Source organism: Lissotriton helveticus, chromosome 10, assembly GCF_964261635.1.
Source record: "Lissotriton helveticus chromosome 10, aLisHel1.1, whole genome shotgun sequence".
Taxonomy (NCBI): domain Eukaryota; kingdom Metazoa; phylum Chordata; class Amphibia; order Caudata; family Salamandridae; genus Lissotriton; species Lissotriton helveticus.
In genome coordinates this window covers 646,772,622-647,060,979 of record NC_136071.1, presented here as the reverse complement: position 1 = coordinate 647,060,979, position 288,358 = coordinate 646,772,622, and positions in this window count along the sequence as shown.

The window sequence follows — 288,358 nt, the reverse complement described above, 5'->3', positions numbered from 1 at the left end:
TATTTCTGTTTCATGGCTTATGGTGGGCTGGCACAAGTTTATATTTTCTGTTTTAGAGATTTTTTTTTTCTTGGTTGGACATATTGGATGGTAGAGGCCTGGGTATACATTCTTAATTTTTCTGTCCATTTCGGTTATACTGTGGTGGTTTACTGTTTGGAGCATAGTCTGCTGTAGACCATAGTTATTTTGTCAGTTCTTTTAATAGATTTTTTTACATTCTCACTGCTACTGTTCAAGAGATATTTTAGGGCCCTGTCAATGGCATTACCTTGATTTAAATCTTGTTTGTAGTTGGGGAATACCTGAGTAATTCCAGCTCAGGTAACCAGATATTTTCCATTGTTCGCAGGTGCTTTCATCTACATGTGCTTGTCCACCAGTTTGTTTGGTGTGTTTGCGTGTGTGTATGTGCATGTGAGTGTGTGTGTGATGATTCACTGATGTCTATTTTATACAACAATTTAAAGCCTTTGGCTTGGGTTATGGTTGACATGATCTCTTTTTTGTCAGTTTCCATGTGCTTTTATAATTTTTTCAATATTTCTATATTCTTGCTAGTGCTTTACTAGTTTATGGGCATAAGTGGATTTAGAGATACATGTTTCTGAAACTCTTTTCCTGCAATGTTAAATTCTTTTATTGATGATGTAGCAGAAAGGGGCTTCCGAGCAAGTAGACATTTAACTTTGTCTTTCTTGCATTCTGTAAGCTTGCCGTCTGTTTGTCTACCATTTTTTAAAACCAGTATATGTCTGCTTGGTGGCCATTTTGTCTTTGATCTTGATTCCTTCATTGCTGCCAAGGGCTTTCCGTCTACCAGCACATCGCCCTCCAACCATATCTGACCAGCGGTATTTGGGCGCACAATGGCGGTTCACCATTATCATAATGGCCCCCATGGTTATTACATTGGAACTTCCTGAGGAAATAGCAGACATGTGGGCCTGCAGTATAGCAGGATGCTGTCTACTCTTCCATAATATACGTCTTCATCATCACCTTTGCCAAGCTCTCATTTAGATGACAGTAATATGAAGTGGACTATCAAGTGTCAAGCTCTGCCATAGGTGACAAGGCAAAAGTAAGGCTCCAGAGATACTTGGCTGTGAGATAGATGGCCCAGTCAATATTAATGTTGAGCGCAGCAATGAGGAAGTGCAAATCACCTATGGCCAGCCTGCTACTGTACCACCACCTTCTACCATCTTTTCAAAATCCCAAAAACTGTAACAATTACCCACACAGTAGTCCCAGCCCACCTTAGGCAACCACAACCTATCTCCACCTTATGCAAAGCCAAATTAATTCCAGCACATGTTCATCTCGGTTGATCTCCATCTGGAATCTTTCCTCCATGGACTGTTTATTTTTACATTTAGGATGAACAAGAAATGCATTGCAAACTGCAGAGTTTGATGCAAACCAGTGCATCATGGGACACCAGGCAGAAAACATGGTCCAGGATAACAATATGCCCATGAGAAGAACAAATATCCAATCCTAAAGGAATAGGACTTAAGGTTTACTAATAGAAGGAAGTAATGCTGATAAAGAGGCTATTACCATTAGCACAAGTATATTTCTGCTCTTTTTGTATATTCAGCAGAAACAGCAACCTTTGATTGGCACAATGGGAAGTGGGATCTCACCGTCACCCCAAAAGCATCCACTGAGCTTACCTGCACAGAAGTCAATTTAGGTGTGATTATTAGCTTTTTCACAAAAAACAAACAAATCAATAACAAGCCAATATGCAGCAAATACCCACTGTACCACCTTCCTCAAAAGTAGGTGTATTTTTACAATGGAATATGGGTCCAGATTTTGGAACATGACCACTACCCCCTTTCTTTGGTAATGAGAGAGGGGATAATACATTATTTGGAGGCTTTTGTTTCAAAATGAAAGGTTGCAAGCCAGACCTATTTGTCAAGTGTCGCTCTGTCACAGCTGCACCATGAAATGCTGGGATTGGCTGTTGAGGCAATGAGAGAGGGTGCTGTGCAATGCTTCTATCTTGTAAAAAATATGCTGGTAATTTGTTGGTTTACAGGCTAAATGTGCATCACTTAACACTTGTTCTCCTACAAGGCTCTCAACAAGTTCTGTTGTTTTTGGTTTTGCAATACTGGACGCCTAAAATTCCCATTTCCTTTCTGTATTCTCACACCACATTACAAGGACTGCAAGCTGTTCTGCTGCCTGCCAGCACTACAGCATGAAAGACAGGTCCAAGCCCTCTGATCCCAGACGTATTCGGTCCATAGTTTGTGGATTTGTGGGTTATATAATTATATCTGCAGTTCTCCTTCTAGGTAAAATTAGGCCACTTGTAATGAGGGTCAAGGAGGGTTAAGCAAGAGCTACCCATTGGTATTATCAGTACTGTTGCTTTTAGCCCCAACAACTACCGCCCTATCTCCAACATTCCAACCTTAGCCAAACTTTTAGAGAAATTTGTGTACTTAAAGCTTTGCAATCACTTCTAGCAATTCCAACTCCTCGACCAAGGTCAATCAGGCTTCTGACTGGGTCACAGCACTGAAATGGCTCTTGTCCGCACTGATGACAATGCCCTATGCTCCCTTGATTGAAACAAATCTTGCCTATTAATCTTACTTGACTTATCAATGGTGTTCAGCACAGTCAATCGTGCTACACTTTTGAACCTATTAGAACACAGGATGGGTCTCTCCAGTACATTGCTAAAATGCTTCTCCACCTTCCTCCACCAATGATCTTAGCACATGATCAGTCGCCAGTGTCGCTTGGTGTACTGCAAGGATCTACTGTCTCCCTGACAGTATGTAACTTATAAATGGGGCCCCTCACCATAATTCTCAAACTGTTCCACATCTCCTACCACATCTATGCAGATGACACTCAACACTACATGAAAATCACTTCTTCCAATGACATCAATAACCTCAATCACACCTTAACAAAAATGCAACAATGGTTGACTCGTAACCACCTCAAATTCCATGCCCTCAAAACATAAATCTTAATGATCCCACCGCCCGCCATCGCCCCTAGTTTCAATGACTGGCTCCCTCGTCTCACTGCTTGAACTGTACCCCACACATCTTTGACTCCACTAAATCACTAGGTACAATCTTGGACAATACCCTCTCCATGCAAAAACACATCAGTGCCTCCCCTAAAGGAGCTAACCATCAACTGCATACAATAAGGAAACTAAAACCATTCCTCTCCTTGGCAGACCTCAAAACAGTGGTAGACAGGCTTTTGTTATCGAAACTAGATTATGCTTGTGCTACCCTTGTGGGCCTCCCGATAATCACATTTGCACCACTGATTGCTACTTTCAATGTGGCAACGGGGCTCATCATCGGATCCAAAAGAAGTAGTCATATCATCCTAGTCCTCTAGTCACTGAAATGGCTACCTATGAAGCTAGGATTCTTCTCAAAATTGCTTGTATGACCCATAAAGCACTGTACCACAATAGCCCCATCTTTCGTGGCCGTACAGCTGACACTATTGGGTGGAAACAGATCATCCAGAAACACAAGCTAGCTACTACTCAAGCCACACGAAATTCAACAAGCAGAATACCTACAACTGACCCTTCCCATGAATTGCCCCCAAATCTGGAACTCTCCCCCTCCCAAGATCATGTGCAACCTATCTGCATCCATCTTCAGAAAAGAAGTACAAATTCTACTACCCAACAAATTCTTCTCACACTGAGGTCATACTTTCCTCTCTTCATGAGCAACTCTTTCCTACCTGCTGTTTTCTACACACTGTTCTGACACCTATCGAAGTGCTTTTCCCAGTACCTATGATTGGTATGTGTCCTTTTCTCTTATCTATCCTTTTGCTTATGCAAATATTATCCTCAAGACTTATAGTATATTTGTATATACTGCCTACCTTTTTTTTTTATCAAACATTCATTTGTTATTCCTGGTAAAGCACTCATTTACTCGAAAGGGTCTTGTTCACACTGTATAAAACTTTAAATAAATATATGAATAAAGATGCTTTTGTCACTATGGAACATGTCTAATGATCTCCATGGGAAAACCACACATAGCAGCCAATGTCCTGGACGATTACTATCCAGAAGTATATAGATCACTTCAAGCCAGGGGTCACAGGATTAGACTTGTTGTCACTAACAATGGAAACAACACAGTCATGGCAGCGGTAGGAAAATTAAAAGTGCTCTGTTTAACCTTTTCAATCAGAAGACATAGTCTACCACATATCAGTCACCTGTCAAAGGATTTGCCAACTTCATAGCCATTAATTTATAGGACGGAAGTGCTTGAGAATCATTTAGCATGCTAATAAAGTTACTTTAAAAACTCTCCTAACCAGGTTCTGACCCATTGGAACTCCACTTTATACAATCTGTATTGTTTGTTTTGGGCAGTAGGTGTCTATAAATGGATGTATGCTACAAAGGCAAAGAGATGCTACTGACAAAGTTGTATCAATGGATGTTGACAACTCTGGGTCTAATAGAGTGTCTGATCGAAATGCTTGCTTTTTTTTTTAGATGTGACACACTATACTAGATCTACGATACAAACCTGGACTGTCTACTTTCATTCCATTTTTAACACTTGATGGCTCCAGTTACAAGGATTGGATAGCGAAGAAAGGTTCCGGACTTCAGGATGAAACACTTACCTTCCTCATATCGCTATTCAGCTGGCAACCCTCTGCGTCAAGATGACAGGTTAAGGTTCAGATGGCAAACATATGGCGTTGACTGGCTACTTGATCCTTCAAGTAAGCTGATGAAATGTTATTCCAAGAATTAGATTTTCTTAAAATGTTTTGATGTAAGGTACCTGAAATGTGCTTTTTATTGCTTTCGGTGCAGCTTTCAACACATTTCTGAATTTGTTTTCCATTGTCTACACTACCAAGAACATAGGGCTTTCTGATTTAGTTCCCCTGTTGAAACCGACATGCCATATAAATTATGCATTAGGAACCCTATCTACACACTGTCCCTCCTGTCGTTCTTGAGCTTGTATAGTGAAATTGCAAGCAGCTAAAATGTTGGTGAATCAATTGCGGCATGCATTTCCTGTTGCACCCTGGAGAGAATGTCATCTTGACGAAGGACCGTATTTACATTGATTTATTCTGGCTGCTTTAAAAGCCTTCACTCTGTTTCATCAATTGCGTCTAAAGACCCAGGTAACTTTTGTTTTTGTTTATTTAAAATAGGCAACGTGAGGGACAGAACAATTGATCTTTCTGACTTTGAAGTAGAAAAAAGGAAAGCAATGGACAAAGAAAGTACAGCATGTGTGGTTTCAGGTCTTGGTGCATCACAGTGTCCATCTGTAATGCAACTGCAGCTCATGTAAAGCGCTCTGATACCTTTGGGGTTGAGTTCGCGCTATGTAAAACTGCAAAAAACAACACCCTTGGAATAAAGACTAAAGAACATCACATTTCAAGTGAAATGCCTACAACTATTTCGTATGCAAGTGATAGAGCGCACAGGTCACCCGACTCAGTTTACCATACTCACCTGGGACCATAAATCAACACAACTTATTGTCAGTTAAATCAAGTAACCTGTGCACTTGCTCCAATCAGTGATTTATAAATTTTATTAGGACCTATACCATTGACTTACCAATCCTTGTCATCGGTCCCTTTAGTCCTACGGGATCAAAAGGAGTTAGAATAATAGGTAGAATAAGAACATTTGCACTCATAAAATAGCCACAACTCGGGAAAGGTTTAAACTATTTATCTAAAATCTTTAAATGTCATAATCCAAGCATTGAACAATAGAAAATTCTCAATTAGGAAAATAACGATTAGAATGAAAATATGCAGAGTTTTTATAAAGCAGTTTTTACGCATTTGACATTAGGGTGGGAAGAGAGAAGGAAACAGTACAATGACATACCCACATAGATTATTTACCTAGAATGGTGTGAAGAACTAACCCTGGCCATCTTAGTTCTAGTGCGCAGAAGCAAAAGTTTCCCTACAAAGCAAAAAATGTCATGTCACGTGAGTATGACAGACGCATGCGCAGTAAGAAATCCTGCGTAGCAGCGGCCATATTAATGCAAGCGTATTATCGTTAGTAAAAGCACTTATGCAAGCTTCACTTAGATGTCATGTAATGCAATATTATTAGGACAAAACATGTTTGATTAGTACATTAACGTTATGTCGAGAGGACTGAATACAAGCAAGTCGCATTACGTGCAATCCTTACTCCATCACCAGCAATCGGTGTTATAGAAATTTGAATTTAATCTTGGCTTTCTAACACACTTCTATAATAGGATTATCTGCTTTGGCAAAGTAATCTCTATTTTCATGTCCCATGAACAGTGCAGTTTTGTATACTAAGATATGTCACTTATACTTTTCGGTAATGGCAAAAGACAGTTATAATTGGGCTGTACTTGAATTTTCACACCCCTAGTTGGTGGTGCCTTTGCGTTCTCCAGCCATTCCTAGTTAGGCCTACATAATGATTGTGGTTTATGCTAGACCGTTGCGAAATTTTAAAAACCTTGTGAACTATGCAAAATTCCAGGTTTCTTGGTTTCAGCAAAGTTCACCAAATTTCTCCTAAGTTTGCATAAGGGAATTTTGTTTTTGAAGGACAAGGTCTGGGAAGACTTAAAAACTGCCTCAAGTCTCAAAGACTCACGTGCATTTTGAGAGGTGATAAATTCATCCCCCATGACTGGTGAGGAAATGACTAAACTAAAAATGGTGAGGCATATTAGCAAGAACCTCATTAAAATTATCGCCGTTTTAGCTGCAGGAAACTGCCACTAAAACGGCGATAATGGGCATGCTAGTATGCATTATTGAATTCCAATAGAAGCCCAGGTTAGATGTACAGGACATCTAACCTGGGCTTCTATTGGAATTCTATAACGCATATTAGCAACCCATTAATGCCGTTTTAGCGGCAGTTTCCTGTTGCTAAAACGGCGATAATTTTAACGAGGTTCTTGCTAATTTGCCCCTGTATTCCCAGCTGAAGCCTGGGTTAATCATTTCTCACTTATTTTTTCACCAAAACTAGGATTGTTAAAGGGATCCTTCTGCATCAGAAATCGTTTATGATAGGAGATCTGCTAAAGCTTTAAGTGATTCTATAGAGGTGGGGGATGTTAAGTTGGCAATAGAGAATAGTCGCCCAGCGAAAGCCCTGCATCCAGATAGGATCCCTGTTGATTTATACAAGTATTTACTAGACTTCTGGGCACCGGTGATAACAAACGTCCTTAAGGAACAATAGTAACCCACTAGTTAAGACCTGGGGGACGCTATTATAGTTCCAATTTTTGAAAAGGGGGATAAATCCCAGCCTGACTGTTTCTGCCCAATTTCTTTGCTAGATAGTTCAGTCAAGATCTTGGGCAGGGTGATCTTGGCCACATTGGAACTATGGGCGCTCGTGCACCAAGCCTTTTGATATACCAGTTTGGGTTTCTGCTCGGGCTGAGTACAGTGGAACAAACACTAAGGGGGACATTAGGATGACATGCGGACTGTTTTCGCCCACCACCCTATCAGAGAACGGGACCACCCACCATAAGGGCGGGGGTCCCGTGGGGGAAATTAGGATGCGCCCGCCACAGTGGCGGGCGCATCCCACATTTTTAACATTGTGGCGGGCGGTGCTCTCAGCACCGCCCGCCACAATGTTAAAAATGCACGTTGTGCATTTCAATGCACAACATGACAAGTACCGCGCTGTGCCTGTCATGTTGTACATTGAAATGCAGGGGGGTACCGTAGGTACCCCCCATGTGCACCCCCCACCTTGCCTTCACCATGGGGGCCCCGGGCCCCCAAAGTAAAGACCGCCTGCCTTTCCATGGCAGCATTGCCGCCACGGAAAGGCATCCCACAAAGCCCATCCTAATATGGCTGGTGGTGTCTGATAGACACCGCCACCATACCAACCCTTTTCTGCCCCGGGTGCAAGGCGACCGGGCGGAAAAGCAGCGGACGGTGTTTCCGTCCGCCGCGGTCCCCCCGCCATAGTAATATGGTGGGGGGAAATGGGTGGAGGGCAGGCAAGGATTTCGGGCAGATCGCCACCGCCCACATGGCTGTGGCGGTCCGCCCGACATCCTAATGGGCCCCTAAATTTGGCACTAATTATCCAAAAGTACACATAAGCCCAAAGGGGCAGTATTCATTTAGCATTCATGGACTTAACCTGTGCATTTGACACAGTAAACCGCTGCAAATTATGGTCCATAATGTCAAAAATGGGGATTGATGGTGCAATTATTACTTTGCTAAGCAGGCTCCACAAACGTGCCTCAGTATGCTATAGTACCAGAGGAGATCTAACAGAAGAATTCCCCTCCGACATAGGGGTAAAGCAGGGGTGTGTCTTGGCCCCTTTCCTCTTTTTATTATATATAAATGGACTTGGACAACAACTTTGTGCAGTGGGGAAGGATATTTGAAGACTAAATATGTGTCACATTCCTGTATTGTTATAAGCTGATGAACCTGTCCTGATAGCCAGGACAGCAAATGGCCTAAAAAAACAGCTTGATTCTTTTTATGCTTTTATGAATGACTTAGGCCTAAAAGTTCATCATACAAAATCTTTTATAATGAAATGCGGACCAAAGATTTTTAAAACAAGGACATTTTTACTGGGGGTGAAGAAATTAAAAAGGTTCCGCATTTTACATATGTGGGGGTACCATTTGATGCTGATTTTAATCGGAAACACGTTTTAAACATTAGAATGATGCAATTCCAGAAATATAATGATGCTATTTTTAGATTTGCTAAAAGACTGGGCCACAAACTAACTAAGGAGATTTTATGTATCTATAAGAGCAAGAGCCTCTCAGTGGTAACCTTTGGGGCAGGGACTGGGGACATATGAATTTCAAATCATTACAAATAATGGAAAATACATTTTTAAGGGGACTTCCATCAGGGCCCTAGAGTTCCCCTGTTGCTTTTAGCCATGAGGAAGTGGGAATGAGTTACCTGAAAGATAACATTGCATTACAACCACAGTTGCTTTGGTTAAAAATTTGGAAAAATCCTGAGGCTACCTTGTGTAGGACAATACTTATGGATTGTATGGGACTGGATAAGAGCCTAGATATACCTTGGTTAAGATACGTCAAAATGAAGCTTATCAAAATGGGTGTCTCAGAATATTACACAAATTCTGACACCCTTAAAAATGTTTCACCTGTCTCTATTAAATCTCTTTTCCACCAAAGCCTTCAGCGGATAGATACCACTTATAATATGTCTAATCAACCGGAACCCTTGCCCCAGCGTCAAAGAGAACCCACACGCTATCTACAAATTGATCTAAATGAAAGGCGGAAATTTCTACTGACTAGGCTGCAGTTAAAAATAATTCATTACCTAGTCGCTTTTCCCACTTGAGGAAGATGGGTTGCATCACTTCCATTATGCCCCTGTGATAGTCGATCATGTCAGAGCACTATGCACTTTATTTTATTGTGTAGTCTGTATATTCCTGAGAGGAAGCATTTTATGAGCCCACTCTTACTTTCTGCGGGGATTCGAAACTATGAACTGGCAATGGAATACTTATTCGCATTAGAAACAATTGAAATTATATCCTGTCTTTTGAACTATCTTTTTACCGCTTTTAAAATCTGTAGTAAATATTAATTTCTATCTATAAATGTATACAACTCTGTGTATAAGGACCTGTTGGTTTTTAAAGTTTTAAATTGTAAACATGTATGTGCAATCTTTTATGATTCTTTCAAGAGTCGAATAAAGTTTTTGTGTAACCTTTTTAAGTGAGGTCACACCTCATGAATGAAGTGTTGTGATACGCCAATAAGAGATTGGTTCCCCTAGAAAATTAGGTTGAGGGACATTTTCTGCTCAAACATCTCACCTTCTACTATCTTAGTAGACTTTTTAATACAAGGAATGTCCATGGCTCAAAAAAGCGTGTAAGATACTTGGCAAACAACATTTTGCAATAGATTAGCAATTGTGAGTTATTTTGTGACATTTTAAAGAAATCTTGTGAGATTTCGCAAGACCTTATTTCGCGCACCTAGTTTATGGTATATTTTTTATTTTAAAGAAGTAGTACATCAATTCAATCATGAAACTCTTTATTTGGCTAATATAGACCATAAAAGCACATGTAAAACACATATAAAATGTCATAAGCCTGCTTTACACATGTACATAAAAACAAGAAGGTGGCACTGTATACCAATTTTACAACAATTAAAGTCCATGAACTGCCCATTACAAACACCTTAGCAATATTTTTTAAAGGGTCACTGTGAATTAAACTGACAAATCATATTAAAGTATGCCAATCTAATACTGGGCAAATCTTAATTAAAAAGTAGGCTACAATGAATAAAATGATGGTTGCATAGAACAAATATGAATGGCTCATCCAGCAAAAACCTGACAGCAAAAACCTCAAAAATTGGGTCCACTATGTAGAAAGAGATACTTGAGGCCTCCAATCAACCACAAATCTGGTCATATAAACATTAATTTAAAGGCAAATACATTATTACAGTACCAGAACATAAAGTGCAGTCACACAGACATCCCCAATCATGACCCTTCATGAGGCAATCCATAAAAATGTAATACAATATCAGGGTACACTCATTAAAAACAATAAAACCAGCAGCCTAATTAAAAGAAAACCCTCTCTAGTCATTGAATAATGTTTTCCTGTGACTAATGGCACCCCAAAGCAGACCAAGGGGAAGGACAGCATTTGTAGACATTAATTCATAATGTAGTCACTAAAAGGAATACATTTGTGGTTAGATTTTAGCTATATCCTTGGTCTGCAATCACAGTGATATGGAGTCACATAATATTCACGTATTGTCAATCATTTAAACTGAATATTCTAATTATTACACATTTTTATAGTTAATCAGTTGTTAACTAATGTGACCAATATTACCCAACTTCATACTGCGTGTATGTGCCCTTGCCTACTCAAATTCAGATCTCACAGATATCTGCATAAAGATACAACCTTAGTTGATCAAAATATCTCCATAAATGCCACCGTTCAGTTCACAGTCATATTTCTATACTTTAGCCTTATAGCCTGCTGCCAAGGTCTATACTGGTTGTTAAATACCCTGAACCCGAGGGAAAGAGCCTTTAAAAACCTGTATAGCCTGAGGTAAAAGGGCTATAAGGCTATTAGAGCATTCCACCCACTGAGGTTAGAATGTTGTGAATTGAAAGGGAGAAACAGAAATACATAAGTTGGAATGTTGGAGGAGAAGGCTTACATTAGCCAGTATTCAACGTGAACTACTTCACTGTTTTCAATGGAGTTCTCAACATTCAAATGTTCTTATTAACCATAGACTGATTGGTATTGCCATAATTACCAGACTTTACACTGCACATTGTGACTGCCACTTTGATTGGAGGTACAGCACGTGTGCATTCTTCGTGACTCCCATATGCTAGTTGGGGGTCATGGTGAAAAGTGGGGGTGGTCGTCCTGGTGCAGTGCTGTGACTAAATAAGGCCATTACCCTGTGCTGTGTTGCGGCCTGGAGGGGCCATTGCCATGTGTCCATTGTTCAATCAACCAATCAACTCAGATTTGTGGGTCACGGCTGATCACCCACGAGGATATCCATGCAGTGGGTTCATGCTGTGATCATTCATGGAGCTAGGTCCTGAGTCCCTTTCTGAATTCCGGGAGTGAGTATTATATATAGGGGTGGAGGGTAAGGTAATTCCAGGACTTCGTGGAAAGGTAGGAGAAGCATCATCCTCCACTGTGACTTCAACAGATGCATGGATTGTGTGAAAGGGTGAGGGAGGCGGAGTTCAAGTGTCTGGATAGTTGGTGGAACTCAGGTGGTGGTTGGTGTATGCTAGTCTTTGGTCATGGATGGCTTTGCAGGCACGGGTCAGCACCTTGAATTGCCATCTCTTCTGGATGGGGAGACAGTGGAGGTTCCTGAGGTGGTGGGGTGATGTCGGTCTGTTTGGTTGAGGATGAGTCTGGCATCTGAATTCTGTATCATTTGGAGTCTCGTCAGGAGATGGGAGGTGATTCCTGTGTAGAGTGTGCTTCCGTAGTCCAGTCAGATGGAACCTAGGGCTTGAGTGACGGTTTTCCTGGTTTTGACAGGGAGCCATTTGAAGATCTTTTGGAATGTGTGAAGGGTGTGGAATGCATTGATTTGGCACTTCAGGGTGAGTTTGCTGTCCAGCAAGATGCTGAGGTTGGGGGTGTCATCTGTTGGTGTGGGTCCGAGTTTAGAGGGCCACCAGGTGTCATTCCACGGGGATGTGATATTTCCTAAAAGCAGCACTTCTGTCTTGTCCGTGTTTAACTTCAGACAGTCGATGTTCATCCAGTCAGCAAAGATCATCATGCAGTTGTGAAAGTTGGATCTGGTGGTGGTGAGGTCTTCTGAGTGCATGAGTATGAGGTGGGTCATCTGTGTAGGATATGATGTTGAGGGTGTGGGTTCTGCCAATGTTGGCCAGGGGCGTAATGTAAGTGTCGAAGAGGGTGGGAATGAGGAATGAACCTTGAGGGATGCCGAAGTATGCTCTTTGGTTACAAAGTAAAGGGTTGTAGGCGGATTCTCTGGATCCATCCTGAGAGGAATGAAGCAATCCATTTGAGGCTATCTCCCTGGATCCCAATGTGGTGGAGTCTCTTGATGAGTGTGTGGTGTGATATGGTATTGAATGCTGCTGAGTGGCCAAGGCCTTTGTTCCCTTCCTAGTCATGTAGGGGTCTGATGTGATCGGTGGTGGCGATCAGGGTTGTCTCAGTGCTGTAGCTGGCACAGAAACCGGATTGGGAGATGTCCATCAGGTTGTTTTCCTCCAGATGTCTGGTGAGTTGGTGGTTGATCTCCTTTTTGAGGACTTTGGCGAGGTAAGGGAGCAGAGAGATGGGGATTTAGCTCTTGACTTTGCTGGGGTTGTTGACGTGTTTTTTGGGGAGTGGTCTGATCACTGCATCTTTCCATCCAGCTAGTAAGGCGGCTGCGGTGATGTGTACATTTAGAATGGAGGTGAGTTTGTCACTGATTTCATTGCTCCCGAGCTTGAAGAGGTGGTGGGGTAGGGGTCTGTGGGTGCTCCAGAATGGATGGAGTAAATGATAGCTGTGGTGCTTTTTGTGGTGAGCTGTTCCAATGCTGTGATCAGATGGTTGTGGGTGGCATGCTAGGTGGGACTGCAGTTAAGAATAAGGGCTGTCTCCCTGGGACAGCACTGTGACTGAAGAGGACCAGCAGTCTGTGCAGTGTTGTGACTGGGAGGGGTCATAACCCTGTTTGCCACTGTTTGAGACTCTTGTGAGCCATGTGGTGAACATGGAGAAGTGAGAGTGTCATCACCCTGGAGCAGAATGAGTCAGTGAAGCATATCAGGTTGCAATCCAGGGAAGCAAAGCATCTACTCAACCACCAGAACTCAGATGCATCTGAGACCTGCAGTCAAACTCAGGAAGCATTGCTGCACAACTGGAGGAGCTCTCTGGGAACCTGCCTCTTCACACACAGCATCCAGATCTCTGCTGATAGCTAAGCCGCTGACATGCATGCAGGCCTTCCTAACCACAGCTACTGCGAGAGCAGGTAAGACTGTTTACCAGGCCTATGAAGAAACTTGCTCTGACTGAAGTGACTATGACACCCAGCTCACCCTCTCCCTCACCAAAGAATCCAACATCACCAGACACAACTTCCAAAAATGGGTTGAAAACTGTTGAAACCTTTATGAAGAGCTGCTGCCTGGCACTCAACTCAGAGAAAACAGAAGTCCTCATCCTCTGCTCCACCCCCTCAGCTTGGGATGATACCTGGTGCCCCCCCCCCCAGGAAACCCACCCACCTCAACAGACCATGCACCTAACCCCAGCATCGGACTGGACTCATTGCTCAATATAAACCGCCAGATCAGCACCGTCTCCTCAGCCTGCTTCAACACCCTCTGCATACTCTGTAAAACCTTCAAATGGATCGCCACTGAATCCAGAAAAGATTCACATACGCCCTCATCTCCAGCAGACTAGACCACGGCAACACCCTCTATGCTGGAATGAACAAAAAACTCCTCTGCAAGCTCCAGACTTTCCTGAACGCTGCAGCCAGACTAATCCTCGACAACCCCCAGAACAACCATATCATCCAACACCTCCGCAATCTCCACTGGCTCCCCGTCAAAAGGAGGATAACTTTTAAGCTGCTCATGCATGTCTACAAAGACCCTCCATAACATCAGACCACAATACCTCAACAACCGTCTCTCCTTCCACTCCCTCAAGAGAAAGCTCCATTCAGCCAACCTCTCCGTGGCCACAGTCCCACGCATCTACAGGAACAGAGTGGGTGGAAGGCCCTTCTCCGACCTCACAGCCAAGACCTGGAACGACCTCCCCATTTATCTCCAGCAAAGCCCAACACTGCTTCAGTTATAGAAAGACCTCGTGAGAAGCTGGCCTTGTATATGATGACCACTAATATAAGTGGGCACCTTGCACCAGTCCAGACAACCGTTACAGTGTATTAAGAGGTCTTAGACAATTTTAGAAAGCTCTCTAAGTGGTAACTTCGGTGAGCAGCCTTCAGGCTTAGTCCAGAATGAGTGTAAAGCAGCTTGTTTTACCAGAATACAATCTTATAGTAAAGATTAAGTGAAGAAGAACCACACAAAGTATTTATAAAAATATCTATTTAATATATAATACTCTCTAACACATAGAAATATCTCCTACCCGGAGATATGCACAATACACACAATACTTCAGCAAAGAAACACAGTAAATAGCACGAAATACACAGTGGTCCCAGGGGTTGACCAAACCATATACTGAGAAAGTAGTTCAAGAACCATGACTCAAGTCAAGACAATGTCGAGAGGACATAGAAGTGCTGGGGGCCCAAGGAACCACCCATGGTGAGTTGATAGGGACCCCTCGGAGATCGTGTGCAGTGTGGAAACACGTTCACGTGCTCCATACAACTCTACCTGTAAGTCGCAGTGGGATTTTTAAAGATTAAGAACCCTTCCCAGTCGACCCTGAACAACCCCATGGGAGATAGAAGGTTGGAGAATCACCACACCCATGGATACCCTAGTACCCATGTTACCTACAACAATGAAGCCAGGTGATGAGAGGTACCTGCAAGCTGAGGAGACAGAGTCTATATCACTCAGGAGTGACCAGGAGACTTGGAAGACGAATACCCGTTGATGTTGGGTGCTGCAGGATGGATGACAATTAACTTGACTCTGCAGCTGTGAGGACCAGGCGACCTGTACTGCGCAGGTCACATCGACGGGACGCCTACTTAAGGCGAGTCCCTGCCTCCCTCGCGTCTGACAAGGTAGCGTGTGGCTGACAGCAGCGTTTCGAGCGCTTACTGCTAGCGCATTTTAAATCTTTTATTTTGTTTTGGATTGCTGGGAACCTGGGTTTTTTATCGCCCCTTACCTGCATAACTAATTGTTGATTCACCGCCGCTTGGCGGGTCCGGTGCCTGGGGTGGGCCGCCATTTTGGAAGGGGGTGGAGGAGAGTGTATCCGCCTGCGCTGTACTGCGCAGGTCACATCGACGGGACGCCTACTTAAGGCGAGTCCCTGCCTCCCTCGCGTCTGACAAGGTAGCGTGTGGCTGACAGCAGCGTTTCGAGCGCTTACTGCTAGCGCATTTTAAATCTTTTATTTTGTTTTGGATTGCTGGGAACCTGGGTTTTGTATCGCCCCTTACCTGCATAACTAATTGTTGATTCACCGCCGCTTGGCGGGTCCGGTGCCTGGAGTGGGCCGCCATTTTGGAAGGGGGTGGAGGAGAGTGTATCCGCCTGCGCTGTACTGCGCAGGTCACATCGACGGGACGCCTACTTAACGCTCCTCCCCAGCGTAGCGGGCGCGCCCTCGCGTGGCCGGAGTCGTGCCTGAGTCCTGCCCGTCTGCGCCCGTCCGCGCTAAGGACGTGCGGGGCGCTGCGGGTAGCTGGGCTCTGGCAGGCCCCCTTGGTGTGTCATCATGCTAACCTATTCGAGAGAGAGCCTATACATCATTGGCCAGGCTGGTCAGAGGTTTCCTCTGCCGCCTGTCCACCCGCTTTGTGGCCCGTATCGGTGCCGCTGTAATGGCTGGGCGCTGGATCTACCGGGGACAATCCTTCGGAAGGCTTCAGTGCCGGCTCATCGGCTTAAGGGCTCTTTGCCCTTTCTGCGGGTTTCCAACTTAAATGTTAGATCAGCTCTGAGCCATTACCAGAACATCTATGATTTAGTTGAGGATGGTGCCCCAGATGTCCTAGCCATCACGGAAACCTGGCTTCAGGACACGGATGTAGCTATTCCAAATCTGGTTTGTCCTCCTGGCTATTCTATGTTAACTCTGAACAGACCTTCCAGAGGTGGCGGTATAGCGCTTATAGTCAGGTCCTGCTTTGCATGCGTGTGGAGTGGCCTTAACATCGCCGGTTGTGAAAGCGCCTCTTTTAAAATCACTGTCAGCCCTGAATTTACATTCTCTGGGATGGTGGTGTACCGTCCGCCGGGTAGTGATGTGGTGTTTCGAGGTTCGTTTCTGGATGCCCTTGGCACACTGGTCACAGGGTGTGCCAATTATTCTATCTTGGGCGACCTGAACTTACATTTCGACACACCCTCCAACTTGGCGGTTCGCAGCATCGCCGCTGACTTAGAGGCCCTTCAGCTTGTTCAGCTGGTTTCGCAGCCTACCCACATAGGGGGTCATACTCTTGACCCCTTTTTTACCAACTTGCGGAGACTAAAATTACATCTATTTCTCCGTTAACATGGACCGACCATTTTCTGGTGACCATTCTGTGTCCCATTCCGACGGCCCCTTCCATCCCGTCGGTGAGATGTGTTCCAAGGAGATTGTGGAATAAACTTAGGCTAGAGGATTTTCACCACCTTCTAGCGGAAGATCCGTTGGGTCCACTAGAAGATGTGGAGGAGGGGTATGACCGCTTCTGCTCCTGGACTACCAGGGCTCTCGACACTCTGATTCCCATCATATCGAGTAAAATCAGTACTAGAGAGTCGAGCCCCTGGTACGACAGTGCCCTGCGTGCCTTGAAGGGAGCCTGTAGACGGGCAGAAAGAGCTTGGCGAAAGACATATGGAGCTGATTTAAAAGCTGCATATGCTGTATCCACCAAGATTTACCATTGGGCCATTTGTCGAGCTCGTGCAGCTTACTATGCTGCAGAATTTCGCTGTAGCCCAAACCTGTCGAAGACCATCTTTAAGGCCGTGAAGGATCTGGTAGCGAAGCGAACTTCCTCTGTAGTGGTGAGTTCCACCTCCCACTGTGAATCCCTGGCTGCGTATTTTCTGGGGAAAGTCCAAACAATCTATCGGGCATTCCCTAACACAGGGATCGACTTGGGAAGTTCTAATGCGACGCCACACTCTACCACCCTGCTTTCCTTTCCCTCTCTTCCCTTAGATGGGTTTGACAAACTCGCTTTGCGAGTTAAATCTGGCTCTCCATCTGATCCAGTTAGACCTGCTCTGTTTAGAGAGCAGGCCTTTATGGGGCGCACTGTTGTGTGTTCCCTTGTCAACCTATCTTTGGAGGCAGGGGTGGTTCCAACTAAGTGGAAGCAGGCGGTGGTGTCTCCCATCCTCAAAAAGCCTTCCTTGGACCCATCTAAGCCCGAAAACTATCGTCCCATCTCGCTGCTGCCTTGGCCGGCGAAGATAACAGAGGCCCATGTCAACTTGGCCCTGTCTGAGTATCTCGCACGAACCAATGTCCTCGACCCCACACAAAACGGCTTCCGTGCTGGACACAGCACGGAGACCGCCCTTCTTGTGATGGTGGAATATCTCCGTGCGGTGCTGGATGCTGGACAGACGGCGGCGCTGATACTGTTAGATCTCAGCACCGCCTTCGACACAGTCTCTCACAGCATCCTCCTGCATCGGCTCGAGGAGATAGGTGTCGGCGGACAGGCTCTGCAGTGGTTCCGCTCCTACCTTGGCAATCGTTCCTTCTGTGTTTCGTTCTCTCCCTTCAAGTCCAACTTCCAACCACTGGCCATGGGGGTTCCGCAGGGATCCTCGCTGAGTCCCACGTTGTTTAATCTCTACGTGAGACCGCTAGCTGATGTCGCTAGGCAGTGGGGCCTAACATTGGTCTCATATGCCGACGACACACAGCTGGCGGTTACTCTCAGCGGGGATGCGGAAGTAGATGCCCCCAGGTTTCAGGATGGATTGAAGGCGGTGGCTAGCTGGTTGACAGGGAACTGTCTCCAGCTGAATGCCACTAAAACAGAAGTTATGGTTGTCGGTAGGGGAGCGGAACTCTGGGGTGACCAATGGTGGCCATCTGAGCTGGGACCATCCCCGGCGCCGGTTTTGGAGCTGAAAAATCTGGGAGTGTGGATAGACTCGGGTCTGACTTTCGTAGGACATACTAAAAGAACAGCGGCTTGTTGCTTTGGTCTGTTGAGAGGCTTAAGACCTGTTCTTAAGTACTTTGATGCCCCAACCAGACAGTTAGTAATCCAGGCCACTGTCATCTCTCGCCTGGATTACGCGAGTTCTCTTCTCGCCGGGGCCAATCAGGCTGAGCTTACTCGATTACAACGGGTACAAAACGCCGCAGCCAGGGCGATTGTCGGCCTCCCTAAATTCTGCTCGGTGGCGAATGTTCTTCGCTCCCTACACTGGCTCCCAATAAGGAAGCGTATTCTTTTCAAGGTACTCTGCCTGGCTTTTAAGATCTTGAGAGGCATAGGCCCTGAAATCTTGTCTGGCTCTCTTTCCCTTTATGTCCCTACTCGCACTCTTCGCTCCCAGGGCCAGGCCCTGGTAGTAGTCCCCAGATACAGGCTTTGCCGCATGGGCGGCCGCTCCTTTGGTGTAAAGGCGGCATCAGCCTGGAACTCTCTCCCGGTGGAATTGCGCCTGTTAGAGGATCTTATGGCTTTTAGGAAAGCCTTGAAAACATTCCTGTTTTAGTCTCTAACCCCTAGCCTGTGTTATGTACTTTAGAGTGGTCCTCCCTGGTTCTCTCTTTTAGCTGTGTTATGTTTTTTATGCACTTCCTTGTCAAATGTGCCAGGACGTTCCTTAGCTGGAGTAGCTGTGCGCACAATAAAAACCAATAACATAACATAACATAACACTGAGGAGGACCAGGAGCTGTGCACAATGTCGAGTGCTGAGGGGTTGGTGTCTGACGGGAGCACCAACAAGCTTTGGCAAAGGCAAGCCATGCATGAATTAAAGAAGGAGCAACGTCGGGACCAACAAGGTCCAGGGGCCTCACCAAAGAGTTAGGGCAGGCCCAGAGCAATCAGGGAAGCCCAAAAGAAACAAGGGTGACGCTCAAGTGGACCCACAGGCCGGAGGCACTGGAGTAGCGAGAGGACCTCAAGCAGCTCACCAAAAGATGCAGGCCACGATGCACACTATGCAGTGTGGCAGAAGATTCTGGTCAATGGAGGTGTTCGAGGATGAGGCTATTTGGACCCCGAAGATCTTGGAAAGAAGCCAACAAGCCTTTTCAACTGCAAGTTGGATGCCGTGCACAGAGGTTTGGTTAACCCCCACAAGGGATACTGGCCTCAAACTTGGTGCGAGGGTAGGGCAGGCCTGTGGAGCTGTGGAAAACCAGAACCTGTGTTGTAGAGCCGACGGAGTCCAGAGAAGCTCAGGATCTGCAGACCGGTTGACTTAGTTGCTGTCCCTGCAAATGCAGGGGAGTAACTCCTTCATTCCAAGGGAGGTTTCTTAAGTGTCTTTGATGCTTCACAGGCCTTGGAAGGTTCCTGTATGAAGCACAGGCACAGAGGATGCAGCAGACTGGAAGGGAGACGGTCAGGCTCAAATGAAGTCCAGCTAAGTCCAGAGTGCCTAGACGGTAGAAGTGCAGTGGTGTCTGATATGAATCTTATCCCATGACAAATCTAGGGACCTACACCCAGGTAAGCCCTTAAGTACCCTAGGTAAAGGTTTGGGAAGATTCACGGGACGCTCACAGGGAAGGGTCTAGACAGGGAAGAGGATACTGCCTTGTCTTTTTTCCAGTTTTGCACCATTGCAGGAGCCAACGGGTCCCAGGACTGGGTTGAACTGGACTATGCACAGGGACACCAAATGTGCCCCTCATGCAGACTGAGTGGCTGGCAAGTGAACCCACCCAATCCCAAAACTCTAAATCCTGTTTGGGAGGTGGTAACACCTCCCTGTGACAAGATGCCTATTCTTCTGCCTTCCCCTGCTCGAGCTAGGCTCAGCAGCAGGAGGGTAGAATCGTGTCTCTGGTCAGCAGCAATCATTTTGTTCAGTCCTAGTAAAGAAGGCTGGTACCAGGAACACTGAGAGCCTAACCGAGAGCTCTTACAGTGCTTGGACTCATACCACCCACACTATTTACGATGTGGGGGGATGACTCCAACATGTTTGATACCAAACATGATAGGATTTGTTGCAGCAGTTTTTGAAATGGTCATCACTTATTTACGAAGTTCCCTCTATATAGTATATGGCTGCTTCACTGACAGTCCGGGAGAATGGACTCAGTGGGCTGCAGGGGTGTCCTGCTCATGCAGGGGCACACTCTCACTTATAGCCAAGCACCCTGCTTCAGGATTGCAAATCACTGCTATAGAGGTGACTTATAGGTGCATTGACTCTAGATATAGGAAAACTATATATTTAGTAAGTGGTGCTAGCACCAGCTTACACAGGTTGCAATGGCAGGATTGTAGTTCCATTTGGAATGGTCTCTCATGGGTTGCATAATACATGCTTCAGCCCATGTGAGACCTCTGGGATACCTATGCCCTGTGTACCTTAGTACCATATACTAGGGACAGTATCCAATCTGGGATGTACCTAAGTACTGACATTACAATTTAGGGAGAACGCAGATAGACTGGGGTACTGATTAGCAAGATCCAAGTCAGACTAGCCAAAAACCATCATAGCACCAGGCAAAAAGTGGGGGTAACCATGCAAACAGACACTACCTACCTACAGACCTCAAAACCTGGTTCTTCAGATGGCCCCCAATGGAGTTGCACACAACCTTCCCTCCCCCCCCCAGTGACTTGAGACCCTAACGGGTGAGTAGTGCGCTTTACAAACCCCTGAGTGATTGATTGAAGCACTACTGCACTGAGAAACTTGGACATTTAAAAAGCTACTGTGGAACATCTAAGACGTACACTAACTATTGGGATCTAGCCTGAATGTTAGTTCACATAAATGAGAAAGTCCTTAGACAGGAAAGTAGAAATCAGAATCTTACCTGGACAACACTAGAATATGGGCCTTAAGACGATTGTGCATTTTATTTGTGGTGTGCCTTATTTCAATTTGTGTTTGTAAATAAATACTACTTTTTTCATAAAGCAAGTATAGGGTGTGGCATTCATTTATTGGGCTTATTGAGAGTGTACTTAGTCTTGTGCCTATGTGAATCTTCCACCTTCCCCCTGTCCCCAACCCCAACATGTGCTACCACTAAGAAGCAAGATCAGAAGGGTTACTTGACCAAATTTATTAGAGCCCATAATACTTCAGGCCATAGGGCATCAGGAGTAAAATACCCCAACGATTGGGCTCAGTAGCTTTTTCTTGCCTCCTCTTGAAGGAGTTTTTACTAAGGGGGCGCTGGGCCCCAAACTTCGTGGTTGAGGCCAGGAAACGCTATACTGTGCCCTATATTTTTTGTCAGCTTCCACAGGGATTGCTGATTAATCACATTGCTGTAGTGCCCCCCGTTTGTATTTGCTATAGTGCGTGCTGTCGCTGTCACCTTTGTTCCATTTTGTTTTGACCAGTGCTTGTTGTCACTCTGATTGCTATTTGTATGAGTGACAATCACTGCACAGTCCCAGGGCATCTAGCTGTGTAACAGGGTGTGTTTCTTTATGTTACATAGTTTAAATGGTTGCCATGGATACGCTCGCACTGCCATGCACATTTGCCTGCAGGCGCGGAGGCGCGTGCCCTGCATGGGACACATGATTGAGCAACTTCCATGATGGATTGGCCGCTAGAAAAATCCAAAGCCACACCAACAACTTGCTTGACTTTGTTGTTCCTGCATGGACCGCGTCGACTCACCGTGTCCTCAAGCCTCACAGCTTATTGGAGATGTGAGGGGCGTCTTCTGCAACCTTTAAAGCTTGGCATCTGCGATTCCAGGGTGAAGTCAGAAGCCACGCCAGACATCCCGGAAACCCAGCAGACAACCAAGTTGTCACCAAACTGGCAATTGTCAGCTAAATGCATTGTACTTGTGTGTCCACTTACTTTACATACGCATATGTTTTCTGAGCTCTACCAACACGCACAATTACACAAGAATGCTTGAGTATTACCAAACTGAGCTAACATGCGCTTGTGCGCATAAACATTTGTGAGGAACTAACCTACTTGAACTTGTGCACACAGTGACGCAGAAATCTCCAGATGGAGCAGAATATAACAAATCAACCCGCAGTTATTGTTTATTTATCCATTATGGTATTTATTTTATTATGTGTTGAGTATGAATAAGTCTGCAATGCGCTTGAGGACTGAGGTCCAGAACCTCCGGAGCATTTAAAAACGTGCTTGCATTCGGTGTTGTTAATGAACCAGTTGTTGACTGTGTAGTGAGATCTTGAGAAGTTACTCCCAGAGCACCTAGAACTTCACTTGTAGTTTTTTCCCCGACATTGGACAATTTCTAAATGTAAATTATCACAACATAGTGAAGAGAGGTGATTAAAAGGGAAATCTTTCCATAGAGTTATAAGGTGATCAGTGTGAAAATTACCAATACTCCCAGTGTGCCCTAAACATTCTGTGTAAGGTTTGTTACTAATGTGTGTATGTCTTGTTCACTAGTAGAACACTGATTGGTGGACCACTGATCCTTTGCACTCCGGAAGAACTGGGTGCCCGGCTGGACCAGGCAGCAAGGCGGTGTAGTGCTTTTTTCTCTCTTCCGACCCCCATCCCTTTCCGGAACCTGCTGAGACTCCCTTACACCTACGGTGGTGTCCAAAGGTGTCTCGGGATGTCACGGGCATTCATAACTGCTGCAGACAAACTGTTTTTCAGGTGAGTGGTTGCAACAGTGTCACTGGTGCCCTAGGGTCCATCCTACTCTGGATCTGCAAACTGGGCTAATAACCCATTTCACATGTCTCTCATGACATTGACAGTAAGCAGTTGCGGGCTCATTGCGAAGTACTGTGGGGGCTATCACTGATAGAATATCAATATAACAAATATCGATGTCCTAAATATCGGAAAAAAATATTGACTGCAAAAATATCAACTCCAATATCTTAACAGGTAAGTGCAACAAGATTGAATAAAAATATTGAGGTAAAAAATATTGATGTAAAAATATTGATTTAATAAAATAATATATAGTACATATATTAAATATTAATATTATTTTAACAAAATAAATTACATTTAATATACATTTTAACTAAGTATAACAAATAAACGTAATTTAAAAAATATAAACACACAAACATAAAAATGTATACATATACATATATTTACTTAAAAACTATGTATTAACTATTATCTTTATGTAATTTATAAACTTTAAAATTACATAAAAATAATATATATATATATATCAATAATTTAAAATAAATGAAGCATTCTATAATAAATTAAAACATTAAACTGTTTAAAAAAATTTAACTTACGTTTCCCAACACAATAAGTGCAACAGTAGGGAAAGAGTTGGATAGCAGAGGGGAAAACATTACTATTCCACTCCAAAGAGTGCAACAGAAGGGATAGTGTTGGATAGCGGAGGTGGAAAAATTACTATTCCCACTTCAGTGAGTGCAAAAGTGGAGTAAGTGTTGGATAGCGGAGGAATTACATTTACTATTCTGAATCCTCTGAGTGCAACAGTAGGGAAAATGTTGGATAGCGAATGGGTAAAAATTACTATTCCCGCTCCAATGAGTGCATCAGTAGGGAAACTGTTGGCTAGCAGAGGGGTAAAAAATACTACTCCCACTCCAGTGAGTGCAAAAGTAGGATAAGTGTTGGATAGCGGAGTAATTAAATGTACTATTCCAACTCCAGTGAGTGCAACCATAGGGAAAATGTTGGATAATGGAGGGGTGAAAATTACTATTCCCGCTCCAGTGAGTGCAAGAGTACGGAAAGTGTTGGATAGCTGAGGGGCAAAAATATTCCCACTACAGTGGGTGCAACAGCATGGAAAGTGATGGATAGTGAAAGGGTAAAAATTACAATTACAACTCCAGTGAGTTCGACAGTAGGGAAAGTTCTGGATAGCGGAGGGGTAAAAAGCACTATTTCCACTTCAACTAATGCAACAGTAGGGAAAGTGCTGGATAGCAGAGAGGTAAAAAATACTATTCCCACACCAGTGATTGCAACATTAGGGAAAGTGTTGGATAGCAGAGAAACAAAAGTTACCAATAATACTTATTTAAAATAAAACAAAATTATTACAAAATTTTAAATATCCTAAAAATAAATTAACAATATTTTACAAATAGTAATATACAACATAAATAATAAAAATATCTATAAACAAAATTATTTAAAAGAAGCAAATATTAACTAACAAAAAAATTAATTAGAACATAAATGTATTTATTTTATTTCCTACCCTAAAACACCACACCAATAACAAAATACTTCAACATTTCCATAATTACCATAAGTATTAATCATTTAAAGAAATCACATTAATAAACAATTAATAAATATTCATTGAGTACACATGCTTTAAGACTATAATATTCACATCACACACCTACATTCAACTATAAAATAATAAAACACAATTAAATATTATTTTTAAAAGAAAAACTGTTACCATTAACACCCAATAATTAATATTTAAAATGTATTTAATACCCACCTGTTACCCCTTCAAAAGTAAAAACAACACACAAAAAACATAAACAATTACACAAAATAAATCTCAAATAATTAACATTAATTAACAACCATATCATAATTAATTAAACACAAAATACTTACCACCCTTTACTCCTATAAACACCCAACACACACCTAAAATAATTATACAATTACCATAATTAATTACTAATTAATTAATTAAAATAAATTGGCAACTGATTATTAATTCCTCAATTAAAAATAAATTACTTTCCACCCTTCCCGCTCTTTACATCGATAAACACCACAACACACCTAAAATTAATTACACAATTACCATAATTAATTACAAATTAACAAATTAAAATTAATTAACAACCTATTATTAATTTATTCATAATAAATTACTTCACCAATTTAACACTATACCATCATAACATCTCAATTAAACAAATGATAATAAATAAAAAAGATTCAATAAATGTAATATAATTAAATTACTTCCCACCCTATTCCCCTATAAATCCACAAGCCGCTACGGAAGTAAAAAAGAACTAAAAATGCAAAATTCTCATAAAGAAATATTAATAACCACTAAAAATAATCAATTACTTTTATATAATTAAATTACTTCACACTATCATACCCTATAAACTTACAACCCGCTATGGAACTAAAAACACAAAAATCGAATAAAAAAATTAATACCTAATAAATATTTAACACATATATTAAAAATACAAACAAATCTTATACAAAAAACATAAATCACATACCTATAAAATATATACTAAAATACATAACATTAACAAAAAATCGACATTTTTAAGAGCTATATTTTTGCAAACGATATTTTGCACTTCAATATTTTTAACATCAATATTACTAACCTAAATTCAATATTCTTGACGACGAGATTTGTTCTGTCGATATTTCCGACCCACCATATTTTTAACTCAATATTTCTGTAAATCGGTATTTTTGATTTGATATGGTGTTCCTGTACTGCAGGGGTCAGAGCTCAGAGCTGAACAACCAACCAACAGAAACAATAAATTAATGTCCAGCCCAGTGCTTGTCATTTAGCAAAAGCAAGTACTCTAATAATCCATCTGAACTGAATACTACATACTTCTGTTGTGATTAGCAAATCCAAAGTTGTATCCCTGGTTGCGTCCTTCAGAATTTGGCAAACACTCCAGTGTCCTGTTCCCACCCAGGATACCCTACAAGGTACAATTTTGAGTATCTGGTGACAGATGCATGAATTAGCCACATGTGCAAATTATATTGCTGTTATCCTCACTCCCCCAGTGCAGCAAAGGAGCGCAGCTCAGTCTGTTGTTCTTACCCCTCGCTTACTTTGGGCGAAAAGTCTACAGTTCTTGAGCCCAACTTTCTTGGATCGCATCACAGTCCTTCTGCTCTCATTGCAGGTGAAGCCTTATGATGACTAGTTGCCAGTTCTTGCAGGTTGGATGGCAAAACAGACACCATGTACACTTTTTTTCTTTTGCGGTAGCCTTTAATAAATGTCTACATCATTGGTCAATATACAACAGAAGGTCTGTGCACATTGGCTCAGCTTTCGAAAATCTGCTTCCTCCACAGCTGACCAGGTTCATAAAAACAACGTGCTATGGCAGCCTCTCAGGCTAAACAGTTGCTCACAATGGCACTGTGTTTTCTAAGTGTTCTTGCAGTAGCACCCCTAGTTCATAGTAGTAGTGGCTGACACCGGAAAAAAACACACTTGATATAGGGCGGTTGTTTGGGGCATTTCTCAGGTAGGAACCGCAAAGAGAAGACTGGGGGAGCCAGTAATGCCATGGGTTAATCATGGCTTCACTCTCTAATGCCCCCTGCTTTCTCTAGTTGTGCCAGACACCAGGAACACGGTAGTCTCTCTTCACTGATAGTTCCTCCACCTGCAGGACCAGGCCTACTGTTTAGATTTCTGCAGGAAGCTAGATTCCCGTTGGGAGAGTGGTTTACACACCAACTCTTCAAGTACTCTGCAGAACACTCAGTGTTTTGGTCAAGAAAAACTGGGGACTAAAACAAAATCATTTTGTGTCTTAGAAGGAGAAATATTAATTTCAAAGTCACTCCTATTTCATAGTGTACATATTGATCTCTACTGCAACTAGGATCACCTATGATGGAGAGAATAACTTTGCCCTCTACCTCAAAATTAAAAATATAAATACTGAAAATGGTAAGTGACAACAACATATTTGCAATTTAAAATGACAGTCTGAAAATGAATAAAAAAGTTCCTCTGGCTTGAACATCTACTGTGAGGAATCAAGTAGATGAAAATGATTGCATAAGTGCACCTCATTAAAAAAAGATGTTGAAAAATAAAACTTTCAAATTAACCGAATTCAAGGTTCCAACAGAAACACAAAAAAATGTGTTACAGTTTCCGCAGACCTGCCCTGCTTCTGATCCCATCTTTCACTGCTGAGGACTCTGGACATTTAAAAAGTGCCAAACTACAAAAGTAAACTAATTCAGAGGAAAAAACTGTTGCCTGACGTTCTTCTCTTTGAGATCCTAGCCCTCCATTGATCTTAACCGATGCACATCAATAGCTTGCATTTTTTTTACCAACTGTTTTTTCATCCTCAGATCCTATTTTAATTATGTTTAGTCTCATTTTAACCAACATATAATATTCTTTTTAACTTAATTTTGTACGGAACAGTAACATGTATTTTTATCGCTGTTATGTTTATATTATGTGACTTTAGGGACTTGTTAACGCGGGATTTCTGGTCTCTAGTTACCTTACCAGATCCCAAATCAAGTCGACTGAATCGTTGGTACCTGTCATTGAGTAAAAGGCAATCTACTACCAGGTTAGTTAATTAATAACGTAAACCACTCTAAAGAACCACTGACTACTGGTAAGTTTCAAAGATTTATTATAAAGCCAAAAGTATCTGAAGATACAAACATCTCAGTAATAAATTCAAAAGGTATACAGGTATGACTATAAACAAGAATTCTCGTAAAGCCCTTAACCGGCAAAAGGAAATTATCAAAAATATCTCGAACACCATTAAAGTGGCGAGAATCGATATCAGTTGCAACTTCAGAGTCATTTACAGAAAGAAAAATTCAGGTTAGTCTGTCCCTACTCTAAACTAAGTGACATCCCTACTTAACAAGATCTTTACCCAAAAGGTGTCAGCCGTGGTGACTTCCTAAGAAGATCACGCACTTCTCTTTGTCTCTTCTGTAAATGGGTCTCTCCTGTTCAGTCTATCTGCCTACCCAACCGCTTCCTTAGGCTCCCAAAATCATCTGCTCTGCCCTCCTCCCGGGTCGCTTTCCCTAATACAAAATCACATTTCCGATAGGAACGCCCCTTGGGACGCCCCTCACGTGGTGCAGTTTTGAGCGGCAAATTCCATGATGGTACTCTTCAAGACCCTCGTTAAAGTTGACCTTGGTTCCCAGGCTTCTTCTCCAGCGCGCCGGTACCCCCTGAAATTCCTGAAAACTCCTACAGGCCTGCGCCAAGCGCCACTGAACAAAGCCCCATTCATTTCGACTGATTAGGACCCCTCGCACCTGCATACAGACCGTCCTACAGTGGGCCTCAAATTCCAGACTCCACCATATCTATAGGTCATAAAACATACGTAAAACTCTGTACTTGGCGCCTCTCGACTTCTTCACTAACGAGCACATTGCAGATCAAAGAAACAACATTATCTGTTCTGGCCTACTTGATTTACATGAAGCGGGTCCCTGCACTCTGAAAACATCTAACTGGATTTAAACAATATTCTTAACTAACACTCTTTTCTATAATGCAACACATCTATAAAACATATATTTCAGTACTAAGTTCAATAATACATTTAGAAGAACAATGTCAACCCCACCTCACATTATTTTAGCAGCACGTTTAGATTAACTGTGAATTGCCATGAGGCCTACACATTTTAACTGGTTTGCAAGACTCTAATTTTCTCTTACATGATCACTTAACATGAGAACGTGAGGTTTCCATATTCATTCTAACATTTCTACATTAGTCTCCACGTTGCTATGGTTATCATTGCTCTACTTAAACACTCTGTATATTTCACTTCTAGATATAAAACACTCTTGTGCAAAATATATTTAAACTAACTACGTGCTTGTAAATATGGTGCACTTATAAATTTTTCAGATTCGTGCTCTCTCAGTCCCCCCTTTGATGACTTTCAGGAGTCATCACCATCAAAACACCATCACTAAAATGTAGGATCCTTCAAAGTGAAGTCATGGCAGTACCACTTCTTTTCATTGTCTCCAATGCCTTCAGACTCTTATATTGAGTATCCTGCATTGCAGTCAGTCTTCTCTCCTGTTCTCTCATAGATCTCTGCAACCTGTTTGCTCTATACCATTGATACAAACACACCAATCCCCACAAAGTGATTACACAAATCACAATTATGATGATGGGTTTCAGTATGTACCAAACGATACCCTTTCCTAGGTTGGCAAACCAACCTCCAACGTTACCCATTCCATGACCTACTTTTTCCCACACATTTACTTTGGTCAGATCCTCTATTTCGTGGTGAATCTCAGTGATGTTTCGTATGTATTTCTCTAGGGGTTTTGAATTGTCCGGAATGTAAGTGCAGCATTCCTGGACCTTCAAAGCCTTACAAACTCCTCCCTCTTTGGCTAACAGAACGTCTAAAGCAAGTCGGTTCTGAAGAACCATTGCCCTTATCGATTGCATCTCGCCCTCCACCAGCATTAATGATCTAGCAGTACTGGCAGATAACCTATCTACGACAGTAGCCAATCTCCTAAGCTTGATGTCATTCAATATCAATCCCAAAAAGGGGAATACCACACCAAATACATCTCCAACCACTTCTTCAGTGTCTAGATCTCTCCTCCCTCTAACTTGTTTTCCTCTCTTTGTTGTCTCTAAATTCTCGGCATGGTATATTTTGGGAAAGACAATCGCTAAATAGCATGATCCGTACCAATTATCTGGTAACCTCACATAGGCATTTCTTCCACATACAAAATATACATTTGGTATGGCTTGCATTTCTTTCAAGAAATCTTTGGAGTAATACTCCAATTGGAAAGCATGTTCACAACTGACTTCCCCTACAAACAAATTATCATAATAGGAGTAACTTCTATGAATACATAGTTTCCCCCTTTTCTCTTTATCTAAGGCAATTGGACCCTTGCTACCCTTCCTTTGGTGTTCCCTTTCCTCCTTGGTCCAATCCATTTCCCATTGTCCTGAAGCTTTCTGAATCTTTTGCCTTCTGTATCGAGTATCCACCTGCCCTATAAACTTCTTTTCAATTTCTGATACTTGACAAGTCAAATTATTTCTTCGGGCATGTGATGTATCTAACGTTTTCCATGGAAGGAACCATTTCTGTAATCTGTCTTCACACTTGTAATAGTCCCACTTATTTAAATGCTTATAATTTGGGACCTCTGGCAATGTTGAGTCGAAATTCGAGAAATAATACTCGAATCCTTCTCGTCCATAGAATATGCTCAACAACAAACTGCATGTGATTCCATATGTCAATGGAAGATGATGGTATCTAATACCCTCATCCACAGAAGCTGGTAATTGCATACAAACGTAGCAATTCTTCGCCTCCATGACATCAATGTACTCATAAAGTAATTTGGCATAAGCATTTGACCTGAAATTCCCCTGTGATTCATCTGTATGTAACCTTTTTATTTCCGCATCCAACAACGCCTTGTCTTTATCATTGATGTTTTCCTTATAATTAACAGTAGTAGTTCTCTGTGTGGACACTCCCTTGACTTCCCTGACTGCAGTTGCATCCCTCTCGTGTCCCACTATGTATGAGACAGTAACCACTAAAACTATAAGAGAAATCACTACTCCTAAAAGTGTGCCAACTATACATTTTGCCCTGCAATTCGGGTTGCCGGCCTCCATGTTCTCAAACAGTGTAGCTTTGGATGTTCCTCTAGCATCAACTTCTCCTTCTCTCCGAACAAAGTCTTTCTTTCAAACAACGTCTCTCTTTTGAACACTTGGAAGCTGACAATTTACTCCGCAAAACAGTCTTTGAGTCCTGTAGAAATAGACAACCCTAGCCCTTCTCCGTCCTCTAAAAGGAAGACCCTACCATTTTTCTTCTTCCACTCGGCACTAGGTTATCTTGCAGCAATATTTACAAAGTTCTTTTCAAAAGTCTTTTATCAATCTGAAACTATGAGTGTTCCAAGGAGGGACACCACATCCTCATAAATGTCCATACGAAGAAGTATTCCCTCAAATTCTGGGCAATTCTTACAACAACATGGAAATTCAACTGTCTCTAGGATTATTCTTCTTATTTCGCTCTGGACAAGTGGACGAACAAAATTGAGAGTTAATGTTTTTTCAATCTCCACTCCTGGTACTATCAACTCTACATCCACAGTTACGAAGGGGTCCGTTCTGACCAAGATCACTTTCTTCACTTTCCCAGTTCTGTGCCCCTTCGAAGACATTTACAATAAGGTATTAATCCAAGACAATGAGCGTGCCAAGAACTTCCACTACTCGCTCAAGCATTTCCAATCGAAGAAGAGTTCCCTCCAATATTGGATATTGTGAACAACAAACCGGAAAGTCAACTGTTTCTAAAATCAATTTTCTTATTCCGCTCAGGAGAGGAGGATAGACGATGTTGAGTGTCAGCAATCTTTCGGCCTCTACTCCTGGTAGCAGGAACCTTATTTGCACTGTGATAATCGGTTCAATTCTGATCAGGCTCACTTCCCTGACCCTCCCGGTTCTGCGTCCCCCGGACATCTGCGACGAGGTAGGTCCAATCAGGTGTAGAGTATCTTCTGCTAGGCACTCGCACCCTCCTTGATCTCCTTGGACCTTCCTGGGCTTGATCCTGGGTATCTTCTTCCGGATCCGAGTCTTCGGATATAGGAGCAAGCGTTTCTTCCTGAGCCGACCTCAAACTTAGCCTTCTCCTTCTTTCCGGCCAAGTGGCTGCTTCACGCCTGGTTCTCCTATTTCTTGTCCTCACACTCGGTTCTTGATCGCTCTGGTACTGATCTGTGTCTGAGTCGTATTCACTGCAGCTCTCTCCTTCAGTTGCGTCTTCGGTTTCACTGCCGTCCTGCCTTCCCTCTTCTTCTGGATCAGATGCGTTCCCAACTTCTTCCGACACCCCCACAGCTGATCCAGTCCCCTCTTGGGTTTCTTCTTCCACGACTGGGCTTTCCTCGGGGAGAGGAGCTGTTTCTTCTAGAGGTGCTGGAACTCTTCGAGTATGGGATGCATGGATCCAATTTGGCAGCCCCCCGCACTTCACCGCGGTATTCGTGATCAGGATTACCTGAAAGGGCCCACGCCAACGTACATCTAGGCAGTTCTTCCGGACATGCTTCTTGACCAGCACCCAGTCTCCCGGGCACAGATCATGACACAGGTTCCTTGATGATGGAACTTCAGCAGCCTGCACCTGATGGGACACAGATTGGATGGCGTCAGACAGTCCCTTACAATAATCCAAGATCAGATCATCTGTTATGTTTAATAGGGCAGCAGTTGGAACAGTAGGAAGTCTCATGGCCCTCCCCATCAGCACCTCGTGCGGAGAGAGACCTGTCCTCCTGTCGGGTGTGCTACGCATGCTCATGAGCACTAAAGGAAGAGCATCTGGCCAACTCAGAGAAGTGGATGAACAGACCTTAGCTAGTCGACTCTACAGAGTGCCATTTACTTGCTCCACAATCCCTGAAGCCTCTGGTCGATAACTACAATGCAGTTTTTGATCGATCTTTAATGCAGAGCACAGCATCTTCACAATTTCGCTGTTAAAATGTGTTCCTCTGTCCGATTCCAGAGAGGCAGGCACCCCGAAGCGTGGTATCAACTCCCTGAGCAACAATTTGGCTACTGTGAGTGTATCGCACCTGCGTGTAGGGTATGCTTCAACCCATCTGGAAAATATGCATACCACCACCAAAACATACCTAAGGCGGTTGAATTTTGGCATTTCAATAACATCTAATTGCATTCTGTTGAAAGGCCCCCCAGCCCTCCCAATGTGACTCGGGGTAACTGGTGTTCTTTTTCCGATGTTTAACTGTTGGCAAGTAACACATCGTTTGCACACTGATTCTGCTGCTATTCTAAACTTAGGGCAATACCAAGTCTGCCTGAACACCCTCAGCATGGCATCCCTCCCTAAGTGTACTGAACCATGTATTTGTCTGGCCATGGGATTCGCTAGTTCCTCAGGTAACACAGCCCTCCCATCTGCTGAAATCCAAAAATCCATTTCACTTCGCACACAACCTGCTATCTCCCATGCTTTTTTCTCAGTTTCAGGTGCGTTCTCCTGCATTACCCTTAAATCCTCCCAAGTATCGACTGTCTCCAACATCATGCTTAAATCTGTTTTTTCCTCAGCACCATCAATTTCCACCTTTGAGAAAGAATAACCTTGTTCCGCACAATAGCGTGCAACCTCATCAGCGTACCGGTTACCTTGTGACACAAAATCTGTATTCTTAGTGTGAGCTACACATTTCACTATCGCTATGGCGACTGGACCTTGTAATGCTTCTAACAACAATCGCACAAATTCTCCATTTCGAATGGGCGAACCAGAAGAGGTCATGTAACCTCTCTGAGACCACAATTGCCCGAAATCGTGAACCACACCGAAACCATATTGGCTGTCAGTGTATATGGTGACTCTTTTTCCATTACCTGCTATACATGCACGAGTTAATGCAATGATTTCTGCTACCTGCGCGGAATGTACTCCTTCCAGGCAAGCGGCTTCCACAACTCCAGCAATGGTGCAAACAGCATAAGCTGCTCTCAACCGACCAGTATCGTCTCTTAAACATGAGCCATCGACAAAGTAAATCTCATCAGGGTCAGACAACGGCTCATCTACAATATCTGGTCTGGGTTTCGTGCATAGTTCAGTCACATCAAGGCAATCGTGGTCTTCACATCCTTCGCCTTCTATTACAGTAGGTAGTGGCATCAAAGTAGCAGGATTCAAGACAGAGCATCTCTTGAGGGTCACGTTCTCCGCAGCAAGGATAACTTGCTCGTAGCGCGTGAGCCTGCTATTGGTCAAATGCTGCGTCTTCGTCCTGGTCATTAACAATTCTACAGAATGCGGTACATACACCACTAACTGGTGTCCCATGACAATACTCTCGCACCTTTCAATGCTGACACCCGTTGCAGCAACGGATTTGAGACATCCGGGAAACGCTGCGGCTACCGGATCTAATGTAGCCGAAAAATAGGCAACTGGTCTACGGGCATTTCCATGGGTCTGTGCCAAGACTGACAAAGCACATCCCTCCCTCTCACAGCAATAGAGTGAAAATGACTTCTCGTAGTCGGGCATCCCCAGAGCCGGAGAATGACACAAGTCGTCTCTCAGCTGCAAGAACGCCACTAGGCATTCGTCGTCCCATGGTACCGGATCACTCACCTCCTTGTGCGTCAGTTTCTGTAAGGGTTTTGCTTTCAGTGAAAAGTTAACTATCCACTGTCGACAATAACCAACCATTCCTAGAAACATCCTAACTTCTCTCTGTGTCGTAGGCGCATTCATCTTCATTATCGCCTCAATCCTCTCTGGGGACACCTTGCGTTTTCCTTTTTCTAACCGGTGTCCCAAATACTGCACTTCGGTCAGACAGTACTGTAACTTGCTCGGAGATACCTTGTGTCCATTTTCAGCTAAATGGTTCAATAAGGCAATGGAATCTACTTTACAAGCTTCCTCGGTCTCTGACGCAACAAGTAGGTCATCTATGTACTGGACCAGAACCGAATTCTGCGGCAGTACTAGATTTTCGAGATTCTTCTTCAACAACTGGTTGAAGATGGATGGGCTGTCTGTGAATCCTTGTGGGATTCGACACCATGTTAAAACGCGATCTTCCATTTTAAAAGCGTAAAGATACCTGCTTTCTTCATCTAATGGGATTGAAAAGAAGGCCTGGCATAGATCTATCACTGTGAACCATTCCGCTTGGCATGGTATCTGAAACAGTATCACTGATGGATTCGGTACCACTGGACAACATGAAACAACTATATTGTTAATTTTTCGAAGGTCCTGAACTATCCTAAATTTCCCACTAGGTTTCTGCAAACCCATAATCGGGGAGTTACAAGGGCTTCCCACGATTTCTTTTAGTATTCCCTGCTGAATCATTGACTCAATCACAGGTTTTATTCCTGCAATCTTGGAAACTCGGCATTTGGTTTTACCATTATTTTTACTGGTTCTACCCCTTTAATCAATCCTATTTCCTCGCCTGTGAAATCCCATACCTCTGACGCCACTGCATCTCGTAAGTCCTGGGGAAGATCTTCTACTGTCAGAGTAGGATATAGTTCTATACAAGATTTTGAATTGGCTACTTTAAAGGTAGCATCATCATCCGTAGTCTGTACCTCCACACCTTGCCGTGTGCAGTATATGGTACAATTCAACTTGCACAGCAAATCCCTTCCTAACAGACATACCGGACTTGAATCACATACTACAAACTGATGTTCATTCATATGGTTTCCTATTTTCACAGACACTGGTTCTGTCAAGGGACTAGTCAGCCTTTTGTTTGCAACTCCTACCACCTGAATTGTTTCCCCTGACATCGGCAAGTCTGGAACTACTGCCGATCTCAAAGTTGATCGAGTAGCCCCAGTATCCACCAAGAACGTTGTAGGACACCCTGCCACTTCAGCCTCAACAAACGGCCCTCTCTGATCCACCTCTAGGACTGCCCCGAGGGTACAGTCCTCTTCTCTACTCACACGTTGTCCTGTTAATGGATCGATATAATAACATTTTTCTTCCTCAATAAAGAGAGGCATTTGTTTAAAGACCTTTCCCCCTGTCGCTATTTTCGGTGGCTGTGGGAACTGGGCCCGTGGAGCCGAAGTCCCCCCTTTGGCCACCTTGCTTCCTGGAACTGTCACCTTTGGAGCTGGAACCTCTTGAACTTGCTCTTCTACTTCTAGCTCTCCATTTTCAGGGTTAAAGGGACACTCGCGTCTCCAATGTCCCACCTGGTGACACAAATGGCACTTTGTCGTTTTCTTTAAAGTGGCAAAGTCTATTCTAGGTTTCTGGCTTTCTTCGTTATCTTTGTTTTGACCATTTGACTTTCGTCCCATTCCCTGTTTCTGTTGTCCACCCTTTCCTGCTGACTGCATCTGCACCACCATCAATTTCTCCTTTAGATTCTTGGCTTTAGAATCTATTTCGTCACTGCAGTATCTCGCATATGGCAGGATCTCATCTAGTGGTTTGTTTTGCCAACAAATTAAATGTTGTTGGATCATCAAACAAATCTCAGGTCTCAGCCCCAACACAAATTTTGACACAAACTGTCCTATGTCTTTGGGATCCATTACATCGAGTCCACTGTACTGTTTGAATATTTTCAGCAATCTCTCATAGAACTCATGAACTGTCTCCTTGGGTTCCTGTCTTGTTCGGTCTATTTTTACCCAATCTATGTCTTGTGGAGGCACTTTATCCTTTAACCAGGCTATTACTCTTTCATATTTCTCCATGACACTGTCTGCCGGTCTATTGGTTCTAGCATTCCTTTCAGGTTCTGCATTTGGCCACTGGACACTAATCTTGCATGTTACCCACAAATCCCCTGGAACCACAATGTCAAACAAGGTGTTCAAATCAATCCACAATACCTTAGATATCTTTACAAACCTCTCTACTTGCTTATACCACTCGACTGGATTTTCCCTCAACTTCGGAAATGAGTTGGTAAATGCAGCTAAATCTCCTCTACTCCAGGGTACATGTACATAATTCCCATTCGATATTTCTCGCAAAGGGAATGCCTCCATCTGCATTACCCTTCCCTCTGGAGACATCACCCTTGTACTCCGTCTAACTGTACCCCTTTTGGACCATCTCTCCTCCCATTTGTCCAGACTTCTCCACACCCTTATTCCCGATACCAACTCTCTTATGTGTGTTTTTAATCCTGTAGTTCTTTTCTCGTCTAGGTCTTGGTCTGAGTATTGCAACCTATGGTTACTCTGTAACGTCTTTGTTCTGGACAAATCTACCCCGTACCTGTCTGCCAAATTAGTCAGTTTCTCATGAATCGCTCTAGCCTTCCTAGTAATATCCTTTGCCAAGAACAGCAGCTCATCTTGTTCATATAATTCTATCCTTTCTATAGGCACCGTCCCTTCTAAAATCTCATCTAGATCAGATTTTAGGCTGGAGACATCAAGCCTTTTAACCTTTATCGCAGCCTTTAGTACTTCTGTTCTAGGTGCTCCTTCCACATCTCTCCCATCCCAGCTCCTAATTCTACGCCTAGGCTCTGGTGAGTTATGTGGAGTCCTCCCATGCTCCCATCTCTCTAGGTCCCATGCCTTTCCATCTTCTCGGGGTGGATGGTGAAACACTCCTTCGCGCCTCATAGCTCCGCATTCCCCATCCTGTCTAGGTTCTCGGGATGCATGGTAAGACATTCCGTTACTCCCTCTCTCATCTTCATGCCTCTGTGACCTCTGATCACTTGATGTATGACGTGATATTTCACTGTTCCCTCTTTGCCAGTGCTGTACATTTTCCCCAGGTGCATGATGAGTGCACCTAAACCTATCTCTGTACTCTCGTGTTCTACTGTCTCCCTCATTTGGCATGAAGCGAGACATCTCCTCACACTCCATACTCCTACCACTCCGCTCCTGCTGTTCCCTCTCATCTATAGGACGTGTAACTCCTCTATCCTCCTGACTTTGGCCTTCTCGCCCCTGACTGCTTTCGCTAGCCCCACAATGAGATACAGTCCCGTTACCTCTGCTTTCCCACTCGGGTTCTGTTCTTGACCTGTTACTTGGGGTTACTGCGGACCCATCCCATTCCCTCATATCAGCTCTTAATTCTGTATAAGACTTCGGCCGTGGTCCCCTCAGGTCCATCGGTCCTCTCTGACCTCCCTGTCTGTGTTGGGACCCGCAGTTGCATCTAATGGGGTGTTCCACGTTACCGATCCTGGCAATTGCTTCCATGCATTTGTCACGTTATTCCTCCTTTCCATTTCCATCCTTTCTCTATCCAATCGCCTCTGTTCTTCCTCTCTATCTCTCTCAGGGTTATAGATCGATACTATAGGTCCTATGGTAACAGGCACTTGAAGAGCGTCTGGCAATCCAAAAGACTCAACCTTTTCGGTGGTTGGCGTCTTCTGTACCACAAACCTTCCCACTACACTCTGTATAGTGTTGTTTTGAGGTGTCTCCTCGCCTTTCATAGGTGTCCATTCCGATATAGGAAGTGGTGTAAACCCCTCTATGGCAGCCCCGTCTTCCCTTGCAAGTCCTCTATCTTCTATCTCCCCAACTCTCGGAGGTGGTCTATCTATCAGCAATCTGTTTATCACGTTGTCCTCCGACTCGCTTTCCTCATCCTCTTCCATGAGGTTCCTTCCTCCTGCCACCTCCCTCATTGGATACAATTTCTCTACCTCAATAGCCTGTACCCTCCATCTCTTTGCTTCCTCGTCCCATTTGGAATCTCGCACTGCTCTTACCGATCGCGTCAATCTTTGTTGACGCCTGTTCAAATTCCTGTCGTGCGCAGCCCTAATCCATGCATTAAGGCCTCAAACTGGGTTGGTCTAGGCGGGGGTTTCAGTGAGGACGTGGTTGCTTTCAACCGATGTAACACTTCTAACTTAAACGTCCCATACTTCGGGAACTGCATTTCCTCATTCCCTTCCGTAAGCTTATTCCAAGCCCCAATCCATAATATTGTATGCAGCCCCACATTCGCTGCCATATAATGAGCTGGTGTACCCTCTGGCGGTGCTTCTTCCCCGTAATAATGTTCACTCCTTTTTCTTTTAAAAATCCCTTTTAAACACTTAAAACACTTCATGATTTCTCTTTTCTCCGCGTTTATTTACTTCCTGATGACAATCTACCAATCACCGTGCTGTTCTCGCTAACTGGCCTATCCGAGCGCAGCTTTTCTCCGACGTCATTCTAGCCGCCCAACCAGAGCGCGGCTCTAGCTAACGTCACACCAACCGCTCAATCACAGCGCGGCTCTAACCGACGTCACCCGTCCCCCTTCGCAGCAGTTCCCCTCCTTTCTCAGCTCGTCTCCTCGGTCATGCATGCATCCCATTCATACTCTGAAAAATGATTACTTCCATCCAAGCGATCACTTTTCTTGACTGTACGCCCACAGTCTTTTCTGTAGTTGTCACCTTAACTTGACGAAATGTCTTTCCGTTTACTTTCAGACAATCGCCTTCTCTGATAGGTTACTCACAGGCAGTAACTTTCGACCAGCGTCCGTTACTCATACACTCACTCTGACACTCCCCCTATCTCGGTCCCACGGCGGTCAATGGTACCTCATGACTTCCGTACTACGGTCGACAACTACTCTGGATGTTCGATACACCCAAAACCACTTAAGCTCTGGCCTGAACTTAAGATTCACCAGTTCACCCGTTTACCAGGTAACCAGTTTACCAGGTTGCGCGCGCTCACAACCTTCTCTCAGTCACACTACAGGCATTCAACTCCGCAAGACATTACAATACAAATACAACACAAAACACCGCAATCTGTTCACGCATGAACCTTGTTATACTCACTCTCCTCCGATACTGCTGCTTTTCTCGCACCGTCTGCACCTTCGGCTCACGATTCTTCCGCTGCTCTTCTCTCGATGTCTAGGGGCCTTGGGGTAAACTAACCTACCTAGATTACCTTCCTCAAGAAGATAACCATCCTACCTGCTACCAACTGTTAACGCGGGATTTCTGGTCTCTAGTTACCTTACCAGATCCCAAATCAAGTCGACTGAATCGTTGGTACCTGTCATTGAGTAAAAGGCAATCTACTACCAGGTTAGTTAATTAATAACGTAAACCACTCTAAAGAACCACTGACTACTGGTAAGTTTCAAAGATTTATTATAAAGCCAAAAGTATCTGAAGATACAAACATCTCAGTAATAAATTCAAAAGGTATACAGGTATGACTATAAACAAGAATTCTCGTAAAGCCCTTAACCGGCAAAAGGAAATTATCAAAAATATCTCGAACACCATTAAAGTGGCGAGAATCGATATCAGTTGCAACTTCAGAGTCATTTACAGAAAGAAAAATTCAGGTTAGTCTGTCCCTACTCTAAACTAAGTGACATCCCTACTTAACAAGATCTTTACCCAAAAGGTGTCAGCCGTGGTGACTTCCTAAGAAGATCACGCACTTCTCTTTGTCTCTTCTGTAAATGGGTCTCTCCTGTTCAGTCTATCTGCCTACCCAACCGCTTCCTTAGGCTCCCAAAATCATCTGCTCTGCCCTCCTCCCGGGTCGCTTTCCCTAATACAAAATCACATTTCCGATAGGAACGCCCCTTGGGACGCCCTTCACGTGGTGCAGTTTTGAGCGGCAAACTCCATGATGGTACTCTTCAAGCCCCTCGTTAAAGTTGACCTTGGTTCCCAGGCTTCTTCTCCAGCGCGCCGGTACCCCCTGAAATTCCTGAAAACTCCTACAGGCCTGCGCCAAGCGCCACTGAACAAAGCCCCATTCATTTCGACTGATTAGGACCAGTGGGCCTCAAATTCCAGACTCCACCATATCTATAGGTCATAAAACATACGTAAAACTCTGTACTTGGCGCCTCTCGACTTCTTCACTAACGAGCACATTGCAGATCAAAGAAACAACATTATCTGTTCAGGCCTACTTGATTTACATGAAGCGGGTCCCTGCACTCTGAAAACATCTAACTGGATTTAAACAATATTCTTAACTAACACTCTTTTCTATAATGCAACACATCTATAAAACATATATTTCAGTACTAAGTTCAATAATACATTTAGAAGAACAATGTCAACCCCACCTCACATTATTTTAGCAGCACGTTTAGATTTACTGTGAATTGCCATGAGGCCTACACATTTTAACTGGTTTGCAAGACTCTAATTTTCTCTTACATGATCACTTAACATGAGAACGTGAGGTTTCCATATTCATTCTAACATTTCTACATTAGTCTCCACGTTGCTATGGTTATCGTTGCTCTACTTAAACACTCTGTATATTTCACTTCTAGATATAAAACACTCTTGTGCAAAATATATTTAAACTAACTACGTGCTTGTAAATATGGTGCACTTATACATTTTTCAGATTCGTGCTCTCTCAGACTCCTCACGAAAATATTTTTGAATCAGGCTATTTCGACCACGCAGGGGCTCAGCCACAGCTTGCCATGGGGATGATGTATTTAAGAAGAGCAAAATTCAAATACTTGTCCGGGGAGGTTGGATTCACAAACTGTGCACATTATGGGGTGGCGGGCCAAATCCAAGCTCTTCCCTTTAGCACGGAGAGAGGGCCCACCAGGGCATCTGACAATTGACAAGTGGGTACCCGAATGCTTAACTTACCTGGGGGTGAAGAACTACCACGACAGAGCTGATCTGCTGGAGGGCAATGTAGGACGTGTGAGTGGGTCCCTAAGATACGCCATGGCCTTTTGGGGGGACTTCTGCTCTAAGTTATGGGAATGATAGCCCTCTTGAAGATGGTGGCTCTCCCCCTGCTCGCCCATGTTTTTAATACACCTCCCCTGTGGATACCATGGGCGCAGTTCGGAGAACTAAAAACCCTGAGCACAGAATGTATTTGAGGATCAGGACACCGGAGAGTGGCGCGAGCCACCATGCAACTCCCCACAGCGGAAGGGGGCCACACAGTCCCTGGTTTTGAGCTAGTTTACATAGCAGCCCAACTACAGTGGCTGATCCAAGGAATTGTGCACACTCAAAATTCGGGACGGGCCCCTGTCCCTTCTGTGTCAACACTCCGGGAGCTCCCTCGGGTACTTCTTCAAGTGTGGAGATCCGACCTAGATAACTCCTCTCAGTTCCGTACATTAGCGAGTGCTGGAGCAGGGAATTGCAACTAATGCACACTAAGGGCCCCATTAGGATGGCGGGGGCAATTGGCCCGCCATCCATGCCGGAATGACCCCCCCGCCATATTATAATGGCTGGGGCTCCGTGGCGGACGGAAAGACCGCCCGCCGCTTTTCCGCCCGGTCGACATGTCGACCGGGTGGAAAAGGGTTCTATATGGTGGCAGTGTCTTTCAGACACCGCCAGCCATATTACAATGTGCTAATGTGAATGCTTGTGAAAGGCATGTGGAGTCAGCTTTGGGGGCCCCCTGCGGGCCCCCATGGACTCCGGGGGTGGGGGTACCTATGGTCAAAGAACAATGTGGCAGGCACCGCGCGGTGCCTGTCACGTTGTGCTTTGAAATGCACAACATGTATTTTTAGCATTGCGACGGGCGGTGCTTTCAGCACCACCCGCCGATATGTTAAAAATATGGGATGCGTCCGCCACTGTGGCGGGCGCATCCTAATTGCCACTAAGGGACCCCCACCATTATGGCGGGTGGTCCCTTTCACCGTGAGGAATGCCCGCCATCCTAATGGGGCCCAAAGATTTCATATCCCGCTCAGCTACCTCTGGATTTCCTGCATTCACTTTCGAAAGGGGAGATTGGCAGGGACTAGCCTTAGGGGTGGAAGCAGGAGCAATGACGGTGGGGGACCTATATAGGGATTCAGAGCTGCTTCCATTTGAGGACTTTAAGGAGGAGTTCAACTTACCACTGGATCATTTTTTTCTTCACAGGGCACTCATGTCAGCAATGAGGAAACACTGGAGTGGGGGGTCCACCCAACCCACATCTTCCCAAAGCTACCAATATATCGTTTTCTCACAGGTACCATTACAACAGTTTCAAGCCTTTATAATGCCCTTTGGACGAACCAACTGCTGCCCCTGGATACACAGCGAGCTAGATGGGAGGAGGACCCAGGCACCCCTATTTGGACGAAAGACTGGGATAAAATTATGGAACAGAAGCCAAACGTTTCTAGAAATGCTCACTTTAAACAAATACATTATTATGTGCCATACACATCATACTTGACACCTAAACACACAGGTAGGGACTTCCAAGCACCGGACGCAGCCTGTCCCCGATGCGGGGAAGAGAGTGCCCACAGTCATCATATATTTTGGGCATGTCCCAAAATACACATTTTCTGGGAGGGAGTCATACAGATGACTGGGGAGTGCATTGGAAAGGAGAGCCCACTCACCCCAGGAGATTGCCTACTAGGTTGATTCCCTCATCCTATCAAGACAAAGATAACAGGGTGATTTCAGGACTTAGCATATATACTTGCTAGATGTGCGATAGCTAGGAACTGGATGGCAGCAAGAGGCCCAAGACTACTGGTGTGGAGGAGGGAGCTGATAAAATGGGTGGGCTGCGAAGAGATAGTCCTCCTGCAGGAAACGCGGAGGGGCATAGGCAAAATCAAGGGTGCCCGAACTTGGGGCATGCTGGTGGACTGTCTGACTAGTCCAGAGCCGGACACACCGGCAAGCTTTCCAGCAAGATACCCCTGATAACCTGTAAGACTGACAGCAGGAGTCCCACCACGGATCATATCCTCCACCCAGTGTAGCTACGGCCAGCCTTGGATGCGGAGCTGAACATCCTTCTAACCCTGAAGAGTACCGGCTTAGACCATTCCTTGTTTGCACAATTGACTATTACAAGGGAGGTGATGCCCTGAATCACTGGTAGAGAGGAAGGGAATGATATGCTATTTCATTTTAATGATGACTGAATGTACTGATCATTATGTAAGAGCTCAATGTGTCCTAAAGATACTCATGCATTGTAATATGAGTTCTGCTTATCTCTTAGAGCTCAATAAAATTTGTTTTAAAAAAATGTGTGGTTGCAGGCATGAAAATAGCCGGGGTTGGGCTTCTGATGAGGGACTGCTACTGAGCATCAACTGTCCATCCGCTGTCGTTCGTGACAGCACTAACAGTTTTCAGCTGTTACAAAATAACACAAAAACTGCACTTCAAATAGCTGGTTATGTGTACAAAAACAGTGGCATTGCCAGTGGCATGTTAGACTACACTGGGTTGACAACTGTGATAAAACTTCTCAATAGTGCCGTACAGGCAACAATATTGTTAAACCCATTTAACGTGTATTTTCATTTATAGGTTAATTCTTTTTAACAATATGAGAAGTCTTAAATACAAATAATGTATATATTAGCTTTAATTCGCTAAAATAATTGTAAAAGGCCACAAATGGACCTTGAGCAATTGAGTTTCACCTCATTGATGAGTGAGTTTGAGTTGCGTCACCGAATGTGTATCTTCATCAAGGAACAGGCATTTCTTGTAGATTGTAATTGAAACTTTGTTGTCTTCTTTCAGTTTCAGCATCTGACTAAATTACTACTTTGCTTCAACGTGTTGTAAAGTGCACCAAGATAATTAGATGCAGCGAAATGGCATCCAATACATTGAAAGTCGACCTCAAGGTTAATGGGTGAGCACACTTTAGCTATTTCTTTTCGCATCCAGTAAATGCTGGCTGTTATCAGATTTGTCTTAAGGGTGTCTTATGTAATCAAGTATACTGCTATAGAAAACGACTGAATGTATACTTGTTTGGTATGGTTGGCTGTTTTTTTATATCTTGGATGGGAATCATAGGACATTAACACACTCCAGCCTAGAGTTTTAACTGTACCCAGCGGTGCATTATTTTCTGTCTTGTAGACAGAAGTGCCAACTACACAAATGCATTAATGTTAACAGTCATGATAGAACTGCTGAATTTCTCTGGGTATTAAAAGAACCTTTTAGCATGCAGGAATTTAACACCACACTAAAACATCGTCGGTGCGCTGATTTAGCTTTATGTCTCAAGGTCATGAGAATAAGGTTCATTCCTTAAGTATTCAGTCAGAGAACACATAGATAGTGCTCATTAGTAAATATTCTCCCTTTATTTTTAAAATGAAGGCTTTGAAAATAGAAACTAACTGGGGATAGAACATTCAAGTGCATTTGTGCAGATTGCAGCCTATACCAGAATCAAACTCTTCTCAGGGCTATTTTACACAATGCATGCTTGTAATACTTCTGAAACTAAACACATTTGTGAGAAATTGGATTGTTGGTTTAATGGGGGTGTGGGGGTCCTGTTCGAGCAACATCCACAATCCTTCTCAGGGTGAACCACAAAAATGTACTAAATAAACAGGTGGATATTTCCAGGTAGCTTGGCACAAAAGGAGTCAGGCTTAACTTTGAGACAATATATAAAGTACGTATGCAGCACATATACAGTAATAAAGTGAAACACACAATTCAAGAAAGATTGCACAGTAATTTAAAAAGATGGAATACATTTTCATAAATTACCGACACCAAAACAACAAAAATCGAATCAGTAGAACCAGAGTTATGAATTTTTTGAAGCGCAAGGGAAGCACTAGTGACTAAAAGATCACATGTCCAACCGTTGACATCTAATTGCTCAAGACTGGGTTGAAGTTGAAAAATATGGCTGACGGCGATGAAGCACCAGTCAGAGACAAGAGGTTGATCAGGCCTGGTTGGCACTTATCTTTAGACTCAGAAGAAATGTTGAAGAAATTGTTCAAAGAAAGTAAAGTTCAATGGGGCAAGGCTGCAGGCGGTGTCGAAGGAGGAGGCGTAATCATCAGGGAGCTGCTGGGCAAAGTCGTGTAGAATATTTGTACATTCAGAATTAGGGCCCCCTTTACGAGTTTGGCAGTGTGGGACTGGGCTGTCACCCCACCCACCATTTCACTTCCACATTGGAAAACAGGGCCGCCGGCAAACCCACAGGATTACCAGTTTCCTCATGGCCAAGTGGGTGTTCCTTTGGCGTTCCCACATTGGTGCCTTTCAAAAAACCACAATGGGAGTGCCAAAGCTCATTCCTACACGGACCGAAATGCACAGTGTTGTGCATTTCATTCCATGCAGGAACTGGAGACGCACACGTACAGGGGGCAGGGCATGTGTCCTCCTGCATGCACCCCCTGTGCAGAGGCACAAGGGGTGCCCTTTAAGGGTCGCCAGAGTTTCCTCCCCACCTCCCTTTCTATGGCAGGCTTACGGCTGAGAATAAGGTCACACTGAGGAGACTCGGAATATGTTTGGTGGTGCTGCAGAGCACCACCAGGCATATTGCGGCCTCACTTCACAGCGCTACTGACAGGGATCGTGATTCACCGGCGGTTATGGTGGTCCAAAAACAGTCCAACCACTGTACTCATAATACGGTGGTCGGATCACTGGTGCTGTTGTCACCGACCACCTCTGCACCTCCACCACAGAGTTAGTAGTCAAATGGACCACCAAACTTGTAGTCAGGCCCATAGTCTCTTTTTCGGAAGTCAGAGTTCTACAGTGGGATTAATCAGAAGGCTGTATCCCATGAGAGTTCCAGGATGTCGGATACCTCTTTGGCTAAGCATGCTGAACAGGATTTACTTCTGTGTAGCGGGAGCTACCTCAAAGTCAGGCAGTCCAGTGATGCACCTTGGGCGGATAGGCGAATAGGTTTGTCTGAGTCTTCCCTCAGTTCTCAGAGCAGCTTTTAATCAGAAACATGCCAAGTCCCAAGTTTTGGATTTTGCCTATCCTGACACCTTAAACACCACAACCAAGGGCCCAGGATCAGAGGAGCACCACTTAGGAGTTCAGTACTCACTAAGGCCAGGTCCGGATGCGGATTCAAGATAGTAGAAGCCTTGTTTGTCCTTGAGGCTCTATTTAGGAGGCCGGCACAGTATCCCTTGTTGTCACTCTGGAAATCCTGCGTTCAAGGGATCAAGCTGGGCTCAATGAGCAGGGCAGGCCTCTGAGGATTCAAGACAGACCTCAAGCTACCCTTCCAGGTTCAGCAAAGCAGTCTTGTAGAGTACATAGTAGGCCTCAGCCACAGGCAGCCCTCTAAGAGTCCTTCCACAGGTCCAGAAAGCAAACTCGAGTGGGTCTGAGGGTCTCCTATATACCTGGTGCCTTCTTTGAAGTAGGAGAGGTTTCTAGAAGTTGTCCTTTGAAGTGATTGTAATTTCCTGTATTCCTTGCCCTGTCTACAAGCTGGCTGCATGGACAATGCTGTGGGACAAGTCCTTTGTATGAAGGCAGAGCACAGCTTATTCAGTTGCAACTGGGTCTGTGCCCAGCTGCACCCCTCCATCCGGCCAGTTGATGGCCTTTCCCAGCAAACATAATTCCTCTTTTGAATTTCAGTCTGGGAGGAATTAACAAAGTCCAACTGCTAACTACACCCAGTCATGTGACCTAGGATAGGCTGAATACACCAAATAGTAAGGAGAGCAAAATGCCAACTTTCTAAAAGTGTCATTTTCAAAACTGTAATTTAAAATCAAACTTTACCGTTAAAGAGGGTTATGAATTACAAATTCATGGATACTAAACATGAAACGCTTGCCTCAATCATACATTAGTACTTATTAAGTGCAATAAAGTAGCGTAAAAATAATTTTGGAGTTTATTTCACTGCCAGGACATGTCAATCTTAAAAGTACATGTCCAAGATTTTGCTTTCAATACATAATACTTTAGTGGTGACATGTATGCAATGAAAGGCGAGTTTAAGGCCTAGCAAGGATATATTATTGCCTAGCTGAAATGGCATTTTAAAACTGCATTCAGGCTGCAATAGCAGACCTGAGACATGGTTTAGGGTGCTGAGTGGAACAATAAGTGCTGCTGGATCCCTAGTAGCATTTAATTTACAAGCCCTGGGTAAATGGCATACCACTCTACAAGGGACTTATAGATACATTAAATACCTCTTACTAGGCAGATTTATATTGCCTTGAGGTTTAAAACGTCCCACATCTTAAAAGTGAACATGTTAGGTTAAGTGCTTACTGCAAAGATTAATGTGCCAACTGCAACTTGTCAAGGACTGGACATGGTTGAAAGTTACTCCTCCAGACTCTTGTCTGTCCGAGGTAAGGACGATTCCTTCTTGAAGCCACATTACCTCCCAGCTATTAGTTATAAAGTGAGGACAGGTAGACCGGTGTCTGCAGGTTTTACTAATTATCAGTGCCTTTTATTCTTACCTCTCCTTAGGGAAGCCACAGTCTATGGAAGGCCCGACAGGTAACAACAAATGCTGTAATTCTTCTTTGTTCATTCTCCATTTCATGTTTAATATTTAAAGTAATATTGTAACCGGACCTGTGTTTTGTTTACAGGAGGCCTCTTCGATGGAGGGAGTAAATTTGCTAAAACAGATGATTTCCAGCTTTCCACATCTTTTTCAAACTATTGCACCTCCACAGAGTTGGACAGCTGCCAAAGTTTAAAGCAAAGAAAAATGTGTCTGTATGCCTGTGTTAGAACCCCATGCTATCCCATCGGCAGCTGCAGAATGCTGTTGATAATGTTCAGCTGCAGTTTACCCTTTTTAACTATTTATTCATGTTATTATTGCAGTGTTCTATAGTGCAAATATGGCGGAAGGGAATTGGGGTTTTGAAAACAATCAAAAAATACACTCTGAATCGCCGCCAAACCTTGTGGAGGGAGGTGCTGCCTACCGGTTCACACACGCCGCCACGAACTTCACCTGGTTGCTGGAGGAGCTGCCCTTGCCCGATCCGGGATCCACCGCGCTGCTGCTCCTGTGTTCACGACTTGCAGCACCCGCTCCGCGGGTGCCGCTGCGCAGCAGTCGGTGAGGGGCAGGTCTCAGCTGTTTGCAAGTCGGACGCCCGGAGGAGGAGGATCCAGTGAGAGCAGTCAGAGGGAGCGCGCCAGCAGGGACTCGTAAGACCAGGAGTCCCTGCTCTGCACAGGTGTGCACGGCCGCGCCCCCTGACAGACACGCCCACCGCCTGGCCATTCTGAAAAGCCGGCCTCCTGCCTGAGTGTGTGGGACACCCTGAACCGCCGCCAAACCTTGTGGAGGGAGGTGCTGCCTACCGGTTCACACACGCCGCCACGAACTTCACCTGGTTGCTGGAGGAGCTGCCCTTGCCCGGTCCGGGATCCACCGCGCTGCTGCTCCTGTGTTCACGACTTGCAGCACCCGCTCCGCGGGTGCCGCTGCGCAGCAGTCGGTGAGGGGCAGGTCTCAGCTGTTTGCAAGTCGGACGCCCGGAGGAGGAGGATCCACTGAGAGCAGTCAGAGGGAGCGCGCCAGCAGGGACTCGTAAGACCAGGAGTCCCTGCTCTGCACAGGTGTGCACGGCTGCGCCCCCTGACAGACACGCCCACCCGCCTGCAACGCCCCTTATTACCAACGTGCAGGGCGCCAAGCGGGACGCGAGCGGGACGCCGAGCGAAGCCCGAGCAAAGGGCGGGCAGTCAGGGGCAGACAGAGGCTGGGCTGGGCCACGTCTCTTTCATCCAGCCCTGGGCCCTGGTGGGTTGCGTGTCATTCCCTAAAGGCGTACCTCTTACCATGTCAACCCGTTCTGGTAAATTACTTAGGAGTGAGGGCGAAAGGGGAGGTGCTGTTGGGAGCCCAGTGATTGGAACCATGGACCGTTTTATAACCAGAGTGGCGGCGGTCATTGATAAGGAGATCGCTATGTCTGAACGCCATCTCTCTGAGGTCTATCTCCCTTCTAGACGCTCCTCACTGGGGGCTGTAGCCCAGGCCTTGTCACCGGCCTGTGAGCGGGTCCAATCTGTTCCCCCTGATGTCCCGGATGGCTCTGTAGATTCCCCCCAGATGGTAGAAATAGGGAAAAACATAGAAAGGTTGGAACATCTGGTTGCGCTTCTACCTAGTGGCGTTGTGGAAGAGGGTGGCGCAAGTATTTCGCATTCACCTGCAACACCAAACATAGGCACAACTCAAATATTATCGCCAACTCCACCCGTTCCCAAAAAAGTAAACCTAGCTGGGGTGCCATCTGTGTATGACTCGAGTGGGCAGAGTAAAAGGGCCAAAAATAAAAGGGCAGCCAGCTCTAGTAAGGGTAGGCTGGTGAGACAGGCCGCGCTCTACAAGCGACCGAGGAAGCCTCTTGGGCAGGGCGGGAAGGACGTAAAGGGGTCGGTCCCAGAGGATAAGGCAGTGGTGGAGGGCGGCCCTGTGGACACACCCACGAGTAATAATAATTGTTCGTCCCCTAGTAGTAGTGCTGTTAATGTCTCCACATTTATTGACCCCAAGATTATTGACAGCATTATGGAGAGGGTAAACAGTCTCTTGATGCCCCTGTTGACCCAAGTTAAGGGTTTGGGGGCTAGAATAGATAAACTAGAGCAATCTACCCTCTACGGCTTTTTCTCACTTAAATCTACAATTAAACAGTATAAAAGAGTGAGTGAGAACCAGGCCATGGGACTAAAGGGGAGTGTGCCCCCAGTAGCTTCCTTGCCACTACAGGCGGATTTTAATCCTCCAACTAGGGCAAATAAGTTAGATACTAGCAAAGTGCAAGTACCAGTACCTGTAATTCCTCCCCCACCAAAAGTAGGGCCCCAACACAAGGGAATGGAAACATCTTCTGAGGTTGCCAAAAGTACACCAAAACTAACACCCCAATTGCAGCCCCCGACAAGTAGAGGGACGGTACAGGCTAGCCAAGCCTCTGGTACACAAGACAAAGGCAAGGGAGCAGCGACAGAGATGGTCGCCAAAACTGCCCCTCAACCTGCAGCCCCAGTTGCTACCTCAGTGGCCCCCCGCAAATTCCCACGGAGGACCCCCCCCATAAATCTCCAACCAGATTGTCATCCTTTTGTTGCTGTACTAGTAAACGTTCCCCCACTGAAGGAAGACCAGTTGGAGAATCACCAGGCCCTCAAGAATAAGTGTATCCACTGGCTAAAGTTAAACAAGCCAATCCCGAGTGGTGTGGATGGGCTAATTCTAAGTGTTCGCAGAGTAGGGTGGGTAGGACAAGGAAAAAAAACACAGGAGGGGGATTGTGTAATAATAAACTTTCAAGATCCCAGAGTGGTGAGCTCCATCTGTGGCCCTATAAAAAATATGGATGTGGTAGGGGTTAAATTAGTGGATCTAACCTTTTTTTATCCCAGGCCAATTGTTATGTCGCCCTGGGCGGGCCCTAGCACATCTGGCTTAGGCCACAACCGGGACCCATGTTGGGTTGGGGGTCTTGGGTACAACGGGTTGAACCCCCTGTGGGGGTCAGGGAGATGTTGACTGGAGGGGGGTGATACGAGGGAAATTGTAGTTTCTGACATGGTAACTGGCAATAGAATAGGTTTAATGACAGCACCACCACCCCGAATAGTCTCACCTATAAGTACAGGCGACAGTGGGTTGGTAGACCCTCTGCCCATTTCTTTGGACTGTAATTTGCCTGTTCCCCCTGTGAGGCCTGTGGACAGGAGTGATCTCGAGGTCAGCGACACATCAGCTGTGACGGACCGTGTTTTCAAGGTTTTCAGCTGGAATGTCGCAGGGATCGCGAGAAAGTTGGCCCTCCCAGACTGGAATGCTTTGGTTGATGAGCATGCCATATGCATCTTCCAGGAGACCTGGAGTTTGGAGCCGATACATAGGGTGGGATTCTCCTCCTATTTTGTGCCTGCACTAATCTCGGAATCAGGGAGAGGACGCCCTTTGGGTGGCCTGCTCATATGGGTGGCAGCTTCCCTAGACTGCAGAATAGAGGAGTCTCAGACAGGCTGTCCAGATATTCAAAATATTATTCTAAGAGATTCCAGGGGCCGTACATTATTGAATATTAATAACGTGTACGCCAGAGGGACTAAGGGCGGGAGGAAGTCCACTGTATTATCTCTTCTGGAGAGTCTTCTTAGTACAACTTCACATAAGTTGTGTACCCTGGTCGCGGGAGACATGAATTGTACGTTCGAGCCTTTGGGCTCGGATGTTGCCGTAGACCAGGATGAGGAGGACGCTAAGATAGGGATCCCAGCCCTGGAGATTCCACCCATTAGGAGATGGTCAGAGGTGGCGTTACAGTTATACATCCTGAGTATCGAATTAAATCTAAGGGCAGTGAATGGGAGGACAAACTCAGATAGGGGGGGGCTCATACCTATATTAGACCAGGACACACTTCTAGAATCGACTATATCTTATTAGATATATGTCTGTGGAGCCAGGTGAGGGACATGGTTGTGGTCCCGACGGTCGAAAGCGATCACAATCCACTTTCCTTGACCATGGTCCAGTGGTGGTGTTTTTTTAAGAAGGGTCCCATTAACCCCACATTAGCTCCCCTTGATGAGTCGGTAGTCTCACTCTGTGGAAGGCGTCTAAAATGGGCTAAATTGGTCCTTTCGGAGGAAAGGGTTGGAGAAATATCAACCCTTTTAGATCACGCATTGTTAAACCTGGGGTCCCTCCCGGAAGGGGTGGGTAGGGCTTGCGGTGTCTTTGTCTCCCTAACAGAGGCTCTGACAAATGTGTTTATCATCCCCTCGAGCAAGGTAGGGAAGAAAGGAGGTGTAAAGCAAGGTAACGGGTGGTACACACAAATATGTAGGGTACACAAATCAAGACTTGTAGAGGCAGTGAAACTCAAATCCCACCCTGATATATTGGAAGCAAGGAAGGCTTATAATAGATCCCTTAAATGTGCTAAGAAGGAGTGGGAAGAGAAATTTTGGGAGGACCTACTTGTTGCCAGCAAAAGTAAAGACTCAAGGGGTTTTTGGAACCTTGTAGGCTCCCGGAACAGGCCCGACGAAGTTATGAGACCCTGTAATATCCCCCCACAAAGCTGGGTAAAACACTTTGGGGCTTTATACCTCCCGGCGGATGGGGCACTAAATGTCAGGGTGCTCCCCCCACTAGTATCTGAACCTCACGGCTACAATCTCTTTCCAGCTCTAGAGATTGAGAAGGTAATTGGGTGGGTAGCCCCACGGAAGGCAGCAGGCCCAGATGGCTTACCGGGGGATCTCATGCGGGCATATCCAGTGGCCTGGGGAAGGGTTATTGCAGCACTCCTCAATGATATTATGAAGGGGGGGCCAGTGCCCGATTCCTGGAAAGGGGCGGTGGTGGTCCCTATTTACAAAAAAGGATCCAGAGAAATCCCGGGGAACTACCGGCCCATAAGCCTCATTGACTCCACCCAAAAGATAGCAGGTAAAGCTATACTTGGTAGGAGTCTTCATTGGGTGGAGGAAAATAAAATACTATCAGACTTCCAGGCAGGGTTCCGGGTAGGAACAGGGACGATAGAGCAGGTGTTTAGGCTAGCACTCCTTGGCTGGAAGGTGGTGGAGCTAGGCAAGGGCAGTCTATACTTGGCCTTTATAGATCTGAGGACTGCCTTTGACCTAGTTCCTCGGGAGGAGTTATGGAGGGTGCTTTATGGGTTGGGATTGCCTCCCTACATCTTGTCCCTCCTTATTAGCCTTCACGCCCATACCTTTGCTCAGGTTCGCTGGGGGAGAAATGGAGAGTTAACTGAGAAAATCCCAGTGTCTAGGGGTGTGAGACAGGGATGCGTCCTAGCGCCCACCCTCTTTTCACTATATGTTAATGGGGTGGTGGAATATCTCCAGCAAGAACCAGCCGACGCTCCTTGTCTCGGGGGAGTGCGGATTCCAACCCTACTTTTTGCGGACGATACGCTCTTGATTTCAAAGACTCCGCAAGGCCTCCAGAAGTTGCTAACCCGTTTCCAGAACTTTTGCGTTTCAAGGGGCTTGGTAATCAACGTGGATAAAACTAAGTTTTTAATTCTAAACCCTCCAAGGAAACTGGGCCGCCCACCTATTCTCAACTCTGTTCCCTTGGAGAAAGTATCCGAATTTGATTATCTTGGAATACGGATTACAGATAGCATGAACTGGTCACCTCACATTGCCAAGATGGTCTTGAACCACAAGAGAGTAGGAGGTGCCCTTCTGAGGGAATTCCGGGCATCACCGAGGAGGTCGCTTGCCCCAGCAATTGACATTTACAAGGCTAAGGGAGTAACATCAGCCTTGTATGGGGCAGAGCTGTGGGGGCATTGCTGCCTGGATTCCCTGGCAACAGCAGAAAGCAAGCTTTTGAAATCTTTAATCACCCTCCCTCCGAGCACTCCAACAGTGCCTGTGCTGTTGGACACAGGTTGTAAGAATATCAAAGACCAAGCCCGGCTTCGTCCACTCCTTCTATGGGCACGTATTTGGAGGGGTGAAGAACTAAAATCATACGCTGAAGGGTTGGCTGAGATAATGAGCCTGGGCGGTTGGGCGAAGATTAAGTGGTTGAGAGACACCAAAAAGCTTTTGGAGGAACTTGGGCTGGGGGACTGTTGGTCATCAAGAACGGCTCCACCAAAAGATGTTCTGAAAAGATTATACTGGAATTGGGTTGCGGATCAGCTAGTTATAAATTCTAGTCATTGTAAATCTACAGTTGCCTTTTTAACAATAAAGGATGTAGTAGTTTACGAACCTTACCTGGACCTAATTACACTTCCAGCTGATCGAGCACTGTACTTCAAATTCAGAGTGGGCTCCCTTCCAGTAGGGGCCCTGGTGTCAAAGTGGAAATCGGGTGCCCACATGTCCCCCTTTTGTGCCCGTTGTACCACTAGGACAGAGTCTATACCGCATATCCTGTTTGAATGTCCGGACTATGCTAAACCCAGGAGTTTTTGGCTCAAACCCCTTTGTTGCAATATGGGTACGCGTAGTTATCCGGTAGCCCTTCGCATCCTAATGACGGACACTTCCCCTCCCATTGTTTGTGGTGTAGCCAAATTTTTAAAGCATTTTTGGTTGATTCGTTGCAAGAGATTGTCAATAGCGGTTTAATTCTTTTTTAGCTAACTTATTCTGGCATCACATGTCTTTTTATCTTTCTTAAATGTACATTCAATATTACTTCTTAAAAATGTTTTTTCTAGTTTTGTAAATGCTGTATTTTGTGTATGCTTTCAAGATATCTTGCATATCGAATAAAAGCTTCAACCAACCAATCAAAAAATACAAACAAGCACCAAATCCGTGCAGTCATGTCAAGTGAGCAGAAGACGGGAACTAAGAAAGAGAAGTTATGCGCAAAATTCCCGGTCTCAACCAAAGCTTCATTGAGATATGAGTATTTTGAGCTCCTTCTTTAATAGTGGTAAGACAGGGAGCAGTGCATAGAGGTGGTGGAAGTGATTTACAATTTCCTTAATGAGCTGCTGGAGAACGATTACTTCATACATCGCTCTCGTTAAAAGACAGAAGGCTCAAGAGAAAGGTATTCTCCATTTATAGATCCCTGTTGACCAACAGAGTATTAAATCAGAAAATATGTATGTGGTCACCTCTGCAGCATCATATTTATGGGTTAGGTGGCCTTGCCTGAAAGAGTTGCCCTTCACTCTAGGAGTCTGTTTAAGTAGGTCGGCTCCATGAACCTGGTTGTTTCCCATGGTGGAACACGCTGCCATTTAATGCATAATTTGCACAAGTTTGCACTATTTTTGTGCACTGCATTTTTACTCCCTAGGTGGGTTGGCAGATTGTTTACATCTAAAAAGAAGTTAATTCCCAAATGTTCTTATGCTTTTTTAATTGTAAGTGATGGAGTTGTTTTTCTTTCATTTGGGATATTGCCTCTGATGGTAATGTGCACCTTTTTCACTGCATTAGCACTTTACTATATCTTTAAGTGATGGAGTTGTTTTTCTTTCATTTGGGATATTGCCTCTGATGGTAATGTGCACCTTTTTCACTGCATTAGCACTTTACTATATCTTAAGAATTTAAACATGCTTTTTTCTCAGGTTGTACGCCTTTGATGACAAGGTGTCCTTTTAGCACTTTATTGTACTTGCATTTTAATGTTTCCAATTAATTTATTGATATATTGCTGCGCAAATGTTTTTATTGAGTTATGTTTATATTGCAAGTTCTTAAAATATTGTAAGGCTGTCAGCGGAAACAATAAATAATTATTCATTCATTCATTCAAAAAACTTTATTTTCATTTTTGCAAAAACCATAAAAGTACATATACATTAAAAAACAATTAAAAACACATTCATTGTAAACACATATCAGATAAAGTGCCAGAGTGAAAAAGTGCAATAACAGCTTTACAACGGGAAAAAAGTGACTAGTGCATTCATCTCAAAGAACCATTACATGTCCAAACAATTTCTTTGCCTAACAGTCAATTTTAAAAATTCAATATTATGGAGAAAACTGTCACTATGCAAAAGTTGTAAGTACATTAGGGCCGGTCTGATCTGAATAAAATTAAGTTTTTTTAAAAGGGTGACCAGATATCGCCTGCGTGGATATTCATAAAATCTACATAAAAATATAAAATGCAGCATGTCCTGTGGAGACTCTCCGTCGCAGCCACAGGGTGCAGCCAGTTTGTTAAAAACATCAGTTTTTGGACTAATCAGCAGGTGATGAAAAAGATTTAGCCTGAACCTTGTTAACAGGAACTTTTCATGAGCGGTCAGTGAGCCCAACAGATATGGCTCTGCAGTATCACATGTTTTCAACATGACAAATTTTCTCACACTTTGTTTCTGGAGTTCAACTTCTTCCCTCTGGATCTTCCTATCCAAAAGGAAGTCCCGTTTAATTACCTCCAGAACACCCTTTACAATCTTACTAGGGTGTTCAAACAATTCCAAACGACCAAGCTTAACAAAGCAAGATTTCACATATTTTATCCAAGGGGAACCCATTGCCTTGTCCTGGGTCATATAGTCGCTCACAATCAGGTGTGTCAATGGTATATCCTGATTTAACCACAGTTTAAGCCAACAGGTTAATGGGCGTAGGGAAAAAATGTCACTTAAATATTGCGTCCCTAACTCTTCATGTACCGAGAGGTTAGGTGTGCCTGCAGGAACACACAAAATGCGCTTCAGAAAAGAGTTTTCAGCAATCTGCAACTGCTCACCGTCAGTGTACCCCCAAATTTCACTGCCATAAGTAGCAGTTGCTACCGATTTTGCATTGTAAAGTTTCAACATGGCACTAGTAGGTTTTTTACCCAATTTCGATGCGAAATTAAAGATAGAGGCATTGACCCTGACCAGTTCCCCTTTCTTTTTTGCAAGATGAGGACCCCAATTAAGCTTAGAGTCAAAAAGGACCCCAAGGTACGAAAATGTTTTTGTTATAGGAATCACTACATCATCAAGTTTAAATGAAAAGTTCCTTCTTGGTTGTTGGCCAACATGCATGACAAATGATTTTGAGTTGTTGACCATAAAGTCTCTATCTGTCATGAACAGTTTAAAAGCATTTAATAAAGCTTGAAGGCCCTTCTCAGTTCTGGAAATTAAAACTGCATCATCTGCATATAAAAGTACAGGAATCTCTCGCCTGCCAACTCTAGGGCAGTCGGACTGTACATTCTGCAACACACTATCAAGGTCATTAATAAGAAAATTAAAAAGGAAGGGGGCCAAGATACAACCTTGGCGAACACCCTTTCTGTTGTAAAAATTTTCTGTTGTGCTCAGATCTTGGGAGTATCTCACATTAGCTCTAGTATTGCTATGTAGGTCAGCCAAGAAATTGACAATTCCACTATCTACACCCTTCACCCTCATGGACTGCCAAAGCCTTCCCCTGATTACACAATCGAAGGCTGAGGACAAGTCCATGAAGGCGAGGTGGATAGTGCCCCTATGAGCCACAGTGTACTTGCTAAGTATTAAAAAAAGGTTGAGACACTGCGTCACTGTTGATCGGCCACTACAAAACTAATACTGTACAATGGACATGATATTATTTTCCAACGTCCTATCAGAAAGTCTCTGCAGTAGGATTCTTCCTATAATTTTGACCATGGAGTCTATTAGTGAAATAGGCCTGTAACAATTTGGGCTGCTTTTGTCCCCTTTCTTAAAGACCGGGACAATCGTGGAGACCTCCCAGGATTGTGGGCAACCCTATTTTACTGCTGCATTAAAGACAGACTCTAAAATAGGTGCCCAAAAATTTGGCTCAGATTTAAATAGATCCGGAGGAATCCCATCGGGACCAGGAGCTTTCCCAGCTGTTAGACCCTCAATGGCCTCCATAACCTCCCCCCTAGAAAAACGAATCATCGGGCCATTGTCACTCGGGCGGAGATGGGCCTTTCCTCCACCGGGCTACAGTACAATTGCTTGAAGTGTAATTCCCACTCCTCCTTCGTAATATAGCATTCCAGGCCATCACCCGGTACCTGGACCAGGAACGGTTTCTTCATTACCGCCCAGAACCTGGAGCTACACCGCAACGTAGAAGGGTCAAGAATCTCTCTCCATGCCTCCTCTCTAAGGAATTCATTGTGTTTAGTAATGGTAGATTTATAATGTTTACGACACAATTGAACTGTCTCCTTTATTCTCGGTTTAGCTGCTAGTGCCAACCTTAAATTTCTGGCTGCTTTAGAACAATCTTGATTAAACCACTTATGTCCCACAGATTCTAACTTCTTTGCTGGGACCGACAATAACTGTGTCACCTTAACCGACAGACTTTCGTAGGCTTCAAGAACCTTCCTTGGTTGTGGACCTTCTTGTGTGCAAACCAGAATTTCATCTGCACAAATGGTTTTAATATCTTTGTACAACAAATCTGGGGTAATTTTAGACCATTTAAGACAACATCTCCCATCAGTTGTGCTTACCCTGCCGGTAATGAGATTTGTGTCTACGTTAGCTATCCAGGGACCCCTCTAGTGAACAGTGAGTGGGTTGTGATCACTGAATTCACTATGTTCAATAACAAAGGAATCCACAAAGGATTGCATTGGCGAAGTTATTAATACATAATCAATAAAAGTTCCCCTGCCATGCCCCTTAAAGGTTGGAATCTCAAAACACTTTGTAGGGTCTATCAGTCCCATGGTCAATGATAGATCTAGATCGTTAAGTAGATCATTAAAAAGTTCCCCCTCAGTCGTATGTTCCAGATGCATGCCCTCTAAATGGGGACAATGCAAATCCGAGATACTTTTCAGAAGAAGATCCTCACAAGGGTGAACATTAAAATCTCCCATTATCATGAGATTATGGATACAATCCCTCATTGAATTTCTAATAAAAACATTCAGTACTGATATCTGACTATTAACTGAGCATGGATTGACAGCATTATAAAAATTGACCATACCAGACATACAGTTTTCTCCCGTTAAAATTAGACCAATAATACCAGAATTGCTTGTTATGGCTCTTCGAATTTTACACGATAACGCAACAGAGATGAACGTAACCATTCCCCCCTTTGTTCTTCCCCTAGTTGTTGCCATTGCAGGAACATAAAATGCTTTATAACCTTCCAAAAAGTAGTTACATTCGACTGACCAAGTCTCCTGCAAACAGATAACCTGAAACTGCTTAATGTACCTAATCCAGTTACAATCCACCATTTTAGCACCGAATCCGGCAATGTTCCAAGAAATTACGTTGTTCCCATTCAGTTTTCCCCGTGTGCTTTCCTCATGTCCCATTTCATTCAAAGTCACTGTTACTTGTCCATCAGATTCCTTGTGTCAATCGCACGCCTCCAAGCCTGAGAGTGAATCAAATCTATTCTGCGTTACAACATTGAACCCATTCATGCCAAGATTATCAACATTGTACCGATATGCAGCTTCAGGAACCAGAGGCGGAGTAGAGATAAATGGACCAGTTTTCCCTCGATAGGGAGAGGTTTTAATTAGGTGGGTATAAAAGTAACCAAGGGGACGTACACACACACTATTTGCATTCTGAATTAGAGAAGCTGCTCTTAATAAAACTATAGCCACGTGTTGGGGATGTTTGAAGTTAACTACAACACAATCCCCACTAGATGTTTTTAAGGACGGGCCAATCCAGTTCACTCTTTGAGTTGACAAAATGTGGTCAGAATATGCAATTGGGAAACCACATTTATTATTCAGCCATGATACCGTTTTATTTTTTAATGAGGCATGGGATTCCTCAAATGGCTGAGCTGAGTGAAAATCAATGGGCGGCACATTTGTTAAAACAGCCACATAAGGTGCACAATCAGGGGGAAGATTGATATAGCGACTTTTCTTTACTTGTCTAATATCCGGGTTACCCTCGGGAATTAAAATAGCCTGTTTATTCTGACCGGTTGTGGATGTAGAACTAAGTGGTGCTGATTCAACTACAGCAATTTTCTGACTATTATGCTGCGAAGGAATTCTACCAGTACCTTGGCCATCTCTATTATGGCCCTTCTCCACAACCTTAGGTTTTGCGGCTGGGGTAGATGACAGGTGTGTTATTATCAGTGCACCTAGTCTATTAACTTCTAGGGCCATACTATCCAACTTAGCTGATAGAGGTTTCATTAACTCTACAATCTTTGCCTCTAGTTTTTCTTCAAGGGTACTGATCAATAAGGCAAATTGCTCCAGATTAGTATTTATGCCAGCTGTGTTATTACCTACATGATAATCCTGTCCACTAGCATGGCTATTTGGCACCGGTTGCGCTATTTCTACTCTTTTCCTTCCATGCTTCCCCCCGCGTTTAGTCAGTGGCTTTCTACATGATCTCACTGGTCTAGGGGAAGGGGAAGGGGAAGGCAAAGGCTGATCTGATGCCTCAGTAGATATGTGGGAAACATTTTCTTGAAAGTCAGCATGAACCTGCGCTTCAACCGCTATGACAGACCTATTACTCACTTCTGGAATATCAACTATGACTAGGTCTGCAGCTAATAATGGTATATCATCGTCTGGCACCCGATCACTTCCACGACCTAATGAGGCCCTACGTTCGCTATTAATCTGTGTTACCTTTTTGACCAAATAGTTATCCATAGTGCCTGACCCAGATGTGGTCCTATCTTGTTTTGCTTTAGACATCGTCAATGTAATGGATAATACAACAAACCCCAAAAAGCACTTTACCCCTTGACCAATGAAATAAAAATAAGGTCTCACTTGGCAGTACAAGTTCCTGAAAGATGAATCAAAAGTCCGTGGCACAGCCCGGTCTCCTCTGGCCTCTGAGGGCCTAAGAGGGCCCGCCCTTTGCCCGGGCTTCACCCGGCATCCTGCTTGCGTCCCGCAAAGCGGGGCAACGCTGTTTTAAGGCACCTCCTGGCGCTTGCGGTGCACGTGGAAGCAGCGCCGCCGCTGAGGCAGCCGGGAATTGTAGTCCCGGGAAACCGGCGCAATCCAAGCTAGTCGTGACTCCTGGCGGTGGCGGCAACGCTGGAGGCTACCTCACCTCACCCCCGCAGCCTTAGGCAAGTGTCCCCCTGCTCCGCCGGGCAAACGCTGTTTTAAGGCGCCTCCTGGCGCTTGCGGTGCGCGTGGCGCTTGCACCTCACCCCCGCAGCCTTAGGCAAGTGTCCAATAAATAATTAAATAATTCAAATAAAAACAGACTTTATATACCTTCCTGTCTGTCTGACAGGAAGGTATATAGATCAGTACTGCTTTGTGACTGATGACTGCAGTCTTACATTTTTCTCTTGCTTCACAGGTGGGCCATTGTGCAACTAAAATGACAGGATTGATGGGAACATGTTTCTTATACCCAGAAACAAAATGAATGACAACATGAAGCACAGCTCTATGTGCCAAACATATTTTCCAGTCTGGAGAGTACTGGTGCCTGAACTATAGATGTTAAGGCCTGAATGAACAGTTCCAAATAGCCTAAGCTGGTAGCGGGTGCTCTTGGCCATAGTGGAGATTTGCCTTTGTTGGTTAAGCTGGTAATCAAGGATGCATCTCAGGTATTATGGCATTTTAAACTGTAGCTAGTTTATTATCCAGGAGAGAACATGTGTCTATCCACAACTGGATCTGTAGCGTGAATTCCTTTTTTTGGGTACAGATTAACAGAAATTCTGTTTTGATGCAGTACATTTTAGATAGGGGTTCAATATCTATTTTTTAACTTTTCCTTTTGCTAGAAAGCCTGTAGCTGTTGTTTGTGAATGAAATCTTATGATAGGTCAGTGTATCATGCACATATTGTTGATAAAGTGTCACTGAATTTCTGAGGAGATTTTCAAGTGGTTCCAAAGAAAAATTTAAAAGTGTTGGAGGCAGATTTAAGCCCCTGAGAAACCCTTTGTTTTATGCTCACCTTGGTAAATACAGAGGTCTCTTATTTTAACCACTTGGAAGAGGTTTGAGAAATGGAATGTGATGCAGTTTAGAAAGTACCACCTCATTGCCCATTTCTTCTTTCAATAAGTCAACACCAGGTGGATGTTTGATTATATCAAAGTAAGCTGAAGTATCAAGAAGCACAAATCGGCCTGAGCCACCAGACTCAAGAAAGCGGAATATGTCACCAACAGCTTGTAGATGGAGAGTTTCTCTGCTGCAGCCTTGTTAAATTTCCGATTGAAAATTGTCAAAGAGGTTGTTTTACTGGGTGCAAAACTGTTTGAGAGGTTAATCAGGTTTCTATCACCTTCCCTATAAAGGGTTGGGTTGCTAGCAACAGGGCTCACATTGTTCCAGAGTGTTTGCTATACATTTTTACTCTATACGGTGTGTAATTATGCAAAGTGTCATTATAAAATAATTTTAGGAATTTTGTGTACTACAGTAACCCAAATATGCTGAAATTGCGCTAATTATGCAGGCGTAAAACAAATTTCCCCCAGTCCTAATGGAAATGTTGACTAGAGGATGGTCTTGAAGAAGTTTGATCGTAGCATTTGAGTCTTGAAAATGTATCAGCTTCCAAGAAAGATTTCACTCTTGGGATAGAGATCATGGTTGCTCCTAGGCGATATCCCCTAGTGTAAGTCTTCAATGGTGGACAGTTAAGTCGAAAAACAGTAGTAGAACAGCATATTAATCTATTCAGAATCTTCTCATGTTAACTGATTGACTAGCTGGCAGAAGACTTACCTTTTCTCAGTAAGTTGATCCAGAGAAGACAAGAAATCTGTGGGGGACAACGGTAATGACTCTGAGTAAGGCAACTCAAGCTGCCTTTTCAAACTGGGGTGGGGACTAGAGTTCTAATGTTATGTTTGTCTGCAATGATCCTGAAATTTGCCCATGAAAATAGTGTTTTGTCATTGGGAGGACACAGGGAAACTTGACAAAGGAGGTAGGTGGAAGTGTATAGGATGAAGGCAGAGAGAGGAAGTATGAGAGAAAAGCAAGATGGATTTAAAGAAAGCGAGGGATGAGACTGAACCTGGGAAAATGTGGCACGGTCTTGAACGTGACAAACTGGTGAGGAGTTAGAATAAGATGGATAGGAAGAGGGGGAGAAACTACTTAAGAGGTGAAACACAGAGACTGAAGGTAATGAGACTGGGTGTGTAAGGGAATAAGGGCATCAATGTCAGTTACAAGTGGGCTCATCAGGAAAGGAGTGCTGGAAAATGACTGAACCAGCCCAGATTACCCGCTACTCCTCACTATCTGCACTAACACTTACAAAGTGCTGATTAACATGGCGAGTCATGAACGTTCCATTCCCAGGTGTTGTTTTGGCAAGGTTGCCCCTATATGCAGGGTCGCAAGTACTCCACTGCAGTAAGGATGCCAGTGAGTTCTCAGTGCTAGGGTGTCCTTGTGTGAGCTGCATGTTTACTGTGAGGGAGAGGCTTTTACTCCTTGTATGCTTTCTGAGAGACCTTGTTGCTTGGGGCCACATTTACAAAGTGGTTGACAGACCAATTTTCAGGAAGGGAAAAGAGAAAAGGTTAAGGTGTGACCCCTGAGGAAGTTATTATCAGTGTCATTTTAAAGATTGGAGGAGATTGGGTGCAAGAAGGGCAATGAGATGAGACAAGTGAGCAACAGAATATGGATTGAGAGACTGAAGAAGAAAACCAAACAAGTCCAGATTCTAATCATTTGATTAAATCATGATCTTAATAGTGTTACTAGTGGACATAGATTAGTGTGACAAAGAGAATTTTAACTTTTGTCCATAGTGGTTATTAGTCATAGAGAAGATATACCAGACTTTCTGCAGTGTATTCACCCATAGAGAAGTGCTGAGATTAAACAGAAGGGTGTCAGGTTTGAGAATTCTTCTCTGGGTGCAGAGATTTTGGTCAGCCATTAGTACTTCGAGAATTCTCTGAACATCTTGTGACAAGGTTTTAGCAGCATATGTAGGTAAGTTAGGGGAATAGGTGATTTTCTAAAGAAGTTTGTTCCTGTTTTAATTCAGTGTTTTGAGAGAGAGAAGAGGTCACCATGGGTTATCTTAGCATTCGTATTATTGGCTCAGAACAGGTTTTAATGTTGACACCTCTTTGTTTGACTTGCCTTTAATGCTTCTTCAGTCATCAATTTATTTCAGCCTGAAATCGTAATATCCAAAGTATATTGCAATCCTTGAAAATCATTTGAGTAGGTCTATTTAGACAAATAAGTTGATCAAGCAGTTCACTGTAGGTGGTATATTATGAATACCTAAGTCAAACAGAGCTTATAGAGCTAGTCCTTTGTTTATGTTAATTAAGTCAGGTATGTGAAGCTAAACTCCATCTTGAAGTGTGGATAGGTTTTACAAAAAGCATTCCAACATGTGAGAAAGAATGTGATAAGTTAAAAATGGTCAGAATGTTAGAGTGAGAGGATCATTCATTTTGCTCCCCAAGATGTGTACAGTGGACTTTTTCTGATTTCTTTTTCTATGAATGGTTCAATGCACTTGTTGTTGTCTGTTCCATTGCTTTGATTTTCTGTTCCATTGAAGGCTCCTGTGTAATAGTCCTTCTTATGTACTTTGTTTTTCAAATTGGTGAAGTTCTTCTTCAGTAAGATTGGGACAAGGTGGCTGCTTTCAGGCAGTGATTTAAAGTTTGTCATCTATTAATGATGGGGGGGAGGTGTACAATAGACTTGTTTTCTTATAGCCCTCATTGCTCCCATGTAAATTGTGATGGATTCCTACTAGTAAGAGAACGATCTGCATGGCCTTTGGAGAAGATATGTAGTTCACGGTCAAGGCAGCCATGTGTATCAGTGACTCAGAGAGGGTTGTGGTGGTTCCACACGGTCTTAACCACGCATATGCCTTTACCATGAATACCTTTACAACTAAATTTGCGATGTTATGGTATGTGTGGCAAATACATATGCATGGTTAAGACTTGTGAGGTAAGTGCAGCCCGACCCCCTACCCTCCTGAAAACCAACCCCCTACCCGTTCCAGCCGTGAAAACTACCCTGCCCCCAAGCCCTTAAAACTACCCCACCCTCTACTAAGCCCTAAAAACTACCCCCTGAGCCCTAACAACTACCCTGCTCCCCAAGCCCTAAAAAGGATCCCGATTCGTACCCTCCACCCTTTGCCCTAAAACAACCCCCAAACCCCTGTCCTCAGATCTAAAACTACCCCGTTCTGGAAACCAACTCCCTTCCCTGAGCCCTAAAACGTCATTGCCCCCAAGCCCTAAAAACTAACCCGATCTCTTCCAAACCCTAAAAACTTCACCAACCCCCCTCAAGCCCTAAACACTTCCCTAACAGCCAGCCCTAAAAACAAACAACAACCTAGCCCTGATAATTACTTCAACCCTTAAATACTACTATCCCCCAACCCACTAAAACCCAGGCCCAGCCCCACCTGCCTTACTACGTCCTACCTCCACTCCTGATCCTTCCTGCTTCTGCCCATTCCAGGCAGCAGCTAGACCACACACTGTCTTAACCACACATATGCGTGGTTGAGGTATATGCCCTTGTGATGTTGGAACACACGTTGTTCCGACTGTTTTTCCTTAGCTTTATGCATCTAGCCAGCCCCTGCACACCCAAACAGTAAACTATACAAGTTATCAGGAGACCCAAGATAAAAAGCCTTCAAAAAACATTTTACTAGAATGTATCCCATGTCTAATGCCATATTATAGAAAGCTCCCCTGGGATCAAACAGGGGTGTGTGCCCGCTGTGTGAGCCCCCAGGGTACATTTTGATATTACAGAAGGAACGACAAACGCTTGATAGTACTCATGCACCTGTAACACCAGCACTATTATGGGAGAGAGTTACCCCATCTGAATGGGAGTGTGCCCCCTATTGAAATATGGGAATCAATTTGCCTCTGCACCTGTGGCATATAACAGATACAGGCACAAATGCAAACATGCGGTTAGGATGCTCACTAAATGTGTGCCACAAAAAATGGCACATTGTCAGTGTGCCCCTGATAGCAGCCCACTCGAGGGGTGGAAGTGCATCCCATGGACCTTTCAGACATCTTGTTGCATGCAAGTGCAGTCACTCACTGCACCGGTATACAAGGGACTCTATCTTATCTTTAAAGTGGGGGCTGGTTCCCACCTGCACAAAGAGCCAAGAAGCAGCTTTGAGGCAGCCTCTTCTTATTTCCCTGAATGAAAAGTTCCCTTAATGACTTTGCAGCTGCTCTGAGAACAACTCATTCATCATAATACCTATTAGAACATTGGAATGTTGGGAGCTCCATTGAAAACAATGGAGTAGCTCCCAGCTTATAATGGCTGGTATAAGCCTGGAGCTCCAACATTCCAATGTTTCTTTGTTCACAACTCTGGCTGTGAACAAAGGCTTCAAGGGCCCTGAGGGGATTCCAATCCCCTCACGCTCCCATAAGGCTTTGTTATTTTTTGCTAGAACATTCTGCCCTCTAGTGGCAGAATGTTCTTATAGCCTTATAGCCCTTCGTAGTTGGGCTATACGGCTATTAAAGTCCCTCTCCCTTGTTAAAGGCCCTTGTCTTCTTCTCGGGGCCTTTAAAGCTGGAGAGGGCCTTTAATAGCCAGTATTGCCCTCTACGGCGGGTTATAAGGCTATAGTACTTTACCTGTTTGCCCCAAGCTACCTGTTTAAAGGTGTGCCGTGATGCTAACAGGGAAAGTGCAGCCTATTAGTAATACAGGTCCTGGTTTTCTCACACTGCCATTGGTTGTGGCAGACAACCTAGATATTATGGGCCTTAGAAATACTGAGGTGCTGATGCAAGTGCAGCTATCTGTGGGGCTGCAAGTACACTGATGCTGGAATGATGCCAGAGAGATCTCATTGCTGAAGCGTCTATATGTGAGCAGTGGGATCACCTGCTAGCGGGACATCCATACTGTTGGGATGCTTCCTGAGAGACCCTGCGGCTGCCTCTCTATTGCATATTTGTTTCTACCAGGACTGTCTTTCTGCTTGAAGTGGAGTAGAATTGATGAAAGACAGGGTACAGAGAGTTGCAAATGGAGAATCAGGCACTCAAACCACCTGAAGCTTGTAGGGCGCAACAAGAACTTAGGTTCTGAGCTTCCTCTTATTTGGAAGTTCTGAGGATATTGCTGTGTAAAGATGGTCCTGTAAAAAGAGGCATTTACATTGATTGTGATCACTGGCCTAAGGACTTCCATTCAGAACGTTTTCGTCAGGCGCCATCTTGCTCATCTAAGCAATGACAATAAGCTACGTGCTTACAATTTCTATTATGCTGTAAGAATTCTTGCACCTGTTGATTGGTTGGGATCAATGCTTTCATTCTGCATATGTGGTTTTTGCACATGGGAGCTAAGTGTAGGTCTTAGTAGCAGCAGGGGAAACCATTTTCTGCAACCCGATCACCTGCCACAGCCCTTCATGGTTTAAGAACAGGGGGCCATATTATCAAGAAAGGGCGATACATTATTGACGCATTTATCGACAGGAAACTGCCACTAAAGCGGCGATAATGGGCTTGATAATATGCCCTTGTGAATTCCAATGGAAGCCCAGGTTCTGGTGTGAAAATCAATTTTGATATGAGTTGCATGTTTGAAAGTTTCAGTATAAGTACTTAACACACTAAGGAACACATATCATTGAAAATGATTTAGTTTTAATGATTTTTAGAAATAGTTTATGTTACTACTTTTGAAATTTGTAAGAGTATTCCCTATTTAGGATCGTTAATTTTTAAATAATAATAACTGACAAAACTACTATTATTACTTGATATGAAATGTTTGATTTACTCTATTATTTTTTGAATAATCAATGACTTGTATTATTAAAAGAAGATGATATTAATGCATTCCAATTATTTGCTTAGACTGTATTATTCCATAGCATAGTGAAATTAACTTTGACATGTTCCTTTCAAATGTTGCTTTAACTCTTCCTGCCTAATGTAACAACTTGACTATGAATGGAGCCCTATTCCTTGTGTGTGTGAGTTGGTGAGAACCTATCCAGGTACTATACCCCCGAAGGAACTAAAAATACAGTTTTCATTTTGTAACTAACGTCTGAGGATGGCAAAGGTTGTGATTTCTCATGACTAGCTTGGAAACAATGATGGAGTAGCAAATTGTACCTGACTAACGGAAGAAGACCGCACAATGGACAGACCACTGTGGTCAGATATCTGTTGTCATTACTGCATCATCTATGGTATAAAGATGAACTCCCTAACCCCGTCCAAGCGCGCGTCGGCCAACGGCTGTCGTAAGCACTAACTGGCTAGTGCTGCGCACATCCGTTGGCCGACGCGGCCCCGCCCACTCTTTAAAACCGCCGCATCGTGGCAGATTTTGCCGCGTGGTAAAGGGGTTAAAGGAGGGTTAAGAGGATTTTTGGATGGGCCTTCCTACTCCTTGGCATTTTTGCTTGACGATTTGAGAATTTTTTGCAGCTGCTGCTGTAATTGCTGATCAATTGGGACTCCTTTCCTTGCTGATAACCTGAACTCAATGGGGCATATTAACAAGGAGTTACCTCCGATTTATCACCACCTTAATGCATCAGAAGCGGAGATAGAACTAACACCCCATTCACAAGCTGGTGCAAACAGCAGACATTGTCAGAATTCCCACGATAACAGCCACAAAACCTTACACCACGGCGGACACCACCAACTAAGGCTTATGATATGCAGAGTAGGCGTTCCCGTGCAGAAAGACACAAAAAACAGCAACACCACTTTCACAACGAACTGACAGATCCGGGAAGCGACCCAAAAACACACAATAAGCTGCGATAGCTGCAGGTATTTACCACCTGCCTCAAGCAGGTGTAAAGACGGACGACTCCTTGCAGAAGGCAATGGAGCCCTGCACACAGCCACACCCGAAGAACGCCATGGAGCTACTCATCATACAGCTCGGAGCCCCAACAGGGCCACAATATCCACCGCCACCACCCCCAGGACCGCTCCCACCCATAGGACCTGGACCCGTCCCCCCACAGTGGAAGCGCAGAGTAAGAAAGCGGACCTTGCACCCCCTGTGAATACTGCACACCACTACCGCAACAGAAAGCACACACATTCCATCAACGTGCAGACAATAGTGGACCATAGTGGACTCTTCACTAATGTCGTCGCCAACTACTCAGGCAGTGTGCTTGATTCCTTCATCCTCCAACAGTCCATCATCAACCAGCGTTTCCAGGATGGCACATATGGAACGGGATTGCTCCTTGGTAAGTACCAAGTCAACACACCACACAGCCATACCAGCTTTGAAGCACTGCTCTGCCCACATGACCCTACCCCAGTACCCCACAGGTCAGCGTCCCGTGGCAGTGGGCCCATGTGGCCTGCTGTGCATCCAGGGCAACTAGCCCTGTGCGACCCGTGACATCCCCCCTTGTCTTTCTGACACTACATGTTTGAGTGCCTGATGACTGGTGGTGTAGTTGCCTGCATCAGCTACTCCCGGCGGGCTGGCTAACACTCACACCAGACACCACACACAGCAGCACAGGCGTCACTGGATTGATGGACATGCCCTCACAATATGCCGACCCAAGTATTGACTTATTTCTCCCTGCACTGTCACAGGTGATCAAGGATATGCACTCTGCCCTTGAATGATGACGCCCCTCCGACTTCCGAACTCACCCGCCCAGAGGCAGTACAAAGTGTCCCACATACATACTAGGGGCATCGTGGAACGCACATTTGGCATGTTGAAGTCACATTTCAGGTGCCAGGACGGCACTGGTGGGAAGCTCCTGTACAGTCCGGACATCGTGTGCAAGCTGATCATTGCATGTTGTGTGTTGCACAACATCTGTGTTCGCACCAGGGCCCCATGGATCCCAGTTCCAGAGGTACCAGCCGATGATGGTGGTGATGGCGCAGGTGACCCACATCCCACTGCAGCTGTGGCAGGAATGGCCCGTAGGAATACCATCATTGACACTTACTTCTCAGAGCACGTCACATTGTGACCGTCCATGGCAATCAAGCGACAGTAGAAAATGTCCAAATGCACTGCATGTGTGAATAAAACATGTTGCTCTTCTCAGCTTGCATTTGTACATTTTGATGTAACGTTTCCCTGCGTTTCATGTGATTTGGCAGGTTGTGCAAATTTGCTGAACCAGTTGTGTCCTGTGTTCAAATGTGGTGGGTGTGCTGTTTGACCTGAGAGGCAGTCACTGCCGGGGTGCACTCCTGATTGTGTGTGTATGCTGCACGGTGGGTGTGTCGCTCCTGCGGCTCTAATTTGTCTGCCGCTGGTCTCTTTTGTGCGGTGTCCATGTAAGTTCTGTTTTTTCACTGTGCTTAGATCTTGTGGTGTTCATGCTGTCCTCTGCAGTTGGCCAGGGTGCATCCGTGGTACTCTGCTGTTGATGATTTTTGTTCAGTGACATTTTCCGTCTGCTGTTCTTGTACTATTTTCCCACATTGCGTGTGAGTATTGCTGCCCTCGCGCTGGTTGTCACTGTTTTCTCATTGCGCTTTTGCCCATTGCAGGTTTTGTCTCTTTGGGGCTTGTGTTTTTATCTCCTTTGAGGTGGTTGTTTCGCTGACATTGTCCGCGGTGTCTGCAAACTATTGTATGCTACCGCCGTGTTGTGAATTCCACATTGTCACAAGGTTGTTTTCCCTCAATGGGCTGCAATGTTGAAAGCTGCATTATGCTACTCTGGCAGTAGTTATCACACATTCTTGTGAATTCGACGGAGATTTAACCATCACAAGGGCACATCGAGTACCTGCTCATCCTTTCCCCATTTCAAAGATACCACAAACTATTTTGTTGAATTTTGCTGACTTCCGTGTTAAAGAACGAGTCCTGGCAAAGGTGCTACAGCTAAGACAGTTCCCAATAAATGAAATTTCTAAATGCCGAATATTTTCGGACATGACAGCCTCAGCAGCACACAGGCGCAAGTGGTTTGTAAAGATGCTTTATCTATTTAAAGCACAGGGTACCCAAGCCTCAATAGCGCAACAATCGAAGCTCGGCGTCTTGGTGAATGGGAAGTTTCATCTATTTTCAAATCTGGAAGGCGCTCAGAGCTTACTGAGAGAGCTATCTTCCGGAAGTTGAAAAAAATGATTTAGTATTAAATAAAGTTTAAGCTTTTTTTGGTTTGCTGGGGGGTACAGTTTCACCAAGGGTGTTGTTCCATGACACCCATTAGGTTAGTAGGGAGGGTTGAAATATGGCTAGCGTGACTAGTGGGGCGTTTCACATTTCTGTGGGGAGGTTTTTTTTTTGGGGTGGGTGGTGGATCCGCTTGGTGGACCATTAGCAGTAAAAAGAGCAGCAGCAAAAGGACAAAGAGAGGAGTTAACAGGAGTTTCTATTCAAGCAAACAACATGCTTACTCAAGAAATCTAAATGGCTAGTAAATGTAGTATTATTAGTCCATGTAAATGGCATGCTTAACAAAAATATGGTGGGCACATTAACCCACATGACTTGTTTTTTCAGGAGACACACAAAATCCAATTCTCCCAAGTTGTATTTACCAAGGGTATTTTCCGATTCTTTTTTTGCATCAGCAGGGTTAGCTATGAGAGGGGTTGCTATTTATTTCTCCAGAAAATTGCTGTGGGAATTTGACCAAGTTAGAAGGGATCCTCAGGGGAGCTGACTAAGGGTAGTGGTGAAACTGAACGGGAGGATCCATAATTTTGTCAACTATTATTTATTTATTTATTTATTTATAATTACATTTGTTAAGCGCGCAGCTACCCGAAGGTTTCCCGGCGCTGAGGCAGACTAGGCGGTCAGAGAAAGTAAGGGAAAATAATAAACAATGGGGATCAGGAGTTAAAAAGCCAGGTTTTAATTCCCTTACGGAAAGTAAGGAAGCAAGATTCGGAGCGCAACAGTTGAGGCAGGGCATTCCATAAGGAAGGGGCCAATAGGGCAAACGAACGTCCCCCCATTTTGGCTCTGTTGGTGCGAGGAATCATGTACTTGTTCTGCGTAGAAGACCTGAGTGTCCGGGGAGGAACGTAATGGTGCACTAAGGCAGACAGATAATGGGGGGCCTTACCAGTCATGATTTTATGCATATAGCAGAGTGCTTTAAACTTAACTCTGTTCTCGATACGCAACCAGTGCAATTTCCGCATATGGGGAGTAACCGGGGATCTAGCAGGGAGGTGGCAGATGAGGCGAACTGCCATATTCTGCACCACCTGGTACTTCCTGGTAACCTCCTTTGCGGCGCCCAAGAGAAGGATGTTCCCATAGTCCAGGCGGGAGATGACAAGAGCCTGGACTACAGTCCTCAAGGTGTCCGCCGGTAGCATCCATGTGATTTTTCTTAGCCACCTGATGATGGTGGTACAGGTGGCGGAGACTTTCACAGCGTGCTGCTTGAAGGTAAGCTGGCTATCAAAGAGCACCCCAAGATTGCGTGCAGACTCTGATGGATTGGGTACAGGACCCATCTCCGATGGCCAATGGTGTGGGCCCCAGAGTGAGGTGTCTGGGCCAAACAGGAGGAGTTCTGTCTTGTCCCCATTTAATTTTAACTTGTGCTTCAGCATCCAATCCGATATTTGTTTTAGCCCGGATTTAAGAGAAGACGAGGGGAGATTTTTATTGGTAGAGAGGGAGTAGATGACTTGAGTGTCATCGGCATACGAATAAATTGTGAGGCCAGCCTGTTCCGCTAAAAAAGCAAGCGGCCTCACATACAGGTTAAAGAAAAGGGGACTAAGAATAGACCCTTGGGGGACACCGTGAGTGGAGGAAAAAACAGATGAAACAGAAGTGGAGGAAAAAACTTGGAACGTGCGGTCAGAAAGAAAATTAGCAATCCAGGCCAGGGCGGTACCACCGACGCCAACTCCCTCCAGCGTGGACAGTAAGATGGAATGGGAGACGGTGTCGAATGCTGCACTCAAATCAAGCAGAATGAGTGCCACCGTCTCCCCCTTATCCACTTGGCGCCTGATGGTCTCTGACACGCCCAGAAGGGTGGTTTCCGTGGAAAAACCCGCCCGGAACCCGGATTGGGAGCCATGAAGAAAATTGGAGGATTCGACAAAGGAGTTAAGTAAAAAATTAACATGTTTCTCCAAAATCTTGGAAAAGCAAGGGAGCAAAGAAATAGGGCGAAAATTGGAGGGGTTGTCTGGGTCTGCATTTGCCTTTTTTAATAGAGGGACCACCATTGCGTGTTTCCATTCGTTTGGAACCGTCGCTTCTGTCAGGGAAGCATTCAAGACATCTAAAATAATGTGAAGGGAAACTGGGTCCAAGGAGCGCAAAATTTGAGGGGGCATAGGGTCCATGGGGGAACCAGATTTGATGTCTTGAAGATACTTATTTAGCAGCGCAGGGGAGATCGGATCCCAAGCAAGAAGTGGGGAGGCAGTGAGCAGTGAACCGGGGATGATATCAGGCGAGGAGTTACATGAATCTTGAGCAGAGTGAGTGGAGGAGGCAGAGGTGAGGTCAAAAGCAGCATAAATCTTATCAATTTTTGCGAGAAAGAAGTTGGCTAAGACATTACACTGAGCAGTGTCTAAACAGGGATCCTTGGGAACCGAGGAAGCACCCGAGAGCTCCTTGACTATTTTGAATAGGGCTTTGGGTCTATTTTGCGCTGTTAGAATGGTGCTGTTCGCAAAGTCAGCTCTGGCAGTATCGCAGGCCGCATGATACATTTTAAGGGCGGACTTGTATTCAATTTTATGGGAGGGGTCATAGTTGGAACGCCATCTGCGCTCCAGTTTTTTACAGTTAGATTTCTCAGCCCGGAGAGAGTCGTTAAACCAGGGAGCAGGGGGGTGATGGATTTGAGCTTTGTTATTTTGGATCGGGATACAGGAATCCAGGGCAGTGGTTAACCATGATGTAACATCGGGGAGCTCTTTAATAGTAATCTTAGGGATCATGGGTTTGGAGTTGCCAAGAAGAGAGTTTAATTTATTCAAGTCAAGACGTTTCCAGTTTCTACTGGCTTTGTGGGGAAGATCGGGCCTAGGGGAATCAGCCACAGACGCTTTAATAGCAAAATTAACAATAAAATGGTCAGACCAGAGGACAGGAGTGGACGACAGATAGGACATGCTAGTTAGATTAGAGAAGATATGGCCCAGTGACGGATGACCCCTCGGGGCTGGTTAAGATTAATGAATTGTTAAGGTGTGTCCCTGGCCAGATTATTATTGGGGGAGACTTCAACTATATACAGGATCTAAAGAAGGACAGCTCGAATAAAAACAAAAAGTAATTGAAACCAAACACAAAAAATATATTTGAGGTTATTAAATATGACTACCAATTAATAGATCCCGGGCGGAAAGCCAATGTTGACAAAAATAGTTACACATGTCATTCATGCTGTTACCAGACAGCGTCCCGAATTGACTTTTTTCTAGCATCAAGATTTCTTTAAACCCTCAAGGCAGATATTGGGCCCAACCCCTTTTCTGATCATTCATATATTAGGCTTGAACTTGAGATTGGCAAAGTAAGAAGGGAGCGGCCCAGGTGGCAGCTGGACCGCCTAGTTCTCCAAAACCCTGAATGGGTTGAGGGTTTTATAACATGGATCTTTGATTATTTCAAGATCAATGAGGAGACAGCAGAACCCTCTGCGGTGTGTGGAGGGTTTAAGGCCGCAGCTCGAGGACAGATCATCTCCTTTTCGGCCTCCCAATCTACAGCTCGAATGGCCAAAATAGCTGAATTACAGGGGGCTGTGGAAAGGGCACAGGCTCAAAGGATCTTATCATACCCACAACAGCTGGAAAGCGCTAGAAAAACCCTGAGAGACTTCTTTGTTGTGGAAGAGATAAGCAGTTCCCGAACCTATCAACAAAACGTCTATGAAGACAGTCAGATGGTTGGGAAACTGCTAGCCAGCTCTACAAAAACTAGACAAGAAGCGGCCCTGGTCTCTAAGGTAATCGACCCTAAGACCAGAGTAGAAGTAACACATAGGGAGGAGAGTCCCCAGATATTTTTGGAACATTTCCTGCAGCTCTACACCACAGAATATTCAGTGGGGAAGATATTATAGAGGAATACTTTGATAATGTAAACTTCCCTAGATTATCTGACTTCTTGATTGACCTGTTAAAATCAGATCCAGAAAGTTCTGAGATTTCAGCAGCTATAAAATCTACAGCTGGAGCCAAGGTGTGCAGGGAGGACGGGTTCTCCATAGAGTTTTATAAGGTTTTCCTACAAGATGTGATTCCACCTATGAAAAAACTTTTAATTATATTAAGAATGGTGGCTAGGTACCCTTGGGTTTTGAAGAGGCAATCGATGTCTGCTTTGTAAAAAAAGATAAAAACCCAAAAGGTGTTAATTCTTACAGGCCTATTAGCCTCCTCAATGCAGACTGTACGATTTTGATGAAAGTTTGGGTGCTGCGTTTTTTTTTTTTTATAAGCACAAACCGAATTAATGTTTCAAGGAAAGACAGCGATTGTCTATTTCACCTTATGAGGATACTTACTTCTGTATTGAAAGGGTAGGATCCAGTTATATAGTGAAGTGGTTACTATATATTTGAACTTCATGTATTATACACTAAGTAGTATATCTATCTACTGTTGTTAAAGGTAATTGTTAGATCTGGGGGTCTCTAGTTGGCAATGGTATTCACCTTTGTCCAAATAGGGACCCTTACCCCTAAGTCAGGATAAGGGGATGACACTCCTAAATAACCCCTGCTCACCCCCTTGGTAGCTTGCCACGAGCAGACAGGCTTATCTCAGAGGAAGTGTGTTAAGCATTTGTGAATATACACTGTAATACGGTGAAAACACTAAAGAAGGACACAACACAGGTTTTATAAAAATAAGTATTCTTTATATAGACTTAACACAAGACCACAAATGACAAACATCCACAATACTGTACTTAAGATTGACCTAAAGATGGTAAAAGTTACTTAGTTCAAGTTAATGATCAATGCGACAAGGTTCTCAACAAAGTACCTGGATGCGTAATGCAAAGTGAACAAAAGGCTCGCAAAAAGGGAGATGCGTCGGTTCCGTAACCCGGGGAAAATAATGCGTCGTGCTTCAATGCTTGTGCAGAGTAGGGGATGCGTTGTGATCCTTACCGGTGCGGGGTTGATGCCTAGCTTCTCGGCGTTCGGTTGCCATGCGCAAGGTGGCGCCTCAATGCGATACAATGATCCTGGTGCAATGGAAGAAGATGGCGCCCTTGATGGGATGATGCGATGACGCTGTGATGTTGATGCATAGGTGCCCTGGCAGCCTTGCGACGACTCTGTACTTTGGAGCCGAGACAGGCCCTGTGACACGCTTCTCCGGTGATGCAATGGCGACTCTCTCGATGGCGTTACGCTTCTCCGGTGATGCGACAGCAGGCAGCTTTGACGAAGACACGCTCCCAGGGAGATGCGGTGAAGGCGCGCTTCTCCGGCGATGCGATGATCTCAGCTGCGGCAGCGACACGCTTCCTCTCGATGCGTCGCGCTCCCAACGACATGAAAATGTCTATAGATAGAATTCCCAGCAAGGAAATTCAGGGGGAGCTGGAGATGAAGTCTTTTGTCCATGAGACTTCAGCAGGAGGCAAGCACAAATTCAAACACTTGGAAAATATTCTGTAGATGATGAAAGTCCTTAAAAAGTTCCTTCTCCTTTCCCTTGGCAATAAATAAACCACTGCAGGCCAACCCAGCAAACAGCACACTGGCAGAGGGGCTGTCCAAACTCCTGCAGCTTCCTTGGTTCTTCTCCTTGGTGAAAGGTTTCTTGTTCCCAGAAGTGATCTAAAGTTCTTTCGGGCTGGGTCCCAATATTTGTACCCCAAAATCCTTTGTTCCGTGAAGGCAGAGAGGCCTCTGCCTAGTTCAAACCAGTTCCTGAGCACTTTGTTTACATGACTCCTTCCTTCCTTTCACAGTACAGGCCAAAGACATCAGCCGCCACACAGGAGGTGGAGCCAGCACAGGGGAGGGAAGGCACAGCTCTGGAGCACTCTGTTGACATAATTCCTTCTCTCCTTTCACAGTGCAGGGCAGAGACATCAGACACACTGCAGGAGGTGGAGCCAGCATAGTAGAGGGAAGTCCCAGCCCTTTTCAGGTCCCAGGTGCAACTCCTCCCTCTCATCTAGATGCAGATCTCTCTGTTCACCACTGGGCTGCCCCAGCCTGTCTCATAGAATCCCCGAGCCCTGTCATTCAAAACTCCAGACAAGGAATACACATCCTAGCAGAGGCAGGCCTGGGCAGGTAGGAAAGCAAATACCTACTTTCTAAAAGTGGTATTTTCAAACACAGAATGTTAAAACCAACGTTTCTAAAAGATGTATTTTATCATTCTGAGTTCAGGCATACTAAATTCAAATTTCTACGATGTTCCCTGAGTCAGTTAGGATTATAAGATGTAATAATTTAACTGCCCATTCTAGCCTATAGAGAACAGGGAGCATTGCAACAGTGAAAAACGAAAATGGCTGTGATTCACTATTAGGACATGCTACACACACCAGGGCATGTCCTACCTTATACTTACAATGCACCCTGCCCATGGGCCTACCATAGAGGTGTCTAATATGAAGAAAAGGGAAGAAATAGGGACTGGCAAGTGGGTGCACTTGCCAAGTCGACTTGGCAGCCACAGACTGCACACAAGCCTTGTGGAGAAGTGCGGCTCAATGGTTAGAGCAGCAGACCCTGATGCAGAGGTCTAGCCCGGGACCAGGGTTCAATTCCCCAACTCGGCGGGTCTTGGGCTCAAAATTCCACGGACCTGATAATTCTCGCCTCAGTGCCTATTCCAATCATGGAGTCCCACTCTGCAACTCTGGGCAATAGCTTGCTTAATCTCCACAACGGCCCCCACAACGCTAAGGATGCCTGGCCTCCACCTTGGGGGTGCCCAGGTGTGAACACCTCACAGGGAAAGCCAGGATCGGTTCCACAGCGGTATTCGTACAAGCGCCTTGAGACCCTTGCGGGTGAGTAGTGTGCTATACAAGTATAAATTTTTAAGCCTTGCAATGGCAGGCCTGAGACACACATTACAAGCTGCTTCTGTGGGTTGCACAACCAGTGCTGCAAGCCCAGTAGCAGCATTTGATTTACAAGCCCTGGGCACACACAGTGCACTGTACTAGGGGTTGGCAAGTAAATCAAATAACCCAATCATGGAATCACTAATCAGCACATGAATTTAACATAGGTAACACTTGCACTGTGGCACTGATTAGCAGTGGCACAGTGCCCAAAACATAAAACCAGCTAAAAATGGAAGGGAGACTCACGCCAATAATGCCAGGTCTAACAGTAATGAATATGGGTTGGTCAATCAACTGTGTCCTATATGTTTCACTTGGTAAGTCATGGTCAGTGTTTTATGGTAGAGGTACACTAATTCTAAATAGTCACCCATAAATTTAATATTGAGTATAACGGCAGCTGGGATATAGGAACATGTGCACGTAGTGTGATCTTGACACACCACCACAAAGAGTGCAAAACAAAACCATTGTTGCTGAAGTTGTACCAATTTGGTGTCAGAGTCTTTAAATCAGTGGGAGATAGCAGTGAAAGCTATTATCTAAGCTAATCATGAACTTTGAAGGATGGGTTATGAAAAGTTCAAAACATTTAAACCATTACTGTAAACCATCGTGGGTGCCTCTCAACCACATACTTTCTTCATAATACTAAATGACAGTGTGGAAGACAAAAACCTCTTAAATTGTGACATTAAAAATGTTACTCAAGAACATATTTACTTCGATTTGGAACCATTTCATGAAATATTAAGTGTTTACAGGAGAGATGTTTTGGATCATGTCACACGTGACTTCATCAACAATATCAACAATGATGCCATTTGAGATGTCATAAATGATATTTGTCAGCTGCCAGGTCCACATCCAATCCACTATGCACTGAAACCCATTGTACCCCTGATCTGTGCACGGCGTTTGGAATTGTGCATTGGGGATGGCTGAGGATCCTGGCCTGCAGCCTGACCCTGCATTGTATGTCCAACCCACTGTACAGCCAGCTAAACACCACTGTGTATTACCACAGTGCCCTCACAGTACCTTGTCAGCGCCTGATCTTTTTATACTTTTTTTTACCATGCACAATGGGCGGATATACAGGGACTGACCTTAGACCAAGCCTTGTATCATCTCATATGCTAATGAACCAGCTGTGCATTGCAGTAGTCCATGACTTTAAGCTGTGTGCAGCAAGATTTGGGCATAGCTAGATCCAGCATTAGCCCCCAATTCCACAGAGAACACTGTGAATGAGATCTGATCATGCATGGTTGTATAATCCATCTGCATTTTTGCATTTTTTTCTGGATTACACCATCTCAGAAACATATTTTTCTATATTTGTGGATTAACCTCTATATTTGTAGATCTGTGTACCTGGTTCCCAGTCAGGGAATTCCACAGTAAAAACAAGTTTTTTTTCTTTTGTTTGGAATATTTTTCCCACATGGGATGGCAACACCCTTGGGGTCCCTTGCACTTTATTTCAGGACATAGGCTGTGGACTTTGGCATCCTGCAATGGCCGCTGCATGAAACATTTTGAGTTTTTTCCAGCCAATCAGATTGTTTCGTTACTCAAATCCACTTAGGATACATAGATCTCACATTGGGCAGACGGAAGAAGGATTCCTCCTCCAATGAGATTTCTATATTTTTTCATTGTATTATTCTTAGAGGACTCGAACATTTGGATTAGTGAACCATGTATTAATTAAAGGTCACAATATGTCAACAATGATGCCTTCAACGCTCGTCTACCATGCAAATAACTAAAAACCTGCTAAACGCATTTACATCAACCCAAGATAAAGTACAGCTTTGTTTAAAGTTTTCGTTTCATGCCAAATTTGGAGTAATTTACTTGCAAGCCCCTTTTAAATATGACAGTTATGGTTGGCTTTGTCCTACCGCCAGTTCCGTGTCTACCCAAGGAAGAATAGTTGCAACATACTTTTTCCACTCCACTTTCCATATGAGGCCAATAAAAATTAGTATACAGTCTCTCCTGTGTCAACTTTATTTCTTACTGTCTTGGCAACAAGGACCCTGGTACAAATAGTGGCCTAAGGGGGTCAGCCTTTTGACTATCAGTAACCTAGTCCATCATCCTGAATACATTTAAATAGCTCAATAGCTAATTGGCCTAATCCTTGTGTGTTGCTGATAATCTCCACAGGTTATGAACGTTGGTGTCATCTTCTGGGTCCAAAGAAGCTACGTTATCCTCAGTCTTTCTTCTGCATCAATCAACAAGTTACATCCTCCTTCCACACCTCTATTAATTTATATGTCCTTTCCAGCAGTGGCATGCAACTATCACCGCACTCAATGGCCCACTCACATAAAGGCTCCTCTGGTACTATTTTTTATTTCTTGATCACAATTCCAAACGTGTATGCTCAAAACCATTCTGACCAGTAATATGTGACTTGGCTAAAGAATACACCAAATGTAAGTGCTTTAAAATTAGGATGGCCTTTGCTTTAAAAATACCCCACTCTACGGTGTGACTTTACCAATCTAACGTTTTGTTAATGTCAAAGTATTTTTTTTGCAATTGTCTTGAAGTTAGAAACTGCATCTTTCCCTTTATGAATATCCCATTCGTATTGGTTTCGTATCTACATAGAACCCCTATCCTCCTAATTTTCTATTGCTCTGTTTTTTGTACTAATCTTTGCAAAATTGGCTCTCATATCCGTAAAAGGTTTTCTGTGGTTTAGAGTCCAAACGTAGTAGGCGTTCAATAAAGCATGTGGGCATATTTTGTATGAAAGATACAAAATATACGTGTTAGACTCTGATAATGTTTGTAGAAAGTCTAGAGTGAGGCAGAGGGTTGGCATTATAAAATATATATTTTCCCAGAAACTAGTGACACGATGTGACTGCTGGTGTTCCAGTTCTGCTAGGAAGGAGCATCGCCAACAGGCAAAATCACTGCAAATGCATTTATACCGTACCACCGAAAGTAAATGGAGCTGAATAACTCATGCTATTTAGAACAAGTGTGCTAATAAGCATACATACATTTAATGCTACACTGCAAAGGTCAAGCTCGATATTACTAACAAAGTATAGAAAAAATATATGCGAAAGCACTGTTTACTGTAATCACAGATGCGTGTTATATTAGCTTGCCTGGCATAAAATACGTATAAGCATATCTGCAGCAAGTAATTTCATATTTATTATCATTCTTGGAGGGAAATGGGGGCAGCATGATGCACTGGAAGCTTCACCTCTCATGAATCATGGCCTACTCACACTAAACACTGGGGGGCTTATTTACAAGAAACTGACGCGTATAGATGCACCAGTTTCACTGAGCCAGCCTGCAAAACCCATGTGCCACCATGGGTGTGCCATATTTACAATATGGCGCAGCATGGCCCAAGGATTACCAGACGCATCAGAAATTCTGACGCATCTGACAGCGCAAAAGTCATGCATTGCTGGAGTCATGTCGCAAGCACGACGCAACTCCAGCAACGCAGGGGGAGTCTATTACTAACACACTGCTTCACTCCTATGCCTTCTCCAAGTAGGTATAGGGTTTTGACGCAATGGCATCCTGGAAGTGGCGTCCACTGCATCACTTCTACAAGGCTTTCCCACGTGCTAACGCCCACCCTGCATACATTATACACGACGCAGGTATAATGTGACACAGGGCTTTACAACATGACTCATCTTCCTGGATGCGTCATGTTGTAAATGGGCCACAATGTGGTGCATTGTTTACGACGCACTGAGTCACAAAAAGTGATGCTACGGCGGCACAAACGTGTCACAAGAGGTTGTAAATCTGTCCCGGGCAATACATAGCACATCACACTTTCACTTGTGCATACTCCCAATTTATCGGCATCCTTCATTATATAATGTCACTATTCATTAAAGTTGTTTAACGCCCCATATTCCATCCTAAACACTAAATATATATACCGATTAATAATATTTTTTCTGAAATGTTTTTAAGGTCTCTGGTGTTAAAACAGTTACCATCCACGTATGAGAAAACTCTATTTTCACGAATCCTTCCCCGTCAAACAGGATGCAACAGAATTTTACACTATCGTAAGACACAATCAGTCTAATGACCACAAGGAAGGAATTAACTTAAAGGAAATGGCAAGGAAATGGTAAGAGGATAGGATGTAACTCCGAGAACTTAAGAAGAAATGCTCTGTGTTTATTATTTAGCTGAGTTAAGATGTGCAAAATAGTTTAATGCCCATTTCCCTGACTTTGTTGGCTTGCACAATGTAGACAGATATCCTTACATTCTTCTCCAGGAAGTGCGGTCTGCATAATAAACTCATTTAGGTTAAAAGAGCAATTAAGCATAAAGGACTAGACGCTGAATAAATGCAGCCTAAAAGCCAGTACACTTGTAGGAAGGACAATAGATATCTGGTTCCCTATTCACGTCTCATACCACATGTTCCAATCGTATCTTTTCAGAGAAAAATGCCTCTTTTATTCTAAAGTCCGCATTAGGAGCAGTTAGTTCATTTCGATCTGTGCAGTAACTCCCTTTACCACATATCTCAATTGTGGATTTTCTGCTATTTAGCAGGGGGAAATGGATAATATTTACGTGGATTTTGCTGCCATAAGCACTTGCATGCTATCCCCCCCAAAAACGTACTCATTGCACCCCCTACATTCTAACTTGTCAGAGTCTGGTTTTTATCAGGTGCATTAAATATAACACCATAGAGATACACAGAGCCCCTTGTACTGGGGTCCTATGAAATGTATGACATTAAATGTAATGTACTGCTATGTAACACCATGATTTTTGCATAGAGAATGTTTGGGTCTGGTGAGCTAAGACTGAAGAAGCTATGGCATGCAATGGTTTTGCTTTCTCATACCATATGGTATTTAAAGGTCACTCTTTAGGCCATTCTTTCTGGCTGGGGAGTGTCTGCACGCCGAACATTGGCTGTCATGGTGCCTTGGTGTGTTTTGCTCTTTGTTGGATGTGTTGTGTGAGGAGCAGAGATGTGCTTGAATAATGCTGCTGCAGGATTGCCATTGAAGCAAAGAGTGCAAGTGTCACAAGGATATAGATTAGATTGTATTGGTGTTAGTCGGATGTCATTCATACCTATCCTGGTGAGGCCTGCTTAAAGCTATGATTAAGCCTGAAGGGCCGATCTAGTGGATGTAGGAATTTGTTAGATGGGTATCCTGCCACCCTACCTGGTCAGTAGAAGCTTGTGGAATCCTCTCTGACTTAAAGGGCTGCCTATCTTATTGTGAGGTCCCCCACATACTTTGCATGGATCAGTGCCTACAGAGCAACCTCCAGGGCTGAACTTCAACCAGTGCTGGGGAGGACTGGCCATAGGGGACCGGACATTTTCCCTGTGGGCCATGAGGGTGGAGGCTGGTTTTGGACATCTGGGAGGTCGATTTTGTTACCGGGGGCCATTTTTTAAATATCGGCTCCCTGCAACAAAAGCACAAAAGCAGCACAACGCTTTCCACTAGCACCCCCTCTGTGCCCCCCCCCGCCTCACCACTAGGCACCGGCCAAGCTCTTTGCCAGGGCCAGTTCCAGTTCCCAGACCTGCCTTGAACCAGTCAACAGACACCCTGTCATTCCTCGAGTTTAAAAGAATAAATGAGACAGGACAACCATTAGCTGGAGTGTTCACCCTCTGTGTCTCTACGTTCATGCTTCAGCTGCCTCATGAAACAACTGGATGATTCACCTACTGCAGAGACTGAGGAGCCAAGTTTAATCAGCATTCTGGAAAAATGGTTGTTCTGTATTTTCTGCAGGCAGTCTAGCACAAAATGTCACAGTTTTTTGCAGTTTCGAAAAAAAGGCATTTCTCAGTTGAGAATTCTGTGCCAGTGATCGTAGCTGCACATCTTTAACCCCTTCGCTGCTAGGCCTTTTCCCCTCCTGTGCTAAAGCCTTTTTTTGGCGATTTGGGGTAGTGCGCGCTTAGGCCCCTGTAACTTTTTGACCACATAAGGTATCTACGCCAATTTTGCGTCCTTTTCTTCCAACATCATGTGGATTCTAAAGGTACCCAGGGTTTGTGGATTCCCTTGGAGGGGTCCCAGAAATTACCCAAAATATAGTGACATTTTTGTTTTTTTCAGAAAAATGGGAAAACGGGCTGCAAATGAAAGCCTCTGTGTTTTTCCCTGCAAATGGTATCAAAAAAGGGTTTGTGGGTCGGAAATCTCCATTTTCTCAGCTTTTAGGGAATGACATTCTTTTGTCAGAAAACCAACATTTTTCAAACAGTTTTGGCATTTTTCTGGGACATAGCCTATTTTTGCTATTTTTTTGAGCTTTTCACCACCTTCCAGTTAATGGTAGAAATGAGTATGAAAGCAATAAGGGATCCTGGAAAGATATAATTTTTAAAAAGTAGACAAAATTCTGAATTCAAAAAGGGGTCATTTGTCTAAATCCATGAAGGTTTCTTTATATAAACTAACAGTTAAATATTGGAATAATTGAACATTTGTTGAAAAAAACAGCCTTTTGTCTCAACGTTTTCACCTATAACTTCTTGTAATTTTGACAGCTCTTGGAAAGCAATACACCATTACATTTGTTAGACGTTCCTGGTTCTGGGGATATATAGGACTTGTAGTTTCTCCAAGAACCCGACGAACCCAGATCCAAAAACTGAGCAGCAACTTGCAATGATTTTTTTTTATTTACTGGGTATAGAGCACGTATTCTTGGAAAATGTATATGTGGAAAAATCGGAATGAAAGACACCTATGTATTTCTGAATTGGGTACAAACTATAGAGTCTAGAAACAGTATATAATTGCACATTTTCAAAATGTGGAATACTCATACTAGCATGAGAACTATTGGTCATTTTTGAAAAAGATTTTTTTTTACACAATGTCTTTCATTGGGAAGGGAGAAATGCATGAAAACTCAACTGGTAATAACAGTTGATTTACAAATCTGAATTACCCTAAGTCTCCCGATAAAAACGGTACCTCACTTGTGTGGTTCGACCTTGTGCCTGTGACAGGAAACGGCGCAAAATGCAACGTTGTCACACCTCAATTTTGCAGTTAAAAATTGACCCTTTTATGGCAAAGTGCCTACCTGTAGTTTTTGCACCCTAGCTCTGCCGGCACCTAGGGAAACATAGCAAACCTATACATTTTTAGAAAGTAGACTCCCAGGGGAATTCAGGATGGGGTAACTCGACTGCATACCACCAGGTTTTGTTACCCAAAATCCCTTGCAAAGCTAAGAATATGCCAAAAAGAACACATTTTCCTCACATTTCTGTGGTGGAAAGTTCTGGAATCTGCGTGGATCAACAAATTTCCACCCACCCAGCGTTCCCCCAGGTCTCCCAAAAAAACTGGTACCTTACTTGCGTGGGTAGGCATAGTGGCTGCGACATGAAACAGCGCAAAACGCAACGTGGTCGCACCTCAATTTCCCAGTGAAATCTTGCCATTTTTGGACAAAGAGACTACCTTTTGTTTTTGAGCCCTAGCTCTCCCAGCACCTAGGGAAACCTAGCAAACCTATACATTTTTGAAAACTAGATACCCAGGGAAATTCAGGATGGGGTGACTCGATTGCCTACCACCAGGTTTTGTTACCCAGAATTCTTGCAAAGCTAAGAATTTGACAAAAAAAAACATTTTCCTCACATTTCTGTGGTGGAAAGTTCTGGAATCTGCGCGGATCAACACATTTTCACCCACCCAGCGTTCCCCCAGGTCTCCCGAAAACAATGGTACCTCATTTGCGTGGGTAGGCATAGTGGCTGCGACATGAAACAGCACAAAAAGCAACGTGGTTGCACCTCAATTTTCCAGTGAAATCTTGCCATTTTTGGACAAAGAGACTACCTTTTGTTTTTGAGCCCTTGCTCTGCCAGCACCTAGGGAAACCTAGCAAACTTATACATTTTTGATAACTAGACACCAAGGGGAATTCAGGATGGGGTGACTCGACTGCCTACCACCAGGTTTTGTTACCCAGAATCCCTTGCAAATCTAAGAATTTGACAAAAAACACATTTTCCTCACATTTCTGTGGTGGAAAGGTCTGGAATCTGTGTGGATCAACATATTTCCACCCACCCAGCGTTCCCCCAGGTCTCCCGAAAAAAATGGTACCTCACTTGCGTGGGTAGGCATAGTGGCTGCGACATGAAACAGCGCAAAGTGCAACGTGGTCGCACCTCAATTTCCCAGTGAAATCTTGCCATTTTTGGACAGAGAGACTACCTTTTGTTTTTGAGCCCTAGCTCTGCCAGCACCTAGGGAAACCTAGCAAACCTATACATTTTTAAAAACTAGATAACCAGAAAAATTCAGGATGGGGTGACTCGACTGCCTACCATCAGGTTTTGTTACCCAGAATCTCTTGCAAAGCAAAGAATTTGACAAAAAAAACACATTTTCCTCACATTTCTGTGGTGGAAAGTTCTGGAATCTGCGTGGATCAACAAATTTCCACCCACCCAGCGTTTCCCCAGGTCTCCCGAAATAAATGGTACCTCACTTGCGTGGGTAGGCATAGTGGCTGCGACATGAAACAGCGCAAAACGCAACATGGTCGCACCTCAATTTCCCAGTGAAATCTTGCCATTTTTGGACAAAGAGACTACCTTTTGTTTTTGAGCCCTAGCTCTGCCAGCACCTAGGGAAACCTAGCAAACCTATACATTTTTGAAAACTAGACATCCAGGGGCATTCAGGATGGGGTGCCTCGACTGCCTACCACCAGGTTTTGTTACCCAGAATCCCTTGCAAAGCTAAGAATTTGACTAAAAAACACATTTTCCTCACATTTCTGTGGTGGAAAGTTCTGGAATCTACGTGGATCAACAAATTTCCACCCACCCAGCGTTCCCCCAGGTCTCCCAAAAAAAAATGGTACCTCACTTGCGTGGGTAGGCATAGTGGCTGCGACATGAAACAGCCCAAAACCCAACGTGGTCGCACCTCAATTTCTCAGTGAAATCTTGCCCTTTTTGGACAAAAAGACTACTTTTTGTTTTGGAGCCTTAGCTCTGCCAGCACCTAAGGAAATCTAGCAAACCTATACATTTTTGAAAACTAGACACCCAGGGGAATTCAGGATGGGGTGACTCGACTGCCTACCACCAAGTTTTCTTACCCAGAATCCCTTGCAAAGCTAAGAATTTGATAAAAAAACACATTTTCCTCACATTTCTGTGGTGGAAAGTTCTGGACTCTGCGTGGATCAACAAATTTCCACCCACCCAGCGTTCCCCCAGGTCTCCCAAAAAAAATGGTACCTCACTTGCGTGGGTAGGCATAGTGGCTGCGACATGAAACAGCGCAAAGCGCAACGTGGTCGCACCTCAATTTCCCAATGAAATCTTGCCATTTTTGGACAAAGAGACTACCTTTTGTTTTTGAGCCCTAGCTCTGCCAGCACCTAGGGAAACCTAGCAAACCTATACATTTTTTAAAACTAGACACCCAGGGGAATTCAGGATGGGGGTGACTCGACTACCTACCACCAGGTTTTGTTACCCAGAATCCCTTGCAAAGCTAAGAATTTGACAAAAAAAACAAATTTTCCTCACATTTCTGTGGTGGAAAGTGCTGGAATCTGGGTGGATCAACAAATTTCCACCCACCCAGCGTTCCCCCAGGTCTCCCAAAAAAAAGGTACCTCACTTGCGGGGGTAGGCATAGTGGCTGCGACATGAAACAGCGCAAAACGCAACGTGGTTGCACCTCAATTTTCCAGTGAAATCTTCCCATTTTTGGACAAAGAGACTACCTTTTGTTTCTGAGCCCTAACTCTGCCAGCACCTAGGGAAACCTAGCAAACCTATACATTTATTGAAACTAGACACCCAGGGGAATTCAGGATGGGGTGACTCGACTGCCTACCACCAAGTTTTGTTACCCAGAACCCGTTGCAAAGCTAAGAATTTGACAAAAAAACTAATTTTCCTCATATTTCTGTGGTGGAAAGTTCTGGAATCTGCGTGGATCAACAAATTTCCACCCACTCAGCGTTCCCCCAGGTCTCCCGAAAAAAACTGGTACCTCACTTGCGTGGGTAGGCATAGTGGCTGCGACATGAAACAGCGCAAAACGCAACGTGGTCGCACCTCAATTTCTCAGTGAAATCTTGCCCTTTTTGGACAAAGAGACTACCTTTTGTTTTTGAGCCCTAGCTCTGCCAGCACCTAGGGAAATCTAGCAAACCTATACATTTTTGAAAACTAGACACCCAGGGGAATTCAGGATGGGGTGACTCGACTGCCTACCACCAAGTTTTCTTACCCAGAATCCCTTGCAAAGCTAAGAATTTGATAAAAAAACACATTTTCCTCACATTTCTTTGGTGGAAAGTTCTGGACTCTGCGTGGATCAACAAATTTCCACCCACCCAGCCTTCCCCCAGGTCTCCCAAAAAAAATGGTACCTCACTTGCGTGGGTAGGCATAGTGGCTGCGACATGAAACAGCGCAAAGCGCAACGTGGTCGCACCTCAATTTCCCAATGTAATCTTGCCATTTTTGGACAAAGAGACTACCTTTTGTTTTTGAGCCCTAGCTCTGCCAGCACCTAGGGAAACCTAGCAAACCTATACATTTTTTTAAACTAGACACCCAGGGGAATTCAGGATGGGGGTGACTCGACTACCTACCACCAGGTTTTGTTACCCAGAATCCCTTGCAAAGCTAAGAATTTGACAAAAAAAACATTTTCCTCACATTTCTGTGGTGGAAAGTTCTGGAATCTGCGCGGATCAACACATTTTCACCCACCCAGCGTTCCCCCAGGTCTCCCGAAAACAATGGTACCTCATTTGCGTGGGTAGGCATAGTGGCTGCGACATGAAACAGCACAAAAAGCAACGTGGTTGCACCTCAATTTTCCAGTGAAATCTTGCCATTTTTGGACAAAGAGACTACCTTTTGTTTTTGAGCCCTTGCTCTGCCAGCACCTAGGGAAACCTAGCAAACTTATACATTTTTGATAACTAGACACCAAGGGGAATTCAGGATGGGGTGACTCAACTGCCTACCACCAGGTTTTGTTACCCAGAATCCCTTGCAAATCTAAGAATTTGACAAAAAAACACATTTTCCTCACATTTCTGTGGTGGAAAGGTCTGGAATCTGTGTGGATCAACATATTTCCACCCACCCAGCGTTCCCCCAGGTCTCCCGAAAAAAATGGTACCTCACTTGCGTGGGTAGGCATAGTGGCTGCGACATGAAACAGCGCAAAGTGCAACGTGGTCGCACCTCAATTTCCCAGTGAAATCTTGCCATTTTTGGACAGAGAGACTACCTTTTGTTTTTGAGCCCTAGCTCTGCCAGCACCTAGGGAAACCTAGCAAACCTATACATTTTTAAAAACTAGATAACCAGAAAAATTCAGGATGGGGTGACTCGACTGCCTACCATCAGGTTTTGTTACCCAGAATCTCTTGCAAAGCAAAGAATTTGACAAAAAAAACACATTTTCCTCACATTTCTGTGGTGGAAAGTTCTGGAATCTGCGTGGATCAACAAATTTCCACCCACCCAGCGTTTCCCCAGGTCTCCCGAAATAAATGGTACCTCACTTGCGTGGGTAGGCATAGTGGCTGCGACATGAAACAGCGCAAAACGCAACATGGTCGCACCTCAATTTCCCAGTGAAATCTTGCCATTTTTGGACAAAGAGACTACCTTTTGTTTTTGAGCCCTAGCTCTGCCAGCACCTAGGGAAACCTAGCAAACCTATACATTTTTGAAAACTAGACATCCAGGGGCATTCAGGATGGGGTGCCTCGACTGCCTACCACCAGGTTTTGTTACCCAGAATCCCTTGCAAAGCTAAGAATTTGACAAAAAAAACATTTTCCTCACATTTCTGTGGTGGAAAGTTCTGGAATCTGCGCGGATCAACACATTTTCACCCACCCAGCGTTCCCCCAGGTCTCCCGAAAACAATGGTACCTCATTTGCGTGGGTAGGCATAGTGGCTGCGACATGAAACAGCACAAAAAGCAACGTGGTTGCACCTCAATTTTCCAGTGAAATCTTGCCATTTTTGGACAAAGAGACTACCTTTTGTTTTTGAGCCCTTGCTCTGCCAGCACCTAGGGAAACCTAGCAAACTTATCCATTTTTGATAACTAGACACCAAGGGGAATTCAGGATGGGGTGACTCGACTGCCTACCACCAGGTTTTGTTACCCAGAATCCCTTGCAAATCTAAGAATTTGACAAAAAAACACATTTTCCTCACATTTCTGTGGTGGAAAGGTCTGGAATCTGTGTGGATCAACATATTTCCACCCACCCAGCGTTCCCCCAGGTCTCCCGAAAAAAATGGTACCTCACTTGCGTGGGTAGGCATAGTGGCTGCGACATGAAACAGCGCAAAGTGCAACGTGGTCGCACCTCAATTTCCCAGTGAAATCTTGCCATTTTTGGACAGAGAGACTACCTTTTGTTTTTGAGCCCTAGCTCTGCCAGCACCTAGGGAAACCTAGCAAACCTATACATTTTTAAAAACTAGATAACCAGAAAAATTCAGGATGGGGTGACTCGACTGCCTACCATCAGGTTTTGTTACCCAGAATCTCTTGCAAAGCAAAGAATTTGACAAAAAAAACACATTTTCCTCACATTTCTGTGGTGGAAAGTTCTGGAATCTGCGTGGATCAACAAATTTCCACCCACCCAGCGTTTCCCCAGGTCTCCCGAAATAAATGGTACCTCACTTGCGTGGGTAGGCATAGTGGCTGCGACATGAAACAGCGCAAAACGCAACATGGTCGCACCTCAATTTCCCAGTGAAATCTTGCCATTTTTGGACAAAGAGACTACCTTTTGTTTTTGAGCCCTAGCTCTGCCAGCACCTAGGGAAACCTAGCAAACCTATACTTTTTTGAAAACTAGACATCCAGGGGCATTCAGGATGGGGTGCCTCGACTGCCTACCACCAGGTTTTGTTACCCAGAATCCCTTGCAAAGCTAAGAATTTGACTAAAAAACACATTTTCCTCACATTTCTGTGGTGGAAAGTTCTGGAATCTACGTGGATCAACAAATTTCCACCCACCCAGCGTTCCCCCAGGTCTCCCAAAAAAAATGGTACCTCACTTGCGTGGGTAGGCATAGTGGCTGCGACATGAAACAGCCCAAAACCCAACGTGGTCGCACCTCAATTTCTCAGTGAAATCTTGCCCTTTTTGGACAAAAAGACTACCTTTTGTTTTGGAGCCTTAGCTCTGCCAGCACCTAGGGAAATCTAGCAAACCTATACATTTTTGAAAACTAGACACCCAGGGGAATTCAGGATGGGGTGACTCGACTGCCTACCACCAAGTTTTCTTACCCAGAATCCCTTGCAAAGCTAAGAATTTGATAAAAAAACACATTTTCCTCACATTTCTGTGGTGGAAAGTTCTGGACTCTGCGTGGATCAACAAATTTCCACCCACCCAGCGTTCCCCCAGGTCTCCCAAAAAAAATGGTACCTCACTTGCGTGGGTAGGCATAGTGGCTGCGACATGAAACAGCGCAAAGCGCAACGTGGTCGCACCTCAATTTCCCAATGAAATCTTGCCATTTTTGGACAAAGAGACTACCTTTTGTTTTTGAGCCCTAGCTCTGCCAGCACCTAGGGAAACCTAGCAAACCTATACATTTTTTAAAACTAGACACCCAGGGGAATTCAGGATGGGGGTGACTCGACTACCTACCACCAGGTTTTGTTACCCAGAATCCCTTGCAAAGCTAAGAATTTGACAAAAAAAACAAATTTTCCTCACATTTCTGTGGTGGAAAGTGCTGGAATCTGGGTGGATCAACAAATTTCCACCCACCCAGCGTTCCCCCAGGTCTCCCAAAAAAAAGGTACCTCACTTGCGGGGGTAGGCATAGTGGCTGCGACATGAAACAGCGCAAAACGCAACGTGGTTGCACCTCAATTTTCCAGTGAAATCTTCCCATTTTTGGACAAAGAGACTACCTTTTGTTTCTGAGCCCTAACTCTGCCAGCACCTAGGGAAACCTAGCAAACCTATACATTTATTGAAACTAGACACCCAGGGGAATTCAGGATGGGGTGACTCGACTGCCTACCACCAAGTTTTGTTACCCAGAACCTGTTGCAAAGCTAAGAATTTGACAAAAAAACTAATTTTCCTCATATTTCTGTGGTGGAAAGTTCTGGAATCTGCGTGGATCAACAAATTTCCACCCACTCAGCGTTCCCCCAGGTCTCCCGAAAAAAACTGGTACCTCACTTGCGTGGGTAGGCATAGTGGCTGCGACATGAAACAGCGCAAAACGCAACGTGGTCGCACCTCAATTTCTCAGTGAAATCTTGCCCTTTTTGGACAAAGAGACTACCTTTTGTTTTTGAGCCCTAGCTCTGCCAGCACCTAGGGAAATCTAGCAAACCTATACATTTTTGAAAACTAGACACCCAGGGGAATTCAGGATGGGGTGACTCGACTGCCTACCACCAAGATTTCTTACCCAGAATCCCTTGCAAAGCTAAGAATTTGATAAAAAAACACATTTTCCTCACATTTCTTTGGTGGAAAGTTCTGGACTCTGCGTGGATCAACAAATTTCCACCCACCCAGCCTTCCCCCAGGTCTCCCCAAAAAAATGGTACCTCACTTGCGTGGGTAGGCATAGTGGCTGCGACATGAAACAGCGCAAAGCGCAACGTGGTCGCACCTCAATTTCCCAATGTAATCTTGCCATTTTTGGACAAAGAGACTACCTTTTGTTTTTGAGCCCTAGCTCTGCCAGCACCTAGGGAAACCTAGCAAACCTATACATTTTTTAAAACTAGACACCCAGGGGAATTCAGGATGGGGGTGACTCGACTACCTACCACCAGGTTTTGTTACCCAGAATCCCTTGCAAAGCTAAGAATTTGACAAAAAAAACAAATTTTCCTCACATTTCTGTGGTGGAAAGTGCTGGAATCTGGGTGGATCAACAAATTTCCACCCACCCAGCGTTCCCCCAGGTCTCCCAAAAAAAAGGTACCTCACTTGCGGGGGTAGGCATAGTGGCTGCGACATGAAACAGCGCAAAACGCAACGTGGTTGCACCTCAATTTTCCAGTGAAATCTTCCCATTTTTGGACAAAGAGAGTACCTTTTGTTTCTGAGCCCTAACTCAGCCAGCACCTAGGGAAACCTAGCAAACCTATACATTTATTAAAACTAGACACCCAGGGGAATTCAGGATGGGGTGCCTCGACTGCCTACCACCAGGTTTTGTTACCCAGAATCCCTTGCAAAGCTAAGAATTTGACAAAAAAACACATTTTCCTCACATTTCTGTGGTGGAAAGTTCTGGAATCTACGTGGATCAACAAATTTCCACCCACCCAGCGTTCCCCCAGGTCTCCCAAAAAAAATGGTACCTCACTTGCGTGGGTAGGCATAGTGGCTGCGACATGAAACAGCCCAAAACCCAACGTGGTCGCACCTCTATTTCTCAGTGAAATCTTGCCCTTTTTGGACAAAAAGACTACCTTTTGTTTTGGAGCCTTAGCTCTGCCAGCACCTAGGGAAATCTAGCAAACCTATACATTTTTGAAAACTAGACACCCGGGGGAATTCAGGATGGGGTGACTCGACTGCCTACCACCAAGTTTTCTTACCCAGAATCCCTTGCAAAGCTAAGAATTTGATAAAAAAACACATTTTCCTCACATTTCTGTGGTGGAAAGTTCTGGACTCTGCGTGGATCAACAAATTTCCACCCACCCAGCGTTCCCCCAGGTCTCCCAAAAAAAATGGTACCTCACTTGCGTGGGTAGGCATAGTGGCTGCGACATGAAACAGCGCAAAACGCAACGTGGTCGCACCTCAATTTCTCAGTGAAATCTTGCCCTTTTTGGACAAAGAGACTACCTTTTGTTTTTGAGCCCTAGCTCTGCCAGCACCTAGGGAAATCTAGCAAACCTATACATTTTTGAAAACTAGACACCCAGGGAAATTCAGAATGGGGTGACTCGATTGCCTACCACCAGGTTTTGTTACCCAGAATTCTTGCAAAGCTAAGAATTTGACAAAAAAAAAATTTTCCTCACATTTCTGTGGTGGAAAGTTCTGGAATCTGCGCGGATCAACACATTTTTACCCACCCAGCGTTCCCCCAGGTCTCCCAAAAAAAAGGTACCTCACTTGCGGGGGTAGGCATAGTGGCTGCGACATGAAACAGCGCAAAACGCAACGTGGTTGCACCTCAATTTTCCAGTGAAATCTTCCCATTTTTGGACAAAGAGACTACCTTTTGTTTCTGAGCCCTAACTCAGCCAGCACCTAGGGAAACCTAGCAAACCTATACATTTATTAAAACTAGACACCCAGGGGAATTCAGGATGGGGTGCCTCGACTGCCTACCACCAGGTTTTGTTACACAGAATCCCTTGCAAAGCTAAGAATTTGACAAAAAAACACATTTTCCTCACATTTCTGTGGTGGAAAGTTCTGGAATCTACGTGGATCAACAAATTTCCACCCACCCAGCGTTCCCCCAGGTCTCCCAAAAAAAATGGTACCTCACTTGCGTGGGTAGGCATAGTGGCTGCGACATGAAACAGCCCAAAACCCAACGTGGTCGCACCTCAATTTCTCAGTGAAATCTTGCCCTTTTTGGACAAAAAGACTACCTTTTGTTTTGGAGCCTTAGCTCTGCCAGCACCTAGGGAAATCTAGCAAACCTATACATTTTTGAAAACTAGACACCCGGGGGAATTCAGGATGGGGTGACTCGACTGCCTACCACCAAGTTTTCTTACCCAGAATCCCTTGCAAAGCTAAGAATTTGATAAAAAAACACATTTTCCTCACATTTCTGTGGTGGAAAGTTCTGGACTCTGCGTGGATCAACAAATTTCCACCCACCCAGCGTTCCCCCAGGTCTCCCAAAAAAAATGGTACCTCACTTGCGTGGGTAGGCATAGTGGCTGCGACATGAAACAGCGCAAAACGCAACGTGGTCGCACCTCAATTTCTCAGTGAAATCTTGCCCTTTTTGGACAAAGAGACTACCTTTTGTTTTTGAGCCCTAGCTCTGCCAGCACCTAGGGAAATCTAGCAAACCTATACATTTTTGAAAACTAGACACCCAGGGAAATTCAGAATGGGGTGACTCGATTGCCTACCACCAGGTTTTGTTACCCAGAATTCTTGCAAAGCTAAGAATTTGACAAAAAAAAAATTGTCCTCACATTTCTGTGGTGGAAAGTTCTGGAATCTGCGCGGATCAACACATTTTTACCCACCCAGCGTTCCCCCAGGTCTCCCAAAAAAAAGGTACCTCACTTGCGGGGGTAGGCATAGTGGCTGCGACATGAAACAGCGCAAAACGCAACGTGGTTGCACCTCAATTTTCCAGTGAAATCTTCCCATTTTTGGACAAAGAGACTACCTTTTGTTTCTGAGCCCTAACTCAGCCAGCACCTAGGGAAACCTAGCAAACCTATACATTTATTAAAACTAGACACCCAGGGGAATTCAGGATGGGGTGCCTCGACTGCCTACCACCAGGTTTTGTTACCCAGAATCCCTTGCAAAGCTAAGAATTTGACAAAAAAACACATTTTCCTCACATTTCTGTGGTGGAAAGTTCTGGAATCTACGTGGATCAACAAATGTCCACCCACCCAGCGTTCCCCCAGGTCTCCCAAAAAAAATGGTACCTCACTTGCGTGGGTAGGCATAGTGGCTGCGACATGAAACAGCCCAAAACCCAACGTGGTCGCACCTCAATTTCTCAGTGAAATCTTGCCCTTTTTGGACAAAAAGACTACCTTTTGTTTTGGAGCCTTAGCTCTGCCAGCACCTAGGGAAATCTAGCAAACCTATACATTTTTGAAAACTAGACACCCGGGGGAATTCAGGATGGGGTGACTCGACTGCCTACCACCAAGTTTTCTTACCCAGAATCCCTTGCAAAGCTAAGAATTTGATAAAAAAACACATTTTCCTCACATTTCTGTGGTGGAAAGTTCTGGACTCTGCGTGGATCAACAAATTTCCACCCACCCAGCGTTCCCCCAGGTCTCCCAAAAAAAATGGTACCTCACTTGCGTGGGTAGGCATAGTGGCTGCGACATGAAACAGCGCAAAACGCAACGTGGTCGCACCTCAATTTCTCAGTGAAATCTTGCCCTTTTTGGACAAAGAGACTACCTTTTGCTTTTGAGCCCTAGCTCTGCCAGCACCTAGGGAAATCTAGCAAACCTATACATTTTTGAAAACTAGACACCCAGGGAAATTCAGGATGGGGTGACTCGATTGCCTACCACCAGGTTTTGTTACCCAGAATTCTTGCAAAGCTAAGAATTTGACAAAAAAACATTTTCCTCACATTTCTGTGGTGGAAAGTTCTGGAATCTGCGCGGATCAACACATTTTTACCCACCCAGCGTTCCCCCAGGTCTCCCGAAAACAATGGTACCTCATTTGCGTGGGTAGGCATAGTGGCTGCGACATGAAACAGCACAAAACGCAACGTGGTTGCACCTCAATTTTCCAGTGAAATCTTGCCATTTTTGGACAAAGAGACTACCTTTTGTTTTTGAGCCCTTGCTCTGCCAGCACCTAGGGAAACCTAGCAAACTTATACATTTTTGATAACTAGACACCAAGGGGTTTTCAGGATGGGGTGACTAGACTGCCTACCACCAGGTTTTGTTACCCAGAATCCCTTGCAAATCTAAGAATTTGACAAAAAAACACATTTTCCTCACATTTCTGTGGTGGAAAGGTCTGGAATCTGTGTGGATCAACATATTTCCACCCACCCAGCGTTCCCCCAGGTCTCCCGAAAAAAATGGTACCTCACTTGCGTGGGTAGGCATAGTGGCTGCGACATGAAACAGCGCAAAGTGCAACGTGGTCGCACCTCAATTTCCCAGTGAAATCTTGCCATTTTTGGACAAAGAGACTACCTTTTGTTTTTGAGCCCTAGCTCTGCCAGCACCTAGGGAAACCTAGCAAACCTATACATTTTTAAAAACTAGATAACCAGAAAAATTCAGGATGGGGTAACTCGACTGCCTACCATCAGGTTTTGTTACCCAGAATCTCTTGCAAAGCAAAGAATTTGACAAAAAAAACACATTTTCCTGACATTTCTGTGGTGGAAAGTTCTGGAATCTGCGTGGATCAACAAATTTCCACCCACCCAGCGTTTCCCCAGGTCTCCCGAAATAAATGGTACCTCACTTGCGTGGGTAGGCATAGTGGCTGCGACATGAAACAGCGCAAAACGCAACATGGTCGCACCTCAATTTCCCAGTGAAATCTTGCCATTTTTGGACAAAGAGACTACCTTTTGTTTTTGAGCCCTAGCTCTGCCAGCACCTAGGGAAACCTAGCAAACCTATACATTTTTGAAAACTAGACATCCAGGGGCATTCAGGATGGGGTGCCTCGACTGCCTACCACCAGGTTTTGTTACCCAGAATCCCTTGCAAAGCTAAGAATTTGACTAAAAAACACATTTTCCTCACATTTCTGTGGTGGAAAGTTCTGGAATCTACGTGGATCAACAAATTTCCACCCACCCAGCGTTCCCCCAGGTCTCCCAAAAAAAATGGTACCTCACTTGCGTGGGTAGGCATAGTGGCTGCGACATGAAACAGCCCAAAACCCAACGTGGTCGCATCTCAATTTCTCAGTGAAATCGTGCCCTTTTTGGACAAAAAGACTACCTTTTGTTTTGGAGCCTTAGCTCTGCCAGCACCTAGGGAAATCTAGCAAACCTATACATTTATGAAAACTAGACACCCAGGGGCATTCAGGATGGGGTGCCTCGACTGCCTACCACCAAGTTTTCTTACCCAGAATCCCTTGCAAAGCTAAGAATTTGACAAAAAAAACAAATTTTCCTCACATTTCTGTGGTGGAAAGTGCTGGAATCTGGGTGGATCAACAAATTTCCACCCACCCAGCGTTCCCCCAGGTCTCCCAAAAAAAAGGTACCTCACTTGCGGGGGTAGGCATAGTGGCTGCGACATGAAACAGCGCAAAACGCAACGTGGTTGCACCTCAATTTTCCAGTGAAATCTTCCCATTTTTGGACAAAGAGACTACCTTTTGTTTCTGAGCCCTAACTCCGCCAGCACCTAGGGAAACCTAGCAAACCTATACATTTATTGAAACTAGACACCCAGGGGAATTCAGGATGGGGTGACTCGACTGCCTACCACCAAGTTTTGTTACCCAGAACCCGTTGCAAAGCTAAGAATTTGACAAAAAAACTAATTTTCCTCATATTTCTGTGGTGGAAAGTTCTGGAATCTGCGTGGATCAACAAATTTCCACCCACTCAGCGTTCCCCCAGGTCTCCCGAAAAAAACTGGTACCTCACTTGCGTGGGTAGGCATAGTGGCTGCGACATGAAACAGCGCAAAACGCAACGTGGTCGCACCTCAATTTCTCAGTGAAATCTTGCCCTTTTTGGACAAAGAGACTACCTTTTGTTTTTGAGCCCTAGCTCTGCCAGCACCTAGGGAAATCTAGCAAACCTATACATTTTTGAAAACTAGACACCCAGGGGAATTCAGGATGGGGTGACTCGACTGCCTACCACCAAGTTTTCTTACCCAGAATCCCTTGCAAAGCTAAGAATTTGATAAAAAAACACATTTTCCTCACATTTCTGTGGTGGAAAGTTCTGGACTCTGCGTGGATCAACAAATTTCCACCCACCCAGCGTTCCCCCAGGTCTCCCAAAAAAAATGGTACCTCACTTGCGTGGGTAGGCATAGTGGCTGCGACATGAAACAGCGCAAAGTGCAACGTGGTCGCACCTCAATTTCCCAATGAAATCTTGCCATTTTTGGACAAAGAGACTACCTTTTGTTTTTGAGCCCTAGCTCTGCCAGCACCTAGGGAAACCTAGCAAACCTATACATTTTTTAAAACTAGACACCCAGGGGAATTCAGGATGGGGGTGACTCGACTACCTACCACCAGGTTTTGTTACCCAGAATCCCTTGCAAAGCTAAGAATTTGACAAAAAAAACAAATTTTCCTCACATTTCGGTGGTGGAAAGTTCTGGAATCTGCGTGGATCAACAAATTTCCACCCACCCAGCGTTCCCCCAGGTCTCCCGAAAAAAATGGTACCTCACTTGCGTGGGAAGGCATAGTGGCTGCGACATGAAACAGCGCAAAACGCAACGTGGTCGCACCTCAATTTTCCAGTGAAATCTTGCCATTTTTGGACAAAGAGACTTCCTTTTGTTTTTGAGCCCTAGCTCTCCCAGCACCTAGGGAAACCTAGCAAACCTATACATTTTTAAAAACTAGACACCCAGGGGAATTCAGGATGGGGTGACTCGATTTCCTAACACCAGGTTTTGTTACCCAGAATCCCTTGCAAAGCTAAGAATTTGACAAAAAAAAACATTTTCCTCACATTTTTGTGGTGGAAAGTTCTGGAATCTGCGTGGATCAACAAATTTCCACCCACCCAGCGTTCCCCCAGGTCTCCCTAAAAAAATGGTACCTCACTTGCGTGGGAAGGCATAGTGGCTGCGACATGAAACAGCGCAAAACGCAACGTGGTCGCACCTCAATTTTCCAGTGAAATCTTGCCATTTTTGGACAAAGAGACTACCTTTTGTTTTTGAGCCCTAGCTCTGCCAGCACCTAGGGAAACCTAGCAAACCTATATATTTATGAAAACTAGACACCCAGGGAAATTTAGGATGGGGTGACTCGACTGCCTACCACCATGTTTTGTTACCCAGAATCCCTTGCAAAGCTAAGAATTTGAAAAAAAAAACACATTTTCCTCACATTTCTGTGGTGGAAAGTTCTGGAATCTGCGTGGATCAACAAATTTCCACCCACCCAGCGTTCCCCCAGGTCCCCCAAAAAAAACTGGTACCTCACTTGCGTGGGTAGGCATAGTGGCTGCGACATGAAACAGCGCAAAGCGCAACGTGGTCGCACCTCAATTTCCCAGTGAAATCTTGCCATTTTTGGACAAAGAGACTACCTTTTGTTTTTGAGCCCTAGCTCTGCCAGCACCTAGGGAAACCTAGCAAACCTATACATTTTTGAAAACTAGACATCCAGGGGCATTCAGGATGGGGTGCCTCGACTGCCTACCACCAGGTTTTGTTACCCAGAATCCCTTGCAAATCTAAGAATTTGACTAAAAAACACATTTTCCTCAAATTTCTGTGGTGAAAAGTTCTGGAATCTACGTGGATCAACAAATTTCCACCCACCCAGCGTTCCCCCAGGTCTCCCAAAAAAAATGGTACCTCACTTGCGTGGGTAGGCATAGTGGCTGCGACATGAAACAGCCCAAAACCCAACGTGGTCGCACCTCAATTTCTCAGTGAAATCTTGCCCTTTTTGGACAAAAAGACTACCTTTTGTTTTGGAGCCTTAGCTCTGCCAGCACCTAGGGAAATCTAGCAAACCTATACATTTTTGAAAACTAGACACCCAGGGGAATTCAGGATGGGGTGACTCGACTGCCTACCACCAAGTTTTCTTACCCAGAATCCCTTGCAAAGCTAAGAATTTGATAAAAAAACACATTTTCCTCACATTTCTGTGGTGGAAAGTTCTGGACTCTGCGTGGATCAACAAATTTCCACCCACCCATCGTTCCCCCAGGTCTCCCAAAAAAAATGGTACCTCACTTGCGTGGGTAGGCATAGTGGCTGCGACATGAAACAGCGCAAAGCGCAACGTGGTCGCACCTCAATTTCCCAATGAAATCTTGCCATTTTTGGACAAAGAGACTACCTTTTGTTTTTGAGCCCTAGCTCTGCCAGCACCTAGGGAAACCTAGCAAACCTATACATTTATTGAAACTAGACACCCAGGGGAATTCACGATGGGGTGACTCGACTGCCTACCACCAAGTTTTGTTACCCAGAACCCGTTGCAAATCTAAGAATTTGACCAAAAAACAAATTTTCCTCATATTTCTGTGGTGGAAAGTTCTGGAAACTGCGTGGATCAACAAATTTCCACCCACTCAGCGTTCCCCCAGGTCTCCCGGAAAAAACTGGTACCTCACTTGCGTGGGTAGGCATAGTGGCTGCGACATGAAACAGCGCAAAACGCAACGTGGTCGCACCTCAATTTCTCAGTGAAATCTTGCCCTTTTTGGACAAAGAGACTACCTTTTGCTTTTGAGCCCTAGCTCTGCCAGCACCTAGGGAAATCTAGCAAACCTATACATTTTTGAAAACTAGACACCCAGGGGAATTCAGGATGGGGTGACTCGACTGCCTACCACCAAGTTTTCTTACCCAGAATCCCTTGCAAAGCTAAGAATTTGATAAAAAAACACATTTTCCTCACATTTCTGTGGTGGAAAGTTCTGGACTCTGCGTGGATCAACAAATTTCCACCCACCCAGCGTTCCCCCAGGTCTCCCAAAAAAAAGTGGTACCTCACTTGCATGGGTAGGCATAGTGGCTGCGACATGAAACAGCGCAAAGCGCAACGTGGTCGCACCTCAATTTCCCAATGAAATCTTGCCATTTTTGGACAAAGAGACTACCTTTTGTTTTTGATCCCTAGCTCTGCCAGCACCTAGGGAAACCTAGCAAACCTATACATTTTTTAAAACTAGACACCCAGGGGAATTCAGGATGGGGGTGACTCGACTACCTACCACCAGGTTTTGTTACCCAGAATCCCTTGCAAAGCTAAGAATTTGATAAAAAAACACATTTTCCTCACATTTCTGTGGTGGAAAGTTCTGGACTCTGCGTGGATCAACAAATTTCCACCCACCCATCGTTCCCCCAGGTCTCCCAAAAAAAATGGTACCTCACTTGCGTGGGTAGGCATAGTGGCTGCGACATGAAACAGCGCAAAGCGCAACGTGGTCGCACCTCAATTTCCCAATGAAATCCTGCCATTTTTGGACAAAGAGACTACCTTTTGTTTTTGAGCCCTAGCTCTGCCAGCACCTAGGGAAACCTAGCAAACCTATACATTTATTGAAACTAGACACCCAGGGGAATTCAGGATGGGGTGACTCGACTGCCTACCACCAAGTTTTGTTACCCAGAACCCGTTGCAAATCTAAGAATTTGACCAAAAAACAAATTTTCCTCATATTTCTGTGGTGGAAAGTTCTGGAAACTGCGTGGATCAACAAATTTCCACCCACTCAGCGTTCCCCCAGGTCTCCCGGAAAAAACTGGTACCTCACTTGCGTGGGTAGGCATAGTGGCTGCGACATGAAACAGCGCAAAACGCAACGTGGTCGCACCTCAATTTCTCAGTGAAATCTTGCCCTTTTTGGACAAAGAGACTACCTTTTGCTTTTGAGCCCTAGCTCTGCCAGCACCTAGGGAAATCTAGCAAACCTATACATTTTTGAAAACTAGACACCCAGGGGAATTCAGGATGGGGTGACTCGACTGCCTACCACCAAGTTTTCTTACCCAGAATCCCTTGCAAAGCTAAGAATTTGATAAAAAAACACATTTTCCTCACATTTCTGTGGTGGAAAGTTCTGGACTCTGCGTGGATCAACAAATTTCCACCCACCCAGCGTTCCCCCAGGTCTCCCAAAAAAAAGTGGTACCTCACTTGCATGGGTAGGCATAGTGGCTGCGACATGAAACAGCGCAAAGCGCAACGTGGTCGCACCTCAATTTCCCAATGAAATCTTGCCATTTTTGGACAAAGAGACTACCTTTTGTTTTTGAGCCCTAGCTCTGCCAGCACCTAGGGAAACCTAGCAAACCTATACATTTTTTAAAACTAGACACCCAGGGGAATTCAGGATGGGGGTGACTCGACTACCTACCACCAGGTTTTGTTACCCAGAATCCCTTGCAAAGCTAAGAATTTGACAAAAAAAACAAATTTTCCTCACATTTCTGTGGTGGAAAGTGCTGGAATATGGGTGGATCAACAAATTTCCACCCACCCAGCGTTCCCCCAGGTCTCCCAAAAAAAGGTACCTCACTTGCGGGGGTAGGCATAGTGGCTGCGACATGAAACAGCACAAAACGCAACGTGGTTGCACCTCAATTTTCCAGTGAAATCTTCCCATTTTTGGACAAAGAGACTACCTTTTGTTTCTGAGCCCTAACTCAGCCAGCACCTAGGGAAACCTAGCAAACCTATACATTTATTAAAACTAGACACCCAGGGGAATTCAGGATGGGGTGCCTCGACTGCCTACCACCAGGTTTTGTTACCCAGAATCCCTTGCAAAGCTAAGAATTTGACAAAAGAAAACACATTTTCCTCACATTTCTGTGGTGGAAAGTTCTGGAATCTACGTGGATCAACAAATTTCCACCCACCCAGCGTTCCCCCAGGTCTCCCAAAAAAAATGGTACCTCACTTGCGTGGGTAGGCATAGTGGCTGCGACATGAAACAGCCCAAAACCCAACGTGGTCGCACCTCAATTTCTCAGTGAAATCTTGCCCTTTTTGGACAAAAAGACTACCTTTTGTTTTGGAGCCTTAGCTCGGCCAGCACCTAGGGAAATCTAGCAAACCTATACATTTTTGAAAACTAGGCACCCGGGGGAATTCAGGATGGGGTGACTCGACTGCCTACCACCAAGTTTTCTTACCCAGAATCCCTTGCAAAGCTAAGAATTTGAAAAAAAAAACACATTTTCCTCACATTTCTGTGGTGGAAAGTTCTGGAATCTGCGTGGATCAACAAATTTCCACCCACCCAGCGTTCCCCCAGGTCTCCCAAAAAAAATGGTACCTCACTTGCGTGGGTAGGCATAGTGGCTGCGACATGAAACAGTGCAAAATGCAATGTGGTCGCACCTCAATTTCTCAGTGAAATCTTGCCCTTTTTGGACAAAGAGACTACCTTTTGTTTTTGAGCCCTAGCTCTGTCAGCACTTAGGGAAACCTAGCAAACCTATACATTTTTTAAAACTAGACACCCAGGGAAATTTAGGATGGGGTGACTCGACTGCCTACCACCAGGTTTTGTTACCCAGAATCCACTGCAAAGCTAAGAATTTGACAAAAAAAACATATTTTCCTCACATTTCTGTGGTGGAAAGTTCTGGAATCTGCGTGGATCAACAAATTTCCACCCACCCAGCGTTCCCCCAGGTCCCCCAAAAAAAACTGGTACCTCACTTGCGTGGGTAGGCATAGTGGCTGCGACATGAAACAGCGCAAAGCGCAACGTGGTCGCACCTCAATTTCCCAGTGAAATCTTGCCATTTTTGGACAAAGAGACTACCTTTTGTTTTTGAGCCCTAGCTCTGCCAGCACCTAGGGAAACCTAGCAAACCTATACATTTTTGAAAACTAGACATCCAGGGGCATTCAGGATGGGGTGCCTCGACTGCCTACCACCAGGTTTTGTTACCCAGAATCCCTTGCAAAGCTAAGAATTTGATAAAAAAACACATTTTCCTCACATTTCTGTGGTGGAAAGTTCTGGACTCTGCGTGGATCAACAAATTTCCACCCACCCAGCGTTCCCCCAGGTCTCCCAAAAAAAATGGTACCTCACTTGCGTGGGTAGGCATAGTGGCTGCGACATGAAACAGCGCAAAGCGCAACGTGGTCGCACCTCAATTTCCCAATGAAATCTTGCCATTTTTGGACAAAGAGACTACCTTTTGTTTTTGAGCCCTAGCTCTGCCAGCACCTAGGGAAACCTAGCAAACCTATACATTTGTTGAAACTAGACACCCAGGGGAATTCAGGATGGGGTGACTCGACTGCCTACCACCAAGTTCTGTTACCCAGAACCCGTTGCAAATCTAAGAATTTGACAAAAAAACAAATTTTCCTCATATTTCTGTGGTGGAAAGTTCTGGAAACTGCGTGGATCAACAAATTTCCACCCACTCAGCGTTCCCCCAGGTCTCCCGAAAAAAACTGGTACCTCACTTGCGTGGGTAGGCATAGTGGCTGCGACATGAAACAGCGCAAAACGCAACGTGGTCGCACCTCAATTTCTCAGTGAAATCTTGCCCTTTTTGGACAAAGAGACTACCTTTTGTTTTTGAGCCCTAGCTCTGCCAGCACCTAGGGAAATCTAGCAAACCTATACATTTTTGAAAACTAGACACCCAGGGGAATTCAGGATGGGGTGACTCGACTGCCTACCACCAAGTTTTCTTACCCAGAATCCCTTGCAAAGCTAAGAATTTGATAAAAAAACACATTTTCCTCACATTTCTGTGGTGGAAAGTTCTGGACTCTGCGTGGATCAACAAATTTCCACCCACCCAGCGTTCCCCCAGGTCTCCCAAAAAAAATGGTACCTCACTTGCATGGGTAGGCATAGTGGCTGCGACATGAAACAGCGCAAAGCGCAACGTGGTCGCACCTCAATTTCCCAATGAAATCTTGCCATTTTTGGACAAAGAGACTACCTTTTGTTTTTGAGCCCTAGCTCTGCCAGCACCTAGGGAAACCTAGCAAACCTATACATTTTTTAAAACTAGACACCCAGGGGAATTCAGGATGGGGGTGACTCGACTACCTACCACCAGGTTTTGTTACCCAGAATCCCTTGCAAAGCTAAGAATTTGACAAAAAAAACAAATTTTCCTCACATTTCTGTGGTGGAAAGTGCTGGAATATGGGTGGATCAACAAATTTCCACCCACCCAGCGTTCCCCCAGGTCTCCCAAAAAAAAGGTACCTCACTTGCGGGGGTAGGCATAGTGGCTGCGACATGAAACAGCACAAAACGCAACGTGGTTGCACCTCAATTTTCCAGTGAAATCTTCCCATTTTTGGACAAAGAGACTACCTTTTGTTTCTGAGCCCTAACTCAGCCAGTACCTAGGGAAACCTAGCAAACCTATACATTTATTAAAACTAGACACCCAGGGGAATTCAGGATGGGGTGCCTCGACTGCCTACCACCAGGTTTTGTTACCCAGAATCCCTTGCAAAGCTAAGAATTTGACAAAAGAAAACACATTTTCCTCACATTTCTGTGGTGGAAAGTTCTGGAATCTACGTGGATCAACAAATTTCCACCCACCCAGCGTTCCCCCAGGTCTCCCAAAAAAAATGGTACCTCACTTGCGTGGGTAGGCATAGTGGCTGCGACATGAAACAGCCCAAAACCCAACGTGGTCGCACCTCAATTTCTCAGTGAAATCTTGCCCTTTTTGGACAAAAAGACTACCTTTTGTTTTGGAGCCTTAGCTCGGCCAGCACCTAGGGAAATCTAGCAAACCTATACATTTTTGAAAACTAGACACCCGGGGGAATTCAGGATGGGGTGACTCGACTGCCTACCACCAAGTTTTCTTACCCAGAATCCCTTGCAAAGCTAAGAATTTGAAAAAAAAACACATTTTCCTCACATTTCTGTGGTGGAAAGTTCTGGAATCTGCGTGGATCAACAAATTTCCACTCACCCAGCGTTCCCCCAGGTCTCCCAAAAAAAATGATACCTCACTTGCGTGGGTAGGCATAGTGGCTGCGACATGAAACAGTGCAAAATGCAATGTGGTCGCACCTCAATTTCTCAGTGAAATCTTGCCCTTTTTGGACAAAGAGACTACCTTTTGTTTTTGAGCCCTAGCTCTGTCAGCACCTAGGGAAACCTAGCAAACCTATACATTTTTTAAAACTAGACACCCAGGGAAATTTAGGATGGGGTGACTCGACTGCCTACCACCAGGTTTTGTTACCCAGAATCCACTGCAAAGCTAAGAATTTGACAAAAAAACAAATTTTCCTCATATTTCTGTGGTGGAAAGTTCTGGAAACTGCGTGGATCAACAAATTTCCACCCACTCAGCGTTCCCCCAGGTCTCCCGAAAAAAACTGGTACCTCACTTGCGTGGGTAGGCATAGTGGCTGCGACATGAAACAGCGCAAAACGCAACGTGGTCGCACCTCAATTTCTCAGTGAAATCTTGCCCTTTTTGGACAAAGAGACTACCTTTTGTTTTTGAGCCCTAGCTCTGCCAGCACCTAGGGAAATCTAGCAAACCTATACATTTTTGAAAACTAGACACCCAGGGGAATTCAGGATGGGGTGACTCGACTGCCTACCACCAAGTTTTCTTACCCAGAATCCCTTGCAAAGCTAAGAATTTGATAAAAAAACACATTTTCCTCACATTTCTGTGGTGGAAAGTTCTGGACTCTGCGTGGATCAACAAATTTCCAACCACCCAGCGTTCCCCCAGGTCTCCCAAAAAAAATGGTACCTCACTTGCATGGGTAGGCATAGTGGCTGCGACATGAAACAGCGCAAAGCGCAACGTGGTCGCACCTCAATTTCCCAATGAAATCTTGCCATTTTTGGACAAAGAGACTACCTTTTGTTTTTGAGCCCTAGCTCTGCCAGCACCTAGGGAAACCTAGCAAACCTATACATTTTTTAAAACTAGACACCCAGGGGAATTCAGGATGGGGGTGACTCGACTACCTACCACCAGGTTTTGTTACCCAGAATCCCTTGCAAAGCTAAGAATTTGACAAAAAAAACAAATTTTCCTCACATTTCTGTGGTGGAAAGTGCTGGAATATGGGTGGATCAACAAATTTCCACCCACCCAGCGTTCCCCCAGGTCTCCCAAAAAAAGGTACCTCACTTGCGGGGGTAGGCATAGTGGCTGCGACATGAAACAGCACAAAACGCAACGTGGTTGCACCTCAATTTTCCAGTGAAATCTTCCCATTTTTGGACAAAGAGACTACCTTTTGTTTCTGAGCCCTAACTCAGCCAGCACCTAGGGAAACCTAGCAAACCTATACATTTATCAAAACTAGACACCCAGGGGAATTCAGGATGGGGTGCCTCGACTGCCTACCACCAGGTTTTGTTACCCAGAATCCCTTGCAAAGCTAAGAATTTGACAAAAGAAAACACATTTTCCTCACATTTCTGTGGTGGAAAGTTCTGGAATCTACGTGGATCAACAAATTTCCACCCACCCAGCGTTCCCCCAGGTCTCCCAAAAAAAATGGTACCTCACTTGCGTGGGTAGGCATAGTGGCTGCGACATGAAACAGCCCAAAACCCAACGTGGTCGCACCTCAATTTCTCAGTGAAATCTTGCCCTTTTTGGACAAAAAGACTACCTTTTGTTTTGGAGCCTTAGCTCGGCCAGCACCTAGGGAAATCTAGCAAACCTATACATTTTTGAAAACTAGACACCCGGGGGAATTCAGGATGGGATGACTCGACTGCCTACCACCAAGTTTTCTTACCCAGAATCCCTTGCAAAGCTAAGAATTTGAAAAAAAAACACATTTTCCTCACATTTCTGTGGTGGAAAGTTCTGGAATCTGCGTGGATCAACAAATTTCCACTCACCCAGCGTTCCCCCAGGTCTCCCAAAAAAAATGATACCTCACTTGCGTGGGTAGGCATAGTGGCTGCGACATGAAACAGTGCAAAATGCAATGTGGTCGCACCTCAATTTCTCAGTGAAATCTTGCCCTTTTTGGACAAAGAGACTACCTTTTGTTTTTGAGCCCTAGCTCTGTCAGCACCTAGGGAAACCTAGCAAACCTATACATTTTTTAAAACTAGACACCCAGGGAAATTTAGGATGGGGTGACTCGACTGCCTACCACCAGGTTTTGTTACCCAGAATCCACTGCAAAGCTAAGAATTTGACAAAAAAAACATATTTTCCTCACATTTCTGTGGTGGAAAGTTCTGGAATCTGCGTGGATCAACAAATTTCCACCCACCCAGCGTTCCCCCAGGTCCCCCAAAAAAAACTGGTACCTCACTTGCGTGGGTAGGCATAGTGGCTGCGACATGAAACAGCGCAAAGCGCAACGTGGTCGCACCTCAATTTCCCAGTGAAATCTTGCCATTTTTGGACAAAGAGACTACCTTTTGTTTTTGAGCCCCAGCTCTGCCAGCACCTAGGGAAACCTAGCAAACCTATACATTTTTGAAAACTAGACATCCAGGGGCATTCAGGATGGGGTGCCTCGACTGCCTACCACCAGGTTTTGTTACCCAGAATCCCTTGCAAATCTAAGAATTTGACTAAAAAACACATTTTCCTCAAATTTCTGTGGTGGAAAGTTCTGGAATCTACGTGGATCAACAAATTTCCACCCACCCAGCGTTCCCCCAGGTCTCCCAAAAAAATGGTACCTCACTTGCGTGGGTAGGCATAGTGGCTGCGACATGAAACAGCCCAAAACCCAACGTGGTCGCACCTCAATTTCTCAGTGAAATCTTGCCCTTTTTGGACAAAAAGACTACCTTTTGTTTTGGAGCCTTAGCTCTGCCAGCACCTAGGGAAATCTAGCAAACCTATACATTTTTGAAAACTAGACACCCAGGGGAATTCAGGATGGGGTGACTCGACTGCCTACCACCAAGTTTTCTTACCCAGAATCCCTTGCAAAGCTAAGAATTTTATAAAAAAACACATTTTCCTCACATTTCTGTGGTGGAAAGTTCTGGACTCTGCGTGGATCAACACATTTCCACCCACCCAGCGTTCCCCCAGGTCTCCAAAAAAAAATGGTACCTCACTTGCGTGGGTAGGCATAGTGGCTGCGACATGAAACAGCGCAAAGCGCAACGTGGTCGCACCTCAATTTCCCAATGAAATCTTGCCATTTTTGGACAAAGAGACTACCTTTTGTTTTTGAGCCCTAGCTCTGCCAGCACCTAGGGAAACCTAGCAAACCTATATATTTTTTAAAACTAGACACCCAGGGGAATTCAGGATGGGGGTGACTCGACTACCTACCACCAGGTTTTGTTACCCAGAATCCCTTGCAAAGCTAAGAATTTGACAAAAAAAACAAATTTTCCTCACATTTCTGTGGTGGAAAGTGCTGGAATCTGGGTGGATCAACAAATTTCCACCCACCCAGCGTTCCCCCAGGTCTCCCAAAAAAAAGGTACCTCACTTGCGGGGGTAGGCATAGTGGCTGCGACATGAAACAGCGCAAAACGCAACGTGGTTGCACCTCAATTTTCCAGTGAAATCTTCCCATTTTTGGACAAAGAGACTACCTTTTGTTTCTGAGCCCTAACTCAGCCAGCACCTAGGGAAACCTAGCAAACCTATGCATTTATTGAAACTAGACACCCAGGGGAATTCAGGATGGGGTGACTCGACTGCCTACCACCAAGTTTTCTTACCCAGAATCCCTTGCAAAGCTAAGAATTTGATAAAAAAACACATTTTCCTCACATTTCTGTGGTGGAAAGTTCTGGACTCTGCGTGGATCAACAAATTTCCACCCACCCAGCGTTCCCCCAGGTCTCCCAAAAAAAATGGTACCTCACTTGCGTGGGTAGGCATAGTGGCTGCAACATGAAACAGCGCAAAGCGCAACGTGGTCGCACCTCAATTTCCCAATGAAATCTTGCCATTTTTGGACAAAGAGACTACCTTTTGTTTTTGAGCCCTAGCTCTGCCAGCACCTAGGGAAACCTAGCAAACCTATACATTTTTTAAAACTAGACACCCAGGGGAATTCAGGATGGGGGTGACTCGACTACCTACCACCAGGTTTTGTTACCCAGAGTCCCTTGCAAAGCTAAGAATTTGACAAAAAAAACAAATTTTCCTCACATTTCTGTGGTGGAAAGTGCTGGAATATGGGTGGATCAACAAATTTCCACCCACCCAGCGTTCCCCCAGGTCTCCCAAAAAAAAGGTACCTCACTTGCGGGGATAGGCATAGTGGCTGCGACATGAAACAGCACAAAACGCAACGTGGTTGCACCTCAATTTTCCAGTGAAATCTTCCCATTTTTGGACAAAGAGACTACCTTTTGTTTCTGAGCCCTAACTCAGCCAGCACCTAGGGAAACCTAGCAAACCTATACATTTATTAAAACTAGACACCCAGGGGAATTCAGGATGGGGTGCCTCGACTGCCTACCACCAGGTTTTGTTACCCAGAATCCCTTGCAAAGCTAAGAATTTGACAAAAGAAAACACATTTTCCTCACATTTCTGTGGTGGAAAGTTCTGGAATCTGCGTGGATCAACAAATTTCCACCCACCCAGCGTTCCCCCAGGTCCCCCAAAAAAAACTGGTACCTCACTTGCGTGGGTAGGCATAGTGGCTGCGACATGAAACAGCGCAAAGCGCAACGTGGTCGCACCTCAATTTCCCAGTGAAATCTTGCCATTTTTGGACAAAGAGACTACCTTTTGTTTTTGAGCCCTAGCTCTGCCAGCACCTAGGGAAACCTAGCAAACCTATACATTTTTGAAAACTAGACATCCAGGGGCATTCAGGATGGGGTGCCTCGACTGCCTACCACCAGGTTTTGTTACCCAGAATCCCTTGCAAATCTAAGAATTTGACTAAAAAACACATTTTCCTCAAATTTCTGTGGTGGAAAGTTCTGGAATCTACGTGGATCAACAAATTTCCACCCACCCAGCGTTCCCCCAGGTCTCCCAAAAAAATGGTACCTCACTTGCGTGGGTAGGCATAGTGGCTGCGACATGAAACAGCCCAAAACCCAACGTGGTCGCACCTCAATTTCTCAGTGAAATCTTGCCCTTTTTGGACAAAAAGACTACCTTTTGTTTTGGAGCCTTAGCTCTGCCAGCACCTAGGGAAATCTAGCAAACCTATACATTTTTGAAAACTAGACACCCAGGGGAATTCAGGATGGGGTGACTCGACTGCCTACCACCAAGTTTTCTTACCCAGAATCCCTTGCAAAGCTAAGAATTTTATAAAAAAACACATTTTCCTCACATTTCTGTGGTGGAAAGTTCTGGACTCTGCGTGGATCAACACATTTCCACCCACCCAGCGTTCCCCCAGGTCTCCAAAAAAAAATGGTACCTCACTTGCGTGGGTAGGCATAGTGGCTGCGACATGAAACAGCGCAAAGCGCAACGTGGTCGCACCTCAATTTCCCAATGAAATCTTGCCATTTTTGGACAAAGAGACTACCTTTTGTTTTTGAGCCCTAGCTCTGCCAGCACCTAGGGAAACCTAGCAAACCTATATATTTTTTAAAACTAGACACCCAGGGGAATTCAGGATGGGGGTGACTCGACTACCTACCACCAGGTTTTGTTACCCAGAATCCCTTGCAAAGCTAAGAATTTGACAAAAAAAACAAATTTTCCTCACATTTCTGTGGTGGAAAGTGCTGGAATCTGGGTGGATCAACAAATTTCCACCCACCCAGCGTTCCCCCAGGTCTCCCAAAAAAAAGGTACCTCACTTGCGGGGGTAGGCATAGTGGCTGCGACATGAAACAGCGCAAAACGCAACGTGGTTGCACCTCAATTTTCCAGTGAAATCTTCCCATTTTTGGACAAAGAGACTACCTTTTGTTTCTGAGCCCTAACTCAGCCAGCACCTAGGGAAACCTAGCAAACCTATGCATTTATTGAAACTAGACACCCAGGGGAATTCAGGATGGGGTGACTCGACTGCCTACCACCAAGTTTTCTTACCCAGAATCCCTTGCAAAGCTAAGAATTTGATAAAAAAACACATTTTCCTCACATTTCTGTGGTGGAAAGTTCTGGACTCTGCGTGGATCAACAAATTTCCACCCACCCAGCGTTCCCCCAGGTCTCCCAAAAAAAATGGTACCTCACTTGCGTGGGTAGGCATAGTGGCTGCAACATGAAACAGCGCAAAGCGCAACGTGGTCGCACCTCAATTTCCCAATGAAATCTTGCCATTTTTGGACAAAGAGACTACCTTTTGTTTTTGAGCCCTAGCTCTGCCAGCACCTAGGGAAACCTAGCAAACCTATACATTTTTTAAAACTAGACACCCAGGGGAATTCAGGATGGGGGTGACTCGACTACCTACCACCAGGTTTTGTTACCCAGAATCCCTTGCAAAGCTAAGAATTTGACAAAAAAAACAAATTTTCCTCACATTTCTGTGGTGGAAAGTGCTGGAATATGGGTGGATCAACAAATTTCCACCCACCCAGCGTTCCCCCAGGTCTCCCAAAAAAAAGGTACCTCACTTGCGGGGGTAGGCATAGTGGCTGCGACATGAAACAGCACAAAACGCAACGTGGTTGCACCTCAATTTTCCAGTGAAATCTTCCCATTTTTGGACAAAGAGACTACCTTTTGTTTCTGAGCCCTAACTCAGCCAGCACCTAGGGAAACCTAGCAAACCTATACATTTATTAAAACTAGACACCCAGGGGAATTCAGGATGGGGTGCCTCGACTGCCTACCACCAGGTTTTGTTACCCAGAATCCCTTGCAAAGCTAAGAATTTGACAAAAGAAAACACATTTTCCTCACATTTCTGTGGTGGAAAGTTCTGGAATCTACGTGGATCAACAAATTTCCACCCACCCAGCGTTCCCCCAGGTCTCCCAAAAAAAATGGTACCTCACTTGCGTGGGTAGGCATAGTGGCTGCGACATGAAACAGCCCAAAACCCAACGTGGTCGCACCTCACTTTCTCAGTGAAATCTTGCCCTTTTTGGACAAAAAGACTACCTTTTGTTTTGGAGCCTTAGCTCGGCCAGCACCTAGGGAAATCTAGCAAACCTATACATTTTTGAAAACTAGACACCCGGGGGAATTCAGGATGGGGTGACTCGACTGCCTACCACCAAGTTTTCTTACCCAGAATCCCTTGCAAAGCTAAGAATTTGATAAAAAAACACATTTTCCTCACATTTCTGTGGTGGAAAGTTCTGGACTCTGCGTGGATCAACAAATTTCCACCCACCCAGCGTTCCCCCAGGTCTCCCAAAAAAAATGGTACCTCACTTGCGTGGGTAGGCATAGTGGCTGCGACATGAAACAGCGCAAAGGGCAACGTGGTCGCACCTCAATTTCCCAATGAAATCTTGCCATTTTTGGACAAAGAGACTACCTTTTGTTTTTGAGCCCTAGCTCTGCCAGCACCTAGGGAAACCTAGCAAACCTATACATTTTTTAAAACTAGACACCCAGGGGAATTCAGGATGGGGGTGACTCGACTACCTACCACCAGGTTTTGTTACCCAGAATCCCTTGCAAAGCTAAGAATTTGGCAAAAAAAAACATATTTTCCTCACATTTCTGTGGTGGAAAGTGCTGGAATCTGGGTGGATCAACAAATTTCCACCCACCCAGCGTTCCCCCAGGTCTCCCAAATAAAAGGTACCTCACTTGCGGGGGTAGGCATAGTGGCTGCGACATGAAACAGCGCAAAACGCAACGTGGTTGCACCTCAATTTTCCAGTGAAATCTTCCCATTTTTGGAGAAAGAGACTACCTTTTGTTTCTGAGCCCTAACTCAGCCAGCACCTAGGGAAACCTAGCAAACCTATGCATTTATTGAAACTAGACACCCAGGGGAATTCAGGATGGGGTGACTCGACTGCCTACCACCAAGTTTTGTTACCCAGAACCCGTTGCAAATCTAAGAATTTGACAAAAAAACAAATTTTCCTCATATTTCTGTGGTGGAAAGTTCTGGAAACTGCGTGGATCAGCAAATTTCCACCCACTCAGCGTTCCCCCAGGTCTCCCGAAAAAAACTGGTACCTCACTTGCGTGGGTAGGCATAGTGGCTGCGACATGAAACAGCGCAAAACGCAACGTGGTCGCACCTCAATTTCTCAGTGAAATCTTGCCCTTTTTGGACAAAGAGACTACCTTTTGTTTTTGAGCCCTAGCTCTGCCAGCACCTAGGGAAATCTAGCAAACCTATAAATTTTTTAAAACTAGACACCCAGGGGAATTCAGGATGGGGTGACTCGACTGCCTACCACCAAGTTTTCTTACCCAGAATCCCTTGCAAAGCTAAGAATTTGATAAAAAAACACATTTTCCTCACATTTCTGTGGTGGAAAGTTCTGGACTCTGCGTGGATCAACAAATTTCCACCCACCCAGCGTTCCCCCAGGTCTCCCAAAAAAAATGGTACCTCACTTGCGTGGGTAGGCATAGTGGCTGCAACATGAAACAGCGCAAAGCGCAACGTGGTCGCACCTCAATTTCCCAATGAAATCTTGCCATTTTTGGACAAAGAGACTACCTTTTGTTTTTGAGCCCTAGCTCTGCCAGCACCTAGGGAAACCTAGCAAACCTATACATTTTTTAAAACTAGACACCCAGGGGAATTCAGGATGGGGGTGACTCGACTACCTACCACCAGGTTTTGTTACCCAGAATCCCTTGCAAAGCTAAGAATTTGACAAAAAAAACAAATTTTCCTCACATTTCTGTGGTGGAAAGTGCTGGAATATGGGTGGATCAACAAATTTCCACCCACCCAGCGTTCCCCCAGGTCTCCCAAAAAAAAGGTACCTCACTTGCGGGGGTAGGCATAGTGGCTGCGACATGAAACAGCACAAAACGCAACGTGGTTGCACCTCAATTTTCCAGTGAAATCTTCCCATTTTTGGACAAAGAGACTACCTTTTGTTTCTGAGCCCTAACTCAGCCAGCACCTAGGGAAACCTAGCAAACCTATACATTTATTAAAACTGGACACCCAGGGGAATTCAGGATGGGGTGCCTCGACTGCCTACCACCAGGTTTTGTTACCCAGAATCCCTTGCAAAGCTAAGAATTTGACAAAAGAAAACACATTTTCCTCACATTTCTGTGGTGGAAAGTTCTGGAATCTACGTGGATCAACAAATTTCCACCCACCCAGCGTTCCCCCAGGTCTCCCAAAAAAAATGGTACCTCACTTGCGTGGGTAGGCATAGTGGCTGCGACATGAAACAGCCCAAAACCCAACGTGGTCGCACCTCACTTTCTCAGTGAAATCTTGCCCTTTTTGGACAAAAAGACTACCTTTTGTTTTGGAGCCTTAGCTCGGCCAGCACCTAGGGAAATCTAGCAAACCTATACATTTTTGAAAACTAGACACCCGGGGGAATTCAGGATGGGGTGACTCGACTGCCTACCACCAAGTTTTCTTACCCAGAATCCCTTGCAAAGCTAAGAATTTGATAAAAAAACACATTTTCCTCACATTTCTGTGGTGGAAAGTTCTGGACTCTGCGTGGATCAACAAATTTCCACCCACCCAGCGTTCCCCCAGGTCTCCCAAAAAAAATGGTACCTCACTTGCGTGGGTAGGCATAGTGGCTGCGACATGAAACAGCGCAAAGGGCAACGTGGTCGCACCTCAATTTCCCAATGAAATCTTGCCATTTTTGGACAAAGAGACTACCTTTTGTTTTTGAGCCCTAGCTCTGCCAGCACCTAGGGAAACCTAGCAAACCTATACATTTTTTAAAACTAGACACCCAGGGGAATTCAGGATGGGGGTGACTCGACTACCTACCACCAGGTTTTGTTACCCAGAATCCCTTGCAAAGCTAAGAATTTGGCAAAAAAAACATATTTTCCTCACATTTCTGTGGTGGAAAGTGCTGGAATCTGGGTGGATCAACAAATTTCCACCCACCCAGCGTTCCCCCAGGTCTCCCAAAAAAAAGGTACCTCACTTGCGGGGGTAGGCATAGTGGCTGCGACATGAAACAGCGCAAAACGCAACGTGGTTGCACCTCAATTTTCCAGTGAAATCTTCCCATTTTTGGACAAAGAGACTACCTTTTGTTTCTGAGCCCTAACTCAGCCAGCACCTAGGGAAACCTAGCAAACCTATACATTTATTAAAACTAGACACCCAGGGGAATTCAGGATGGGGTGACTCGACTGCCTACCACCAGGTTTTGTTACCCAGAACCCGTTGCAAAGCTAAGAATTTGACAAAAAAACACATTTTCCTCATATTTCTGTGGTGGAAAGTTCTGGAATCTGCGTGGATCAACAAATTCCACCCACTCAGCGTTCCCCCAGGTCTCCCGAAAAAAAACTGGTACCTCACTTGCGTGGGTAGGCATAGTGGCTGCGACATGAAACAGCGCAAAACGCAACGTGGTCGCACCTCAATTTCTCAGTGAAATCTTGCCCTTTTTGGACAAAGAGACTACCTTTTGTTTTTGAGCCCTAGCTCTGCCAGCACCTAGGGAAACCTAGCAAACCTATACCTTTTTGAAAACTAGATAACCAGGGGAATTCAGGATGGGGTGACTCGAATGCCTAGCACCAGGTTTTGTTACCCATAATCCCCTGCAAAGCTAAGAATTTGACAAAAAAACACATTTTCCTCACATTTCTGTGGTGGAAAGTGCTGGAATCTGCGTGAATAAACAAATTTCCATGGACACAGCGTTCCCCCCAGTCTCCCGAAAAAAATGGTACCTCACTTGTGTGGGTAGGCATAGTGGCTGCGACATGAAACCGCGCAAAACGCAACGTGGTCGCACCTCAATTTCCCAGTGAAATCTTGCCATTTTTGGACAAAGAGACTACTTTTTGTTTTTGAGCCCTAGCTCTGCCAGCACCTAGGGAAACCTAGAAAACCTATACATTTGTGAAAACTAGACATCCAGGGAAATTCAGGATGGGGTGACTCGACTGCCTACCACCAGGTTTCGTTACCCAGAATCCCTTGCAAATCTAAGACTTTGACAAAAAAAACACAGTTTCCTCACATTTCTGTAGTGGAAAGTGCTGGAATCTGCGTGGATCAACAAATTTCCACCCACCCAGCGTTCCCCCAGGTCTCCCGACAAAAAATGGTACCTTACTTGCGTGGGTAGGCATAGTGGCTGCGACATGAAACAGCGCAAAACGCAACGTGGTCGCACCTCAATTTTCCAGTGAAATCTTGCCATTTTTGGACAAAGAGACTACCTTTTGTTTTTGAGCCCTAGCTCTGCCAGCACCTAGGGAAACCTAGCAAACCTATACATTTATTGAAACTAGACACCCAGGGGAATTCAGGATGGGGTGATTCAACTACCTACCACCAGGTTTTGTTACCCAGAATCCCTTGCAAAGCTAAGAATTTGACAAAATAAACACATTTTCCTTACATTTCTGTGGTGGAAAGTTCTGGAATCTGTGTGGATCAACAAATTTCTACCCACCCAGCGTTCCCCCAGGTCTCCCAAAAAAAATGGTACCTCACTTGCGGGGGTAGGCATAGTGGCTGCGACATGAAACAGCGCAAAACGCAAGGTGGTCGCACCTCAATTTTCCAGTGAAATCTTGCAATTTTTGGACAAAGAGACTACCTTTTGTTTTTGAGCCCTAGCTCTGCCAGCACCTAGTGAAACCTAGCAAACCTATACATTTTTTAAAACTAGACACCCAAGGGAATTCAGGATGGGGTGACTCGACTGCCTATCACCAGGTTTTGTTACCCGAATCCCTTGCAAAGCTAAGAATTTGACGAAAAAAACACATTTTCCTCACATTTCAGTGGTGGAAAGTTCTGGAATCTGCGTGGATCAACAAATTTCCACCCACCCAGCATTCCCCCAGGTCTCCCAAAAAAAATGGTACCTCACTTGCGTGGGTAGGCACAGTGGCTGCGACATCAAACAGCGCAAAACGCAACGTGGTCGCACCTCAATTTCCTAGTGAAATCTTGCCATATTTGGACAAAGAGACTACCTTTTGTTTTTGAGCCCTAGCTCTGCCAGCACCAAGGGAAACCTAGCAAACCTATAAATTTTTGAAAACTAGACACCCAGGGGAATTCAGGATGGGGTGACTCGACTGCCTACCACCAGGTTTTGTTACCCAGAATCCCCTGCAAAGCTAACAATTTGACAAAAAAAACACATTTTCCTCACATTTCTGTGGTGGAAAGTTCTGGAATCTGCGTGGATCAACAAATTTCCACCCACCCAGCGTTTCCCCAGGCCTCCCGAAAAAAATGGTACCTCACTTGCGTGGGAAGGCATAGTGGATGCGACATGAAACAGCGCAAAACGCAACGTGGTCGCACCTCAATTTCCCAGTGAAATCTTGCCATTTTTGGACAAAGAGACTACCTTTTGTTTTTGAGCCCTAGCTCTGCCAGCACCTAGGGAAACCTAGCAAACCTATACATTTATTGAAACTAGACACCCAGGGGAATTCAGGATGGGGTGATTCAACTACCTACCACCAGGTTTTGTTACCCAGAATCCCTTGCAAAGCTAAGAATTTGACAAAAAAAACACATTTTCCTTACATTTCTGTGGTGGAAAGTTCTGGAATCTGTGTGGATCAACAAATTTCTACCCACCCAGCGTTCCCCCAGGTCTCCCAAAACAAATGGTACCTCACTTGCGGGGGTAGGCATAGTGGCTGCGACATGAAACAGCGCAAAACGCAAGGTGGTCGCACCTCAATTTTCCAGTGAAATCTTGCAATTTTTGGACAAAGAGACTACCTTTTGTTTTTGAGCCCTAGCTCTGCCAGCACCTAGTGAAACCTAGCAAACCTATACATTTTTAAAAACTAGACACCCAAGGGAATTCAGGATGGGGTGACTCGACTGCCTATCACCAGGTTTTGTTACCCGAATCCCTTGTAAAGCTAAGAATTTGACGAAAAAAACACATTTTCCTCACATTTCAGTGGTGGAAAGTTCTGGAATCTGCGTGGATCAACAAATTTCCACCCACCCAGCATTCCCCCAGGTCTCCCAAAAAAAATGGTACCTCACTTGCGTGGGTAGGCACAGTGGCTGCGACATCAAACAGCGCAAAAACGCAACGTGGTCGCACCTCAATTTCCTAGTGAAATCTTGCCATATTTGGACAAAGAGACTACCTTTTGTTTTTGAGCCCTAGCTCTGCCAGCACCAAGGGAAACCTAGCAAACCTATAAATGTTTGAAAACTAGACACCCAGGGGAATTCAGGATGGGGTGACTCGACTGCCTACCACCAGGTTTTGTTACCCAGAATCCCTTGCAAAGCTAACAATTTGACAAAAAAAACACATTTTCCTCACATTTCTGTGGTGGAAAGTTCTGGAATCTGCGTGGATCAACAAATTTCCACCCACCCAGCGTTCCCCCAGGTCTCCCGAAAAAAATGGTACCTCACTTGCGTGGGAAGGCATAGTGGATGCGACATGAAACAGCGCAAAACGCAACGTGGTCGCACCTCAATTTTCCAGTGAAATCTTTCCATTTTTGGACAAAGAGACTACCTTTTGTTTTTGAGCCCTAGCTCTGCCAGCACCTAGGGAAACCTAGCAAACCTATACATTTATGAAAACTAGACACCCAGGGAAATTTAGGATGGGGTGACTCGACTGCCTACCACCATGTTTTGTTACCCAGAATCCCTTGCAAAGCTAAGAATTTGACAAAAAAAACACATTTTCCTCACATTTCTGTGGTGGAAAGTTCTGGAATCTGCGTGGATCAACAAATTTCCACCCACCCAGCGTTCCCCCAGGTCCCCCAAAAAAAACTGGTACCTCACTTGCGTGGGTAGGCATAGTGGCTGCGGCATGAAACAGCGCAAAGCGCAATGTGGTCGCACCTCAATTTCCCAGTGAAATCTTGCCATTTTTGGACAAATAGACTACCTTTTTTTTTAGCCCTAGCTCTGCCAGTACCTAGGGAAACCTAGCAAACCTATACATTTTTGAAAACTAGACACCCAGGGGAATTCAGGATGGGGTGACTCGACTACCTACCACCAGCTTTTGTTACCCAGAATCCATTGGAAAGCTAAGAATTTGACAAAAAATACACATTTTCCTCACATTTCTGTGGTGGAAAGTTCTGGAATCAGCGTGGATCAACAAATTTCTACCCACCCAGCGTTCCCCCAGGTCCCCCCAAAAAAATGGTACCTCACTTGCGTGGGTAGGCAAAGTGGCTGCGACATGAAACAGCGCAAAACGCAACGTGGTCGCACCTCAATTTCCCAGTGAAATCTTGCCATTTTTGGACAAAGAGACAACCTTTTGTTTTTGAGCCCTAGCTCTGCCAGCACCTAGGGAAACCTAGCAAACCTATACCTTTTTGAAAACTAGACATCAAGGGAAATTTAGGATGGGGTGACTCGACTGCCTACCACCAGGTTTTGTCACCCAGAATCCCTTGCAAAGCTAAGAATTTGAAAAAAAAAACACATTTTCCTCACATTTCTGAGGTGGAATGTTCTGGAATCTGCGTGGATCAACAAATTTCCACCCACCCAGCATTTCCCCAGGTCTCCCCAAAAAAATGGTACCTCACTTGCGTGGGTAGGCATAGTGGCAGCGACATGAAACAGTGCAAAACGCAACGTGGTCGCACCTCAATTTACCAGTGAAATCTTGCCCTTTTTGGACAAAGAGACTACCTTTTGTTTTTGAGCCCTAGCTCTGCCAGCACCTAGGGAAACCTAGCAAACCTATACATTTTTGAAACCTAGACACCCAGGGAAATTTAGGATGGGGTGACTCGACTGCCTACCACCAAGTTTTCTTACCCAGAATCCCTTGCAAAGCTAAGAATTTGATAAAAAAACACATTTTCCTCACATTTCTGTGGTGGAAAGTTCTGGACTCTGCGTGGATCAACAAATTTCCACCCACCCAGCGTTCCTCCAGGTCTTCCAAAAAAAATGGTACCTCACTTGCGTGGGTAGGCATAGTGGCTGCGACATGAAACAGCGCAAAGGGCAACGTGGTCGCACCTCAATTACCCAATGAAATCTTGCCATTTTTGGACAAAGAGACTACCTTTTGTTTCTGAGCCCTAACTCAGCCAGCACCTAGGGAAACCTAGCAAACCTATACATTTATTAAAACTAGACATCAAGGGAAATTCAGGATGGGGTGACTCGACTGCCTACCACCAGGTTTTGTTACCCAGAATCCCTTGCAAAGCTAAGAATTTGACAAAAAAAACATATTTTCCTCACATTTCTGTGGTGGAAAGTTCTGGAATCTGCGTGGATCAACAAATTTCCACCCACCCAGCGTTCCCCCAGGTCCCCCAAAAACAACTGGTACCTCACTTGCGTGGGTAGGCATAGTGGCTGCGACATGAAACAGCGCAAAGCGCAACGTGGTCGCACCTCAATTTCCCAGTGAAATCTTGCCATTTTTGGACAAAGAGACTACTTTTGTTTTTGAGCCCTAGCTCTGCCAGCACCTAGGGAAACCTAGCAAACCTATACATTTTTGAAAACTAGACACCCAGGGGAATTCAGGATGGGAGTGACTCGACTGCCTACCACCAGGTTTTGTTACCCAGAATCCCTTGCAAATCTAAGAATTTGACCAAAAAAACACGATTTCCTCACATTTCTGTGGTGGAAAGTGCTGGAATCTGCGTGGATCAACACATTTCCACCCACCCAGCATTCCCCCTGGTCTCCCAAAAAAAATGGTACCTCACTTGCGTGGGTAGGCATAGTGGCTGCGACATGAAACCGCGCAAAACGCAACGTGGTCGCACCTCAATTTCCTAGTGAAATCTTGCCATTTTTGGACAAAGAGACTACCTTTTGTTTTTGAGCCCTAGCTCTGCCAGCACCTAGGGAAACCTAGCAAACCTATACATTTTTGAAAACTAGACATCCAGGGGAATTCAGGATGGGGTGACTCGAATGCCTACCACCAGGTTTTGTTACCCATAATCCCTTGCAAAGCTAAGAATTTGACAAAAAAACACATTTTCCTCACATTTCTGTGGTGGAAAGTGCTGGAATCTGCGTGAATAAACAAATTTCCACGGACCCAGCGTTTCCCCCGGTCTCCCGAAAAAAATGGTACCTCACTTGTGTGGGTAGGCATAGTGGCTGCGACATGAAACCGCGCAAAACGCAACGTGGTCGCACCTCAATTTCCCAGTGAAATCTTGCCATTTTTGGACAAAGAGACTACTTTTTGTTTTTGAGCCCTAGCTCTGCCAGCACCTAGGGAAACCTAGAAAACCTATACATTTGTGAAAACTAGACATCCAGGGAAATTCAGGATGGGGTGACTCGACTGCCTACCACCAGGTTTCGTTACCCAGAATCCCTTGCAAATCTAAGACTTTGACAAAAAAAACACAGTTTCCTCACATTTCTGTAGTGGAAAGTGCTGGAATCTGCGTGGATCAACAAATTTCCACCCACCCAGCGTTCCCCCAGGTCTCCCGACAAAAAATGGTACCTTACTTGCGTGGGTAGGCATAGTGGCTGCGACATGAAACAGCGCAAAACGCAACGTGGTCGCACCTCAATTTCCCAGTGAAATCTTGCCATTTTTGGACAAAGAGACTACCTTTTGTTTTTGAGCCCTAGCTCTGCCAGCACATAGGGAATCCTAGCAAACCTATACATTTATTGAAACTAGACACCCAGGGAAATTTAGGATGGGGTGGCTCGACTGCCTATCACCATGTTTTGTTACCCAGAATCCCTTGCAAAGCTAAGAATTTGACAAAAAAAACACATTTTCCTCACATTTCTGTGGTGGAAAGTTCTGGAATCTGCGTGGATCAACAAATTTCCACCCACCCAGCGTTCCCCCAGGTCTCCCAAAAAAAATGGTACCTCACTTGCGTGGGTAGGCATAGTGGCTGCGACATGAAACAGTGCAAAATGCAATGTGGTCGCACCTCAATTTCTCAGTGAAATCTTGCCCTTTTTGGACAAAGAGACTACCTTTTGTTTTTGAGCCCTAGCTCTGTCAGCACCTAGGGAAACCTAGCAAACCTATACATTTTTTAAAACTAGACACCCAGGGAAATTTAGGATGGGGTGACTCGACTGCCTACCACCAGGTTTTGTTACTCAGAATCCACTGCAAAGCTAAGAATTTGACAAAAAAAACATATTTTCCTCACATTTCTGTGGTGGAAAGTTCTGGAATCTGCGTGGATCAACACATTTCCACCCACCCAGCGTTCCCCCAGGTCCCCCAAAAAAAACTGGTACCTCACTTGCGTGGGTAGGCATAGTGGCTGCGACATGAAACAGCGCAAAGCGCAACGTGGTCGCACCTCAATTTCCCAGTGAAATCTTGCCATTTTTGGACAAAGAGACTACCTTTTGTTTTTGAGCCCTAGCTCTGCCAGCACCTAGGGAAACCTAGCAAACCTATACATTTATGAATACTAGACACCCAGGGAAATTTAGGATGGGGTGACTCGACTGCCTACCACCATGTTTTGTTGCCCAGAATCCCTTGCAAAGCTAAGAATGTGACAAAAAAAACACATTTTCCTCACATTTCTGTGGTGGAAAGTTCTGGAATCTGCGTGGATCAACCAATTTCACCCACCCAGCGTTCCCCCATGTCTCCCAAAAAAAATGGTACCTCACTTGCGTGGGTAGGCATAGTGGCTGCGACATGAAACAGTGCAAAATGCAATGTGGTCGCACCTCAATTTCTCAGTGAAATCTTGCCCTTTTTGGACAAAGAGACTACCTTTTGTTTTTGAGCCCTAGCTCTGCCAGCACCTAGGGAAACCTAGCAAACCTATACATTTTTTAAAACTAGACACCCAGGGAAATTTAGGATGGGGTGACTAGACTGCCTACCACCAGGTTTTGTTACCCAGAATCCACTGCAAAGCTATGAATTTGAAAAAAAAACATATTTTCCTCACATTTCTGTGGTGGAAAGTTCTGGAATCTGCGTGGATCAACAAATTTCCACCCACCCAGCGTTCCCCCAGGTCCCCCAAAAAAAACTGGTACCTCACTTGCGTGGGTAGGCATAGTGGCGGCGACATGAAACAGCGCAAAGCGCAACGTGGTCGCACCTCAATTTCCCAGTGAAATCTTGCCATTTTTGGACAAAGAGACTACCTTTTGTTTTTGAGCCCTAGCTCTGCCAGCACCTAGGGAAACCTAGCAAACCTATACATTTTTGAAAACTAGACACCCAGGGGAATTCAGGATGGGGTGAGTCGACTACCTACCACCAGGTTTTGTTACCCAGAATCCATTGCAAAGCTAAGAATTTGACAAAAAATACACATTTTCCTCACATTTCTGTGGTGGAAAGTTCTGGAATCTGCGTGGATCAACAAATTTCCACCCACCCAGCGTTCCCCCAGGTCTCCCTAAAAAAATGGTACCTCACTTGCGTGGGAAGGCATAGTGGCTGCGACATGAAACAGCGCAAAACGCAACGTGGTCGCACCTCAATTTTCCAGTGAAATCTTGCCATTTTTGGACAAAGAGACTACCTTTTGTTTTTGAGCCCTAGCTCTGCCAGCACCTAGGGAAACCTAGCAAACCTATACATTTATGAAAACTAGACACCCAGGGAAATTTAGGATGGGGTGACTCGACTGCCTACCACCATGTTTTGTTACCCAGAATCCCTTGCAAAGCTAAGAATTTGACAAAAAAAACACATTTTCCTCACATTTCTGTGGTGGAAAGTTCTGGAATCTGCGTGGATCAACAAATTTCCACCCACCCAGCGTTCCCCCAGGTCTCCCAAAAAAAATGGTACCTCACTTGCGTGGGTAGGCATAGTGGCTGCGACATGAAACAGTGCAAAATGCAATGTGGTCGCACCTCAATTTCTCAGTGAAATTTAGCCCTTTTTGGACAAAGAGACTACCTTTTGTTTTTGAGCCCTAGCTCTGCCAGCACCTAGGGAAACCTAGCAAACCTATACATTTTTTAAAACTAGACACCCAGGGAAATTTAGGATGTGGTGACTCGACTGCCTACCACCAGGTTTTGTTACCCAGAATCCACTGCAAAGCTAAGAATTTGAAAAAAAAACATATTTTCCTCACATTTCTGTGGTGGAAAGTTCTGGAATCTGCGTGGATCAACAAATTTCCACCCACCCAGCGTTCCCCCATGTCTCCCAAAAAAAATGGTACCTCACTTGCGTGGGTAGGCATAGTGGCTGCGACATGAAACAGTGCAAAATGCAATGTGGTCGCACCTCAATTTCTCAGTGAAATCTTGCCCTTTTTGGACAAAGAGACTACCTTTTGTTTTTGAGCCCTAGCTCTGCCAGCACCTAGGGAAACCTAGCAAACCTATACATTTTTTAAAACTAGACACCCAGGGAAATTTAGGATGGGGTGACTAGACTGCCTACCACCAGGTTTTGTTACCCAGAATCCACTGCAAAGCTATGAATTTGAAAAAAAAACATATTTTCCTCACATTTCTGTGGTGGAAAGTTCTGGAATCTGCGTGGATCAACAAATTTCCACCCACCCAGCGTTCCCCCAGGTCCCCCAAAAAAAACTGGTACCTCACTTGCGTGGGTAGGCATAGTGGCGGCGACATGAAACAGCGCAAAGCGCAACGTGGTCGCACCTCAATTTCCCAGTGAAATCTTGCCATTTTTGGACAAAGAGACTACCTTTTGTTTTTGAGCCCTAGCTCTGCCAGCACCTAGGGAAACCTAGCAAACCTATACATTTTTGAAAACTAGACACCCAGGGGAATTCAGGATGGGGTGAGTCGACTACCTACCACCAGGTTTTGTTACCCAGAATCCATTGCAAAGCTAAGAATTTGACAAAAAATACACATTTTCCTCACATTTCTGTGGTGGAAAGTTCTGGAATCTGCGTGGATCAACAAATTTCCACCCACCCAGCGTTCCCCCAGGTCTCCCTAAAAAAATGGTACCTCACTTGCGTGGGAAGGCATAGTGGCTGCGACATGAAACAGCGCAAAACGCAACGTGGTCGCACCTCAATTTTCCAGTGAAATCTTGCCATTTTTGGACAAAGAGACTACCTTTTGTTTTTGAGCCCTAGCTCTGCCAGCACCTAGGGAAACCTAGCAAACCTATACATTTATGAAAACTAGACACCCAGGGAAATTTAGGATGGGGTGACTCGACTGCCTACCACCATGTTTTGTTACCCAGAATCCCTTGCAAAGCTAAGAATTTGACAAAAAAAACACATTTTCCTCACATTTCTGTGGTGGAAAGTTCTGGAATCTGCGTGGATCAACAAATTTCCACCCACCCAGCGTTCCCCCAGGTCTCCCAAAAAAAATGGTACCTCACTTGCGTGGGTAGGCATAGTGGCTGCGACATGAAACAGTGCAAAATGCAATGTGGTCGCACCTCAATTTCTCAGTGAAATTTAGCCCTTTTTGGACAAAGAGACTACCTTTTGTTTTTGAGCCCTAGCTCTGCCAGCACCTAGGGAAACCTAGCAAACCTATACATTTTTTAAAACTAGACACCCAGGGAAATTTAGGATGTGGTGACTCGACTGCCTACCACCAGGTTTTGTTACCCAGAATCCACTGCAAAGCTAAGAATTTGAAAAAAAAACATATTTTCCTCACATTTCTGTGGTGGAAAGTTCTGGAATCTGCGTGGATCAACAAATTTCCACCCACCCAGCGTTCCCCCAGGTCCCCCAAAAAAAACTGGTACCTCACTTGCGTGGGTAGGCATAGTGGCTGCGACATGAAACAGCGCAAAGCGCAATGTGGTCGCACCTCAATTTCCCAGTGAAATCTTGCCATTTTTGGACAAATAGACTACCTTTTTTTTAGCCCTAGCTCTGCCAGTACCTAGGGAAACCTAGCAAACCTATACATTTTTGAAAACTAGACACCCAGGGGAATTCAGGATGGGGTGACTCGACTACCTACCACCAGGTTTTGTTACCCAGAATCCATTGGAAAGCTAAGAATTTGACAAAAAATACACATTTTCCTCACATTTCTGTGGTGGAAAGTTCTGGAATCAGCGTGGATCAACAAATTTCCACCCACCCAGCGTTCCCCCAGGTCTCCCAAAAAAAATGGTACCTCACTTGCGTGGGTAGGCAAAGTGGCTGCGACATGAAACAGCGCAAAGCGCAACGTGGTCGCACCTCAATTTCCCAGTGAAATCTTGCCATTTTTGGACAAAGAGACTACTTTTGTTTTTGAGCCCTAGCTCTGCCAGCACCTAGGGAAACCTAGCAAACCTATACCTTTTTGAAAACTAGACATCAAGGGAAATTCAGGATGGGGTGACTCGACTGCCTACCACCAGGTTTTGTTACCCAGAATCCCTTGCAAAGCTAAGAATTTGACAAAAAAAAACATATTTTCCTCACATTTCTGTGGTGGAAAGTTCTGGAATCTGCGTGAATCAACAAATTTCCACCCACCCAGCGTTCCCCCAGGTCCCCCAAAAACAACTGGTACCTCACTTGCGTGGGTAGGCATAGTGGCTGCGACATGAAACAGCGCAAAGCGCAACGTGGTCGCACCTCAATTTCCCAGTGAAATCTTGCCATTTTTGGACAAAGAGACTACTTTTGTTTTTGAGCCCTAGCTCTGCCAGCACCTAGGGAAACCTAGCAAACCTATACATTTTTGAAAACTAGACACCCAGGGGAATTCAGGATGGGAGTGACTCGACTGCCTACCACCAGGTTTTGTTACCCAGAATCCCTTGCAAATCTAAGAATTTGACCAAAAAAACACGATTTCCTCACATTTCTGTGGTGGAAAGTGCTGGAATCTGCGTGGATCAACACATTTCCACCCACCCAGCATTCCCCCTGGTCTCCCCAAAAAAATGGTACCTCACTTGCGTGGGTAGGCATAGTGGCTGCGACATGAAACCGCGCAAAACGCAACGTGGTCGCACCTCAATTTCCTAGTGAAATCTTGCCATTTTTGGACAAAGAGACTACCTTTTGTTTTTGAGCCCTAGCTCTGCCAGCACCTAGGGAAACCTAGCAAACCTATACATTTTTGAAAACTAGACATCCAGGGGAATTCAGGATGGGGTGACTCGAATGCCTTCCACCAGGTTTTGTTACCCATAATCCCTTGCAAAGCTAAGAATTTGACAAAAAAACACATTTTCCTCACATTTCTGTGGTGGAAAGTGCTGGAATCTGCGTGAATAAACAAATTTCCACAGACCCAGCGTTCCCCCCGGTCTCCCGAAAAAAATGGTACCTCACTTGTGTGGGTAGGCATAGTGGATGCGACATGAAACCGCGCAAAACGCAACGTGGTCGCACCTCAATTTCCCAGTGAAATCTTGCCATTTTTGGACAAAGAGACTACTTTTTGTTTTTGAGCCCTAGCTCTGCCAGCACCTAGGGAAACCTAGAAAACCTATACATTTGTGAAAACTAGACATCCAGGGAAATTCAGGATGGGGTGACTCGACTGCCTACCACCAGGTTTCGTTACCCAGAATCCCTTGCAAATCTAAGACTTTGACAAAAAAAACACAGTTTCCTCACATTTCTGTAGTGGAAAGTGCTGGAATCTGCGTGGATCAACAAATTTCCACCCACCCAGCGTTCCCCCAGGTCTCCCGACAAAAAATGGTACCTTACTTGCGTGGGTAGGCATAGTGGCTGCGACATGAAACAGCGCAAAGCGCAACGTGGTCGCACCTCAATTTCCCAGTGAAATCTTGCCATTTTTGGACAAAGAGACTACTTTTGTTTTTGAGCCCTAGCTCTGCCAGCACCTAGGGAAACCTAGCAAACCTATACATTTTTGAAAACTAGACACCCAGGGGAATTCAGGATGGGAGTGACTCGACTGCCTACCACCAGGTTTTGTTACCCAGAATCCCTTGCAAATCTAAGAATTTGACCAAAAAAACACGATTTCCTCACATTTCTGTGGTGGAAAGTGCTGGAATCTGCGTGGATCAACACATTTCCACCCACCCAGCATTCCCCCTGGTCTCCCCAAAAAAATGGTACCTCACTTGCGTGGGTAGGCATAGTGGCTGCGACATGAAACCGCGCAAAACGCAACGTGGTCGCACCTCAATTTCCTAGTGAAATCTTGCCATTTTTGGACAAAGAGACTACCTTTTGTTTTTGAGCCCTAGCTCTGCCAGCACCTAGGGAAACCTAGCAAACCTATACATTTTTGAAAACTAGACATCCAGGGGAATTCAGGATGGGGTGACTCGAATGCCTTCCACCAGGTTTTGTTACCCATAATCCCTTGCAAAGCTAAGAATTTGACAAAAAAACACATTTTCCTCACATTTCTGTGGTGGAAAGTGCTGGAATCTGCGTGAATAAACAAATTTCCACAGACCCAGCGTTCCCCCCGGTCTCCCGAAAAAAATGGTACCTCACTTGTGTGGGTAGGCATAGTGGATGCGACATGAAACCGCGCAAAACGCAACGTGGTCGCACCTCAATTTCCCAGTGAAATCTTGCCATTTTTGGACAAAGAGACTACTTTTTGTTTTTGAGCCCTAGCTCTGCCAGCACCTAGGGAAACCTAGAAAACCTATACATTTGTGAAAACTAGACATCCAGGGAAATTCAGGATGGGGTGACTCGACTGCCTACCACCAGGTTTCGTTACCCAGAATCCCTTGCAAATCTAAGACTTTGACAAAAAAAACACAGTTTCCTCACATTTCTGTAGTGGAAAGTGCTGGAATCTGCGTGGATCAACAAATTTCCACCCACCCAGCGTTCCCCCAGGTCTCCCGACAAAAAATGGTACCTTACTTGCGTGGGTAGGCATAGTGGCTGCGACATGAAACAGCGCAAAACGCAACGTGGTCGCACCTCAATTTCCCAGTGAAATCTTGCCATTTTTGGACAAAGAGACTACCTTTTGTTTTTGAGCCCTAGCTCTGCCAGCACCTAGGGAAACCTAGCAAACCTATACATTTATTGAAACTAGACACCCAGGGGAATTCAGGATGGGGTGATTCAACTACCTACCACCAGGTTTTGTTACCCAGAATCCCTTGCAAAGCTAAGAATTTGACAAAAAAAACACATTTTCCTTACATTTCTGTGGTGGAAAGTTCTGGAATCTGTGTGGATCAACAAATTTCTACCCACCCAGCGTTCCCCCAGATCTCCCAAAAAAAATGGTACCTCACTTGCGGGGGTAGGCATAGTGGCTGCGACATGAAACAGCGCAAAACGCAACGTGGTCGCACCTCAATTTTCCAGTGAAATCTTGCCATTTTTGGACAAAGAGACTACCTTTTGTTTTTGAGCCCTAGCTCTGCCAGCACCAAGGGAAACCTAGCAAACCTATACATTTTTGAAAACTAGATACCCAGGGGGATTCAGGATGGGGTGACTCGACTGCCTACCACCAGGTTTTGTTACCCAGAATCCCTTGCAAAGCTAAGAATTTGACAAAAAAAACCACACTTTCCTCACATTTCTGTGGTGGAAAGTTCTGGAATCTGCGTGGATCAACAAATTTCCACCCACCCATCGTTCCCCCAGGTCTCCCGAAAAAAATGGTACCTCACTTGCGTGGGAAGGCATAGTGGCTGCGACATGAAACCGCGCAAAACGCAACGTGGTCGCACCTCAATTTCCCAGTGAAATCTTGCCATTTTTGGACAAAGAGACTACTTTTTGTTTTTGAGCCCTAGCTCTGCCAGCACCTAGGGAAACCTAGAAAACCTATACATTTGTGAAAACTAGACATCCAGGGAAATTCAGGATGGGGTGACTCGACTGCCTACCACCAGGTTTCGTTACCCAGAATCCCTTGCAAATCTAAGACTTTGACAAAAAAAACACAGTTTCCTCACATTTCTGTAGTGGAAAGTGCTGGAATCTGCGTGGATCAACAAATTTCCACCCACCCAGCGTTCCCCCAGGTCTCCCGACAAAAAATGGTACCTTACTTGCGTGGGTAGGCATAGTGGCTGCGACATGAAACAGCGCAAAACGCAACGTGGTCGCACCTCAATTTCCCAGTGAAATCTTGCCATTTTTGGACAAAGAGACTACCTTTTGTTTTTGAGCCCTAGCTCTGCCAGCACCTAGGGAATCCTAGCAAACCTATACATTTATTGAAACTAGACACCCAGGGAAATTTAGGATGGGGTGGCTCGACTGCCTATCACCATGTTTTGTTACCCAGAATCCCTTGCAAAGCTAAGAATTTGACAAAAAAAACACATTTTCCTCACATTTCTGTGGTGGAAAGTTCTGGAATCTGCGTGGATCAACAAATTTCCACCCACCCAGCGTTCCCCCAGGTCTCCCAAAAAAAATGGTACCTCACTTGCGTGGGTAGGCATAGTGGCTGCGACATGAAACAGTGCAAAATGCAATGTGGTCGCACCTCAATTTCTCAGTGAAATCTTGCCCTTTTTGGACAAAGAGACTACCTTTTGTTTTTGAGCCCTAGCTCTGTCAGCACCTAGGGAAACCTATCAAACCTATACATTTTTTAAAACTAGACACCCAGGGAAATTTAGGATGGGGTGACTCGACTGCCTACCACCAGGTTTTGTTACCCAGAATCCACTGCAAAGCTAAGAATTTGACAAAAAAAACATATTTTCCTCACATTTCTGTGGTGGAAAGTTCTGGAATCTGCGTGGATCAACACATTTCCACCCACCCAGCGTTCCCCCAGGTCCCCCAAAAAAAACTGGTACCTCACTTGCGTGGGTAGGCATAGTGGCTGCGACATGAAACAGCGCAAAGCGCAACGTGGTCGCACCTCAATTTCCCAGTGAAATCTTGCCATTTTTGGACAAAGAGACTACCTTTTGTTTTTGAGCCCTAGCTCTGCCAGCACCTAGGGAAACCTAGCAAACCTATACATTTATGAATACTAGACACCCAGGGAAATTTAGGATGGGGTGACTCGACTGCCTACCACCATGTTTTGTTGCCCAGAATCCCTTGCAAAGCTAAGAATGTGACAAAAAAAACACATTTTCCTCACATTTCTGTGGTGGAAAGTTCTGGAATCTGCGTGGATCAACCAATTTCACCCACCCAGCGTTCCCCCATGTCTCCTAAAAAAAATGGTACCTCACTTGCGTGGGTAGGCATAGTGGCTGCGACATGAAACAGTGCAAAATGCAATGTGGTCGCACCTCAATTTCTCAGTGAAATCTTGCCCTTTTTGGACAAAGAGACTACCTTTTGTTTTTGAGCCCTAGCTCTGCCAGCACCTAGGGAAACCTAGCAAACCTATACATTTTTTAAAACTAGACACCCAGGGAAATTTAGGATGGGGTGACTAGACTGCCTACCACCAGGTTTTGTTACCCAGAATCCACTGCAAAGCTATGAATTTGAAAAAAAAACATATTTTCCTCACATTTCTGTGGTGGAAAGTTCTGGAATCTGCGTGGATCAACAAATTTCCACCCACCCAGCGTTCCCCCAGGTCCCCCAAAAAAAACTGGTACCTCACTTGCGTGGGTAGGCATAGTGGCGGCGACATGAAACAGCGCAAAGCGCAACGTGGTCGCACCTCAATTTCCCAGTGAAATCTTGCCATTTTTGGACAAAGAGACTACCTTTTGTTTTTGAGCCCTAGCTCTGCCAGCACCTAGGGAAACCTAGCAAACCTATACATTTTTGAAAACTAGACACCCAGGGGAATTCAGGATGGGGTGAGTCGACTACCTACCACCAGGTTTTGTTACCCAGAATCCATTGCAAAGCTAAGAATTTGACAAAAAATACACATTTTCCTCACATTTCTGTGGTGGAAAGTTCTGGAATCTGCGTGGATCAACAAATTTCCACCCACCCAGCGTTCCCCCAGGTCTCCCTAAAAAAATGGTACCTCACTTGCGTGGGAAGGCATAGTGGCTGCGACATGAAACAGCGCAAAACGCAACGTGGTCGCACCTCAATTTTCCAGTGAAATCTTGCCATTTTTGGACAAAGAGACTACCTTTTGTTTTTGAGCCCTAGCTCTGCCAGCACCTAGGGAAACCTAGCAAACCTATACATTTATGAAAACTAGACACCCAGGGAAATTTAGGATGGGGTGACTCGACTGCCTACCACCAGGTTTTGTTACCCAGAATCCACTGCAAAGCTAAGAATTTGAAAAAAAAACATATTTTCCTCACATTTCTGTGGTGGAAAGTTCTGGAATCTGCGTGGATCAACAAATTTCCACCCACCCAGCGTTCCCCCAGGTCCCCCAAAAAAAACTGGTACCTCACTTGCGTGGGTAGGCATAGTGGCTGCGACATGAAACAGCGCAAAGCGCAATGTGGTCGCACCTCAATTTCCCAGTGAAATCTTGCCATTTTTGGACAAATAGACTACCTTTTTTTTAGCCCTAGCTCTGCCAGTACCTAGGGAAACCTAGCAAACCTATACATTTTTGAAAACTAGACACCCAGGGGAATTCAGGATGGGGTGACTCGACTACCTACCACCAGGTTTTGTTACCCAGAATCCATTGGAAAGCTAAGAATTTGACAAAAAATACACATTTTCCTCACATTTCTGTGGTGGAAAGTTCTGGAATCAGCGTGGATCAACAAATTTCCACCCACCCAGCGTTCCCCCAGGTCTCCCAAAAAAAATGGTACCTCACTTGGGTGGGTAGGCAAAGTGGCTGCGACATGAAACAGCGCAAAGCGCAACGTGGTCGCACCTCAATTTCCCAGTGAAATCTTGCCATTTTTGGACAAAGAGACTACTTTTGTTTTTGAGCCCTAGCTCTGCCAGCACCTAGGGAAACCTAGCAAACCTATACCTTTTTGAAAACTAGACATCAAGGGAAATTCAGGATGGGGTGACTCGACTGCCTACCACCATGTTTTGTTACCCAGAATCCCTTGCAAAGCTAAGAATTTGACAAAAAAAACACATTTTCCTCACATTTCTGTGGTGGAAAGTTCTGGAATCTGCGTGGATCAACAAATTTCCACCCACCCAGCGTTCCCCCAGGTCTCCCAAAAAAAATGGTACCTCACTTGCGTGGGTAGGCATAGTGGCTGCGACATGAAACAGTGCAAAATGCAATGTGGTCGCACCTCAATTTCTCAGTGAAATTTAGCCCTTTTTGGACAAAGAGACTACCTTTTGTTTTTGAGCCCTAGCTCTGCCAGCACCTAGGGAAACCTAGCAAACCTATACATTTTTTAAAACTAGACACCCAGGGAAATTTAGGATGTGGTGACTCGACTGCCTACCACCAGGTTTTGTTACCCAGAATCCACTGCAAAGCTAAGAATTTGAAAAAAAAACATATTTTCCTCACATTTCTGTGGTGGAAAGTTCTGGAATCTGCGTGGATCAACAAATTTCCACCCACCCAGCGTTCCCCCAGGTCCCCCAAAAAAAACTGGTACCTCACTTGCGTGGGTAGGCATAGTGGCTGCGACATGAAACAGCGCAAAGCGCAATGTGGTCGCACCTCAATTTCCCAGTGAAATCTTGCCATTTTTGGACAAATAGACTACCTTTTTTTTAGCCCTAGCTCTGCCAGTACCTAGGGAAACCTAGCAAACCTATACATTTTTGAAAACTAGACACCCAGGGGAATTCAGGATGGGGTGACTCGACTACCTACCACCAGGTTTTGTTACCCAGAATCCATTGGAAAGCTAAGAATTTGACAAAAAATACACATTTTCCTCACATTTCTGTGGTGGAAAGTTCTGGAATCAGCGTGGATCAACAAATTTCCACCCACCCAGCGTTCCCCCAGGTCTCCCAAAAAAAATGGTACCTCACTTGGGTGGGTAGGCAAAGTGGCTGCGACATGAAACAGCGCAAAGCGCAACGTGGTCGCACCTCAATTTCCCAGTGAAATCTTGCCATTTTTGGACAAAGAGACTACTTTTGTTTTTGAGCCCTAGCTCTGCCAGCACCTAGGGAAACCTAGCAAACCTATACCTTTTTGAAAACTAGACATCAAGGGAAATTCAGGATGGGGTGACTCGACTGCCTACCACCAGGTTTTGTTACCCAGAATCCCTTGCAAAGCTAAGAATTTGACAAAAAAAAACATATTTTCCTCACATTTCTGTGGTGGAAAGTTCTGGAATCTGCGTGAATCAACAAATTTCCACCCACCCAGCGTTCCCCCAGGTCCCCCAAAAACAACTGGTACCTCACTTGCGTGGGTAGGCATAGTGGCTGCGACATGAAACAGCGCAAAGCGCAACGTGGTCGCACCTCAATTTCCCAGTGAAATCTTGCCATTTTTGGACAAAGAGACTACTTTTGTTTTTGAGCCCTAGCTCTGCCAGCACCTAGGGAAACCTAGCAAACCTATACATTTTTGAAAACTAGACACCCAGGGGAATTCAGGATGGGAGTGACTCGACTGCCTACCACCAGGTTTTGTTACCCAGAATCCCTTGCAAATCTAAGAATTTGACCAAAAAAACACGATTTCCTCACATTTCTGTGGTGGAAAGTGCTGGAATCTGCGTGGATCAACACATTTCCACCCACCCAGCATTCCCCCTGGTCTCCCCAAAAAAATGGTACCTCACTTGCGTGGGTAGGCATAGTGGCTGCGACATGAAACCGCGCAAAACGCAACGTGGTCGCACCTCAATTTCCTAGTGAAATCTTGCCATTTTTGGACAAAGAGACTACCTTTTGTTTTTGAGCCCTAGCTCTGCCAGCACCTAGGGAAACCTAGCAAACCTATACATTTTTGAAAACTAGACATCCAGGGGAATTCAGGATGGGGTGACTCGAATGCCTTCCACCAGGTTTTGTTACCCATAATCCCTTGCAAAGCTAAGAATTTGACAAAAAAACACATTTTCCTCACATTTCTGTGGTGGAAAGTGCTGGAATCTGCGTGAATAAACAAATTTCCACAGACACAGCGTTCCCCCCGGTCTCCCGAAAAAAATGGTACCTCACTTGTGTGGGTAGGCATAGTGGATGCGACATGAAACCGCGCAAAACGCAACGTGGTCGCACCTCAATTTCCCAGTGAAATCTTGCCATTTTTGGACAAAGAGACTACTTTTTGTTTTTGAGCCCTAGCTCTGCCAGCACCTAGGGAAACCTAGAAAACCTATACATTTGTGAAAACTAGACATCCAGGGAAATTCAGGATGGGGTGACTCGACTGCCTACCACCAGGTTTCGTTACCCAGAATCCCTTGCAAATCTAAGACTTTGACAAAAAAAACACAGTTTCCTCACATTTCTGTAGTGGAAAGTGCTGGAATCTGCGTGGATCAACAAATTTCCACCCACCCAGCGTTCCCCCAGGTCTCCCGACAAAAAATGGTACCTTACTTGCGTGGGTAGGCATAGTGGCTGCGACATGAAACAGCGCAAAACGCAACGTGGTCGCACCTCAATTTCCCAGTGAAATCTTGCCATTTTTGGACAAAGAGACTACCTTTTGTTTTTGAGCCCTAGCTCTGCCAGCACCTAGGGAAACCTAGCAAACCTATACATTTATTGAAACTAGACACCCAGGGGAATTCAGGATGGGGTGATTCAACTACCTACCACCAGGTTTTGTTACCCAGAATCCCTTGCAAAGCTAAGAATTTGACAAAAAAAACACATTTTCCTTACATTTCTGTGGTGGAAAGTTCTGGAATCTGTGTGGATCAACAAATTTCTACCCACCCAGCGTTCCCCCAGGTCTCCCAAAAAAAATGGTACCTCACTTGCGGGGGTAGGCATAGTGGCTGCGACATGAAACAGCGCAAAACGCAACGTGGTCGCACCTCAATTTCCCAGTGAAATCTTGCCATATTTAGACAAAGAGACTACCTTTTGTTTTTGAGCCCTAGCTCTGCCAGCACCAAGGGAAACCTAGCAAACCTATACATTTTTGAAAACTAGATACCCAGGGGGATTCAGGATGGGGTGACTCGACTGCCTACCACCAGGTTTTGTTACCCAGAATCCCTTGCAAAGCTAAGAATTTGACAAAAAAAACCACACTTTCCTCACATTTCTGTGGTGGAAAGTTCTGGAATCTGCGTGGATCAACAAATTTCCACCCACCCATCGTTCCCCCAGGTCTCCCGAAAAAAATGGTACCTCACTTGCGTGGGAAGGCATAGTGGCTGCGACATGAAACCGCGCAAAACGCAACGTGGTCGCACCTCAATTTCCCAGTGAAATCTTGCCATTTTTGGACAAAGAGACTACTTTTTGTTTTTGAGCCCTAGCTCTGCCAGCACCTAGGGAAACCTAGAAAACCTATACATTTGTGAAAACTAGACATCCAGGGAAATTCAGGATGGGGTGACTCGACTGCCTACCACCAGGTTTCGTTACCCAGAATCCCTTGCAAATCTAAGACTTTGACAAAAAAAACACAGTTTCCTCACATTTCTGTAGTGGAAAGTGCTGGAATCTGCGTGGATCAACAAATTTCCACCCACCCAGCGTTCCCCCAGGTCTCCCGACAAAAAATGGTACCTTACTTGCGTGGGTAGGCATAGTGGCTGCGACATGAAACAGCGCAAAACGCAACGTGGTCGCACCTCAATTTCCCAGTGAAATCTTGCCATTTTTGGACAAAGAGACTACCTTTTGTTTTTGAGCCCTAGCTCTGCCAGCACCTAGGGAATCCTAGCAAACCTATACATTTATTGAAACTAGACACCCAGGGAAATTTAGGATGGGGTGGCTCGACTGCCTATCACCATGTTTTGTTACCCAGAATCCCTTGCAAAGCTAAGAATTTGACAAAAAAAACACATTTTCCTCACATTTCTGTGGTGGAAAGTTCTGGAATCTGCGTGGATCAACAAATTTCCACCCACCCAGCGTTCCCCCAGGTCTCCCAAAAAAAATGGTACCTCACTTGCGTGGGTAGGCATAGTGGCTGCGACATGAAACAGTGCAAAATGCAATGTGGTCGCACCTCAATTTCTCAGTGAAATCTTGCCCTTTTTGGACAAAGAGACTACCTTTTGTTTTTGAGCCCTAGCTCTGTCAGCACCTAGGGAAACCTAGCAAACCTATACATTTTTTAAAACTAGACACCCAGGGAAATTTAGGATGGGGTGACTCGACTGCCTACCACCAGGTTTTGTTACCCAGAATCCATTGCAAAGCTAAGAATTTGACAAAAAATACACATTTTCCTCACATTTCTGTGGTGGAAAGTTCTGGAATCTGCGTGGATCAACAAATTTCCACCCACCCAGCGTTCCCCCAGGTCTCCCTAAAAAAATGGTACCTCACTTGCGTGGGAAGGCATAGTGGCTGCGACATGAAACAGCGCAAAACGCAACGTGGTCGCACCTCAATTTTCCAGTGAAATCTTGCCATTTTTGGACAAAGAGACTACCTTTTGTTTTTGAGCCCTAGCTCTGCCAGCACCTAGGGAAACCTAGCAAACCTATACATTTATGAAATTTAGACACCCAGGGAAATTTAGGATGGGGTGACTCGACTGCCTACCACCAGGTTTTGTTACCCAGAATCCACTGCAAAGCTAAGAATTTGAAAAAAAAACATATTTTCCTCACATTTCTGTGGTGGAAAGTTCTGGAATCTGCGTGGATCAACAAATTTCCACCCACCCAGCGTTCCCCCAGGTCCCCCAAAAAAAACTGGTACCTCACTTGCGTGGGTAGGCATAGTGGCTGCGACATGAAACAGCGCAAAGCGCAATGTGGTCGCACCTCAATTTCCCAGTGAAATCTTGCCATTTTTGGACAAATAGACTACCTTTTTTTAGCCCTAGCTCTGCCAGTACCTAGGGAAACCTAGCAAACCTATACATTTTTGAAAACTAGACACCCAGGGGAATTCAGGATGGGGTGACTCGACTACCTACCACCAGGTTTTGTTACCCAGAATCCATTGGAAAGCTAAGAATTTGACAAAAAATACACATTTTCCTCACATTTCTGTGGTGGAAAGTTCTGGAATCAGCGTGGATCAACAAATTTCCACCCACCCAGCGTTCCCCCAGGTCTCCCAAAAAAAATGGTACCTCACTTGGGTGGGTAGGCAAAGTGGCTGCGACATGAAACAGCGCAAAGCGCAACGTGGTCGCACCTCAATTTCCCAGTGAAATCTTGCCATTTTTGGACAAAGAGACTACTTTTGTTTTTGAGCCCTAGCTCTGCCAGCACCTAGGGAAACCTAGCAAACCTATACCTTTTTGAAAACTAGACATCAAGGGAAATTCAGGATGGGGTGACTCGACTGCCTACCACCATGTTTTGTTACCCAGAATCCCTTGCAAAGCTAAGAATTTGACAAAAAAAACACATTTTCCTCACATTTCTGTGGTGGAAAGTTCTGGAATCTGCGTGGATCAACAAATTTCCACCCACCCAGCGTTCCCCCAGGTCTCCCAAAAAAAATGGTACCTCACTTGCGTGGGTAGGCATAGTGGCTGCGACATGAAACAGTGCAAAATGCAATGTGGTCGCACCTCAATTTCTCAGTGAAATTTAGCCCTTTTTGGACAAAGAGACTACCTTTTGTTTTTGAGCCCTAGCTCTGCCAGCACCTAGGGAAACCTAGCAAACCTATACATTTTTTAAAACTAGACACCCAGGGAAATTTAGGATGTGGTGACTCGACTGCCTACCACCAGGTTTTGTTACCCAGAATCCACTGCAAAGCTAAGAATTTGAAAAAAAAACATATTTTCCTCACATTTCTGTGGTGGAAAGTTCTGGAATCTGCGTGGATCAACAAATTTCCACCCACCCAGCGTTCCCCCAGGTCCCCCAAAAAAAACTGGTACCTCACTTGCGTGGGTAGGCATAGTGGCTGCGACATGAAACAGCGCAAAGCGCAATGTGGTCGCACCTCAATTTCCCAGTGAAATCTTGCCATTTTTGGACAAATAGACTACCTTTTTTTTAGCCCTAGCTCTGCCAGTACCTAGGGAAACCTAGCAAACCTATACATTTTTGAAAACTAGACACCCAGGGGAATTCAGGATGGGGTGACTCGACTACCTACCACCAGGTTTTGTTACCCAGAATCCATTGGAAAGCTAAGAATTTGACAAAAAATACACATTTTCCTCACATTTCTGTGGTGGAAAGTTCTGGAATCAGCGTGGATCAACAAATTTCCACCCACCCAGCGTTCCCCCAGGTCTCCCAAAAAAAATGGTACCTCACTTGGGTGGGTAGGCAAAGTGGCTGCGACATGAAACAGCGCAAAGCGCAACGTGGTCGCACCTCAATTTCCCAGTGAAATCTTGCCATTTTTGGACAAAGAGACTACTTTTGTTTTTGAGCCCTAGCTCTGCCAGCACCTAGGGAAACCTAGCAAACCTATACCTTTTTGAAAACTAGACATCAAGGGAAATTCAGGATGGGGTGACTCGACTGCCTACCACCAGGTTTTGTTACCCAGAATCCCTTGCAAAGCTAAGAATTTGACAAAAAAAAACATATTTTCCTCACATTTCTGTGGTGGAAAGTTCTGGAATCTGCGTGAATCAACAAATTTCCACCCACCCAGCGTTCCCCCAGGTCCCCCAAAAACAACTGGTACCTCACTTGCGTGGGTAGGCATAGTGGCTGCGACATGAAACAGCGCAAAGCGCAACGTGGTCGCACCTCAATTTCCCAGTGAAATCTTGCCATTTTTGGACAAAGAGACTACTTTTGTTTTTGAGCCCTAGCTCTGCCAGCACCTAGGGAAACCTAGCAAACCTATACATTTTTGAAAACTAGACACCCAGGGGAATTCAGGATGGGAGTGACTCGACTGCCTACCACCAGGTTTTGTTACCCAGAATCCCTTGCAAATCTAAGAATTTGACCAAAAAAACACGATTTCCTCACATTTCTGTGGTGGAAAGTGCTGGAATCTGCGTGGATCAACACATTTCCACCCACCCAGCATTCCCCCTGGTCTCCCCAAAAAAATGGTACCTCACTTGCGTGGGTAGGCATAGTGGCTGCGACATGAAACCGCGCAAAACGCAACGTGGTCGCACCTCAATTTCCTAGTGAAATCTTGCCATTTTTGGACAAAGAGACTACCTTTTGTTTTTGAGCCCTAGCTCTGCCAGCACCTAGGGAAACCTAGCAAACCTATACATTTTTGAAAACTAGACATCCAGGGGAATTCAGGATGGGGTGACTCGAATGCCTTCCACCAGGTTTTGTTACCCATAATCCCTTGCAAAGCTAAGAATTTGACAAAAAAACACATTTTCCTCACATTTCTGTGGTGGAAAGTGCTGGAATCTGCGTGAATAAACAAATTTCCACAGACCCAGCGTTCCCCCCGGTCTCCCGAAAAAAATGGTACCTCACTTGTGTGGGTAGGCATAGTGGATGCGACATGAAACCGCGCAAAACGCAACGTGGTCGCACCTCAATTTCCCAGTGAAATCTTGCCATTTTTGGACAAAGAGACTACTTTTTGTTTTTGAGCCCTAGCTCTGCCAGCACCTAGGGAAACCTAGAAAACCTATACATTTGTGAAAACTAGACATCCAGGGAAATTCAGGATGGGGTGACTCGACTGCCTACCACCAGGTTTCGTTACCCAGAATCCCTTGCAAATCTAAGACTTTGACAAAAAAAACACAGTTTCCTCACATTTCTGTAGTGGAAAGTGCTGGAATCTGCGTGGATCAACAAATTTCCACCCACCCAGCGTTCCCCCAGGTCTCCCGACAAAAAATGGTACCTTACTTGCGTGGGTAGGCATAGTGGCTGCGACATGAAACAGCGCAAAACGCAACGTGGTCGCACCTCAATTTCCCAGTGAAATCTTGCCATTTTTGGACAAAGAGACTACCTTTTGTTTTTGAGCCCTAGCTCTGCCAGCACCTAGGGAAACCTAGCAAACCTATACATTTATTGAAACTAGACACCCAGGGGAATTCAGGATGGGGTGATTCAACTACCTACCACCAGGTTTTGTTACCCAGAATCCCTTGCAAAGCTAAGAATTTGACAAAAAAAACACATTTTCCTTACATTTCTGTGGTGGAAAGTTCTGGAATCTGTGTGGATCAACAAATTTCTACCCACCCAGCGTTCCCCCAGGTCTCCCAAAAAAAATGGTACCTCACTTGCGGGGGTAGGCATAGTGGCTGCGACATGAAACAGCGCAAAACGCAACGTGGTCGCACCTCAATTTCCCAGTGAAATCTTGCCATATTTAGACAAAGAGACTACCTTTTGTTTTTGAGCCCTAGCTCTGCCAGCACCAAGGGAAACCTAGCAAACCTATACATTTTTGAAAACTAGATACCCAGGGGGATTCAGGATGGGGTGACTCGACTGCCTACCACCAGGTTTTGTTACCCAGAATCCCTTGCAAAGCTAAGAATTTGACAAAAAAAACCACACTTTCCTCACATTTCTGTGGTGGAAAGTTCTGGAATCTGCGTGGATCAACAAATTTCCACCCACCCATCGTTCCCCCAGGTCTCCCGAAAAAAATGGTACCTCACTTGCGTGGGAAGGCATAGTGGCTGCGACATGAAACCGCGCAAAACGCAACGTGGTCGCACCTCAATTTCCCAGTGAAATCTTGCCATTTTTGGACAAAGAGACTACTTTTTGTTTTTGAGCCCTAGCTCTGCCAGCACCTAGGGAAACCTAGAAAACCTATACATTTGTGAAAACTAGACATCCAGGGAAATTCAGGATGGGGTGACTCGACTGCCTACCACCAGGTTTCGTTACCCAGAATCCCTTGCAAATCTAAGACTTTGACAAAAAAAACACAGTTTCCTCACATTTCTGTAGTGGAAAGTGCTGGAATCTGCGTGGATCAACAAATTTCCACCCACCCAGCGTTCCCCCAGGTCTCCCGACAAAAAATGGTACCTTACTTGCGTGGGTAGGCATAGTGGCTGCGACATGAAACAGCGCAAAACGCAACGTGGTCGCACCTCAATTTCCCAGTGAAATCTTGCCATTTTTGGACAAAGAGACTACCTTTTGTTTTTGAGCCCTAGCTCTGCCAGCACCTAGGGAATCCTAGCAAACCTATACATTTATTGAAACTAGACACCCAGGGAAATTTAGGATGGGGTGGCTCGACTGCCTATCACCATGTTTTGTTACCCAGAATCCCTTGCAAAGCTAAGAATTTGACAAAAAAAACACATTTTCCTCACATTTCTGTGGTGGAAAGTTCTGGAATCTGCGTGGATCAACAAATTTCCACCCACCCAGCGTTCCCCCAGGTCTCCCAAAAAAAATGGTACCTCACTTGCGTGGGTAGGCATAGTGGCTGCGACATGAAACAGTGCAAAATGCAATGTGGTCGCACCTCAATTTCTCAGTGAAATCTTGCCCTTTTTGGACAAAGAGACTACCTTTTGTTTTTGAGCCCTAGCTCTGTCAGCACCTAGGGAAACCTAGCAAACCTATACATTTTTTAAAACTAGACACCCAGGGAAATTTAGGATGGGGTGACTCGACTGCCTACCACCAGGTTTTGTTACCCAGAATCCACTGCAAAGCTAAGAATTTGACAAAAAAAACATATTTTCCTCACATTTCTGTGGTGGAAAGTTCTGGAATCTGCGTGGATCAACACATTTCCACCCACCCAGCGTTCCCCCAGGTCCCCCAAAAAAAACTGGTACCTCACTTGCGTGGGTAGGCATAGTGGCTGCGACATGAAACAGCGCAAAGCGCAACGTGGTCGCACCTCAATTTCCCAGTGAAATCTTGCCATTTTTGGACAAAGAGACTACCTTTTGTTTTTGAGCCCTAGCTCTGCCAGCACCTAGGGAAACCTAGCAAACCTATACATTTATGAATACTAGACACCCAGGGAAATTTAGGATGGGGTGACTCGACTGCCTACCACCATGTTTTGTTGCCCAGAATCCCTTGCAAAGCTAAGAATGTGACAAAAAAAAAACATTTTCCTCACATTTCTGTGGTGGAAAGTTCTGGAATCTGCGTGGATCAACAAATTTCCACCCACCCAGCGTTCCCCCAGGTCTCCCAAAAAAAATGGCACCTCACTTGCGTGGGTAGGCATAGTGGCTGCGACATGAAACAGTGCAAAATGCAATGTGGTCGCACCTCAATTTCTCAGTGAAATCTTGCCCTTTTTGGACAAAGAGACTACCTTTTGTTTTTGAGCCCTAGCTCTGTCAGCACCTAGGGAAACCTAGCAAACCTATACATTTTTTAAAACTAGACACCCAGGGAAATTTAGGATGGGGTGACTCGACTGCCTACCACCAGGTTTTGTTACCCAGAATCCACTGCAAAGCTAAGAATTTGACAAAAAAAACATATTTTCCTCACATTTCTGTGGTGGAAAGTTCTGGAATCTGCGTGGATCAACACATTTCCACCCACCCAGCGTTCCCCCAGGTCCCCCAAAAAAAACTGGTACCTCACTTGCGTGGGTAGGCATAGTGGCTGCGACATGAAACAGCGCAAAGCGCAACGTGGTCGCACCTCAATTTCCCAGTGAAATCTTGCCATTTTTGGACAAAGAGACTACCTTTTGTTTTTGAGCCCTAGCTCTGCCAGCACCTAGGGAAACCTAGCAAACCTATACATTTATGAATACTAGACACCCAGGGAAATTTAGGATGGGGTGACTCGACTGCCTACCACCATGTTTTGTTGCCCAGAATCCCTTGCAAAGCTAAGAATGTGACAAAAAAAACACATTTTCCTCACATTTCTGTGGTGGAAAGTTCTGGAATCTGCGTGGATCAACCAATTTCACCCACCCAGCGTTCCCCCATGTCTCCCAAAAAAAATGGTACCTCACTTGCGTGGGTAGGCATAGTGGCTGCGACATGAAACAGTGCAAAATGCAATGTGGTCGCACCTCAATTTCTCAGTGAAATCTTGCCCTTTTTGGACAAAGAGACTACCTTTTGTTTTTGAGCCCTAGCTCTGCCAGCACCTAGGGAAACCTAGCAAACCTATAAATTTTTTAAAACTAGACACCCAGGGAAATTTAGGATGGGGTGACTAGACTGTCTACCACCAGGTTTTGTTACCCAGAATCCACTGCAAAGCTAAGAATTTGAAAAAAAAAACATATTTTCCTCACATTTCTGTGGTGGAAAGTTCTGGAATCTGCGTGGATCAACAAATTTCCACCCACCCAGCGTTCCCCCAGGTCCCCCAAAAAAAACTGGTACCTCACTTGCGTGGGTAGGCATAGTGGCGGCGACATGAAACAGCGCAAAGCGCAACGTGGTCGCACCTCAATTTCCCAGTGAAATCTTGCCATTTTTGGACAAAGAGACTACCTTTTGTTTTTGAGCCCTAGCTCTGCCAGCACCTAGGGAAACCTAGCAAACCTATACATTTTTGAAAACTAGACACCCAGGGGAATTCAGGATGGGGTGAGTCGACTACCTACCACCAGGTTTTGTTACCCAGAATCCATTGCAAAGCTAAGAATTTGACAAAAAATACACATTTTCCTCACATTTCTGTGGTGGAAAGTTCTGGAATCTGCGTGGATCAACAAATTTCCACCCACCCAGCGTTCCCCCAGGTCTCCCTAAAAAAATGGTACCTCACTTGCGTGGGAAGGCATAGTGGCTGCGACATGAAACAGCGCAAAACGCAACGTGGTCGCACCTCAATTTTCCAGTGAAATCTTGCCATTTTTGGACAAAGAGACTACCTTTTGTTTTTGAGCCCTAGCTCTGCCAGCACCTAGGGAAACCTAGCAAACCTATACATTTATGAAAACTAGACACCCAGGGAAATTTAGGATGGGGTGACTCGACTGCCTACCACCATGTTTTGTTACCCAGAATCCCTTGCAAAGCTAAGAATTTGACAAAAAAAACACATTTTCCTCACATTTCTGTGGTGGAAAGTTCTGGAATCTGCGTGGATCAACAAATTTCCACCCACCCAGCGTTCCCCCAGGTCTCCCAAAAAAAATGGTACCTCACTTGCGTGGGTAGGCATAGTGGCTGCGACATGAAACAGTGCAAAATGCAATGTGGTCGCACCTCAATTTCTCAGTGAAATTTAGCCCTTTTTGGACAAAGAGACTACCTTTTGTTTTTGAGCCCTAGCTCTGCCAGCACCTAGGGAAACCTAGCAAACCTATACATTTTTTAAAACTAGACACCCAGGGAAATTTAGGATGTGGTGACTCGACTGCCTACCACCAGGTTTTGTTACCCAGAATCCACTGCAAAGCTAAGAATTTGAAAAAAAAACATATTTTCCTCACATTTCTGTGGTGGAAAGTTCTGGAATCTGCGTGGATCAACAAATTTCCACCCACCCAGCGTTCCCCCAGGTCCCCCAAAAAAAACTGGTACCTCACTTGCGTGGGTAGGCATAGTGGCTGCGACATGAAACAGCGCAAAGCGCAATGTGGTCGCACCTCAATTTCCCAGTGAAATCTTGCCATTTTTGGACAAATAGACTACCTTTTTTTTAGCCCTAGCTCTGCCAGTACCTAGGGAAACCTAGCAAACCTATACATTTTTGAAAACTAGACACCCAGGGGAATTCAGGATGGGGTGACTCGACTACCTACCACCAGGTTTTGTTACCCAGAATCCATTGGAAAGCTAAGAATTTGACAAAAAATACACATTTTCCTCACATTTCTGTGGTGGAAAGTTCTGGAATCAGCGTGGATCAACAAATTTCCACCCACCCAGCGTTCCCCCAGGTCTCCCAAAAAAAATGGTACCTCACTTGCGTGGGTAGGCAAAGTGGCTGCGACATGAAACAGCGCAAAGCGCAACGTGGTCGCACCTCAATTTCCCAGTGAAATCTTGCCATTTTTGGACAAAGAGACTACTTTTGTTTTTGAGCCCTAGCTCTGCCAGCACCTAGGGAAACCTAGCAAACCTATACCTTTTTGAAAACTAGACATCAAGGGAAATTCAGGATGGGGTGACTCGACTGCCTACCACCAGGTTTTGTTACCCAGAATCCCTTGCAAAGCTAAGAATTTGACAAAAAAAAACATATTTTCCTCACATTTCTGTGGTGGAAAGTTCTGGAATCTGCGTGAATCAACAAATTTCCACCCACCCAGCGTTCCCCCAGGTCCCCCAAAAACAACTGGTACCTCACTTGCGTGGGTAGGCATAGTGGCTGCGACATGAAACAGCGCAAAGCGCAACGTGGTCGCACCTCAATTTCCCAGTGAAATCTTGCCATTTTTGGACAAAGAGACTACTTTTGTTTTTGAGCCCTAGCTCTGCCAGCACCTAGGGAAACCTAGCAAACCTATACATTTTTGAAAACTAGACACCCAGGGGAATTCAGGATGGGATTGACTCGACTGCCTACCACCAGGTTTTGTTACCCAGAATCCCTTGCAAATCTAAGAATTTGACCAAAAAAACACGATTTCCTCACATTTCTGTGGTGGAAAGTGCTGGAATCTGCGTGGATCAACACATTTCCACCCACCCAGCATTCCCCCTGGTCTCCCCAAAAAAATGGTACCTTACTTGCGTGGGTAGGCATAGTGGCTGCGACATGAAACCGCGCAAAACGCAACGTGGTCGCACCTCAATTTCCTAGTGAAATCTTGCCATTTTTGGACAAAGAGACTACCTTTTGTTTTTGAGCCCTAGCTCTGCCAGCACCTAGGGAAACCTAGCAAACCTATACATTTTTGAAAACTAGACATCCAGGGGAATTCAGGATGGGGTGACTCGAATGCCTTCCACTAGGTTTTGTTACCCATAATCCCTTGCAAAGCTAAGAATTTGACAAAAAAACACATTTTCCTCACATTTCTGTGGTGGAAAGTGCTGGAATCTGCGTGAATAAACAAATTTCCACAGACCCAGCGTTCCCCCCGGTCTCCCGAAAAAAATGGTACCTCACTTGTGTGGGTAGGCATAGTGGATGCGACATGAAACCGCGCAGAACGCAACGTGGTCGCACCTCAATTTCCCAGTGAAATCTTGCCATTTTTGGACAAAGAGACTACTTTTTGTTTTTGAGCCCTAGCTCTGCCAGCACCTAGGGAAACCTAGAAAACCTATACATTTGTGAAAACTAGACATCCAGGGAAATTCAGGATGGGGTGACTCGACTGCCTACCACCAGGTTTCGTTACCCAGAATCCCTTGCAAATCTAAGACTTTGACAAAAAAAACACAGTTTCCTCACATTTCTGTAGTGGAAAGTGCTGGAATCTGCGTGGATCAACAAATTTCCACCCACCCAGCGTTCCCCCAGGTCTCCCGACAAAAAATGGTACCTTACTTGCGTGGGTAGGCATAGTGGCTGCGACATGAAACAGCGCAAAACGCAACGTGGTCGCACCTCAATTTCCCAGTGAAATCTTGCCATTTTTGGACAAAGAGACTACCTTTTGTTTTTGAGCCCTAGCTCTGCCAGCACCTAGGGAAACCTAGCAAACCTATACATTTATTGAAACTAGACACCCAGGGGAATTCAGGATGGGGTGATTCAACTACCTACCACCAGGTTTTGTTACCCAGAATCCCTTGCAAAGCTAAGAATTTGACAAAAAAAACACATTTTCCTTACATTTCTGTGGTGGAAAGTTCTGGAATCTGTGTGGATCAACAAATTTCTACCCACCCAGCGTTCCCCCAGGTCTCCCAAAAAAAATGGTACCTCACTTGCGGGGGTAGGCATAGTGGCTGCGACATGAAACAGCGCAAAACGCAACGTGGTCGCACCTCAATTTCCCAGTGAAATCTTGCCATATTTAGACAAAGAGACTACCTTTTGTTTTTGAGCCCTAGCTCTGCCAGCACCAAGGGAAACCTAGCAAACCTATACATTTTTGAAAACTAGATACCCAGGGGGATTCAGGATGGGGTGACTCGACTGCCTACCACCAGGTTTTGTTACCCAGAATCCCTTGCAAAGCTAAGAATTTGACAAAAAAAACCACACTTTCCTCACATTTCTGTGGTGGAAAGTTCTGGAATCTGCGTGGATCAACAAATTTCCACCCACCCATCGTTCCCCCAGGTCTCCCGAAAAAAATGGTACCTCACTTGCGTGGGAAGGCATAGTGGCTGCGACATGAAACAGCACAAAACGCAACGTGGTCGCACCTCAATTTTCCAGTGAAATCTTGCCATTTTTGGACAAAGAGACTACCTTTTGTTTTTGAGCCCTAGCTCTCCCAGCACCTAGGGAAACCTAGCAAACCTATACATTTTTAAAAACTTGACACCCAGGGGAATTCAGGATGGGGTGACTCGATTTCCTAACACCAGGTTTTGTTACCCAGAATCCCTTGCAAAGCTAAGAATTTGACAAAAAAAACATTTTCCTCACATTTTTGTGGTGGAAAGTTCTGGAATCTGCGTGGATCAACAAATTTCCACCCACCCAGCGTTCCCCCAGGTCTCCCTAAAAAACATGGTACCTCACTTGCGTGGGAAGGCATAGTGGCTGCGACATGAAACAGCGCAAAACGCAACGTGGTCGCACCTCAATTTTCCAGTGAAATCTTGCCATTTTTGGACAAAGAGACTACCTTTTGTTTTTGAGCCCTAGCTCTGCCAGCACCTAGGGAAACCTAGCAAACCTATACATTTATGAAAACTAGACACCCAGGGAAATTTAGGATGGGGAGACTCGACTGCCTACCACCATGTTTTGTTACCCAGAATCCCTTGCAAAGCTAAGAATTTGACAAAAAAAAACACATTTTCCTCACATTTCTGTGGTGGAAAGTTCTGGAATCTGCGTGGATCAACAAATTTCCACCCACCCAGCGTTTCCGCAGGTCTCCCAAAAAAAATGGTACCTCACTTGCGTGGGTAGGCATAGTGGCTGCGACATGAAACAGTGCAAAATGCAATGTGGTCGCACCTCAATTTCTCAGTGAAATCTTGCCCTTTTTGGACAAAGAGACTACCTTTTGTTTTTGAGCCCTAGCTCTGTCAGCACCTAGGGAAACCTAGCAAACCTATACATTTTTTAAAACTAGACACCCAGGGAAATTTAGGATGGGGTGACTCGACTGCCTACCACCAGGTTTTGTTACCCAGAATCCACTGCAAAGCTAAGAATTTGACAAAAAAAACATATTTTCCTCACATTTCTGTGGTGGAAAGTTCTGGAATCTGCGTGGATCAACAAATTTCCACCCACCCAGCGTTCCCCCAGGTCCCCCAAAAAAAACTGGTACCTCACTTGCGTGGGTAGGCATAGTGGCTGCGACATGAAACAGCGCAAAGCGCAACATGGTCGCACCTCAATTTCCCAGTGAAATCTTGCCATTTTTGGACAAAGAGACTACCTTTTGTTTTTGAGCCCTAGCTCTGCCAGCACCTAGGGAAACCTAGCAAACCTATAAATTTATGAAAACTAGACACCCAGGGAAATTTAGGATGGGGTGACTCGACTGCCTACCACCATGTTTTGTTACCCAGAATCCCTTGCAAAGCTAAGAATGTGACAAAAAAAACACATTTTCCTCACATTTCTGTGGTGGAAAGTTCTGGAATCTGCGTGGATCAACTAATTTCCACCCACCCAGCGTTCCCCCAGGTCTCCCAAAAGAAATGGTACCTCACTTGCGTGGGTAGGCATAGTGGCTGCGACATGAAACAGTGCAAAATGCAATGTGGTCGCACCTCAATTTCTCAGTGAAATCTTGCCCTTTTTGGACAAAGAGACTACCTTTTGTTTTTGAGCCCTAGCTCTGCCAGCACCTAGGGAAACCTAGCAAACCTATACATTTTTTAAAACTAGACACCCAGGGAAATTTAGGATGGGGTGACTCGACTGCCTACCACCAGGTTTTGTTACCCAGAATCCACTGCAAAGCTAAGAATTTGAAAAAAAAACATATTTTCCTCACATTTCTGTGGTGGAAAGTTCTGGAATCTGCGTGGATCAACAAATTTCCACCCACCCAGCGTTCCCCCAGGTCCCCCCAAAAAAACTGGTACCTCACTTGCGTGGGTAGGCATAGTGGCTGCGACATGAAACAGCGCAAAGCGCAACGTGGTCGCACCTCAATTTCCCAGTGAAATCTTGCCATTTTTGGACAAAGAGACTACCTTTTGTTTTTGAGCCCTAGCTCTGCCAGCACCTAGGGAAACCTAGCAAACCTATACATTTTTGAAAACTAGACATCCAGGGAAATTCAGGATGGGGTGACTCGACTGCCTACCACCAGGCTTTGTCACCCAGAATCCCTTGCAAAGCTAAGAATTTGAAAAAAAAAACACATTTTCCTCACATTTCTGAGGTGGAATGTTCTGGAATCTGCGTGGATCAACAAATTTCCACCCACCCAGCATTTCCCCAGGTCTCCCCAAAAAAATGGTACCTCACTTGCGTGGGTAGGCATAGTGGCAGCGACATGAAACAGTGCAAAACGCAACGTGGTCGCACCTCAATTTACCAGTGAAATCTTGCCCTTTTTGGACAAAGAGACTACCTTTTGTTTTTGAGCCCTAGCTCTGCCAGCACCTAGGGAAACCTAGCAAACCTATACATTTTTGAAACCTAGACACCCAGGGAAATTTAGGATGGGGTGACTCGACTGCCTACCACCAAGTTTTCTTACCCAGAATCCCTTGCAAAGCTAAGAATTTGATAAAAAAACACATTTTCCTCACATTTCTGTGGTGGAAAGTTCTGGACTCTGCGTGGATCAACAAATTTCCACCCACCCAGCGTTCCTCCAGGTCTTCCAAAAAAAATGGTACCTCACTTGCGTGGGTAGGCATAGTGGCTGCGACATGAAACAGCGCAAAGGGCAACGTGGTCGCACCTCAATTACCCAATGAAATCTTGCCATTTTTGGACAAAGAGACTACCTTTTGTTTCTGAGCCCTAACTCAGCCAGCACCTAGGGAAACCTAGCAAACCTATACATTTATTAAAACTAGACATCAAGGGAAATTCAGGATGGGGTGACTCGACTGCCTACCACCAGGTTTTGTTACCCAGAATCCCTTGCAAAGCTAAGAATTTGACAAAAAAAACATATTTTCCTCACATTTCTGTGGTGGAAAGTTCTGGAATCTGCGTGGATTAACAAATTTCCACCCACCCAGCGTTCCCCCAGGTCCCCCAAAAACAACTGGTACCTCACTTGCGTGGGTAGGCATAGTGGCTGCGACATGAAACAGTGCAAAATGCAATGTGGTCGCACCTCAATTTCTCAGTGAAATTTAGCCCTTTTTGGACAAAGAGACTACCTTTTGTTTTTGAGCCCTAGCTCTGCCAGCACCTAGGGAAACCTAGCAAACCTATACATTTTTTAAAACTAGACACCCAGGGAAATTTAGGATGTGGTGACTCGACTGCCTACCACCAGGTTTTGTTACCCAGAATCCACTGCAAAGCTAAGAATTTGAAAAAAAAACATATTTTCCTCACATTTCTGTGGTGGAAAGTTCTGGAATCTGCGTGGATCAACAAATTTCCACCCACCCAGCGTTCCCCCAGGTCCCCCAAAAAAAACTGGTACCTCACTTGCGTGGGTAGGCATAGTGGCTGCGACATGAAACAGCGCAAAGCGCAATGTGGTCGCACCTCAATTTCCCAGTGAAATCTTGCCATTTTTGGACAAATAGACTACCTTTTTTTTAGCCCTAGCTCTGCCAGTACCTAGGGAAACCTAGCAAACCTATACATTTTTGAAAACTAGACACCCAGGGGAATTCAGGATGGGGTGACTCGACTACCTACCACCAGGTTTTGTTACCCAGAATCCATTGGAAAGCTAAGAATTTGACAAAAAATACACATTTTCCTCACATTTCTGTGGTGGAAAGTTCTGGAATCAGCGTGGATCAACAAATTTCCACCCACCCAGCGTTCCCCCAGGTCTCCCAAAAAAAATGGTACCTCACTTGGGTGGGTAGGCAAAGTGGCTGCGACATGAAACAGCGCAAAGCGCAACGTGGTCGCACCTCAATTTCCCAGTGAAATCTTGCCATTTTTGGACAAAGAGACTACTTTTGTTTTTGAGCCCTAGCTCTGCCAGCACCTAGGGAAACCTAGCAAACCTATACCTTTTTGAAAACTAGACATCAAGGGAAATTCAGGATGGGGTGACTCGACTGCCTACCACCAGGTTTTGTTACCCAGAATCCCTTGCAAAGCTAAGAATTTGACAAAAAAAAACATATTTTCCTCACATTTCTGTGGTGGAAAGTTCTGGAATCTGCGTGAATCAACAAATTTCCACCCACCCAGCGTTCCCCCAGGTCCCCCAAAAACAACTGGTACCTCACTTGCGTGGGTAGGCATAGTGGCTGCGACATGAAACAGCGCAAAGCGCAACGTGGTCGCACCTCAATTTCCCAGTGAAATCTTGCCATTTTTGGACAAAGAGACTACTTTTGTTTTTGAGCCCTAGCTCTGCCAGCACCTAGGGAAACCTAGCAAACCTATACATTTTTGAAAACTAGACACCCAGGGGAATTCAGGATGGGAGTGACTCGACTGCCTACCACCAGGTTTTGTTACCCAGAATCCCTTGCAAATCTAAGAATTTGACCAAAAAAACACGATTTCCTCACATTTCTGTGGTGGAAAGTGCTGGAATCTGCGTGGATCAACACATTTCCACCCACCCAGCATTCCCCCTGGTCTCCCCAAAAAAATGGTACCTCACTTGCGTGGGTAGGCATAGTGGCTGCGACATGAAACCGCGCAAAACGCAACGTGGTCGCACCTCAATTTCCTAGTGAAATCTTGCCATTTTTGGACAAAGAGACTACCTTTTGTTTTTGAGCCCTAGCTCTGCCAGCACCTAGGGAAACCTAGCAAACCTATACATTTTTGAAAACTAGACATCCAGGGGAATTCAGGATGGGGTGACTCGAATGCCTTCCACCAGGTTTTGTTACCCATAATCCCTTGCAAAGCTAAGAATTTGACAAAAAAACACATTTTCCTCACATTTCTGTGGTGGAAAGTGCTGGAATCTGCGTGAATAAACAAATTTCCACAGACCCAGCGTTCCCCCCGGTCTCCCGAAAAAAATGGTACCTCACTTGTGTGGGTAGGCATAGTGGATGCGACATGAAACCGCGCAAAACGCAACGTGGTCGCACCTCAATTTCCCAGTGAAATCTTGCCATTTTTGGACAAAGAGACTACTTTTTGTTTTTGAGCCCTAGCTCTGCCAGCACCTAGGGAAACCTAGAAAACCTATACATTTGTGAAAACTAGACATCCAGGGAAATTCAGGATGGGGTGACTCGACTGCCTACCACCAGGTTTCGTTACCCAGAATCCCTTGCAAATCTAAGACTTTGACAAAAAAAACACAGTTTCCTCACATTTCTGTAGTGGAAAGTGCTGGAATCTGCGTGGATCAACAAATTTCCACCCACCCAGCGTTCCCCCAGGTCTCCCGACAAAAAATGGTACCTTACTTGCGTGGGTAGGCATAGTGGCTGCGACATGAAACAGCGCAAAACGCAACGTGGTCGCACCTCAATTTCCCAGTGAAATCTTGCCATTTTTGGACAAAGAGACTACCTTTTGTTTTTGAGCCCTAGCTCTGCCAGCACCTAGGGAAACCTAGCAAACCTATACATTTATTGAAACTAGACACCCAGGGGAATTCAGGATGGGGTGATTCAACTACCTACCACCAGGTTTTGTTACCCAGAATCCCTTGCAAAGCTAAGAATTTGACAAAAAAAACACATTTTCCTTACATTTCTGTGGTGGAAAGTTCTGGAATCTGTGTGGATCAACAAATTTCTACCCACCCAGCGTTCCCCCAGGTCTCCCAAAAAAAATGGTACCTCACTTGCGGGGGTAGGCATAGTGGCTGCGACATGAAACAGCGCAAAACGCAACGTGGTCGCACCTCAATTTCCCAGTGAAATCTTGCCATATTTAGACAAAGAGACTACCTTTTGTTTTTGAGCCCTAGCTCTGCCAGCACCAAGGGAAACCTAGCAAACCTATACATTTTTGAAAACTAGATACCCAGGGGGATTCAGGATGGGGTGACTCGACTGCCTACCACCAGGTTTTGTTACCCAGAATCCCTTGCAAAGCTAAGAATTTGACAAAAAAAACCACACTTTCCTCACATTTCTGTGGTGGAAAGTTCTGGAATCTGCGTGGATCAACAAATTTCCACCCACCCATCGTTCCCCCAGGTCTCCCGAAAAAAATGGTACCTCACTTGCGTGGGAAGGCATAGTGGCTGCGACATGAAACCGCGCAAAACGCAACGTGGTCGCACCTCAATTTCCCAGTGAAATCTTGCCATTTTTGGACAAAGAGACTACTTTTTGTTTTTGAGCCCTAGCTCTGCCAGCACCTAGGGAAACCTAGAAAACCTATACATTTGTGAAAACTAGACATCCAGGGAAATTCAGGATGGGGTGACTCGACTGCCTACCACCAGGTTTCGTTACCCAGAATCCCTTGCAAATCTAAGACTTTGACAAAAAAAACACAGTTTCCTCACATTTCTGTAGTGGAAAGTGCTGGAATCTGCGTGGATCAACAAATTTCCACCCACCCAGCGTTCCCCCAGGTCTCCCGACAAAAAATGGTACCTTACTTGCGTGGGTAGGCATAGTGGCTGCGACATGAAACAGCGCAAAACGCAACGTGGTCGCACCTCAATTTCCCAGTGAAATCTTGCCATTTTTGGACAAAGAGACTACCTTTTGTTTTTGAGCCCTAGCTCTGCCAGCACCTAGGGAATCCTAGCAAACCTATACATTTATTGAAACTAGACACCCAGGGAAATTTAGGATGGGGTGGCTCGACTGCCTATCACCATGTTTTGTTACCCAGAATCCCTTGCAAAGCTAAGAATTTGACAAAAAAAACACATTTTCCTCACATTTCTGTGGTGGAAAGTTCTGGAATCTGCGTGGATCAACAAATTTCCACCCACCCAGCGTTCCCCCAGGTCTCCCAAAAAAAATGGCACCTCACTTGCGTGGGTAGGCATAGTGGCTGCGACATGAAACAGTGCAAAATGCAATGTGGTCGCACCTCAATTTCTCAGTGAAATCTTGCCCTTTTTGGACAAAGAGACTACCTTTTGTTTTTGAGCCCTAGCTCTGTCAGCACCTAGGGAAACCTAGCAAACCTATACATTTTTTAAAACTAGACACCCAGGGAAATTTAGGATGGGGTGACTCGACTGCCTACCACCAGGTTTTGTTACCCAGAATCCACTGCAAAGCTAAGAATTTGACAAAAAAAACATATTTTCCTCACATTTCTGTGGTGGAAAGTTCTGGAATCTGCGTGGATCAACACATTTCCACCCACCCAGCGTTCCCCCAGGTCCCCCAAAAAAAACTGGTACCTCACTTGCGTGGGTAGGCATAGTGGCTGCGACATGAAACAGCGCAAAGCGCAACGTGGTCGCACCTCAATTTCCCAGTGAAATCTTGCCATTTTTGGACAAAGAGACTACCTTTTGTTTTTGAGCCCTAGCTCTGCCAGCACCTAGGGAAACCTAGCAAACCTATACATTTATGAATACTAGACACCCAGGGAAATTTAGGATGGGGTGACTCGACTGCCTACCACCATGTTTTGTTGCCCAGAATCCCTTGCAAAGCTAAGAATGTGACAAAAAAAACACATTTTCCTCACATTTCTGTGGTGGAAAGTTCTGGAATCTGCGTGGATCAACCAATTTCACCCACCCAGCGTTCCCCCATGTCTCCCAAAAAAAATGGTACCTCACTTGCGTGGGTAGGCATAGTGGCTGCGACATGAAACAGTGCAAAATGCAATGTGGTCGCACCTCAATTTCTCAGTGAAATCTTGCCCTTTTTGGACAAAGAGACTACCTTTTGTTTTTGAGCCCTAGCTCTGCCAGCACCTAGGGAAACCTAGCAAACCTATACATTTTTTAAAACTAGACACCCAGGGAAATTTAGGATGGGGTGACTAGACTGTCTACCACCAGGTTTTGTTACCCAGAATCCACTGCAAAGCTAAGAATTTGAAAAAAAAAACATATTTTCCTCACATTTCTGTGGTGGAAAGTTCTGGAATCTGCGTGGATCAACAAATTTCCACCCACCCAGCGTTCCCCCAGGTCCCCCAAAAAAAACTGGTACCTCACTTGCGTGGGTAGGCATAGTGGCGGCGACATGAAACAGCGCAAAGCGCAACGTGGTCGCACCTCAATTTCCCAGTGAAATCTTGCCATTTTTGGACAAAGAGACTACCTTTTGTTTTTGAGCCCTAGCTCTGCCAGCACCTAGGGAAACCTAGCAAACCTATACATTTTTGAAAACTAGACACCCAGGGGAATTCAGGATGGGGTGAGTCGACTACCTACCACCAGGTTTTGTTACCCAGAATCCATTGCAAAGCTAAGAATTTGACAAAAAATACACATTTTCCTCACATTTCTGTGGTGGAAAGTTCTGGAATCTGCGTGGATCAACAAATTTCCACCCACCCAGCGTTCCCCCAGGTCTCCCTAAAAAAATGGTACCTCACTTGCGTGGGAAGGCATAGTGGCTGCGACATGAAACAGCGCAAAACGCAACGTGGTCGCACCTCAATTTTCCAGTGAAATCTTGCCATTTTTGGACAAAGAGACTACCTTTTGTTTTTGAGCCCTAGCTCTGCCAGCACCTAGGGAAACCTAGCAAACCTATACATTTATGAAAACTAGACACCCAGGGAAATTTAGGATGGGGTGACTCGACTGCCTACCACCATGTTTTGTTACCCAGAATCCCTTGCAAAGCTAAGAATTTGACAAAAAAAACACATTTTCCTCACATTTCTGTGGTGGAAAGTTCTGGAATCTGCGTGGATCAACAAATTTCCACCCACCCAGCGTTCCCCCAGGTCTCCCAAAAAAAATGGTACCTCACTTGCGTGGGTAGGCATAGTGGCTGCGACATGAAACAGTGCAAAATGCAATGTGGTCGCACCTCAATTTCTCAGTGAAATTTAGCCCTTTTTGGACAAAGAGACTACCTTTTGTTTTTGAGCCCTAGCTCTGCCAGCACCTAGGGAAACCTAGCAAACCTATACATTTTTTAAAACTAGACACCCAGGGAAATTTAGGATGTGGTGACTCGACTGCCTACCACCAGGTTTTGTTACCCAGAATCCACTGCAAAGCTAAGAATTTGAAAAAAAAACATATTTTCCTCACATTTCTGTGGTGGAAAGTTCTGGAATCTGCGTGGATCAACAAATTTCCACCCACCCAGCGTTCCCCCAGGTCCCCCAAAAAAAACTGGTACCTCACTTGCGTGGGTAGGCATAGTGGCTGCGACATGAAACAGCGCAAAGCGCAATGTGGTCGCACCTCAATTTCCCAGTGAAATCTTGCCATTTTTGGACAAATAGACTACCTTTTTTTTAGCCCTAGCTCTGCCAGTACCTAGGGAAACCTAGCAAACCTATACATTTTTGAAAACTAGACACCCAGGGGAATTCAGGATGGGGTGACTCGACTACCTACCACCAGGTTTTGTTACCCAGAATCCATTGGAAAGCTAAGAATTTGACAAAAAATACACATTTTCCTCACATTTCTGTGGTGGAAAGTTCTGGAATCAGCGTGGATCAACAAATTTCCACCCACCCAGCGTTCCCCCAGGTCTCCCAAAAAAAATGGTACCTCACTTGCGTGGGTAGGCAAAGTGGCTGCGACATGAAACAGCGCAAAGCGCAACGTGGTCGCACCTCAATTTCCCAGTGAAATCTTGCCATTTTTGGACAAAGAGACTACTTTTGTTTTTGAGCCCTAGCTCTGCCAGCACCTAGGGAAACCTAGCAAACCTATACCTTTTTGAAAACTAGACATCAAGGGAAATTCAGGATGGGGTGACTCGACTGCCTACCACCAGGTTTTGTTACCCAGAATCCCTTGCAAAGCTAAGAATTTGACAAAAAAAAACATATTTTCCTCACATTTCTGTGGTGGAAAGTTCTGGAATCTGCGTGAATCAACAAATTTCCACCCACCCAGCGTTCCCCCAGGTCCCCCAAAAACAACTGGTACCTCACTTGCGTGGGTAGGCATAGTGGCTGCGACATGAAACAGCGCAAAGCGCAACGTGGTCGCACCTCAATTTCCCAGTGAAATCTTGCCATTTTTGGACAAAGAGACTACTTTTGTTTTTGAGCCCTAGCTCTGCCAGCACCTAGGGAAACCTAGCAAACCTATACATTTTTGAAAACTAGACACCCAGGGGAATTCAGGATGGGATTGACTCGACTGCCTACCACCAGGTTTTGTTACCCAGAATCCCTTGCAAATCTAAGAATTTGACCAAAAAAACACGATTTCCTCACATTTCTGTGGTGGAAAGTGCTGGAATCTGCGTGGATCAACACATTTCCACCCACCCAGCATTCCCCCTGGTCTCCCCAAAAAAATGGTACCTTACTTGCGTGGGTAGGCATAGTGGCTGCGACATGAAACCGCGCAAAACGCAACGTGGTCGCACCTCAATTTCCTAGTGAAATCTTGCCATTTTTGGACAAAGAGACTACCTTTTGTTTTTGAGCCCTAGCTCTGCCAGCACCTAGGGAAACCTAGCAAACCTATACATTTTTGAAAACTAGACATCCAGGGGAATTCAGGATGGGGTGACTCGAATGCCTTCCACTAGGTTTTGTTACCCATAATCCCTTGCAAAGCTAAGAATTTGACAAAAAAACACATTTTCCTCACATTTCTGTGGTGGAAAGTGCTGGAATCTGCGTGAATAAACAAATTTCCACAGACCCAGCGTTCCCCCCGGTCTCCCGAAAAAAATGGTACCTCACTTGTGTGGGTAGGCATAGTGGATGCGACATGAAACCGCGCAAAACGCAACGTGGTCGCACCTCAATTTCCCAGTGAAATCTTGCCATTTTTGGACAAAGAGACTACTTTTTGTTTTTGAGCCCTAGCTCTGCCAGCACCTAGGGAAACCTAGAAAACCTATACATTTGTGAAAACTAGACATCCAGGGAAATTCAGGATGGGGTGACTCGACTGCCTACCACCAGGTTTCGTTACCCAGAATCCCTTGCAAATCTAAGACTTTGACAAAAAAAACACAGTTTCCTCACATTTCTGTAGTGGAAAGTGCTGGAATCTGCGTGGATCAACAAATTTCCACCCACCCAGCGTTCCCCCAGGTCTCCCGACAAAAAATGGTACCTTACTTGCGTGGGTAGGCATAGTGGCTGCGACATGAAACAGCGCAAAACGCAACGTGGTCGCACCTCAATTTCCCAGTGAAATCTTGCCATTTTTGGACAAAGAGACTACCTTTTGTTTTTGAGCCCTAGCTCTGCCAGCACCTAGGGAAACCTAGCAAACCTATACATTTATTGAAACTAGACACCCAGGGGAATTCAGGATGGGGTGATTCAACTACCTACCACCAGGTTTTGTTACCCAGAATCCCTTGCAAAGCTAAGAATTTGACAAAAAAAACACATTTTCCTTACATTTCTGTGGTGGAAAGTTCTGGAATCTGTGTGGATCAACAAATTTCTACCCACCCAGCGTTCCCCCAGGTCTCCCAAAAAAAATGGTACCTCACTTGCGGGGGTAGGCATAGTGGCTGCGACATGAAACAGCGCAAAACGCAACGTGGTCGCACCTCAATTTCCCAGTGAAATCTTGCCATATTTAGACAAAGAGACTACCTTTTGTTTTTGAGCCCTAACTCTGCCAGCACCAAGGGAAACCTAGCAAACCTATACATTTTTGAAAACTAGATACCCAGGGGGATTCAGGATGGGGTGACTCGACTGCCTACCACCAGGTTTTGTTACCCAGAATCCCTTGCAAAGCTAAGAATTTGACAAAAAAAACCACACTTTCCTCACATTTCTGTGGTGGAAAGTTCTGGAATCTGCGTGGATCAACAAATTTCCACCCACCCATCGTTCCCCCAGGTCTCCCGAAAAAAATGGTACCTCACTTGCGTGGGAAGGCATAGTGGCTGCGACATGAAACAGCACAAAACGCAACGTGGTCGCACCTCAATTTTCCAGTGAAATCTTGCCATTTTTGGACAAAGAGACTACCTTTTGTTTTTGAGCCCTAGCTCTCCCAGCACCTAGGGAAACCTAGCAAACCTATACATTTTTAAAAACTTGACACCCAGGGGAATTCAGGATGGGGTGACTCGATTTCCTAACACCAGGTTTTGTTACCCAGAATCCCTTGCAAAGCTAAGAATTTGACAAAAAAAACATTTTCCTCACATTTTTGTGGTGGAAAGTTCTGGAATCTGCGTGGATCAACAAATTTCCACCCACCCAGCGTTCCCCCAGGTCTCCCTAAAAAACATGGTACCTCACTTGCGTGGGAAGGCATAGTGGCTGCGACATGAAACAGCGCAAAACGCAACGTGGTCGCACCTCAATTTTCCAGTGAAATCTTGCAATTTTTGGACAAAGAGACTACCTTTTGTTTTTGAGCCCTAGCTCTGCCAGCACCTAGGGAAAGCTAGCAAACCTATACATTTATGAAAACTAGACACCCAGGGAAATTTAGGATGGGGAGACTCGACTGCCTACCACCATGTTTTGTTACCCAGAATCCCTTGCAAAGCTAAGAATTTGACAAAAAAAAACACATTTTCCTCACATTTCTGTGGTGGAAAGTTCTGGAATCTGCGTGGATCAACAAATTTCCACCCACCCAGCGTTTCCGCAGGTCTCCCAAAAAAAATGGTACCTCACTTGCGTGGGTAGGCATAGTGGCTGCGACATGAAACAGTGCAAAATGCAATGTGGTCGCACCTCAATTTCTCAGTGAAATCTTGCCCTTTTTGGACAAAGAGACTACCTTTTGTTTTTGAGCCCTAGCTCTGTCAGCACCTAGGGAAACCTAGCAAACCTATACATTTTTTAAAACTAGACACCCAGGGAAATTTAGGATGGGGTGACTCGACTGCCTACCACCAGGTTTTGTTACCCAGAATCCACTGCAAAGCTAAGAATTTGACAAAAAAAACATATTTTCCTCACATTTCTGTGGTGGAAAGTTCTGGAATCTGCGTGGATCAACAAATTTCCACCCACCCAGCGTTCCCCCAGGTCCCCCAAAAAAAACTGGTACCTCACTTGCGTGGGTAGGCATAGTGGCTGCGACATGAAACAGCGCAAAGCGCAACATGGTCGCACCTCAATTTCCCAGTGAAATCTTGCCATTTTTGGACAAAGAGACTACCTTTTGTTTTTGAGCCCTAGCTCTGCCAGCACCTAGGGAAACCTAGCAAACCTATACATTTATGAAAACTAGACACCCAGGGAAATTTAGGATGGGGTGACTCGACTGCCTACCACCATGTTTTGTTACCCAGAATCCCTTGCAAAGCTAAGAATGTGACAAAAAAAACACATTTTCCTCACATTTCTGTGGTGGAAAGTTCTGGAATCTGCGTGGATCAACTAATTTCCACCCACCCAGCGTTCCCCCAGGTCTCCCAAAAGAAATGGTACCTCACTTGCGTGGGTAGGCATAGTGGCTGCGACATGAAACAGTGCAAAATGCAATGTGGTCGCACCTCAATTTCTCAGTGAAATCTTGCCCTTTTTGGACAAAGAGACTACCTTTTGTTTTTGAGCCCTAGCTCTGCCAGCACCTAGGGAAACCTAGCAAACCTATACATTTTTTAAAACTAGACACCCAGGGAAATTTAGGATGGGGTGACTCGACTGCCTACCACCAGGTTTTGTTACCCAGAATCCACTGCAAAGCTAAGAATTTGAAAAAAAAACATATTTTCCTCACATTTCTGTGGTGGAAAGTTCTGGAATCTGCGTGGATCAACAAATTTCCACCCACCCAGCGTTCCCCCAGGTCCCCCCAAAAAAACTGGTACCTCACTTGCGTGGGTAGGCATAGTGGCTGCGACATGAAACAGCGCAAAGCGCAACGTGGTCGCACCTCAATTTCCCAGTGAAATCTTGCCATTTTTGGACAAAGAGACTACCTTTTGTTTTTGAGCCCTAGCTCTGCCAGCACCTAGGGAAACCTAGCAAACCTATACATTTTTGAAAACTAGACATCCAGGGAAATTCAGGATGGGGTGACTCGACTGCCTACCACCAGGCTTTGTCACCCAGAATCCCTTGCAAAGCTAAGAATTTGAAAAAAAAAACACATTTTCCTCACATTTCTGAGGTGGAATGTTCTGGAATCTGCGTGGATCAACAAATTTCCACCCACCCAGCATTTCCCCAGGTCTCCCCAAAAAAATGGTACCTCACTTGCGTGGGTAGGCATAGTGGCAGCGACATGAAACAGTGCAAAACGCAACGTGGTCGCACCTCAATTTACCAGTGAAATCTTGCCCTTTTTGGACAAAGAGACTACCTTTTGTTTTTGAGCCCTAGCTCTGCCAGCACCTAGGGAAACCTAGCAAACCTATACATTTTTGAAACCTAGACACCCAGGGAAATTTAGGATGGGGTGACTCGACTGCCTACCACCAAGTTTTCTTACCCAGAATCCCTTGCAAAGCTAAGAATTTGATAAAAAAACACATTTTCCTCACATTTCTGTGGTGGAAAGTTCTGGACTCTGCGTGGATCAACAAATTTCCACCCACCCAGCGTTCCTCCAGGTCTTCCAAAAAAAATGGTACCTCACTTGCCTGGGTAGGCATAGTGGCTGCGACATGAAACAGCGCAAAGGGCAACGTGGTCGCACCTCAATTACCCAATGAAATCTTGCCATTTTTGGACAAAGAGACTACCTTTTGTTTCTGAGCCCTAACTCAGCCAGCACCTAGGGAAACCTAGCAAACCTATACATTTATTAAAACTAGACATCAAGGGAAATTCAGGATGGGGTGACTCGACTGCCTACCACCAGGTTTTGTTACCCAGAATCCCTTGCAAAGCTAAGAATTTGACAAAAAAAACATATTTTCCTCACATTTCTGTGGTGGAAAGTTCTGGAATCTGCGTGGATTAACAAATTTCCACCCACCCAGCGTTCCCCCAGGTCCCCCAAAAACAACTGGTACCTCACTTGCGTGGGTAGGCATAGTGGCTGCGACATGAAACAGCGCAAAGCGCAACGTGGTCGCACCTCAATTTCCCAGTGAAATCTTGCCATTTTTGGACAAAGAGACTACTTTTGTTTTTGAGCCCTAGCTCTGCCAGCACCTAGGGAAACCTAGCAAACCTATACATTTTTGAAAACTAGACACCCAGGGGAATTCAGGATGGGAGTGACTCGACTGCCTACCACCAGGTTTTGTTACCCAGAATCCCTTGCAAATCTAAGAATTTGACCAAAAAAACACGATTTCCTCACATTTCTGTGGTGGAAAGTGCTGGAATCTGCGTGGATCAACACATTTCCACCCACCCAGCATTCCCCCTGGTCTCCCAAAAAAAATGGTACCTCACTTGCGTGGGTAGGCATAGTGGCTGCGACATGAAACCGCGCAAAACGCAACGTGGTCGCACCTCAATTTCCTAGTGAAATCTTGCCATTTTTGGACAAAGAGACTACCTTTTGTTTTTGAGCCCTAGCTCTGCCAGCACCTAGGGAAACCTAGCAAACCTATACATTTTTGAAAACTAGACATCCAGGGGAATTCAGGATGGGGTGACTCGAATGCCTACCACCAGGTTTTGTTACCCATAATCCCTTGCAAAGCTAAGAATTTGACAAAAAAACACATTTTCCTCACATTTCTGTGGTGGAAAGTGCTGGAATCTGCGTGAATAAACAAATTTCCACGGACCCAGCGTTCCCCCCGGTCTCCCGAAAAAAATGGTACCTCACTTGTGTGGGTAGGCATAGTGGCTGCGACATGAAACCGCGCAAAACGCAACGTGGTCGCACCTCAATTTCCCAGTGAAATCTTGCCATTTTTGGACAAAGAGACTACTTTTTGTTTTTGAGCCCTAGCTCTGCCAGCACCTAGGGAAACCTAGAAAACCTATACATTTGTGAAAACTAGACATCCAGGGAAATTCAGGATGGGGTGACTCGACTGCCTACCACCAGGTTTCGTTACCCAGAATCCCTTGCAAATCTAAGACTTTGACAAAAAAAACACAGTTTCCTCACATTTCTGTAGTGGAAAGTGCTGGAATCTGCGTGGATCAACAAATTTCCACCCACCCAGCGTTCCCCCAGGTCTCCCGACAAAAAATGGTACCTTACTTGCGTGGGTAGGCATAGTGGCTGCGACATGAAACAGCGCAAAACGCAACGTGGTCGCACCTCAATTTCCCAGTGAAATCTTGCCATTTTTGGACAAAGAGACTACCTTTTGTTTTTGAGCCCTAGCTCTGCCAGCACCTAGGGAAACCTAGCAAACCTATACATTTATTGAAACTAGACACCCAGGGAAATTTAGGATGGGGTGGCTCGACTGCCTATCACCATGTTTTGTTACCCAGAATCCCTTGCAAAGCTAAGAATTTGACAAAAAAAACACATTTTCCTCACATTTCTGTGGTGGAAAGTTCTGGAATCTGCGTGGATCAACAAATTTCCACCCACCCAGCGTTCCCCCAGGTCTCCCAAAAAAAATGGTACCTCACTTGCGTGGGTAGGCATAGTGGCTGCGACATGAAACAGTGCAAAATGCAATGTGGTCGCACCTCAATTTCTCAGTGAAATCTTGCCCTTTTTGGACAAAGAGACTACCTTTTGTTTTTGAGCCCTAGCTCTGTCAGCACCTAGGGAAACCTAGCAAACCTATACATTTTTTAAAACTAGACACCCAGGGAAATTTAGGATGGGGTGACTCGACTGCCTACCACCAGGTTTTGTTACCCAGAATCCACTGCAAAGCTAAGAATTTGACAAAAAAAACATATTTTCCTCACATTTCTGTGGTGGAAAGTTCTGGAATCTGCGTGGATCAACACATTTCCACCCACCCAGCGTTCCCCCAGGTCCCCCAAAAAAAACTGGTACCTCACTTGCGTGGGTAGGCATAGTGGCTGCGACATGAAACAGCGCAAAGCGCAACGTGGTCGCACCTCAATTTCCCAGTGAAATCTTGCCATTTTTGGACAAAGAGACTACCTTTTGTTTTTGAGCCCTAGCTCTGCCAGCACCTAGGGAAACCTAGCAAACCTATACATTTATGAATACTAGACACCCAGGGAAATTTAGGATGGGGTGACTCGACTGCCTACCACCATGTTTTGTTGCCCAGAATCCCTTGCAAAGCTAAGAATGTGACAAAAAAAACACATTTTCCTCACATTTCTGTGGTGGAAAGTTCTGGAATCTGCGTGGATCAACCAATTTCACCCACCCAGCGTTCCCCCATGTCTCCCAAAAAAAATGGTACCTCACTTGCGTGGGTAGGCATAGTGGCTGCGACATGAAACAGTGCAAAATGCAATGTGGTCGCACCTCAATTTCTCAGTGAAATCTTGCCCTTTTTGGACAAAGAGACTACCTTTTGTTTTTGAGCCCTAGCTCTGCCAGCACCTAGGGAAACCTAGCAAACCTATACATTTTTTAAAACTAGACACCCAGGGAAATTTAGGATGGGGTGACTAGACTGCCTACCACCAGGTTTTGTTACCCAGAATCCACTGCAAAGCTAAGAATTTGAAAAAAAACATATTTTCCTCACATTTCTGTGGTGGAAAGTTCTGGAATCTGCGTGGATCAACAAATTTCCACCCACCCAGCGTTCCCCCAGGTCCCCCAAAAAAAACTGGTACCTCACTTGCGTGGGTAGGCATAGTGGCGGCGACATGAAACAGCGCAAAGCGCAACGTGGTCGCACCTCAATTTCCCAGTGAAATCTTGCCATTTTTGGACAAAGAGACTACCTTTTGTTTTTGAGCCCTAGCTCTGCCAGCACCTAGGGAAACCTAGCAAACCTATACATTTTTGAAAACTAGACACCCAGGGGAATTCAGGATGGGGTGAGTCGACTACCTACCACCAGGTTTTGTTACCCAGAATCCATTGCAAAGCTAAGAATTTGACAAAAAATACACATTTTCCTCACATTTCTGTGGTGGAAAGTTCTGGAATCTGCGTGGATCAACAAATTTCCACCCACCCAGCGTTCCCCCAGGTCTCCCTAAAAAAATGGTACCTCACTTGCGTGGGAAGGCATAGTGGCTGCGACATGAAACAGCGCAAAACGCAACGTGGTCGCACCTCAATTTTCCAGTGAAATCTTGCCATTTTTGGACAAAGAGACTACCTTTTGTTTTTGAGCCCTAGCTCTGCCAGCACCTAGGGAAACCTAGCAAACCTATAAATTTATGAAAACTAGACACCCAGGGAAATTTAGGATGGGGTGACTCGACTGCCTACCACCATGTTTTGTTACCCAGAATCCCTTGCAAAGCTAAGAATTTGACAAAAAAACCACATTTTCCTCACATTTCTGTGGTGGAAAGTTCTGGAATCTGCGTGGATCAACAAATTTCCACCCACCCAGCGTTCCCCCAGGTCTCCCAAAAAAAATGGTACCTCACTTGCGTGGGTAGGCATAGTGGCTGCGACATGAAACAGTGCAAAATGCAATGTGGTCGCACCTCAATTTCTCAGTGAAATTTAGCCCTTTTTGGACAAAGAGACTACCTTTTGTTTTTGAGCCCTAGCTCTGCCAGCACCTAGGGAAACCTAGCAAACCTATACATTTTTTAAAACTAGACACCCAGGGAAATTTAGGATGTGGTGACTCGACTGCCTACCACCAGGTTTTGTTACCCAGAATCCACTGCAAAGCTAAGAATTTGAAAAAAAAACATATTTTCCTCACATTTCTGTGGTGGAAAGTTCTGGAATCTGCGTGGATCCACAAATTTCCACCCACCCAGCGTTCCCCCAGGTCCCCCAAAAAAAACTGGTACCTCACTTGCGTGGGTAGGCATAGTGGCTGCGACATGAAACAGCGCAAAGCGCAATGTGGTCGCACCTCAATTTCCCAGTGAAATCTTGCCATTTTTGGACAAATAGACTACCTTTTTTTTAGCCCTAGCTCTGCCAGTACCTAGGGAAACCTAGCAAACCTATACATTTTTGAAAACTAGACACCCAGGGGAATTCAGGATGGGGTGACTCGACTACCTACCACCAGGTTTTGTTACCCAGAATCCATTGGAAAGCTAAGAATTTGACAAAAAATACACATTTTCCTCACATTTCTGTGGTGGAAAGTTCTGGAATCAGCGTGGATCAACAAATTTCCACCCACCCAGCGTTCCCCCAGGTCTCCCAAAAAAAATGGTACCTCACTTGCGTGGGTAGGCAAAGTGGCTGCGACATGAAACAGCGCAAAACGCAACGTGGTCGCACCTCAATTTCCCAGTGAAATCTTGCCATTTTTGGACAAAGAGACTACCTTTTGTTTTTGAGCCCTAGCTCTGCCAGCACCTAGGGAAACCTAGCAAACCTATACCTTTTTGAAAACTAGACATCAAGGGAAATTCAGGATGGGGTGACTCGACTGCCTACCACCAGGTTTTGTTACCCAGAATCCCTTGCAAAGCTAAGAATTTGACAAAAAAAAACATATTTTCCTCACATTTCTGTGGTGGAAAGTTCTGGAATCTGCGTGGATCAACAAATTTCCACCCACCCAGCGTTCCCCCAGGTCCCCCAAAAACAACTGGTACCTCACTTGCGTGGGTAGGCATAGTGGCTGCGACATGAAACAGCGCAAAGCGCAACGTGGTCGCACCTCAATTTCCCAGTGAAATCTTGCCATTTTTGGACAAAGAGACTACTTTTGTTTTTGAGCCCTAGCTCTGCCAGCACCTAGGGAAACCTAGCAAACCTATACATTTTTGAAAACTAGACACCCAGGGGAATTCAGGATGGGAGTGACTCGACTGCCTACCACCAGGTTTTGTTACCCAGAATCCCTTGCAAATCTAAGAATTTGACCAAAAAAACACGATTTCCTCACATTTCTGTGGTGGAAAGTGCTGGAATCTGCGTGGATCAACACATTTCCACCCACCCAGCATTCCCCCTGGTCTCCCCAAAAAAATGGTACCTCACTTGCGTGGGTAGGCATAGTGGCTGCGACATGAAACCGCGCAAAACGCAACGTGGTCGCACCTCAATTTCCTAGTGAAATCTTGCCATTTTTGGACAAAGAGACTACCTTTTGTTTTTGAGCCCTAGCTCTGCCAGCACCTAGGGAAACCTAGCAAACCTATACATTTTTGAAAACTAGACATCCAGGGGAATTCAGGATGGGGTGACTCGAATGCCTTCCACCAGGTTTTGTTACCCATAATCCCTTGCAAAGCTAAGAATTTGACAAAAAAACACATTTTCCTCACATTTCTGTGGTGGAAAGTGCTGGAATCTGCGTGAATAAACAAATTTCCACAGACCCAGCGTTCCCCCCGGTCTCCCGAAAAAAATGGTACCTCACTTGTGTGGGTAGGCATAGTGGATGCGACATGAAACCGCGCAAAACGCAACGTGGTCGCACCTCAATTTCCCAGTGAAATCTTGCCATTTTTGGACAAAGAGACTACTTTTTGTTTTTGAGCCCTAGCTCTGCCAGCACCTAGGGAAACCTAGAAAACCTATACATTTGTGAAAACTAGACATCCAGGGAAATTCAGGATGGGGTGACTCGACTGCCTACCACCAGGTTTCGTTACCCAGAATCCCTTGCAAATCTAAGACTTTGACAAAAAAAACACAGTTTCCTCACATTTCTGTAGTGGAAAGTGCTGGAATCTGCGTGGATCAACAAATTTCCACCCACCCAGCGTTCCCCCAGGTCTCCCGACAAAAAATGGTACCTTACTTGCGTGGGTAGGCATAGTGGCTGCGACATGAAACAGCGCAAAACGCAACGTGGTCGCACCTCAATTTCCCAGTGAAATCTTGCCATTTTTGGACAAAGAGACTACCTTTTGTTTTTGAGCCCTAGCTCTGCCAGCACCTAGGGAAACCTAGCAAACCTATACATTTATTGAAACTAGACACCCAGGGGAATTCAGGATGGGGTGATTCAACTACCTACCACCAGGTTTTGTTACCCAGAATCCCTTGCAAAGCTAAGAATTTGACAAAAAAAACACATTTTCCTTACATTTCTGTGGGGGAAAGTTCTGGAATCTGTGTGGATCAACAAATTTCTACCCACCCAGCGTTCCCCCAGGTCTCCCAAAAAAAATGGTACCTCACTTGCGTGGGAAGGCATAGTGGCTGCGACATGAAACAGCGCAAAACGCAACGTGGTCGCACCTCAATTTTCCAGTGAAATCTTGCCATTTTTGGACAAAGAGACTACCTTTTGTTTTTGAGCCCTAGCTCTGCCAGCACCTAGGGAAACCTAGCAAACCTATACATTTATGAAAACTAGACACCCAGGGAAATTTAGGATGGGGAGACTCGACTGCCTACCACCATGTTTTGTTACCCAGAATCCCTTGCAAAGCTAAGAATTTGACAAAAAAAACACATTTTCCTCACATTTCTGTGGTGGAAAGTTCTGGAATCTGCGTGGATCAACAAATTTCCACCCACCCAGCGTTTCCGCAGGTCTCCCAAAAAAAATGGTACCTCACTTGCGTGGGTAGGCATAGTGGCTGCGACATGAAACAGTGCAAAATGCAATGTGGTCGCACCTCAATTTCTCAGTGAAATCTTGCCCTTTTTGGACAAAGAGACTACCTTTTGTTTTTGAGCCCTAGCTCTGTCAGCACCTAGGGAAACCTAGCAAACCTATACATTTTTTAAAACTAGACACCCAGGGAAATTTAGGATGGGGTGACTCGACTGCCTACCACCAGGTTTTGTTACCCAGAATCCACTGCAAAGCTAAGAATTTGACAAAAAAAACATATTTTCCTCACATTTCTGTGGTGGAAAGTTCTGGAATCTGCGTGGATCAACAAATTTCCACCCACCCAGCGTTCCCCCAGGTCCCCCAAAAAAAACTGGTACCTCACTTGCGTGGGTAGGCATAGTGGCTGCGACATGAAACAGCGCAAAGCGCAACATGGTCGCACCTCAATTTCCCAGTGAAATCTTGCCATTTTTGGACAAAGAGACTACCTTTTGTTTTTGAGCCCTAGCTCTGCCAGCACCTAGGGAAACCTAGCAAACCTATACATTTATGAAAACTAGACACCCAGGGAAATTTAGGATGGGGTGACTCGACTGCCTACCACCATGTTTTGTTACCCAGAATCCCTTGCAAAGCTAAGAATGTGACAAAAAAAACACATTTTCCTCACATTTCTGTGGTGGAAAGTTCTGGAATCTGCGTGGATCAACTAATTTCCACCCACCCAGCGTTCCCCCAGGTCTCCCAAAAGAAATGGTACCTCACTTGCGTGGGTAGGCATAGTGGCTGCGACATGAAACAGTGCAAAATGCAATGTGGTCGCACCTCAATTTCTCAGTGAAATCTTGCCCTTTTTGGACAAAGAGACTACCTTTTGTTTTTGAGCCCTAGCTCTGCCAGCACCTAGGGAAACCTAGCAAACCTATACATTTTTTAAAACTAGACACCCAGGGAAATTTAGGATGGGGTGACTCGACTGCCTACCACCAGGTTTTGTTACCCAGAATCCACTGCAAAGCTAAGAATTTGAAAAAAAAACATATTTTCCTCACATTTCTGTGGTGGAAAGTTCTGGAATCTGCGTGGATCAACAAATTTCCACCCACCCAGCGTTCCCCCAGGTCCCCCAAAAAAAACTGGTACCTCACTTGCGTGGGTAGGCATAGTGGCTGCGACATGAAACAGCGCAAAGCGCAACGTGGTCGCACCTCAATTTCCCAGTGAAATCTTGCCATTTTTGGACAAAGAGACTACCTTTTGTTTTTGAGCCCTAGCTCTGCCAGCACCTAGGGAAACCTAGCAAACCTATACATTTTTGAAAACTAGACATCCAGGGAAATTCAGGATGGGGTGACTCGACTGCCTACCACCAGGCTTTGTCACCCAGAATCCCTTGCAAAACTAAGAATTTGACAAAAAAAACACATTTTCCTCACATTTCTGTGGTGGAAAGTTCTGGAATCTGCGTGGATCAACAAATTTCCACCCACCCAGCGTTCCCCCAGGTCTCCCTAAAAAAATGGTACCTCACTTGCGTGGGAAGGCATAGTGGCTGCGACAAGAAACAGCGCAAAACGCAACGTGGTCGCACCTCAATTTCCCAGTGAAATCTTGCCATTTTTGGACAAAGAGACTACCTTTTGTTTTTGAGCCCTAGCTCTGCCAGCACCTAGGGAAACCTAGCAAACCTATACATTTTTGAAAACTAGACACCCAGGGAAATTCAGGATGGGGTGACTCAACTACCTACCACCAGGTTTTGTTACCCAGAATCCATTGGAAAGCTAAGAATTTGACAAAAAATACACATTTTCCTCACATTTCTGTGGTGGAAAGTTCTGGAATCAGCGTGGATCAACAAATTTCCACCCACCCAGCGTTCCCCCAGGTCTCCCGAAAAAAATGGTACCTCACTTGCGTGGGTAGGCATAGTGGCAGCGACATGAAACAGTGCAAAACGCAACGTGGCTGCACCTCAATTTACCAGTGAAATCTTGCCCTTTTTGGACAAAGAGACTACCTTTTGTTTTTGAGCCCTAGCTCTGCCAGCACCTAGGGAAACCTAGCAAACCTATACATTTTTGAAAACTAGACACCCAGGGGAATTCAGGATGGGAGTGACTCGACTGCCTACCACCAGGTTTTGTTACCCAGAATCCCTTGCAAATCTAAGAATTTGACCAAAAAAACACGATTTCCTCACATTTCTGTGGTGGAAAGTGCTGGAATCTGCGTGGATCATCAAATTTCCACCCACCCAGCGTTCCCCCTGGTCTCCCAAAAAAAATGGTACCTCACTTGCGTGGGTAGGCATAGTGGCTGCGACATGAAACCGCGCAAAACGCAACGTGGTCGCACCTCAATTTCCTAGTGACATCTTGCCATTTTTGGACAAAGAGACTACCTTTTGTTTTTGAGCCCTAGCTCTGCCAGCACCTAGGGAAACCTAGCAAACCTATACATTTTTGAAAACTAGACATCCAGGGAAATTCAGGATGGGGTGACTCGACTGCCTACCACCAGGTTTTGTCACCCAGAATCCCTTGCAAAGCTAAGAATTTGACAAAAAAAACACATTTTCCTCACATTTCTGAGGTGGAAAGTTCTGGAATCTGCATGGATCAACAAATTTCCACCCACCCAGCGTTCCCCCAGGTCTCCCCAAAAAAATGGTACCTCACTTGCGTGGGTAGGCATAGTGGCTGCAACATGAAACAGTGCAAAACGCAACGTGGTCGCACCTCAATTTTCCAGTGAAATCTTGCCATTTTTGGACAAATTGTCACCATTGTCAAGTCCACCAGCTTTTGCAAAAGGGGTTACCTGGGTTTTTGGCCCCGTGCTAGACGGCCATCTAGGGAAACCTACCACACCCACACATTTCTGAAAAGTAAACACCCGGGGGCTTCCAAGGAGGTATGGCTTGCGTGGATCCTGAAATGTTCTTTTACCCAGAATCCCTTGCAAACCTCAATTTTAGCTGAAAAAATCGTTTTTTTCACACTTTTTTGTATGGGAAAGCGTGGCATCACTGGGCTCATACACATTTCCTCCCACCCAGCGTTCCCCAAGGTCTCCCGATAAAAATGGTACCTCACTTGCGTGGTTAGGCATAGTGGCTGCAACAGGAAATGGTCCAAATCGTACCCTATAGCAAAACTACCTTGATTTTTGGGGGGGCACCTGAGTTTTTGGCCCGGGGCTCGGCGGCCATCTTTGGAAACTACCAAACCCAAACAGTTCTGAAAACTAGACACCCGGGGGAGTCCAGGGAGGTATGCCATGCGTGGGCCCCACAATGTATTCCTACCCAGAATTCCTTGCAAACCTTAAAATTAGGTAAAAAAACACTTTTCCAAACTTTTTTGCGTGGGATCTCCGTGCCGGCAAAAATGTCCTAACACCCAGCATTCCCCTTTTTCTCCAGAGTAAAATGATACCTCACTTGTGTGGGTGCCCCAAAGCAGAACAGGCTAAAAATGAATTTTAACAAAATCTAGTATATAGGTTTGACAAATTAATCACCCCAACCTTAGTCACAGGGCTTTGGCCCACCCACACAAGTGAGGTATCATTTTACTCGGGAGATCAAGGGGAACGCTGGGTGGTAGGACATTTGTGCCGGCAGGGAGATCTCACCCAAAAATGTATGAAAAAGGTTTTTTTTTAACCTAAATTTAAGGTTTGAAGGGATTTCTGTTTAGGAAAACATTGGGGGACCTACGCATGCCATACCTCCCTGGACTCCCCCGGGTGTCTAGTTTTCAGAACTGTTTGGGTTTGGTAGTTTCCAAAGATGCCCGCAAAGCCACAGGCTAAAAACTCATGGGAACCCCCTTGCAAAACCAAATTGTTTTGAATTAATTAAGTTTTCAATTGGAGAACGTGCGATACAGGGGAAAATATCGCATGAAAATTGTGACAGACAATTTCAAGTTTGCAAGAGATTGTGGACAAAAAACAACAATAGAATTCACCAGAAAGACATGACCATATACTACCATGATTAACAATAATATCTAAATTTAGAAAGTTACTTATTGCTATAATATACACCATAACTGAGTTAGTCAAAAGTCAAAGATTCAAGCAGGCTATCTATTCCTCAAAGACGCACACATACAGGTTGGATTTGGCACGAGGGTGAGTGATGGTTCAGTACATACAATTTTATTAACATGATATTTCAAAAAAATGAAATGCTCTGTCAATAAATAAATGCATAAAAACCGAACCAGTGACTCGCAACTCGTGAGCTGTAAAGCCACGACAAGGCACCAACCGTTTTACAGGCCATTCACGCACCTTTCATACCTGATACAAACCAGACCACTGACACCATCTGGAAGGAAAAGCAACACATTACAACAATCACAATAAGGGACAAGGTACACCCTACTGCAGAAATAGAAAAGAAACAAATATTACTGCGCAGTCATCTAATCCGCAAGCACACACACATACTGGTTGGATTTGGCACAAGGGTGAGTGATGATTCAGTACATACAATTGTATTTGCAAGTAATTTCACAAAAAATGAAATACACTGCGTATAATTGAAAGTATGATAAACTGAACCACTGACTCACAGCTCGTGAGCTGTAAAGCCACGTCAAGGCACCAACCTCTTTATAGGCCATTCATACACCTTTCGTACGTGTGACACATACAAAACATTATTTTTTTTTATTTCCGGTATTTGTAAAGTGCAACACTCATCCCATAGGATATCACGGCGCTGTGAAAACGAGGAAGACTGCTGATGGCTATGCCGGGGGATTAATTTTTGGGGAAAAGGTGAGTTTTTAATTTTTGTCGGAACTGAAGGTAGTTTATGGTGTGTCTGAGATCAACAGGTAGCTCATTCCACCTCTTGGCTGCCAGATATGAAAAGGCGCGTCCACCCGTTCTAGTTTTATAAATACGTTTGGGTTTGGCCAGAGCTAGGTGATTTGATCTTAGGCTCCTGTTGGGGACATAGAAGTCAATTTTCCCTTGAAGGATTGTGGGACCAGTCTTATGGAGAGCTCTGTGCGCATGACAGAGTATTTTAAAAGTGGCGCATCGGTAGCCAGTGGAGTTTCCTAAGGCAGGCGGATGCTGAGTCTCGCCTGCCTTTATTACAGACCAGTTTGGCCGCCTGATTTTGTAGAACCTGTAGGCGGGAGAAGAGTTGTTCATTCATCCCTTCGAAAAGTGCATTGCCATAATCGAGGCGGCTGACCAAAAGGGCTTGAGTGACCGTGCGTCGGCAGTCCAATGGTATCCAGGGAAAGATTTTTGCCAGGAGTTTAAGTATTGCAAAGCCTTTGCCCCAGAGTAGTCGTATGTGGTCCTTCATGGACAATTCGTCGTCCATGATGATGCCGAGATTTCTGGTATGCTGTTTTGGGGTAGGGGCTGATCCCAATGAGGGTGGCCACCATGTGGCATTCCATGTAAGTTTAGCTCCTCCGAACAGTAATATTTCCGACTTTCCGGCATTGAGTTTTAAGCAGTGATTATGCATCCATAGGGCCATTTCGGTAAGACAACTATGTAGCTTTTTCTTCGTTATCTCCGGCCCTTCCTCCATTGTCACCATCAGCTGTGTGTCGTCGGCATAAGAACATATGCCGATGCCCCACCTTCTTCCAATGTTAGCCAGTGATGAAACGTAAACATTGAAGAGAGTGGGGCTTAGCGAGGCCCCTTGTGGGACCCCACAGCCGATGGGACAGGGTTTAGAGTGAAAAGGGCCCATGTGCACTGCCTGGGTACGATTGCTAAGAAAAGATCTAATCCAGTTTAGTGCTGTGGATTGCACTCCTTTACTTAAAAGGGTGTTTAGTAGGCAATCGTGTGAAACGGTGTCAAACGCCGCTGACAGGTCAAGCAGTATCAGTGCCACTGATCCACCTTGGTCTGTGGTGCATCTGATACTGTCCGACACTGCCAGCAACGTTGCTTCAGTGCTATTATTGGCTCTGAAGCCTGTCTGGGAGGGGTCCAGAAGTGAGTTGCTCTCCAGATATCGGGATAGTTGTGTGTTGACCAGTTTTTCCAAGTCTTTGGAGAGGTACGGGAGCTGGGAGATTGGCCTATAATTCTCCGGATTGGAGATGTCAGATCCAGCCTTCTTCAGGAGGGGGGTTACAGATGCGTGTTTCCAGGGTTCCGGAAACGACGCGGTTGTAAGTGATTTATTGAAGAGCTTAGTGATGAGAGGGCAGAGTGTTGATGAAATTTTGGAGAACACGAAGTGAGGGCAGGGATCCACGGGGGAGCCGGATTTAACTGTTTTTAATACCGCTGATACCTCCTCTTCAGAAAATGGTTGGAAGCTAGTTAGGCGCGGTATATTACCTGAGTCTGGTTGGTCGTTGCATTTGTTTGTTGTGGGAGAATGCTTGTCAGTATTCTCAGGCAAGATAGGAGTGTTTTGAGGGGTGAAGGTAGAGTAGATTTTATTCATTTTATCCACAAAATAAGTGCTGATACGTTCACAAGCCTCAGTTGAAGGGGTGAGGGATTGTGAGGTGCTGGATGGGTCGCTGAACTCTTTCACTATTTTAAACAATTCTTTAACGGAATTGTGGTTCTCGTGAATTCGTTGAGTGAAGTACGCTTTTTTTGCGTCTCTGATGGCTAGGATATATTGTTTTCGTTTGGTGACATAGCTTGCTCTGGTTTCCAAGTTTTTTGTTTGTCTCCACCGGTGTTCGTCTTTTTGACATTCACACCGCAAGCCGCGGACCCATCACATTTCAACACTCACACCAGCAAACAGCGCCATTCAAGGTACCATCACTTTCACACGCCCACATTTCTGACACTGCAACTACACAAAATGATGGACTGCGTGGAGTGTCACTCAACTAGCAGTGTGTGTAGTAACCAACAGAAAGTAACTACTCACACACCGCCAGCCGAGCGCCAGTCCACCCACACCACCATTCAAGCACCAGACCATGCACACCGCCAGCCAAACACCACTCAGCGCACACCGACAGCCAAGCACAACTCCATGCACAGACAGCCAAGTACCACTCCACACACACCACCAGCCAAGCATAACTCCGTGCACAGACAGCCAAGTGCCACTCCACACACATCACCAGCCAAGCGCCACTCCACACACACCGCCAGCCAAGCACCACTCCGTGCACAGACAGCCAAGTACCACTCCACGCACACCACCAGCCAAGCGCCACTCCACACACACCGCCAGCCAAGCACCACTCCATGCACAGACAGCCAAGTACCACTCCACGCACACCACCAGCCAAGCACCACTCCACACACACCGCCAGCCAAGCACCACTCCGTGCACAGACAGCGAAGTAGCACTCCACGCACACCACCAGCCAAGCGCCACTCCACACACACCGCCAGCCAAGCACCACTCCGTGCGCAGACAGCCAAGTACCACTCCACACACACCACCAGCCAAGCGCCACTCCACACACACCGCCAGCCAAGCACCACTCCGTGCATAGACAGCGAAGTACCCCTCCACGCACACCACCAGCCAAGCGCCACTTCACACACACCGCCAGCCAAGCACCACTCCGTGCACAGACAGCCAAGTACCACTCCACACACAACATCCAGCCAAGCGCAACTCCACACACACCGCCAGCCAAGCACCAGCCTGCACACACCACAAACTCATTTAGAATTCTTTTTTTCAAAATAACACTAAACAAATGGAAATACCTACAAATCAGCTAACACAGATTCTAACACTAAACACTTTGCACTAATGCCAATCCTTGAAACAAACTAAAAATGTTTACAGAATGCAGACCAGGCAATTCACTTTACAGCTCATTAAAACTCCCAAAACTTCTTTTGCGTGTGGTACGATTTAAAACAAGCTGACAGACACACTCCAGGCTTAGAAGGACAGTCAGGACAGTACATACGAGACTCCTTCCGCACGCCTCTTCGCCAACAGACTCTGCATCTTCTAGTCGGAAAGTCTCTTGCGGTAGTGGGTGGAATGTATTCAGGAAAGTGGCGATCTTTCAATCTAGCCACATCCTCCACCACTCCAAATCTAGGAACACTTGCCTGCTCCACAAGAACAAGGCTGCCTATTATAGACTCCTGAAACTTAACAAAAGGCATCTTCGTCTCAGGACAAGACTTCTGGTACACAACAAAAGCATTAAAGGATGCCAAATGGAACAGATGGATAGCCAACTTCATGTACCAAACGTAAGCCTTTCGAAGAGCAGCATAAGGTTCCAACCTCTGATCTACTCTGTCAACACCTCCCATGAACCTATTGTAAGCTAAAATGCACACAGGTTTGCGCACTTCAGCACCCTGACTCCAAACAGGCACAGGTACAGTACTTTCATCGTGGATAGTAGTCAGCATGTACACATCTCTCTTGTCTGAAAACTTCACAGCTAGAAGCTCCCCACATCGCAATGCAGTAGACTGTCCTCGCACAAGCCTTTTGCAAACAAGTTCCTTTGGGAAACCTTTACGGTTACTGCGCATTGTGCCACAAGCAACAGTGCCCACTTTGGCCAACTCCTTGAACAACCGCACACCAGTGTAGAAGTTATCTACATATAAATGATGGCCTTTGTTAAATAATCCTCTACCTAGTTACCACACAATTTTCTCAGTCACTCCAAAAGTAGAAGGACAACCAGGAGGGTTAATGCTGGGCTCCTTACCAGTGTACACCCTGAAACTGTAGACATATCCAGTCTCACTGTCACACAGCATATACAGTTTGATTCCATAGCGTGCCCTCTTACTAGGAATGTATTGCCTAAAAACCAAGCGGCCCTTGAACAATAGCAAAGAATCATCCACTGCAATTTCTTTACTAGGGGCAAAGATCTCAGAAAAACGATCAACAAAGTGATCAAGGACAGGCCGAATTTTAAACAAACGGTCACAATCAGGGTGATCGCGTGGCAACGCTAAACCATTATCAACAAAATGCATCATCCGAAGAAGAAGAATATACCGATCACGACTTATGACTGCTGGAAATATAGCTGTTGCCATCAAGGGAATAGTGGACCAATATGAAGACATTGATGGTTTCCTTAGCAAGCCCATCAAAAAAGTTAATACTATAAACTTCTTCATCTCTTCAACATTTGTGGGAGTCCACCGGGTTGCTCTAGAATGGGGCTTAAGGCTGACACTGTTGTCCCTCAAAAACTGTTCTGCATACAAATTAGTTTGATCAACAATCTCTTGCAAAAACACATCGTCAAAAAACAACTGAAAAAAATTTATTGGCAGAAAATTCTCAGTATTCACTCTACACCCAGGAACACCAGTGAACTCTGGAAATGCCGGCTGCACCATGCCAGCGGGAACCCAGAGGCCATCCCTATCAATGGGGGAGCAGCCACCCCAGCCTGCAGCCCAAAAGCCTCTTGCTGCTGTTCACCAACGGGAAGCCTAACAGCCACAGATACTTCTGGCTGCACAACACCAACAGAAGACATAGCATCCCCAGAGGGCTTTTCCTGCACTACACCAACGGGAAGCCTAGCAGCCTGAGATGCTTCTTGCTGCACTACACCACCGGGAAACCAAGCAGGCCCAGATGCCTCTTGCTGCTCTACACCAATGGGAAGCCTAACAGCCCCAGATGCCTCTTGCTGCACTACACCAACAGGAAGACGAACAGCACCAGATGCCTCTTGGCGCACCACAGCAATGTGAATCCTTTTGGGCGCAGGCTGCAGCCCACATCCCTCTTGCCGACGTAAAAAGAAAGCAAACCTTGCATCCCTAGGCAGCAGCACAGCTGCCTCTTGGCCCAATACCGGCACATCAATGTCCTCCTCTACCGTAGGCCCTTCATCAGCACTAGAAGAAGATTCATCATCCGATGATGATGATTCCATGCGAAGAGAAAACTCACTGCCTGAATCTTCTGCCCCTACCTCTGGGTCCGAATCGGACTCAGTCTCTGAACCATGGTCAGAGGAAGACTCAAAAAGCAAACCAAGAACCTGCTGAGCAGTAATCCTGCGACTAGCCAATGTCCTTACAAAGCAAGAAGACTGCACACACAAGTGAACAACAACCTACACTGTGCAAAGTAAGAAGTAAACAAGGTAAGGCTTTCACAAAAAGATCAATACAATTTCACTCTTACCAAATATAGCTACACTCACCAGCACCTACTCTGCTGAGACACAGCAAAAATAAATGATATCCCACTAGAAAGAAAAAAAGAAATGACAGATTAGAAAACAAAGTGCACATCAAACACTAAAGCTGAAAAAACCAAAAACACAGAGCCACACAAACTGCTATAAGTACAACCTTTTTCAAAAAGACAAACATCAAGGGAAAGTAGTACAAAATACATTCACTTACCAAGCACAAGCAACTACACAAGCTGCAAACAGACCCGCAACCTACAACAATCCAAACAGCAAAAGCCTGGAACAAGACAAAAATAGAGAAGAAAAAAATTACTACCACATTTCACAAACAATATAACAATTAAAAAAACAACACACAAATTTGCCCACCAAATTTACATTCGCCCATCAAATAGGGCTTAGACCAATTGGGATTAGATGAGGTTTAACATCAATACACTGGTTAATTTTTTGATTTTTTTTTACTGCCTGACCCCTTTGGTGCCAGTCGGTCTTTTGCTCCTACCAGTACCGCCATCACACAGGGGCAGTAAGGACATTCATACACCTTTCGTACGTGTGACACATACAAAACATTCACACCGCCAGCCGCCAGCGCCATTCAAGGGCCCATCACTTTCACACGCCCACATATCTGACACTGCAACTACACAAAATGATGGACTGCGTGGAGTGTCACTCAACTAGCAGTGTGTGTAGTGACCAACAGAAAGTAACTACTCACACACCGCCAGCCGAGCGCCAGTCCACCCACACCACCATCCAAGCACCAGACCATGCACACCGCCAGCCAAACACCACTCAGCGCACACCGACAGCCAAGTACCACTCCACACACACCGCCAGCCAAGCACCACTCCACGCACACCGCAAGCCAAGCGCCACTCACCACCAGCCAAGCACCCCTCCACGCACACCATCCAGCCAAGTACCACTCCACACACACCACCAGCCAAACACCACTCCACACACACCACCAGCCAAACACCACTCCGTGCACAGACAACCAAGTACCACTCCACGCACACCAACCAGCCAAGCGCCACTCCACACACACCGCCAGCCAAGCAGCACTCCGTGCACAGACAGCCAAGTACCACTGCACGCACACCATCCAGCCAAGCGCCACTCCACACACACCGCCAGCCAAGCACCACTCCACGCACACCGCAAGCCAAGGCAGTAAGGACAAAAAAAGACCAACTGGCACCAGGGGAGGTGGACAGCAAAAAACAACCAAAATTATAACCACCATTGGAACAAAACTCAAATCCTAGGGCCTAGTGGGCCAAAAAACAGGAGGCAAAATGTAAAAAAAAAACGGTCCGATTTGCCCCAAGGGGGGGCAGAAATTCAAAAACATAATTACTTGCCACCAGGAAGCGACCCTTGCCCAAGGGGTCGCTTCCTAAAAACTAAATTTAAATTCCCTGGTGCTAGTGGGCATTTTCTGCCCCCCCGGGGGCAAAATGGCAAACAAAAAACTGGCAGATTTGCCCCCAGGGTGGACAGAAAAACAAAAACAAAATCATGGCCACCTGGAAGCGACCCTTACCCAAGGGGTCGCTTCCCAAAACAAACACATTGCCGCAACAAAAATCTCTGGTGCTAGTGGGAAATTTCTGCCCCCAAAACGGCCGAAAAACGGGCCGATTTGCCCCCAGGGGGGGGCAGAAAAACAAAAAGTTAATGTGAGGCCACCTGGAAGTGACCCTAAAAGCTAAAATCAAAATCCCTGGTGCTAGTGGGCATTTTCTGCCCCCCCCGGGGGCAAAACGGCAAAAAAACAGGCCGATTTGCCCCCAGGGGGGACAGAAAAACGTAAACATTGAAAATGGCAGCCATATTGCCTTCTCAAAAAATCCCTGGTGCTAGTGGGGAATTTTTGCCCCCCCCGGGGGCAAAACGGCCAAAAAAACGGGCCGATTTTCCCCCAGGGGGGGGCAGAAAAACGAAAACATAATCACACCCCGCCTGGTAGCGACCCTTGCCCAAGGGGTTGCTTCCTATAAACTAAATTTAAATCCCTGGTGCTAGTGGGGGCATTTCCGCCGCACGATCGCGACGCTGTGCGCGATCGTGAGGCAGAAATGCCCTGCAAGGAGACATCAGGGGAGAGGAAAATCTCTTTCCTCTCCCCTGATGCCTCTTTGCGGCCCCAAACCCCCGCCAGACACAAAAAAAAAACTTTCTCCGCCGCGCTCAGGAAGCAAATGGCTTCCCGAGCGCTGGGAATCCCTGATGATGTCAGCGCGCGCTGTGCACGCTGACGTCATCAGGGATTCCCATGGGGAGGGGCGGGGGCGGCAGCGGAAACTCTTCCGCTGCCACCCCCAGCAAAACGAGCGTGATCGCAGACCCTCGGGGGGAGCGCCAGCGCTTCCCCCGAGGGTGGGGCTCATGACGAGCTGGGCTCGTCATCAGCGCACGACCTGTGTGCGCCATGACGAGCCCAGCTCGTCATCAGCCCCGAAGGGGTTAAAGAGTCTTTTGATTTCTTGGAGAACTCTATGTACAATGCACTGTGACTTGAACGGGCTCTTCCATTGTATTTTTCAGTTTAATAGTTGCATTTGTTGGTAGATTCACTCTTTCTCTGTTGAATTTTGGTTCGATGTGTTGTAGAGGTCAGCGTACAATGCAGATGGCCTTGAATGGGATTAGTTGAGTGACTGGTACCTGTGATGTAGTACAAAGTCCTAAGATAACATTTTCTCAGCTCTTTCATTAGCACTCACCTAGTCCCCTCTAAAAGTGGACGTGTGATCTAAAAATAAGATCAGCTGTGACAAATGACAATTAAAGTGCAACTAGCAGAGTATGACTTTAAAATGTAATCTTTTTATTAACTATACAAACTTTATTTATGCTTGAATGAGGCATAGAGTATAAGGATTCACTGCCAATAGATCACAATTGGCAGCAAAATATCATCTCCACACGTTGTTATCGCATGCAACTAGATGAGTTATATATATACCGCACACTTCACAATTGACCATAAGTGGACTACAGCAACGAGTGGCCAGAGTGGCTTGTCGAGCTGTACAGTGTACAGCAGGGATGGTAACAGGGTTTCACGACCCAGCAAGGGTTCAGTTCGGGGGACCGACCTAGCTACTGGGGGATGTGGGAGCAGATGTGTCTGTCGTTTCAGTGGCACTTTGGTGGAGGTACGCCTCGAAGGGAGCCCCAGATATCTTTAGGGCAGGTCTTTGGAGGCATAAGGTCCCAAAATGTGGTTAGTTGTTCCTGGCAGTATGAAACGTAAGCTAGCCACACTTAAACTATAATATTTTAGCCGAAATTAACATATATTTAAGGAGATTTTGACTTAAAATGTCATTAATGAAAAACATCCTGGTGGCCACAAAATATAGATTATTTTTACAAAATTTCTCTCAGGAGGGAGAGGTCATCCAGTATAATGGAGATTCCACAGTTCGGCAATAAAAAGCACAACAGCCTACACATTATTGGTTCAAAAATTCAGAAAAGGAATCAAACTGTATTATTCTTAGGTCCATGTAAAAATACAAATGAGAATGCAGTTGATATAGAGACAGTCCTACAGTGGCGGCTGGTGTCAGGTAAAGAGGCTGGGTGGGGGAGAAGGGGACAATGGAGGAGGACAAAAATAAAAAAAATACAAATAAGGACTTACCTGTCATGTCACCGCTCTTTCGATCTTCAGGGTCCACTACAGGCAGCACAGGCTACCAGACTCCCCTGCAGCCAAATCCTAACGCTGCTCTCATGTCATGAGAGCACCATCAGGATTGGCCTGAGCGCTCTCGATTTGTGCTCCTAGGGAGACTGGGAGCCTGTGCCTGCTGTATCCTACCCAGCAATGCAGCTCGGGTTGGAGACAGCTTTAATGTGCATGGCAGTTTGGCCAGACTGAGACGGCCAGCCAAACCACCATGAACACTCAAAACAGTGCCCACCATTACCCCTGTGCCTGCTGTCCGAATTTAGCATGTTACATTGCATGCTATTACAACGCGTACTTTTACAACGCGGGTGTTACAACTACCGCGTTGTTAGTACGTAATACCCTTACATCGCAAGTCATTACAACCACTTGCTAGAGGGGGCGCGCTGGACTTAAGAATAGTATTATTTACTATACCTAATCCAGTTTGTGCAACAGCAGGGAAGGTGTTGGATTTCACATCCAATACCTTAGCGCCCCCTACAGCAAGTTGTTCTAATGACTTGCGATGGAAAGCTACTGCGTACTAACAACGCGGTTGTTGTAACAACCGTGTTGTAATGGTACTTCATTGTAAAACAGCCGCCCCCATGATGGACCCTTCCCTAAGCCTTGGCTTCGAGATAAAAAAAAAACGATAATAAACAGGTTTTTATTATCGTTTTATTTTTGACCTTTTTCAGGCTTCTGGTAGGGAGGGCATCACTCCTCCGCCATAGGGGAGGAGAAGCTGCTGTAGTCCTAGGTCATTCCTAATGCTGAGCCCTTCCTGTGCTTGCTCGTGGTCTTTTACCTGATATGACAGAAAATTACCAGATTATTCTGGGAATTACTGATCGTTGAAGGATTATTATGAGAGCAGTGCTTAAATCTCTCTGTGTCTTAGTTTGGCTCTTATTCCAGAATATGTTTTGAACACTGCCTTGATAATCCTATGTTATGTTGTACTATAAGTAATTTGACAGCCTGTTTCTAATTTGTCTACTCTATGCCTCCTATAGTGAAGGACACCCCTCTACCCGATGTTCCCTCCTCTCTCTTTGTTACCTTTTCAATTATTCTCACAATTCTGTCCTAAAGTATCATTGACAATGGCACTGAACTAACTGTAAACAAAACTCTCACGTATATAAATAGGCCAATTGCTATATGATGATATCACATGCTAACCCTAGACTCTATTAGAGTCTCAAAGTAAACAACTGATCTAATCGGTGAATTAAATTATTGTTCCTTTTTACCTGTGTGCATTGCATATAGAGTATCTTGATATAGAAAGATGTATTTGATCTAACAAACTCTAAAGTCCTTTGAGACTGTGCCACTGCTATAGAGAAAAAATGAATACAAACAAAAGAACAATGAATGAGAAAGGTATTTCTGATAGGGACTGCAAGGCCTTAGGTATAAGGCTAGGTTTAACAGAACGTTCAAAACATGTTGGAAGCACTCACCAGAAGTGACAGTTTTACAGGCCCGCAGTGTTCCAGGCAAACCACACCCATGCCTTCTCTAGACATTTACTGTCGAGGAAAGGAACATTTGTCAGAAGCATTTTTATCACTCTAAGAATGTTAAACACTGTTTTGACAACTTTATTTATTTGTAGAAGGCAGAAATTGAAATACCGAAATAAATCCCAGATGTCTGACAATTTATTGTCAGTTTATGTTTGCAGCATCTTATGCTCTACATTTAAGGAGAGGTGTACTCTTCAGTAAGAGCATATGCCCAGATTTACAAATGAGTACAATTACAACCACAAATATGGGACATTTTAAATCAACTGACGGGAAACCAAAAATGTAGGCATCTGTTCAGCAAACTGATCTGAATGAGACTCTGACGCCCCCTGAACCTTAGCAAAATTAAGTTCAAAACGTTCTGGAACAAATACTCTAAAAAACCACCCACCAATCTTTAGAATATAAACAATAAGAAAACTCGTGTCTGCGGACAAAACTGTTTCAAATGGTCATACTAATGCATGCCAGCGATTTGAACCAGGAGCATTGCAGTCCTGATGTGGTTTTTGGTGTGCCCTGTTGAATTCGTCAAAGGTACATTTGTGATTAAGTTCAAATCATTGCAGCAAAATTCTAATAAGAATGAAAGACACCAGTTATAGTTTCACATTTTAGATATAATATTATAAATGAAATAAGCCATCAATAAGTTTAGGATCAAAGGGCATTTTCATAAGTATAAGAACTCTGTAAAGTTCTATGTTAAGTCCTGAATTGGCCGCCTTCCAAAGGTGGGAAGTAGGGTTCCGGAAGACACAAATTTTCATACATTTCTACACAAGTACATGGTTCTTAGGATATGCACCAATGAGGAACACACTAGAAGACACAATGTTTTACAGAATACATAAGTAGCATTTTACTGGATTTTGTCATTTTTACAGTTTACTCAAGCATATTGGTGGATTCTTTGTTCGCCAATTGTCAAAAACGATTAAGCAGTATTTGGTTAAACACAGTGTGGGGAAAAGTCCGTGAGAACATTCTTTATTGATTGGAGTAGCGTTGTATTTATATAGAAAAAGAAACAGTAATACTAAGCATAACTTGGGATACTATGACAGTGTTTCAAGATGGAGGACAGTGTAAACACAGATTATTTTAGCGCAAGCTCAGTTTCCAACACATTTAAGGGGAGGAAAGGAAAATAGCCATCACACTTGCAAGCTTTAAATATAGAGGTTTTGGGTTTAATTCAGAAAGGTACATCTACAGGCAAAGATTTTACCTGGTTTTAGAATGACCCCTACTCCTGGGTGTGAATCTCCACTAAATCTAATTCAGCAAATCCTAGTGCAGATTGACACGTAGTAGTAGGCGTGCGTGTCTCTGCCTGCTTGCATTAGGGGATAGAGCAGGGGCGAAAGACAGGCCCCTGCAGCCCCCACGGTGCGGGGGTCCCCATATCTCCAGGGGGCCCCCTTAGCACAGCACTCTGGCTGCAGAGCTCCTGATTGAGCTCGGAGGGGGGCCCTCCCTGTGCCTTGCAGGGAGGCCTCCTTAAGTTTTGTTACGCCAGTGGGATAGGGAAAGCACAACTCAAATAGATTTGTGTTATATGGATTTTAAAATGTGTGGGCATTCTAGCCCAGCTATGACATATTGTATGTCCCATAGTCAGAGAAAGTTACAATTGGGCTAGAGTTGCTAGTAGACATATGGATGGGATGTTCTTCAAATAAAGAACCTACTTACACCTTAAAAGATTTGAGTACATTATTGCACTTGTGCCAAGCAGAGAAGAGTGTGTGTAGGGTACTGTGCTTCTTTGTTTGTTGTCCTCACTCCTCATGTTCCTAAGCATCAAGACCTCCTCACTAAAATTGATGGCAAACACGTTTGGGGCCACCTGTTAAGCTGTGCATCGTCCTGGCAAAAGGCAGGAAGACCTTTGCAAACTACTAAGGTGGGTGGGGCCAAGCGGGTGAAGCTTCCAAGTGAATTGCGCATTTCCATACTCATAGAGATTTAAAGGGGAAAACAACCATAGACTCTGCTCTCACCAGGGCATTACAAGAAATAACCTCCTTGTCACAGTCATACACAGATTAAGATGCATTCAGTTGGGATCATAGTTCCTTTACAGAAGTGGAACTTCAACGGGGACATGTGGTATGTTTATACGTGTAAGTGCTTACGGTTCAGGTTTAATTTTTGTGACATCAGCATCAGAGCCAGAACGACCATTGGGCCAGGTCTTATGGGAGCCACACAAAACTCCTCCTCTGGTCCAATTCATCCCCTGGTACCCGTCCCCCGGGGCCAGGCCTTAAATATATATATTTGCGATGGGGGAGGGGGCCTTTTCAGCCCCAAAGACCCCATCTCCGGGCACCAGCCCTTAAATGAATAGTGGAAGGGTGGCCACACGCTCCCCCTCCTCTGGCAATTTTGGCCCTGGGGACACATCCCCAGGGAACCAGCCTAAATATATATATATATATACATTTATATATTCAATCGGTGAGGGAGGCAGTGCAGCCCCCTTCTGTGCTGATTTTAGCCCCAGAAACCCCGTCCTCTGGGGTCTGGCCGAAATTCAATAGGGAGGGGGCCACATGGCCCCCTCCCCAGGCTGGTTTCAGCCCCAGTGCCCCATCCCCCGGGGCCCAGCCATGTATCTCAGCCAGTGCCCCTGATATCCAGATTGGGGACCGCAGTAGGTGGTTGTCCCTGGGGCATAAAGAAGCCCTGTGGAGGAGGCCCACTAGCACCTCCTCCATTTTGTTATGACTGTTATCATGCCCCTGGGACTTGGCCCACTTGGGGGCTTCCTGAAGAGCAAGCAAGAAAGACAGTGCTTGTTTTTTTTCAATTCATGGCAATGTTTGCGAATATTTCATGAAAATCACAGTGAATTTAAAAAATGCTTTATTGCCCTGTAAAGACCACGGGCTGGAGGTCATTGTACTCCTACCCTGCTCCCTTTTCTTTTTTTTGGGTGTGGTTTTTATGGCGACTCTGCTGAAGCCGAGCCCCAAGATGGCTGACTCACACTTCCTCGTTGAAGTGTTTTGAAGTGTTGTCAGATCTCTGCATGAGCTCCTCATTATTTGTGAAGATTTTAATTTCCTTTAATAGATTGCAAACTACTAAATAGATTTACACCAAATAACAAAAAGCACAAACTGTGGACCAAAAGTTAGATTTCTGCCAAATATAATGTAATTCTTTATAGCAGTTCGGTCTGCAGACGTGCCTAAGATTCCATAGGAATTTGCATGGGAAACCCAATTTGCTTGCCTCCCTTTTTTCTTGGCCACCACTTGACGGATCACCCTGAAACATTCCATGCACAACAAGAACCAAGATGGAAACATGGTCCTCGATATACCTACCTATGTCTTGACAAAGATGGTTTAATTAGAAAACACCATCGAAACGTGCCGATGCACTAGTTATATAATGCGTGTAGTGGGCTGTCACACTAGTTATTGACCACTTTTTGTATATCAGGCTCCAGCCTCAACACAGATATTTGTTTTAATGACAACGTGAACTGTCGCTTGATACTCTGCTTTTATTCTCTTCTTTTTCCTTTCTTTTTATCTTTTGGTCTATCATGTGACCATTTAGTATATGAATTTTATATGACCAAATGTCTTGCTGTTTTTAACTTGTCACAATTATATTAATGATTTTAATAAATTGACATATAATAATTTCACTATCATTTGCGTGTGGGCATACTGCTTTTGCAATAGTAATTGTGTTCCCTTTGGTTGAGTCTGAGGGAGAGATATGTTGTTTGAATGAATAATATTTACAATACTGGTGGACCAAAGGACACATTGTTGCTTTTTATTTCTTGATTGAACCCTAGTCCTTTGGCAGTAAAGGGTCCCTCTCATTTTGTTTACAGTTTAATGCACAATCTGTTGGGTTGCAGAGGTGGCATTTGATTCTTTGTGAACATCGGCTATTTGTACTCAACCTAGAGTTATTATAATCTAATCTATACAATATGGATACCTTCAAAACCTTCTGGTCTTCACAGGACCAATTTAATACGCTCATCAATCAAAATTTACATATGGTGGTAAAATCTGTACAAATTCACGTAACAGTGACCAATTATTTAAGGTCCTGAACCTCAAGAAAAATCTCATCCGCACGGAGTTACATGCAGAATTCCTGATTGAGAACGAGCCCGGTTTGTTTATTGAGAATAAGAAGTTTTTAGAAACCTTGACGCTTATAGCGAACTGTTGCAGTCGTGATTGGATAATTCTAATCATTGAGACTGCTCAGGAGGTTGTGATTTTAGAAGGGAAAGTAATAGAGGAACTTGAGATGAAAATCAAAGAGAGTACTGCATTGGAGGAAGCAAAAAAGAAACTAGAGGACCTAGAACGGGAGGCAAACTGTTATAGCGACTGTTTGATTAATTAGAAAACTAACAAATTGAAAAAAGATATTGAGAAATTCAATGCAGAAGTGGTATATCCCTACCTAAACAAGGAATATTATAATACAAGAAAAGAACAAAGATGGGAAAAGCCCTACCTTCAAAGACTGTTATATTCAAGAGGAGGTAACAAATGTGCTACCTTCACCAAAACATCAGGGTCGAGTAGTGAAGACGATGACCAGAGTAAAGAACCCCAGGGGAGGTCTGTGTCTAACCCCGAGCACGAGTCTTGATTAGGGCCAAGCCAAAGAAGAGGACTGAGGAACTACAGGAACCACGATAGGGGGAACATGTGAAGAATTATCCACAACAAGATTACCTAAAGACCAGGAATCAGAGGTACTGGAGGTAGACAGACTCCCTATAACAAATCTATCAAATAGAACTCACACTAGGGCTGAGAAAGAGGTATTAGAAAAGGGGTTTCATTTTGCCCCGACAGCCACCTTGAATGCATTTGAACTAGAGAGAGATCTCAAATCTTTTTTTATGAAAATTAGGTTGAGGAGGTTTTTTGAAAATAGAGAATGTCCTGCCACTACTAATGTCTCAGGCTTTAAACCTAGGTCAACCTTTACGCCCTCTCTTCATCAAGTTAACAAAAATATAGAGTTTTTTTAAAGGGTAGTCAAAATTGATATTAAGAGGACTTTAGAATGCCCCAACAAACAAGCCAACAACCTCTACAAAATACACAGAGATGCTCTTATATCCCTACAGGAAGAAACAAGCATTACCATCAAACCGGCCGATAAGGGCAGAGAGGTGGTAGTCCTCAATACAAACAATTATAATGCCAGAATGCGGAGTCTCCTAGGAGTACCCGATCACTATCTTAGAATACCACACACTAGGATGGTGAGTTTAAAGCATGAAGTTCAACAATTACTATAGATCGCAAAAAAATTAAGGTTGGATTGTGAAGAGGAGTTTGGGTTCCTAAATAATAGCACCACTATCACTCCAGCTATATATGGACTCTCTAAAATCCATAAAAATTTCTATTTTTGAGGCAAATAGCTTCAAAAGGGTGGCACAACTCCATGTCACCCTGGATATTGAAGCCCTGTATACCAACATCCCCCAGGACGACACCATCAGAGTAGTAGCATGTATGCTGGTGGAAGAAGATCTAGGGGGTGGTAGTAGTGAATTTAGTATGTACTGTCACACCATGGTACTAAAAAAGAACCTTTTTTTTAGGGAGGGTCTTTTTCAGCAGATTAAGGGGCCCAGCATGGCTGCTACCTGTGCCTCTAGTCTGTGCTGCCTATATGGGGGGAACTTTGAAGCACACCATTTTTTTTAACGAGATTGTACCGTTTTGTGAGAATGTTAGCCACTGGTATTGCTTCATTAACAATATCATTTTTATCTGGGAGGGCACTAAGGGACTTCTCAAATAATGTATCGAGCGGCTAAACTTAGGAGACCAGAACCTTAGATTCACAGCACAATGTAGTGAGTATAGAATTAACTTACTGGACATCTCCTTTAAGGACAATAAGGGTACATTAGCGGTTGAACTTTATACCCTACTGCACTATGGAAGCCATCACTCTAATGCTCAGTGAGATAATATTCCCTTGGGCAGTTTCTGCAGCTCTGCAGGAACCATCCCACAATTGATGACTTTTATACATACTCTGAGGTACTCAAAAGAACTTAAAGGATAGAGGATATCCTAAGAAATTGATCAACCACTTGTGTAAATGTGTGAGATATTATGATCGAGAATATATGCTGACTATGAATAGAAGCAAGAAAAAGAATGAGAAGAATGACAAAATAGTTTTTCTCAGCAAATTCTCTGGAGTGAGTAACCAGATAAAAAACATTGTGACATTGGAAAATCTTCAATGATGGTCAGGAAACCCATCTGCAAAAACATCTTTTTGCATTCAGACGGAATAAAACTATGCGTAATTCCCTGGTCAATACATAAGGGAGCCCAGTAGGCAGTATACAGAGTACAATAGAGAACACTGTATAACCACAAAAACTTTTGAGTTTAATGGCACCATGATAAGAGCCAATACCTTGAATAACTGTTGCAGCAATAATATTGTTTATCTTCACATATGCCCATGTGGGCTGGGAAATGTTTGTGAAACCAGTCGTGAGCTCAGACTTAGAGGTCTTGAGCAAAAGTCTGCATTGCGAATGAAAAAGGAAATGCCCCACTCACAGATCATTATGTTCAAGCCAATCACAAGTTCACTGACTTTAAATAGTTCATCTTGGAAAATGTTAAAGGCAATATATAAGGTGGTGACCTAGATAAAAAGAGAAAACTAAGAGAACAATGGTACATTTGCAAACTGGGGAGAGTCCAGAAAGGGTTAAACTCTAGAGAAGACTGGATATCATCGGTCTCGCAATCATAGTTGCTATATATGGAAGCATTGTAAGGTAGACAGTAGCAAACAGGGATTTTGATTATTACGATAAGCGTTTTTTATCGATAAGTAGTTGTCATAAACTTTTAATGCATAAAATATTACTTTGAACAATATAGCCTAATATCCTATGTAGTGTATAGTTAATTGTGAGATTTTCACTCTAACACATGGTGTTTGGAACAGTGTAATGTCACCATAAAGGCATGGGGCATTGTTGTTGTTTCATAGATTGCAAAATGACTTTCTGTTTGGTCCAACTTGCCTGCATATGTTTCTGTTGCCAGTGAGTAGAGGCAACATTGTTTTCTTACTAAAACATGCTGAGTCCTGTTAAGTATAATCTAAACATCAACAATTTATTGCATTCTTGATTTGGGCGATTTTCTCTTGTTTCTTTAAGTGTCAAGTCGTCACTCATTTGTAGTAGACGTCTCTCCAAAATACCACCGCTTCAGTGTAGTAGCACGTTTCACACGTATTTTCGACGTAGAGAATGTGTAGAATACTTACAAAAATACTCCTTGAATTGATAGGTGGCACCTTTTTCTGATAGTTACATCAATACACCACCACCTTAAGATGGTGGTTTTGCTTTTGGCATCACAAGCCGACTAAAAAGGAGGGAGGAGCTCGACCTTTCTAATTAATTGATGAGCAGCTCCCCACCTACCACCCCAGGCTAATTAGGCCAACGTTTAAAATGCCACGCATAGCGCTGTTGAGGTGTTTGCAAAACTAAACTAGATGGACGCGGAGCAGCGCCCTACCTGTGCTATTAGGTAAGAATATTGCTGCCCTTCCTAGCGTCTTAGTTATGTTAAGGACTGTTAAATACATGGTGCCATGGTCAGGGGAGGAATTCGAGTTAAGTTCACTATCTTTGTGATTCCTAACCTTAAGGAATTTTTGACCATATGAAACTGCTGGTTCCCTAACTATTTGCAGGGATTACAATATTAATTTTGTCAATAGTGACCAGATTCTCCTATATATTTATATGTAGGGAGTGTGGAGTGTGGGAGTGAGACGTAAGGCTCACAATAAGACCCTGGTAGAGATAATTCTCTTAAAAAATGTGTCCTAGGTAAAGAGGTTGCAGATAGTGTTTGAACCACTATGTGTATGAGCTAGGTTGAATATGGGACTTCTTTATAATATTAAAGGTCGATTTTTTTATCTTGTTCTTTTAGGCCCAATTGAATAAAGGGTGTGGTTAGGAACGTTGTTCTAGAGGACTTGTGAACAAGCATGAAGTTGTATCCTATCCACAAGGGTTATATGTTTCCTTTCCATGATGCTGTCATTTTTTGGATACACTTGAGGTATGTGGATGCTCCCTATTGTTTTATTGTCTTTCTATTTAATCCTATTACCCATTATTAAGATGAGCTCTAAAATGAATGTATTTATTTATATTAGATTCTGCACTTAAAAGGACCAGCGAGGAAGTTAGTGTGACCTCATATTACATGAAATTATGAGGCGCACTCCAGTGGAATTATCTGTGTATACCGCTTTCCTTAAAATGCAAGGTGAGATGAGTTTCACTTATTCAAAATAGAACCAAGTTGAGAGCTAGATATAATTGTAATGTAAATACTGAGATAGTCGTTCTGGTCTCCGCTCAAATTTTTATTGATTTATTCCTGTTCCTGAAGAAGGGACCGGACATACTCACGTAGTATTCTTGGATCTTTGAGCTTCGTTAAAAATCATAAGGTAAGGTTGTGTCCACCATCTCATGGAGTTATTATGATAAATAACATCTCTGAGGCTACCTATTGCCCCTCTTCAGTATTCTACCTATGGGGGAGAACCAATGAGAGAATGAATGAGTGTGTTGATGTTTCAAACTGGGATCCATAGAAACTGTCTGATTCCATTGTTTAAGCAGTAATGCCTGTAACACGGTTAGTGAGATTTGTTATATCTGGTCAGGAAGTGGATTTTTGCAATAGAGTAATTGTGCTGTCATACTATGATAATTTCTTCCTCTGTGCATATTTGTAGAAAAAATGCCTTTTTGTTTAAGTTGTGTCTAATAATGTTATGTTTTTAATCACAGATTGTGTCTGTATATATCATTAGCGAGTAATATTGAATGTCTTGACAAAGATGGTTTAATTAGAAAACACCATTGAAACGCATGGATGCACTAGCTACATAATCAGTGTAGTGGGCTGACACTAGGAATTGACCAGTTTTTGTATATCAGACTCCAGCCTCAACACCATCTCAACACAGATATGTTTTTTATATGACAAAATGTACTGTCTCTTGATACTCTCCTTTTATTTTCTTCTTTTTCCTTTCTTTTTATCATTTGATCTACCTAATAAGACTAAATGTCTTGCTGGTTTTAACTTGTCACCATTGTTTTAATGATTTTAATAAATTGACATATAATAATTTCACTATCATTTGTGTGTGGGAATACTGCTTTTGGAATATTAATTGTGAACCCTTTGGTTGAGTCTAGTGAGAGATATGTTGTTTGAATGAATAATATTTGCTAAACTGGTGGAACAAAGGACACATTGCTGCTTTTAATTTCTTGATTAAACCCTAGTCCTTTGGCAGTAAAGGGTCCCTCTCATTTTGTTTAGAAACCTCCTGTAAGTCCTTTGCAGTGGAATTCCTAAGCGCTAGTCAGAGCCCCAGCCCCCTTTCTCCAACACTCTGCAAACATCAATAGTAGTTAAAGAAGCATTTGCAATGCAATAGGTCTCACATTTGCGAGAGTTAGAGCTATTGGGGTTGTAAATGTAAAAGTTTTTTACTAATGTTTTTTGGAGTGGAGGGGATGTACATTGTGTGTAGTGAAATTATGTGCTATGTTTTGCAGTGAAATTATGTGGATAGAAAGTATGTGTTATTTAGTGTATAGGAACTATATAGAGTGGGATTATGTGTTATGGAGAGTAATTATGTGGTATGGTAGTCTGTGTTGTGGAGTGGTAACCTCAGGTTTAGTCTTCCTCTTTTCTATAGAAGATAAACTATAGACTCAATGAGACAAAAAAAAGGAACCACTCAGGAGCACTTCTGGACCCAGTTAAAGGTATGAGCAGGGCCACTGGAATGATGCTACTGTTCGGCTGCACCGATTTTTGCATTTAACCTTTTTAAGCATTTGCCACATAATCCATATTCTGCTGCATAATCGGCAGATTTCAACAAAACTTTTAGCTCAAACGGCTCAAGCGACAAGTGTTACAGCGTGGTGGAATGCACGTTGCAAAGCTGAAATGGTCACCCGATACTTATTGCTAAATGTGCGTGTTAAATTGGTACTAATGTTAGGCAAACCACTCTTGCTTCTTTCTGCACCTTTCTTGCCTCTTTCTGCATTTCTCTTGCTTCTTTCTGTACCTTTCTTCCTTTTTCTGTACGTCTCTTGACTCTTTTTCTACATCTTTTCCACTTTCTGCAATTCCGATCTTTCTGCACCTCTCTTGCTTCTTTCTTCTGCACCTCCCCTGCCTCTTTATGCACTTCTATTGCTTCTTTCTTACTTCTCTTGCCTCTTTCTGTACCTCATTCACTCTTTCTGCACCTCTCTAACCTCATTATGCACCCCTCTTACCTCTTTCTGTACTTCTGATACATATTTCTACATTTCTCTTGTTTCTTTCTGCACCTCTCTTGCATCTTCCTGCATCCCTTTTCTCTCCTTCTGCAGCTCTCCAGCCTCTTTCTGCACTTCTCCTGCCTCTCTCTGCACCCCTCTTGCTTCTTTCAGCACTTCTCTTACTTGTTTCTAAGATTCTCTTGCTTCTTTCTGCACTTCTCTTTCCTCTTTCTGACCCTATCTTGCCTTTTTATGCACCCATCTTGCCTCTTTTTGCACCTCCGTTGCTTCTTTCTGCACATCTCTTGCTTTCTTTCTGCACATCTATTGCTTCTTTCTGTACCCCTCTAGCCTTTTTCTGCACCCCTCATGCCTCTTTCTCCTACCCTCTTCCTTCTTTCTAAATCTCTCCTGCCTCTTTCTGTACCTCTCTTCCCTCTTTCTGTACCCCTTCCCTTCTTTCTACACCTCTCTTGCCTCTTTCTGCACTCTTCTTTCCCCACCTCTGTTGCTTCTTTCTACACTTCTCTTTCCTCTTGCTGTACCCCTTTTTCCTCTTTCTGCACATCTGTTGGTTCTTTTGGCACCTCTCTTGTTTCTTTATGCACCTCTATTGCCTGTTTCCACTCTTCTCTTGCTTCTTTCTGCAATTCTCTTACTTCTTAATGCATGGCTGTTGCCTCCTTTTGCAACCTCTTCCATCTTTCTGTACCTCTCATGCCTTTCAGCATCCCTCTTACGTCATTCTGCACTTCTGTTGTTCTTTCTGTACCGCTCTTTCAATTTCCTGCATCTCTTTTCCCTCTGTCTGAAACTCTGTTGCTTCTTTTTACACCTCTCATGCCTCTTTCTGCACCTTTCCTGCTTCTTTCTGCAACTCTCTGACTTCTTTCTCTACCCCTCTTGCCTCTTTCTATACCCCTCTTACCTTTCTGCACCTCCCTTGCTTTATTTCTGCACATCTCTTGCACTTTCTGCACTTTCTTTGCTTCTTTCTGCACCTCCCTTGCCTCTTCCTGCACCTCTGTTGCCTCTTTCTGTACTTCTCTTGCCTCTTTGTGTACCTCACTCTCTTCTTCCTGCACCTCTCTTGCCTCTTTCTATACTTCTCATGCATCTTTCTTTACTTCCCTTTCCTCTTCCTGTACCTCTCTTGCCTCATTCTGTACCTCGTGTGCCTTTTTGCACCTCTCTTGCTTCTTTCTGCACCTCACATGCCATTTTATGCTCATCTCTTGCCTATTTCTGCACTTCTTGTGCCTCTTTGTTTACTTCTCTTGTTTTTCTCTGCACTTCTCTTGCTTCTTTCTGTACTTCTCTAGCCTCTTTCTGTACTTCTCTTACCTTTTTCACCTCTCTTGCCTATTTTTGTACCTCACTTACCTTTTTCTGTGCATCTCTTGCCTCTTTCTGCACTTATTTTGCCTCTTTCTGCATTTATCTGGCTTCTTTCTGTACTTCACTTGCCCCTTTTGCACTTCTCATGCCTCTTTCTGTATCTCTGTTACCTGTTTCAGCACTTCTCTTGCCTCTTTCTGCACTTATCTTGCCTCTTTCTGTACCTCTCTTTCCTCTCTCTGCACCTCTCTGGTCTCTTTCTGTACTTCTCTTGCCTCTTTCTTTACTTTTGTTGCTTCTGTCTGCACGTCTCTTGCCTCCTACTGCACCCCTCTTGCCTCTTTCTGCACCTCTGATGTGTCTTTCTGCATTTCTCTTGTTTCTTTCTGTACCTCTCTTGCCTCTTTCTGCATCTCTCTTGTCTCTTTCCGCACTTCTCATGTTTTTTTCAGCACTTCTCCTTCTTCTGAACTTCTCTTGCTTCTCTCTGAACTTCTCTTGCTTCTTTCATAGCTTCTCTTGCCTCTTTCATAGTGTCTATTGATTCTTTCTGCACTTCTCTTGCTTTTTTATGCACCCATTTTGCCTCTTTCTATACCCCTCTCCCTTTTTCTGTACCTCTCTTGCCTCGTTCTGTACTTCTCTTGCCTCTTTCTGCACCTCTGTTGCTTCTTTCAGCACATCTCTTGCCTCCAACTGCACCCCTCGTGCCTCTTTCTACACCCCTCATATGTATTTCTGCATTTATATTGTTTCTTTCTGTACCTTACTTACTTCTTTCTACAGCCACTTACCTCTTTCTCCACCCCTCTTGCCTCTTTCTGTACCCCTTTTCCCTCATTCTGAACCTCACTAGCTTGTTTCTGTACCACTCTTGCTTCTTTCTGCACCCATTTTCCCTCTTTCTGCACTGCTCTTGACTCTTTCTGAACCTCAGTTGCCTCTCACTGCACTTCTCTTCCCTCTTTCTGCTCCTCACTCTCTTCTTTCTGTACCTCTCTTGCCTCTCCTTGCACTTCCATTGCTTCTTTCTGGACTTCCCTTGCCTCTTTCTATATTTCAGTTGTTTCTTTCTGAACCTATCTTGCCTCTTTCCGCACCCCTCTTGCCTTTTTCTGCACCTCTGTTGATTCCTTCTGCACTTCTTTTGCTTCTTTATGCACCTCTCTTGCTTCTTTCTGCACACATCTTGCATCTTTCTACACCCCTCTTACATTCTTTTGCACCTCTGTTGCTTATTGCTGCACTTCCCTTGCTTCACACTGCACACCTGTTGCCTCCTTCTGTATCCACGTTCCTCCTTCTGTACCTCTCATGCCTCTTTCAGCACCTTTCTTGCCTCTTTCTGCACTTCTCTTGCCTCTTTCTATATCTCTGTTGCTTCTTTCTGCACTTCTCTTGCTTCTTTATGCCCCTCTCTTGTACCTTCCTGGATCCATTTCCCTCTTTCTGTACCTCTCTTGACTCTTTCTGCACTTCTTTTGCCTCTTTCTGCACCTCTGTTGCTACTTTCTGCTCTTTTCTTGCCTCATACAGTAACCATGTTGCCTCTTTCTGCACCTCTGATGCGTCTTTATGTACTTCTCTTGTTTATTTCCTCAACTCTCTTACTACTTTCTGTAACCCTCTTATCTCTTTCTGCACCACCCTTGCCTCTTTCTGGACCCCTCTTGATTCTTTTGTAATCCCTTTTCTATCTTTCTGTACCTCTCTTGCACTTTCAGCACTTCTCTTGTCTCTTTCTGCACCTCACTCTCTTTTTTCTGCACCTCTCTTGCCTCTTTCTGCACTTCTCACCTCATTATGTTCATCAATCCTTTCTTTCTGCACCTCCCATGCCTCTTTCTGTACTTCTCTTGCCTCTCTGTATATCTCACTCTCTTCTTTCTGCACCTCTCTTGCCTCTTTCTATACTTCTCTTGGCTCTTTCTTCACTTCCCTTGCTTCACCTTTACTTGCCTCTTTCTGTACCTCTCTTGCCTCTTTCTGCACCTCACTTTCCTTTTTCTGTACATCTCTTGCCTCTTTCTGTACTTCTCTTGCTTGTTTCTGTTCTTCTCTTGCCCCTGTCCATACTTCTCTTGCCTCTTTCTGCACCCCTCGTGCCTCTTTCTACACTTCTCTCGCCTCTTTCTGCACATTTGTTACTCTTTCTGCACCTCTCTTGTTTCTTTCTGTAGTTTTCTCACCTCTTTCTGTACTCAAATAGGAACGGCTAGCTGTCAAGTTAACGGTCTGTGTGCTCTGGTGGGCTGGGGTATATGTCTACTTGTATATGTAATCTCACATGTGTTGTGCAGCTGGTGATGGTAGTTTAAAAAGTGGGTAGCTTCTCCTATAGGTGGTTAAATGTTCTGTTAAATGTCATCAGTGATGTCACTGACCATGTCATGAATGATGTAATACATGATGTCATCAGCAGTGCATTGCAGGGGCGCCAGTTATAGTTAGTGGAACTAACTATAACAGACAAATTTCTCTGGTTTTGTATGATTGAAATGTCCAATTAACTATAAAGTCCCTGAAACCTGTTTTTTTTCAGTAAATTTCTAAGTTTTTTTAAGTGTTAATTTCTAACTATAATGTCCCTGAAACCTATGGTTTTTTCAGTGAATTTCAAAGGATCTTTAAATGCGTATTTCTAACTATAACGTCCCTGAAACCTATGGTTTTTTCAGTTACTTTCAAAGGTTTTGTAAATGCTCATTTCTAACTATGCCTACAAATGTAGGACATGTGAAGAAAGAGGAAGAAAAGCGCTGAAAGAAGCAAGGCAAATGCAGACAGAGGCAACAGAAGTCCAGAAAGATGAAGAAAAGTGCACGAAGAAGCAAGAGATGTGCAGAAAGAACCAACAGAGGAGCAGAAAGTCCTCCGGTGCCCCCAACTTTTTGCTGACGGTACTGGTGGTAACTGACTCTGAGTAACCAGGCCTAGAGCCAGTGCTAGGCTAAAAGACACTTAGAATACAGTGAAAACACCTACATACACTAGGGAACACTATGCATTGGGATACCCATGTGATTAGCATGACCTCCTCTGTATTTGCCATGAGTTAATGCCTGGGTCGTTGCATGAGTACATGAGTAGTGACTGGATGATTAGAGTGCTACAAGGAGAGTGCATGGTGATTTTATAAGTGCTTGGATTTCGGCAGTGTGATTGAATACGTACATGGTGCTGGCTGGGTGATTGGAGGAGTATATGGGTAGGGACTGGGCGATGGCTGGACTGCATGGGTACTACCTGAGTAATTGCAGGAGTGAATCAGTACTGTGTAGGTGGTTAGAGGTCTGCATGGTTAGTGCACAGGGGATTGTAGCAGTGCATGTGTTAGTGCCTGGGTCATTGCATAAGTACATGAGTACTGACTGGAAGAAGAGAGTACTGCAAGGAGAGTGCATGGTGAACTTATAAGTGCTTGGGTTTTGGCGTAGTGATTGAATAAGTACATGGTGCTGGCTTGGTGATTGGAAGACTGCATGGGCAGTGCACAGGTGATTGTACCACTGTATGTGTTAGTGCCTGGGTCATTGCATGAGCACATGAGCAGTGACTCGATGATTAGAGTACTGCAAGGAGAGTGCATGGTGAATTTAGAACTACTTGGGTTTTGGTGGAGTGAATGGATAAGTACATGGTGTTGGCTGGGGGATTGGAGGAGTGCATGGGTAGTGACAAGGAGATGGGTGGACTGCATCAGTAGTGCTCAGGAGATTATAGCAGTGCATGTGTTAGTGCCTGGGTCATTGCATGAGTACATGGGTAGTGACTGGATGATTAGAGTGCTGCAAGGGCAGTGCATGGTGATTTTATAACTGCTTGGGTTTTGGTGGAATGATTGATAAGTACATAGTTCTGGCTGGGTGTTTGGAGGAGTGCATGGGTAGTGAAAGAGGGATTTCTGGAGTGCATGGGTACTACCTGGGTAATTGGAGGAGTGAGTCAGTAGTGTGTAGGTGGATAGAGGTCTACATGGTAAGTGCTCAGGGGATTGTAGCGGTGCATGTTTTATTGCCTGGGCCATTCCATGAGTACATGGGTACTGACTTGGAGATTAGAGTACTGCAAGGAGAGTGCATGGTGAATTTATAAGTGCTTGGGTTTTGGTGGAGTGATTGGATAAGTACATGGTGCTGGCTGGGTGATTGAAGGAGTGCATGTGTACTGACAGGGCGATGACTGGGCTGCATGGGTAGTGCTCAGGGGATTGTAGCAGTGCATGAGTTAGTGCATGGGTCATTGCATGAGTGTGTGGGCAGTGACTGGATGATTAGAGAGCTGCAAGGAGGGTGCATGGTGAATTTAAAAGTGCTTGGGTTTTGGCGGAGTGATTGGATAAGTACATACATGTCACATCAGGCGCCGCTCCCTCCCTTCACCACTGTGCAAATAGTCCCCCTGGCGGGTTTTAAGTTTGGGGATTAAGTCCGCTTGAATCCTGAGGGTCCCTGGGGGCCAACTAGCCCACCAGGTACCTCCAGTAAGCGCCACAGAGCTGTGTTGTCGAGAGGTGGTCCGAGGCCATACCCCTTTTTACACTCTCTATAACGCAACTTTGTGACGCTTACTGGACGTACCTGGTTGGCTAGTTGGCAAATAGATAGCAGATGGAAGATAGCAAACAGCAGTGTCTAGGGGGTGGGCACCCCGGGAAACTGCAGGAGCTGGCCCTGGGGGGTGGTGGTCCCCAGGGCCATGAAAGGCTCCAGGAAAGGGGCCATGCGGCCCCTCCACCAATGTGTGCAAAGCCCCAGGGAGGTGGTGGTCCCTGAGGCTTGGGGGTCCATAATGGACTCCCACATTTAACTTTTTTGTGCCCCGGGGAGGGGGTAGTCCCCGGGGCATGTTGGGGGCTTGCACCCTCCCACAGAGGTTTTATTGTGACAAAAAAAGCCCCGGGGATGTGGCAGTCCCCGGGGCAGCGGGTGACCGAGTCACAAGATGGCTACCAACACTTCCTGGTTTGGAGTGTTGGCAGCCAATTAGTATGAAGCTCATGGTCGGGAGGGTTCACGAACCCACCGCTGCCCCCAGATATCGATATTTATTCATTTTCTAATTTCTCAGGAACTACTGAATGTATTTATACAATTTAACAAAAAGGGCACTTTCGGAACCAAGGCTACCTTTTTGCCATATTTGGTGTAATTCAGTTCAGCAGTTCGGGCTGTAGCTTTTGCTAAAGTTTCCTATATAAAATAATATGGGGGAAACGTGTTTAGGGACCCATTGTTTTTCTCGGCCCCTGCTTTCCAAATCACCCCGAAACTTTCAAGACAGGAGCTGACCGGAGCGGTCCACTAGTTTTGAAATTTTTGTGAAGATTTGTCAACCCATGCCTCTGCTTCAGCTCGTATCACGGCCCATACTTGCCAAGGAGTGGCAGTACCCAGGCTGGAGTGCAGAGCCTCACCTTCATTCAATCAATCAAACATATTTGTAGAGCGCGCTACTCACCCGCTAGGGTCTCAAGGCGCTGGGAGGGGGGGAGCCGCTACTGCTCGAACAGCCAGGTCTTGAGTTGTTTCCTGAAGGAGAGATGGTCCTCAGTCAGCCGTAGGTGGGTGGGGAGGGAGTTCCAAGTCTTGGCCGCCAGGTAGGAAAAGGATATTCCTCCGGCGGTGGCTCTGCGAATTCGTGGGACGGTGGCGAGGGCGAGGCTGGTGGAACGGAGCTGACGGGTGGGTGAGTAGAATGTGAGGCGGTTGTTTAGGTATTTGGGGCCCATGTCATGGAGAGCCTTGGGTGCGTGGGTGAGGAGTCTGAATGTGATCCTCTTGCTGACGGGGAGCCAGTGCAGGTCTCTCAGATGGGCGGAGATGTGGCCGTGAAGGGGGATGTCCAGGATGAGTCGTGCAGAAGCGTTCTGTATGCGCTGGAGTCTTTTCTGTAGTTTGGCTTTGGTTTCAGCGTAGAGGGTAGTCCCAGAGTCCAGTCGGCTGGTGACGAGGGCCTGGGTGACCGTCTTTCTGGTTTCGATGGGGATCCACCGGAAGATCTTTTGGAGCATGCGCAGGGTGTTGAAACAAGATGACGAGACGGCGTTGACTTGTTTGGTCATCATGAGGGAGGAGTCCAGGATGAAGCCCAGGTTGCGTGCATGGTTCGTGGGCTTGGGGGCGGTGCCCAGTGCAGGGGGCCACCAGGAGCCGTCCCATGCAGAGGGGGATGGTCCCAGGATGAGGACTTCCGTCTTGTCTGAGTTTAGTTTCAGACGGCTGAGCTTCATCCATTCAGCAACGTCTTTCATTCCTTATTGGAGGCTGGCTCTGGTGGTGGCGGGGTAATTGGTGAGGGAGAGGATCAGCTAGGTGTCATCAGCGTAGGAAATGATGTTTAGATTGTGTTGGTGAGCGATGGCTGCGAGGGGGCTCATGTAGACATTGAAGAGGGTGGGGCTGAGCGAGGATCCTTGAGGAACGCCACACATGACTTCGGTGGCCGCGGATCGGAAGGGGGGGAGGTGGACTCTCTGGGTTCTTCCAGAGAGGAACGAGATGATCCACTCCAGGGCCTTCCCTTGCATTCCAGTGTTGCTGAGGTGCTGTATTAGTGTGCGGTGGCATACGGTGTCGAAAGCTGCTGAGAGGTCCAGGAGGATGAGGGCAGCTGTTTCCCCGTTGTCGAGCAGGGACCTGATGCCGTCGGTAGCTGCGATGAGGGTGGTCTTGGTGCTGTGGTTTGCTCGGAAACCGGACTGCGAGGGGTCGAGGGATCCGTTTGTCTCGAGGAAGGCGGAGAGTTGTTTGTTGACGGTCTTCTCGATGACATTGGCAGGAAAAGGGAGGAGCAAGATGGGGTGGAAGTTCTTGAGGTCCTTGGGGTCCGCGGTGGGTTTCTTCAGGAGGGCGCTGAGTTGGGCATGTTTCCAGCTCTCCGGGAAGGTGGCGGATGTGAAGGAGCTGTTAATTATGTCCCGGAGTTCGGGTGCGATGATGGAGTCGGCTTTGTTGAAGATGTGGTGTGGATAGGGGTCGGTTGGGGAGCCGGAGTGGATGGTGTTCATCATGCGGGTGGTGCATTCGGTGCTGACCGGGGTCCAGGTGCAGAGGGTGGTGGTGGGGGGCGCTGGTTTGGTAGTTGGGTACGTGGTCTGTGCGCCGAAGCTGTTGTGTATGTCGGCGATCTTGCGGTGGAAGAACGAGGCGAGTGAGTCGCAGAGGTCTTGCGAGGGTTTGATGTTGTTGTTGCAGGTGCAGGGGTTGGAGAGCTCTTTAACGATGCTGAAGAGTTCCTTGCTGTTGTGGGTGTTGTTGTCTAGTCGTTCTCTGAATGTTGTCCTTTTGGTGGTTCGGATCAGCTGGTGGTGTTTGCCGATGGCGTTCTTGAGGGCTGTCATGTTTTCTGTTGACTGGTTGTGGCGCCAGGCTTTCTCGAGGGTACGGCAGGATTGCTTGGAGTTTTTGAGGTTGTTGGTGAACCATGAGGCTTTCTAGCTGCCGGGTCTGCTGGGAGGATTCTTCAGTGGTGCAAGATCATTGGCGCAGTTGGTGAGCCACTGTGTGAGGTTGCAGGCTGCTTCGTTGGGGTCCGTCGTGTTGGTGGGAGGGTTCTGGCTAAGGGAGGTGATGAGCTGGTCTGTGGTTATCTTGCTCCAGCTTCTTCGGGGAGCCTGTTGTGGGTGGTGGTGGGTCGTGGTTCTCCTGAAGTTGAAATGGACGCAGCTGTGATCTGTCCAGTGTAGTCCGGTGGAGTGGCTGAAGGAGATGTGCTTGCTGGAGGAGAAGACGGGGTCAAGCATGTGGCCGGCGTAGTGGGTGGGGGTGTTCACCAGTTGCTTGAGTCCGAGGTTGGAGAGGTTGTCCAGCAGGGTGGTGGTGTTGTTGTCGTTGTTGTTTTCCAGGTGGAAGTTGAGGTCCCCTAGGAGGATGTAGTCTGAGGAGGTGAGGGCGTGCGGGCTGATGAAGTCTGCGATGGCTTCGCTGAATTGTGTGCGTGGTCCCGGGGGTCTGTAGATGAGAGTGCCTCTGAGGGTGGTCTTTGGGTCGGTGTGTATCTGGAAGTGAAGGTGCTCGGCGGCGGTGAGGGTGTCTTCGGAGTTGGTCGTGAGGCGGATGGTGTTTCTGTGGACGATGGCGATGCCTCCTCCGGTTTGGTTGATGCGGTCCCTCTGGGTGATCTTGTAGCCATCCGGGATGGCTATGGCGATGTCGGGGGCTGAGGAGGCGTTCATCCATGTTTCTGTGAGGAAGGCGATGTCTGGTGATGTTGTGTCGAGGAGGTTTCAGAGTTCGACGGCGTGCCTGTGGACGGAGCGGGTGTTGAGCAGGATGCACTTGAGATGATTGTTGCTGGTGCCTGGCCTGGCGGGTGCAGTGCAGGTTTGGAGGCAGGTGAATTTGCAAGCGAACTTGTCTGAAAGGATATTAACCACCACAGAAATTCAAGTACTTGAGACAGGCCTAGGCTTTGTCCCAACAGCGAGACCGGATAAATTCAAGTTACATTGCGAACTTGCGTTTTTTTTTCGAAAATTAAAACTCAAAGCCTTCTTTGAAGGCAAAACAGACCCGAATGAAACAATCAGGAAAGGTGACACGGGACTTAGACCAAGTTCCACTTTCACCCCTCCCCCACACACTGTCCCTGCGGCCATCACCGCCTTTGAGCATGCCGTATTTAAAGATCTGGAAAAATGCCATAACCCTAAGACTTTTGGAAATTTCAGCACTGCTGAATATCAAGCGCTACGGATGCTGCAGAATGACACCTCAATAACCATAAAGCCGGCAGATAAGGGTGGAGGGATAGTTATCCAAAACACTAGAGACTACGAGCAAACCTGTAATGACCTGCTTGGGGATATCAGAAACTATACCCCACTTACGATAGATCCTACAATAGATCTTACTAACAGGATCACAACCTTGGTTCATCATGCAGAGGAATGCGGCCACCTGTCCAAAAACGAAGCGGACTTCCTGAACAACCCTAGCAATGTCGTACCATACTTTTACACTTTGCCCAAGATGCACAAAAACCGATTGCCACCTCCCGGACGTCCCATCGTGTCAGGCATCGGCTCGCTTTTGGAGCCCTTGTCACAATTTTGTGACCATTTTCTTAAACCTTTAGTACAATCTACTCCCACTTACCTCAGAGACACCAAGAGCCTCTTGAAACTACTATCAGAAGTCACGTTCACCGAAAACTCAGTCACTCTGGTGACCCTCGATGTAGAAAGCCTCTACACGAGCATTCCACAGGACGATACCATCGATGTCCTTGGTAAATCACTAGACTCCATCGAATGGAACTACCAGACACCGAAGGCCTTTATCATTGAATGTGCCACTATAGCCCTAAAAGAGAACTTTTTCTCTTTTAAAGACAAATTATTCCTACAGTGCTCAGGAACATCAATGGGCAGTGTTTTTGCTCCCTGTGTGGCCGGATTATATGTTGCGGATTTTGAGGCCAAACATATTTTGCCACCAACCGCAGCTTTCTCAACTTACATGCTTTTATGGAAGCGTTACATCGACAACATTCTGCTTCTCTGGACAGGGAGTGACAGTGAACTTGAAACTTTTCTGGTTTGGATCAACACGCTAGACCAAAATCTGAGATTCACCAACACCATAAGCAAAACAGATATTGTCTTCCTTGATGTGGTCATCTCTGTTAATGGTACTGGGCTCACAACTAAGACCCACCATAAGCCTACAGCTAAAAACAATCTTCTTGACTTTAGCAGTTTTCATCCGCGCCCACTCAAAGAGAATCTCCTGTACGGGCAATATCTGAGACTCAGAAGAAATTGCAGCACCCTTTGTGATTTCAAAGAACAGTCCACCTGTCTTACAGAGAAACTTGGAGACAGGGGTTACCCAGCACCAATCTTGAGCAAGGGTCTGAAAAGAGCAAGAAACCAGCCAAGAGAGGCACTCTTGGAAGATAAGGTGAAGAACCCGGATTCAATACCACTGACTTGTATAACCACATACAATAGCTTGTCCAATGTAATGAAAAAAACAATCAATAAACATTGGAATATTATCACATCCTGTAAAGAAAACTGGGAGAAACCGCTTTTCTCTTTTAAAAAAGGACAAAGTCTGAAAGATGCCCTGGTCCATACTCGGCCGAAAGAGAAACCTACTAATAATGTGCCATCAATAACTGCATCATGGGGTTTACCAAAAATTACTGGGCACTACCCGTGTTCTGACTGCGTTGTCTGCCACCTGACAGAAGCAACTAAAACTCTATCATTGGAATCAGGTAAAGTCTGGGTGCAGAGAGAACATACTAACTGCAACTCAATGAATGTAGTGTACCTGATTACTTGCCCCTGCCAGCTTCGCTATATTGGCATGACCACGCGCAGGGTCAAACAGCGTATATGCGAACACCGGAGCAACATAAGGTGCAAAAAAGTAACCACTAAGCTGAGCTGCCATTTTCTAGACAGGAATCACACACCCAATGATATGAGGTGGACTGTAATTGAAGCACTCCATGGGACAACTAATATCACAAGCAGACTCTGTGAAAAAGAGCAGCGCTGGGTGTATCGTCTGGGCACCAATACCAACGGCCTCAACGATGACATTCCATGGAATACTGTATTATCTTGAGCAGGATGTCTTAGCACCTGTATGACAATATGATCTACCTATCTTTGCAATGATAAGTCTTTTTGAGGAATGCCTCTCTGTGCCCTCTACTTTTAATTCCTCAGTATAAACCTGTAATGAGAATCTGTGATACTTGCCTGTACCTTAAAGAGCAACAGGTTGCCTAGCATTCACACCCCTTACAACTGGTACACTACCATTTTAACCATAGTGTAACCTTCAGTGCACTATCTATAAATTATGACAAGCGCTCGTTTTTTATTTCGTTTTTTATTTTTCTTTTCGCTTGTCAAAAAATTCGGAATCCATTATTCCAAAATCAGCCGATATGCCGATTGAATTCTGCATATCTATTTGGGTATTCAAGCCACGTCCCTCCCATACAAGCCTCTATCCGGTTTCAAGTCGCGTCACTCAAGCAATGGGCGGGCGCGTTCCAAGCCTCGTTTTGGCTGGACACGCCCACCCGGAAGAACGCGACGCGCAGCCCGTCTGCCTTAATACTCAGTTACCGGCCCCGCTCTCCATCGTCGGGGTCCGGTTCTGAGGCAGATCCTAGGTTCCAAGTGGGCTGAGAGCGTTGAGGGCGTGAGTGCACCTGGATCACAAACATCGCCGATCTTCTATGAAACGAAGCTACGTACCGCCCGTATATCGGGGATCTAATGGCTAAACCTCTTTCATTTTCAGGATGTGCCAGGCACGCTCCAAACCCCCTCCCGAGACCCATGGTGCAAGTAGCGCCAAATTTTAAAGTGAGATATTTGTGTGATATTACCATCGTAGGGGGTCACAGACCTTTGGTCCATTGATCCCTTCAGAAGGAGCACATAGAGTGTGTTTTTAACCATTTCTTCCCAATCAATTGAGTTTTTAAGACACCCTTATCACCCCACTTCCCAGAGTTACCGATATCATCCCCATAGGGTTATGTGGATGGTGTTAAACCTAGTGTTTACTTTGGGCACACGAATTATGCCACATTATAAGGAGCACTACGACCAAACGCAATGGCATTTATTAATTGTTGTCTGTTTGTGTTTGTGTTTGTGTGTGTATTTTCACTCCACAGGTGCTGATACTCTCCTGATTTTGGAGGATTTTTGGGATTGAGCTATTCGCTCTCCTTTTTTCATGCACTTTTTTCACCTTTTATAATTTTCACTTTCACGCCCCCAGGTTAGGGTGGACGATTAGAGAGTCCATACCGCCGGGGTATAGTCCTGATGAATGCCTTGGTAGATTTATACCTCCCATATGGCAGAAACATGTTGACTGACTGATTTATTGTATTTCTCTGAATTTTACCATTCCTAAACCTTGGCAATTAAATTCAGACACATAATACCTGTAATACGTGTCTTAGGGATCACCTATTAACATTTTTTTTCTTGATACCCTCTTAGACATTCTTAATTTCACTCACCCTCACAACACGCCCCTCTTCACACAACCAGCTCCGCAGTCTTTCTGGCGTCGTAGCACACCAAAGAGGCACTCGGCCTCTTTGGTGGGGCCCGATGATGAAGCATGACACTGACCAGGTCAGTGTGTGAGGGCCTTCCTATTCACCCAAAGTGAGTGTGTGATCCTTATCTATCTCGCTCCAACTTAGTGGCAATTCTGAGACTGATTTGGCCTCTCTCTTTTTGTTTATTTGAATTTGCAAGCTTGGCAGGTGAAGGGTCCGTGGGTGGGTTTCGGGGTGGCTCGGTGGCAGGCGGAGTTCCGGCCGGTGTTGAGTGTGTGGAGGGTGGTGGCGTCGTAAGTCAGTCGGGTGGGCTGGTATCGTTGAGGGCCAGGGGTCCTGGCGCTGGGCGCGGTCCAGGCGCGGACGGGCGTAGACGGGCTTGCCTTTGGTGTGCCTTTGGTGCGCCTTCGGCGCGCAATCGGCGTGCCTGCTGCGCGGGGACGCTGCGCATACGCGTGGACTCCACCATAAAAGGCGAAGTGGGAGGGAGGAGCAGCTGGGAGGCGGGAGCAGGGCGGCGAATGGGAAGGGGTACAGAAGAAAAAGGGGCGGGGCCGCAGGGGAGCAGCGGCGGGGAGCGGGCGGAGAACAGAGCGGGAGACGGAGGCGAGGGGGCAAGTCACAAATTCAGAAAATACAGCGACAACCTTGGTTTAAATCATACCCGTGTGGGGGCATCTGTTGATGGAAGCATTACGCATTGCACTATTTTTGCATAACAAACTACCTGATTGTTGCATTACGCATTGCGTTAGTTTGCATAATGAACTACCTGATTGTTGCGTTACGCATTGCATTATTTTAGCATTATGAACTGCTTGATTGTTGCGTAACGAACTGCATTATTTTTATATTGCAAAGTGCGTGATGCCTGCATTAAGATCTGCATATCATGGTATTAGGACTGCAGTGGATCATTTAGAATTCTTTATTAATATCACCAGAATTTACAAGGGCTGGCTGGCCTAATAACCGGCCAGGAGGAATATTACAAATACGCATATATTGGATTTATATAGTGTGGTCTCATCGTATATCTTTTTATATAAATTTATACTTGTTTTTATGAAACTTGTGTGGAGTCCATTTGTGGTGTCATCATTGGGTTATTGACAGTGTGGTTGCAAATACTTTACACACTTGCCTTGAAGATAAGCCTGGCTGCTTGTGCCAAGCTACCAAGGGGGTGAGCAGGGGCTATCTGAGAAGGTGTCCTTCTTTTCCCTGACGTGGAAGCAAGGGTCCCTATTTGGCCTAAGTTACCTACCTCACCCATCTAGTGAACCCAAGGTCTAACAATCATCCTCCACCCTAATCCACCCCCTCAGAATTCTTAAATACTACCTTAACACTCCGGAGTAACATTCCCAAACATAATATACAAAATAATGCCCTTGGGCCATGTAATGATCATAAACATCCATATAAGTGCTAGGCAAGCAACTGGATCCCCGACGGGAGGCGAAGCACAGGGCTCAAGCTCCCGGGACGGGAACCAGCCACTATTGAGGGGTGTAATTCCCCCGTGGCCCCAGTGTACATTTTGTTCCTCACCCAGACTCATTCGAATAAGAAATTGACTATTTTTGACATCCATTAGCATACAAATTACTTATCTGAGTGTTCATAACCTCAAACCAGCCTTCCCCTTCAAGCCTGTATTTAGCCCATGTTAGTATCCAGGATGACCTCCAATTAGGTCAGGTTGTAGGCCGGCGACCTTTCTATCACTTGTAAGGTGCCATCCTCACACACCCGTACCCTCCCTGAGTCACTCGTATCTCTGGGTTGTGGTCCTCCAGACAGCCTTCTTCGCCTTCTTGTCTGGTCTATCGATTCCTCCCTTTGTCCTGAGTGCATTCGTGGCTGCCGTCGGGTCTCCCGACCTGCCGTAGTGTCCATCCAATCCAAAGCCTCTCCAGCCGACCCGAAGAATAAATCTCTGCCTTTATGTTCAACTCGGAGCTTGGCTAGATAAGGGAGGCTGTACTTCAACCCAGCATGCACAGGTGGACTGCAGGAGCATATCACGGTCCCAGTAATTAAAGAACCAGGCTATAATGGCCTGTGGCGGTGCCCCTGGGTGCGGAGGAGGAACCGGTGCCCTGTGCACCCTCTCGATATTGAAACCCTTGGATGGTTTGCCTGGTTCTAGTACTTTTGTTATCCAGTCTTCTAAAAACAGTTCCGCTGCTGGCCCCTCTGCCCGCTCCGGAAATCCTACGAATCTCAGATTGTTCCTCCACGAGCATCCCTTTTGATCCTCAGCACGCTCATCCAACTTAATTGCCTTCCTCTGAAGTTCCATAACCATGTCCTGTAGGGATTTGACCTCCATCTGAAGGACCTCCATGTCTTGTTCTGTCGTGGTGACCCTGTACGAGACCTTGCGCAGGTCACATCTAAGGAGGTTAACATCGAGTGCCACGGCATCTATCCTGGTCACCATCCCATCCCTTGCTGTCGGTACGACTGTCAGAATATCACTTAGAGAGGGTTCCCATGGCTCCTCTCCAGGCGCCATCTCTGCGTCTTCTTCGCTTCCTGTACCCCTTTGGTTAGGGCCCTGTGGTAGGGGATGCACGTAGTTTGGTATTTTATTTGATTGCGCTCTGCCTCCATTGGAACATCCTTTAACTCACTCCCTACAGCATCATTACACGACTAATAGCAGTATTCCTGTTTACCCTATCCCTCACAATTCTACTGTAATAGAGAGCTTGGGCCAGTTGTTGATTGTAACACCGCATTGAACCAGGGTTATACTGGTAATATGCCAGATCGGGATCTCCCTGAAGTGGTAACAGAATTGAGTATCGCCCAGGAAAGAATTCCGGGGGCAGCAGGATTTAACATCGTTTTTCTGGAATGTAGCTGGTCTGCGCTCCAAAATTGATAACGATGAATGGCTTGGTTTTGCTCGGAATTTTAATATACTCTGTCTCCAAGAGACGTGGGCTGTATCATCCATTCACATTAATGGATTTAAAACCTATTTTTCACCTGCAATTCCCTCTCTATCAGGGAGAGCTAAAGGAGGTCTGACTATATTTATCTCCAATCTTTTGGAGATCGGGGAAATAGCTCCCTTGAAACTAGAGCCTCATTTTCAAATAATAACCCTAGACATACATAATTTCGACATCCTTGTGTTAGTTAATTTTTATAATAACTTAAAAAAGGTTCATATAACAGCTACTCTGAAAGAGATTTGCTGCATTCTGATGGAGTTTAAGAATAAGAACACTAAAAGAAGAGTCTCCAGAGTATGGGGGGTGATTTTAATTTATCCTCGTGTGGGCAAAACAATAATTTAACATGTGGCCTGCAAGATGAGAATGTTAATAACCTAACTCATTTTCCTCTTACAAAAAGTGGGGAGTGTCTGAATCAGACATTATTCATCCTGGAACTTGGTTTGGCAAACAAATTAGTGACCCCCCTCCCCCCGGTTCCACTCACTCAGACTTTTAATGGTTGAGGATCTTCTTCTTCTATAGATTTTATATTTGTCTCAAGTAATGCTGCGTCCCGCATCTTGAGTTTTAAAACACATGATAACGCTACCAGTGACCATTTTCCGAATAGTGTTACATTTGAATAGTGTTACATTGTTGAGAAAAGCCTAATCGAGCGAGAAAATACGGCCAGAAAAATTTGATTTTGGATAGATTGAATGGATACTCGCTCAAGTGGGATCGAGCTGACCCTCTTAAGATAACAACAGAGGTAGTGAAGAATTCTTTTAAGGCAATAGAAAAATGCCTAGACACTACTTCCTCCCACCAAGAGGTTTTAGATAGCTTTGCAGTCATAACAAACGCAGTAAAGGAAGCCCTATTTATTTATTCGAAAAAGAACAAGAGGGAAACCAAGGGTTGCTTTAATAATGCTTGCTCTAAAGCATATTCTAACTTAAAATTCACCCTTCGTAAAACAGTAAGGGATAAACAAGAAATTATCCTCCTAAGAAAGATATATAATCACGCAAAAAAGACAAGAAAATCTGAATTAAAAGAAGAAGTATCGGTTGATTTACATAAGAGCTGCATGATGAAGGATAGTACTGCTTTCTGGAAGTTAATTAAATCTCCTTATCTATCTGAACCTAGGGAGAATGGAACAATTGAAACAGTCATAGATGAATTATCATGGGTGGAGCATTTTTCACACCACCAGAAGCCACCTTTTCCCTCCTGAGGCGGAAGCCGAGAGGTCTCTCTCTGTTACTTTGTTCATTTTAGCATTTACTCTGTATTTTCACATCACGTGATATGTTGTGCTTGATTAATAAGCGCTAGAGATTTTAGCTCTTACCTTGTATTTTAACATTGTGTGACTGGTAGCGCCTGAATAATACGCGCTAGAGATTCAAAGACTTTAAAGACTTCGTTAGCGCTCCTAAGCGCTCTGTGTTCCTTCCCTGCCTCCGGACCGCCCGCGGCCGAGTATCGACGCCGAGGGCTGGGATCCCGGTTAGTGGCGGCCATATTGGGTGTGGGCCAGGCGGGTGACGCGCTCTAGCAGCGCTTTAAAAAGAACGGTCACGACTCCGCGCAGCGGACGCGTACTGCGGACGCGACGGACCTGCGCCGGAGTCGTGCCAGAGTCCTGCCTGTCTGCGCCCGTCCGCGACAGGACGGGGCCAGGGGACATGGACCCAACTCCCACGCCTATTACCTCCGCAAGGCCCTCTCACCTCAGGTATTCGACTCAAACTTTATTACACCTTAAACCTACCTCTCTCCCAGAATGCTCCAGAGACTCCTGTCCGTGCCCTGAGGGCCCTTTCTCCTGTATATATTGCAAATATCAAGCCACCTACACAAAACCTATTACTGAGAAGCTAAATAAAAAGGAACAAACTCCTCCTAGAGGGATAAAGGAGACAAAATGCCTCCTTCTAAATGTTCGCTTCCTACCTAGACACCAACTCGAGGTATGGGACCTAATACACACTACACAATCCGACCTCTGTTTCCTAACGGAAACTTGGTTGAAACCCCACACAGTCCCCGCAATCGCTGTAGGAGTCCCTCTTGGCTATTTGTTTACTCATTTTGACCGTCCAGAGAAAACAGGGGGTGGCTTAGCCATCATGCATAAAGAACACCTGAAGGTCATCCTACTAGAACAGAAATACAGCCCTCTTTTCGAGATCATAATTTTTAAAATGCAATATGCCACAAACATTTTTTGGAAAGGAGCCTTAGTTTATCGCCCTCCAGGGCCCTCCACAGGCTTCCCCCTCGCACTATTGGAACTCTTGGCCCAACACTTCAAAGCAAAAGAAGACTTTCTCCTTCTTGGCGATTTCAATGTCCACGTTGACAATCCCTCACTCCCTGAAACTATGTCCTTGATCTCTGAACTATCTTCCCTCGGTCTGACGTTGCAAAACCATGAGCCCACCCATACAGGTGGACACCTTCTCGACCTGGTTTTTAACAACTTCCCCAAAATACACTGCCTTTCTCCGACTCAAATAACTTGGTCCGATCAGACCGCTCTAACCAAATTCAATAAGTCTCTTAAAGAAGCAATTGACCACATAGCACCTCTAAAATTGCACAAGCAATACCCTGCCACCAAACAGGAAGCATGGTACACCGAGGAGCTCAGAATAGAAAAACAAAACTGTAGGAGGTTGGAAAAGAAGTGGAGAAAAACTCGTTCTGAAGAAAACAAGAAAGCACATCATGATGCCCAGGCTAGATATTACAAAAACATCAAACTTGTTCGGAGGAATAGCCTCTCTCTACGACTCGCAGAAGCTGGAAATCGTTCCAAGGAACTATTTAAAATCCTTCAAGACTTTGTAAAACCAACAGCATGTAAAAGCCCTGATGACTTTTCCCAACAACTATGCGACGCAATCTCCCTGTTCTTTGAAAATAAAATCAACCTGATCTACGATAAAATCCTATTGGTCTCCAACCATAATAGTAACAACCCACTCTCCCCTTCCATCCTGCCCACACGGAGTAAAACTACACTCACGGCATTCCCAGCAGTTAACAACTCAGATCTCACCTCCCTAATGAGTTATATAAAATTTGGATCTCCAGACGATCTTTTATCAGCCAAAATAACTGCCTCGCTGCAAAATCTGCTTAGACCCCATATTCTAACATTGATCAATCATTCGCTTAGGGAAGGATCTGTACCTACAGAATGGAAAAAAGCAGTGGTGAACCCAATCCGAAAGAACGCAGCAATTCCATGGACCGACCTCTCCAACCTCAGACCTATCTCTCTCCTACCCCTCCTCAGTAAGATGACCGAGAGACATGTAAACACTCACTTGTCCAAATATATCGAGGCAGCGGATGGCCTAGATCCCTCTCAATCTAGATTTAGGCCCAACCACAGCACAGAATCTGCCCTCCTTTCAGTGACCGATAACATCAAGATGTCACTGGATGGGGGAAACTCAATGATTCTAGTGCTGTTGGATTTATCCGCTGCCTTCGATACTGTGTCCCATGAGATACTTCTCGGTCGTCTGAAGGAGAGGGGAATAGAAGGAGTGGCTCTCCCGTGGCTGGAGAGCTTTCTTTCGGACCGCCAACAAGAGGTGAGATTGGGCTCCCACCATTCTATCTCTAGGGAGCTCACCAAGGGAGTACCACAGGGCTCTTGCCTAAGCACCACACTTTTCAACGTGTATGTGGCTCCCCTGGCGGATATCGTAAGATCTTATGGGTTCACCCCTGTGTCGTACGCTGACGACACTCAGCTTTTGTTCCCTTTTAAAACGTTAACGCCCGCAATAAAAAAATCTTTTGCGGACGGAATGAGGGCAATATCTCACTGGATGGCCATCAATCGCCTCCAGTGTAATGTAGGCAAGACTGAGGTAATGCTGTTCGGGGAGGCCACACTTTTGTGGTCCCCGGACTGGTGGCCTCAGGATTTAGGACCAACACCAAGCCCTAAACAGATTGTCAAAAATCTTGGTGTGTGCCTAGACAGAACACTCCTACTTAAAGAACACACAAATCAAGTAACAGGTTCCTGCCTCCAGGTCATTGGTCTGTTACGACGAGTCTTCCCATTCTTATCAGACTCCTATTGGAAGACTCTCGTCCAAGCCTTGGTTATAAGTAGGATGGACTACTGCAATGGCCTGTTGGTCTCGGCAAATGAGGAACAACTACAGAGACTACAGGTGGTTCAGAACATTGCCGCGAGATTAGTCCTCAACGCCCAGCCAAGATCTGCCTCACTTCCCCTGCTGACAAAACTCCATTGGTTGCCAATCAGACAGCGTGTAAAATTTAAAATCTGCTGCACAATTCACAGATGTCTGTATGGCAATGGACCCAAATACCTAAAAGAAATATTCAAACCTTACATACCCAGTCGTACTCTGCGATCCAGCAGCCAGCAACAACTCCTGGTTCCTAGGATAAGAAAAGCCAGGCAGGGAGGGCGAGCCCTGTCCTATAAAGGCCCCATCCTTTGGAACTCATTGCCCTTTGTTCTCAAAAATACAACCAACTTTCAATCTTTCAAGAAGTCCTTGAAAACTTTTTTATTTGTCGCCTGTTAGATCTGTTCCCTATTACCTCACTGTACCATTACTAGTTCCCCTTTACCTCACTGTATAATTCTTAGTTTCTGGCTCTTTTGGTCATACGAAAGCGTGGAGATAGCCTTCCGAGGATTGACTTCCAGCGCTATATAAGAGCATACATAAATAAATAAATAAATATATTTGGACTTACATCGACGGAAGAGAATGATCCTTATGACTAGAGAGGACAGGCTCCCACAAATATCCACAATCTTCTCTATTGCACTTGACTTTACCCAGGTGGAAGTGGAACTTGCCTTAATGGCAAGTAAAGGGGGAAAGGCAACAGGCCCGATGGGGTTCCAGTAGATCTTTTTAAATACAATATGGATCTCTGGATGCCAATATTGGTTCGGGTATTGAAAGCCTCATGTTCAATCGGGCTTGTTGAACCGTGGTTGTACTCAATCCTGGTCCCGATATTTAAAAAGGGAGATCGTTTAAGCCCATTGTGCTATCGTCCCATATCATTATTAGACTCTTTGGGCAAAGTAGCTGGACGTATCATTCTTGATCGATTACAACAATGGGCTGACGATAACAAAATATTGTCAGACCTCCAATTCGGGTTCAGGGAGGGTCTGGGTACCAAGGAGCAAGCCCTCAACTTGACCCTTCTAATGGGTAAATATGTGAACGTAAAGGGAGGAAATTTGTATATGGCTTACGTAGATTTAACATCAGCCTTCGACTGCGTAAGCCACTCGAAACTTACATGAACTATATTAAAATGCCACGGCCAGTGTCACGTTTGGATTAGGAGGGGAACTGACAGCGCCAATCAGAGTGGAGAAGGGTGTAAGGCAGGGCTGTGTCCTGGCGCCCTTCCTCTTCACACTCTACACTAATGGCCTGGAACGAGCCATGTTGGAAGGGTGCCAGGACCTGCCCTTGCTGCATGGACGCCCGATACCCACTCTATTATAAGCGGACGATGCCTTAATATTGCAGGCAACCCCCTGGAGCTCCAACGCGCACTCAACAGATATAACAGTTATATGACTAATTTAGATTTACGAATCAACAATAAAAAAAAAATCATAATGAATTCAGGGCCTAGAAATAAGAAAAGGAGAAACATCTATATTGAAAACACGAAGGTTGAGAATACCAACACCTACCCCTATTTGGGAATCCTAATAGATGACAAATGTACTTGCAGGAAAGCAATTGAGGCTAGAAAGTTGCTATTTAACCCTATCGCTGCTGCTGTCAGCCGTTGGACATCGCGCAAGCTACCTCCCTGGTGCTGCGCACGTCCAACGGCCGACGCGGCCGCACCCGTCTCTTCGAACGTTCAGCACTGGTGCTGAACGTTCGAAGCAGTAAACGGGTTATAAGGGCCACCTCTGCATTAGTTAGTTTTGCCCCCGGTAGAGATGATCAAAATCTATCAGGCCAAATGCATCAGCACCGCGATATATGGAGCTGCGGTGTGGGGTTATGGACAGGTGGAAGCCCTCCAAAAAGTTGAGAACAGTTTTTTGAGGTTTCTCCTTGCGGTTGCGCAGGGTACATCGACCTTTAGCTGTTACTTAGAATTAGGTTTATCAGATATCACCGATATTGTAAAATTGCAACCGATTCAAAGACAGTTTTTAATCAAAGGGTACTGAATGACTGCCTCTCACTGGAAAACTCACATAAGATTGGTTGGCTTTCGTACGTTAAAAAGTTTTTGTATGACGTGGGCTTAGAAAGATTTTATCATAACCCCCCCGCATTGCAGAGATATCGAGAAAAGGGCTAAAAAAGTTATGTTTGTCTCATTTGGAAGAACTGCGCCTGGTTATCGAGGCAAAAAAAAGCTCAGTCCAACACTCAATATTGATCCAAACCACCATGTCCATTCAGCCGTATTTAACTTGCGATTTGAGTGGCTTTGAAAGATACTTGTTGACCCATCTCAGAATGAATATTTTACATCGCCTGGTAATTTTTCCCAGAATTAACGATTAGTCGCAGCTCTTAACAACTTGCCCTTGCGATGAAGTATCGATTCAATCGACAATCCATGTGGTCCTTTTTTGTAAATTCTATAAACAACCAAGAAAGTGATGGATAATACTGTTTTTAAAAAATCTGGGTTTACGACAATGTCGTCCTGCTTTCATTGTGCTGCAACTTATGGAGACGGAATGCCTGGTTAAAAATATTGTTACATTTCTGAAGTTTTGCATCAGACATAGAACGAACCTGTAATAAGATTAGTGATGCACTTGTTCCTTTGAGGCCATACTGTCTTCTTATTTTATCCTTCAATGACCATAGTATGTTTTTAATATTACCAATGCACTATATGAAATATTAGTGATGGTATGCTTGTCAAGTAAATCTTGTAGTTTTTAATATTTTAATACGATTTTTAACTGTGAACTTTTATGGTTTTCTAAAACATGGAAATCGAATAAAGGAATTTTGATTTGATTTGATTTGATTGCGCTCTGGTGCCTTTATCCTTCCCCATGCTGAGTACTCGGATCTCACTGCATCAGGGCTGTTCAACCTGAGCACAGCACTGGGCTACTGTCCACTTTACCTTTTCCACATGTCACTTTGGTACACCTGCCATACAGGACCTCACCTAGTCCCCATATAGTAGTTCACTCATTGGTAAACCCGATTGCCAGGAGCCTTCATTACGCGGCCAGGACTGTGGTTCACTATGGGTCCTTCTGTACCTCTCACTCGGCCATCAAGCGAGTGTACTTCGACCGAGCCTCTGAAATTCAATAGCTTCCCGTCTGCCCCTGCTGGTCCTGCCAAGCTGGTCAGTACAGGCAGGCCCCCTCAAAGGTCCCCACAATGCAGGAGCAGTGTTGGCCCCTAAGCATGCGCCTTCAATACCATATGAAGGCTCCAGCATCTCTTATCCCACAGAGCAGCTCCTCCTATGCTGTCTACAATTGTTTCTGCATAAATCCTCTATGGCTGCATTACAGGGCCCAATTGTCCAATGTGAGACAAGGCCAATCTAGTCATTCTCTTCACTAAGCACTGAGGTCTTTCTTTTATTATGCAGCAATCATTGTCCAATCAGGGTTTCTGTACCCACAGTCCCACAGCCCCATGCACTCGCGGGTGACCCCTTCTCCAACCAGCCGCCCACCAAGCAGGCCGCACCACTCTTACTGTATGATCTTGGGAGTCCCCCGGACTTGTTCACTCCTAGGCCTTTAGGTTTCCAGCATCACCGTGGGGGCCCTCGAGTAGATGGACCCCTCGTACCACCTCCAGGGCTCTGACTTGTGTCAGTCCAGAACAGGTGTCTTGGACACCTCCGATTCAAATAATAATATTTATTACAAGGCCCACTTCCTCCTGGACTCTAGTTTGCATCAAGCGCAGCCGGATGTCCTCGGCATCCTCCGTTCCTTACTGCTCCGGTGCCGGTCAGAACTCTCCCGGCCTTGCGTGTGGGCCCCACTCACTGCAGCACGTGTCTCAGCTCTTCACCGCTGCCCGCTCATGGTCCAATTCTTTTGCTGGCTCCCAGGCACCAAGATCCCAGATGCCTCCACCGTTGCTTTGTTCCCCGTCTTCCTTGCCAGCAGCATTTAGGCCAGGGAAGGCCAGCACTCTGTGCCTCCAAAACGCTCCACAAAGTCTGTCATAACAGGCAAGATGTCAGCCTCGTCCGCGGGTCGCTCCGTACTTATCGCTGCCTTCGCACAATATGTCGCCTCTCAGTGGAAGAGTCCGGCTCGAGGGTGCACTGGTCAGGGTTTTTACTGATGGTGAGGTCTGTGCTCGTTCAGCACCTCAGGATTCTGCCGGATTTCGCTGCGTGAGAACGGAACTCAGCAGAAGCATGTCCTACCCAGCCATCTTGTTGGCCATGCCCCTCGGTGCAGTATCTCTGTTGCCTCTCCTTTCCCACTCTCCTTTTCTGAATAGTAATTAAACATGCAACTTCACCATAAATTAGGATATTTCATCATAATTCCAAGAACATCAAACGTGAACAGGTTACCTGTTCTCATTTGGAAATTACAGCTTATTAAATGTAATGTTAGTCTATGAGAGAGGTAGGCCTTGCAGAGTGAAAAACGAATTTAAGAATTTTTCACTACAGAGACATGTAAAATGTAAAGGTTCATGTCCAGCTTTTTACACTGCGCCCTGCCCCATGGGCTGTCCAGGACCTACACTAGGTGTGACTTATGAGTATTAAAAAGAAGGTTTTGGACTGGCAAAAAACTGCACACATAGGCTGCAATGGCAGGCCTGAGGCATGCTTGAAGGACTTCTTAAGTGGGTGACACAATAAATGTTGCAGTTACACTTATAGTATTTAATTTACAGGCACTGGTTACATGTAGTACCACTTCACTAAGGATTTATAAGTAAATAAAAAATGTCAATTGGGAAAAATCCAATGTTACTTTCTTTTAAGGAATGAGCACATGCAGTTTAGCACTGGGAAGCATTGGTAATGTGTGCAGAGTCCTAAGGTCAGCAAAAACGAGATCAGCAACAAGTGGAGGGTGAAGAAGGCAAAATGTCTGGGGGGAAGACCATTCTAAGGCTGACAAATATATTCATATTGCATATGACTGGCTGTGGTTATGTAGAAGTACAGAAAAGTTCATCACTCCCATTTGATACAAATTACAGGTTAGTGCATTCTGACTTTTGGTCAGTGCTTTAGCTGAGATGCCTCAATAAACTCAATTACACCAGTAAAGGTGTGAGAGGAACATGTCAAATGATGATTGGATCTTGAATTTTCTAGCCGTGGTAGCATTCGAGAAAAGCCATGGAGGCTGAAAAATATGTTTTTGCTCACCTGACTTGAGAAGGATAATTCAACATCTAGGAAGACTCTAAAGTTCCTGTCTGAATTATAAGGCATGGATAGGTGCCATGAGAGAGAGACCAGATAAAGATTAGAGTCTCTATTGTTTCACAGCTAATAGGCAGAGTCCTAATTGTAGTCCCATTCAAGCATAGCAAGTTGTGTTTATCCATTTTGCATATATTTCAAGCAGTGGTACATTTCCCTTCTATTTTCTGTTTTTCTTTAAGATCGTGATTTGGATTTTTATGTCACGTCTACATATCTACAGGTCCATGACAAACATAGCATGTGAAAAAAGCACACCACTACTTCCATATTACAGTTCGCTACTTGCTAGATAGAGCTCCGTGCCACCCCTGACACTCTAAATGCAACAATGGGCAGGAGACCTAGGACACAAGACCCAAGTGTGACTAAGAAAACAGCACAATTATGTAGAAAATTTAATCAGGGTGAGATTTTCGGATCTGAATCAATGTGGTACTTCAATCAGGGAGTAGGAGATGCTCAGATCCATCAACCAGTAAATGAGTTTCACTGTGTGTCAAATTTGGAGGTGGAAGGATCATCTCTGAACCATACCTTCTCTGATAAACCCGGTGCTATTCAGTTTCTAAATCAGTGATTGCTTCAATCATGCATTTATTTTGTAAATATGGCACATGTTAAATACAGCTGTCTTGGTCCCAGGTTCAAATCCTTGCAAGGTCAATGCCAGTGTAGCCTATCATCCACATAAAGCATATATATTAAGTACCATTTAAATGCCTACTATTACGGCTATTATTATTATTAGTAGAAGTAGTAGTATTACTATTATTATTATTGTTAATATTAAAAAATATTAATAATATGACATCTTAGGTTATTGTGTGCTTGTTAGCTTAATGCTGAAGATGTTTTTGGAAAATTGCTAACTTCAATAAAAATTGCACCACCTTCCACTAAAAATATCTTTCTCTGATGAAAAGAAAAAAAGCTGAGGCTTTTGGAATGCAGCCCAAAGGCCAAGAGTGAGCGATCACGAAAGCAAACCTATTGTTCACTGTGCTGTCACACTCTATTGGAAAATCTGGGGCTGTAAGCAGCAAACGTCCAGGATGACAAATCATTTTATAAATTTATGTCCTGCAGGTTCTCAGAAACTGACCCTGTAAACACGATCAATTACAAAATCAATGCAAATATGGAGCTATGGGTAATATTCTTAACATGCTGCTTTCCTAATGAAAGTAAGGCTTGGCACTAACTTTTTCATATGATCTTTGTTTCCTCTTCGCAATGTATTAATTTGTTACGGTTTAAAATCAACATTAAAAACAAAAACTGTGCAAACATTTGTTATGTAAAATTGCATTATCATTCACACTCAATTTCTCTCTGCTGATTTTTGTGTTTAGTGGTTTAGGGCCTGATGTAAAAAACGGTTGTGTGGTCGCAAACCATGTGATTCAAGAAATCGCCGCATTAGTGACTGCAAAAAAGAGTGTTATCAGCTGTGCAAAACACAACATCGTTTGCGAATCAGGATTTTTTCCCACCAGGAAAAGGGGTTCTAGGACTAATAGAGATTTGCTAATACTAGGGATGGGGAGAGGGTTTGAAAGAGCGTCCTAATTGGGAGTCCCAATGACGTGCATCAATGGTTTATGATCGCAAATGCAGTTGCAAACCATTAATCAGACACGGGTATCTAACGTGGTGTTTTATCTGATTCACAAGGGTGAAGGTATCCCTGTGGAATGCTATTCCTCCTCGCTTAAATGTTACACTGCTTAAAATATAACAATAAATGCATTTCTGGGAAATAGGTGAAATCTTTCTCATTGAGTATATTTATATAAATTTGTTTACCTGGAAGTACTGGTGCATAATATACAAGCTATACCACAGTGATTAAAGTCATAGACCTCTTAAAAAAGTGGGTCAGTTCTGCGATTAGGATGAGTAGGGACACTTGTTCCATTTGCCTGTAGCTGACACTACTTAAAATGTCAAGAAAGATATAGATATATATGGACATCGAAGGGTAATCCAGCACATTAAAATTACTTCAAAACAAATTCCTGTGAGTGCCCTCCTTTACTGAATGGTTCGGTAAAGTGGAGACATATATATATATACTAGCAGCCCGTCCCGACGTTATCCGGGGCAGAAGGGGGCTGGGGGCAGAACCGCAGCAGGAGACGCACAGCAGAGCGGCCAGCAGCGGGAGCAGCATAGCGTAGTCACAGCAGAGCGTACTCACAGCACAGCGTACTCACCAGCATCACATGCGCAGGGTGTTGTTTCCTTGCTCCCGTTTTCTTGCTCCTGGCCGCTTCTGCCCACGCTCCTGTCCGCTTTTACTCCGCGCTTCACTGGGCATGTCGAAGTTGACGGTCCTCCCCGCGCTCCTGGCCGCTCCTACGCGCTCCGGACCTCGCAGGGTGTCACTTTCTTTCTCCTGGGCGTTCCTCGCAGGGTGTGTCTTCTGCGCTCCCAACCTTGCAGGGTGTTGCTTCGGCGCTCCTGTCTGCTCCTCGCAGGGTGTCACTACTTCGAAGGGACTACTTTTCCTTAAAAACTACTTTTCCCTTCTAACATATATATTTTTTTCTTATATAGCCTATGTCCATCTGCTTGCCCTGACGTTTTCAAAGATGTATTGGGTGTTTGGATTGGTGGTGTACTTTTCGAGTTTACCTGCCTCAAAGGACACAATTCTCTCTTTATAATAGTAGTATAGATATATATATATATATATATATATATATATGGCGGCTTGTTAAGCTTTAACTTGCACGAATAAAGACACCTTGAAATTGGCACCAGACCTGGGCTCCACTCTTCGTTATTTACCCGATTTCAACTTCAGATCGGTGACGCTATCGGCGTCTGGCGAGTGTTTTTTCATATATATATACCGAGCCGAAACGTCATGCGGCGTGCTTGCACCTGAATAAAACGAAAATTGCACTCAAACTGGTCTGTGTCTGCGTGTTCTGTGGTGTGGAGGACTCTGAACCCACGGAGGAAAAGCGCTGTTCTCTGGATATATATATATATATATACATGTATATATATATAAAATCAAGTATTACAATTCTGGCATACACAGTAAGTAAAGTTCATGACAGCCGACTATAACTAACCCATACATAGGTATGCATAGAATATAGTTGCAATATTAGCTGCGACTATTTTGAAGTTGGTTTTAGAAATTTTATGTGCTGTACAGATTGATTAAAATTGAATTTTTATTATATCAAAAGCAATGCACTTTGTTCAAGAAGTAAGTCAGATGTAAATGATGTGAATATGCGGCTATCTGTATTGACACTTTCAAATGGGACCAAAGACTGTCTTCTGTATTTATGTTGCCCATGTCACTTTAAAAATGAGGAGGGATTCATAGGCCCTTTCGAGTGATCAAGGCCTGCGAAGGCCGAAATGCGTCATGGCAAATAACTAAAATAAAGAAAAATTGCACAAAAATTGCACAAAGAAAGTGGAGTCCGTTCCTGTTTTTTCCGTGTGTCAAGGGAAAAATAAAGACTAGGATTTCAAAGCGATATATATGTATATATATATATATATATATATATATATATATATATATATATATATATATATATATATATATATATATATATATATATATACAGTTTCACAACACGCAGCCAAAACTGCGCAGATGCACTCCACTCCGCAAGTATAACGACCACTCCAATCTCCGATATAGAGTCCAAGGAAAGTTTTATTATTCATCCATTGCAGCATGTGAAAACGGGCAATGGAGCAGGAAAACCCCAACGCGTTTCGGCGAGAACACTCGCCTTGGGCACGGGTGTTTTTACAATGATTCACAAACGTTAAATAAAGTTTTTAGAAAAGCAATTCTCGTGTGAACAACAAATGTGAAAAATTAATGAAGGACTCAAGGCCGTTAACTAGCAGCCATCTTGAAGTGGTGTATCACTAATAGTATATCATAGAGATGGCTTGGTCCTTTGCAAGTGCAAGTGCAAGTTGATTACAAGACATTAAGGCAACCAGTAAAGTAGTCAGTGAATGGTCATAAATAAAAACGGTAACCACGATTCTGATATAGATTTTCAGAGTGTGCTCCATTATACATTTGAAAAGAAAATTAGATATTACTAATACATATTCCTGTATAAGTATCATCTAGCAATATAAGTGCCCATTGTGACACACAAAATCCTTGATCGAAAAATCCATGATCAAAAAGCCCCAGTGGGCAAAGTCAGTGGTTTTGACATGATTACTATATATAGGTATTTATATCAACTAAACTCATTTGATAGAACACATCATAATCTTCCCAAGTGGGATTCTTGAACAACAAAATCCAGACAGAATAAAGGTTCCTATCTCAACCCCAGTGGGTATTCATATCCGATGACCTGCTACTCCTCAAGTGCCTAAACATGAGAAAAAGACAGGAAGCCAATCAGACTCTAGATAACCAAATATCCAACACATATCACAAGAGGCCAGCACGGGACTAGGTCCTCAACATTTCAAAATAATAAGTTAAATGAGTGTACGTGAATTTAAAAACGTTATTAGAAGAATTGGGAGGAAACTCGGATCATCATATACATCTCCCTGCAATAAAACATGAAAAAATGAAATGAAAAATTACATGTAGCAGCATCATACACATCATATACCTTATAATCCCGGCAGATAAATTCATGCAGATAATTACCAAAGGACCAAGCCATCTCTATGATATACTATTAGTGATACACCACTACAAGATGGCTGCTAGTTAACGGCCTTGAGTCCTTCATTTATTTTTCACATTTGTTGTTCACACGAGAATTGCTTTTCTAAAAACTTTATTTACCGTTTGTGAATCATTGTAAAAACACCCGTGACCAAGGCGAGTGTTCTCGCCGAAACGCGTTGGGGTTTTCCTGCTCCATTGCCCGTTTTCACATGCTGCAATGAATGAATAATAAAACTTTTCTTGGACTCTACATCGGAGATTGGAGTGGTCTTTATACTTGCGGAGTGGAGTGCATCTGCGCAGTTTTGGCTGTGTGTTGTGAAACTGTATATAGCAACAGGGTTACCCCTACCCCTGCGATGCACCGCTGTCTTGGTGTCCCGGCGGTTCTGTGGGGGATGTGAACTTTTATATATATATATATTCACTGAAAAAACCATAGGTTATAGACCATATATAGTTAGGAATTAGCATTTAAAAAACCTTATTTTACTCACACAAAACCATTGAAATTCCATATATAGTTAGTTGCTACTATAACTATATATCGCGCACCCGCAATCCACTGCTGATCATGTCACATATTACATCATTCATGACATGGTCAGTGACATCACTGATGACATCACTGATGACATCTCAAATGACATCACTGATGACATCACTGATGACATCTCAAATGACATCACTGATGACTACATCCAGTGACTGTATAATTCTGTAAACTTAAAATATGTCTTACATATTGAAGAATGAGTGGATGTATAAGTGTCTTGATGAAGGATTTAGTAGGGGCATGGCTGACTGTATGAGTGACTGATTAAATGTGTCTCACTGAGTGCATGGGTTAGTGACTAAACTGTCTTAATTTGTGCATCATTATGTCTGTTGTTCTGTAAACTGCTGCATGTGTTGATCATTAGCTATATGATTAACTGTATGGGTTATTGATTGGTTGCCCAAGCATTTGTATGGGAGACTGAGTGTGTGTGTGGGTGGCTGGGAGGTGTATGACTCTCTGCATAGATGTGTGAGCAGTTGATTGACTAGATGTATGGGTTCAAAAGTGCATGTGGAAACAGCTGTATGGGCGGTTGACTGTGTGCATGAGTGTATTGGTGAGTGAATGGATATCTCAGTGCTACATGTCAAAGTAAGTACATATGTAAAACACAGTACATGTGAGAGTTGACATATATAAATAACTGTGCATAAGAGCCAGTGAATGTGTGAGTGGCTGTATGGATCATTGTGAACTTGTATCCAGGATTGTATAAGTGAGTAAATATGTTTTAGTATATGTTTGAATAAGTAAGGTGTGTATAACTGTATAGTTGAGGAAATGGAGGTGTGATTGATTCTTTGCATGACTGACTAAGTGTCTGAGTAACTCCATGGATGAGTGACAGTCTATGAGTGTCTGTTTACACTGAGTGTATCTAAGGTTATATTAGAGTCTGAAGAGGTTCATCGTATTATCACATGAATGATGTCATCAGTGATGTGATCAGTAATGTCAAATGAGATGTCATCAGTGATGTCATCAGTGATGTCATTTGAGATGTCATCAGTGATGTCATTTGAGATGTCATCAGTGATGTCATCAGTGATGTCATTTGACATGTCATCAGTGATGTCATCAGTGATGTCACTGACCATGTCATGAATGATGTAATATGTGACATGATCAGCAGTGGATTGCGGGTGCGCGATATATAGTTAGTGCAACTAACTATATATGGAATTTCAATGGTTTTGTGTGAGTAAAATAAGGTTTTTTAAATGCTAATTCCTAACTATATATGGTCTATAACCTATGGTTTTTTCAGTGAATTTTCAAGGTTTTGTAAATGCTAATTCCTAACTATATATGGTCTATAACCTATGGTTTTTTCAGTGAATTTCAATGGTTTTTTAATAGCAAATATCATAAGCTGTCGAATGTCAAGTACGTGGTAAGTGAAAACATTTTCGTGTTTATGCACACTGATCTGCTTTGAATGGTGCCCCCCCCTCATTTCTATTAGGAGTACTCTCTCTTTGCACATAGTGAAGAGTAGTTAACGCAGGCCTTTGCCCCCGTTGTAATACGTCGTGCCTGCTTCTCTCTCCATTTGATTGATTGTTATCCAAGTATTTACTGTTTTAGAATTGGTTCTCTTTGGTTCATTCTCTATTTACAAACAAACACAGAGTCGCAATACTCTGTTTAGTCTTTGCAGATAACGAAAAATCGTGTAAAAAAAAAAAGAAAAGGAATCGAGCAAAATCAGTAGGCCACTAATGGGATCTCTTTTTGACCTCGCTAAAATAGAAACATTAGGAACAACCCCTCATGACAAATACAAAACTAGTGAGATGAACTGAACTCCACACAATGATGGCTGCAAAACAGCTCGGCTCCGCCACCCACCCCGCCCAAAATAACGATAAAGAGCGGCTGCCATGATTGGTTGCGGAATGGCCACGACGGAGCTACGAAATGGTGCTGCTCTCATGCTAACCCCAGATTCAGTCTGAAACATCCAGAAACACTGTAGACTACCAATTCGATCAGTTCCGGTAGCGCCCCAATGTAACCCGGTAGAGAAGAACTAGCCCTCCCCTCTTTGACTGATGGTTCTTGTTGCCTGTCCCTTCTGTTGTCATTTAACAGAACTATTTAGCCTGCTGAAAGGGGTTGTGTTCCGACCGCTGGTTGGTGGAGACATTTTGACTATATTCTGGACCTGCGTTGTCGCGTAATGCGTCATATGACGCGCCGCGTTAGCGCATCCGGAAGTCATCCGGGGCGCGCAGCGCGTAACGTAAGCATAACAAGTCATGTGACTTGTTAATAAAACTTTTCATTGGTTCATTTTACATTTCTTATTCTAATGATGAAAGGCTTGGTCATATGACCTAAAAATTACGCTTTTTATTACTTCCGAACATTATTTTTTCTTAAATATATGTTATAATGTTCCAGGCTAATGTACTTTCCCGGAAAATTTACAACTGTCCTGCAAGTAAAATATATTATTTTTTCGAGAAAAAGAGCGTTTCTTCGTCCCATGACGGAGCCGTTGAGCAAAAAAGGGTCGACCTGCTGTCTTAGTCGCCGATACGCCTGAATATGAGATTCTTATCGATCACTTTATGTTGCAGGAGTAGAAAACACAACAGCCCTTGACCATTTATCTTTACTGCGTTCCTTCGTATTATACCTTTTACCCTTCATGTAATTGGTCTGCTTTATTTCACTTGCCTTTTAATGATTCTAAAACAGTGACTATTATTAAAAACTTTACCAATGTATATACTACTACCATGTTTTCTTTTAAAAACCTTTATTGTGAAAATTTCATTATACAAATACGAGCCTATAACCACGTGGGCCGGCCACGGAGCAAACTGTAATCGTATATGATGAGTAGACATTTACACTGTAGAGGAACGTAACGGGCGGGCCATTAGTTTGCAAGAACTAAGGTGTCTAACAGTTACGGAATCGGTGGACGTACATTTTATAATTAAAATACGACAGGGCCAGTTACAATAAAATTATCTACATATACATTTGCGGGCAAGTACCATGGGTGACGTTAATTCGAACTTTCAATAGTACAGTAATCAATAACACATCAGAACTTAATATCAATAGGGATGTCGAAATATTCAATCAATTCTCGTCCCCGCCCGCCATGTGCTTCAAAACTGCATACGTATCTCGTGATTTCAAGGTTCTGCAACCAGTACACAACAAGGAGTTACGAGTCCCATTTATTCCGGCGCCATTTTGGGCGAGGACGGGCAGGTCCAGGATATAGTCAAAATGTCTCTACCAACCCTCGACTATGATGATGTTCATATGCTGTATTTATTAGAGTAACACTCATCTGTCCACATGAAATTAATTTGCCACAATCTAAACATGTCATTTTAATCTTTCCAAAGTTCTTCTAAATATTTGGGACCGTTTCCCTTGCCTCTGATGCTGTCAGTGCCACTTCTTTGATGAATGTACTAGCAGGTCAGGGGTTCTCCTCCAAATCTCTCTTTTATGCAGCACTATAATTAATTGGTGCCACCTCTCCATATGACGATGCATGGTATAGTTACCATAACTATATTTTTTTTCGGTTCCTCTGGAGAGTTCATCGTGGCAGATGAAGCGTGTAACGTACCGGACATTTACCTTTTTTTGCATGTACAGGAAAGGAAAAAAAAATCGAGCGTCCGAGTTCTAAGGTGTCCCAGGGCCATTTTAGTGGACCAGGCCCAAATCCAAAGAACAGGCTGCCATTTTGAGAGTCCTGTTGCAGCCGCCTGTCGCTGTAGCATCAAGAGCAGCCGAAACTCAGCTGAATGGCAACTGAAACGGTAAAGGGGCACCCCACTACAGCAGACGAGCCTCCACCTGGGAAGGCCCGTTCACGCCGCCTCCCCCCCCCCCCCTTCGGGCACCCCACGCCGTTATTCGGAGCAGTATTGTAGGATGGCCACACCAGTGTGGCAACTTGCTAGACATCACCTCGGTGGTAACCGAATCTCAGCCCCTTGTAGTGTCTCCTCTTCAGAAAATATTCTTGCGCTACCTTTGCCCCATTCACACATCGGTCCGCTACTGACGCCATCTCACAGGCTAATGGGGCGCCCCACGCCGAGTTTCAGCATTGTAGGATGACCACACCAGTACAGCAACTTGCTAGACATCACCTCGGTGCCATCCGGATCTTGGCATCTCAACGCCTAGTGGTATCTTCCATACAGAAAATATTGTTGCGCTGCCTTTGGCCCCATTCGCATATCGGTCCGCAACTGACACCATCTCACAGGCCAACAGGGCGCCCCACACCGACTTTTACCATTGTAGGATGGCCACACCAGTACAGCAACTCGCTAGACATCACCTCGGTGCCATCCGGATCTTGGCATCTCAGCGCCTTGTGGTGTCTTCTATTCCGAAAATATTGTAGAAAATATTGTTGCGCTGCCTTTGGCCCCATTCGCACATCGGTCTGCAACTGACACCATCTCACAGGCCAACAGGGCGCCCCACGCCGACTTTTACCATTGTAGGATGGCCACACCAGTACAGCAACTTGCTAGACATCACCTCGGTGCCATCCGGATCTTGGCATCTCAGCGCCTTGTGGTGTCAGTCAGAAAATATTGTTGCGCTGCCTTTGTCCCCATTCGCACATCGGTCCACTACTGACACCATCTCACAGGCCAACAGGGCGCCCCACGCCGACTTTTACCATTGTAGGATGGCCACACCAGTGCCACAACTTGCTAGACACCACCTCGGTGCCATCCGGATCTTGCATCTCAGCGCCTTGTGGTGTCTTCAAATCAGAAAATATTGTTGCGCTGCCTTTGGCCCCATTCGCACATCGGTCCGCTACTGACGCCATCTCACAGGCCAACGGGGCGCCCCACGCCGACTATCAGCATTGTAGGATGGCCACACCAGTACAGCAACTTGCTAGACATCACCTCGGTGCCATCAAGATCTCGGCGCCCCACTGCAGATGAAGTGCCTCTCAACTATGAAACCACCACGGTGACATCCGGATCTTGGCGCGTTGTGCTGCCTTCGGCCTATTCGCACATCGGTCCGCTACTGACGCCATCTCACAGACTAATCGGGCGCCCCACGCCGAGTTTCAGCATTGTAGGATGACCACACCAGTGCACCTTACTAGACACCACCTCGGTGCCATCCGGATCTTGGCATCTCAGCGCCTTGTGGTGTCTTCTATTCAGAAAATATTCTTGCGCTACCTTTGCCCCATTCACACATCGGTCCGCTACTGACGCCATCTCACAGGCTAATAGGGCGCCCCATGCCGAGTTTCAGCATTGTAGGATGACCACACCAGTACAGCAACTTGCTAGACATCACCTCGGTACCATCCGGATCTTGGCATCTCAACGCCTAGTGGTATCTTCCATACAGAAAATATTGTTGCGCTGCCTTTGACCCCATTCGCACATCGGTCCGCAACTTAGACATCACCTCGGTGCCATCCGGATCTTGGCATCTCAGCGCCTTGTGGTGTATTCTCTTCAGAAAATATTGTTGCGCTGCCTTTGGCCCCATTCGCACATCAGTCCGCTACTGACACCATCTCACAGGCCAACAGGGCGCCCCACGCCGACTTTTACCATTGTAGGATGGCCACACCAGTGCCACAACTTGCTAGACACCACCTCGGTGCCATCCGGATCTTGGCATCTCAGCGCCTTGTGGTGTCTTCTATTCCGAAAATATTGTTGCGCTGCCTTTGGCCCCATTCGCACATCGGTCCGCTACTGCCGCCATCTCACAGGCCAACAGGGCGCCCCACGCCGACTTTTACCATTGTAGGATGGCCACACCAGTGCCACAACTTGCTAGACACCACCTCGGTGCCATCCGGATCTTGGCATCTCAGCGCCTTGTGGTGTCTTCTATTCAGAAAATATTGTTGCGCTGCCTTTGGCCCCATTCGCACATCGGTCCGCTACTGACGCCATCTCACAGGCCAACGGGGCGCCCCACGCCGACTTTCAACATTGTAGGATGGCCACACCAGTGCGGCAACTTACTAGACACCACCTCGGTGCCATCCGGATCTTGGCGCGTTGTGCTGCCTTCGGCCTATTCGCACATCGGTCCGCTACTGACGCAAACTCACAGGCCAACGGGGCGCCCCACGCCGACTTTCAGCATTATAGGATGGCCACACCAGTGCTGCAACTTGCTGGACACCACCTCGGTGCCATCCGGATCTTGGCGCGTTGTGTTGCCTTCGGCCTATTCGCACATCGGTCCGCTACTGACTCCGCCTCACGTGCCAACGTATTTTCTCCGCATTTTATACCCTATGCCGCATAACAGGTCATGTGACTTGTTTATAAAACTTTTCATTGGTTCATTTTACTTTTGGTTTCCTAATGATGGAAGGCTTGATCATATGACCTAAAAACAACACTTTTCATTGGATGAAAACTTTTTTTTTTTCCCAAACAATGAAAGCCCCACCTTGTTTCTGGATGTTTCAGACTGAAGCTGGCGTCAGCATGAGAGCACCACCATCTCGTAGCTCCGTCGTGGTCATTCCGCGAGCAATCATGGCAACCGCTCCCCACCAGAAGCCTACAGGAGTCGGGGGCCCCCAAAACTTTTGATAAATCCTCAAGGCGGAGGGGACGCTTTCGAGAATGGGGTCCAAGACCTAGCAGACAAGCGTCCGATTTCCAAGGTGTCCCAGGGCCATTTCAGTGGACCAGGCCCAAAAAGGAAAGAGCCTGCCGCCATTTTGAGAGTCCTGTGACAGCCGCCTATCGCTGCACCGCAAGAGTGAGCGCAACTCAGCTGAATTGCGGCTTTTGACACAGTGGTCCAAAAACGGACGGAATGGCAACTGAAACGGTAAAGGGGCGCCCCACTACAACAGATGACACTCCACCTGGAGAGGCCCGTTCACGCCGCCTCCCCCGGGGTGCCCCACGCCGTTATTCGGAGCAGCATTGTAGGATACCAAAACCAGTGCGGCAACTTACTGGACATCACCTTGGTGCCATCGTTCTGCTGCCTTGGAACTATTCGCACAACAGTTTGCTACTGATGACCCACCCCCCGCGACGCCCCACGCCGTTATTTGCTGGGTGGCAACTTACTAGACATCACTTTCGTGTCATCTAGATTTCAGCGCGTTCTGCTGCCTTGGAACTATTCGCACAACAGTTTGCTACTGATGACCCACCCCCCGCGACGCCCCACGCCGGAAATCTGGACGTTGTGCTGCGTTGGGACTATTCGCACAGCCGACCGCTACTTCGTTGTTTTTCCCTAAAAATGTTTATATGTTATTACTATTTTTGTTTTCTTGTATATATTTATAAATGATTAAAGTTTTATAATCTTACTACTTTGTCGGAGTGCTATATATTTTTAATGTGACACATAATTGTAAAAACTTTGATGTACAAAGAGTCATCCCTGGAATCTTCCGCTTCAGGCTCGGTCCCCTCCCCAATCACAATACAGGATGGTTTTCAGATAATAGAAACGCTTCTGCTGTGACGAATCTCATCGAGTGTGGGCCTTGATCTACTATAACTCCTTTGAAGAGGGGTGATTCTTTACAGCTGGTGCCATAAACTACATCTGCAGGGCTAGCTGATAGCCTAGGACCGGCCTGGACAATCGGACACAGAGGAAGAGGAGTGTCAGAGGGTGCGGTAGTGAATAGGGCGAAAGGGAGGTGTCGGGCGGGCACAGGGTGTGATTCTCAGGGAAGAGCAGCGCAGATGGGGGGAGGTTTATTACCCATGCATAAGACAGAAAGCGGGGGTGACCACTGCCTGGGGGAGATGCTTGCGAGGGTGGGGAGCCATGCTAAGGATCGACAGCGTGCAGAGAGTGGGTCTGGTCAAGGCATCTAAAATGGCTGCCGTGCACGACAAAAGTGTGGCATTTGAAAAAAGACAAGATGGCGCAGACAATGTTTTTCAACACTTCCTGATTTCCTTCGAATCGAACGTTAACAGACGTTGGGGCATATTACCAAAGTTAAGCGATATTTATCCCTAACGATGCTTAGCAACGATTTTTTTACCGCTAAGCATCGTCAGAAATCATCGCAGATAAACCTTGCTATTATCAAGGTTTATCGCAAATACGATAATAAACGACCGCAATGCATTAATATCGCTGAAAACTCAGCGATATTCATGCATTACCGAGCTAATGCTCTTAGCCATGTTATCCACCTCCCATTGGATAACATGGCTAAGAACTGCTCAGGGCAGGTGCTACTTTTTGGAGATATTCGCGCTTATCTCGAATATTTCCAAAAGTTGATAATAGGAGATAGCGATGTTAGCGACTGTTTCCAGTCGCTAACATCTTGGCACGCCCACTTTGCATGTCATTAGTGATAAATATCACTCACATGCAAAGTGGGGCCCAAGATGGTCGCTATCTCCTACTAGCCGTCGCTAACTGGTGTTAGCAACAGCTAGGTAATACAGATATAATTTTATCTCCGCGAAGCGGAGCGCTGTTACAGATATATATCTTGTTTTTGAACGTTAATTTCTCAAAATCCACTGAAGCACATATATTGAGACCTAGCAAAGGCACATCGAGCTACCAGTCCCTACAATTTTGCCAAGTTTCGTGCAAATCCATTCAGCCGTTCGATTATTATTATTATTTTTTTTTGCCCCGCGGGGCCCTTTTAAAACCTCCACATCAAACCTAAGAGGTCAAGGAGGATCTACTATGCCCCCTTATGGTCATTTGCCCCTTCGCTTTGGCCTCCTCTTGTCTCTCGATCCTACCGAGAGACAAGAAGGCGGCCGCTACGGACTGTTTGCAATGTTTACAGACGCCGGAGAACCAATCAGCTTCGCAAACCTCCGTTACGCGAAGCGGAGCGCTGTTACAGATATATATCTTTTTTTGAACGTTAATTTCTCAAAATCCACTGGAGCACATATATTGAGACCTAACAAAGGCACATCGGGCTACCAGTCCCTAATATTTTACCAAGTTTCGTGCAAATCCATTCAGCCGTTCGATTATTATTATTATTATTTTTTTTTGCCCCGCGGGACCCTTTTAAAACCTCCACATCAAACCTAGAGGGTCAGCGAGGATCTACTATGCCCCCTTATGGTCATTTGCCCCTTCGCTTTCGCCTCCTCTTGTCTCTCGATCCTACCGAGAGACAAGATGGCGGCCGCTACGGACTGTTTGGAATGTTGACAGACGCCGGAGAACCAATCAGCTTCGCTTCACAAAGCTCCGTTGCGCGAAAAGTATGCGTAGCGGAGCGCTGCCCGGTCCGCTGTTACAGATATATATCTTTTTTTGAACGTTAATTTCTCAAAATCCACTGAAGCACATATATTGAGACCTACAAAAGGCACATCGGGCTACCAGTCCCTACAATTTTGCCAAGTTTCGTGCAAATCCATTCAGCCGTTCGAGCTAAAAGTGAGGCCAACCGCCCTATGGGAAACTCAATGTTAAAAACACGTTTTGGGACCCCCCTTTTTTCTCGGCCCCCCCTTGACGAACCCCCCCCAAATTTTCATGGGCTGCTCAGAAACAAAATGTTCCATTTTCCTGAAAATTTCAGCCAATTCCGTCCACAAACGCCAAAGTTATTAGACATAGAATTTTCAAAAATCCCATAGAGAAAAAATCCTAACTATATATACCTACTGGCGACCGCCAGTAGGTAATATATATATATATATATATATATATATATACATATATATATATATATATATATATATATATTCACTGAAAAAACCATAGGTTATAGACCATATATAGTTAGGAATTAGCATTTAAAAAACCTTATTTTACTCACACAAAACCATTGAAATTCCATATATAGTTAGTTGCACTAACTATATATCGCGCACCCGCAATCCACTGCTGATCATGTCACATATTACATCATTCATGACATGGTCAGTGACATCACTGATGACATCACTGATGACATCTCAAATGACATCACTGATGACATCACTGATGACAACATCCAGTGACTGTATGTTTCTGTAAAGTTAAAATATGTCTTACATATTGAAGAATGAGTGGATGTATAAGTGTCTGGATGAAGGATTTAGTAGGTGCGTGACTGACTGTATGAGTGAGTGATTAAATGTGTCTCACTGAATGCATGGGTTAGTGACTAAACTGTCTTAATTTGTGCATCATTATGTCTGTTGTGATGTAAACTGCTGCATGTGTTGATCATTAGCTATACGAGAGGCTATATGTGTTATTAATTGGTTGCCCAAGTATTTCTATGGGAGATTGAGTTTGTGTGGGGGTGGCTGGAAGGTGTGTGACTCTATGCATAGATGTGTGAGCAGTTTATTCACTAGGTGTATGAGTTCAAGACTGCATGTGGAAACAGCTACATGGGCAGTTGACTGTGTGCATGAGTGTATTGATGAGTGAATGGATATCTCAATGCTACATGTCATAGTAAGTACATATGTTAAACACAGTACATGTGAGAGTTGGCATATATAAATAACTGTGCATGAGAGCCACTGAATGAGTGAGTGGTTGTATCGATCATTGTGAACTTGTATCAGGGATTGTATAAGAGAGTAAATATGTGTTAGTATATGTTTCAATAAGTAAGGTGTGTTTAACTGTATAGTTGAAGAAATGGAGATGAGATTGTTTCTTTGCATGACTGACTGGGTGTGTGAGTAACTCCATGGATGAGTGGCAGTGTGTGAGTGTCTGTATACACTGAGTGTATCTAAGGTTATATTAGAGTCTGAAGAGGTTTATCGTATTAGCACAAGAATGATGTCAAATGAGATGTCATCAGTGATGTCATCAGTGATGTCATTTGAGATGTCATCAGTGATGTCATCAGTGATGTCACTGACCATGTCATGAATGATGTAATATGTGACATGATCAGCAGTGGATTGCGGGTGCGCGATATATAGTTAGTGCAACTAACTATATATGGAATTTCAATGGTTTTGTGTGAGTAAAATAAGGTTTTTTAAATGCTAATTCCTAACTATATATGGTCTATAACCTATGGTTTTTTCAGTGAATTTCAATGGTTTTTTAATAGCAAATATCATAAGCTGTCGAATGTCAAGTACGTGGTAAGTAAAAACATTTTCGTGTTTATGCACACTGATCTGCTTTGAATGCTGCCCCCCACCCCTCATTTCTATTAGGAGTACTCTCTCTTTGCAGATAGTGAAGGGTAGTTAACGCAGGCCTTTGCCCCCGTTGCCCCCGTTGTAATCCGTCGTGCCTGCTTCTCTCTCCATTTGATTGATTGTTCTCTTTGGTTCATTCTCTATTTACAAACAAGCACAGAGTCGCAATACTCTGTTTAGTCATTGCAGATAGCGAAAAATCGTGTAAAAAAACAAAAGGAATCGAGCAAAATCAGTAGGCCACTAATGGGATCTCTTTTTGACCTCCCTAAAATAGAAACATTAGGAACAACCTGTTGATAATACCAATGTGTATGTACATAAGCGGCGTTCATTTGTGTTCACAGTACCCCTTGTTGATTGTTTGAATCGAGCATTGAATTGTTCGAAGTTGATTCTCTTAAGAATCTTCTCTGCCTGCAAACGAGGAAGAATAGGAATATTCTCTCTCCCTTTGCAGATAGTGAAGGGTAGGTAACGCAAACCTTTAACACGTCGTGCCTATTTCGTTCCTCATTGATTGATTGTTTCCCCAAACATTGACTGTTTGGGAATTGGTTCTTTTTGGAGGTATTCCCTGTTTGCAAATATACGTAGGAAAATCTTTGCAAATAGTGAAAGGGTACGTAATGCGGACCTTTCTCCCCCGTTGTAATCTGTCATGCCTATCTACTCCCCACTGATTGATGCACCTGTTTCACCCGGACCATTTACTAGAGATACGTCATCTGGCCCGACCAGAGAGCACCCCTAGTGAAAAGGACATATGCAATAATAACGAAGTGATCACTGTATCCTGTTAACAGAAACTTTAGCATGAAACAACCTGGAAAGAAAAGAATAGGAAAACGAAAATCAGTAGGCCACTGATGAACATGAACTTTTATTAAACAACGAACAAAGAAACGATAACATAACGTAATGATAAAACCTATTAATGTCCTAGAAACAAGAAAACGTTAAAATATGCCAGTGGTGAGAGACCAGAAAAACAGTAAGAGAAACCAAATCACCCCTCGCTGTCCCACCGCCTGCCACGCCAAAAAAATCGATAGACTAGGGAAAATGCAAGTCAGTAGAACATCCGCCCCCACTCTGGAAACTTCCAAGGTGGGGCAGGGTTGCGGCTACGCCCAGCCGGGAGCAGCCCATATAAGGCGGGTCCTGCTGCCACGCCTCGGCCAGGAGATCCTAACGTAGGGTGTAGCCGGAGGAGAGGCCGAGGCCAGCGGGACCCGGCCAGGGGATTGCCTTTACAACGCTGAACAGTTGCAGGGGGGGGAATGTCTCCTCGACCCTCCCCTCTCTCTCCCAGTCCGGCCGCGGTGGCCCTTGAGAGTTGCAGGTAGTCCCGCCACATGCTCTTCCGGTCCGGCCACCAACGGTCGGGGGGCCGAGGCCGACGGGATCCGGCTGCAGCCGATAAACCAAGAAACCCGTTCATGGGGCCAGAGCCAGGGGCGTCCGGCCGACATCTACCGGAAGCCCGGCCCGAAGACGGACGCAACACTTCTTCTGTCTTGAATAATGGCTGCGACAACACTGGGGGGGGATGTCTTGCACATGCCTCCGACCCCCCCCCCTCTCGTCCTCATCGCCTGGTCCGGCCATAACAAATCTCAAGCGAGACGCCGTGGGGTGCACTGGGAGGGAGAGACGGTGCGAACAGGCCTCTCCCGCCTCCCCAGGTGGAGGCTTCCCAGCTGCACCCTCAGCGCTCCAGGCGCCCGGAAAAGGGTTCTTCCACTGTGGCCATGCTGCAACGTCTCGCCCGGCAGAGTGGAGCCCGTCCGCTCATTTGACCCCGCGATCGCCAGTAGCTACCGAACTCTCAAAATGGCGGTCGACCTGGCAAGAGCGGGCCCAGCATAAAGAAATGGCCCGGTCACTGGTTGACTCCACCACCGTAGTCCTCCACGACCTTGAAGATTCTAGAGGAGCCGCGGGAGTCTCCGACCCCGGATGGGGAATGACTGCCATGATCGCCCGTGGAGTGACGAAACTGTATCCGCGGGACGTCGGCGCTCCCATGCTGGCGCCAGCCTCACTTTGAATTACTAGAATCCTGCAGACCTCATTTCCGGTGAAAGCACAGTGTGACCCGGTAGGAAAAATTGTTGCAACCCCTCCCCTTTTTGACTGATAGTTCAAACCACTGATCCTTTCCTTTGCCCTTTTAACGGAACTTTGGACTGCCTCCCCCTCTTTTACATTTTCTAGAGAAAACAAAACATTAACCACTACATTAGCATAGCAGTTGACACCAGAACTGTTTTCAAATTGAAAACCAACAACATCTTCAACAGAATCCTTTTTGTTTCTGCTGTGACCCTGCTACAGCACAGGCATTGTCCCCAGCAGTAATTCTGCAATGCCGGTAAGAATAGCTGTGGTGCCTACTGGACTCACTCACCCCCGCGGCGCCCCACGCCGTTATTTGCTGGGCGGCAACTTACTAGACATCACTTTCGTGCCATCTAGATTTCAGCGCGTTCTGCTGCCTTGGAACTATTCGCACAACAGACTGCTACTGACGACCCACCCCCAGGCAACATCTTCTGAATTTTCATAATTTGAAAGAACTAGTAACATGTCGTCATCAGGAATTCAAAAGAAATTGCCACGGTCTCTTCGTTGTTTAAATGTTTTTACTGTTTTTGTTTTGTTGTATATATTTATATGTTATTAAAGTTTTATATTCCTACTACTTTGTTGGAGTGCTATATATTTTTAATGTGACACATAATTGTAAAAACTTTGATGTACAAAGAGTCATTCCTGGAATCTTCCGCTTCAGGCTCGGTCCCCTCCCCAATCACAATACAGGATGGTTTTCAGATAGTAGGAACACGTGTGGTGTGACGGATCTCATCGGGTGTGGTCCTTGATCTACTATAACTCCTTTGAAGAGGGGTGATTCTTTACAGCTGGGGCCATAAACTACATCTGCAGGGCTAGCTGATAGCCTAGGACCGGCCTGGACAATCGGACACAGAGGAAGAGGAGTGTCAGAGGGTGCGGTAGTGAATAGGGCGAAAGGGAGGTGTCGGGCGGGCACAGAGTGTGATTTTCAGGGAAGAGCAGCGCAGATGGGGGGAGGTTTATTGCCGATGCATAAGACAGAGAGCGGGGGTGACCAGTGCCTGGGGAAGATGCTTGCGAGGGTGGGGAGCCATGCTACGAATCGACAGCGTGCAGAAAGTGGGTCTGGTCAAGGCATCTAAAATGGCTGCCGTGCACGACAAAAGTGTGGCATTTCAAAAAAGGCAAGATGGCGCAGACAATGTTTTTCAACACTTCCTCATTTCCTTCGAATCGAACGTTAACAGACGTTGGTGCATATTACCAAAGTTAAGCGATATTTATCGCTAACGATGCTTACCAACGAATTTTTTACCGCTAAGCATCGTCAGAAATTATCGAAGATAAACCTTGCTATTATCAAGGTTTATCGCAAATGCGATAATAAACGGCCGCAATGCATGAATATCGCTAAAAAGTCAGCGATATTCATGCATTACCGAGCTAATGCTCTTAGCCATGTTATCCACCTCCCATTGGATAACATGGCTAAGAACTGCTCAGGGCAGGTGTTAGTTTTTGGAGATATTCGCGCTTAGCGCGAATATCTCCAAAAGTTGGTAATAGGAGATAGATATCTTGCATGTTGTAATGCAAATTATTGTGGTATATGGAACTCATACCATAATCTCTCAGGAAAGCAGAAACTGATCCTTTTGGGACCGCCTAAAAAGGCCTAGGGGGTGAGGGGTACTCTACTTTGCCCCCTTTTCACGTTCCGAACTATTTTATTTTACTCTCTTCTGTAATTACACAAAATAGCAGCGATAAGATGCATCGGAGACACACAGTGAGAGAAAGGAGGCCGAAGATGAAGAAGAGATGTCAAATACACATTGGAGATAATATAGTGGCAGAAGGGAAGTAAATATGAGTAAACTTACCATGTAACATAAAAATGTTGCACTCTATACTATAAGTCTCATTTTATACTGCAATCACTTCGCTACAACCTCATAAATTAAAAATAAAAATGAATAATGTCTCAAACAATTTTTGATTTCTAAATATAAATTTATTCTTCAGAATTTTCTAAATTTGAAAGAACTAGTAACATGTCCTCATCAGCAATTTCCTCATGAAAAGTCTGCAATGATGATTCTTGTAACTCTATGGTCTCCAAACATTCGATAAATTCGCCATCAACAGATTGATCAAAAAAATCATTCAAGTCATCTCCTCCTTGTGACAATATTTCATTATTGGTGCTGTCCATTTCAATCAATGTAGTGGAATCATTCAAGTCATCTCCTCGTGACAATATTTCATTATTGGTGCTCTCAATTTCAATCAATGTAGTGGAATCATTCAAGTCATCTCCTCCTTGTGACAATATTTCATTATTGGTGCTGTCCATTTCAATCAATCTAATGGAATCATACAAGTCATCTCCTCCTTGTGACAATATTTCATTATTGGTGCTCTCAATTTCAATCAATGTAGTGGAATCATTCAAGTCATCTCCTTGTGACAATATTTCATTATTGGTGCTCTCAATTTCAATCAATGTAGTGGAATCATTCAAGTCATCTCCTTGTGACAATATTTCATTATTGGTGCTGTCCATTTCAATCAATCTAATGGAATCATACAAGTCATCTCCTCCTTGTGACAATATTTCATTATTGGTGCTCTCAATTTCAATCAATGTAGTGGACAATTCAAAAGAAATTGCCACGGTCTCTTCATTGTGAGCCATTTTATTTTGAAATTGCTTGCTGTAAATTGCAGAAAAAAATAATCACTTTCATTTATCGTTTTTAGTAATACATAATATAAAACTAACTTTATCAAGTATTTAGTATAACAGAAGGACTGCAAATAAATAACAGAAAACATTTTTCAAATTATCTTCAAGTGTACAACATAGTTCCCCTTACAAAGAAATTGCCACGGTCTCTTCATTGTGAGCCATTTATTTTGAAATTGCTTGCTATAAATTGCAGAAAAAAATAATCACTTTCATTTATCGTTTTTAGTAATACATAATATAAAACTAACTTTATCAAGTATTTAGTATAACAGAAGGACTGCAAATAAATAACAGAAAACATTTTTCAAATTATCTTCAAGTGTACAACATAGTTCCCCTTACAAATTAACAACTCACCTTTTTAAAAGTAGGAGAAGTGTTAGTACTGTGTAAATCAAACACCAGAAATTCACCACCAAAAATTCCTCACAAATGTACCTCAGACAGTAGTATCACAAAATGGCTGTGGTTTCCTCTCATTTGACATATATACATAACCAATTAACTTTCATCACACACAAATACAAAACCAAAGTAACATTTTAATTGGTTCTAAATTTCAACACTTTCAAATGTGTTTTCCCCATGCAATTTTCCATAGGACATTTACATACGTCTACAGCCTGAATGGCTGAACGGAATTACACCAAACTTGGCAAAATGGTACATCAAACCTAAGAGGTCAGGAAGGATCTACTATGCCCCCTTATGGCCATTTCCCCCTTCGCTTTGGCCTCCTCTTGTCTCTCAATCCTACCGAGAGACAAGATGGCGGCCGCTACGGACTGTTTGGAATGTTGACAGACGCCGGAGAACCAATCAGCTTCGCAAAGCTCCGTAACGCGAAAAGTACGCGAAGCGGAGCGCTGTTACAGATATATATCTTTTTTTGAACGTTAATTTCTCAAAATCCACTGGAGCACATATATTGAGACCTAGCAAAGGCACATCGGGCTACCAGTCCCTAATATCTTGCCAAGTTTCGTGCAAATCCATTCAGCCGTTCGATTATTATTCTTATTTATATTTTTTGCCCCGCGGGGCCCTTTTAAAACCTCCACATCAAACCTAGGGGGTCAGCGAGGATCTACTATGCCCCCTTATGGTCATTTGCCCCTTCGCTTTGGCCTCCTCTTGTCTCTCAATCCTACCGAGAGACAAGATGGCGGCCGCTACGGACTGTTTGGAATGTTTACAGACACCGGAAAACCAATCAGCTTCGCTTCACAAAGCTCCGTTGCGCGATAAGTACGCGAACTGGAGCGCTGCCCGGTCCGCTGTTACAGATATATATCTTTTTTTGAACGTTAATTTCTCAAAATCCACTGAAGCACATATATTGAGACCTACAAAAGGCACATCGGGGTACCAGTCCCTACAATTTTGCCAAGTTTTGTGCAAATCCATTCAGCCGTTCGGGCTAAAAGTGAGGCCAACCGCCCTATGGAAAACTCAATGTTAAAAACACGTTTTGGGACCCCCCTTTTTTCTCGGCCCCCCCTTGACGAACCCCCCCAAATTTTCAAGGGCTGCTCAGAAACAGAATGTGCCATTTTCCTGAAAATTTCAGCCAATTCCGTCCACAAACGCCAAAGTTATTAGACATAGAATTTTCAAAAATCCCATAGAGAAAAAATCCTAACTATATATACCTACTGGCGACCGCCAGTAGGTAATATATATATATATATATATATATATATATATATATATATATATATATATATATATATATATATATATATATTCACTGAAAAAACCATAGGTTATAGACCATATATAGTTAGGAATTAGCATTTACAAAACCTTGAAAATTCACTGAAAAAACCATAGGTTATAGACCATATATAGTTAGGGATTAGCATTTACAAAACCTTATTTTACTCACACAAAACCATTGAAATTCCATATATAGTTAGTTGTACTAACTATATATCGCGCACCCGCAATCCACTGCTGATCATGTCACATATTACATCATTCATGACATGGTCAGTGACATCACTGATGACATCACTGATGACATCTCAAATGACATCACTGATGACATCACTGATGACATCTCAATGACATGACTGATGACATCACTGATGACATCTCAAATGACATCACTGATGACATCTCAAATGTCTTACATATTGAAGAATGAGTGGATGTATAAGTGTCTGGATGAAGGATTTAGTAGGTGTGTGACTGACTGTATGAGTGAGTGATTAAATGTGTGTCACTGAGTGCATGGGTTAGTGAGTAAACTGTCTTAATTTGTGCATCATTATGTCTGTTGTTCTGTAAACTGCTGCATGTGTTGATCAGTAGCTATATGAGTAAGTATATGGGTTATTGATTGGTTGCCCAAGTATTTGTATGGGAGACTGAGTGTGTGTGTGGGTGGCTGGGAGGTGTATGACTCTGTGCATAGATGTGTAAGCAGTTGATTCAATAGATATATGGATTCAAAAGTGCATGTGGAAACAGGTGTATGGGCGGTTGACTGAGTGCATTGGTGAGTGAATGGATATCTGAGTGCTACATGTCAAAGTAAGAACATATGTAAAACACAGTACATGTGAGAGTTGACATATATAAATAACTGTGCATAAGAGCCCGTGAATGTGTGAGTGGCTGTATTGATCATTGTGAACTTGTATCAGGGATTGTAAAAGAGAGTAAATATGTGTTAGTATATGTTTGAATAAGTAAGGTATGTATAACTGTATAGTTGAGGAAATGGAGGTGTAATTGATTCTTTGCATGACTGAGTAGGTGTGTGAGTAACTCCATGGATGAGTGACAGTCTGTGAGTGTCTGTTTACACTGAGTGTATCTAAGGTTATTTTAGAGTCTGAAGAAGTTCATCGTATTATCACATGAATGATGTCATCAGTGATGTCATCAGTAATGTCAAATGAGATGTCATCAGTGATGTCATCAGTCATGTCATTGAGATGTCATCAGTGATGTCATCAGTGATGTCATTTGAGATGTCATCAGTGATGTCATCAGTGATGTCACTGACCATGTCATGAATGATGTAATATGTGACATGATCAGCAGTGGATTGCGGGTGCGCGATATATAGTTAGTACAACTAACTATATATGGAATTTCAATGGTTTTGTGTGAGTAAAATAAGGTTTTGTAAATGCTAATCCCTAACTATATATGGTCTATAACCTATGGTTTTTTCAGTGAATTTTCAAGGTTTTGTAAATGCTAATTCCTAACTATATATGGTCTATAACCTATGGTTTTTTCAGTGAATTTCAATGGTTTTTTAATAGCAAATATCAAAACCTTTACAATGTATTCTTCTTTAAATCGAAAAATATTTTTTACATGTTTTTAATACAATTTTTTTTTAATTATTTTTATTGTTTCGCTCCCGGTACGCGAACCGGTTAGCTTCCCGTTAGCTCAATTCGGAGCCGCGACCCGGTCCGCGAACCGGTAAACGTTCCGTTTGCGCGACTGTCGCGTTAGAAAACAACATCGTGACGCGTCGCGTCAGCATGACGTTTCGCGTTCTCGCGTGATACGTCATATGACGTGCTACGTTAGCGTACCTGGAAGCGCAGCGGTACGCGAACCGGAAGCGATCCGCGGCGCGGCGCCGACCGCGTAACGTAAACACAGCAGGTCATGTGACTCGGTAATAACACTTTTCATTGGTTCATTTCACTTTTGGTTTCCTAATGATGTAATACTAGGTCATGTGATCTAAAATGAACACTTTTCATTGGTTTAGAACTTTTGCTTTTCCCAAATGATGAAAACCCCTCCTTCTTTACTCACTCTGACTTTCATCTTGGTGAGAGAAAGACCCTTTATTTACATTGTGACATGGCTTCATTAGTAGCTTCAGCTGGTTCTAACCCACCACCTCCACCAAATCCAAAGAAGAGAGGACCACCTGCTGAAGTAATTTTACAACAAGAAGAGGAAGAACAGGAAGAGGAGGAAGAGGAGGAAGAGCCAAGGTTTTTGCCAGAGGAGCCCAGGAGGTATAATCGAAAAGAGAACTACATTTGGCAATTCTATAAATTTCCTGAGGGGCAAAAAAAAGTAAATGCACGCTACGTGTTTTGCCGTATATGCGGTGATAGACTGTCAAGGGGAACTGAAAAAAAGTACAGTTACGGCAATTACACTATGCATCGGCATATGAGTAGGTGGCATCCTAATAATTATAGTGCTGCCCAGCTACGTGATGAGCAACAAAATCCCCTTCCGATGGCAAGAAGATCGGTTGTTCCAGAGGTGTCGGGACCAGAGGCGAGGGATATGATCCCAAACATTCAAATGTTGTTTGGGCACGTGAAGCAAGTGTGCGTGCACTGCGGCGATTTCATTTGCTACAGGGAAAGTAGCATCATTTTGATTATGAGAGCTATTCAGAATCATGTTAATGTTTGTCCGAAATGCCCCAAAAAATAAATTCTTTTTTTTTGTTGCTCCTGTTGAGCCCTTTACAATGGATCGTTTTTGTTTCCCCCCCCCCAAAAAAACCAAAAAAAATATAAAAACGTTCAGAAAATACAAAAAAAGTAAAAAAATGTTCAAAAAATACTAAAAAAAATATAAAACAACAAAAACATTAAAAAAAAAGTTCTTTTCAGAACTACCTCCCCGTTATAAAAAAATTGGTAGAATATTTGGAACTCTGCCAACCTCTATTTCTCTTAGTTCGCTCCCCGGAGCGCTACCCGGTACGCGAACCGGAAGCTAACCAAAAAAATTATTTTTTAAAAGAAAGAACAGTAAGTATAAGGGAAGGAAACAGACAGTTATGTGAAAAGAAAGACAGCTCTAGGGAGTAAACAAGAGATACTGTTACCCACAATCCACTGCTGATGATGTCACATATTACATCATTCATGACATGGTCAGTAACATCATCAGCAGTGGATTGCGGGTAACAGTATCCTTAGTTTACTCCCTATAGCTGTCTTTCTTTTAACATAACTGTCTGTTTCCTTCCCTTATAGTTACTGTTCTTTTTAAAAAAAAAAATTTTGATCAGTCAGAAACAGTGACATTAATAGAAACAGAGAGAGTGAACAAGAGTGAAGAACTATGGTCCTCCTCAGCCACCCTCAGAAAACCAAGGGGGTCAAGATACATCTACCGTGCCCCCTTCTACCCATTCTGAACATTATTTGCCCTCCATCTTGTATCTTGATTCGACCGAAACACAAAATGGTGGACTCCCGTAACGCTGCTGGTTTGCGAACCGGGCCACTTCCCGGGAAGCGGTCCAAAAAAAAAGGTGGGAAAGTAATTCACAGACACTAAGAGTAATAGAGACGGAGTGAGTGAACAAGACTGAGGAACTATGAGAAGAGAGGGACTGAGAAAAAGAGTGGAAGGAGTTGAGTAAGTAGGTAATAGAGAAAGGAATGAGGAAAGTAGCAAAGGCAGGAAACTGAGGGTTAAAGAAGTGAAGCAGTGGAACTAATAGTAGGTGAATGTGATAGAAATGTAACGAAAAGAGTACAAAATATTTACCTTATAATTGCCGTTAAATTACTCACTTTTTGTTTTTATACTTTCAATCTGTGAAAGAGAGAACCAACATTTGAAAAATATTAAAACATGTATTTAAAAATTACAAAAGACAAGGGAAAAGATTGAAGGACAAATAGTTTTTCAACAATTGACACTGACAGAAGCTTCTGCTTCTCCAGGCCCCCTACACAGTCCTAAAGATATACATTTTAAACTAACAGTATCTTGATGCAGATGAAGTGAGGCCTATCTTAAAACATGGTGCATCTTTTGCATTGCTCTTGTTTCAGAAAAGTGTCGCTTCAGGATGCCAATAACATGTCTCCTATCCAGAGGTTTGTTTGAGGTGAGGCCTACTCAGAGTTCAAGATGAGATTTACATTTGTTGAAGTGTACAGAGGAGATAATATCTGTGAAAGTCTACCAATGAAGTGAGTCATGTCCACTGCACTCTTCAACAAAGTACAAACCTCCTATGTTTCCCTGGACAGACCTAAACTTGATCTGCACAATGTGATTCGTAATGATAGGAAACACAGGTGATGTAATTGAAATACGTGCAATTTATTTTGCTCATTTCTCAATCACATCACTTGAGTTTCCTTTGCTTAGGTATCTCATTGTGCAGATGTAGTCTAGCATATGAAAGAATACGCAGAAGTGCAGCACTGTATGCAACACCTTTGACACTTACAGAAGCCTCACCTTCTCCATGCCTCCTACACAGTTCTACATGTACATCATAAATGCAAACAGTACAGAATTAATTATACATGTTAAATGGTTTATTTTTGCTGTTCTCAGAATGTATCAAAATTCACTAAAAACAGTGACTTAAAGGTATTCATCATATAACAGCGGGGAAAAAAAAACACAATCAAAATGATTGTGTTTAAAAAACCCATACAACATCAGAAATCAGAATTCAGAACTCCTTAAAGTTAACTTACTTTCCATGACGTCCAAGGATGTCCTATGAACAGCTTACACTCTTTTGTGCTGTTATTACTTTCAGCCCGCCACTTTCTGAAAGAAAATCTCCATCGTTTTTAAAAACACGTTAGATCGAATAAATGACTTCTTGCTCTCTACCACAAGTTTCCTCAAGGCCAAATCTGGTCAGAGCCATTTATAACTCTTGGATTTCTTGTAAGCCAATCCCGTCATTTGGAATTTCCGCAACTTTCAGAATTAAAATGTTGAAGATCATTTTCACAATCCTGGAATAGTAATATCTTCCCCTTCTTGCTCAGTCATGTTCTACATTTCCTATGACACTGATACTGCTTACTATGAAGCAGACTTACACTACCTCTATGACTACTACAATTATTTAATTCTCTACATCACTTTTAATCACAAAGCAATGTAAAATAGTAGACAGCATTGCAGACTTACATTCCCTCTACTCCATGTTTTGATTGGCTGCTTCAATTAGCTTATAAAAAGAAACAGTTTTTCTGAACTCATTCAAAGTGCACATATTTCTCCATGACGTCCAGTCCTATGGTTAGAAGTTATGTCTCTGAACTACACTTATCCTCAAGGCCAAATTGTGTAGGAGCCATTAGAACTTCTTGAAATTCCACAGAGCACATCCCGAGATTATTTCCCTAAAATTTTGGTTTTAAAAACACCAGGTGAGAGTTTTTAAGGTCATACGGCAATTTTCTTTTTGAAAATTAAAACAGAATCATTGCAGAATGACCAGCCATTTCTAGACTTTAAATAAGCTGTGTAATGTCCTGATGTTATTGAAGGGCCGTCATGATATATAATTGCTGCAGTTACAAAAGTCCTTCCTGATATTGACAACTGCGAAGCTACAACATTTTTAATTAAAGTTGTCAATTTTGTTCCATCAGGCCTACATCGTTGGAACATTAAAATGACGTACTGGCCATATGTTCGTATAAATAATGTGGACATCATTTCAGATTTACATTGGCTACACTCCATGTTGTGATCAGCTGCTTTTACTAGCTTATTAAAGGAGACTGATTTACTGTCTGGCAAAGTTAAATATATAAATCTTTCTGAGTCTACACTAGTAGTACTTGATACCATACAGTTCTCGCAGTCATGCTGCCATTGATAAGAAAGCCCAAACAGCTGATCTACATCTACACCTTCAGCATGTAATACATCAAGCATGTACATTAAAAACTCCTGACAATCTTGCTGAATATTTCGAGAGAATTGTGTTTGGCCTGAACATCTGTCTAACAGATTTCGAATTTCAGACACACTTTCTATGTTTCTTCTATCAGTGCTACATTTCTCTAACACAGAATTTAACAAACTGCAAAATCTTTGATCAGAATTGACCACAATCTCTTCTTTTACATTTTCTAGAGAAAACAAAACATTAACCACTACATTAGCATAGCAGTTGACACCAGAACTGTTTTCAAACTGAAAACCAACAACATCTTCAACAGAATCCTTTTTGTTTCTGCTTGTAATTTTAGGTTCATTGACTTTTTGTCTTTTTGCTACAACCTCCCCAGTATTGTTCTCATTTCTTCGTTTCCGGCCTACCACACGTTTCTCAAACAAAGGATACTGAGGCAAATGTGGCGCATACTCTCTTCTTAACCTATTGTATTCCTTAACACAATCTAGATCCGCACAAATGTTTGTGACATCACACTCAATCAAGTACAATCCCGATAAAGTTCTAACTCGTGACAATGCCACATATGCCATACCCTCCTTGAACACAGAACTGCCAATATTCACCAATGCACTGTCTACACTTAAACCTTGCGATTTATGGATTGTCACCGCATATGCCAAGCAAACAGGAAACTGCTTACGGCGAACATATAAGTCTTTTACAAGCAAAAATCTAGCAGAACAACGACCAATTAGCTGTACTTCCTCAATGCCATCAAATTTAATTTTTAAAAATTCAATTCCATCTCTATTTCTGTATTTCACAAAATCAACAACATTACCCATTGATCCATTTACCAGACCTCTTTCAACATGTAAATTCCTTCTTAAAATTATACGGCAGTTCAAGCACACATTCAGAGTCTTTTCAAAACCTGCAGTTTTAGATATACTCTTCTCTAATGAATCCAATTTTGTTTTCAGATTCTCAGACAAAATAATTGTTGATCCCATATGCTCTACTCTATCAATAGCTTCCAGTTTCACAATCTCTTGCTTTTCTAAATGCAACATTTTGTTGTTAAATTTGGCACATTCTGCAAGAGTTGGCATCAAACATATTCCAGATTTCTTCTCAGTAATTTTCTGAAAAATATTCTCAGGCACAACATCTTGTTCTGGATATAAATTTGACAGTAATCGTGCATGTAAAGCTTCTTTCCCATGCTCGGTCACTTTTCCAATTCTAACATCTTGTAGAATAGTCTTGTAAACTTCATCCTTCGCCTGACGCATATTTTCATGCAGTTCAGCATAATTGAAGTTTAACCATATATTGACGTTGCCAATGCTGCCTAGGCACTTCCTGGTATCTTCATGCGTGAGCATTTTGAACACAGGTTGCCCTTTCACTGGTGTCAGCTGCAAAAGATCTCCGAAAACAATGATGTGTTTGCCACCAAATAACACATCATACTCTGTTTTGAGAACTTCTTGCATCCTCAAATGCACAAAGGCAAGCATGACATTGGAAACCATGCTTACTTCGTCAATGATAAGAAGTTTCATTTTCCTCAAGATTCTTGAAACCTCAAAACAAGCATCTCCAGATAGCTTGTGATATTGTAATTTGTTGTCATGCTCCACTGGCAGCATCAGTAAACAATGTAAAGTAATCCCTTTAATATTATGTGCTGCCAGTCCAGTTGGAGCAGCGACAACACAAGACAGCGATGACTCTGTCCTTTCCTGCAAATAGCATGAAATTGCTTTAATGAGGAAACTTTTTCCAGTTCCCGCTTCTCCACTCACGTACAGTCGGACAGGCTTCAACGACGTACATGAGCACTCTTTCTTATCATGACTTAATCCATGATCAATTTGCATGGTAACTTCGTCATATATTTTCCTCTGCTCAACGTTGAGTTGTCTTTCCAACTCTTCTAAGTTAACCGCATCCTCCTGAGCATGTGCCATGGCTCTTTCCACTTCATTCATAGCAGTGGCAGCTTCATTTTCGATAACAGGTCCTCCTAGTGGATCCTGACTCAATGAAGCAGAACTCTGACTGTCCTGAGAACTGTCTCTGGCAATCTCGGCTGCAATTGTTGCTTCCTGCTCAATTTCCGCATTCAACATTTCTACATATTTGGGAAAAGCAGGACATTCTATGGTCTCCTTGGCGGCATTGAAAGAGTCTTCGTAACAGAGGAAATCTCCAAGCAGTTCCTCTTCTGCACGCCAAGGCTTGAAAAGTTGCAAAAGTGCTAAATAGAAAAACTCCTTTTTTTCAGGAGATTCGCCACTCAATTTTCGATGGTTTACCAAGTGGCATTTTCTTTGCTTGACCAGACATCCCTCACTTCCTATTACAGCATACACTCCTTTCTCAGTATCTTCTTTGATGTTCCTCTTGAATATGTAATTTTGCAGAACCTCATACAGACAAACATTCTCGAGGTGACTGCTTCGATTTGGATAATATGTATCCAACATGTTTGTCTTCAAAATGTCGGTACTGTTTGGCTCCTTTTCCGCCAAATACTCAATTTCCCGCACAGGTTTGAGAACTCGATTACGCGTTGCAGCAAGACCAAGACTCGCCCAAACGATACTCCTGGACTTGGCATAGAGACTTGCTGAAGACAACCGGTCAGAACATTCGTACGCTCCGATTTCTCGATGCGACAACATCTTCAGACTGAAACTGTACAACTTCTTGCTGAGGCTCTTTTCATGGGAAATGTCCTCCCACATATCCTTCAATTCTGTCTTCTCTTTTTTGGTGATGTAAGACGTCACATACCGAGCCACAGCCATACAGTTATCAGCCACAAACTGTATATCCATGTTAGCATTCCACATGGACAAAATCACCGGGTTGTAGTCGTTGATGTACTTGGACTCTTCGTTCCTCTTCAAATTGTAAGTGTTTTTAGGTGATTTCTTCATGACATTGTGTCGCAGCGAAGACATCAAACTGTTTACTCTTCCTTTAGAAATCACCGGTCGTGGAAAGCCGAAACGACATTTAGTGTAGAACTTGTCTTTGTTTCGGAATTTACGACGGCAGTACTTTCCACATCGATGGCTTTGGAAACGCAGAACTTTTTCTCTTAGGTTTTTCTTCTCCTTTGCGTTTGGAACAGCACACGTAGAATACTGTTGGATGAAACTCATCACTGAGTCTTCTGGATCCGTTCCAAATTTAGGTGCATCCTTGATCCACAGCAACATATGTATATGAGGAGCACCTCTTGCTTGGTACTCTTTTCTCCAGAAGAAATCCAACACCTCTCCAAGAGGTGGATTCTTCTTATTCATGATGAAAGACATCATAGCTTCAAATCTATGATTGAAGTACCTACATACATTGACTGGATCCAAAGAGCACAGTTCTCCGGGTGTCTTGAATTCGATGTTATCTACGTTAGCATTTGCCTCTCGTAGAAATTCAAGTAAGTCTTCCCAGCCATACTCGGCACAGCTCAGAGTGAGGAACCATGTGGGAGTACCTAAGTTCCTCAGCATACATTTTAAATCACCATGACGACGGTACCAGTACTCATTAGTACCACGCTGACACGCCATGAGATTAATCAGGTGAGAATCCAAAATACTATCTTGGACATTGACTTTATCCATAAAGTCACTTGCCGAGATGTTTTGCATGTGTATACCACTTTTCAAGATGTGGTTCACTGCATATGACAGTCCAGACAGATCGCTTTCAAACAGGAGATGAAACAAATAAGGAATGCATTGTCGAAACCTAGCATCTCCTGCATACAATCGCAAAGTCCGGTATTCAGAAGCAGGAATTTGATGAGGTCGCTCATCATATCTTCCTCCCTGACCTGTTGGAAAAAGCTGTGGGAAACACCGAGCTTCCAAACTTTCCTCCCAAACACTAATGGGACTCCCTTTGGCTTGTTTCATTTGAAACAACTCAATAGCATTCCCCATGACTTCCTTGGAATGCAAAGGATGAACACTATAATGTTCATATATTTCTTCACTAGTAGAGGGTTCTACTTTCTCAATTTGACCAGCACACAAATCGCTATCCTCTTCCTCACTTACTTCCTCTTCTGCAACATATACATTCTTATAGTATTTATTATTTTTTTTCAAATACAATGTTGCCTTTTTAACTTTCCTAACATCTACTAAATCTTGCCATATTTTCTTATTCTTTGTCGGAACCCCATTAACTAAGATAACCAGAGGTTCCTCTTCCACTTTTTCTACTCCAATTGTGTTAATGTTTTTCTTCAAATCTAGAGGCAAATAAACAACTCTTCCCTTTAATCCTCTCTGTAAATCTGATGGAGGCAATTTCCCTGTCTTTGGCTCCATTCTTACAATAGCCTGAAAGGGATGGATACTTTGAATCAAAATAGATTCATAAGTATTTAAATCCTTCAATTCAGAAGGAATCTCAACCAATTCCAGATTATTATGAACTGCTCTAGCAGGCATCTGGTTTTGATTTAATTTGCAAGAACAATAAGTACACACACGTTGATCCAATCCCAAATCAAAACAATTTTCTACCATCAAGTATGTTGCAAAATCCTTCCATTCACTATTATTTTCCCTTTCACTTTTTGCATATAAATCCACTAACTTAGTCTGATTCTTATAATAAGTGCGTCGACAACACACACAAGTGAAATTAGGCCTCTCACTTGATTTCACCTCAAACGTCGCAATTTCCCTCTGGAAATTATCTGTACTGGAAACCTGTACACTATCTTCCACATGACCCTCTTCTTCTTGCTCAATTTCAACATTCTCCTCTTTACTTCCAAAGTAACAAAACTCAATTTCTTCACATATATTCTTCACATCTATTTCAGAACCATGCAAAAGAGCAGCGCATAATTGTTTAAGCATAATTGCTGGACTCTTAGCATAATACAACATTCTAACTAATTTCCTCACTTTGTTATGATGCACTGCTAGCATCTTGAAATGATGAAAAACACTCTGGCATACTCTCCTGGAAAGACAAGCCAGTGAATGTCCATGCAAACCTGTCACTTCTCTTACTCTGCAAGGATCTAATTCTTGCAACAACATCATTTTCTGCTTCAAACTTTTCTTATTAAATGACCGTACAAAATCACAAAGCAAATTGATGGAATCCTGTCGCACACTGCAAATACTACTACACTTCCAGGTGTACACAGGACCCTTAGCACGTCTTCCTAAAACCTCATTACCTAACACCTCTTCTGCCTCTGTTGTCACAAGTTTTTCTTTTTCAACTGGACAACCATCTTTCACTTCATAAGCACGACCACTGGTGTCAACTGCATGCACCAAATCATTATCCTGGAAATAACTCTCCTCATTAAAAAATGCCTCACAGCTTGAACTATGCATCCATTCTCCAGAAAAAACTTCACAAAAATTACTACGATTAACTATTCTCTTCCATCTACTATTTCTTTTGAAATCAAAAATTGCCTTGTTTAGCTTCCTAATTCTATTGATTATCAAAATAAATAACTTACGTTTAATTTCAAATGCCTGATCAATAACTTTCTCAACTTTTTTTTTTGTCTTATAAAAAAACAGTTTCTGTTGACCTTTCTTAATATTTTTTAACAAATTGCCAATTATCCTGTTCCGGAACATTCGTTTACGAATCTCCCTAAACTGTTGTTTCCTTCTACTATCATGCACAGAGTTATCTCTTGCTCTAGCAGTAAAATTTTTCATTGGCCTTTCCTTTCCATTTGATTTCCTTCTTGTTTTATGGACTGAAACATTTTCTGTAGTAATATTTTTTTTACTACACATATTTCTTATAAATTGTTTTGTGCTCTTACCCGGTGCTTTCTTCGTGACTTGACAAATCTTTTTGTTAGAGGACTGCTGCGTATTTTTTTTCACCTGCTGTCTTTGACGTTTTGCAGCCTTTATCTGTCTTTCTATTGTAGGCATGGTGAAATCTTGAAATGATCTGCAGTTGAATCTGTGGAAAAATATAATAAAAAATGTTATTAACCATTATTACCAAACAGTAAATCAGTAACAGTGATCAAAAACTTAACACACTACTTGACATTTTAATTAGAAGATTTTTTAGTCGTTGGCAAATTTACAATACAGAAATACCAGAAAAGAAATGACATTTATATTTATGTTACCTATGCTATTTTATATGTGAATCTGATCTAATTTTATGAGCATATTTTAATATTTTATTGAAGACACTACACATAACCTGCTTTTGAAGGTGTCTTTATTTTTAAATTAAACGGTTTACCTTTTTACTTTTTATTAATTATAAATTTTAAAAATAAATGTTTATATTTCCAAAGGCTCAAGCAGGTCAGCTTCCCATCCTATATCATATAATTCGGACAAATCTGCATCCTCATCACGCTCTTCTTCATCCTCAGGATTTAAATCATCCAAGGGATCAACATCCACTGATGTTTCAATTACAAGTTCAATGATGAGGTCAAAATCAACTGATTGCAGATTGTCGCTCATGTTGAGGTTGTCTTTATCTTTAAAGAAAGATAACAACAATGAGATGTTGCAGAGTAAGAGACAAATCTCACAGATTATAATAGTAAAATTGTTTAACAAGAGTAACATTTTGCAGCTATTATTTAGCCATGTCCAGCGATGCTGAGCAGGTGAAGCCTATGTCTAATTTTTCACTGAACAGGACTCATCTCTTCTTAACCTTGGATAAGCCTCACCGACTCTGTGTCCCCTGCACATACTTAAATGTAAAGGGGCAGATTTATGTTAAATGGCACATCCCCAGGCATGCACCAGTTAACGTGCACCACTGCTCTGCCACCCATGGTGTGCCGCATTTACAATCAGATAGGAGAAACCTGCATCAAAACCCTGCGCCTGCTTGAAGCAGGCATAGGTCTTGACGCAACATTGTGGAGATGGTGCACCCCTGAGCCTTGCTGGAGCTGCATCGCACTTGCGATACAACTCCAGCAATGCGCCACCTTAACGGCACAGATGCGTCAAGCATCTGTGCCGTTTTTGCCCCATGCTGCGCCGCATTGTAAATGCAGCACACCATGGGTGGCGGAACAGCGGCGCAAGATGACTGGCACATCCCTGGTGATGCGCCAGTCATCATAAATCTATCCCTAAGCTTCTTATCTTGTTAGAGATGAACTGCCATATGTATCATCAAAATATTTTGCATTTCCTAAATAGCGAATTTTAAGGAATAAATAGCGATTCTTTACCATTCCTAATTTGCGATGAGCAAATTGCTAATTGCAAGTTACCCATTCATTTCCATGGGCTAGGAGGCTCATAGGAATGAAGGTTTAATTTGCGATTAGCAATTTGCTCATCACAAATTAGGAATTTTTCCAAGGGTGCAGGGGTGTCTCAAGAACACCCTGCTGCACCCCTGAAAAAGAAATTTGGGGGCATATGGCACACATACATGCCCTAAGGGCATGTGTTGGCGTCATATGGGACCTTTTGTTTTTTAAAAAAAAAGCTTTTTGAAAAGAATTCACAAATTACCACCAATTTACCACAATAGTTTCCAAATCCTTAATGTCATTTTTTACATATTTTTTGTTTGATACATTGCATTTAAGTAGTCACAAAATTTGCAAATCCTTCAGTGCAATTGCAAAATAAGGAATAGCAAATTTTGCTACTCCTTATTTTGCATCAAACTTGTTTGATACATACCATTTGTCTAATTAACATTCGCAAAGGCCAAAATTCGTAGAATTTTGATCTTTGCGAATGCTAATTAGCTTGATACATATGGCCCCAAGTGAGGCCTGTCTTACAACATGGTGCATCTTTTGCATCACTGCTGCATCGGTTTCATGTGGTACGTTTTTTTTACACCATGACATATCTGCCTAAATGCATCAATTTGTAATGTTGTCGCCTCATAGCAAATCTTTTGCACCACCGCTGCATCATAAAAGTGACGCACAGTGGCACAAAAGAGGCATACACCTATCATAAATCTGTCCATAGCATTTTAAATGATTAAACCAGGATGACGATAAAGTGTGGCCTATCCAGAGGTTTGTTTAAGGTGAGGCCTACTCAGGATTGCAGATTAAAGTTACGCTTGATGAAGAATACAGAGGAGATAATACATGTAAAGGCCTACCAATGAAGTAAGTAATGTGCACTTTATTGCGCCAGTCATCATAAATGTATCCCTAAGCTTCTTATCTTGTTACAGATGAACCACCATATGTACCATCAAACTATTTTGCATTTCCTAAATAGCAAATTTTAAGGAATAAATAGCAATTCTTTACCATTCATAATTTGCAATGAGCAAATTGCTAATTGCAAATTAGCACCGCCGTTGCATCATAAAAGTGACGCACAGTGGCACAAAAGAGGCATACACCTATCATAAATCTGTCCCTACCATTTTAAATGATTAATCCAGGATGACAATAAGGTGTGGCCTATCCAAAGGTTTGTTTAAGTTGAGGCCTACTCAGGATTGCAGATTAAAGTTACGCTTGATGAAGAATACAGAGGAGATAATACATGTAAAGGCCTACCAATGAAGTAAGTAATGTCCACTTTATTGCGCCAGTCATTATAAATGTATCCCTAAGCTTCTTATCTTGTTACAGATGAACCACCATATGTACCATCAAACTATTTTGCATTTCCTAAATAGCAAATTTTAAGGAATAAATAGCAATTCTTTACTATTCCTAATTTGCAATGAGCAAATTGCTAATTGCAAATTACCCATTCATTTCCATGGGCTAGGAGGCTCATAGGAATGAAGGTTGCAATTTGCGATTAGCAATTAGCTCATCACAAAATAGGAATTTTTTCAAGCGTGCAGGGGTATCTCAAGAACACCCTGCTGCACCCCTGAAAAATAAATTTGGGGGCATATGGCACACCTACATGCCCTAAGGGCATGTATGGGCGTCATATGGGACCTTTTGTTTTTTGGAAAAAAATGCTTTTTGAAAAGAATTCGCAAATTACCACAAACTAGAAGTTGGTGGTAGTTTCCAAATCCTTAATATCATTTTTTACATATTTTTTGTTTGATACATTGCATTTAAGGAATCGCAAATTTTGAATTAAGGACATTTTAAGTCATTTCCACATGTGCAGTGTTTTCAAATTATGATTTGAAAATCGTTTTTGGGGAAAAGTAATGGTTTGCAAATTTATGACAAGGACATAATGGTGTATGCTTCTCTATAAGGCATTTCAGTGTCTCTGATGTCATTTTTCCCATATTACATTATAAGACCTTTCCCCATGGAGCACATTCCTTGTAAATATGCTCCCACCTGTGCATGGCGAATTTAGATTTTGACTGTTTGAGTCACATAGCCATGTTAAAAGTGACCCAAAAAAATTGCAAACGTTTTAAAAAAACACATTCATGTGTCTTAAGGACATTTTAAGTCATTTCCCCATGGACAATGTTTTCTAAGTGGCGCAAAAGAGGCATACACCTATCATAAATCTGTCCCTAGCATTTTAAATGATTAATTCAGGATAACAATAAGATGTGGCCTATCCAGAGGTTTGTTTAAAGTGAGGCCTACTCAGGATTGCAGATTAAAGTTACGCTTGATGAAGAATACAGAGGAGATAATACATGTAAAGCTCTACCAATGAAGTAAGTGATTTCTACTTCATTGCGCCAGTCATCATAAATGTATCCCTAAGCTTCTTATCTTGTTAGACATCAACCGCCATATGTATCATATAACTATTTTGCATTTCCAAAAAAGCGAATTTTAAGGAATAAATAGCGATTCTTTACCATTCCAAATTTGCGATGAGAAAATTGCTAATTGCAAATTACCCATTCATTTCCATGGGCTAGGAGGCTCATATAAATGAAGGTGCAATTTGCGATTAACAATTTGCTCATCACAAATTAGGAATTTTTCCAAAGCTGCAGGGGTGTCTCAATAACACCCTGCTGCACCCCTGAAAAAGAAATTTGGGGGCATATGGCGCACATAAATTTTAACAACATTCCTTTACCTCAAAAACGATTTTCAAATCATAATTTCAAAACACTACACATGGGAAAATTACTTAAAATGTCCTTAAGACACATAAAAGCGTTTTTTGATTGCCTTTCCTGCATGGTTGGGTCACTTTTAACATGGCTATGTAACACAAACATTCAAAATCTAAATTTTCCATGCACATGTGGGAGCATATTTACAAGCAATTTGCGCCACAGAGAAAGGTCTTACACTAAAATGAGAAAAATAACATCAGGGACAGTCAATTGCCTTATAAAGAAGCATACACCATTATGTCCTTGTCATGAATTTAAAAACAATTCCTTTTCCCCAAAAACGATTTTCAAATCATAATTTCAAAACACTGCACATGGGAAAATGACTTAAAATGTCATTAAGACACATGAAAGCGTTTTTTGATTGCCTTTCCAGCATGGTTGGGTCACTTTTAACATGGCTATGTAACACAAACATTTAAAATCTAAATTTACCATGCACAGGTGGGAGCATATTTACAAGCAATTTGCGCCACAGAGAAAAGTCTTACATTAAAATGGGAAAAATAACATCAGGGACAGTCAATTGCCTTATAAAGAAGCATACACCATTATGTCCTTGTCATAAATTTAAAAACAATTCCTTTACCTCAAAAACGATTTTCAATTCATAATTTCAAAACACTGCACATGGGAAAATTACTTAAAATGTCCTTAAGACACATAAAAGCGTTTTTTGATTGCCTTTCCTGCATGGTTGGGTCACTTTTAACATGGCTATGTAACACAAACATTCAAAATCTAAATTTTCCATGCACAGGTGGGAGCATATTTACAAGCAATTTGCGCCACATAATTCATAATTTTCTCCTTAAAGCACACTATTCTCTATCTAAATTAAAGAAATATTTTCTCACCTTAGCAAATACTTTGAGTTTGAAAACAGTCTCAGAAACACACCAATTTGTCTTCAGCAGAGCAAAAGGTATGCACTCCAGAGTCTGCAGCTATCAAAAGCACAGAAATGCTGTAATTCTTCACACATATCTCTCATGTCACCCAATCAAAACTCTTCCCTCACTTTTTTTCAAATGAAAACCCTTCCCCCCTCTGCCATTTCATGCCTTTTCTGCATGGCAACCACCTCTTGGAAGGCCTCTGTTGTTTGCAAGTTCACACAACAATGTTGCAATTGAACTCTGAACTCTCAGTGCACCTGCATATCCAGTGCATTCTTTCATTTAATGATTTTTTATTGACCACTCAAAATACATCTTTCAAAGAACACATCCGTGCACCCTAACTTTCTGTTTTCAGCAATCAAAATCCACCAATCACTGTTACTGCTTCATGAACACAGAAACTCCACAGTTTTTTTCATTTTAAACTCTCATTTTTTCAACTGCCATTTCATTGCCACACTTCATCTGACTGCAGGAGAACCTTCTCTCACCATGTTTTCTGTCTGGATTGTTGGACATAGTTATATTCACTGGGCTCAAAGGTACGTTGAAAACAGGAAATTACCTAACCTCAATTTACAAGATGTGGAAATTAAGTGGTTTGGCCACAGAGGATTAAAATGTCACCAATTGATACCATTGGTGAAAACCTTTATGCATTTGCCCAAACCTGACCTGTTAATTGTGCACTGTGGAGGTAATGACTTGGGCACTTTGACTGGTGTAGGTCTGGAAATGCTTTTAAAGGACACCTTTGAGCAATTAATGGCACTTTTTCCTCAGACTGCCTTGGTATATTCAAATATATGCCAAAGACAGAAATGGAGGTGGTCAAACCAATTTTGTCCACAAATTGAGAAGTCGAGGAAGCATGTAAACAAATCTGTTTCAGCTTACATGAGAGACCATGGAATGGGCTCCCTGTACAACAATAACTTGCGTTACTACATGCAAGATATCTACAGAGGAGATGGAGTTCACTTCTCAGATGAGGGCAACAGAATTTTCACTCTGAATTTAAAAATGTGCATTGGTACCTACTTATAAGTACCTAAATGTACCATAAACCCAAAAGCTCTTCTCAGAGCTACCCTACATCTAATCACTCACAATTATTATTTTACTCTAACATTTTTCACTAATTTTCAACAAAGTACGCTCCCTGGAGCGCTACCCGGTACGCGAACCGGGAGCTAACATCGCGAATTTTTTTTAAAAAATGTTTTTTTTTCGCACATATAAGCCTCCTCTGCCACCCTCACAAAACCTAGGGGGTCAAGATAACTCTACCGTGCCCCCTTCTACCCATTCTGAACATTATTTGCCCTCCATCTTGTATCTTAATTCGACCGAAACACAAAATGGTGGACTCCCGTAACGCTTAAGGTTCGCGAACCGGGGCGCTCAACAGTTCGCGTACCGGGTCGCTCCCTGGGAAGCGCACCATCAAAAAAGGTGGGAAAGTAGTTCACAGAAAATCTACTGGAGACAATTTCACCAAATATAGATTAGCTCATACTACATACCAATCCCTACCATTTTCACAAATTTGATTGGAATTCCATTTAACCATTTAACCTGTAGACCTCTCTAAATACCCTGAGGTAAATTACTTCTCAAAACACATCTGAAGTGTTGGAATTGACAACCAATGAAAATGTTACTTTCATTTTCTACTTTTTTTACCTGACATTTGATTGGTTATGTACCTGAATATATATAAAGAAAGAGAGAGAAACACAGCCATTTTGACTACTACTTCCTGAATTACATTGCAAGATCATTTTCACTCACAACTTAAACTTCTTTTTAGAAGGTGAGATATTATTTTATAAATTTGAAAACATTTTCAGATAGTTATATACTATCCCTCTGTAAGAGTTAGACATTGAGAAAGGCTTCTTTATTATAATTATGGATTGATTTAGGTTTCTGTGGTATAATTATGAATTTACTTAGGCTTCTTCACAGGCACTTTTTAATAGTACTACTTCACGCCTGAAACCATACAGTGCCCATAGATTACTTCTCTGTTATAAACTCACAAGTACCTGTCTGAACTTAAACCCAACAGTGCCCTATCTCTACTGATATATTTATTTCTTATGCAAATTACAGCAAGAAAATGGAAGGAGAGCAGAATATTTCCTTCGAAATTGTTCTGGAGAACAACACAGAAAAAGATATTGAGGACAATGATGACTCAGATTTCATGGATGAATCACGGGACCATGAATTAGTTCAATGTGTAGAATCTGTGGATCATTTACTTCATTATGATGACGGTCAAATGTGGGAAGTTATGTTCACTCAACAAGAGGACATATCTGACAGTCAAATGTTAGACATTCTATTAAATTTTGAAAAACAATCCGAAAAATAAAATTATATGTAATATTAAAAAATTATTTGAGTCTTTAATCATTTTTATATGTAATTCATAAACTAGTGAAATGTTAGAAATGTTATTAAATGTTGAAACACAATCACAATAATAAATAATTGCTTAAAAAATAAAAAAATTAAAAAATAATCAACAAAACCAACAATCAATTAACATACAGTATTTGAAAAGTCTATCATTCATTTTTCATTATAGTACGCTGCCTAGAACGCTTCCCGGTTCGCGGACCGGGCGCTAACCACGAAAAAAAACAAAAAACAAAATATTTTTTTTTTTGCCCCGCGGGGCCCTTTTAAAGCCTCCACATTAAACCTAGGGGATCAGGGAGGATCTACTATGCCCCCTTATGGTTATTTCCACCTTTGTTTTGACCTCCTCTTGTCTCTCAATCCTCCCGAGAGACAAGATGGCGGCCGCTCCGGACTGTTTAGAATGTTGACAGACACCGGAGAGCCAATCAGCTTCGCTACGCGAAGTTCCGTTACGCGAAAAGTACGCGAACTGGAGCGCTGCCCGGTCCGCTGTTACAGATATATATCTTTTTTTAAACGTTAATTTCTCAAAATCCACTGGAGCACATATATTGAGACCTACAAAAGGCACATCGGGCTACCAGTCCCTACAATTTTGCCAAGTTTCGTGCAAATCCATTCAGCCGTTCGGGCTAAAAGTGAGGCCAACCGCCCTATGGAAAACTCAATGTTAAAAACACGTTTTGGGACCCCCCTTTTTTCTCGGCCCCCCCTGGACGAACCCCCCCCAAATTTTCAGAGGCTGCTCAGAAACAAAATGTTCCATTTTCCAGAAAATTTCAGCCAATTCCGTCCACAAACGCCAAAGTTATTAGACATAGAATTTTCAAAAATCCCATAGGGAAAAAATCCTAACTATATATACCTACTGGCGACCGCCAGTAGGTAATATATATATATATAACAGCTCAAATTCTTCCATTGTCAAACAAAGAATTCTCCGCACTCCCGGGGTATATTTTCAAAAAGGTTGCTTTATTTTAGACAAGACAGACGCCCTCGCGTTTCGGCATTCAGCCTTTCTCAATGTCAATGACCCTAAGACATCGTCATGTTTTTAAACACACCTTAAGATAGAGGAAGGACTACCGGCTGGCTAACTATAGCCAGCGCCATTTTAGAGTGGTGAATATTTACAGTGATGTAATCAACTTACAAGCACATTCTATATTATTTAAAACATGCTTAACCACCCTTGGCATAAGTGTTATCGAAAAGTGATTGTACACAGATTGTAACTGCATCACATGTACACTTTTTGTACTTGTTGTCGATTAACATATTTTGCCATTAACAAAAAATTAAGCCGTGTATCGGCAATTCTCCTTCCCCACCTATATTCAAGTCTGTTTATCCTAAACATAAACAAAATCAACCATACATTATTTACAATTACTATACATTTTTATACATTTTGTTCATTGTTTTTACTAATATTTTATCGTTGCCACAAATCTTTAAATCGAATTCATCAATTTCATAATATTGCAAATAGAGGACCACCAGGGTTATTCATGACTGCATTTCTCTTATTCCTTCATACCAATCATTAAACTTCAATCCAAAAGTGAAAATATATGCGCAAACGAACAAACAAACAAGGTGCCAATTTCATTTCGGAAAGTTCCACTTCTGATAGTCTCTATGTACATATATACATATATACACTCCTATCCACAGATCTTCAGATTATGATCTACTTTTCAATTACAGTTACAGTTTGCAGATTACAACTTATTCATATACCAATGTGTACCATCATATCCTCGCCACTGTTCATACCCCATGGTGTTTTTGTGTGGAGGTCGATGATATATCTAGACTCCAACCTGCCCAGTTTCTTAAGTCTGTCCCCCCCTCTGATGTTATCGGGGACTGAGTCTAGACCATAACATAGTAACTGATTATGGTCACTCTTATGCTTTTCTGCAAAATGTCTTGCAACAGGGTATGCTTGGTCCACCTTGTCAATTGCTCTCATGTGCTCCAGTATCCTGATTTTGAATGGATGTACTGTACTGCCAATATACTGGAGCCCGCATGGACACACCAAACAATATACCACGTACGGTGTGCTATAAGTAATAAACTTGCTGATTTTCTTCACCATGCCTGTATCTTTTATGGTATATGTGAGAGCCCTTTTGCTATTCCTACAAGCCTTACACTTGTGACAAGGAAAGAAACCTCTCATGTTTCTTAAGGTGTTCTCTTTGGGAGGTATTTTCTCTAGGTGGCTACGTACCAATTGGTCACGAATAGACCTGGCTTTCCTAAATGTGACCAGGGGAAAATTCGGGACATTCTCACCTATAACATTATATATATATATATGTGTGTGTATATATTTGTGTGTGTGTGTGTAGAAATATGAGGGTGATTATTATAACCCATATATGTAATAATATTCCTTGCTTTTAATTCCAAATATCGGACGATATTTAATTGGAAAGTAAAAAGACTTACCAAATGTGAGAAAGCTGCTATATCACATCTTGTGCACAGTATTTCTTTTATGTTTATTATTACATGTGGTGTTTGAAAAAGCATTTAAAAAAGTGGCGAGCCAAGAGCCGACTATCTGTGAACAAGGGCAACCGCCCGAAACGCGTCAGATCTTGCAGCTCCACAAATAAAAATATCAGTGCCTGATTTTGGGACTCGTGTTGTCTTTTGGGTTCACATAGTTGAAATACCATGATGGCAAACATACCATAATCATAAATATAATCATAAGTCGAGAATTGAATACGCTCTTTTTAGTTATTCATTAAGAGACCCCCTAAAGGACTTAACATACCTGCCCTCACACTTATCAGATCACTCCGCTATATTTTTCTCTTTACAAACGGCTCAGCAACCCTCTCAGACTCTATGGTCATTTGACCACACGATTCTCTTAGAGGATGAAGAAACTGACCTCCTCATCAAAGAAACAAAATTTTTCATGGATACCAATATAAACTCCACCCAGTTAAATATAGTATGGGAGGCCTATAAAGCTTATTTGAGAGGTTATATAACTAACAGGGCCTCTTATCGAGGGAGAATATATAGGGCAAAGATCGCCAATATCGAAAAGGATATTTCATCCTTGGACCAACGTATTGGTTCCGGAATTGGAACTATTATAGAGCAGGAGCAGCGTAAAAACCTAAAAGAGAAACTAGATAATATTCTTCAAGAGAGGGTTGCATTGAGATGGGAAGCAAGTAAGTTTTCCAACTTTGAGTACGGTGAGTCCGCGGGTAAGGTCCTAGCATGGAAAATTAAATCGGATCAGGCCAAGAAACACATAAAGCACATCATTTTAGAGGGGGAGACACTTGAAAGATCTTCCATCAGAGATATTGGAGAAGCATTCTTGGAGTTTTTCCAGCAAATATATAAGGAGGAGATCTCGGTGGACCCGATATTAACATCTAGATGGTTGGAGAAGATTACTCTTCCCACTCTTAGCTCTGAACAAAGAGACCGTCTTGAAAGGCCTATTTCAGAGGAAGAAGTGAGGGAAAGCATTAAAAAGGTGAAGAGGGTTAAGGCAGTAAGCCCTGATGGTCTCCCTGGCGAATTATTTCGCGTACTAGATCCCAAAATAGTTTCTGTGCTGACAAGACTTTTTAACGACATCTTAGTAAACGGTGTGACCCCTCCTAAATCATGGGGCGAGGCGATTATTGTTCTGATCCCGAAACCCGGGAAAAATCCAGCTAAGTGTGGCTCCTATAGGCCAATCTCGCTTCTAAATAGCGATTACAAGCTCTTTGCAGCTGTGTTGGTGAATCGGTTGGGACGTGAGGTTGGCTCAATAATTCATACAGACCAGAAGGGATTCATAAAGGGTAGACGACTTTCGGACCTTACGTATGACTTAATTGGGGCAGTGGACATAGCCTCTACGTTTTCTCTTCCAATGGCCATTATGACCCTCGACGCTACTAAAGCATTTGATCGAGTAAACTGAGCTTATTTAGCCGAGACCATGAAGAAATTTGAATTCGGTCCAAATTTTCGGAGATCAATTGGACTCCTGTATACAAATCCTAGTGCAAGCATCATGGTCAATGGTGTATGTACCCAGCCCTTTCAGATTACTAGGGGAACAAGACAGGGGTGTCCCTTGTCCCCTTTACTTTTTAGCATATACATTGAGCCACTTGCACAATCCTTTAGGGACGACTCAAGAATTTCTTCATTTAAATTCGGCGGATGGGAAAGGAAAATAGGGCTATATGCTGATGATATTGTTATTTACACCAGTGATCCAGCAAACGCTTTTCCCATAGTGGTCAAAAAGGCCAAGGAATTCGGAACTATTTCGGGCTACGATATCAATGCCGATAAGACTGAGCTTATGACGTGAAATATCGCCAATCCGGGTGTTGGGGTGACGCCCTCAATCCGTTCAATCCGTTATCTTGGAGTGAAAATAACGCAAGATATTGAAGTCTTAGCTAAAGCTAACCTAGATCTGGTCGCCAGAGAGTGTAGGGCCCTTTTGAGATCATGGGTGGGGCTTAGATTATCAATTTTCGGGAAAGTTAACATTGTAAAGATGTCTATCCTTCCGAAACTGACCTTTATTTTTAACACAATTCCCCTTGCATTTGACTCTAAGCAACTACTTAAGTGCCAACAAGAAATAAATTCCTTCATTTGGGGCTATAAAGCCACAAGGTTGGCTTGGACAAAACTGAGGAGGAGGAGGGAAAAAGGTGGATTGGCCCTCCCAGACTTGCAGTACTACTCTTGGGCATTCCAGCTCTCCCACTCAAGAATGCTCTTGAAGTCACCAGATCTCACTTCAAATGGGAAATTATTCAAGGCAATGCTGGTAGGGGCAAACCTCCCATTAGATGGGTTTTTATTTAAATTTGGAGATCGAAAGTTTTAAAAAAAGGTGAGGCTGAAGATTCTATTAACACAACTGAAGTCATGGGTACAAATTAAACGTAGAGTGGGGTTGGCGTACTACTCTAACCACGCTCAGATTTGGGACTCTCCTGGGCTTCCATTGTGCCTGCAGGATTCTCTGGCAACCCCCCTAATTACAGCTGGGCTTCTTAGATGGGGTGAATTGCTATATGGAGGCATCTTGATAGGGTGGGAAGACCTTAGGGAGAAAGCAGGGCCGACACTATCAAGATTTAAATACACACAAATTAGTAGCTGGGCCAGAGAATTAATCAGGAAAGACCCTAATACCGGGAGAATTAGTCCTCTAGAACAACAATTAGTCGAAAAACAGATAGGAGGTAAGGAGGTGGCTCTCTGGTATTGGTCTATACTGGAAGAGATAGATGGGGACTTTAATCTCCCAACGGAACTATGGGGTAGAGAAATTGTGGCACTAGACGAGGATTGGTGGGCAGAATCTTTCTCCCTTTTGTATAAATTGGTCAAACCCGCTTGGCTTAGACGAAACCACCTGTTTACTTTACACCGGGCATATCTCTCCCCTTTACGTTTATCCAAATATCAAGAGGGGAAATGCTGTAATAAATGCCAATTGTTAGCAGCTTCCGATATACATATGTTTTGGGACTGCCCTAACATATCGACTTATTGGATGGAGATCAAAGCAACTTTGGATTCAATTATTAAGACCAACATTTCCTTAACTTTACCACTTGTTATTTTTGGCCTGGACCAGAACATCACTGGAGTAGCGCGGTCCTTCATATTTTATGCCATCCTGTTGGCAAGACGGCAGATATGTATGCACTGGGTGGATATTACCTCTCCCACTCACTCCACATGGCTAACCTCACTTTATGAAACTTCCAAGCTGGACTTGAAAAGAACATGTAGAGCCCAGAACCTCACAATTTGGAAATTTTTGACAGAGTGGAAGTGAACCTTTCTCTGTCTTCTTGGGTTTTTTTTTTTTTTTTCAAAAGATCCGATGATTAAGCCCATCTACTCAATGGTTCAGTATAGTGGTCTGCCCCGATCCCGATATCTGCATACTGGATTTACTGGCACGAAGTTGCCTTGAGATCGTCAATAAGATGCATGGTCGTACCCACCAACTCATAAAAAGTTCTGCCAAGGTGTGTAGCGGCTCAATTTCCAGGGCATTGCTCCCAATGGCAGTGAGCTGGTCGGGTTGTCTTCTTCGCATCTAAGGGACGTGTGTCGGGCAGATGAGGATTTAATAAAAAAGTTTAAAAAAAAAATTAAAAAATATGATGGCAAACTTTCTTCATGTAGAATTCGGAAGGTGGTTGCTTCCGAGACGAGTCCACTCCCCGGATGTTGGCGGCTGCTTTCAACCAGCATTGGGATTTTTCAGAAACAAAGTTTATAGCAGCGGCCCCCATTTTCAGCTGAACATATATCTGAGGCGAAGGGAAACGATAACGCGAGCAACACTGATTGTGCAGCGGCGTAACCTGTCCCCGGTGAGTGTAACAGAGATAAGGAACGGTGGGGAGGACTAAAGGCACAAGCGGACACCTTTCAAACGAACAAACATTAAGGACAAGGGGTCTGCTATAACATCAATTGCAAAAATTAGGAGCATGAGGTATTATGTCGGCAGGGCAGTGCGCGGCATGGAGGCAGCCGCAGATACTCTTTTTTCAAATTTGCCGAAAATAACAGGCAAAGGGGTGTTGTCGAAAACGACGCCCGGGAACACTGAAACCACAAGCGAGAATCAAATTTGCAACTTGCTCAAGCGCCTGGAAAAATGTATGCGCTCGAAAGTCACCAAATAGTGGGAGCACAAATCATTATCAAAATATCTTGAGGAAGGGCGAGTAACTAGAGGGCTACCTATCTTACTGGCCCCAAGTTACAAAAGCCCAAATCCAGAAATGTTGAAGGAGTGGGGACACAGCAACTTAGAAGCATCAGGAAAACCTAGTAAAAATTCTAGTGAAATATGCAACTATTGACAGGGAAGCATTGTTGAAAGAGATTGACTAACTTAATGAACAACTAAAGAAGTTTGAACCAATTGAGCTTATAAATAAAATCAGAAAGGAAATTGAAGAAAGGCTAGCCAAGCAAGAAGAAAAAATTAAGGCACGCAAAGTATACAAGTTCGCTCGCGACAAGGAAGATTATGACCAAGGGCGTATTTATTCGTTTGTGTGAAAATATGACAATGCCAAAAGGTCCAAATTTAATCAGCAAATTCCTTTTACATTGCGAACAGGAGCCCCAGAAGATAAAGACAACACAGAACTAGTGGCAGATAGTAGTGACAGTGACTCTTTGGTGAGCTCTATGTCGTCGGGTGAGGGAAGCTCCAACAGACTGGACACAGCGGAAAAGTATTAGACCTAGGATAAGAGGTTGATTATTTAGTATTCGACCGTTTGCAAACTTTGAGACCACTCAACCAAAAGAAAAAAGAACATGTAACAACAAAAGACAGGGAGAGCGCTGAAAAAAGCGGAAACTCCTTCAAAAACCAAAAAAAGCAGTACTGGCGGAAAGATCAATAAATGCAAATACGATAATCAACTTGTCCTTGTCTGTTCTCACCAAGGCAGAAAAACAATTGCTCAGCCTGGGGCTGTCGTACTGCCCCATCTCTGACTTCAACTACACACGAACACGTGTAGATATTTTTTGTTAGATTCGAAAGTTAAAGTTGCGTACGTTTTTTAGTATAAAAGATAGTCTCAAAGAAATGGAATCCCTTGCAAACAATGAACCCAATCTCGAGCTTACAGCGGCTGATACCAAAATGTTTATTACCATGCATCAGCTTTGACACAGCAGTACTGCTGCAGAAACAGAACAAAGATCGACCCAATTGGAGTTAGAAGAAGCAGCATTTATGCAAATTGGAGCCAATACAAGTCCTCTCAAACCCAAATCTCTATTCATGCCCAATATGCCTAAGGATGCCATTGACACCTTCCACAATGTCATTGTGGAAGATTTGAAGAAATTGCACTTTAAAATCAAACACAGAAGAAGGTACAACAGTGAGCAGGAAAAGGAATATGAATCCCTAATTAAAAGATTGAAAAATGAACACCAAATTATTGTAACAACATTGGACAAGGGTGGGAACATTGTTATTTGGCCGCAAAAAGAATATGCTGCAGAAGCGCCAAAACAACTTGGGGATCCGAGTTGCTATGCCAAATCCACCTTGAAACAATACGACAGTGCCCGAGATCAAATCAAAAAAATCCTTTTCAAATGGAAAAGAGAGGGAATGATATCCACGCAAGAATTCCAATTCCTACAGGTGGATAATACTGTTGTACCCAGATTGTACCTAATACCAAAGGTGCATAAAGAGATACTTCCAGTCCCAGGGCGTCCAATCATATCAGCGAGTGTTATGGAACATATCACAGAATATATTGACTATTTTTTACAGGACCTGTTAAGATGTTTGCCAACATATATTAAAGACACCGGGGATTTCCTCAGAAAAATTAAACATGTTCCATGGTCTGAAGATTTGATATTCATGACACTTGATATCGAATCGTTATATACGAGTATAGACCATTGCACAGGATTAAAAGCGTTGGAACACTTTTTGGGGACAAGACCAATACATTGTTACAATCATAACAAAATGATTTTAGAATTAGTAACATGGTGTTTGAATAACAATTATTTTATGTTTGGCAGCGATATCTATCTGCAAAAACGAGGTGTGGCGATGGGGGCCTGTTTCTCCCCCAGCTACGCGTGTTTACACGTGGGCTGGTGGGTGGAGCAGGTCCTCATGCGCACACACAATGCAGCCTTCACTGGGCATGTCTTACAATGGATGCATTACATTGATGACGTTTTTGTCTTATGGAAAGGGGATGAAACAAGTGCCATGGAATTTGTAAATGAAATGAACTAGAACCATGAAAATCTAAAGTTTACATCATCCATTAGTAAACAGGAATGTGATTTCCTAGATGTAAAGGTTTTCATTTACGCGGGACAAATCACCACAAAACTCCATAGTAAAAGCATGGCTGGCAATACTACACTACACGCCAGTAGTGCTCACCCCAATAATGTCATTAACAATATTCCCTACGGGGAGCTATTAAGACTAAAACGGATATGTAGCACCGAGGAGGACTTAGATAGTTGTACCTCACAAGCATTGGAAAGATTTAAGGTAAGAGGTTATAAGGATGCTATTTTAAATCAAGCAGTCAAAAAAGTCCAAGCCAGATATAGGGATTCACTACTGAGAGGCGATGATAATTCCAAGGCTATTGCAGTGGTGAATGACCCAGATCTTGCCCCTAGGCTTATAACAACTTACAATCACCAGTAAAAAAAGATCAGGTCCATAGTCACACGCAGTTGGCCCATTCTTTTAACAGACACAGTCTTAGCTCCCAGACTTCCAACCGCTGCAACGATTACTTATAGGAAGGAACCTTCCATGAGAACTCAAATCAGTAAAAGTTGTACGGAGTTGAGCAAAAATCAAATGTGTTTACAATCCCGGCCGGGATTTGTAAAGTGCTCCAGCTGCAAAGCTTGCAGATTTGGAGCAAATACTACAGAATATTCCACCCAATTCAGAACACATTTGGTAAAGATCAAGGGGTCCTACAATTGTAAAATGGAATTTGCTGTCTATGTGCTGACATGCAACATGTGATCAAGCCATCGTTATGGCGAAACGCGTTGTGAATTAAACTACACAACTCTCACAGGGCTGCTGTGTCTATATTCCTGAGAGCGTGCCTAATTGAAGGTCTTGCAAAAAGAATATTGGATAGACGGTTGACTCCGCCGGCTTGCACGCCAGTCTTCGAGGGTTGCAATGGGTCCACAAGGAGTTTCTTTGGTTTGGACACATATACATATATATTCCAAAGCAACACGATCCCAATGAGGCCGCTATCAGCACTCTAATAGGAATTCAAAGATTGATATTTTATTTCCGAAAATTTCCCTGCATCCACACGTTTCGCCCGCCTCTCGTAGCCTTGTTCACAATGACATAACAACATGTGTCTAATTCTACATATCTATTGTGCATTCAACAACATATGTAAAGGACTATTACAAAGTGACTGTGCATAGCAGTTTCTTTCAACGCCATCTTTGAACATGTTTTTAAGGCAGGAAATCATATTTCTTACATAATCTAATTTTAACTTGTTTACTGACAACTAGTTCTTCCCAGTACCCAAAATAGAGACATGCAAAGCTATCAGGTTCCCATTGCTTTTCCGTGGGTCTGTCTAAAGATCTTATTGTCAAATAGAAAGAAGTTCTGTGTAAGGCAAATGTGCATCATCTAGAGCAATATTTCTGTGTGAAAGAGATATGACAAAGACCTATTTCTCAGGAAATGGCGACACGCTTGTAGTTCTAGATCATGGGGGATGCAAGTATATAAACTAGTTACATCTAAGCACAGCAATAAATATTTCTTCTTCCAATCAAGGCTATTAATCTTTCTCAAAAAGTCTCCAGTGTCTTTTACAAAAGGCGGGAAATTTTGCACCAGGGGCTGGAGAAAATAATCCACATATCTCTATGTATTCTCAAGACAGCTTCCTCTTGAGAATATGATAGGTCCCCCCACCGGGTTCCAACTATCTTTGTGTATCTTAGGGAGTAAGTAAAGGGCAGGCGGTTTGGGAAATGTACATGTTAAAAAGTTGTGTTCCTCATTCCCTAATAATCCCTTATCTCTCCATTCACTCAAATGAATTTGATACATTTTAGTGGATTTGTCATAGTCATGCCTGTTGCTAAATTCATATTTTTCCGCATCATTCAACTGTTTCAACCCTTCATCAATGTAAATTTTTCTAGATAACACATAACACAACTATGTTACCCCCTTATCTGATGTTTTGGTATTTTTTCAAATTTTCAATTGCTTCTATTTGTGCATCAGAAACATTCATTCTGCCATACCATCTTTTTTTCGAGAGGATCAGAAATTATTTTGTTACCCCTCTTCCAAAGGTATCAATTGCATAATTTTTGATTTGGGGCAGAAAGACACATTTAGGTCTAAACTCGCTCTGTGCACTCAAATCTAGTCTCACATCCTCATTTATCAAATTGATGAACGGATCATCTATAAAATCAACATCACCTGCAAATTCATTGATCATGTGTGATAGGTCAACATCGCCAATTTTTATGTTGCTCGGTTTTTCCCTCAGATTTCCTTATCTTTCCGTCATTTTGGTGGCATACCCTTTTTTTTCCCAATTTCCGTGGGAAATGGAATACATCGATTCTACTCTGTGTATAACTAAAATTGTTTGAGGGACAGAAGGACAAACGCAAAGATAAAGTTTCTACTTCCACATCACTGAGACTCCACTCAGATAAGTTGATGACTGTTCTACGTTCCATCATTTTATCTTTTTCTGGCCCCTTGTGCGACTTCCCACCGGGCTTCCTTGATCTCCTAATGTTGATGTGTTTTCTCTTCCGTCGCCTCTGCCTTCTCTTCTGCGACCTCAATACCCTCCTTCCTTTTGCTTGTTGGCTGTCAGCCTCGCTTTGCCATCAAGCTGAACTCCGTTAAAATTTAGTGTTTTGCTGCTCCATTCTGCTCAGAGACATTGGATATGTCGCTTTGCTGATTTCACTTTCCTCTCTTTGGTGCTCACTTGTCATTTGATCCCCAGTGTCACCTAATCTCTTGATGTATTTCTCACAGTCAATGTTGTTCTTGTAAAAATGGTGTATAATACAATCTACAACTGCTCCCGTAACAGCGCTGCTATAAATCCGTACAATCAATGTTTAGCAGGGCCAGTTAAGCGGTCCATACAATTCAAAATGTAAACGAGGTGGGCAGGGGTGTCCATATAACGATTCCACATCAAAGCAAAGCGCAGTCGCCTTACCCCAGCCTCAAAAGATGGCATTCCACGGCGGGATGGCAAATCCCTAAACATGCACCAACGCTAATCTCCAACAAAACAGCATGCTGTGGACATCAAATGTTGCAAAGCGGTCTTTATTTCAAAGCTTCGACAAACACCCTACGCGTTTCGGAGCTTGCAACCCTTGATCACGAGTAACTGTGTTAGTTTAAAGCAGTGATTTAAATAAACGACTATGTGGCCAAAATAGTATAAAAATAGTGAAAAGACTCTCAAAGTCATTCGAGTTACTTCACTCGATCACTGTTAAACATTGAATCATTTCATTACATTTAATGTAATAATTGTGATTCCAGGGTTTTAAACATGACAATTTATTACGGACTTGGTATATGCCGTAATTAAGGAGCCTCGACCGCTGCTGTGCTCCGGTCCCAAAAATATCGTTTGGGCCTGGTTCGGAAAAGTGTTTCAAAATATCTACATCTTCCCTATTATGGAGGTAAAACGTAAAGTGCTGCCAGATGGAGCGATGTCAATTAAGCCATACCTCACTCTTCAAGAGTTGAAAATGGAAGAAGCCATTGGAGCTAAACTATCTGTCCCATTTCTGAAGAACAGTAGTTGTTCTGCCCTTAAAATCATTAATTTTTGTTGCCCACTGGGGCCGAATTGTTTGGAACCTTTTTGTAGAGATTGCCCACTGGAGAATCTGAGTAGCTAGTGTTCACCATTTCTGTTTTGGACACATTTTTAATTCACTATAATTGGCTTATATTTAGATTAAGAACCCCCTTTGCCCACTGGGGCTTAATTTTACAATCTATACAATAGATTGCCCATTTGGGTTTAACCTTTTTTGCATGCAGGGTCTTCACTCTTTGTAGCAATCAAGAATGAAAAACAATATCAAAGCTGCGGATAGATCCAACAGCACAAGTAGTGAAGGCATGTTTTTATCTAAGAAGCACCTGATTTAGCCAGTCCCCACTACAAGAGTAGTCTCTGTACTGTACATGAGTCTAAAGCCCAACTGAGATTAGTCCAGAGGCTTATTAGCTTCAAGATGTTCCATGAGTTGGGTGTTAATTTGGCCTTCGAACAGTTTACCCACTAAGTAAGTAAATTCTTTATTGTTTGAAGGAAGAAGAGAAATGGGTCAGTAGTTGAGACAGATTGGTATTTTTTTAATGGGAGTGACCAGTGCTGCTTCTAGAGAGAGGGGAATTTCTCAGTAGAAATGAATAGGTTAAATAGCGAGCAGATGGCCGGTGCAAGCTGAAAGGATAAGGATGCAGTGATACAAGGAAGGCAGTAGTCTAAGGGGGAGCCTGGTTCAGCAGTTGCCAGTACCATCTGAATAGGGTCAGGCAAGAGTGGTTACATTTGCCTAAAATAAGATAATTGGTTGAGAGCAATAAGCAAGGATTACACTGCTTGCTGTCTTGCTGAATTATTTTGGGGAAATTCTGACAAATGATATTGATTTTTTCTTTGAAGTGATTCATAGGGGAATCACAACGAGTATGTGATGGTACAACCTCTTGAGTGTAGGCTCTAGGGTTAACAAAAGAGTTAAGCACTTTAAAGAGATTCTTATAGGAGTCCCCAGCCTGGTTAATTTGGAGAGAAATGTGTGCTTTGTGGGATTTTTCTATTTGCAGAGATATTTTGTTAATGCTCGTTTATATGCCTCTTAATCAACAAGATTATTAAAATGGTGCAATTGTCTCTCAAGCTCTTTACACAGACCCTTTTCGGTATGCAATTCTGGAGTGTACCAGGGTGCATGCTTTTCATGGTTGAAACTGGATCAAGTTTAAAGGGGCTATCTTGTTAAAGATGATTGAGGACTGCCCTGTTCTTTGAGACGGAAAAGTAGACCTACTCCCTTCATCCCAGGCTACCCTGGGTGACACCAATGGTCAGTTGACTCACCTCCTTTCTGAGCTACAGCAACACAACATGCTCTAGAGGCCTCCCTGCAACTACTCAGCTGACATGCTGCACTAGACCTGCTTGGACCTATAACTGTATCTGCCTGTGCCCCATCTGACCTCTGCTGAAGTGACTTCCTACTCCCCAAGTGGAGTCTCCCCACTTCCCAGACCATTGACTGGCATCAGTTGAGCTTCTCTTAAGAAGAAAGTGAAATCCTAAAGTTTTGGGCTCTTTGTGATCACAACACTCTGCCAACGCAAAGCTACAATGAACCTCACTCGCCGGCTACAGCGGTCGCCCACGACGAGCTGCACATGAGATCTACACTTCACACACCTCAATGACAGTCTGAGGTGGCTGTCAAAGTGAATCTGCAGCAACAACCATCTGTGATGCCCAACCGTGTCTTATGATACAATGTTCTTTCCACTCCTCATAGCCTCCTTTACCATGAATGGAACTCTTTGCGCTGGACTTTGCGAGGATAACTTTTTCAATAGGACTAACCTGATGTCTGTGGCCGGTCTGTACTCCATTGAGCTTGTGACTTTCCCCCAATCTATCATGACCAGAGTACCATGAGTGGCACTTTGTGCTTTTAGATGCCATATACACCTAAAACATTGACATTTTATATTACCAGTGCTACTGATTGAATTGTTGTCCATTTGATTCATGCAACAAACTTTTGAAAGTAGGGCCATAAACCATACAAGGAAATATTGCTCATTTGCACCTTTTCCTGCAGAGGGTCATTTAAAGGAAATGGAAGCACTTCCATTTTTAAATGCCCACCACTTTGCCCTTCTCACCATCTATACCATTAGCACAAGATATTATAAATTCAACACCAAATATACCACCAAAATAAATACCACCATCAGAAAACTATAATCTAATATTTTCTCAACACTAAATCAATCCCCAATATCATCAGTAATACTTCTGCCACCAATATCATTAACATCACAACAACCAATACTAACTATGTCACATATACCAATGCCACCAGTAGCACAACCATCAATACCAACACAACCACCACCACTGCCACCTATACCATCGCCACCACCATCACCTCTACCAATATCACCAACCCCACCACTATACCAATCCCAAAACCCACAAATATTAACACTGAGATAATAGCAACACCAATACTACCACACCACAAACAGTACTACTAAGACCACAGCTATCAAGCATTGGCAAAGTCAAGATGTCCGTATTTAATGTGCTCTCACTTTGATTCATCATTCTGCATGTCTGAGTTTGCATGCCTTGTCCCGTTGCAATGCTTGTTTTATTTTAATGACTGTTCATGATGTAAGCCAGTGGTTGTAATGATAGTACTTTGTAGGATGATGATGTGATCTGCTCATATCAGTTGCTGACACTAACAGCAGATGCAAAACACCATGCTTTAATAGAATCCCAAAAGAAGAAAACTCAGGACTAAACTATCCCTAAATAAGCCACAAGTGACTTAATGTAATAATAAGTTACATTTGTCCATTATGAAGTTTTAAAGATGACCCACCAAAATGCATTGGTTGGTGCTCTTGAACCAATCCATATCTGTCCGTGATATGTAGGTATTGGGCTAAACGTGCAAGCCTTTCGTTTGTAATATTTAGTTAATAATTCATTTATTTGCTGCACATTCAGTTGAAAAAATGAGTTGAAAACTAAACTTTGAAAAACCTCACAACACCTGATTGCCATGACTGGCTCCAGTGGTTAAATTGGCTTTGATTGAAGGTATTATAGTGAATCTGAAAAACTGAGGTAATGGCAAGGCAAGGTAATTACAAAGGTTGAAACTATTGCAAGTTAAAAAACATAAAAAGAAAAGGAGCTCTAACATCTTGTTTCTGGTCTGATTGTTCTTTTTTTTAAATGAATGAACACAAAGAAAGTTAAAGAATTTCAAACTAACATTTTCTCAGTGAAGGTTTTAAATTACAGCAATTTTAGACTAGGAGTGTGGACATTGTGTCCATGAACCTCCGCACATACAAGATATACATGAATAGCATCCACTTTTTCCCTGATTTGACTTAAAGCATTCTATTTGTACCTGCTCTAGTATAGGGCTGGGAATATTTTTAATTATGCCAGAGTAATCAGATTAATTTCAGTAATTCTGTTTTACTCTTTGATGCAGAATTACTGATAAAAAAGTGATAATGCCCGCTCACATAATTTAGAGGGATTTGACGGTAAAAAATCAGACTGTGAGAGTACATTTAGCAAGCACAAACAACAGCTCACGCTGCTGTTCATGTTCTGTTGCATTCAGTGATAAATTCATCCATATTGGATGCGAGGGTGAATTTTGCGCTAAGAAACTAACATTAAATCAAAATGGCAGCAGTAAATTAAAGGGAAATATTGCCCAAAGTGCATATTTAGCGAGCAGCTGTTCGCACTGCAATTATGTTCTATTTCATTTATTGCTATTTCTTAGAGCAAAATGCATTCTTGTGTCAATATAGATTTAAGAGTAATTTTTGCTAGAAAATAGTCAAAAAATCTGAATTACTCTTCCAGTGTAATTGCGTGTAATCTCACTGAATTTGTAGGTAATTCTGTGTCATTACACAATGCAGAGTTATGGCTACTGTTACTCAAGAATTCCCCTTTTGAACTCATAAATACCATCCCCAACCCCATCTACTGTGTTACAATTAGTTCAAAAGTAGGAGAGATGGTCCAGGAAGAAGTCATCTGAATGTCATAACTAATTAAAGTAGCCCTTCAGCTCAAAAATGAATGGGGTGAGAAGACGTTCTGTATGAGAAGACACCGGGACTAAGACCGCAGACACCCACAAACAAACCCACAAAATTAAGATATCCGTCAGTTCACCACAGAAGGAAATTCTGACCTTAAATCATCTCTACGTGCATGGATTCTTGTCGACTTAGCCTGCATGTGGAAGAGGCTGCAATTAAGGGGGAAGAGGTTGGCCACTAAAGAGAAGAAGAAAGCTGACAACTTTGCACTCTCTGATGCCCAACCCACAAAACTACAAAATGTATAAATACATTAGATAGCCTCCTTGTTGTCTCTCCATCTCTTACCTTGATGCTAACAACCCTCTCGATATGACATTACTTAGAGGTGTTGCTAGGCCAGGTATTGTTAGTCCTTCTGTATTGGTAGTTCTAGCACACCCCTATGACTGTCAGGTCCTAGGGTTGCTTCCAACTGTGAGGAACTCATCCCTCAGCTTTAGGATGCTATGCAATCTCCTTCCTTGGAAGAATGTTTGGCTACTTGAGGGAGTTATTTTTTAATTATTCCGAACCCTGGTTTGATTAGTGGGAGTGTGTCATTCTCTCTTGATATTAATCATCAGACTAACCTTAATAATCTCTTCTGGATCAATAATGTTTGTATTAACTAAGATGTGCTTAAACCCTGCACCCAACTGTCTTTGTATACATTTTCTTGCACCTATGTTATTTTTTATTTAGTGAGCAAGATAAAATATTAAAATGTAGCTTGAGGAGCCACTTCAGAGTGGTTGCTGCGTAATGTAAAGAGGGAAAGAAAGAGGGTTGTGGAAAGGAGGGTGGGAGATCGAGGGTGTCAAGAAAAAAGAAGGCATGGTTTCATATGTCACTGCATATCCAGCCACTCTGTGACTTTCATGTCATATCCAGAAGTCCTCTCAAGACCAGTGTGACGTTTAGGTACTGCTTCTCTAGTTCTTCAGGTACTATTTAGGGGTTTGAACAATTTGTGTTACAAAAACGTAATTTGTGTATTTATAGCACATTCTATTTATTTATCAAATGCTATGATTAGAACAATGTTTGATGGTAACCTCTTCAATAGCATCCCTCATCGACATGGTGTATGTTGTAGCTGAGTTCTAAAGTGATCAACAATCCTGTAACAATCCTACTAGTGCCAAAAACAGCCAATGTGGGATTTTGCTCAGTCTGGAGCAGTCTTGACTGTTATCAGGAAACACGTGGTGACTCATTGTCAATGTCTGCATTTTGAGCTGCTTCAGTTTCTCTCAAATCCATTTCTTGCAGACATCAACTTCTTAGTCACCCTGTGCAAAGTTGTCAGATTTCTTCTTCTCTTTAGTGGCCAACCTCTACCCCCTAAATTGCAGCGTCTTCCACACAATTGTTTTGGAAACAAAACTCTTTTTAGAGACCACATTTTCGATTCAGAGTGTGCTTGAGAGTGTAAGAGGTCTAGGGTTTTATTAAAGTTCTCTGTGGCCTTTGCCCACAAATGCTCAGGGCAGCAATCTGGAACGCGTCAACCTAAAACAATTGCCCCTTATAACATCACAAGTTAGCAATGCATCAGCCGAAGGAACCCAAACCATATTGCTGACCCCGGGCAATGATCTGCAGGACTTTCACAAACAGCCATCATAACCCCTGAGGATAATTCATGAGCAAAGTGCCAACATGCAAGACATAACTACGACTCTAACAGACCAACCGTTAATTACTCATACCAATTCTAATTGTGAAATAAATAATGCCAACGATGCCTACTTTAGGCCTCCATCCCATAACGTAACCAATAGGGATGGCACGCAACCACAGATTCAGCAATCATTAAAGACAGAAGAGACCGATACCATTATATTCTCCACTCAATATAAATCACAAGGTCAAGTGGACATATTAAACAGAGGGAATGTGCTACAGCTTCTACATTCTATTTCAAGCTTAGCTAACATTAAAACCTCAGATTTACTGTCAATAGAATGTTTGTCAATCCACAACCCTTTAAGTATCAAAGCCACCAAAACAAAATGGAACACCCTAGAGGTAGCACATACATTCATCCAGGAAAGAAACAGATTTCAAAGCTGGGGGATAATCCTGAAACCAGTCCCAAAACCATTATGTCCAATACCTTTTTTGAGTAATGCAGTAAATTGCCCAAGAAGGAAGACCACTTCAGTGCTAAAAGGAGCAAGGAGTCGAACCCCAGGTACTGCAACTGAGACCAATCTGACAATTGCACTGATTAAACTCAAGGTAAATCTGACACAACCTACTTTCCAACTAACAACTGGATGGGAATACAGAGATCAATAATATCACTACATCCAAATTGACAACACATACCTTCCTATCATTCACCTTTAGCAGAGCGAGATGAAATTAGCATGTGTGTCTGGAATATCAATGGTTTGGTCTCCAAATATAGTGATCAAGAGGTGTTGAATTATTTGAAATCCTTCGATATGATCCTCCTCCAGGAGAGAGGGGAAGACCAGCCCTATGACCTGCAAGGTTACTCATCTCATCAAACTCGGGCTTCCAAAGGATCTGTCTTTGGTCATCGTTCGGGAGGTTTATTGCTCTTAACTTCAATAACAGAAATAGATGAGACCTTACCTATAAATATTCATATAACATCTCCAAGCTGCATTCAGGCCATAATAGTAAAGCTCATGATTAGCCAAAACAAAGATAAACAAACATTGGCATAGCCAATAGGTCTCGCCTTTGGGACATTATAAGTGTTTAGCCATGCAGCAGTTGATGTTGTTGCACCAAGGATATTGTGCTGCATAACTAAATGCGTATAAGGTCCCAAAAGCGAGACCTTTTGGCTATTCCAATGCTTGTTTTGTTTGTTTTACATGTCATGTAGATTTCTGAAGCATCCCATTCCTTGGGAATTTAGATTTTTTTTTTTTTACAAATGTCCACACACGAGAAGCAGGATGAATTATTGCACATCACGGACACACTGCTGCTGTCACAAGAATGATTTAACTGGAAGGACTTCCAATGATTCTTCGTGAATCACGCGCACATTTGATGACAAGGCGTCCTTCACTGAAGTGTTAAGGGGACAGTTGTTCCAAATAAAGAGGACTTATGATCCAAATTGACCTATGGATAGTGCAGTGTGTTTCAAATTCGGTTCTAGGATCCACTGAGAACCAAGAGTGATTTCTGCAATTATTTTGCACAACCACGCCTAAGGAGGTTTGCCTGCTTTCTAGCTGTAGGATTTTGTAACCTGGGGATACATTTTTTGGGAGACCTTGAAACACATCTTTACAGTAGGTCGAATACGATGTCAAGATTTCTTACTTTAAGGCTGGTGTGCGTGGTCACAAAGCTTTCGGGTTAATGAAAACAAAGCATATTGTAAATGCACTCACTCATTGAGGCTCAGCAAGTTTTATTTAACCGGACTTCTTTGTGACACTTAGCTATTCTATGATATTTGCCTGGCCGTTTGCACATCTCATTCAATGTGAATTTTGGCTATAAATGCTATACATTTGGAAGAGTCCCTATGACATTCTAGCATATAATCACACAGAACTCAACTCCCGGAGAGGGAGAGAGAGGGGGTCATAGGGAAAATATTTAAAGACCCATCCAGTTTTAATCCCCAATCCTACTGATAAACAACACAAGAAAACTGGTGGTCTAGAGAAAAGAGAGAAAAGTAGACACAGAACAAGAGTACAAGCAGGACGCAAAACAGATCATTTGACCGTCTGACAATTAGTGATAATAAAAGATAATGATGCAAATGCTACTTCATGCCAGGAGGATCCCTGAGGGGGGGAGAAAAAATTAGTTAGGATTTCCATCAACTGCCCTTCGTGGCCAGTGTCATCATTTGGAAATCCAAAAGTCCCCCTGTCACCTCAGCTCTTCTGGTAACAAGCCAAACGCTGGTAGGCTAGGCGTGTTGTGACAAGGATGAAAAATGAAGGACTAAATATCTCAAATGGTGTACTGATGCAGTGCAAGGACAAAAGTGAAAGTGTGAGTGAGTTAAAAAAGATACAACAGTGGTACAAAACCCATTTATTAATGACCACTGGTGGACTTGTTAAGAAAACACAGTGTCGGTTTTGAATTAATTTACCAAAGAGAATGGTCTACTAGTTTCAGCCGTGGTGGGTTAAATGACCCTGGCTTTCTTCAGGACCTAGTTGTTATAGCTACTGCATTTAAGTGCAATTTTGGAAAACAGTGAAAACCAAAAAGCGTAAAACTATCACAGTGTTATTACATGTGACCAATCACAATACCTCTATGCAGGATGGATGGTTATTCATACCTATCCTGTGTGAGGTAACAAGCCTCACCTCACCTGGCACTGACTCAGGTCAAAGGAGGCACCGCCCTATCCGTCGATACCCCAGGTAGTATCCTGAGGCAGGGGGAGGTCCTCCCATTTAATAACACTGTGATAGTTTTACGCTTTTTGGTTTTCACTGTTTTCCAAAATTGCACTTAAATGCAGTAGCTATAACAACTATTGTCAGACGGACAAATGATCTGTTTTGCGTCCTGCTTGTACCCTTGTTCTGTGTCTACTTTTCTCTCTTTTCTCTAGACCACCAGTTTTCTTGTGTTGTTTATTCTAGCATATAAGACAACAGAAATCATGCAGGATTGAAAGTCCTGATATTGTGCAGAATGAAGCATGTAGAGTGACATAAGATCTCTGGTACTGACCTTAGGAAGGAGGTACTAACCAGTAAGTGCAGTGTGAAAGTCCAGGTTTGAGATGTTGACGATACCAGATTCACAGCTATCCTACACATTTAAAGCTGATGGATAGTAGAATCAAGATAATGCGGTCAAATGGTCGGCCTTTAAAAACATTAAATGTAGAAGCAGACAATTAAAGCAAACAAGTCATAAAATTATGGAATAAGCAGTGAGGGTTTTAAGGAAGACCCACAACTGGTACACTACGTGCAGTAAAAGATGGTCAGCATACATCGAGCATGGTTCTTGTGAAAAACAGCAAGTACTCACTTTAATTGCTTCAGTGCTGAAGAAATGACAATGAGATGCATGCATGATTTTTCCCCTACACAAGAGGGAAACTGAAAAGGGATACACCAATCAGCGCTATGATCTGTACAACACAAGCTAAGTAATGTACCATTGGGTGTAATGACACCATTCAAATATTTCAGATAAAATGTGCATGGCTGTATATGAGCCCTTGGGCTTCACGTCCTGGGTTTCCTATATATTGCTTGGCAATTAAGATTCCGAGTTAAGGATATGTGCTGATTTAAGATCACTCGATCCAAGAAGCGATGGGTAAATTGGCGAAAGCGCAGTCTTTTTAAAACCATATCCCACATGAAGTGTATCAAACAGAAATTAAGAGGAACTACTGTCTTATAAGTGCCTTCTTGAAAACTCGACTTAATATGTGGGAAAGTTATACAGAATTCAGTAAAAACTTGTCTAGTTTTTCAAATACTAAAATAATTGGGAATGACTGATTTTTTAACAGCAAAAATGTGAAAGAAGACATAAAAGCACAATCTATGTTACTAGAGTCTGCTTTAAATGCTCCACAACTGAAAGGCAAGCATGAACTGAGGCGTGTTTCTAATGACGCGAGAATTGCAAAATGTATTGGAACCCACCAACTAGAACTAAACTGTTGTGTTTTGTGCTCTGTATAAGTCCGAACATGTGTACCACTCTGCTTGTAAACATGCACTGTTACTCTGTATTCATGTTACTTGACTAGCTTGTCTTGCCTTTTACCAAGCTGCATCTATTTGCTAATTGTACATTGTCATGTGGTCTTGTATTCATGGTTTTATATAAAATGGTGAAAAATAAAGTTACAAACAAAAAATTTGCTAAATGTGTGCCAATAGTCCCCACCAGGAATTAAGCTCTAGCAAAAATGTTGCACAAAAGGTCACTCATATGGAAATAAATTGAAGAAAACAGTTTTAAGAGTTAAAGGCATCCAAGTGCACTGCCAGTTTGTTCTGTCATAGTCTCTTTACAATAAAATTGCATGGCTATCAATTTATTGGGGGACAAATTCCGAAAGAGAATATAGTAAGTACTAATATTCTCCAAAAAGCCATGGAAAGGTGGAACAAGGGATAGTGCTGAAATGTATAGGCATGCTGTAAAAGTACAAATTGTAGAGCTGTTGAACACAATTTGAGTGGTTTTGAAAGATAAAGACATAATGGTAGATCTTAATGGAAAAATTACGCTATAATCTGGGTATGAGTAATCATTAGGGCTATAATCAATAATGTGAATCACCGTTAGCAGTGCAGGACATGCTTGTATGGTGTGATATCAAACAGCGATATGACACTATTCCAGTCCTGAATGTTCTAGTGTAGTGTTTGTCAGTTGTGTAGTTGCACAGGCGACCTGACTCATGGGCTATTTATACAGTGGTCTTGGCTGCAAACTCTTTATCGAATATAGAAATTCAATGTTTTTGAGTTGTCTACCTCAGCCTGGTTTGCACAGCCAAGCTACACCAGGCCATGTGCTCCAAAATTAAACCACATCAGGCTGATGTACTCCTGTCACACATTAAGCTACAGTCGCTTTGAGTTGCTACGAGTAAAAATGGGTACCCACATATCTAACATGTCACACAAAATACTACAAAATTAGAAGAAAATAAAGGTATAGATGTCTTCAACATTTTGAGAAAGACAAGAAAAGATAAAGGCCACTTTAAGGCTGATGGAAATGCATCTAATACAATGAGATTCGATGAAGGGACTTTCCCATTCAAACAAAAATATAGTAAAATACGCGTATGCAGCTGCGGTGAGGAGATATTCTTGGGGACTAACTGGGTTAATTTTGGAACAGTACGCTGTGGTAGGTGAATTTATAGCTTAAGACTAGGTAGACGGCTGTAAAAAAGCTACTTAGCTCAAATCAGCTCAAGCTCCACGAAAGAACTCATATGGACAATGTTATCCTCCCTAAGTTATCTTTTGATCGGCGTTAGTTCGGAGTTTGAATTCAATGCAAGACTTGAATCTAAAAACACAAGCCTCATACACTCAACCGCGCACACACCGCTTTCTAAACAATACAGAAAGGTGACAAGCATAAGGTGGTGCTCTAAACCAGTTTCAAACTGGTGCAAAGTGATGCCCCTTGATATTTTGTTTTAAGTTCAAAAGAGAATTTATTAGAAATAATATGTCAACAGTACAAATAAAATGAAATCAACATATGATAAACAAGTGATATCTAGTGTAATATTCATGTAACCATTAGAACAGAAATGGTT